Genomic DNA, 288,358 nt, shown 5'->3' on the forward strand with positions numbered 1-288,358 from the left:
GCTATGTAAGCATAAATTATGAAGGAAGCAAAGTCTGCACAATAAATAATAAAGGTTCTGATGTCTGAACAAATCGGGTTAGAAATTGCACAGCAGAAAATGAAGGATTGCGAAGGGTTGCATTACTAGACAGAGGAGACCCCTGTATCTCACAGCATGGTCAAGATTAAATAATCCTTAGGTCAAATTGGCATTTCAGAGCCAAACAATCATGCAGACCTGCTTAATTTAAAATAATATATTATTATCTTCATGTTTTCATTATTATTTTTTAATTTTTAATCTAAACTGAAGCCTAAATTCTTCATGGATCCAGTATTTGCTACTATCAGACATGTCAGCTCAGGGTCACGCCTAAATATTCAGGATCTAGAGTCGCTGCATTATTATTTTCAACCACTAGGTGGCATTAGATCCTTAACTAAGGAAACATCAGAGCAGTTTAAAGCCAAGTGCAAGGCTTCATTTACAACATTTAAACAGGAGAAATGTCCTAAGATAAGACAGAACTGCAAGCATGTTAAGAGAGCAAGTTGGTTTATCAGTGCAGCACTAATCTTAAAGCTGCTGCTGTCTATGTTGAATTACCTAAACATTAAAAGGACATAGTCAATGAACCAGATATCTGAAGTCATTTATTAATCAAAATAATGTCCTTAATGAATTTAAAATGAGTTTTGGTTATGCTTGAATGACACTTGCATAGTTTTCAGATATGGTCAGTAGGAAAATTTGATTTCAAGAGCAGTGAGAGTATTGTTGTAGCCTAAATGTGAGAAATAGTTTAATTAAAATTCATGGGTATGCATTAACTAAAATAGAACTGAGCCAAACTGGGGGTCTGTTATGTTTCCAGCATGGCAATGGTCAAGAATGCACTGTGCTCAGTGAAAGAGGTGACAGCTCTGCATAAATAAATTCCACACAAATCTCTTTTTAAACCAGTTACCTTCAGGACATTTTCACACTATAATGCACATGACAGTGCTTTATTATTATTATTCAGCTTAAGCAGTAAGAACAGCTAAATTACTTAATTTGCATCTACAACCCGAATTCCGGAAATGGTGGGATGTTTTTTTACATTTGAAAAAAATGAAAACTAAAAGACTTTCAAATCACATGAGCCAATATTTTATTCACAATAGAACATAGATAACAAAAATGTTTAAAGGGAGACATTTTACACTTTTATCCACTAAATGAGGTAATTTCAAATTTGATGCCTGCTACAGGTCTCAAAAAAGTTGGCACGGGGGCAACAAATGGCTAAAAAAAGCAAGAAATTTTGAAAAGATTCAGCTGGGAGAACATCTAGCAACTAATTAAGTTAATTGATATCAGGTCTGTAACTGTTACGGTGCTGGTGCGGTAGAGATGAGGCATACACGGAAATCCACAAAACTAGGTATTTAATAACACGAAGGAGCGATACACACACAATACTAACAATAGGACAGACAAGGAGTGACAAGGAGTGAAGGGAGTGAGTCCATTATAGTGAGTCCATTATATAGGTAGTGCAGATGATCAGGAACAGGTGCAGGTAATCCTTGATGATGGGGAGACGACGAGGAAGTGAGTGCAGGTGTGGAGACAGGAGGATCTTGGGAAATGGAGTCCGGGAGACAAGGGAACTGTGACAGTACCTCTCCCTCCCGGTTGTTCCATCTACGGCGCCGTGGAAGGCCATGTCGGGTCTGGAGCCGTGGACGGCCATGGCGACGTCAAAACCCCGCCCAGGAGTTTCCCACCCACAGGTACATGCACCCCGGCTGGAGCGGGCTCGGAGAGGGCTGGAGCTGGCAGATGACGAGTGCAGGGGTGGAGACAGGAGGATCTTGGGAAATTGAGTCTGGGAGAAAAGGGAAATGTAACAGTAACATGATTAGCTATAAAAGGGATGTCTTAGAGAGGCAGAGTCTCTGAAAGAGTGTGTAAAAAAAAAAGAGAAATCTCTGTACATAAGGGACATGGTGGCCGAAGACCTTTATTTGATGCCCGTCTTCGGGCCCTCAGACAACACTGCATCACTCATTTGCATGATTGTGTCAATGACATTACTAAATGGGCCCAGAAAAACATAATCCACCGTGCCATCTGCAGATGCCAACTAAAGCTCTATCATGCAAAAAGGAAGCCATATGTGAACATGGTCCAGAAGCGCCGTTGTGTCCTGTGGGCCAAGGCTCATTTAAAATGGACTGTTTCAAAGTGGAAAAGTGTTCTATGGTCAGATGCGTCCAGATGTGACATTCTTGTTGGAAATCACAGATGCCGAGGGAGACCTTCCAGCATGTTATCAGCGTTCAGTTCAAAAGCCAGCATCTCTGATGGTATGGGGGTGCATAAGTGCATACGGTATGGGCAGCTTGCATGTTTTGGAAGGCACTATGAATGCTGAAAGGTATGTAAACGTTTTAGAGCAAAATATGCTCCCATCCAGACGCACGTCTATTTCAGGGAAGGCCTTGTGCATTTCAGCAGGACAATGCAAAACCACATACTGCAGTTAATACAACAGCATGACTTCGTCATAGAAGAGTCCGGGTGCTGAATTGGCCTGCCTACAGTGCAGATCTTTTACCTGTAGAGATACGTCAAAGACGACCACAAACTCTTCAGCAACTGGAAACCTACATTAGGCAAGAATGTGACCAAATTTCAACACCAAAACTCCAGAAACTCATAACCTCAATGCCAAGACGTCTTCACACTGTTTTGAAAAAAAGAGGAGATGCTACACCATGGTAAACATGCCCCCATCCCAACTTTTTTGAGACATGTAGCAGGCATCAAATTTGAAATGAGCTCATTTTGTGCTTAAAATTGTAAAATTTCTCATTTTAAACATTTGTGTTATCTATGTTCTATTGTGAATAAAAAATTGGCTCATGTGATTGGAAAGTCTTTTAGTTTTCATTTTATTAAAAAAAAAAAAAAAAAAAAAAAAACGTCTCAACATTTCCAGAATTCAGGTTGTATCAAACTTTTTCAAGAGATTATGCTGTGAGACTTTAATACTTACTCAAATAACGCACCTGAAAATAATAACCTTTACTTCCTCTAACACAAACACTCCAGTCATATAGCAGTCAACAGTGCTGGCCTCCTGGAGCTGAAGGTGAAGGAGGAGAAGGAGGATGGCCTAATGTTTCAGTGAGTTTAAAGCTGTAGTATTAGGCTACTGGCACTGCTGGATAATATCATGAGTCTCGAGTCTCCTCCTCCTCTCTCACAGCTCCACATCCGCTCAGACATTCATCCACGCACATGGTTCACGCTTTCTTCACAGAGAACAGGTGAGGTCTGATGAGTAAATCAATTAAACTTGATATTTAACACTTCAACTCCATCCGCATCAGTTGCTAGTAGTGTTAGCAGTGTGAGTGCTGTAGTAGAGCCGTGTGTCTGTGTGAAACAGCTAATACTACACTAGCTAACAGATGTGGATGGGAGTCAGAGATGTCGTCTTTATCGTTTATCCTACGGGGGAAAACGTATTCTTAGCTCAGAGGTTAAGTAACATTTAAATTGTAAAGTTAGACGGGAAATTGTGAGATTGGTATTCAGAAAATTTTAAGACTAAACCTGAACAACGTGTTGTTAACTTCCTTTAACGTGTCGCTCATGTGGGAAAAAAACGGATTGATAGAGACGTATTTTACTGACCATATATAGAGATGAAGCACTTATAAAACGATAGCAATTTTTTTTTTATCATTGTGTAATGTAATTTTTTATGCTGTTATAAAGTGAAGGAAGCAGTTTTGAGTTGGCGCGAAGCGAACATTTAAACCCGGGTACGTAAGTCTTTGCCAGAATGTTGGAGCGCGTGGATTCTACGGAAGCTTTAAATATAAACGCACTAGTGACCCATAAATGAGGAAATGGTTTTATATTTTTACTACCAACACGATATTAGTAGATCTTCCGGGTGTATTTAAGCGCCGGTAGCCTTTGTATGATCATGTTCACATCACTTTATTGTTCTTTATCACTTTCAGATTAAGTTTCATAATCCGTATTCTGAAAAGGAGGTGTACATGCTTCACAGCTGTTTTAATACTCCTGTATACTTTCAGAACAGCTTTGACGTGCACATTTTGTTCCTGTCATTCTCACTGGAGATGCAGTATAATAAATCAAGTGACATCCAGCTCCACCTCTGTGGATCTAATGGGTGGAGGGATAGAGTTCTGAGTAGGTTCCATCTCCAACCATTACGCCCAAATTACATCCAGAGAGGGGGAGCAGGACTTCACGCTTCACCCATGGCTCTGCATTAAGAAGCCTCTAAACAATTGTCATTTATGTTCTTAACAATGGCATACATGAGTGCAACAAATTGTACAATACAAGACACAAGATGTTTGTAAAAAAAAAAAAAAAAAATTCTAATGTTATATAACCCAATTGTTTATGTGCAGATACATATAAATTAAAGGGTTAGTTCACCCAAAAATTAAAATAATCTAATTTATTACTCACCCTCATGCCGTTCCATGACCTTCAATAATCTTCAGAACGTAAATTAAGCTATTTTTGTTGAAATCCAATGGCTCAGTGAGGCCTGCATTCAAAGAAATGACATTTCCTCTCTCAAGATCCATATATGTACTAAAAACATATTTAAATCCGTTCATGTGAGTACAGAGGTTCCAATATTAATATTATAAAGTGACGAGAATATTTTTTGTGCACCAGAAAAACAACAAAACGACATATAGTGATGGCTGATTTCAAAACACTGCTTCAGGAAGCTTCGGAGCCTAATGAATCAGCGTGTCGAATCATGATTCGGATCACGTGTCAAACCGCTAAACTGCTGAAATCACGTGACTTTGTTTTTAGTACATTAATGGATCTTGAGAGAGGAAGTGTCATTGCTGGCTATGCAGGCCTCGCTGAGCCATCGGATTTCAACAAAAATATCTTAATTTGTGTTCCGAAGATTAACGAAGGTCTTACAGGTGTGGAATGGCATGAGGTCGAGTAATAAATGACATTTTAAAAAGTTCTAAAGGTCTAAAAAGTTGAATTTTTTATGTAATGTTTTAATGCACAACAGTCAAACTCGTCCATCCAGCGCAAGTATACATAGAAAAAACACTGGAAAGCAGCACATTGCAATGCTAAAACACATTCTGAGTGAGCTGTCCCTTATGCCTTTAAACTCAGTCGATGAAACAATTGAGGTTTGATTTATTAAACATTGGCGTTCATTTTCAGTTGTCAAAGTGGCTGTAACATTTGAATTTGCAGAATTGGCCTTTTGTCAAAGTTAAATCTTTTAAAGGGATAATTCACCCAAAAATGAAAATGATAACCGAATGTACTCACCCTCATGTTGTTCCAAACCCATAAGAGGATTAACCAGTTTAATTTATGGGTTTGGAAATGACATGAGGCTGAGTAATTGATAACTAAATTTCAATTGTCCCTTTGAGTCAACATTCAGAACATGCTGTTCAATGGCCTCAAAAGGATTTTAAGTGCTTAAGCCATACTTAAAAATATATGACTTTTACAAATTGAATACTTTTATATTTGTTGCATATCTTTCAAATGAGCTTGCTCACATGTTTTAGTGTCAAATGAAAGACATTATCTCTAGTAGATTTATCTCTTAAAAACAGTTGCACGTTGTTATCGATGACCGCACCCACCGAAGCGTTGCCTGGTTCTCTCTTCTCACTTGTCTTTTCTTTCTCACTTTTCTCTCTGGTTCCCTACTGATGCCACTGCAGTCGCTTTATGACACCCTGGGCAGCAGGTGTGGGTGAAATGATTGAGGCTCAATTAAAAAACTGGTTCTCCAAGAGGGCGTGTTAAAAGGAGTAAATAATGTTTTGTGTTGTCAACAATGTACCGCAGTAGTTGTATTTAGCTGTTAACTGAATTTTATCTCATTTATCACCTTCTAGATTTGATGCAGAAAGAAAAATGCAATAATGCGGAAACTCCAGGCTTGAGGTGAACGGATCCTTGTGTGCTTGATGGTCCAACATTCCTTATTCCTGATTTTTGTAGTACCCTTGCCTCTTGAGTTCAGTCTTCCCAGTTCATCATGGGGGACGCTGACTCCACCAGTTCCATGCGTCTGAAGCAAGAGATCTCGTTACTGCATGGCGTTTGCCTCATCGTGGGGAACATGATTGGCTCGGGCATCTTCGTTTCCCCCGTTGGTGTTCTTGAGAATACAGGATCTTACGGTCTGTCACTGGTGGTTTGGGTTATCGGAGGAATCTTCTCTGTTTTTGGTGCCCTGTGCTACGCCGAGCTAGGCACCACCATTCGTAAATCGGGAGCCAGTTATGCCTACATCCTGGAGACCTTTGGGGGCTTCCTGGCCTTTATCCGTCTGTGGACCTCACTGATGATCGTGGAGCCGGCCTGCCAGGCGGTCATTGCTCTTACTTTTGCTAATTACCTAGTGAAACCATTCTTCCCCAGCTGCCCGGCACCATATGATGCAGTACGGCTTATTGCAGCTCTCATTATAGGTAAGTGCATGTATGCATGGAGAGATTGCTTTGATAAACACAAATGTAACAGCACTTACACAGTGTACATAGTGGCACAATAAAGGCCAGCTTTCCCAGAGATTCACTGCTGTTTACAGTACGCACAGTGCAGTGTGTGTGAGATTACTGTGAATAGAGCGTCAACATGTTAAAAATAAACTATACCAATTTATGCCGCTACCTGGGGGTTGTAGCAGAGCATAGTACGGATCTGCATGCTTTTATTTAGATAATTCTTTTAGTTTGTATGGTTGCTTGCCTTACAGTCCCTTTATTTATTTACATGCAAAATATAAATACATATATTGGAATATACTGACTTCATAAGATGCACAACATCTCTGAATCAGTGTTGTTATTCTTAAAGGGTTAGTTCACCCAAAAATGAAAATTCTGTCATTAATTACTCACCCTCATGTTGGTCCAAATCCATAAGACCTTCGTTAATCTTCAGAACGCAAATTAATGTCACAAATTATCTTCAGAACACATTGCCAGCAAGATATTTAACACTTTCAGATGCCCAGAAAGCTACTAAAGACATATTCAAAACAGTTCATGTGACTACAGTGGTTCAACCTTAATGTTATGAAGTGACAAAAATACTTTTTGTACGCAAAGCTTTACAAATCGTTTGTTTTGAATCTCTGATTCGGAGCATGTATCCAACTGCCAAAGTCACGTGATTTCAGTAAACGAGGCTTTGTTACGCCATAAGTGTTTCGAAATTTCAGTGGTTTGCCACTGGGGGTGTGACTTTGGCAGTTTGATACATGCTCCGAACCACTGATTCGAAACAAAAGAATAGTAAAGCTTCGAAGCTTCATGAAGCAGTGTTTTTTTTTTTTTTTTTTTTGGCGCACAAAAAGTATTCTCGTCTTGTAACATTAAGGTTTTACAGCACTAAAACCTAAAAAAATGACAAAAGCACATAACAAAGTTACTAAAAATTTAACTAAAATTAAAAGGAAAAATATAAAAATAAAAGCAAGCTCAAGATATTAATAAATAATAAAGTAATATGGAGAGTTTTTGTTCTTTAAACCCCTTTTAATATCGGCAGTAATTTTTTTTTTTTTGGCTTTAATTTTCTTCATACATTTCTTCAAAATCTGAATTAATAAAGAAATTGCAACACACACACACATAAATGTGTCTGTCACTTCCAGTAAGTTAAAGGTGCCATAGAATTAAATATTGAATTTATATTTTGCATAGTTGAATAACAAGAGTTCAGTACATGGAAAAGACATACACTGAGTTTCATACTCGATTGTTTCCTCCTCCTTATATAAATCTCATTTGTTTAAAAGACCTCCGACGAACAGGCGAATCTCAACATAACACCGACTGTTACGTAACAGTCGAGATCATTAATATGTACGCCCCCAATATTTGCATATGCCAGCCCATGTTCAAGGCATTAGACAAGGGCAGAACGTCTGGATGTGCACAGCTGAATCATCAGACTAGGTAAGCAAGCAAGAACAATAGCGAAAAATGGCAGATGGAGCAATAATAACTGACATGATCCATGATATCATGATATTTTTTGTGATATTTGTGAATTGTCTTTCTAAATGTTTCGTTAGCATGTTGCTAATGTACTGTTAAATGTGGTTAAAGTTACCATCGTTTATTACTGTATTCACGGAGACGAGAGCCGTTGCTATTTTCATTTTTAAACACTTGCAGTCTGTATAATTCATAAACACAACTTCATTCTTTATAAATGTCTCCAACAGTGTGTAATGTTAGCTTTAGCCACGCAGCATAGCCTCAAACTCATTCAGAATCAAATGTAATACATCCAAATAAATACTAGCATGATCCGATGTATGCAAGCAGCATGCATGACGAACATCTTGTAAAGATCCATTTTGAGGGTTACATTAGCTGTGTAAACTGTGTTTATGCTGTTCAAGGCAAGCGCGAGCTCCTGGGGCGTAGAGCACGAGAATTAAAGGGGCCGCAACCTATATATCGGTGCATAGTTAATGATGCCCCAAAATAGGCAGTTAAAACAATTAATTAAAAAAAATCTATTGGGTATTTTGAGCTGAAACTTCACAGACACATTCAGGGGACACCTTAGACTTATATTACATCTTTTAAAAAGAAATTCTAGGGCACCTTTAAATCCAGGATCCTGTTTTTTCCTTTATCGGAAAGTGTGAATTTGCTTAGAATTTTTCTCTTTTGTGTGAACTTCCTTTGTGGACTGTTGAATTGTGTAATTTCAGTATTAACAAGTTAAAATTACACAATCCAACAGGTGAGTCTCCACTGCGTCAACATGAGGGTGAATAAATTGTCAGCATTTTCATTTGGCTAAAGTACATGCTCATACATTTTTGCATAAATGTGCTTTGTTTATTTAGTCTAAATGGAGTGAGTAATGTCTCTGCAAATCTTGAAGCATGTTTCTGTTAGTTCAGCTGTTAATTCCACTGCGGCTGCCAGGCTGCTCTCTCCATTCATGTCAGTGTTGGTTGGCATTTTATTTATACCAAACAAATACTTTAACACTGCCAAGACTACCATGGAACCTTTAAGAATTCATTGGTGATTGTTGCCACAGACCATGTGCAGTTTGTTTGAGTTCAAAGGAATTCTTGGCTATTTGTCACCCTGTGGCATGTTTTGCTACTTACTGTGGTAAAGTCCACTTACTGAAGTATTTGACAAACAGTCGGCCTAAATCACAAAGCTACAGGCTTATGTAACAGTGTAATTCTATTCTTTTTGTGACAAATAGCACTTTATTTGGGCTTGATCTGTACAATTTCATCAGAACGAGGTGCCATTTGGGCTGGGATTAAATCAGATACACAAGTACCTCAATTCATCTCCTGAGTATCACAGCGGCAGGATGTCCAGTCGTGACAACATCTGCAGTTATGTAGCAATGACATTTCAGAGCCAGAGATTGTTGTCAATGAGTGAATAGCTTTGTTGGTGAAATTGGATGCCATGAACGGAGGAACTTGTATTACCAGTCAGTAAAATTACAGAAGCAGGAGCTGAGGGTTTACTCTGTTCTGACAAAACACACACAGCCTAATTTTATAGCCCTAGAACCAGTGAACCAAAATACTTGGTTGACACAATGGAAATTTGACATTCATCTTGATTAACAAGGAAATCTAGTAATTGCTAAACATTAACTGTAACCCAAATGATCAAACGTGACACTGAGAAATACCAGCAGTTTTAATCCAGCAATTTTAAACCAGCAATTTTGCTGTATATATTGTTAGGCATTTATATGGACATGCCTATTTCTCTTTCCTCTGCAGGTCTTCTGACCTTTGTGAACTGCATGAAGGTGAAGTGGGGGGCCATTCTTCAGGTCATCTCTACTGTGGCTAAAGTTCTGGCTCTCATTGTCATTATCATCGCTGGAATGATTGTGCTGGCCCAAGGTGTGAACATACTGACACCCATAATACACTACTGTTCAGAAGTACTACTGTTTTTGAAAGAAATGGATACTTTTATTCAGCAAGGACACATTAAATTGATCAAATTTGAGAGTAAATACATTTATAATTTTACAAAAGAATTCTATTTTGCTGTACTTTTTAGTTTTCTATTAATCAAAGAATCGTGAAAAAAAAAAAAAAAAAAAAATTAACGCGTTTCCACAAAAATATTAAGCAGCTCAACTGTTTTCTACATTGATAACTAAAAGAAATGTTTATTGAGAACCAAATATTAGAATGATTTCTGAAGGATCTTATGGCACTGAAGTAATGGCTTCTGAAAATTCCCCTTTGCCATCACAGGAATAAACTACATTAAAATATGAACAATTATATACTATTTCACAATTATACTGTTTATAATCTATTTTTGATCAACTAAATGCAGCCTTGCCGAGCATGAGACCACACATGTATATTTTTGTGAGTCATTACTGTTTATTTCTAAAGTTTGACTGCATTTGCTTTGCTGTGCCACAGGAAAAACAAACAACTTTAAAGATTCATTTGAGAATTCTAAGCTGGATCCAGGAAACATGGCTCTGGCTCTGTACGCCGCTTTGTACTCTTACTCAGGCTGGGACACCCTCAACTTCATCACAGAGGAGATTAAAAACCCAGAGAGGTATGAATATTCATGACATTTCACTTAAAATAAAGATGATCTCCTACAATTATACTCATTGCGAGTTAGTAAGTATCAATTATAATTTCTCATATACTGGCTGACACAGAACAATTGGCTCAACCAATGCCATAAGGCAGGTTTGAGGCAGGACTATTTTACTGACCAGTGACAGATAGATTTAGTGTATCTGGAAAACCTGTTTATTTTTGTAATCCCCTATGGCACCGAAATGACACATTTCAGCTTGAATTAATGTCCAGCAGTTTTGTTGCAAGCCAAATCTCTTTTCCTCCGCTACAGAAACCTGCCATTGTCAATAGCGATCTCCATGCCCATTGTCACAGTAATCTACATCCTGACCAATATCGCCTACTATGCAGTGCTGGACATGGAAACATTGCTATCGAGTGAAGCCGTGGCTGTGGTGAGTAAAACTACCTTGGAGCCAAAATATGATAAAAAGAATCTACTTTTGTGTTTTATCATCACATCTGAATAGCTAAAGCTACTATAGCGAAACTAATTTTTAACCCACATGATCCTAGATGTCACATGCAAGTTAATTGACAGCATCTGTTTAGTTTATTTGCTCCAGATTTGATCATGTTTTCATCTCCTGTTACACTGATCTAGTTAAGGAGAGCAGCTTGAGGCAGAGTCCTCTCTCTGGAGATTCTCGATGACATTAGTCCACAGCCACAGACGCTCTGCTGCTTATAATTATGCTAGTATGCTGCTCTGTGGAAAGTTTTTATATCCATCATTTCTGCCCCACAAACTGTTTTATTGTGTCTGATATACTGTTTTGTTTCTGCTGTCCTGTCCAATTTTAATACGCAGAGATTAGCAACAAGTTGTGAAAAACATGTTCTCTGTTTGTTTCCAATCAGCAGAAGTTGTCCGCAGACCGAAAAAAGTATTCAGACCAAAAAAGGTTTTATCAAAAATATATCTTTAATTTTTACTTTTGCATGTGAAAAGTGCAAAGTGTTTTAAATCAGACCAGAGAGCAGACCATTTAAAGCCCATAGCTTTCTTCAGTGCTCCACGCACAACATTAGATCAACCTTTGGTCAACATATCAGTTATCGATAATAAAGATTTTTTTTTTAATGTATCAGTTGAAATTGTATATTTACACTGTGTTCCAAATTATTATACAAGTGACTTATCAGTGGGATTTCAGTACAATAAACGTTCAGATTTTAGTTAGTTTAGAAAGTGTTTGTTTTATTTCTCATATCTTTTTTAAATAACTGGTATCAATCTCAGACAGGTTTATTAAGTAGTTTGCCAGTTTTTTCGAAAAACTGCTTAAAGAGTTTTTTCCACATTTAAGCAAGTCACAGTTCTCATGCAGTATTGGGAGGAAGAAAGATCTTTCTGAAGATTAAAAGCATAAAAATGGTCCACTGTCTTTCAAAAGGCATGAAAACAACTAATATTGTGTGAAAACTGAATGGAGATTATCGAACTATCATAAGATTTTTGAGAAATTTAGAACTATAAAAAGGACAGCTATATAGTTATCTAAAAAATATGGAGAAATAAAACAAACACTTTCTTTGAAAAACTAAAATCTGAATGTTTATTGTACTGAAATCCCACTGATATGTAACTTGCATAATAATTTGGAGCACAGTGTAATTGTTCATTGCTCATTGCTTCATGCTCATTTCTTCTATTTTTATATTTAGATTACCTTTGCCATCATCTAACGCTCGGTTCTTTAAAAACACTAATAATTTAATAACACTGTTCAATGTAATCTTTAGCAAATCTCAAAATTAATATCCATTTTCATACTGTACATTATAATGTTGTGATGCCTAAATTCACTAGCATTTACATCTGCTGATTTTAGTGTTTTATTTATAGTGTTATTTATTTAGACAAACTAGTACACAATGTCAGCCATTTATAACTAATTAACCCTTTTGCTTTTGTATCTAATCCAGACGTTTGCTGACTATGTGCTGGGATATGCTAGCTGGCTCATCCCTATATCTGTGGCCATCTCCTGTTATGGAGGCTTAAACTCCTCTATCATTGCTGCCTCCAGGTAAAAGTTTTGTTCTAATAGTCTTGTCATTTGAGTCGATGTCTAGTGACAGGAATGCACTTTCTTAGCCAAATTTTTTTTCCTCTAGGTTATTCTTTGTGGGCTCACGTGAGGGTCATTTACCCAATGTCCTCTGCATGATTCATGTCAAGCGCTACACACCAATTCCAGCCCTGCTGTTTAATGTGAGCTGTCAGGCTCAGACATGCCTGTACTATGTATACAATCCAGAATATCTGCATTCTAAAAAAAGAGGATGCTTATCAGTATAACCTGCTTTTCTTCCTCCCCCTACAGGGTGGCATGTCACTCATATTCCTCTGTGTGAAAGATGTGTTCCAGCTAATTAATTACTTCAGTTTTAATTACTGGCTGTTCATAGGCCTTTCCATAGGCAGTCAAATCTACCTGCGTATTAAAGCACCTGACCTGCCCCGTCCTGTTAAGGTAAGTCAACAGCTGTGATCCAAAACCTAGTGATCTACCTAGCTACCGTCTACTTATGTAGTCCTAATCAATCCTAACCATTATAAGTGACAGCTTCTGAACTGTCTTCATCTGCAGTAACTCCCATGTACACAAGTAGTGCTCCTCATGTGAGGGAGAGCCTTAAAGGTTTAGTTCACCCAAAAATGAAAATTGTGTCATTAATTACTCACCCTCATGTCATTCCACACCCGACTTTCATTTATCTTCGGAACACAAATTAAGATATTTTTATGAAATCCGAGAGCTGTCTGACTCCTCGGTAGACAGCAATTTAATTACCACTGTCAAGGTCCAGAAAGGTACTAAAGACATCATTAAAATAGTCAACGTGACTACAGTGTTGCAAAGTTAATTTTATGTAGTGACGAGAATACCTTTTGTGCCCAAAAACAAAACAAAAATAATGACTTTATTCAACAGTCTCTTCACTTCCCTGTCATCCTCCTTACGCAGTTTTTGCAGTAAAGCACAGTGTTGAATAAAGTTGTTATTTTTGTTGTTTTTGCGCACAAAAAGTATTCTTGTCACTTCATAAAAATTAAGGTTGAAGTCTAAACCAAAAATTGATGCACCTCTTAATGGAAATAAATGTTGTTAAGTTATTTCCATCAAGAGGTGCATCAATTTTTGGTCAAGATCTTGTTTTGACAATGCAAGAGGTGAGCACTCTGTAAAGTCTCCTCCAGCACATCCCAAAGACTTTCAATGAATTTAAGGTCAGCCAATTCATGCATGAAAATTATTCTTTATGCTCCCTCCCAACCATTTTTTCACAATTTGAGCCTGATGAATCTTGACATTGTCATCCTACATGGTTGTTTAAGAGATGAAAAGCTACACACTCCATCTTTAAGGGTTAAAAGAACTGTTCCCAAACATGGAACATGCTAGAAACATAATAATCAAATCAATAATTATACAGTCACAGACTCTTCAGTATTTGTCTATTTAAATCCAAACAGTGACAGATTTAGACTTTTGCCTTTGTGAAAGTGTTTCCAGTTTTTTGTGTCATATACCCATATACATCAGATGGCTACATCATTCAGGAGTGTGGGCAGTTTGTGTATCAGGAGCACATTTATGATGCCTTAAATTACTTAGATAATAGTTATATTTCATGCTTGCAAAACAGTTGACATTTTTATTTCTTTATTGCCCTGGTTTATGAAGTGCTTAATTGACTCTGTGTGTTTTTGTTTCCATGTAGCTGAGTCTGTTCTTCCCTATAGTGTACTGTATGTGCAGCGTGTTTCTGGTGATTGTACCGCTCTACAGTGACACCATAAACTCTCTGGTGGGAATCATTGTTGCGCTCTCTGGGGCTCCTGTGTATTACATATGTGTGCACCTCCCGCCCAGCTCCAGACCCGCCTTTCTGGGACACATGCTCGGTGAGTGAGCACACAAACATGCAAGAAACTCTCGTTTCTCTTGTCTCATCTTTATTAGTTCAGCTGGGCACCTGCACATCTCTGATTTCTGCCGCAAGCAGTACGAAGTGTTTATATTTTTTAACCTACATACATGTTACAACCAGGTTCAGTTTGCCTTCTAGGAGTTTCTGTTGCATAAATACATAAATGTGGTGTTGTATAATGAATTTGAACCCAAGATGAATGCACTGTTTTGAAACAGGAGTGTTTTGACTATATAATAATCTGTATGTACTGCAAATCGTTTTACTATGAACAATGACTGTACTGTTTTCATCTGTCTGAGACTGCTGTTCTGTGTTACAACATTCATGACGCAGTTGTATAGAATAATATACTTATTAGACTTATTAGAATGTCCGAGAGATTTGGGTGTGGGTCTTTGGCTTGAGCCCATAAACCACAATCTAATAACAACTCAGAACACCTTGGCAACCATAAGGTGTAACTATGCTTGGCAACTACTTACAACACCCTACTCTTAAAATTTCCATGGGCAAGCATTGCTCACATTTCCTTCAGACAATATAGTTAATATTTTAATTATTAAGGCTGTTAATAAGTTAAACCTTTTTTAAGGAGATCATGACATGGATATTTCTTTATGAGTGAACCTCAAGGAATATTCACAAAATTCACAAATACCACTACCAACACAATCCGTAATCCGTAATACAGCAAGGGTACAGAAATACAACGTTGGTACAGTGAAATGGGTCCCCCAAAGAAGCAAAAAAAAAAAAAAGCTTATAAGTGGGGGTCCATTGTTTATGAAAAAAAAAGAAAAGAAAAGAAAAGAAAAAGAAAGAAGAATTTTTTTTTTAAGTATAAGTGGAACACACAAGATGCAGTTTCCACCTATAACCAAGACGATGGTAAATGAACTAAAAAAAACACACAAGAGCACACTAATACTGACATAAAAATACATACACATACAATCATACACATACATCCCAGTAGACCATGAGAAAACAGTTTATATTAAATATAGGTTAATAGATAATATTTTTTTAGTTGTCTTTTAAAGTTGGAGATAGAGGGCAACACCTTGAGGCCATCATCAATCCCGTTCCAAATCTGCGGCCCCCTACAGACAACGCTCATACTGGTGCGAACATGTCGATGATATTTTCCAGATATAAGTGATTTGGTTCTCGTTTGGTATGTGTGCTGGGGCCTCGAGATAGGAAGAATGCTACTCGATCTAGAGTTCAGATTATTTACTATTTGAAACATAAAGCAGGCATTATGAACTTCAAAAAGTTCATAAAGAGATCATATTAATACATTATTGTTTTAATATATTAATAATGTTTTTTGCACAAAAAAACCCAAAACAAATATATATGTGGGAAAATGATTATTTTCAACCCTCATTCTGACCCTCTGTCTCAAATGATCTGTTTTTAAGGTGCACCTTCTTTAAAGGGTTAGTTACCCCAAAATGAAAATTCCTTCATTAATTACTCACCCTCATTTCATTCCAAACCCGCAAGACTTTCGTTCATCTTAGGAACACAAATTAAGATCTTTTAATTAATGACAGAATTTTAATTTTGGGGTAAACTAACCCTTTAAGGCTTGTCATTAAATGGGCATTGTTATGATTGGCTAATCTCATTGCATAGAAAACGGTATCAACGCCCACTCGCTATTGTGTGTGAGTAAGTGTTTTGAAAATGCTATCCATATAAAACCGTAATACATTTTTTTTACTTACGGTTTGTGATGCAGCTGCTGTCAGATCCATTACAGTTCTGGCTGCTTCATCTATCATAAGTTTCTTAAAATAAAAATAAAATACTCCGAACAAACACAAAATCCTCTGACACGATTCGGGACACCATTAATATAAACCATTCACTTGTTTCCAACACTGGGATCAGCTGTTCAAACTGGATGCGTCAAAGCAAACGTTCTTTCACTCTTCCATCTGTCCTGTTGTTGACAGACTCAAGTGTGTGGAGAATGTTGAACACGCATCTGTATACTGTATCCAGTGTAGACAGCGTCACTGATTATAATGGGTTTATTTGTTTTGACGCGACATGACGCTCACATCCAGTGTACGCAAATGTCAGCCATTAAGCGATTGAGCGGCATTGGCTGGGGCCTTGGCCTTTGGTGTGATGTAGTTACTATTTGTTGAAAGTCTTGCTCTGGAGGTAGTCATATGCAAATGTGTTTGCCCATGTGATGTCACAGATCCTGCAAAAGAGCCTTTTTGGAGTTTGATTAAAGGGTTAGTTCACCCAAAAAGGAAAATTCTGTCATTAATTACTCACCCTCATGCTGTTTCAAACCTGTAAGACTTTCGTTCATCTTCGAAACACAAATGAAGATCGTTTTGATGAAATCTGAGAGCTACGCAACTGAAACTTTGACACTTCAAAAAGTTCATAAAGATATCATAAAACTAATCCATATGAATTGAAGTTTAGTCCAAATTTTCTGAACAGACTCGATCGCTTTATAAGCTGAACAGAATGAATTTAGGCTTTTACTCACATAAAAACATTGATCAGTGAACAAACAAGTTTAACCAAACCTACTTGATGTGTGAGAACAAGCCTCTTGCGGAAGCTCAAATGTGCTGTGTAACAAATGAGAATGAACCTCATTGGTTCTCGCACGTCAAACGTTTGAGCTTCCGTTTGGTTTACCACAACTGATGTGTGAGTTGAACAATGTTTATATGTGAATAAAAGCCTAAATAAAATCTGTATCTCATTATATAAAGCGATTTGTCTCTTTAGAAAATTTGGACTAAACCTCTTCAATCATATGGATTTGTTTTACGATCTCTTTATGAACTTTTTGAAGCATCAAAGTTTCAATTGCATTGCTGTCTATGGAGGGACAGAAAGCTTTCAGATTTCATCAAAAAGATCTTCATTTGTGTTCTGAAGATGAACGAAAGTCTTACGGGTTTGAAATGACATGAGATGAGTAATTAATGACAGAATTTTAATTTTTGGGTGAACTAACCCTTTAAATGCTTTGTTTATAATGAGTATGATTTTTAGAGCAGGCAAATTAATATATACCATTTTGATCTTAGACATACAGACTAGTTAAGAGGTTTTTAAGGCTTATCTGACTCTTTTGCACACCATTAGTCTTGTATGCAGGTTTATTTTGGATGATTTTCACATACTGATCATTGATCTTTCTTTTTTCAGATACACTTTCATTGCAAACACAGAAAATGTGTTATTGTTGTGTGGCAGAACCTGGTTTGGACCTAGACAATCTGCCTGAGGATCACAAAAAAGAATAAACACCAGCTCTAAAGGAAGCTAAACCAATAAACCTGGATTACCCAGACTTCTTTGAGAATAAGCCAAAATTCCAGCCAAAACTGCATGTCTGCATCTTCCAGTCTGAGCGTGCACGGAATGGACCAATGGAGATTAGGATTGAAATATTTTTCTGAGTAAACACCTGAACACACACGCACACACAAGCACACCCTGTGCCTCTGATCCCTCAGACCTCTGACTGTGTTTTAAACACTAAGTTCAGTCCAGTGGACACAATGCAGTTAAAGACTTGTCAATGTGACCGTAATATGGTGTTTTCTTGAAATCAGATTCACCGCCTTTAAGAATAAAAACTTTTAGATTGTTTCTCCTTTTGTGAGCTTCACATCAGTTTTACATATATGAGGCTCCACTTTTGTTAGGCCAGTTAATTGAAATCGGTACAGACATTCATGTTGCATTTGCTAGATAATGAATTTTGTTTACTGAGATGAAGGATTGTTTTATTGGTACTCCAGACTTCAAAGCCATATTCTTTTTATTCTTGTAGCTCTGGTTGGGAAAATGACTATTAAAGATGTTACTAAAGTTTAATTAATTTTGGGCCTACTTTATATAAAGATTTCTTTCTCATATCAAGTGTGACCTTTTAGTCTAATACACAGAAAGTGTCATTTAGTCCAGACTAGATAAATGTAGACTTTTTGGTTTTAAAATTTGCTTCTTTTTTAGTGACTGCCGTTTGAATAATGTCTTTCCGTTTTGTCTGTCATTTACATGCTGTTTTATGCTGGATTATTTTCTTTGTCCCCAAAAAGTAATGTGAAGGTACAGTCTGTATTTGCATTTATGTTGTGGAAAGCACTGTTTTACAGGAGCACTGTCATTGTGTGCAGATACTACAGCGGAAATGTGTTAGGTTTACCGTACACACTCATATAAAGCAGCAGCATTTGAGTTTACGAGAGGGGAGACGGTGTCCTAACATGTTCGCCAGTTTTGGTCAATCTCAGATTCAGATGCTTCTAAATGGTTTTATTTTGTATGTTTGTTGACACGCACATTTAACACTTTAATAACTGCCAGCCAGAGGTGACATTTTCTAGGATTTCCTCATCAGTTCCTCATCAGATGGACTTTTTTAGGATAATAAACCAAAGAAATGGTTATAGGAATACCAGCAATTATGAAGCCTTATGATGGATGCTCTTTGTAGTAGAGCTTTGTGTCTTAAAGCTGTTATATAACAGTACATCTTGCCATTGCTCTTTTATATTGTAACTGTTCATCCTTCTGTCTGATACAGTGACCAAAGTCATATTTTAATCCATCCAGAATATGTCCTGCCTGATGTTGTTCATTACATATAATTTTGACCCATAAACTCATTGTTTTGCAAAGGGTTGTTTGCTGGTCACCAAAATAAACTGTTTAAATGTTGACTGTCTTAAGTACTGTATGGTTATTAGATGTGCCTTAAGCAGTTGTGGTTTATATGGCCAGATGATCAATATTTTGTGAAGAGCATTCAAATATTCTACTTGGGGTCTTTTGGGTGTCGATGTTATAAACCTATGCTCTTCTAAATGTTCTTTCATTACATTCCATTATGTTTTTATGTTCATGTGAGACTGTGTGGTCCTGTTCATTGGTTTCCTTTATTTATTCCACACATGCAGAATTGTACACATTAAATGACAATAAACATAAGACAGAAAGAAACCTTTGGTCGTTTTCCTTCTTATTTTTTTATTAAAAGGCAAGTAACACTCTTACTTTTGCTCGTACTTGGTTACAGATTTTTGGCATTTAACTTCTCCATTAAATTTGGGCTGACACCTCAAATCATGTGACTTGTTCAGTAGAAGTGCACAGTACTCCTTATATGAGATTAGACTTATTTACATTGTAAAAAAAAAAAAAAAACTATAATGGGACCAGAATATCATAAAATCAACCGCCTAAAAAAAAAAAAAAACCTTAGCAACTGCATAGAAATTGACACACTTAAAGGGTTAGTTCGCCCAAAAATGAAAATAATGTCATTTATTACTCACCCTAATGTCGTTCCACACCCGTAAGACCTTTATTCATCTTCGGAACACAAATTAAGGTATTTTGATTAAATCCGATGGCTCAGTGAGGCCGGCATAGACAGCAATGCCAATGTAATTCTCAACATCCATAAAGGTACTAAAAAGATATTTAAAACATTCATTTGAGTTCAGTGGTTCTACCTTAATGTTATTAACGAGAATACTTTTTGTGCGCCAAAAAAACAAAATAACTTTTCAACAATAGTGATGGGCCGAATTCAAAACACTGCTTCGGAGCTTTGCGAATCGAATCAGTGATTCGGAGCACCAAAGTCACTTGATTTCAGCAGTTTAGCCGTTTGATAGGAGATCCGAATTACTGATTCGATTCGTAAAACTCTGAAGCAGTGTTTTGAATTCGGCCCATCACTATTGTTGAAAAGTCGTTATTTTGTTTTGTTTTTTGGCGCACAAAAAGTATTCTCGTCGCTTTATAATATTAAGGTAGAACCACTGAACTAACTGTTTTAAATATCTTTTTAGTACTTTTATGGATGGCATTGAGGCCAATCAAAATATTTTAATTTGTATTCCGAAGTGGAACGAAGGTCTTACGGCTGTAGAACGACATGAGGGTGAGTAATAAATGACATTATTTTCATTTTTGGGTGAACTAACCCTTTATAAACCTCCAGAACGCCTTACAGCACCAGTTGGTGAAGTTTGAACAGGCAAAGTGATGGATTGGAGAAAACCACCAGAGGGCGTTATAGGAATGCAACTACTTTATTCCTTCAGTATCATGTTATGATCAGAAGAAATCAATGAATGATTTTGTTTGAATTGAATTAGACTGGATTTAGATTAATGTGTTTACATGAAAGCCTATCATGTTTCTGTTTACCATGTTTCACTTACTGCATTCATTGATTTATAGTTATTTAAAAATGGAGTGGCTTTAATTAGTGTTTGAAGCGAACTGATCTCCTGTCTTACTGAAATATGATCTCAGGCTCGTTGTCTTCTAACATTGGCCCGGTTTCACAGACAGGGCTTAGCCTAAACCGGGATTAGACCTTAGTTCAATTAAGATATTTATAAGTTTCTTTTATAAATGTACACTAAAAAAATATCATAACTGCTGTGCATCTTCAGACAAAACAATGGCAGTGACATATTTGTACATACATGTCAGTACAAGGTACTTTCAGTTAAAACAGCTCAATCATGCATTTTAGTCTAGGACTAGTTTAAGCCTTGTCTGAGAGAAGTGATATTTCACCATATACTACTATATAATTTATTATTTTGATTTTGCTTTTATTTTAAATTATATTTTCAGTTTTCATTTTTATTTGATTTTAAGTTTTTTATATTTGTATATAATTTAATTAATTTTTTACTTTTGTTTAATAATTTTAGAACTTATTTATTTCAGTTATTTGTCCAGGCAATATTTATATTTTCCACTTCTTTTTTTCTCTCTTGAGTTTTTCATCTAATATTTATATTTTATTTTATTTCTACTTTATTTAAATAATTTTCAGTTTATAAATAGTTTTAGATTTTAGTTAACAGTTACAACACTGGTTGAGAGTGAGCGAAGACTCATATAGGGGATACTCATAAGATCACACAGACACTAATGAAATACATTAGTGAAATACACCTTTCAGTCAAAGATATAGTGCATGTTCACTGTCTGGTATCCAATCCCTTCTTTTGTCCAGGAGACGACTAGAGTCATGTTTCAGTTCTGTGTGTGTATGTGTGCCCAGATGTCAGCCATGGATTGGTGGTGCTCCCTGGATGAAGAAGCTGAGTGGCGTCTGTGTGTCAGAGCAGCAGAGGGAGTTGGGTTCCCCTGACTCATGCATAAAACATAGATCTCAGGCAACGCAAACATACTTGTTGAGGCGACAGGTACACAGCCAGAGAGAGAGGAAACACAAAGTCTACTTTGAGAACTGGACGAAGACCCTCAAAGGGTCCAATGTTTGCTTTGGATATAAGCTCATGGTTGGGGGACAAAAGGAGAAGTTTGGGCTGACGCCGATCAATGACGTCCTGTGGGCACAGTCTGGCGCACAGCCATGGAACTGTCGCGAAAGCTGCACTGGATTCGCAACCGGCCCTGGAGGGCCCGGGCCCGTCACAGGAAGTTCAACAGTGAGTGTGATATGTGCATGTGTGTGTGAAAGAACATGCTGGAAGGGTTGATGAATACATTTTATCTCAGTGTAAACGTTCTATACACTCTTAAAAATAAAGGTTCTTTATTGGCACTGATGGTTCCATGAAGAACCTTTAACATTCAAGGAATCTTTCCATTGGACTTTATAGTGGAAATAAGTTCTTTAGATTATTAAAATGTTCTTCACACAAAGAATGGTTCTTTTAAGAACTGTTCACTGAAAGGTTTGCCAAAAATGGTTCTCCTATGGCATCACTGCGAAAACCCCCTTTTGGAACCTTTATTTTTGAAAGTGTAAATGACTGCTGAAAACGAATTGTTCTATTATACGATGTACTGATGGTATCCATATCATACTGTGACTGATAACACATTCAAATGTGTCTGAAATTTCCTCCTACATTGGCGTTTTGTATGGGTCTGTCTGTGTTTACTTTTGTGTGTGAAGAAATGGAGGGAGAGCATGAAATGAGTGTGAAGGTGAAGTGTCCACAATGGCTCCTCTTCTACTCCCTTTCTGCTTGAAGATAAACACCATGGGTGTCCTGGATCGAGTGTTGGTCACGCTCTGACTCATGCTGGGCTCTGATTGGCTGAAGGCCAGCACTGCTGATTGGTGATGTGTTCTTCAGATTAATGGCTGACCTGTTCAGCCAGCGGTTCACTCAGATGTGAAATAACAAGGAGTTTAACGTGCCTTAGTTTTAGTTCTAATCCATAGTGTTGAGTTACAAATCTAGCAAATGGCCACCCAATTAAAAGCTTACAGATCGTTGCCTGCAAGGGGATAAAGGCTTGGCAAAAATTATATTTTGAGAGCTGTTAAAAATTGAACTTAAAAATGGATATATTATATTATATTATATTATATTATATTATATTATATTATATTATATTATATTATATTATATATGAGCAATATCACACTGATAGCCATCAGATATGGCTATATGTCAGCACGGCTGTGATTCGGCTGTAGGCACGAGGACGCAGGTAATCATTTACAGAGTGCTGATATACAGCCATATCGCACGGCTACGAGTGTGATATTGCGTTTATACAACAGTTCAATGGCATGTGTGTAAATAAACAAGAAATAACAATGGAGTGTCTTTAAAACCCTCTTTTGTGCAGAACTACTTCCTTCCGCCATGGATTCAAATCTCAAGTTGACAGTTTTACCAAGCATCTGTTACTAAGTTTAAAACGTCACTAGTAACAATTAGAACTAGTAACGAAGGAATGTTGAATGTTGAGTCCCTCCATTGAAACTCATTGTATTTTGGACAGTATTATTGAGAGAGGGAGAGAAGCCTGTGTCTGATATAGAACATTCGATGTCAATAATATCCATAATATTATATTCATTATAAAAGTACATTTTAATGTTTGCTGAGGAAGGCGATCTTTGTTAGACAGTTAAGGGAATTTTCCATAAAGTCCTTTGTTTACATAATTCCCTTTCAATTTAAAAGTGTCTTGCGACTCTGACTCATTCACTTGTAAAGTTTGCCTCAATCTAATGGCGTTAATGTAACTTTCACTCAATCCATATTACGCACTAATGGACCCTTTCCCAATACCAAATACAACATATTATTTATATAAAATAATATTTATTTAAAAACATTTAAATGAACAACAATAGCCATTATAAATGGCAATAGGAAATAAACATAATTGTACAATTCAGTCAAATATACAAAAGCAGGATGTAAGTTAAATATAGTCTTAAATTATTACATTTAACATATCCCAATTCGATTTGCTCAGGAACAAGTAATAGATTAATAAGACCAAATATTGGCTGTTTTATGTACCCAAAATGAATCATATCTCATGTTTAACCGCTATAAGAGTCGGCGGCAAATCCCTGAAGCACTGGCCGAGATGAAGCTGTTATCGGCGGGTACACGAGCACTGAACGGCCGCTGACGGCATGAAGCTCGCATCTCCGAAAACGTCTAAACGAACTGTAAAATAAATGCTATGATTAAATGAGTCTCAGGTCTAAACAACTACATTTTCACCTAAAAAAAACTCGTGGTACAACAAGTGTAGTATTTGTAAAAAAAATAAATAAAAAAAAAACAAAACAAAAAAAAAAAAAACGATGGATTTGCTCGGCCGCCATGACAGTCGCTTCAAACTGAGTGATACAAACGGTGAAAAGGTAGGAGTGCTGTTATCACTAGAATATCGCACGGCTCTCAGCCAATCAGATTCGAGAACCAGAAAGAACTGTCTATAGAATAATTTGTAATAAAGTCTTAAAGGGACTTTGATAAAATATAATATAGTAAATTAACTAACTACAATTATTTTAGTGATTCATTAAAACTGTAATTTAACACCTTATTTTATGTTAGGTTAAGTTATTTTAATATATCTATAATTTAAATAATTTTAGGTCATCTTGCAGACTGCTTAGATGTTTACTGAAGGTGGCAATATCATTATGTTTTAATTTCTAAATTGATGTATCTGTAAATATCTAAAAAAGAAGAAGAAGAATCAAATCTTTATTTACCAAGCTGCATTTATCCTTTGGAGTTCGGAAGATTTCAATGCCTCAGGGATATTTTGTATTACATATTATATTTTTTTGGTTGCAAGCATAGATGAGTTTAAATTTAGTCTGAGGTTCACTGTTTTCTATAGCCCCAGTTAATTGAGAGTTATTTGGTGTCTGTGTGTTGTGCTCCTCAGTAGTCTTGTCCGTGCCTGAGAGAGAGCCGGAGACATGTGATAGCTAAAGATAGCCGAGCACTAGGCAGCACATGTGTGCATTATGTGGAGTGGACTACAGAGGATTTGAAAAGAGCAGAAAACTGATGCGGTTTACTTTTCCCTAAGTCACTGTGAAAGTGCTTATATACACAGCCAAGTACATAATATGCAAATATGGCCAGTTTATTTTGTTTTATAGTGACATTTAAGCTTAAGGATGATAATTATAGCATAATTGTGTGTCCTGAGCTGTGTTACTCTGATTTAACTGCAGGGGATGCTCTCCTCTTCTCTTCTGGTTTGCAGATACTGAACCAAATCTTGAACCAAAGCATAATCCTGTAAAATTAATCAGATGTTTATTAAATAGGACATGATGCTGATTCTACTTTTGTCTGGATCTCACCACCCCCATGTCAAAATGAGTACAGCGCTAACTAATGTTTGCATCACAGCCAAGGAAAGGAGAGAGAGGGAGACACAGAGAGAAATCCTGTTTCACGTGTGACAGAAAAGATTTAGTTCAGGCTCATCAGCCGAATACCCTGTGACAACAGAGAGAACCCGTGGCCTCAGAATCCCTTTGCATAGCTAATTAACAACAGCCATGTTTTAGCATTGCAGCTAATGTGCAAATCATTCCTCTACAAACCTAAACATAATGGCTACAGCTGCTGCTGCTGCTGCTGCTCTGAGAATGTTGACCATGTGCCATGAATTCTGCCTCAGTCACTCCCAGATTGGTATTAATTTCCACCTGTTTCTCATTTGGGGAGAGTCTGATCTGTGAAATGCTATTTATCTCAGTCATGCTATAAGAGTTGGCCACCTATTTCACAGATGTTGTCTCAAAAAATGGGAGTTATAGCGTGCATTCATGGCTCAGAGTGTTTGAATGTTTGAGTTCTGAAGTTATTTAGGCCCTAAACATTCTACACAGTACTCAAATAGCATATGTGAACGCAGATGCTATTAGCTTCGCTAGCTCATTTTCATGTTTTATGTCAGTATGCATTGCTGTATAGCTAAAATACCCATTTTCTTTTACAGACAATTTTCTCATAAAGGTTTTTTTTCTTTTTTTTTAAATCAACTTTTATTCAGTTTAAAGGGTTAGTTCACCCAAAAATGAAAATTCTGTCATTTATTACTCACCCTCATGTCGTTCCACACCTGTAAGAACTTCGTTCATCTTCGGAACACAAATTAAGATATTTTGATGAAATCCGAGAGGTATATGACTCCTCAACAGACAGCAATATGCTGTCAAGGTCCAGAAAGGTACTAAAGACATCATTAAATTAGTCGACATGACTGCAGTGGTTCAATACGGAAGAGGATTAGGGCCAAGCAATAATAAAAAAATAAAACCATCTCGAGATTAAAGTTGTTAAATTTCGAGAAAAAAGTTGAGATAAAATGTTGAGAATAAACTCATTAAATTATGAGAAAAGAAGTCGTTAAATTACGAGAACAAATTCGTTAAATTACGAATTTGTTCTCATAATTTAACAACTTTTTTCTCGTAATTTAATGACTTTATTCTCATAATTTAATGAGTTTATTCTCAACATTTTATCTCGCCTTTTTTCTCTAAATTTAACAAAATTTTTCTCATAATTTAACGAATTTGTTCTCGTAATTTAACGACTTTTTTCTCGTAATTGAATGACTTTATTCTCAACATTTTATCTCAACTTTTTTCTCGAAATTTAACGAATTTATTCTCAACATTTTATCTAGACTTTTTTCTTGAAATTTAACTACTTTAATCTTGAGATGGTTTTATTTTTTTATTATTGCTTGGCCCTAATTCTCTTCCATAGTTCAACCTTAATTTTATGAAGCAACAAGAATAATTTTTGTGCGCAAAAACAAAACAAAAATAATGATTTTATTAAACAATATCTTCTCTTCTGTCATTCTCATACATTGTTTACATCCAGCGCCTCCAGGTTCTGCGTCAGAATGCCGACTCATTATTGGCCGGCTCCTGTGTCAGCATATCACGCATGTGTCGTGCTGCTCACATGTGCAGCTTTGGCCAATACTGAACTGGCATTTGGACGTAAACACGGAAGCCTTCACTGTGCTTACTGCCGCAACTATAGCGATAATGATGGGGAGCAAAAGAGATTGATGAATAAAGTTGTTATTTTTGTTTTGTTTTTGCACACAAAAGGTTTTCTCGTTGCTTCATAAAATTAAGGTTGAATCACTGTAGTCACATTGACTGTTTTAAAGATGTCTTTAGTACTTTTCTGGACCTTGAAAGTGGTGATTAAATTGCTCATATACCTCTCGGATTTCAGCATTTCAAGCTAACTTTGTCACTCCCTTGAGTACAAAGACATTTTTATTGGTCATAATTTTGAAAGAAATTGCGCAGACACTGGACAAGAATGAAACTTCCTAGTGCGCATGTGTCAGGCAGGTTTCTGATTGGCTAGTTTACTATTTAGTTCAGTTGCAAATGTAACTTGCATGCAAAATTGGAATATTGCATAAAACATTTGCGAAAAAAACATTTCCATCCCAGAACAAAAATCTGGGAATTCAATTTGGGATTCCACTGTGGCTCTTTTTTTGTGCATCATAAATTACTTGAGCAGACAAAATGCAATCTTAATAGCATATGTTTTTAATGAACATTTTTAGAATTTATGCTCCTCTTGATGTTTCTATCCATGCAAAATCCCAAATTTTAATAAAATTAGGTGGATGGAAACATAGACAATGACACATAAAACCGAGTTTGTGTAGCATGTGCTTTCACATACTTCAGTAGAATGATATGGGCCTAAAAGTTTTGGTGATATTGAAGTGCTTGTCCAAAACTGATGGATGGAAGCTCTACAACAAGTCTTAAAATAATTGGCGATTCCACTGTGCCGCTGCAGTGCGTCTGTATTCCCTTTGTGTCTGAGAAGAAGCTGAAGGCCCGCCATGGACTGTAGATAAAAAGATAATCTGTGTGAATTGAACCCCACTCCACCCGTATTAAAACTAATTGTTAGGAACGCCCCACCGTTTTTTGTGAAGGAAGAAACACACAAACGCAGAGCTTTCGGGGGCTTATTTCATTTCAAAGACTCCTTTCATCTCTGTGAAGAGTGGATCTGGGTAGTCTGGACCATTATTTCTAGACTCACATATAGACATGTTGTAGAGGTGTTTGTACCAGCGAGACAAAAGGGAGCACGGCGTGGGGAGTGAGGACTCGATCCTCTCCACATGAGGGGTTTGAAGGTGTCTGAGGGTTGGTGAAGGACCCCAGAGCTCTAGGCTGTATCACAGCCTGTGGTGTCTCTGGGACAAGAGCTGTCTGGTGTCTGACTTTACCTGCAGAGACGGTCTTTGAAGAGAACAAAAAATATGGTGGAGAAGGATAATGGATGAAACACCTGCAGAGCATCTGACTATATGGGGTCTATTGTTGGTAGAGTTAAAATGAGGGTTGGTTCCCTTGAATTTCCTCCAAGGCTCTTGCTGAAGATTTGGATAAAGGTGGAGTATTGATCCATGCTTGAGGGAAAGACAGGCCTTTGTGAGGTGTAAAGCCATCTGACAAGACACCCCATGCACATCCTCAAAGAGATGCCTGATTATGGTGATTTTTCGGATCTGCTCAACATTGATTTTCAGCCTGGTTGACCCCTGAGACTTTTTAAGGTCTTGATCAGTCTTTAAGATAAGTAAGATAGACATGCTTGGTGATGACTTCCTCTAGTGTCAATATGTTAGTCTAGTAGAGGCAGTTATAAGCTAATGGACAATAAATTGAAGGGAAAAAAGCTCTATTAACGGCATCTGTGGCATTATGAAGTTTACCATGGAAAATAATTTTGGCTTGTCCTTCATTTTGTCAAAAACAAAGGAACAAGACCCTTTGAAATCTGCAATATTTGCTCGGCCCATAGAGTTTTTTTTTTTTTTTTTATCAATTTAAATAATTTGGCTGTTTTCTATTTTAATATACTTTATTTTAAAATGTAATTTATTCCTGTTATGGCTAAGATAAATTTTAAGCATCATTACTCCCATCTTCAGTGTCACATGATCCTTCAGAAATCATTCTAATATGCTGATTTGCTGCTCAAAAAAAGCATTTTTTATTATTATCAATGTTGAAAAATGTTGCTTAATATCCTGCTTAATATTCTGTGGAAACCAGAAAAATTTCAAAAGAACAGCATTTATTTGAAAAAGAAATCTTTTGTTACATAATAAAAGTTTTTACTGTCACTTTTGATAAATTTAATGCATCCATGCTGAATTAAAGTATTACATTATATATATATATATATATATATATATATATATATATATATATATATATATACAGTCAAACCAAAATTTATTCACACCTTGAACATTTCATTCATTAATACAGTTTATTCATTATAGTTTAAAAACAAAATAGTAATAAAATATGACAATATCTTAAGCAAAAATGGTCAGGTCAAAGTGTGTGAATAATTTTTGGTTCCAAATTTTGTATCAATTTTACTAGTAGTCCACTGTATGAAGAATTTTTGGGTATACAATGTCACAGTTTACTTTATTTTGCTATCCTCACTTACATAAATGAACTATAGTGTCCTGCACCTACTAGTAGAATATATAAAAAATGTCTGAATAATTTTTGGTTTGACTGTATACTAAGGGACAACTCAGAATTATTTTCTGTGGTCAACATTATTTAACCCTGAAAAATTCACAGTGACAAACTGTGCTTCTTTATAATCTTCATCCCTTCACAATGAACTCATTGCTCTGAATCTTTCAGCAGTGACATCTGTTTCATCAGAGGGGCTGTGACAAATCACTGAAGAAAGTTAGATGCCAAAAATACTCCTCTTTCTCCTTCGATAACCCGGTTCCCTTCTGAAGAGTCTGCAACAGAGAGTGTTATTCTTAGAGTCCCATTTGACACTGTCTGCAATCTGAAAGATTAGCACTCTGATCAGTGCCTGAACAGCATTTCCACCCACAGAAACCCTCCAGTGACTGCAGTGTGTCCACCCACTGGAGCTCTTGCCATGGTTGCATGATAGTGGACAATAGATTATTCTTGTAGTAAATCCCTATCTGTTTGTGACCAGATGCAAGATTCATAGTGTCTGATGGTAATTTAAAATTGTCCTTAGGAGACACAACCAATCCCCTTTTGAAAACACACACACACACACACACACACACACACACACACACACACACACACACACACACACACACACACACACACACACACACACACACACACACACACACAACCGTACTTCCTATCCCCCTACCCTACCCCTATCCCTAAACCTAACCATCACAGGAAACATTCTGCATTTTTACATTTTCAAAAAAACATCTTTTAGTATGTTTATTAATCCATTTCCCTCGTGGGGACCGCTGGCTGGACCCCACAATGTAGGTGATCTCAGGTTTTTATTGCATTGTGGGGCCATTGTGGTCCCCACGATGTAATATAAACAAGAACACACACACACACAATACACCTATTTCAGAAAGGTCTATTCAAGCACCTAGCGTACTGCCACACGGCAGCCGACTATTTAACACTAACCTGCCAACAATGACTGTTACTTAATATTGTCATCTGAGAGCCCTGACAATGAGACATAAGAACCCCCCAGAGGGAGGGCGGTGAACATTAAACATGCTGAAAAGGAGTCTGTGTTGTTGCTAAGTGTCATTGTTGTCATACCAATATTCAAAGTGTCAGGTTTGAATATAACATGCGGTCTCCACACTGTCAGAACCCCCAGCTAACAAAAATATAAGAACGTTTTGCTAACGTTGCCATTCAATTATGACAACGTTACTTCTGAATGTTCTCTGGTAACAATCCTAAAATGATTTCTTGGATATGTGAATGTTGAAGGAACATTCCATTTTGCACACAATGTTACTTTTGAATGTTCTCTGAACATTCTGAAACAAGGCCAATTCATACTAAACGTTAGCTAAACTTCTGAGAACGTTCCCTGTTACGTGGGACTGCACTTATGATAGATTAAAGCCTGTCACTTTTAGAGAAAACATCATTTTGCAATGCGAAGATTGCACATGTTGCCCTTCAAAATCTTAGTGTTCACTGAGGAAGTGAAGAAACTTTCCTTTTTCCTTTTACTGTAAAGAGAAAATTTTTTGGTATAAGCAATTTTGAGTGCAACGGAAATGGAAGCACTAAATAGTATTATACAACAGTTAGTTACGGTCCTCAAATTTGATTGGCAGAGCAACGTTCCAAGAGTGATGATATACATTGCTGCACCATTACAACCTTTCACTGTTCACTGTTTCATTCTACAGATTGGTGGGGATTTTTAGTGACTCTTTCTGCAGTTTACATTGTTTTGCTTATTCCAGTGAACCAGTGAAATATTTCCTTAACATTTTAAAAACTGGACATTTTAAACATCCAGAGAACATTCAGAAATAACATTTTCATAACTTAAGGGGAACGTTCTTAGAACATATTTTTGTTAGCTGTAATGTTGTAAGTTTGTCTCATCAGCCAATCAAAAGTTCCACACATGTGTTCTAAACGTTTAGAGCATGTTGTGGGTCTGAGAGGGACTGTTTTAAAATGGTTTTCTTCTTATTTGAAGGGACGATCCTTTTCAGTGAGGGTTGGGGAATTTTCCTCTTCTTCAGTTCCTATTGACTGTGGAGTACCTCAGGGCTCCATTTTGGGCCCTATTCTGTTTTCATTATTTTTGTTGCCTTTAGGCCTTATTTTCAAAAAACACAGAATGTCTTATCATCTTTATGCTGATGATATTCAGATTTACCTACCTATTAGATCTGGAGTATCAACTTCTCAGTCTTCTTTGCTACCATGTCTTGAGGAGGTGAAGAGCTGGCTAGAGCAAAACTGCCTACAGCTTAATGAGAATAAATCTGAAGTAATCATTTTTGGGTCAAATAAGTTTGACTGTGACATAAATGATGTGTTAGGTTCATGGACAACAAATGTGCAGCCCCACATAAGAAATTTGGGTGTAATTTTTGACTCTGCTTTAACGTTTGATCGTCAAATTAAAAGTGTGGTGAAAAGTTGCTTCTTTCAGTTGAGGACTATTGCAAAAATGAAATCCTTTCTGTCTGCTGCTGACCTTGAGATAGTGATACATGCATTTATCTCCTCCCGTTTGGATTACTGTAATGCACTTTATTTGGGTGTAAGTCAAACTCTTATTTCAAAATTGCAATTGGTCCAGAATGCAGCTGCGAGACTCCTTACTAATACAAAGAAAAGGGAGCATATTACTCCAGTTTTGGAAAAGCTGCATTGGCTTCCAGTTAAATATCGGATTCAGTACAAGATGTTACTGTACGTTTTTAAAGCTGTCCATGAGTTGGCCCCAGAATATATTTCGGACCTGATTCATATGAACTCTGGTAGATCTCAAAGATCATTTAATTGCTTACTGCTCTCAGTCCCGAAAACACGTCTGAAAACCAAAGGGGATCGTGCATTTTCGGTTGCCGGCCCAAGACTCTGGAATACCCTTCCACCTGACATCAGATCTGCACCCTCAGTTGATGTTTTTAAATCTCGCGTGAAAACGTACCTGTTTTCTATGGCTTTTAACTGCTGACTTTTGGATGATGTATATTGTTTTTTTTTTTTTTTTTTTTTTTTTTTTTTTTTGTTGCTGTACAGTCCTTTGGTCTACTTTGTAGTGAAAAGGGCTCTATAAATAAAGTAGACTTGAGACTTGAGACTTCTTTGTGCCCACTTGGGCTAAATACCGGGAAATCCGTCATGCAAGTACATAAGTGCTCAAGTGCAAAGACCACAAGCCCAAAGATATGGCAGAAATAGTAGTTTGCTATTTCAAATACAAATGTTTTTCAGGTGAGATATAATCATTCACTCAAATGATTCGTTCAAAATCACTACTGTGTGTCGCTTGGAGACTGGAACGATTCTTCTGTGGCTTTGTAACCATTAAGTATTTTGCCGGCAGAGCAAATAATTAACAATTTTAACTGGCAATATTGTATCAAAAATTAACTGGCAATATTGTATCAAAAATGTTCAAGTTGTTCAATATTAACCTCTTTGTTGAACTGTTGTATAAAATTAATATCACAGTTGCGCCATGCTGTTGGCCTGAATATCAGCAATGATGTGGTTACCTTTGTCTATGGTAATTGGTTCTTGCAGTATTGAGCTTACATGGGTTGGACAAAGAATCTGAAACACCTGGTTTTAGACCACAATAATTTATTAGTATGGTGTAGCGCTCCTTTTGCAGCAAAACAGCATTAATTTGTCTTGGAAGTGGCAGATTCAAGTCCTTCAGAGTGGCCATTTTGAGGGATTTTAAGCCATTCCTCTTCCAGAACAGTGGCCAGGTCACTCTGTGATGCTGGTGGATGAAAACATTTTCTGATTTGCACCTCCAAAATACCCCAAAGTGGCTCTGGAGACTGTGCAGGCCATGGGAGATGTTCAACTTCACTTTAATTTTCATCAACCATTCTGTCACAAGTCTTGTTGTGTGTATTGGTGCATTATCATGCTGATACATGGCATCCCCTTCAGGGTACAGTGTTTGAACCATTAGGTGCACATGGTCCTCCAGAATAGTTTGGTAGTCCTTGGCAATGATGCACCTATTAAGCACAGTAAAAAATGCCGTGATATTGCAGCCCAAACCATCACTGATCCACCATGTGCTTCACTCTGGGCAGCAACAGTCCTGGCGTTAAGCCTCTTTGGGGCTTCTCCACACCGTAACTCCCACGTATGTGGGAAAGACAATGAAGGTGGACTCATCAAAGAACAATACATGTTTTACATTGTCCAGAGCCCAAGATTTGCACTGTTGGCACCAATGAAACCGGCATTTGGCATTGGCACGAGTGACCAAAGGTTTGGCTATAGCAGTCCGACCTTGAATACTGACTCTGTGGAGCTCCCAATGAAATGTTTTGGTTGAAACAGGAGAGTCGATGTGCTTGTTTAATTCTGCATTGAGTTGGATAGCTGTGGATTTATGTTTTTTGGATACAATCCGGTTCATTACCTGGACATTCCTTTCAGGCAGCTTCCTCTAGCGTCGTCAGTTACTCTTGTTGGTAACATTGTGGTTCGTCCAACATGGAGGTATGCTGACATTACCCTGGAAACCATAGCTCTCAATACACCACAAAGACTTGGTGTCCAGTCACAGATGAGCCAGCAAGAAACGCACCAGCAGTTTGTCCTCTTTTGAACTTTGAAATGTCTCTCATTATGTTGTGTGGATTACAATATTTTATGTACAGCTGTGCTACTGCTCTGCTAATTCAACCTTCACATTCTGCTCTTGCTGATGAATGTAAAATCAGTGAAGACTGGCCACCAGACCACGCAAATATAGGAATGAAACCTTTAACACTACATTTGCCAGTTTTTCAGTTTCATTGTCCAACCCTTGTATAACTTAAAGGGTTATAAAAGTACTAAGACTTGTACTGCCAATACATTCACAAACATTGCTGAGCATGTAAGACATGCTGCTGCTGCTGTACATGTAACATACATGAATTAACCCTGTTGCAGATCTATATGGGTGGAGCTGGGGAAGGTGGAGTGTTTCTGAACTGGTAACACTACCAGTATTTGTTTGAATGTTGAGCCGCAGCTCAAAGGCCGCTGATGCAACAGCAACCAATCAGCTGTGCTATGTAGATATTGTTGGGATTGTTTACCAAATGAGTTAAAGACCTATCAGACCAACGTGATCTCATGAGAATACGTGTGTATTTTTACGTTAAGTGTGGTTCTACCACACGTACATTTATTTACGTTTTCATACACACAAAAACGTACCACATTGATGTATTTATAGCACTAAAACGTACAAATACTTACATATTAACAGCAACAAAAACGTAAATCATCTAACGTAAAGTGTGCATGTATATGAATTCCCATGCAAACTCGTTTCGGGGATTACATAATGTTAAACGAGACTACACTTTGAAACCTTAAAATGAATAAAATTTCTGTAATTGTTTAACCATTTTGTAATATTTAGTTTATTTGCTGTGCGATTTTCTATAATTATGCATTGACTGACAATACAACCATAGGATACACCAAAGCACAAAATAAATTCACAAATCACATCCATTTTATTTGTTTTCTGTACTCCATATCTTTAGAATCCAAATGTTTGCAAGGAACAGATCCAAATTCAGCCCTTTATCCATCGATCTTCATCTTCATTCTCAGCAACAGCGACCGTCACAGTCAAAGCCGCAATCGTTATGATTCAAATTTGAAAGTAGCGCCAGTGCGCCTGCGCCACCCTCGAGAAGTGTTACGACATGGTTTACGGCACTAATATCAAACGCTCATTGGTTCTCACCTGCTTCGTCACAGATTGCGACATGCCGTGTTTCAGTGGATTGACATTTGAAATGAGTGCGCTCCTTCACGGAGAGAAGACAGATTCATAATTTCACAGATTAATAAATTAAATTTTGCTCTCATAAAACTATTACAGCCAGAGAGGACTGCGACTGGAACATTTGAACTTATTTTGATACCACTTTTGACATTTTCTCAAAAAATAAATGATTGTGATTAACGTTACGCTTGTTTGTCTGTTATTCATTTATTTATTAACACGTTATGTAGTTTTAAGAAATTGTTATGGGTAGATTTAGGGGTAGGTGTAGGATTAGTGGCTCAAAATATCGTTTTAATGTTATATTTTTACTAAAATTGTCATTTTCCTACGCATTTCTGTCCATTATGTTTTATTCTTTTAACATTTTGTATAAAATGGGTAGGTTTAGGTTTGGGGTGGGGTTTAGGGATCTTACATTTATCTAAAAAATGATAAAAAGGGAAAATATAATTTTTTTTTATGACATGAAAGATTTGTAAATATTTTACGTTTTATTCGCTGTAAAAACGTAAGTATTTTTACGTTTTGGTGCCATAATTACATCAGTATTGTACGTTTTAGCACCTTTTAAAACTTACAAAAATGTATGCTTTTAAAGTTACGTATTAATACCAACGTATTAACAATGAGACCAGGCTGATCAGACTGTGCCATCTAGAGATTCATGCCAGAACTAAGTAATTATGAAAATACAGTTTTCATTAAGTTGAAGATGATGCTTTATCTTGAGGACTCACTTCTGAGGGTAGTATCATTAAACAAACGAAGTCTCATTTTGTTTTGAGTATTTGACCTTTGTGTTTGGTTTTGTTTTATTTTCTGCTTTTGGCTTCCATTCTTTTTCAACATTGATTGTTTTACTATGTGCTTTGGAAGCACAACAGCATCCTCCCACTCCATGGCAACACGCCTCTCTGGAGCTAATACAGGATCCTTAATATGGAGGTTAAGCACCTCAGAGAGGTTTAGGTTACAGAGATATGATTCATACACACTCCTCTTGCTGTTTCATTTCCCTCTCTTCATTTGAACCATCTTCCACCCTCTTGCTGTTTGGCTCTAATTTGGTTCTTCTCAAATAACATGGATTATTTAGACATCCACAGTAATGTAACTGATAGTTACAGAAAACCATGATGACAACATGGCCATGATATTATAAAACAATAGGGGCTATTCAAGCATGCTGATGCAGGTAAGAACGCTCAAACACGGTCACAGCAAGTACCATCAACCATAGCGGCCCTGTCAGGATTCAACAAACTCACAGTCTTTGATCACAATGTAAGTAATCCTGAATGGCCCCTGCTGGAAAGGAATTTATGTGCTTGCTTACAGCATGAGTGAACTAGGTTCAACAACATTTAAGAAACACGGCAGGATAAAAAAATGGGTCCTTTACCTGCTAGCTCACTCATTTTTGTTAGAGTGTCCCTTGTGTATGATGAAATATTCTAGTTTCAATCAATACATGAACATCTTTAGAATGATTCAGGGTTTTTAAATTGTTTTCCCCAGTGTGTTGTTAGATGCTAAGTCACAAGAATCAGTGGAAATGAAACAGCAGATATGCTGCAGAGTTCTTGTAAACAGGATGAATAAACACTAAAAAATGCTGGGTTGTTTCAACCCAAATTTGGGTCAAATATGGACAAACCCAACCGTTGGGTTAAAAAATGCATTTAAAAATTTAACCCAATGGTTGGGTTTGTCCATTTTTGACCCACACTTGGGTTGAAACAACCCAGCATTTTTTAGAGTGTAGGGAGTCGGTTGAGTAAGACTGTTAATTAATGGTGCATGCTTGGGGTTAATGATTCAAACAAACTCTAAAGTATTAAACTTTGACATGTAACTCACTTTGTGTAACTTAATGTCCTTAATATCATTTATGTGGCTTGTTGATGAAAGATGTGCTCTTACTTTTTCATGAGAATGGATTTAGGTTACAATAATAAAAAATTAATTTAAAAGCAAGTTATTTTAATATTATTATATAATGTATTTATTAATATCTTTAATTAGCTTGTATTTTATATTATTTTATTTTTAATTTAATTGTATTAAATTTTTATTTAAGTTTTAGTATTTATGTTTTTGTCATTTTTATTAGATTATTTGTTATATTTCTATTTAGTTGTCATTTATATATTTAAGTTTTTAGTAAATATTTAGTAATTTTAGTACTTAAACTTATTTCACAGTTTTTTTTATATTTTGTTTTTTAAATTATATTTTAATCTAATATTTTTATTTTATTAATGAATCAATTTAATAGTTATAACAGTAACAACACTGATGTAGCAACACACTGGCAAACCCATTACAATTTAATTAATTATTATTTTTTTAAATGTAACATTTTGTTTTTCAATTCTGATGAATATTTACCATTGGTAACATTATTAGCCAGACAACAGATGGCAGAATGCTGTCTTTACCAGTTTCATCTTGTCTCCAAAAAGCAGACAGTCACAAATGAGTCATTCTAATAAACCCAATCCTAAAGAAACCAGCAGCCCACGGGAATTATTACAAAACAACTCTGACACATCTGAAGCCCATAAATCATGCACCAATAGGGTGACAATGCCTCATTTAACATTATGTTGTATTGCAAAATTAGCTTCCCGACAGGTACACATAACAGGAACAGAAGGGACAACAACATTGTGCAATCCTAAATAAGGGGTCCCATGGGTTTTCAAGAGCTCTCTAGTCTGTGAGGCCTGGGGGTTTTGGGGGCATGCGATTCCTGTTGATGGATTCTGGGATGTTACCATGGCTCATCGTTGTTTTAAAAGCCGGATGTGGGCCCACAGAGGAATGCCAAGATCCCTGGGTTGGCTAGGCTGAATGAGCAGAGGGTGACAGCCTCGCCAGGCATGCTGGGAAAGAACATTCTCATGCAGATAAACTGGAAAAAAGCTCCTTGTCTGGAGTTCTGGAACTCCATATGGGAATCTCACACTCAACAGGATGGAAAACTAAAAAGCACCAGCAGTTCTCAGCATGTTCAGGGGTAAATAGCATATCATTTTTCAAATTAAATTAATTATTTTTTATATATATAGGACATAAATACTTTTATTTAGTATGTCAAAATCACTAGCATCTAAATTAATAATTATTTCACCTACTAAAGAGACTATCACTATATATACTTGCATATACATAGTTAATAGTTGAAATTTTGCAGCCCATCCTCAACCTAACAGCAGGTCTTCACCACAGTGATAACCCTACAAAACTTCAACATAACAGAAACCCCTGTAAACCCCAGCAAAACTGAACAATAAACAAACACATCTCTAACGGATCATGTGTCCATTTGAGATCTTATTGGTTTGACCATCATTGCTTCAGTTTTGCGGTAATTCTACTACGTGTACCATTTCACTTTTTTAGGGCTGTCCTTGTATTGCTTGTTTGCAGGAAGTGGTAAACATGTGATGTGGCACAACTGAGGCATGACCAATATTGCTCTCAACTAACAACATGCTTTGAGTTATGTGGGAGGTGTGGCTCTTTTCCTTCCCTTTTTTCTCTCTCTCTCTACCCCCTGTTGCAAATGCATCCCTTCTCTCTGGTCACCTGTTTGTGTGGGAACGGATGTGATGCAAACCACAGAAGCTTCTCCACCCATAGCCTTTCCTGCTCATAAAGATAATGTTATATTTTTGTTGAAATGTTCCTTTAATTATTCTCTTACCATAATATTTAGCAGTAATTAATTAAAGTGCTACAAATTGCTGATTTCCTCACCACAAAGTGCTTTAAATAACAAGATGGTATAAATTGCATCTTGAGTGAATACCAAATTGTGTACTTGAATACCAAATTAAGTACTTGACAACCAAAACAACAATGGCAGACTATAGGACTGTGTTTTTGCTGCTCAAGATATCGAGTTTATTAATGCTTCTCCAGCAAAGTGTTTAATTCTGCACCACTACTATGACCAAAATAGACGCATTATTTACAAATGCCAAATTCAACCTGATCTCACGGCAATTCGTATGTATTTTACGAGGTGGCTGATTCATACGAATTCGTATGACCTAAGTTTTTTGCTAAATCGTACGTATTTTATGAGTTGCCAAATTCGTACGAATGACCTACCCCTAACCCCGCCCCTAAACCTACCTGTCACTGGGGTTTAGACAAATTTTACAAAGTGGCTAATTCATACGACCTCACTTGCCACCTTGTAAAATACATACGAATTGTTCGTGAGATAGCGTTGGCCAAATTCTAACATTGCCAACTCTAATTCTGATCTCGCCAGGTACTGGCCTGGCAGCATAATACAGCGTTTTTAGTCGTTTTCGCGGATCCGTGAGAATGGGGATCGTTTTGACAGCATTGTCCCCTATACGTTTTCCTTTTTTTAATTACATTGTTGTCGTGTAAAGTACCCTTATGTTAACAAAAAGTGCTGGTATTAACATTTTTTTGTACATGTACTATGGTAATCATTAGTGTTGGGGAAAGTTACTTTTAAAAGTAATGAGTTACAATATTGTGTTACTCCTTTAAAAAGTAACTAATTACATTACTTAGTTACTTTTTATGGAAAATAATGTATTGCATTACTTTTGTTTTCTTTAAAGCAGTAATACTTTCAACAGCATAGCCTATACAACATATACCTTCATTTTCTTTTAAACACATATTATTATATTCTGAGCACTTAGAATAGTTCCTGACACGTACTCTCTTAACATTACATGTTATATACCTACTGTACAACTCTTTTTATTGAAAGCTGAATGTTTTGTTACTTTTGTACTCTGTTCCTGCACACAAATGAGTGCGCATGTCTAAGTGACTGCGTTATGGAGAAGAGAGAGTAGTTAATTCAGTAGTTAACAAAAACAAATTAATTCAAATGTGCATTACTTAAAAAAAAAAAAAAAAAAGGCAACTCAAATATTGATGTGTAAATGTATAAAGTAATGCATTATTTTACTCGTTACATCAAAAAAGTAATCTGATTACATAATGCATGTTACTTGTAATGCATTAACCCCAACACTGGTAATCATTCAGCACCATAGCATATAGCAACATGCATTAACATTTACCATCACTTTCATGATACTTCAAAGAAAACACTACATCATTACAAGTAACTTTCAAAAATGAAAAAAAAAAAAAGTATTTTTTGACTCACACTCTTTGCATTCACAATTTAAAAGCCTTTGGGGATATGAAAAATATTTTAGTGGTAAAAACAGAAGTTATACTGGAACTGGCATAGGGTGTGGTTCAGTAAAACTGTTTGTCACATTGGTTGTGCCCTCTTTCATGCCTTCAGCATGGGAAAAGCAAAATGTTTTTGGGTCACTGAAAGTTTAAAATCAGAAATAAAACAACACTCCTCCCTTTATGGTTGCATTGGTGACACTAGCCTGGTATACAGTCTTGAAGCTTTTAAGAAAGAAAAAAATATTTGTTATCTACTGTTATTTTAGACTAGATGTTCTTGATCATGGGAGTGCTCAATATTGACTCATTTATCATTTACATTCACTGAGCTTCCTCCAACATCCATTCAAGATAAATCTGCTAACAGACTCATCAAGCATCAAAGACAGGCCGGCCATGATCTTAAACCTTGAATCAGCATTAGTGAGAGACTCAACCTGCATTGTAAAATGTTTATGTTTATGTCATCTTTTGTTGCAGTATGTTTCTTAATGTCTCTCTGGCAAAGCAGCAGTTCTTAGCAGATGCTTATATTATGATATATGTTGGCATTATTGGAGAAAAGAAATTGGCACAATATGAGAATTTCCTCAGCTTACTTCAACATCCTTCTTTGTTATACCATCTCTTTAAGTCTTAACACAACCTGTGCTATCTAAAAGAGGTTATGCATTCTTAGTAAAGCACATTTTTAAGCTTTGATTGGCGTGAATTAAGATTATTCATATCAGCCCTTATGCAGTACTTTGAACTAACAGAACAAGGCCCAGGATCCTTTTATCTGACTCACTTAAGGGACATATGGATGACCTCTTAAGAAGAAACATTGTTTAAAAGATTTGTGCTATGAAAGTTAAAGGTGCTGTGAGTACTTTAATTTAAAGTAATTCAATGCGAACAACCTAATGGCAATACAGGCACTAAGATTTTCCCATAAAATAAACACGGAGACTCAGTGGATTTCAGCTAGCTGTTTAACAAACTATCAGTATTTGTGCAGATTAGTGTCCCAAATTCCCAAATGCTTTTCTTTGATATTTTTCATACAGTGTGTTTCTTGTTTTTACCTAGGGCAGCCTGTGGTGCGTGGGATGTGCTGATAACAGCAGGTGTGTGTGTGTGTGTGTGTGTGTGTGTGTGTGTTGGTATGATAGCTGCTCATTTTCAGTAACATGACTAACATCTAACATAATTACAGGACAGACTGTTGACGAGCCTGTACTGCCGTAAAATATATTTTTTTTATCTATAACACAGACAAACAAATCAAATACAAGGCCATAACTGTTTTATTGTGAAATGTATATTATGTACAGTTGCTGAGATATGCTTCAAAGGTTTAAAAGAGCACCAGTAATCACTGCTCAGCTGATTTAAAACATGTTTGTTCTTATAACAAAAGACTTGTTTTATGTTACCACTATCCAGTACTTGTATTCCAATGCTAAACGACCTAAGAAGGAATTTTTCATAGAGATTTTGATTTAGCTTTAAGGTTCACACTGACGTTATAGCCAGGTTTATATTGTGGATGGTCTCCATTCTAGAGAACGGTTCCTCCAGGCGACCTCAGGGGTCTTATTACTCTCCTGCCCTTCATTATTCATGCGTACAGACCTGAAATGCACCACCAGGAGACTGTAGGCCAGGGGTGAGTCAATCCATCTCAAACCAAACACAATACTCACATTTTGTTCATTTTGCCTGCGTAGCTGTAGAATCAGAGAGACTTGTGGGATTATCAGATGCTAGTGTTCAACTAGCCCCAGGTTTTAACCTGTTTACAAGAACACACAATATGAAGAAAACTAGAACTGACCCATCTTATTAAGAATCATTATTATAAGAACCTTATGTTTTACAACCATATAGTGCTTTCTTTGAAGCGTTTTACTGAACAATAGGTCTCATTCACTAATCTATGGAAGGTTGTTTCCGCCACGAAAAAAAAAAAAAAAAGGGTAAAATTTTGCGGATTTTTATCTCACAATTGTGATTTAAATTTCAGAAAGGCTAGTTATATAATCGGAACCACAAGAATTAAAGTAAGAATGCAAGATATCGACACGCAATTGTGAGGAAAAAAGTCAAATTGTAAGATAAAAAGCTGCAATTACCTTTTTTATTCCGTGGTGGAGCTTCCATACAAATCACGTATTTTGTGCGAAAAATTAGGAATCGCGATGAAAGTGCATGATGAGAGCGCTAAATAGCAGGAGAATGAGAAAAGACTTATAATTCGGATTCATCAACATTACAACAAAGATAAGAACAAATTTACAGTTTGTACTGCGTACTCCCACTGATTTTTATTATTATATATATATATATATATATATTATTATATATTATATATTTATTTTTATTAGGCTATAGATCAGTGGCGTAGGCCTGCATACCTGCGGATAATCAGACGGCTGCGTATTTTTCACGCATGTAAATAATGCGCAAATTGTACAAAGTTATTAATAAATAATGCTACCTTCATGTGCTATCGGAAATTTGATAATTCCCAATTCTGAAGTTGTGATTACGAACTTATCGCAGTTTCGAAATGTGAGGGCATTCATGTGCAATTTTTACCAAGGAAACTCGTATTTACGATAATTCTGAGAGCATGTGAAGCCAGCATGTACCTAAAAGCGTGTACCAAAACATTCCATTTTATAATTTTGCAAACATCATGGAAATGTTACTTTTGAATGTTTTGTGAATCTTCTGAAACAAGTAGTGACATTTAAAAAAGTCCAAGGGTCTAACTAAAACGTTTCAGAAATAAAATGCTCCGTGATTGTGAACATTTTTGTGCTAATGTTTTGAGAACATTATTAAAGACCAGATAACTCTGAAAGAACGTTCTTTTATAATTATTGGATGAACTCAAGTTCATAACTTTGAGAGAACCTAGTTCTGAGAAAGTTCCATCATAAGTCTGGTTGTTTGGAAAAGCATCATTTAAGGAAACCCTTATGTCCATTGCACAAACTGTTCTGGGTGAGTTACATGTCGCAGTTTAACACTGTTTAAATCCCACACTCTACATTTAAGCAATAATTTAGTGATTCTTGCTTAAGCAAACACCACTTAATGTTAAAGGATGACGCAATCACATCAAAATGTTTCCTGGAAACGTGACGAGTGTGGGTGGATCTATTTTGGTCCCCCTATATAGGACATGTTTTTGAAAGAATCCAGAAGTGAATAATTGCTGTTATAAGACTGTGAGTGTGTGAGCTGACCCCTCCGTTAATGAGATTGTCATTAGGTCTATTCCACAGAGCTTTCATAGGAGGCATGCAGAAAGACTTCAATTCACTGCAGCCTAGTTACTATTTCAGAAAGACTTTAGATGTGAAAAACATGATATTAACTTTCAAACACACACCAAATTGTGTAGTTAAAAGTCTTTATGTGTTACTAAATAAGGTGATTCAGGAGTTTTATCATGTTTGATACACCAATTTCTAAGAACTTTAACTGATTAACATTATCAAAACGTTGCTGAAAAACGTGTTGTACACAATCTACAGTCATCTGATTGAAAGTTAATACTTTTCTAGCAATTAAAATACCTTTTAGAATGGCCCGCCTTCAGATTCGTGTCTTTTACTATACCATAAATGGCTGATGTGATATGATACTCTACAAAAAACACATATGCACACTCTAAAGGGTTCAATAAAATGTTCCATTTAAAAAAAGGTCAACTTTTTCTTGACCTTTAATGGCTGTATGTTGAGGCAGAACCTGTGAACACAACCCCAATTTTATCTCCTAAATCGCTAAGGTTTGGGTCTCAAGATGCTTCAGCCTGACCGCCACTCGAAACAATATTTACCACACACATTATCTCGCTCATTCTGACACTCACACAGGAGATTATGAAATCATCCTGTTGATGAAACTTGGCCTGGATGGTGTGGGCTCCCACACACACTCACACTCAACTTGGTGCAGTGAGTAGAAGCTCAGAGCGGTCCACTGCCTCTCGCCTCTCTGCTCAGGCTCAAGCTGACAGTGGGCTTTACGTTCGCCTGGGGGGGGAAGACAGTCCGAACGTTGATTTAATTTTACAGTATAGTTACTGCTCAGACGCTTAAGCGAAAGAGAAAAGCAAGAGAGGATAAGACGGAATGGCCTTTCCTGACATCACGGAGAATGACATAAAAGAAGTGATGCGTGAGGAGGCAGAGGACGTCTTTGATGATGACGGTAGGGTCATGCTGGGACGGGGTGGGAAGTTTAGGCCATGGCTGTGAGTGAATCTTGTGGAGATGTAGTTTTTATGTGTCATATCTCAACATAATACAAAATTTGTTGAGTGGGCGTTCTTGTGTAACTCCTGGTTGTGTTGAAGTACATCAGTAGATCTGTTTGATAACTCGGATATATTATGATTTGAGCATGTCGCTGTACAGCTGTGCCTGTAAAACTGAAACATTGCAGCCTTTTGGCATTTTAGAAGGTAGTGCATGATCAAACATGTTCATGTGAGTGATATCTGCTGTTTGAGCGGAGGAACAGGATGCTGGTCGACGTTCTGGAAGGCATACATTTCCCCTGTTTGTGAAATTTGCATAAATGAACATACTGTAAGAACTTTAAAAATATTCTGAAGAGAATTTACTGCATAGTTACTCCTAGATGACTCTTTGGAGCAGCACAAACAAAATAATGATTTGAGAATGTAATGTGAATTTCTCTTCTAGTGCTCGAGCATTAGAAATGTTGCTAGAAAGGAGTAGAACTGCTATGATTTGTGTTCAAGCAAGAAAAATCTGCATGTTGCACATACACAAATGTTTGGAGTTGGTAAGAATTTAATGTTTTTGAGAGAAGTCTCTTTGCTCACCAGGGCTGCATTTATTTGATCAAAAATACAGTAAAATACAACAATTTTAAAACTTTTTTTCTATTTAAATATATTTTGAAATGCAATTTTATCATGCGATGACAAAGCTGAATTTTCAGCATCATTATTCCAGTTGTCAGTGTCACATGATCCTTCAGAATCATTCTAATATGCTGATTTGCAGTTCAAGAAACATTTCTGATTAATATCTATGCTGAAAACTGTTGTGCTGCTTAATAATTTTGTGGAAATGTGATAAAAAAAAAATTCAGGATTCTCGTTTATCTGATTGGTTAATCAGATAAACGATCCGGATGATGTACTTTGCAGAGCGACGCGAAAACTCCAGACAGGTTTAGTTTGTATTGGTTTGTAGCATTGATCAGCAGTTTGCAGAAGCAGCAATGGCATCGAGCGATTTTTGCAGGTTGTGCAAAAAAAAAAAACATGAAAGTGAGTGGTATTTACACCCACTTGAGCGATTTGTTTGCTAAACTAAAGAAGTCATTCAGCATCGTCGAGAGGTTAAAAGGAATTGGATTGACGGTCGTACTTGCCGTCGCTTCTCTATCGTCATCGTGTTATACCCGCCAATAACGAGCAAGGTGGATAAGCCAGTCTGTGATTGGTTCCCGCAAAAGTGTTACAGAAGCAGTAGAAATTAATGTACGGGTTTCCAGACTGAGTTGCCGGGCGAAATCAAATCGCCGGCAGATCAGGCTGGGTTTACCCAGTCTAAGTGAGTGCAGCATTTTACCCAAAGTTGAACATTCTTCAACTCGAGGCGACCGGTAAAAAACGCAGAGTGCTCAGCACTTGAGTGTGAAAAAGACGCTCAGCACCTCATTACGCTCCTGGCGTTTAAAAAACAAAAACAATTGAAAAAGTACGCTAGCCACTGGAAAAAAACACTTTGGTGGACACATGGTCTTATTGTCAATTTTAATCAGTTTAATGCATCCTTTTTTACTTAATCTTACTGATCCCAAACTTTTGAAGGGTATTGTGTAGTGGGAGAACTTAAATAATTTGGGTTTTGGGACACCGTTAGTGGACTGAATGATTCACTCTCCAGATGTATTTTTCAAAAGTTCATTATGGTCACTCAAGTCACTTTTGGAGGAATAAACATAATACATAATTCCCATTCCCAAGATCATTCCCATTTTGTTGCTTATTCTGTGTATGAAGGGTTTACATTGGCATCAGTGGGTGTGAAAAACCTAACTCGTCACCTCACTGAACATCCTATATAAACATCACTTCACTGGTAAAGTTGTCCTTTTAAAGCCTGTTTCTAGCAGATGTCAAGTGATTTGTCTGTGATATGCTGTCTTAGACATGTTATCTCCATCTAAGTTCTGAAGAACTGAATGATCTGATTTAACTGCTGTTTCTGTAGAAACCCTGCTGCCTCAGTATGAGAAAGAGCAGGAACGTCTGTGCGTGAGAATAGAGAGAGAAAGAATATAGCATGAAAGTGATTTATTTCACTCAATCCCTGACTGTAAGTTATGATTAGGTCTTTGTCTTTTCCCTGAAGGGTTTGAACTGTAGAAACAGCATGGCTGAGTTTGGATTGGGTGGAAATGTTGCTATGTAGCTATTTATAGACTGTGATTATGTGAATGTGTTGGACATTACCTATCTCTTTCACATACTACATAGAGATTAGTGTTTATCAAATGCAGAAGCATGTGATAGATAATAGGAATAAGAAATAAGGAATATACAGTATAGATAATATACAGTACATAGATATATGCTATTATGGTATCACCATTGTGCATTATTGTGTTGCAGCAAGTAATATCAGAAGACATACATTATTGATATTTGAGAAGTTACACATGAATTGAACCAAAAAGATTTGTAGTCAAATCTGGGCGTCATGCACTTTTTTTTATGGGACATTCCTGACTTGGTGTCTTATATGCCAGATAAAACATGACTAAAAAATGTATTTTATTTTATTATTATTTTATTTTTATTTAACTTTGTGTAGCATGCAAGGGGACCTAAATTCAAATTTCTAATTCATTTTTAATAAACCAGCTAAATTGAAATAATAATAAACAATAGTCAAAATGAAAGGCAGAGTTGTACATTTCCTACCGTAAATACATCAAAAATTTATTTTTGTTTATTTTTTTTGGATATGCATTGCTAAGGACTTAATTTGAACTTTATAGACGATTTTCTCAATATTTTGATTTTTTTGCACTCTCAGATTCCAGATTTTCAAATAGTTGTATCTCGGCCAAATATCCTAATAAACTATACATCAGTGAAAAACGCTTATTTATTCAGCTTTCAGGTGATATATAAATCTCAATTTAAAAAATTGACCCTTACCTGGACCTTTTGTGGTCCAGGGTCACATATCTCCTTTTGTATGATAATGACGGCATTATGGAAAAGCTGTGACTTGATCGTTTTTTTCAATAATCATGCAACCTCTGTATTGTTTCTTTTTTTCTTTTGGAAGTTCAAAATCCAAGGCTCAAAATTATGAGGGAGCACATTATTCTTCCAATATTTAATTTCCATCCAATAAAACCAGCTCACGAGAGTCACTCATATCTTTTCCAGTACACTGCACTAAGGCCATCTAGCTTGCAACCTGGTTTAAACTTTTCCTGAAAACTTTATTTTTTTTCTTTAACCTAATTCAATCAAAAAAAGTGTTTGAGTAAGGGCAACTTTATGGAAACAAAACGCATACTTGTGTTTTTTGCATGTGCTTCATGAGTTATTCAAAAAGGGTTTTCATGTGGCCGCCTGCAGCTCCTTGGGTAGAGAGTGAAGCCTGTTCTCTGGCCCTGAAGCAATGAAGTATGAGCACTGCTGAGAAGACCTGGGTCATGGTGACTATTAGAGTCTTGGTCAATAAAATTAATTTATGTTAGTCCCCAGTATATACCATGTCAGCCATAATGACTAATCAAAATGAGTGCTACTTAAACAAGCAGTTACAGTACAACTACTGGACACATACTTATTAAAGTCACCATGATATCAAAAATGTCAATTTCTATTTTATTAAGAACTATTTATCCCTGCAAATCATTATTTATTTATTTATGTTCATGTGGCCTCATAGTCTTTAATCAAAATTATTTCCCCTCCCTCTTGTAGCGAAATCTCTTCTCTTCTTTGATGATGCATTTACTGGCGAGAGGGCGGGGCAACCTGTCACTCACGTGAGATCACAGCAATAAAGTGACATCAGAACCAGGAAGACTAATTCGCCTCTGGTTACTTTGAGATTTTCCTTGGGGGGGTTTTCGAATTATGTGTAAAATAAAGCCTGTGGTAAACATAACTTGACTATACTTTGACGTTTTGTTCTACAACGTAAATTACACATAGCGAAAATGCGAATTTTAAAGCAGTTATGTTCATTTTTGAAAATGTACATTTTTAATATGCAACTAGATAAGACAGCTTGGGGTGTGAATGTGTGCAGTATAGAACAAAACATCAAAGTATCATCAGAGTTATGTTTACCGTAGGCTTTATTTTACTCATAAATGGAAAAACTCCATTATAAACCCCATAGGAAAATTTTTAAGGAACCAGACTTCTGCACCACTCCAGAGCAAACCATCCAATAGATCCAATCATCCAATCAATTCCCACTGGACAAAATCAAGTCCCGTCTTACATTTTTTTTCTTGTTTGAGAAGAAAAGGGAAGAAAAGACATTTCATGGCGACTTTAATATGACCTAATTAATATTCATGCGCCAGGCTGTTTTATAATATTTCATCCTTGTTTTCATCAATATATACAATTAGAATTGATATTACAACTATTGATTTTGCAGTATTAAATTTAATTTTCTCCTGAATTGTATGCAAAGCATAAAATTAATTAGTTGAGACTTTGTGACATGTTTATGTATTTTAATTTAAAGGTCTTTGCAACTTTTGATTGGGTGAGTCCTCATGTGATATTGAGTCTGCGAGGTGGCAAAAAGCTGCTGTATTATTAAGAACAGCATTTAATCTGGATTTAATGATGTTTTCTGTCAATCAAATCAAGTGCCCATGCAAAAATCAGTGTCGGATTTCAAGCCATTTGTACACCCCCTGATCTATCGCACTCAGGCCAGGGAAACTGTATCCCCTCAGGGGCTTCAGCAAAGCTTACTGTGGTGGCATTAGATTTCAATGCTGAGCTGCTCCATGTATTGATTCCTGCAGGATGGTGGTGCTGCTAGGAGAGATTTACGGGTGTAGTTTGGCTTTAACTGAGATGTTATCTGTAGGCCTGTGGATCAGAACTTGCTTTATACAATGTGCTCACTCATCATCACTCATGCAACACATGTCTAAGGCTGCCAATGAATGATGTCAGTGTCTATGTCAGCAAAGCAGGACAATTGTATTGTAGCTCTAAATGGCCGTATGACGTGCACCCATCAACCTATGGCTCATTGTTATCAGAAGCAGATTTAGTGTAGGAGTCAGAAAGTGATGTAGCACTGATCATTTCACACAGCTGTTTGATTCACCACAACAAACACTTTTTAAGGTAACAAGATCAAAGTATACTTTTTTTTAACTATAGTTACCACAGATTACACTGATTATAAGACTGAAATCTGACTGGATGAGCCTTGTTCAAAGTTGTATTGAGTTCCATTTAAATGTGCCACTTCTGTATAGCTACAAATCACCTACAGTTTATATTATAATATATTAAAATTTTCATTTTATAAAATCAATAAACCACTTTAAAGTGTTAGTTCACCCAAAAATTAAAATTATGTCATTAATTACTCATGCTCATGTTGTTCCACACCCGTAAGACCTTCGTTCATCTTCAGAACACAAGATATTTTTGATAAAATCCGATGGCTCAGTGAGGCCCCCATTGACAGCAAGATAATTAACACTTTCAGATGCCCAGAAAGCTACTAAAGACATTTTTAAAACAGTTCACGTGACTAAAGTGGTTCAACCTTAATGTTACGAAGTGATGAGAATATTTTTTGTGCGCCAAAAAACAAAATAACGACTTTATTCAACCATATCTAGTGATGGGCGATTTCAAAACACTGCTTTAGGAAGTTTCGAAGCTTTACGAATTTTTTTTTTTCTGAGTCAGTGGTTCGGTTTCAAACTGCCAAAGTCACGTGATTTCAGTAAACAAGGCTTCAAATTTCAATGGTTCACATGACTTTGGCAGTTTGATACACATTTATCTGCTTTTGTTAGATTGTGCCTCAAAAATGATGAGAAAAATAACAATTTGAGATGATTAATATCTTATTTTTTTTAAGGATGTATTGAATTATAAGACTATAAGAAAATATTTTTTTGCAGTGTATCTTTTCTTTTTAATTTTATTTTTGGGCGTTTTGCATCTTTTAGTGGTCGAAATAGAAGAGAAGTAACTTGAAATTATTGGAGAGTGAAAGCGGGAGTGGGATGTAGGGCATTGCGTGAACACACTGACACCGTGCACTCGCCGCTAGACTGGATCCCCAAAAAACATTTTTTTCTCAGATATACAGGCATATTTTCATAAGTATGTCATCTTTTGCTTGTTGGTAGGTTCAGGCTTATGCCGACTGGAGGCTTTAGTCCCTCTCACTGCAGCTTGCGTGCATGAGGTTTATCCATCCATAGTAGCGTGTGATGCTCTGGGCAAGTGTGTCAGAGGAAAGCAGCCATGACCTGGTCATAGCGACTCAGGACACATGCCCTTGAGCACACAGAACAAACTGTGCATCTTCATTGTGAGAGGAAAAGAACATGGAATTACTGTTCTTTCTTTGAGCAGCCAGAGTGGTGTTTTTTAAAAGACAAGTGTTTCAGGTGTCACGTGCACAATGATTGTTGTACATTACGATGTTGTTTTTCCTCACCACACATTACGAAGGCCTCCACTGACCTACTTTAGACCAAACAAGCAGAGCTTACACAAACACGAGACTACTATTACTGTATTCTTGTGTGTACCGTGGGTGAAAACGCACAATGTGGAGAAGTGAAACACTGATGAGGCCATTGACAGATGAGCAAAGACACTTCCCAGTTTGCGCTGATCCACCATTCTGTTAGAAAACGTGATCCACTGATCTGGAGCCAGCATTCCCCAGCTGATTCTTTAGCTTTATGTCATTTACAATGTCATAACTGATCTCAATCTTACCATAAACCTATTATACTGATATTGTACTGAACACCTGGAGGCCGGCTGTCCACAGACAGCTGTGTGGGTTGGCACCGTGGGCTGCTACCTGCTCAGAGCCTGTCATTAGGACCAAAGGCAGGAGATCAGCCACAGGGCATGGCAGCCTATAATCTAAAGTCAGGCTTACTGACTGCTTTCAAACACCATGAAATATACACAGTTTTGCGGTGCTGCAGTTTCAAAGGGTTCAAGGGAAAATTTATGGCCACCTGACAATTTACTTAGAGCTAGATTTATACATTTTACAAGGAAATGTGAGTGGTTCCTACTCCATGCAAAACTCACAATAGTGTGCTTTCTGCTAAACCAGTGCACAGTTCACAACCTTTGTGACTCCAACAATATTCAAAGGCCCGACATTCCTAGTTTCTGTAAATTCAGTTTCAGGATTTCAGAACTCACATTCTTTTTAACCAATACATGACTTTTCAAGTTGGTTGTGATTTACTGGATAAAGATTTTAAAAATATATATTTTTTTAACTCACAATTTCTTTCTCATAAAATGCTTAGAGTTTGGCATGACTAGAAAAATGTATATTCGTTATAAGGAGTTTTGAGATTGTATTCATTTACATGACATTTCCAGGTCTAGAAATCAGATTTTTAAAATTAGGCTACCTCCTTTTTCCAGGATTTTCTTTTTTAAGAAAAAGTGTGAGGGATACTTAAATTAAGAAAAATCTTGATTTTTAAAGTGGTGGCTGATTATGATTTCACTTTTTTAACTTTAGTTCGTGTGTAATGTTGCATAAACAACAACTGAAAAGTTACGACACTACGATATTTTCTTTTAAAGAACTCACTGTTTAAGGACTACAACATTCAGCTGGTAGGAACAAGCTTCTTCCCTGTCTTTAGTGACAACAATAACACTAAAATTTACATAAACCCTGGGTGAGGCGATGTTGTGCTGGTTTAGAGAAGGGGAAGAGTTGTTGTAGTAGAGTGTTGTTGGCATGCCGTCATTTTACGCTGGACTGCTTCACAAACGAGGGTCAATTCAATGCTGGATTTGCACAAAAGAATAACATGACGGCACATGCTAGTCGAGGAGTTGAATCAACTCCACAGCAACTACATAAATTTATCCACTACCCATTCAGAAACGTCATGTTGCATTCTAAAAGTTGTAACTTCTTTCCGAGTCTCTCATCAGTGTCCGACTCTGGTTTTAACAATGTAAGGCTGAACACCCTTACTGACAACCGTCATTTTGGCTGTGTGAGATTCTCCGGCTTTGTTGGAAGTTTGCCGAGGCCCCTATATTGAGCTCCAGTCCATTGGTTGAGAACCACTATGCTAAATGAATAATTATACAGATAAATAAACGTAATAAGTAAACTGCATACAATTACTAGAATTAACCTCTTCTACGTTTTTAAATAGTGTTTTATATCATTTTGATATTTTTGGGGGCATAAAGTTAAACATGAGTGCGATACAAATGATATCATTACAGGGATAGTTCACCCAAAAATGAAAATTCTGTCATGAATTTCTCACCCTCGTGTCGTTCCACACCCGTAAGACCTTCATTCATTTTCAGAACACAAATTAAGATCTTTTATGTTTTTATATAGAGTTTTATTTGAATTACAAATCATTTTGATATTTTTGGGGGCATAAAGTTAAACATGAGTGTGATACAAATAGTATTAGTTCTACCAATAATTAAATTTTTAGTCATTAGTTACTCACCCTCATGTCGTTCCACATCCGTAAGACCTTTGTTCATCTTCGGAACACAAATTAAGAAACTTTTGAAGAATTCCAATGGGTCAGTGAGGCCTCCATTGCCAACAAGATAATTAACACTTTCAGATGCCTAGAAAGCTACTAAAGACATATTTAAAACAGTTCATGTGACTACAGTGATTCAACCTTAATGTTATGAAGTGACGAGAATACTTTTTGTGTGCCAAAAAACAAAAATAGCGGCTTTATTCGACAATATCTAGTGATGGGCGATTTCAAAACACTGCTTCATGAAGCTTTACAAATCTTTTGTTTCGAATCAGTGGTTTGGAGCTCGTATCAAACTGCCAAAGTCACGGCCCCCACTGGTGAACCATTGAAATTTCGAAACACTTAAGATGTAACAAAGCCAAAGTTTACTGAAATCATTTTGTTTTTTTTGGCACAAAAAGTAACATTAAGGTTGAATCACTGTAGTCACATGAACTATTTTAAATGCATCTTTACATCTGGGCATCTTTAGCTTTCTGGCCATCTGAAAGTGTTAATTGTCTTGCTAGCAATGAAGGCCTCACTTAGCCTTCAGATTTTATCAAAAATATCTTAATTTATGTTCTGAAGATGAACGAAGGAATGACATGAGGGTGAGTAATTAATGATAAAATTTTCATTTTTGGGTGAACTAACCCTTTAATAATAATAAAAAAAACTTCTTGAAAAAAACTTCCAATCTAACAAAACCTTGTTTGTTAGATTGACATAATATTTCATTTTTATTTCTTAGAAAAAAAGGCATTTTGTTAAAATATCATAAATATTATTAAGATTAATATTTTAATCAAATCAAGTCATGTTGTGACCAACATGGAGAAATGTAAAAAAATAAAATAAATGATATCATGATAAGGACCCCCTCAGACAATTTTTAGTACTGGTTGCTATAATCTTGGCAAAGGTTGCAATTTTTTCTGCATAAATTCTCATTTACAGAGGTACTAATAGAATATTTTCATCTTGTTAAAGTGATCATTCTGTCGACAGCTTCGCACATACTGATCTTCAGCTGCGCTCATCTGGCTGCTTTTTGTAACCTCTTGACCTCAGTGGCATGCCGTAACCTATTTCTGTTTGTCTCTCTGAATGGTAGTGTTCGCAAATTCTTGAGACATATTTGTTAAACAGAATTGTACAAACGTGTGTGGATGATTCCTGCTCAGTTAATGCATGGGAAGACAGCAGCATAAGATACTAAGACAGATTGATTGGACATGATCAGTGTTTTTTTATTTTAACTTGTATAAGTGCATGTCCAGCCTCTATAAATGCCAGTGATGATACAAATAAGATGTCTTTGTATGTGAGTGTTGTCACATTCCTTCATTGCTTATTGACTGAACTCATAGAACCTGCTGTTTGCATTTGCATTTCACCGGCTAACCTGTTTAAGGTCAGTTGCAAGTGAATGGAGAGAGCTTTTGCTTTTGTATCAGGCTCCTTTAAGCCTGAGAACTGTTTGTACAGGGCTCCAGTAAATATAGCTTCTCATCGGGGGCTGCTGATGACAGCCATAATTACAGGATGAGGCGAGCAGCAGCTGAGAGAGAGAGGATGCATGTGGAGGTGTCTGTGCCACAGTGTCCAAGCCTGTCTGGATACACTCAGTCTCTCCGACTATTATACAATACATTGCAAGGAACAGGAGTGATGAACCACCAAGGTCAGGTTTAACCACAATGAGCTCAGCAGGAAGACTGGGGCATAAAGAGTGAGACGTGATGTAAGGTAGCTTTCACAGTAACTGTACCTAAATCAGGTGCTCAAAATTGAATGTGGTCAGGCTGATTCTGCTATAAAGTGCAGTGCCTGGAAGGTACATTTCCTCCACCTACAGCAAAGACTTCAGCATGATGGATAAATATGTGAGTTTTGCGGATGAAAAGAGAGAGATATTTCATGCATAATTAATCCTTCTAATTGATCTCTTATCTGCCCACATTGTCTAAAAAAAATAACAGTGACACTCAGTATAGTCCCATTTGTATTGCTTCCATTCAACTTGCAGAAATGTTTTGTTTGTTTTTTGTCTCTTAACTGTTGTTTTTTTGGGGTATTTTCCTTGTAACTGTGCTTGAAATTGTGGTAAGATATGTTGCTTATTTAAAAAAATGGTAGTAGTACATATAGGCCTATCATAATTATCACTAACATTAAAACAGAAAGAAAAATTGGATATGGCACATCATTAACATAATCATTCATAATAATAGTCACTGTCCATTTAATGAACCCAATGTTCAGCGATGCTCAGCTTAAAGGGTTAGTTCAACCAAAAATTAAATTTCTGTCCTTAATTACTCACCCTCATGTCGTTCTAAAACTGTAAGACATTTGTTCATCTTCGGAAAACAAATTAAGATATCTTTTATGAAATTCGAGAGTTTTTTTTTTTTTTTTGTCAAAAACAACGAAATTACCACATTCAAGGTTCAGAAAAGTAGTAAAGACATCGTTAAAATAGTCGACGTGACTACAGTGGTTCAACCTAAATGTTATGAAGCAACGAGAATACTTTTTGTGCGCCAAAACAAAATAAAAATAACATCTGGAAGCTCAGGAATGTGTGTTAAAGGGTTAGTTCAACCAAAAATGAAAATTCTGTCATTAATTACTCACTCTTATGCCGTTCCACACCCGTAAGACCTTCGTTAATCTTCAGAACACAAATTGAGATATTTTACTTGAAATCCGGTGGCTCCATGAGACCTCCATAGGGAGCAATAACATTTCCTCTCAAGATCCATAAAGGTACTAAAAACATATTTAAATCAGTTCATGTGAGTACAGTGGCTCAATATTAAAGGGATAGTTCACCCAAAAATGAAAATTTGATGTTTATCTGCTTACCCCCAGGGCATCCAAGATGTAGATGACTTTTTTTCTTCAGTCGAACGCAAATTATGATTTTTAACTGCAACCGCTGCCGTCTGTCAGTCAAATAATAGCAGTGATTGGGAACTTGAACAATAAGAGTCGAAAAAACTTCCATAGACAAATCCAAATTAAACCCTGCGGCTCGTGACGGCACATTGATGTCCTAAGACACGAAACGATCGGTTTGTGCGAGAAACCGAACAGTATTTATATAATTTTTTACCTCTAATACACCACTATGTCCAACTTCGTTCAGCTTCCGGCTAGTGAGGTCTGATCGCGCTCTGACAACGGAAGTGATGTCTCGCGCTCATTGAAGTATATGGGCGAGACATCACTTCCGTCACTAGAACACGTTTTTTGACCTCACTAACAGGAAGCTGAACGAAGTTGGACATAGTGGTGTATTAGAGGTAAAAATTATATGAATAATGTTCGGTTTCTCGCACAAACCGATCGTTTCGTGTCTTAGGACATTAATGTGTCGTCACGAGCCGCAGGTTTTAATTTTGATTTGTCTAAGCAAGTTTCATTTACTGTTATAGTTGAAGTTCCCATCTACTGCTATTATTTGAATGACAGACGGCAGCGGTTGCAGTTAAAAATCATAATTTGCGTTCGACTGAAGAAAAAAAGTCACCTACATCTTGGATGCACTGGGGGTAAGCAGATAAACATCAAATTTTCATTTTTGGGTGAACTATCCCTTTAATATTATGAAGTGACAAGAATATTTTTGGTGCACCAAAAAAAACAAAATAACGACTCATACAGTGATGGCCGATTTCAAAACAATGCTTCAGGAAGCTTCGGAGCACAATGAATCAGCATGTCGAATCAGCTGTTCGGAGCGCCAAAGTCACGTGATTTCAGCAATTTGGCTGTTTGACACGCGAACCGAATCATGATTCGATACGCTGATTCTTTGTGCTCCGAAGCTTCCTGAAGCAGTGTTTTGAAATCGGCCATCACTAAATAAGTCGTTATTTTGTTTTTTTTTTGAGAGAGGAATTGTCATTGCTGGCTATGCAGGCCTCACTGAGCCATCGGATTTCATCCAAAATATCTTAATTTGTGTTCTTGAAGATGAACGAAGATCTTTCAGGTTTGGAACAACATGAGGGTGAGTAATTAATGACAGAAATTTAATTTTTGGTGAACTATCCCTTTAACAAAGATATCCAGTCCAGACTTTAACATTGGTATTCCAGCATATACACAGGTCAGTAGTCTGCAGCTTGTACTATTTTCTATAGTTTGCAGGTTTCATGTAGCTTACAGGGACACTGATCTATTTTAAATATGTAAAACACCTACAGACACATAGTTTAAGCAGCCTAAAATTCACCCTGACAGCTGAGCACATACACTATTAATGCCAGCCCCTGTACACTACAATGTGTTTTTAGACAAGCCTGAAGCCTCGAGTCAGTCAAGGGTGGTGAATATGTACTGTAGTGACAAAACGAGAAGACCCCGCCCACTTCCACAGCGCTGCTTGCTGATTGGTCCATGGCGGCTGTGAGGGAGCGCTACAAATCTGCACGAGTGTACTACATATGATTTTTGATCCGTTGCTGTCGTTCCGGATGGTTTCGCTCAGCAAAGTCTGCACGTTTTGCTGTAACGTTACTAGTTTTATTTAGCACACATCAGCACACGAGCCGCAGAAAGGAGAAGTGATATTTTACTTTCATGGATGGAAGTGCCCAACTCGAGTAAATAACATTCACTGGGAATAAGTTTTCTCTCTCGTGCGGTGAGTACGGGCTGTATACTTGACACTACAACGCATTTTAATCTTTATATTTTTGCTCACTGTAGCGACATGTGAATTTTGCAGCGTGGGTTTGCTAGAGTTTATTCTCAAATGACAATATTAAGGAATAATTGTTGTTTACCATCAGTTGCCTTTTGTTTTGATGCATTGTGCATGTGATGAACTAACGTTACCGTTTTTAACTCAGCATCCGAGTCAAAGATTTATATCCTCCTTTGATATTCAGTTTAGATAAATCCATTATATAAACAGACTGAAGTTTTGTTCATTTGTAGTACTACGCGAGAAGCACGTAATTGACATTTGCAGACGCTGGCCAGTATTTTAAAAAACTATTTTTTTTTTTCTGTTTCATTTAATAAACTCAATGTAATATATCCCCCGCTTTTAACTGAATGGACTTCAGTTCGCTTCTCGAACGAATCGTTCTTTTGAGTCGGATCTTTTTTTAAGGAATTGGGTGAACCGGTTCACAAAACAGTTTCGTTCAGTTGTCAGGCTTCAAGAAGCTGCAGTTCTAGAAGTTGAAGTTGGTTTATGCGGGTGTGATTTAAATGGTTTTGTGATGAGATAATGCAAACTGCCAACAGGACACCTGATTATATCTGTTTGAACCTGCTGTAGTTGTAGTATACTTTGGCAGCTGTCAGTTCAGTATTTCATGAGCTCATATGCATGACACAGTGGCATGTTTACTTCCAGAAAGTGAAATACTTCTCTTGGAGGTTAGGCTACTTTCAATATAAAAGCGAATATAACATGATTTAAAATATTGGTTTATATCTCAATATTTTGCGATAAACCAAAAATATATTGATTACATAAAATGCTTTCATGCTTTTCATGTATCTTGTATCTTTTTTTTTTTTTAATTTTCATATATTTTTTTGTTGTTATTGTTGTTGGTATGTTGTAATTTATCTCGCCGCTGGCTGTTATTGATATTCCTCCAGAGAAAATGAATGAGAAAAATACTGTGGGTGGTCACTGTTACGCTCTATTGGAGGGGGCTTCTAGAGTCGAGAGCTGCCAAAACGATGACAAATGAGTATTTCTCAGAACTTCATATCTGAAGATCTTTCTCTGATTAAAACCCACCTTTCCCTTCCTTCTAACTCAAGCTCCCTCCCATTCCCCTTTTATACTCTTATCTCTTTAATCTCAGCCTCTCAAAAATGTAATGTATTGCATTTTTAGATCACATTCTGCTCTCTGTTTTCTGTTTGACATGTCAAAGCAAAGATTCAGTGGTTAATCAGTTCTATCTTGATCTGCTGAGGCAATTATTTGAACATTGTTTGTTTGAATTCAATACATTATGGCTTATTATTTGACACAATGGGCCATTATGGCAATCCAGACAGTCCTTGAGGTCTGTTTAAAATCTCAACAGTGAGAATAATGAGTGTTGATGTTATTTACATTAATTCATTATCTATTTTCTATAGCAAAGAAAGGGGATGTTTGGATTTTGAGTGTACTTCAGGGCAAATTGTATATCTTCAGCAGTGCATGTTATTTCTTATTCGTGAATTTCGCTGGATAAGGAAAAACTCAGTGAAACTTGGCAGGCGTTCAGTAAGATGAAGCCGCTTTACTGCAGGCTCTTCAAAAACATTCGATCCTGGTTCTCTGGAAAGGCGATTGAGCACATCAGCTTTGTGAGTTGATGTTAAGCTGTTTACAGTAATGTTTACCCCTACTGTTTTTCCTTAGGCTTTAGTGGTTTGAATTTTCACAGCTGATAACCATTGAATGCTCCTCTCTTGGTGGTCATCAGTGTATAATCCTACTCAGAATGCCTGTCGTCTCAGGAGCCAACTTGATTTTTGTAATAGATGTCTACTGGCTTTGCTGAAATCTGTGTTATATCTCTTATATATATATATATATATATATATATATATACAGCAAAATCTCCAGAGTTAAATCAACTCTGCTCAGAGTTGAGATAATTGAGATAATTAAGCAATTAATTAAGTGATGATTGTGCATTAGTGATGAACACCTGCTGTTAACAAGCAGACTCACTTAAGAAAAGAGAAACACAAGAACTACAACTGACTTCAGTCACAGTCTTATTAATTGCTTAATTATCTCATTAACTTTAACTCTGCTTCAGTGTTTAACACTATTTAGAGAGGGACCATATGTACTCTGAGCAGAGTTGATTTAACTCTGGGGATTTTACTGTGTATATTTCATTCGACTTCATGGAGATGTATCTTTTAGCATATTGAGATGATGCATCATTGAGGTATCTCCTGACAGAGATATGATCAAGCTTATGAGTTTTATGTGTGTTGGAAAGGCGCTCTCTTTTTCTAGTGATCATGTACAGAAAAATCCCCATCATATAGTCTGACCCCTAGGGTCTGTGGAGGGGTATTTTAAGAAATAGAGGAGGTAGAAAAGAAGTCGTTGATGAAAGAGAGACGGATATATCCTATCTTAGAATCTTTTTAGTTAGTGGAGAAAGCAGGATGAAAGCAGTCTGGGTTTTATCTGCTGTCACTCTGTTCTTATGACAAGGAGCAGTGAGAGGTTTTGGCTTACGTCACGGCCGTAAAAAGAGCTAAATCAAATCAGTGCGGTCAGCAAAAGGCCGCCAGAGTGTCAGTGTTACTATAGAATGAGATATGCTCTCTGTTGTCAGCTAACTCCATCCAACAACAGTACTCTCAATGAATATACTGAATGCTTCTTCTGACGTTAACAAGTACATGTGGCCATGAGAAGTGAATCAAGGGGAAAGTTGGTTTGTGTTGCTGATACTGCATTTGAATTTACCTGAGGTTGATAATCAGGTTTATACAATATCTTTACTTTTAATATGTTTTTTTTTATTATTTATTGATTTGTGTTTTGGATGTTCTGAGTGGGTACATTTACATTTATGCAGACATGTTTATGCAAAGCGACTTACAAGAGAGGACTAAAAGCAATTTGTCAAGAAGCCAACAATATTCCTAATATGCAATGGCAGGTTTATTTGACAACTAGGTTAGGAAGCAAGCAAGCAAGCTAGAGAAGAGGAGAAATGCAGAGAAGAAAATGTTTTTTTGTGTAAGTGCATTGTTTTATGGGCGTGGAGTGCTTGCAGAAGAGCTGTTTCTTGAAAGATGTGATGGTCTCAGCAGTTTGGGTGGAGGTTGGCAGCTCATTCCACTAGAGAGGAACAGAAATGAAAGTAAAAAGTTTTGGAGAGTGACTTTTTGCCTCGTTGTGAAGAAACAACGGGGCATCACTAATTCAGTGAGCTTAGCTGGCAGGACGAGCGTACACTTATAGGAGTGAATTGAGGTAGGGAGTGTACTGCTCCAGTGGCAGTCCTGAAAGCCAGCATCAAAACCTTAAAGGGTTAGTTCAGCCAAAAATTCTCTCATAAATTACTCACCCTCATTTAGTTCCAAACCCGTAAGACTTTCGTTCATCTTCGGAACACAAATTATGATCTTTTTGATGAAATCGGAGAGTTTTCTGTCGCTCCATAGACAACTACACAACTACAATTTTGATGCTTCAAAAAGTTCATAAAGAGATCGTAATACAAATCCATATGCATTGAGTTGTTTAGCAAATCTTATGAATGGACATGATCGCTTTTTATGATTAATAGATTTAATTTAGGCTTTCATACACATATAAACATTGATCAGGGATCATAAACAGAAGCTCAACGGACCTGCTTGACGCGTGAGAACAAACTTCTTGCTGAAGCTCAAACATGCTGCATAACACACAAGAATGAACATCGTGTGTTCTCGCACGTCAAGCGAACATGCTTGAGCTTCCGTTTACCGCAACTGATATGTGAGTTGATGAATGTTTATATGTGAATAAAGGCATAAATTAAATCTGTTCAATGTTCATCATATAAAGGGATCGAGTCTTTTAAAAAATTTTTGACTAAACCGTTCAATTCATATAGATTCGTATTACGATCTCTTTTGAACTTTTTTAACCATCAAAGTGGTAGTTGCGTAGCTGTCAATGGATGGATGAAAAGCTCTCGGATTTCATCAAAAAGATCTTAATTTGTAGTTAAAGGTGCCCTAGAATTAAAAATAGCCTTGGCATAGTTGAATAACAAGAGTTCAGTACATGGAAATGACATACAGTGAGTCTCAAACTCCATTGTTTCCTCCTTCTTGTGTAAATCTCATTTGTTTAAAAGACCTCCAAAGAACAGGCGAATCTCAACATAACACAGACTGTTACGTAACAGTTAGGATCATTAATATGCACGCCCCCAACATTTGCATATGCCAGCTCATGTTCAAGGCATTAGACCAGGGGAGCCAGTATTAACGTCTGGAGCTGCACAGCTGAATCATCAGACTAGGTAAGCAAGCAAGAACAATAGCGAAAAATGGCAGATGGAGCAATAATAACTGACATGATCCATGATATTTTTAGTGATATTTGTAAATTGTCTTTCTAAATGTTTCGTTAGCATGTTGCTAATGTACTGTTAAATGTGGTTAAAGTTACCATCGTTTCTTACTGTATTCACGGAGACAAGACTGTCGTTATTTTCATGTTTTAAACACTTGCAGTCTGTATAATGCATAAACACAACTTCATTCTTTATAAATCTCTCCAAAAGTGTGTAATGTTAGCTTTAGCCATGGAGCGCTATCAAACTCATTCAGAATCAAATGTAAACATCCAAATAAATACCATACTTATGCGATTAAACATGCTGCATGACGAACACTTGTAAAGATCCATTTTGAGGGTTATATTAGCTGTGTGAACTTTGTTTATGTTGTTTAAGGCAGTCGAGAGCTTGGGGGCGTGGAGCACGAGATTTAAAGGGGCCGTGCAGCCTGAATCGGCGCATATTTACTGATGCCCCAAAATAGGCAGTTAAAAAATTAATAAAAAAAAATCTATGGGGTATTTTTGAGCTGAAACTTCACAGACACATTCAGGGGACACCTTAGACTTATATCACATCTTTTGAAAACACATTCTACAGCACCTTTAAGTGTAATAAGTTTGGACAAGAAGTTGCATTGCTCTGACAGGAAGGGCCTGATTTTCCTGATGATGTAAGGCGTGATCCTGCACAACTGTAGTTCATCTGTTCCAAATTCTAGTGAACTGTCTTGCTGTATATCGCCTACATAGGCACCTGTCTTCTAAGCTGACTTATTTGGAATGTTCAGGTAGCAATACTATGCAAATAGCGCTCCTGGTGTGCATCACACTGTAGACCTTGTTCACAATTGATTCAACAATTGTTGATTTAACATGTTTTTTTGATGTTCGCATGTTGATAAGGCTAAGCTAATGATATAATAAGCATAAAATATGCAGCAAGACTGCACAATATTGAAGAAAAAAGCAATATGCGATAACATGCTACATGTGATATGATAATGTTTTTTAAATCAATTTTTAAATCAATTATTCAAAATGCAAGCTGTTTCGATACGTGTATCGCAATTTGCGATATTGTGAGAAATTTGATCAATCATGGAGCCTTAATTTGCAGCGCAAACAAAATTGAGGAAAGCAGTGTTTTTTAATGAGAACTGTTTGGTAGGCCTACTGATTGAATTTTATGTTGTAATCAGTATTTCTCTTGATTCGACCTCCATCTTGGATGCCATGCATTCTGGATTGTTCACAAATTATACATGCAATGCTACCTTCACATTTGTCCAAAATTAGATATTTTAAAGGCAGTGTAGTTTTGCAGCTTACCTTTTTCATAAGGGGTTTTTCTTTGCTGCTTTAAAAATGCTGTCTAGGTAGGCAGCTGACTATGTATTGGAATGGAGCTTGCGTTTTGTTAATTTTCTGGCAAGCTGAAGGGAATGACTTGGCATCTTGTGTAGGGAATCTTTCTCTTGTTCACTCTCTCTCTTCCTGAACAGATGACATGTGCTTTTAGCTCTCATCAGTGGGGGTGCTATCCCATAATCCCTCTGATTAACAGTCTATTTGAAATCAACTGCACTGACAGCCCTCATACATCCGTTTTGCGGGTCAGTCATTGCATAGCAACAAAATCACAATGTCTCAGCCCTGTGATTAGTATTATGGTGGCTTATCCTTCAAACATAAGCTGATGAACTGAATGTTTTTGTTTTTCCTTGTCTGTTTGCATAGCAGTTAGAAGGTGTGTGGAATATGATTGGTTGTGGTGGATTCTGTCTGAAATGTCATTGGCTGATTAAATTGAGGTCCTTGTCATGTTATGTATGTCATATTCTCCCTCAGATGATGGTTGTTTTTTACATTTTGTCAGCTCTGACATGTAATCTGCTTTGAAAAGCCAAATCCTTATGCCTTTTAAAGGGTGCTGTCCTCCTCGGGGTCTGTCCTGACATACAGCTGTGCTTTAGCAGAAGATGAAGTCAACTCCCTCTTGTCAAACCCAGAAGCAATGCACATAACAGGAAAGCACCCTCATAAACTACCACTGTTTTCAAAAGCCACCTATATATATTTTTTTTTTACATTTTATAATTGAAAATGCCTCTGAAACCTTCCGCCACAATCCTAGTGTTCTGGGTGGCTGCCATGGTGTTGCTATGCTGTTGCCAAGGTGTTATGTGTGTTTATTAGCATGTTGCTATGCAGTTACTAGGTGAATGTTTACTGGTCCAAGTCAAAAGAGCCTACCTACAAGTTTCTCTGATGTTCAGGGCTGTGTTTCCCAAAACCATTGTGAGCTAAGTTGATCGTAGAGACCATTGGTGGCAATGGTTCTACGATCTTGTGATGCTTTTGGGAAATGCCGCCTTGGTCTCTAGTATCCTTCAATCTAGTATCCAAAATCATAAATCTGATGTCAGAAAAATATTCTTCAACAAGCTGCACAATTTAAGGTATAATTTATGTCCATAGCACAAACGAATGAGTTTGTTGAATAATTTGCTTAAGTTTAGGCTAATAGTTTTGATTCTTCATGCTAAGTATGTATATGTGTCATACTTGGCTTGGTGAGCTCCACTAATTTGGGATTTGGCCTATTGCCTGACCTAAATTCACCACATCAAACCTCTTTTTGTCATATTTTTTCATCGTGTTATTTTTATTTTTTATTTTTTTGTATTTTTAGAACACCGTTTCAACTCCAGTCTTTAAGGGTTGTGCATCAAGAGTGTGTACTTTCTTTCTTAGATGCTTTGAAGCTGAAAGTGACAAGTTATCTTTAATTTAAAATGTCTTTTCAGTCTTCAAAACAACAACAACAAAAACCAACAACAATAAAAACCTGTTTTAATGTTTAATCTCCGTATGCCTGCCTAACAGAAGTCATCTTTTTTTTTGGCATCTCTTTTCTCTTTTTTTTTTTTTTTTTTTAGAAGTGTTCTAGTCAAGTTGGCAGAGTTCAGGAGAGACAGAAATGAAGAGGCAACTGTCTGTCTCTGTTCTTGTCCATCTCATGCATCTTGCATAGACACGCACAAACACATTCACAATGGTCTGTGGCAGAAATGCTGAATCATTCTAGGGATTCACCTGCAAGTGTCTGCATCCCGTGACGTGCTAGCATGTGTCGTTGCTGGCATAATTAATTCAGTTTAGTTCCCATTCTCCAAAGCTAAAAGCATTGCTTTCAGCTTGAGCTATGGCCATGTCTTATTTGCGTGACACTGTTCAGCACTGTCTGAATAAAGAGACACCAAATCAAGTGGAACTTAGTTCAGTGGCTTAACAAATGTATAGAACTGGCATAGCCCCTCAGTGACAATCCACATTTAGTGGTGAAGTTAGAAATATGCACATGATTTTAGGACAGCTGTTCCTTGGAGGACATTTGCTTAAAGGGATAGTTCACCTAAAAATGAAAAATCTGTCATTTACTCACACTCGAGCCATTCCAAAACCATTTTATTTTGTTTCCTTCTTAAAATACTAAAATAAGATATTTTGTAGAATGTCTAAGCTGCTCATTTACATACAGTGATATTTTTATTTTATAAAAATATTTTTCTGTTATATTCCAAGTATTCTGAGGCTATCTGATGGGGGGGAAAATGTGTATATATATATATATATATCCCTTAAATGCATGACTGTTTCACCAATCATTCTTACATATTCGGGTCTTTATCGACCTGGATCAATATCTAACATGGAAGGATCTCTACCTGTCATGATAATATAAAACTCCTCTGATATTAGAGTAACAATTACAGAAGAATTAAATAAATCATATTTTGTTACCTTTTGGAGCTTGAAAGTGCTCGGTTTGAGCAGATATTTTATGCCATCATCACTGTCCTTGTCAGAGCTCATTTCCCAGTAAATTCAGCAAATAATAGGCTATTTTTATCTTTGAGGTCATGAATATGAGCCCATTCGCGATCTCAAACGTATTCTCAAAACTATATAATTTTCAACATCTTCAAAATCAATATTTCGATCGCTAACAGCTTCACCAGATCCATCCAGTGACAGTTACAGTCATATTTGATTGGTTCAGTACTTGCAGTAAATCGCTGAGCCATTTCATGTATTTCTTATTATTTCATTTTCTGTCTGAATGAGTCGTCACTTCAGCATTGTGTATCAGACATTGCCACCTTGTGGAATAAAGGTGAATTGGACTAAAATTCAATTATTGTTGAGCAGGAAAAAAAAAAGTACACTCATACACACCTCGGGTCGTTAGCGACCCCTATACAATTTTTACAAAAAATGAATACAAAAACAGGCATTGTTTTATAATTTTATGATTTTTTTCTTGTTATATTCTTTATAATAAATTGATTGAGGAATATCAAGAAGGTTGATGTCTAACTTTAAAAAATGAATGAGGAGGAGGGTAGTGAATGACGTCCCGGGTCACTTAAGACCCGAGGTATGCATTTAAGGGATATATATATATATGTATGTATGTGAAGACTTCAGATGCAAAAGGCTCTAAGTGCCATCTGAAATTTTTTAATAAAATTAGCATTTTTATCAAGCTTGTTTATGTTCAGTTATTTCACTTTAATGGCAAATGAAAAGGACCTATTAATTGCCATTAAAGTGAAATTACTGAACCAAAACATGCGAGCTTGATAAAAATGCTCATTTTAGAAGAAAATATCAGATGGCACTTGCAGGCTTTTGCATCTGAAGTCTGCATATATATGCATATATATATATATATATATATATATATATATATATATATATATATATATATATATATATATATATATATATATATATATATATATATATATATATATATATATATATATATGCATATATATATATATATGCATATATATATATATATGCATATATATATATATATGCATATATATATATATATATGCATATATATATATATATATATATATGCATATATATATATATATATATATATATATATATATATATATGCATATATGCATATATATATATATATATATGCATATATGCATATATATATATATATATGCATATATATATATATATATGCATATATGTATATATATATGCATATATGTATATATATATATATATATATATATATATATATATATATATATATATATATATATATATATATATATATATATATATAGGGCTACTTTTTTGAGTCTTTCGAGAATTGGTGACAAATTCATGCTAATTCATACTAGGGCTGTGCGATTATTCAAAATTATATTAAAATTGCAATGTGAAAAAAATCGTTAAGGCATTTACAAACTGCACAACATACAAAACGAGTTCAAAAAGGCATACAGAAATAACCGATGCCGTCACGTATAATTTCTGCAAAGATATGGTGCCTGCAAATATCGACTAATTTTTTTGTCTCATTATACTCAGTTTTTTGGAAGCCAGCTTTATTGAATATCGCACAGCCCTTACTCTTGCAATCTCATTCGTACATTTTTGCACACTCTGCTTTTACCTCACTGCTAAGGGTAGACCTTTATGATTAGTTTTTACCTAAAAATTGTAAGCACTGTACAAATTCATATGCCATATAAATTGGAATTGTCAATGCCCATGACTATAAAATAGTTAAATTTCCAATACATTTTCCAAAATGACATTTTTTTGACTTCCACTGAAGAAACAACATGATGTTAAGTATTGTCTTCTTTAGAAGTATGACAACAAAATATTACACAATGCCCCTCCCTTAACAAGTTTCCTGCATTTGAAAGCCACTAAGTAAATGTGTCCTCGTTTCCATTAACAGGAACTGAAAGGTACTGCATTTTTAAGCTGATCTGGCAAAGGGAAGAGGAAGAGATTTTATTTATTTATTTCTTTGCTTCACATCATATCACATTTGACATTTGTTTGAGTTGGTTTTTAGCCAGCTGTGCTCTGTTATCCCCAGATACGCTCACACAGGTTTTTTCCCAAGCTTCTGTCTCCACATAAGGATGTTCTTCGTTCTGTCTCTGTTTTTGTCTCTGTCCTCTCTTTGCTCTGTGTTCTATAAATATGGCTGTGTCTAGTGCAAAACATCCACATATCACTCAGAATTGTCCCTCTAGTCTAGCCCATTTCTAAACTTGTTTCTTTCTCAAATTTTCTTATGTGCATTTTCCTTGTAGCTGTCTTTAAGCTGGATTAAACCAGTCTCTGCTCTGATGTGAACTGAGTTTACATGCACATGTAAAATTCGATTAATATCACAATTATGAAAGTGTCATGTAAATGTGTTAACCCAATTAAACTAATATAAATAATAAATAATAAAGCCTGATTGTCATGTGTCATTGCATAACGCTGTGCATGTAAAGCTTCTCTATTTTAGCTTTCTTCACTGTTGTGAAAGTGCTAGAGTGAGAGTTGTCTTAAAGAACAGTTATTATCATTTTTATTTAATAGCAGTTCAGTAATGAACAGACATTTCACACAATGACATTTCCAGCATGCTGGGTATGAGTTTGAGATTACAAATCCCTCATGTGCCGTTAAGAGGTTATCAGTGGTCAAGTGTAATTCAGACCTCCTGTTTCTCTCTGTCTTCAGTCACAATAAAGATGAAAATAGCTTGACATTTTAGTATTTTCTGTTAGATAACATTCAAGTACCCACATTCTGAAGTCTATGGATTAAATATAAAATAAATCATCCATTAATGCCAAAGTTAAACCAAATGAACCCTGCTGAACACAGATTATTGTTCAAATATTGGCCCTTTTAGTAATATATTAACTGAAATGTTTCTAATCATTTGAGATTCATGTCCATGACTTAAATATAAACATTTGTCTTTGACCATCAGAAGGATCAAAATGATTTAAGATGCATATGTCACTGTTTCTGTTCTACCACAGCTCTACATATTTGTTTTAAGGGATATTGAATTCATAGCACCTCTACTGGATGTGTTAAAGTGTCACCTTCATCTATCACCATCTTTTGAAACCTCCACCCTTTACATTTGACAAACTACATAGGCTTTTGACCTTTAAGAAGAAAGAAAGGAAGGAAATCTGAGGCATAACATTCAAAAACAAGTATATATATTTATATAAGTTCAGCTAAAATCTTTTTAAATTGTGGCAAACATTCTGACCGATTCACTTTTTTCCAAGACTTCAGCAATTAATTGTTCAAAGGCTTCTTTAATTGGTGTGTATGCACAAAATGTGAACTTGGATCCCTTTTTTATCCACTTCACTTTGGGTCTGTGTTTACTTTTCGTTCATTATACTATTATTTTTTTTAGGTTGACTAAAGATACCATCAAATAATATCTACAATTTTTAGAACAATCGACAGTTGCAAAGTTAGAAGTGATGTTCTTCTAAGTTGGACGTTTCTGACAAAACATTACTGACCCAAGTGAGAGTGAGTTTTTATATTTCCTTTATATCAATGTCTTCTGGGCCATATCTGTGTCACATTTGATTATGAAGTCACACAGAAGGTGCTGTACTTGTATGTTCTTGCTCTTGTCAAAAAATGTTTATCCTCTATTTGCATTTCGGAGATATAATCAACAGATGAGATTACAGCTAACCCTTATTTTGATATTTTTGTACAGGCTGCTGAAGCCCACATCAAATTATTAATGCTTCGATACATTTAAAAAAAAAAACTTTATTTTTTTTATGCTTGCATCCCTTTATTTCAATATAATACCTACTGTTAAGTCACCCAAATGGATGTTCTTCCATTGATAGACTTAAAATACCTCCTAGTGTCAAGAAAAACTGCTAAATTTTTTTTGGACCTTGATAAACAATAGCAGCCACTGTCATGAACACATGATCTTTCGGTCACAACACAAGAGCATCCATTCAGTCTTGATATGCCTGCTTTAGAATCATGTTTCACTGTGTTTATAATCTTTGTGCTCATGATAAAGAGTGCTTTCCTGTGCAGGGATGCAAGTCAGGTCTCTTAAAGAGGACCTATTATGCGCTTTTACAAAGTCTTGATTTTGTTTTTGTGTCTACTAGAATAGGTTTTCATGCTTGAATGTTCAAAAAACAGTTGCAGCACCTCTCTTCCCAGTCTCTCAGTAACGCTCTGTTTAGTTCCTGTCTCTATGAAGCTCTTCCTTCTGAAAAGCACAATGTTCTCTGATTGGTCAGCTGAACTAGTGTGTTGTGATTGGTCGAACTCTTTGAGTGTTTTTCGGAAATGTCACGGCACGTTAAACACTATTAACGCAACCAGTCATTGCTCCTTTTTTGCAAATGCCTTGGGCAGGAATTATTTAAATGAGGGGTACTCTTTCCCAGAAAGAAACTCAAGATTGCAATCAAAGCGTTTCAGTTCAGAAACGGCGCTTACTGATATAGATAATAACTCCCTTTGGTGTGGATTTTGTGCTTTGTAACATTTTTCTTGCTCAAACAGCAACATTACACACTAAAGAAAGTTGAAAATGTAAAAAAAAAAGCATAATAGGTCCTCTTTAAGACATACAGGATTTGGTCATTCAGACAATGCACCGACTAGTTAATTGTGAGTGTATGTGGTTTTGCACATCCTCACATCCACTGTCTCTATTCTCCTGGCCCATCTGGAAACACTGCCAAAAAGCACACATTACTACTAGAGCATGGGTAGAACAGGGTCAGTCGGTCACTGCCACATGGCTGACATTAGTTTTCTGACCTGGCATGGATGTTTGAAGTGAGGTCATTGCTATTCCAAGGCAGAGTGTCAGTGTGGAACAAGACCAGCAGAGCATCACAGCTGCTGGGATTGAAACTGGGCGGGATGAACTCCTACCTTAGAGCAAAAAACCACACAGAGGAAGACAACGGATCCTCAGAGCAGAAGGACAGGAGGAGGCCTGCTGCGGGGGATCCATGATTGCATTGTTCTTTTGCTGGACACATTGTGTATTGTCTGCTGTTACTATAGAAACTATAATTTATACAGGCGTTAGGAATCATGCTGCTGTTAAGTTGCAGTGTGGGTTGAGTTTGATAATATTCATCTGTGTAGCTAGTGTCCGCTTGTGCGTGTGTATGTATGTGGCTGTGCACATGTGCTTTCATGGAAAATTAAATGACTTTTCTAGGGACTGAAGTGCAGAAAAACTGGATTCTACAAAATCCTGATGTCATTTGTTTGACATTATCACGTCCATTTTCTTGTTTTTCAGTAAAAATACCTTATTCTGTATGTGATACCCTTGAAACTAGTGACGTATCTGCCGATAATTATTGTCATGTTATGGTAATAACCAAATAAATTGGTGATTTATCTAAATAAATTAGGTAAATTGCAAAATAAATAAATAAAATCAGTCTTTTTAAATGATACAAGTGAATTTAGCCGTCATAAAATTATAATGTACAGTATGAAAAATGTATTTTGAGATTTGCTAAAGAATACATTTAAAAGTTTAATTTTTAAGTGTTTGTAAAGATGACGGCAAACAAAGGTAATCTAAATATAAAAAACTGGGGAAATTAATAATTAAATATCCAATATCTACCCATACCGTTAACCCAGCAGATGGTACTAATATATTATGCATCCTTATTAAAAACAAGATTTTTATTGCGTGTAAGATCACTACTTGTTCTCAGAGAATATAGCTTGACTTGTTTATTTTTCTTAACCCACTGGCAATTTTTACTTGTTCAGATTTATGCTTAAAACAACAACAACAACAACAAAAAACTAGTTAGAATTTATAATGTGGGCTTTTGGGAGAAAACGAGGGACCTCCTCCGCCTCACACACACACGCACACACTTCTCATTCAGTACTTCTCCTGCCCAGCATCAAGACCCCCTCACACTCTCAACGGGCCAGATAAACATGGTCCCTGCTGGAGGTGACAAATTAATGAAGCCCCCCTCCTTGTTTCTTTTGTCCTCGTCATCCGTCTCTCACAGTGAAGAGTTCAGAATTGGGTGCCAGGCAGCTGTACTCAGAATACTTATGAGCAGTCGTGCCCGGAGGGACGGGGATGACGTAGCCCACATCAACAGCACTTCACAAGTGCCTGTGAACCGAGACGGCTAGGCCTGAATAGAATGAGTGGAACAATCCCAGCATGCACTGGGTGGCACAGTGTCGCTTTGTGTTTGTTAAAACTGAAGTGGAACCTTTGTTTGTTGAAATAAGCTATTGGTTGTATAGGTTGTGTTTGTTTTGCATTTTGTTAGATTTCAACATGAACTCCTTCATGCATGAATTATTAAGTTAATATAAAATATGTGACATGCCAAAAATGGAGCAGGGTCAACTTTTGCTCAAGTTGTGTTACACAATGAATATTATCAATTTAAAATAATTTAGTAAATTAATAACATAGCATAAATAATAAAAAAAGTAAATAATTTAAATAAAATTATGTATTTTAAAATTTTATATTTTATATTAAAAATATATTATGTTATTTTAGGCTCCAAGAATATGCTACTGTGTGTTCTTTCATTATATCTGCCTTTTATCTGAATTATGTGCTTGGCATATGATCAAAATACACAGTACATAAGTTCATGTTCTACAGTGCCTATAAATAGCCTGGCACACGTTATACAAGGCTATTTTGTTTTTCCTGTGCAAAACATCTATCCCAGAGCCGTATTGCTTTTGTGTAGCTCCGTCTAAGCAATGCTGTATCTATTGCACTGGGCATAAACCCACAGGTGTATAATTAACTCCAACACATTGCTCCTGGACATAATATGTAACCTCAACTATGGGGAGAATCTCAGCTGCAAAAACCAGATTTTTCCCTGTTTTTTGGTGTAGATGTCAGTGCCTGGCAGGGTTATGAGGGCTATGTGCTAATTTGGGGTCATTTTAGGTCAGTAATGAGTTCTCTGTCATCGATAATCACAGAGCTCATAGCCTCATTACCCTCAAATCGGGAGTTTGCCGCTGCTGTCATCATCTGATGAAATATGGGAGGTTGGAGATGAGGTATAAGGAGATCAGAGATGATCTTAAAGGCTTTTTTGTAGGCGGGAGATTTCTACACCCTCCCTGGATCATTGCATTTGATAGAAATGAGTGATGACGTTGGTCTTTCAAGGCTCCATTAAACCACCTCCTGTTTCGAAGTGCCTTTTCTGCGTCTTCATCTGCGGTGGGCTCAGGTGGCTTCGAGCGGTTTATAAAAACCTCTGAATATGCACCGTATGGGGTCTTCTCACCCTGCAGTGCTATTTTCGGTAACCATATACACAGGAGATTAAATGACTCATTGCTTGCTTTTCTGTGTGATTTTCAGCTGGCTTTATGTATTTTCATTCAAAGTCAAGGATATCTTTTCATTAGAGGTCCAGAAAGCCAGCAAGTTAAAACTTAGTTGTGACTTAAAGGGGCTCTGCTCTCACACTACTAAATATTTTTGCATTGCACCATTAAACTTACTTGAAACGTAACTTTGTACATATAAACTAGATATTTATGGAAGCCTTCGACCAGGAGTAGTGGTTGGAGTAAAAAGGCAAATTTCATTTATTTATTTTTTTTGTAGTAGGCCTATTTATTTATTGCTATTAATTTCAAATACAGTTTCTGAATGTTATTTATATAAAATACTTATTTCATGATTAAGTATCGTATTTCAGCAAATTCTGCTCAAAAATTTAAAGGCTGCTATTGAATTATTGATATGCGACTACACATTACTTTACAGAGAGCTTACGACTGATCATAAAAAATGGGACTAGCATTTAAAAATCCATTTGTGCAGCCATCATTTTCTAGCTAGAGCAGGGAAAATAATCAACCAATGCAAGCATAGACAGAGATTTTTCCACTGAATAAATCAAAAGTCATTAAATACAGCTATACCAGCCAGGACTTCATATAGACACATACTATTTTAGTATAAAATGTGATTTTTATCTTCTAGTCTGGTACTCAGTTCATTATATTTAGCAGACTTAAGAAGTAAATTACATTATATCACTTGAACCTGGGAAAATTGAGTCCCAGTCAGTCACAGAGTTGGTCACAATTAACAAAGCTTAATGGCGATTTAAAACATGTTATCATCCAACGTATTGGCAAATAGGCTTTCCAACTCATGTAAATCAATATTTATTAATTTGTCTCACACATGCAACAGAGCAATAACCAGTTCATCACCTTTCTTATGTACTTGCCTATGTTCTGCTTCAAATTCTACTACCAAATTATGTTAGTTAGTTACTAATCTTCAAGTGTGGATTTTACATTCCAGTTTAAGTAAAAATTAGTTAAAATTGACCATCCAAAATATATCTACAGTTCAAATAATACACATACATATAATACAAATGTCATGTTGTTTTTAAAAAAGGACTAACTGTACATTTCTGCAGTTTAACCCTAAATGCATGATCTTGTTTACTTCTGTAGTATGTGCATTAGTGTAACCACTATTTATTTATTTGAAATTATTTCCTTTGTCTTTAAATTGACTACTGGTTTAAAATTTGCATTTGGTTGTTTCTGACACCATCATCCTACACACGCAACTCTTCCCCCATCTGTACCACTGACTTCTCTCTTACCCAGAATCCTCTCTGCCCCCTTACAGGAGTGTCCTCACGCTTCCCAGACATCATGGCTGCTGGCACTCACTCTCCTGGAGGGCCCAACGGCATCATCAGGAGCCAATCGTTCGCCGGCTTCAGTACCCTACAGGAGAGACGCTCACGGTGAGGTCATGTGCCCTGTCTACTTGATTCACTGGATGTATACAAAACCTCAGTTTTGCCACTGCAGAAGAAACGATTGTATTTTTTAACACTTTATATAAGACTGTTAAACATTTTTTTAAAGCATTTGCAGGCAGATATTTTAAAATTGTGTGTATATATATATATATATATATACTGACGTAGAGGTAGACAAAGTATAGCAAGAGCTTTTGACAAATTGTTGGAAAAAATATCATGTAATAATGTTTAATTCTTGCCATGTGCCATTTCTGGATGTTTACTCAGAATTTGCACCTGCCAACTGTAGTGACAAGTGGGCATTGGGCAAAACTTCTTATTATCTCACATCTTATTATCCCTCACATAGGTTTTTAAGGGAGTTTCTATAAAGAGCAAAAGTGCATGACCAAAAGTATGTTGACACTCCAACACCACACTAATACTTGCAAAATCAGGAATTCCATCAATTTCTGCAATAACAGTTTCCACTTTTCAGGGAAGACTTTCCACTAAAAAAACAAAAATGGCAAAAGAACTGCAAATTCTATTTTTCTGAAACAATTGACGCAGTAACCACATTAAAGAGTGTGTTTTTACTGTGCATGCTGCCTTATCTTAGTATGACGGAGTGAATCGTGAGTGGATGACCCCTTAGGCAACAGCATGTGCTCATTCTACACAATGGCCTAGATTTACTGTAGCACTATTTCTAGTGCTTTTTTTGACTGTGTGCATGTGACATGTTCAGACATGTCAAACAACCAACTGCCATTGTGTTATTATGAAACATGAATATTATTAGATGTGGGGGACTGTGACATCAGAAGTAGGCTAATAAGCAGCACCCTGCCTTTTGACGGAAGCCTTAAATGTCAGGAAGCATTGAGGAAGAGTGGCATTATCCTCGTGACTTTTTGGGGTTGACTGACGTTATGACTTGAATCCTTGAAAACTCTAAAAAGAGAAGAGGGTGGTTATTTGCAAGGATATTGCACAGATGAGTGTGAAGTATGCTAAAATGCCAACACTAGACTACAGACTCCAAGTCTGCACTAAACTTACTGGTGTTTACATTAGGGAGCTGCAGGAGAAAAAGATTCTTAGATATTCCATGGATGTAGGATTCTCTTTTAAAGTGAAGAAATTACATGGGTGAATATTTCCAGATCATGTTACACCTCAAAGAATAAAGAATAAGAATTTATTTATTTTAATTATGCCTGCCTGTGGATGGTCCTCGGGTATTTTCACCACCTATGTGCAGTGGGTGCTCGTGAATTGTGGATCTTCATTCACTGTCTGTGCTGTAGATGAAGACGTCACCAGTCCCACTCTAGATCCAGAGCCCAGTTAGCAACCAACCAAGCTCCCCAAGGATAAGATGCCTGAGCCCACTGCGATGCCAGCGTCAGAGCTGACGCCTGAGCACAACATTGCCCTGGACCCTGCGCCCAATGAAGAGTCTGACCAAGTGCGTGAGCTGGCAACACCGTCCGTCTCACATGCACATGCTCGTGAAGTTCAAGGGCATGTGGCCTTTGGGAAATATAAGGATTTGGATGGAGTCTCCTGTCTCCGCTGGTCCAGCCTATCTCCAAGTCTCCTGCGTTTCTGATGATCCACCCAGCCTCCTTATCCCACCTCCGCTACTAAACCGAGCCAGTCCTCTGGCCCTGCCTCTGCTGGTTCCCTTCAGTCCCTTGGCTTCTCCTCATTTGGCTCCAACCAGCAACTCTGATCTGCCTCAGGTCTTCCTGTCTCCAGCTCCACCTTGGCAAAAGCATTCCCTGTCTGTGGCTTGTGCCGCTGACCCTGTCACTCCACGTCAACCAGTCGGCTCCACCTTGGCTCCTCCCTCCCTCCCTCATAATCATCCTTATGGCTCCACCAGACTTTCTTGTCCCTCCGGCTCTGCCTTGGTCAGTCATCACTCTGCCTGCAGCACAGACCTTTGAGCCTTTAGCTGCACTTTGTCCCTCCAACCCTTTGGCTACGCCTTCCCTCCGACTCTGCCTTGGTCCTCAGTCCCACCGGCTGTGCCTCAGTCCTCTGGGACCCTTTGGGAGTAAGCAGATTGTTGCTGCCATGCTGGGAAGAGAGGTGCTGCAACAAAGTGAAATGCTTTTTGAACATTACAAGAATAGGTTTTCATTGTTGAGACCCCAAAAACAAAATCAAGGGCACAGTAGGTCCCCTTTAAAACTCCTCTACGGTACAGCGCCAAGTCATTAGTATGACTTTCTATAAAGCTGATTTGAAATGATGCGCTATACAAATAAATATGAGATAAGAGATTTGGCAGCCTAGAGAAATTTTACTTGATTGTATTTTCGTTAACTTTAAGAAAAATATAATATCTTATTTCTTTCTTTTGATTTTGTGGTGAAAATGACCACCACATGTTCTTGACAGGTTTCTTGAGATTTCATCCACATCTGTTTGTGTGTTTTTCAGGTGTAACTCTTTCATGGGGAACTCAGCAGTGCAGAAGAAGCCCATCTCAAAGCCCAGGAAGCCCCATCTGTCCGGGCACAAGTCCAGCAGCAGCAGCAGCTCACGAGAGCCGCAGCCCAAAAGAGTGGAAGAAGTTTACAGAGCCCTAAAACAAGGCCTGGAGTGAGTGCTGCTCAGATGTCTCCTCTGACTCACATATGTCCTGTCACATACTGTAGATCTTCTCTCTCAGCTCTCTACAGTCATACTGTATGCACATTGACTGCATGAATCACTTCTGCTCAGAATGTCTGTGATGAAATATTTGTACAGTGTACAGTCATTGTTCATGCAGTTCTGCAGAGTACTGAAGCCTTTTTCATTTTCTCTTTCTGTCAGTGAATATCTAGAGGTGCACCAAACAGAGCTTGATAAACTCACTTCCCTCATGAAAGACATGAAGAGGAACTCCAGACTGGTGAGACAGGATATGACATCATCAAGGTTACACACTATTCGGTTGTTAAGTCTGAAGTCACGCGGCAGTGCTTCCGGGTCCTAACGCTCTATCTCATACCACAAGAAAACAACAAATGGTGCTAATATACATACACGATGTGGTGTAATACTACAAAAAATATATAATTATAACCTTTATCTCCATACCAAAATTCCAGATGGCCAGGCAATGATTCATCTTTTATAAATCGTTAAAATATTAATATCTGTGACGCTGTAAGCACGGAGACTGTTGTGTAGACTGTAAGTATTTAAAAAGTTTAACTTTTTAAAATGATTGATGTTTAAAATGAATAAATACCGCTCATAAACGGCCGTCGATGGCATTCTCAAGTGAAACGAGTCGAGGTTTGGACCCGGAAATGGCGTTCCTTACGTCATGACTTAACAAGTGGATAGTTTATGCTGAATCAGAATGCTGCTAATCTATTGATTTCAATAGGCAACTATCCTAAAATTGTATATTTATGGATCATGGTTTCCTCAAAAATATTAATTATGAGAGACTTCTTTCAAAAACATATCTATTATAATAAAATAATGCATGAAAATATGTGATCCTGGACCATAAAACCAGTCATAAGTCGCATGGGTATATTTGTAGCAATAGCCAACAGTACATTGTATGGGTCAAAATGATCAATTTTTCTTTTATGCCAAAAATCATTAAGATATTAAGTAAAGATAATGTTCCATGAAGATATTTTGTAAATTTCCTGCTGTAAATATATAAAAAAATTATTTTTGTGAGTGGATATTATGCATAGCTAAGGACTTCATTTGGATTTGATTTTTTTTTTTCTTTTCTTTTTGCACCCTCAGATTCCAGATATTTGAATAGTTGTATCTTGACCACATATTGCTCTATCCTAACAATAGGTTTGGTTAGGAACAATTGCCCCATTTCCACACATCAATGGAAAGCTTATTTATTCAGCTTTCAGATGGTGTACAGAACCTTATGACTGGTTTTGTGGTCCAGGGTCACATAAATAGAAAAAGAAACATTTACTTGAGAATCAACACTGCACAAGATGTTAAGACTTGTTTTTAAAGAATGTATTTTTAATATGAGATATTTTGGCTTACTTTTTTTTTTTTCTTTTTAGTATAAACAAATGAAAAACAAGTGAAAATGTACAAAAAATAAATTAAAAACTCATTAAGAAGTCATTAATTGCAGTGCAACATATGTTTTAGTTGGATGCTGGTGTAGTGGTGTTAGACGACTTTTCTAGCAAAACCAGCAAGAAAACCCTGGTCACCGTCACCAGTTATATTTTGCTACCTAACAGCATGGTTATACTGATCCACCAGCTTGACCAGCATTAAACAGCATAAACCAGCCTAGACCATCATGAATTTCATGCTGGTCTAATATGGTCTTTTCTGATGGTTATTGTCCAAATATTGTTGTTTTTCATAGTTACAATATGTTGATTTTTCCATTATTTCCACTGATACATATCTTTTTTTCTTCCTCAGGGTGTGCTCTATGATCTGGATAAGGTAGGGTCCCTAAACACACTAATGCTTCTTAAACTCTCTAAGTTGACCCGTGTTAACCTTTTTAAGAAGTTAGAAACATGCAGCAGGAAAATTAAGCCGCTTTGCATAAATGATGTGCTGCATTCCTGCAGCAGTGATTCGTTATTGCGACACTCTAATCGCCTAAGGTGGCAGTTGTGTTTAAAATTAGGGACTTTGAAAAAAAATCTTTCGCATTTTCTTTTTCATTGAGTAACTTTTATTTTATTGCTTCACAGCAAATCAAGACCATAGAGCGATACATGCGACGACTGGAGTTCCACATGAGTAAGGTAAAGTTTACTTTATATAATATATATATATGTGTATATGTGTGTGCTTTCGTTGGCTGTTTTATAGAATAGAAAAGGTGAAGTCAGTACAACAAGTGAAAATAGTTTTTTCTTGGAGTGCTTTTGTGTTTCCAATAAATGTCCTGACTCATTTTGAGTCCCCTGGTTTGGCATTCTCTAGTGTCAGGAGTCCTGCTGTGTCCCCTTCCTCTTGCAGTGTGTTTTAGTGACATTACAGGTGGGTGTCTGCAGCAAACTACAGTGCTGATTGGCAACTCAGCAGCACGTCTAGTCCAAAAGTAGCCATGGCAACATGACGATGGGTGCTTTGAGGCTGTTGAAGAGCAATTCATATCTCAAATTAGCCCTACACACTTGAAATTAGCCTCGCATTCAGCTTGCCCACAGGAACATTCTGAACCGTCTGATAGTATACAGATCTCAAAGAAACAATTCAATCATTATTTTTATGTTTTTGGACCTATAAAGAGAAAATTTTGTTTGTTAATTTGCAGAAGTGTTTTGTTTTCCCCTGTGTTTTTATGCTGTTCATGGTTGGAACTGGATCTAGGTCAAAGCAATTCCCTTGAGTGAGGAACAAACCTCTGATGGCTCAATCCAGGGTGTTAATGAGTGTGTGCAAGTCTAAATAGTGGGAGAAGCCTTTTTTTATGATTTCAAGTTTATGTTAAAATCCGATTGGATCTGTGCTGCCCTATTTATATCACTTGGATCAGCAGTCTTGACACCCCATAGGAAAGAAGATCTCTATGTAATCTCAAATGTGTGTTCTCTGAATTTTCAGAAGAGATATCAACAACGTCTTTGTTCTCAGATTTGCCAAGGTACTAGAGATGTCCGGCTCATGAACGAATCATTCTTTTAAACAAATCTTTCTTTTTAGTGAACTGGTTTATTTTATTTTATTTTATTTTATTTTATTTTATTTTATTTTATTTTATTTTATTTTATTTTATTTTATTTTATTTTATTTTATTTTATTTTATTTTCACTCTAATTGCCTAAGGTGTCAGTTGTGTTTAAAATTAGGGAACGAATCTTTCTTTTTAGTGAACTAGTTACATTTTATTTCATTTCATTTTATTTTATTTTATTTTATTTTATTTTATTTTATTTTATTTTATTTTATTTTATTTTATTTTATTTTATTTTATTTTATTTTATTTTATTTTATTTTATTTTATTTTATTTTATTTTATTTTCACTCTAATCGCCTAAGGTGTCAGTTGTGTTTAAAATTAGGGAACGAATCTTTCTTTTTAGTGAACTAGTTACATTTTATTTTATTTTATTTTCACTGTAATCGCCTAAGGTGTCAGTTGTTTAAAATTTTTTATTTTATTTTATTTTATTTTATTTTATTTTATTTTATTTTATTTTATTTTATTTTATTTTATTTTATTTTATTTTATTTTATTTTTACAGAATCCCATCACTACAAGATACATGCAATCAGAATTAAGATTTCAATATGAATTTTCAATTTATCAATGAAAAATTTTCATCAAATTGTTCTGAGACCAAATTATCTGGGCCATGTTTCTATCCACATTAATTTAAGGTCTGGCAGTAATAGTCTTGTTATTTGTTGTTTGAAGGAGGAGGATTTGTAACAGACAGGGCTTTGATGCATGTAGAGGCGGCGCATTAAGGGGGATGAATTCAGATGCCCAGCTTCTCAGAAAGGGTTTAAATATGCTGACAGTCAACAATTACTTTTAGTCTCTTAGCATGCTGGAGCACAGAAACCATTTCTAAGAAGTCAAATTCTAATGCTTTTATTCCTTTCCCTTTAAAGCAGCTAATGGCTGTGACTCCCTAATACTGTTGTTTAAGTTCCATAGCCTCTGTTGAAAAACATCAGCAGAATCATATCCAGCACAATGATCCGTGTGTGCCAAAAAGAGTAAAAAGGCCAGTGATGTCTATAGGAAAACCAATGTCTATAATTATATTTTTTTACCAATAGACACTAGATCACTGGATGTGTCATTTACAGAAAGGACATTGATAACTCAATGGTTTGTGCTTTTAAAAATCATCCCATTTGCCCATAGGAAGTTAAGCAACATCAACAGGAAGTTTCAAAAGGCCTCAGCTTGCAGTCAGATATCAGAGCTGGAGGTGCTTTATGATCTGGCTTTGAACCCCAAAGATGTTTGATGTGGGTGAATTTATTGTAGGTTTAATCTCTGTTTAATCAGGCCGGCATCCCCCCAGAGTAGACAGTCTAAATCCTCTGATCACAGCCGATAGATGCTTGTAACTTAAGAGGATTTTTCTACTTCCTCCATTTCCTCATTGTACAGTAATGCATATTAATATGCCTTGTAAGTGTGCACTCTTGGTCTTGTTCCTTCTATTGTTTTTGTGGTGTGTGGACCAGCTGTGTACTCTTGGCTTGTTATTTGACTCAGTAGGCCTAATCCGAAACCCCACACTTGCGATGGACAGAGGACTGACAAACAGCTGCTCACAAGCACGCATGGCTGGGTTGAGTCGCGCCTTGGACCTCTGCCTTTCAACCAATAAGTAGTCGTGCCCAAGTAGATCAAAAGCGCTCCCAGTGGGAACGACTGTTTGCAGAAATGCATATCTGGGTGTGTCACTCAGTTTGCCCTAGATGCATCATCTTCCACACACCAAAACACTCCTATACACCACATAACTAATACAGTGTCACATTATATTATATTATATTATATTATATTATATTATATTATATTATATTATATTATATTATATTATATTATATTATATTATATTATATTATATTATATTATATTATATAAGAAGCTACGGTGGCTGTCTGGCCGACATGTCGTCGTCTGAGAGAGCAGAGAGTAGCTTGTGTGAATCAATGAGGTTTCTTCTGACTTTTAACAAAGAACGGTCTCTGCTTCTAATAAACCAGATGATTACTACTACTTTGTGCTTATTAAACGTAGTGACAATGCAAGCTGTCTCTAAAAACACCAACGATTTAAAAGAAGAACAACATAGTGGCGAAGCGCGCTTTGTAGAGTGTTTGTCCATTTAGGGCTGCTGTAGAAACATGTCGGCGCATAATGGCGACTTGACATGGAGGGGGGACCCGTGGTGTATGAGCTAGAAATGACTCATTCTAAGGTAATAAAAACATAACGGTTCATTATGTAAGGTCTTTATGTACCACTGAAAATCATAGTTATGTTTATTATAATGCATTTCTGTCAGTAGATCCTCCCAAATTTTACACGTTGCACCTTTAAAAGAATATACTTGTGTGCGAACTCAGTGTAAGGTTTTAAGACAATTGCATGTTAATTGGAATTAAATTAATATGTATTCTAGTTTAAATTGATATTAAATTCACTTTGTTGACCTTGAGAGTGCTTTTGACTTTGAGAATGACTTAAGTAAATATTTCTACATATCACAATCACTTCTATTGTCTTTGAAATATGGTTATGGTTAAGTGTGCTGCCAAATGTAATACGCATTTATGGTAAACTAAAAGTAAGCTTTAATATGTTAGTTAAAGACCCCCTGTGGTGAAATCATGTTTTTAATGTTTTTTACATGTCTATGTGGTGTTAATATGCTTTAAGACAAACCTTGTGCAAATTCATCAGTCAGCACCATTACTAAATTATTATTTTTTTCTTAAAACTGCAGTGAACCAAAGACAAAAACGCAGTTTAAAATCACCCTTGTTCTCTACGTCACAAATAAGTTGTAACCAATCCCGTCAACGACCACTTCTTCTAAATCAGTTTCTAGTTCAAACATCTATGGCTGAATTAAACCAGTATTTCCACCTTGCCATTGTGAAGCATTTACTACAGTAAAGTTGACCAAATGGATCAGGTATTCTGAGCTCGTGCGAGTGAGTGGAGGCGGGGCTAATTTCCATATTCATGGTTCCATGTAAACTAAATGAAGCAAGGGTGTAAAGTTACATTCAAACTATTTTAAGGCATGAATTTTTGTTTTTTCACAGGAAAAAAAAACATTTAAACATGTCGAGTTTAAGGGATAAAATAATTGACTACAGTCTTTCATGAAATAAATGTACTTTAAAGCATGACAAAAGATTATTAAAACACTTAAAGATTATTAAAACACACAAAGTAATTTGAATTTGGGCTTTTAATTTGACATTAATTAAATGTTGGCACACGTTTTAAACTAGATTTTTAAAAGATTCCTTTTCTTTACTTAACTTTTACACCTTTTTTTGTCAATGACCTATCTATATCATGAAATTCATACATTTTTAAGTGTGTCCAAATACTTTTTGAGGCCACTGTATCTTGGGCAATGTTCAGACATGTGCACAGGCGCATACTGCATACAGAGCTGTCTGTTTGTGTCGCTACAGGCGCTGCCTGTGAGAACAAATGCTGTGGGCACAGCAAATGAGATAGAAAGCGGTCATTGAGTGGACATGAATATTTAACTGAGACAATATCAATCTGGCAGAGTATCAGCCAATTGCAATGGCTCAGTGCTTCTTTTCTGCTGTGTCAGTATCAAACAAACACAAAGCTCTGAGCACCAACAGCTAACCTGAGCAGCACACCGTCCTGTTAATCACGAGTCACTCTTGTTTAGACCCATTCCACAGATGCCTTTGGTAAATTTGGTAAGCAGTTTAGGATTCGTTGGATGACATTGTTGTGTGTGTCCTGTGGATCACATAGCACATGAGCTCTCAAATCTCATTTGCGTTCGCATATTCACAAGGTGTCTTCAAATATGCACTCATTATGACAATAATGGGATTGGTTCGTCTTGCTTGTATGTTGTCACATGAGCATTTGTGTTGTGACATGATTGAATATGTTGAAGTGAAAATGAGACTTAATAAGGAGAGAAATGTTTTTAGTAAAAAAAAAAAAGGTAGGTTCACCCAAAAACATAAATTCTGTGATCAATAACTCACACTCATGTCGCTCCAAACCTTCGTTCATCTCTGGAACACAAATTAAGATTCTAAATGTAATCTAAGAGATTTCTGTCTGTATATTGTAAGTCCATTCCACCAAAACTTTCACGCTTCAAAAAGTTGCTTGATTTAAATGGATTACCTTTAAGATATCTTTATAAACTTTTTGATGCATGAAAGTTTTGGTGGAATGGACTTTCAGTGGAGGGACAAAGATCTCAGGCTTCATAAAAAATATCTTCATTTGTGTTTCGAAGATGAACAGAAGTTTTATGGTTTTGAAATTACATGAGGGTGAGAAAATTATGACAGTCTTCATTTTTGGGTGAGCTTTGCCTTTAAATTTTGGGTTTCTCAGAGAAAGATTTCATATGGCTTCAGAAACCCTTGAATCTAGTTCACCATCAGGGCACTAAAAATGCTAAGATTGGGGTTTTGATCCTGCCACAATGTATAAAATGAGTTGTATGGACTATTTTAGGGTACTTTTATAGTGCTTTGTTTTTGATGGAGCTTCAGAGTCCCTGTTTTCATTGTATGGAAATTTTCTTCAAATTAGACAATGGGCTGATAGCTAGAGTTAAGGAACACTGTTTTTCCAAAGCCTTGTTTATTGTCAAAATGCAGCTCATAAAAATTCACCCATCAGACCCCACCCGTTGGACAGAACCGACCGGGCTGGGGGCGGTTATGGTGATTCATTTCCCATGCTGCTTAGCTGCTATGGCAGATGAGAGGAGTCAGACAAGGGTATTTTATGGAGCCAAATAAACAGGCAGCTGTGTGCCACAGCAGGGCTGTGATTGGCTACGGTGCACGCATGTATGTGTGTGGTACAGGGGGATTATAATACGTGGTGCATTTCTCCAGACTTGGGTGGGGTCTTTCATCCCACTGTAATTAAACCCACAGGACCACCGTCCAGACACTCTATCCCCACTTGCACACAGCTAACTGTTTTTCTAACATATGCCGTTTATCATGAACAACCCCCACACATCATAGCACACACATGCACATCCATCATACACAGATAATGTACCCCATCCACACACACAGATTGGGTTAGATTGTCTCGTTTCTCACCCTCTCCCCCTAATGAGAGACATCAAAAAGCCCTTCACTGCATGTGTTTGAATATTTCTTTTTGATTTAGGGTCTTGTTTTGTTTTCTGTACGGTATGGAGGAAATCTTCATACAGATTTCCTCGCAGAGCGGAGCTCAGTAGGGCACATCCGTGGCATCACAGCAGGGTTTCCTACAAGATTTTGTTTTTCCAGTGGGGGGCATCCACCCTCAAACCCAAAACCGGTCCCAACATCTTTAACAATTCTATTTTTTTCCAACATATAATGTTTTTGATTAAAATACCATTATAACAAAACTCTGAAACCCCATTCTGCTACATTGTTAACTTTACTTATTATAAACTAATTTAAGTTTCGCTAATCTTACAACGTACATATTTGGAACATTGCTCTTTGTAACACAGTAACTGCTTGTGCTGAGTCAATAATAATGTGTCTTTTAGTGAGCGAGCGAGTCATCAGAGCCGATTCAGTAAGATGTCAGTTTGATTCAGTCCGTGATTCAGACCAATGACTCCTCTGATTGAATCTGATTCACCAGACGAGCAATTTGTTAGTGAATTGGATAGCACATTGCATTGTTTTTTTTTGTTTTTTTTGTACTCCAGTTCCAGGTCAGTGACAAATGCAGCAACACAGTAACAGATATTGTGTGTATGTGTATACATACATAGTGTGTGTGTGTGTGCTCTCTGAACCATTCTTTCACAATTTTAACCCTGGTGAATCTTGACATTGTCATTCTGGAATTTGGCCATGATATGTCTTCCTACATGGTTGTTTAACAAATGAAAAGTTATACACTCCATCTTTAAGGGTTAAAAGAACCGTTGCCAAAAATATAACATGCTAGGAACATAATCACTGTAATAATGATCCATTCATAGATTCTTAAGTATTTGCCTATTTAAATCCAAACAGCGATTTTTTTTTTTTTTTTTTTTATTTTATTTTTTTTTTTTTGGCCGGACTCTGTGTGTGTGTGTGTGTGTGTGTGTGTGTATATATGTTTATATATAACATACATACATATATATTAAATTAATACTTATATTCCACAAGGATGTATTAAATTAATCAAAAGTGACAGTAAACCTTCTATAATGTTACTGTCAGATTTCTATTTAAAATAAATGCTGTTCTTTTGAAGTTTCTATTCATCGCAGAATCCTGAAAAATGTATCACAACAATATTAAGCTGCAAAACACTGATAAGAAATGTTTCTTGAGCAGCAAATCAGCATATTAGAATGATTGCTGAAGGATCATGTGACTAAAGACTGGAGTAATGATGCTGAAAATTCAGCTTTGCCATCACAGGAATAAATTATATTTTAAAATGCGTTAAAATAGAAAACAATCCTTTTTAAATTTTGTTCATAAATAAATTAACATTAATTTACCCACAAACAGGCAGTACACCATGGACAATCAGTTCCATTCAGCTTTAACAGCATAAAGAAAACATTTAATGAACTACATGCATAAACAACCCTGACATATGTGTAATTTTGCCAAGGCACTGCAGATTCAACAGCAGCGGATCAACGCTCCTGAACAGCAGTGCAGGAAACACTGCATCACTGGAAGTCACTGCTGGATCTCTGCAGTGTCCATCCCTTTTCCTGCCTACTCTAGTTTCTTTCTCGCATCATTCTCTGTTCCTGCTGCCCCTTTTCGGCTCACTTGTTTCTGTCACTCGCGGTCCATCTCTCTCATTCGCCCCTCTTGCTCTCTCTCCATCCCCCAAAATCACTCTATCTTCAGCATTGGTAGGATTAACATAGCTAATTTGAGCCGGCCAGTGTTCACTGAGTTGTGAATGTGTTAAATGTGCATTTCCATGATAAAGGTTGTGGCTCCGAGCTGCTCGTCTGTCACAGAAGTATGGCATTACTGTTGTCCCAAGGGCTGTTGAGCCGCATCATTTTGTGTTTGCTTTTGAAGTGTTCAAATTCATTTTTCGCCACTCGGTACAGTACGCTGCTCCATTGTGCAAACAGAACGTTACAGTAGATTGAAAAAGCCACGTTTCTATGCTGAATGGGGACCCCCAGGGCTCTGTAATGATGCGTGCTAGCAATTTTGACATCAAAGCTTGTGTTTATGCAATCTTTAGTGAGGGTTGCCATGTGCGAGCGTGTGCAGTGCTGCTTTTGTGTAATATAATTCTGTGCACCAATGCTGTGTGTGTGTTTTTACAGGTCGATGAGCTGTATGAGGGCTTTTGTATTCAGAGAAGGTTGCGTGATGGCGCCAGTAAGATGAAACAGGCCTTCACTGCTTCACCCTCCACTAAAGGCACACGTGAGAGCCTGGCAGAGGTCAACCGCAGATACAAAGAATATACAGAGGTACATTATAAATGTTTGCTTGTTTCTCTGACCATTTGACTCGCTATGTTCACACAGCATCTTTTTTTTTTTTTTTAAATCGACTAGTCTGTGGGTTTTCTGAATAACTAATCGACTAATTGGTCCGTATAATTAGGCTGGTTTTGGGTTCACCTGATCCCAATCAGATGTGTCTCTGAGAGGACATTTTCATAAGACCTTCCTTTCAGAGAGATTTTCAGAAAAAAATAGATTTAATAGAGACATTTGTTAGTAGCAGTATTGTTATCTATGATACTGGCCTTCATTCATAGTACTTAGTAAAAAGATGCTGTTAAACAAATATTTAAAATAAATTGTTTTTATGATTCTACATTAATTTGGAGATTCAGTGTGAAATTATGTATTACAATATAAAAATATATTACAAATTTTAATGTTAGGCGCGTTTTATCGTGAATGTTACTTTTTTTAATTGATTGACAGCACTGAGTTATAAATAAGATAATTATATAAACATTTTAATTTATTTAATAACAATAATGCAGATTACTTTTTAGTAAGAATAGTTCAAGTAAGAAATATCTATGGCCAATAAAATTTCTCAGACCACCTGCAGTTCGTATTATCATGTGTTCCCTTCTTTTCAGAATATGTGCACCTTTGAGGGCGAGCTGGAGAACCTGTTGGGGGAGTTTCATATAAAAATGAAAGGTATAGGACTTTTGCACAAAAAAATGGAATTACCTATAATATTTTTGTTGGATTTCAATAACAAACTTTTCAACTCCTTTGCCTCCTGTCTCAGGATTGGCCGGTTTTGCCAGGCTTTGTCCGGGCGATCAGTATGAGGTGGGTAGCTTGGAAAATCGAATACTGAATACTGAGTTTCATGCCGTTTGTTTTGTAATAAAGCCAGATGCATCTGTCTTCTATCAAATTACTAAACGCTTGTAGTAATTGCCTGCTGTTCTGCCAAGTACATCCAGTTCATTTTTAATCACGGCTCTCCTAGCAACATTTTCTCTTCTGATCCACAAGTACACCCACTAAACCCAATTAGTTTTTTTTAAGGCTGTATAAAACTAAATACTGAAAACTCCCTTTGCTTTATTGCTCTATTAACTAACAAGTGAACGTGTGTTGGTAGCTTTTTTTCCTACTTCTGCCATTTTTCATTTCTTTTTGCCTCTCTCTTTCTCTTCCTGTCAGATTTTCATGAGATACGGCCGACAGAGGTGGAAACTGAAGGGGAAGATCGAAGCAAACTCCAAGCAGAGTTGGGATGGAGAGGAGATAATCTTCATGCCCCTCATTACAGACCTCATCAACATCAAGGTGGGCTGCAGTCCATATGGTCTTCCATGAAAGAGTCCCAATGTGACTCATTTAGACAATCACCTCTTTCACACAGTAATCCCAGTAATTTACCGTAAAATTACCAGAATTACTTTACCGGTAAATACACAAATATGCCGTTCACATAAGCAACTGATATAACAGAATATGCCGTTCACATTCTGTTATATCAGTCACTGGAAATTATCTTTAAATGCTGCTCTGTTGTCTTCATTCACACTGTAGTTTCACTATCTGTTCAATTTGACATTTTTTTAACTTCTGTGTGACATGTATAAGGGGAGGATCACACAGGACGCGTTTTTGCTCTTGAAAACACAAGACGCACAAAATAGTATCCAACTGCATGAATGGAAAAGGCGGCAGGGTCTCGAGCGCGACAGGCTGAAAATCTATGAGATGTGGTGCAACGGTCAAATATGTCCATCTAGCACATATTTGCATAAAAATACTATTAAAAAGCAGCAGAGTAATCACGTCATGTGCATACAAACTTAAAGGGTTAGTTCACCCAAAAATGAAAATTCTGTCATTTATTACTCACCCTCATGTCGACCTTCGTTAATCTTCAGAACACAAATTAAGATATTTTAGTTGAAATCCGATGGCTCTGTGAGGCCTCCATAGGGAGCAATGGACACTTCCTTTCTCAAGATCCATAAAGGTACTAAAAACATATTTAAATCAGTTCATGTGAGTACAGTGGGTCAATATTAATATTATAAAGCGACGAGAATATTTTTGGAGCGCCAAAAAAACAAAATAACGACTTATTTAGTGATGGCCTATTTCAAAACACTGCTTCAGGAAGATTCGGAGCATAATGAATCAGTGTGTCGAATCATGATTCAGATCGCGTCAATCTGCCAACGGCTGAAATCACGTGACTTTGGTGCTCCGAACAGCAGATTCGACACACTGATTCATTTATGCTCCGATGCTTCCTGAAACATTGTTTTGAAATCGGCCATCACTAAATAAGTCGTTATTTTGTTTTTTTTTGGCGCTCCAAAAATATTCTTGTATCTTTATAATATTAATATTGAACCACTGTACTCACATGAACCGATTTAAATATGTTTTTAGTACCTTTATGGATCTTGAGAGAGGAAGTGTCCATTACTCCCTATGGAGGCCTCACGGGTGTGAATAGGCATGAGGGTAAGTAATAAATGACAGAATTTTCATTTTTGGGTGAACTAACCCTTTAATGATTGTCCCAAAGAAGATTACTTACGTCAGCACGTTCAGACCTCATACATGCTCATGGCGGTAATCTTCATTCTTTTTTCACACACAGCATCATACCAGTAATTTACTGGTAATGTTATATCTTCTCATACCGATTTACTGGTATTTTTGAAAAGGTCCTGTTCACAAGTGATCTCTTGATGGTAATTGACTGGTAATTGACCAGTAAGGACTGTATGTATGAAAGAGGCTATTGACAAACTGGGCTGTAACCACCATTGACATTCAAGAGAACATATAAGTCTTGAATATTTGGTTACATCCTTGATTGCAACAAAATGTATTCCTATGAAGAAAGCTGTGAGTTTTTCTAGAATTAAACATTGCTGACATTTCTCAATGCATAACCTTTTTTCTACTAGGTGACAGAGTTAAAGGGCTTGGCCACTCACATCTTAGTGGGTAGCGTGATCTGTGAAACCAAGGACCTGTTCACGGCTATGCCTCAGGTGGTAGCTGTAGATGTCAACGACCTGGGAACCATTAAACTTAACCTGGAGGTTGCCTGGTTGTAAGTGACGTTATCTAATAAAACAAGATAAGAAGTGTGGTGTTTCAGTCCATTTAGCTGCAGTAGATGAAAGTGTTGATGCACACTGCCTTCTTCAGGACAATCATGGAAGTGCCACTGAATTAATTCTGTCTAACCATTAATGGGACTTATATATGCTTCTGTCATTTTGGTGTTTCCTTTTTGTGTGATATTGGATTGTTGTACATGAACATACATCTGCCTTGTTTTCACAGTCCGTTTGATGTAGAGGATCTGACCCTGTCCTCAGGAAATGTGAGTAAAACCACCGCCCTTCAGAGACGAGTTTCAGTGTACAGCCAAGGCACACCCGAGACGCCCACTTTCCAGGACACGTCTTTCTTTGTGAGTGCAGTTGTGAAACTCTTCTCGGTTCTTTTTAGAGTCTGCTTCTATCACCATGAAAAATAAGTCCACTTAAGCATACCTTTAAAAAGAAATGGTGTACTTTAAAAGAATATACTTAGGTGTGAAATTAATGTTATGTTTTTGGATATTTAATTGCATGTTATTTACAATTAAATAAAAATGTATTATATTATTAAATGTATTAAATTGTTAAATTTAGCTGACCTTAAGACCCAATTAAGTAGGATTTAAGTACATCTTTATATGTAATTTCAACATTACTTCTATTGTCTTTGAAATATGGTTAAAATGTACTGTAAAACGTACTGACAAGCATTTATGGTAAACTAAAATATACATTAATGTCATTTCTATTGAAACTTTTATGTCATGTATTTAAATATATTTGTAATGATGAAGTTGCAAATTTAGTACATTTAAAATATACAAACTTTAAATGTAATATCAAATAACACACTAAAGTTTATGTGTGCTTTAGTATGTTAGTCAACACTTCAATATAAGTGTACATTAAAGCATGACAAAAGACAATTTTTTATTTATTTTAAGAAACAGTCATGAAAGTGCACTCACTTTAGACTTAAGTGGCCTTTTATTTTATTGATGTTATATTATTTGCAAGTACAGTTTTAAAAATACTTTTTGAGATTTGAAGTAAACTACTACTGCACATTCAATACAATTAAGTGCACTTCTTTTTCACAAGGGTGCACATTTCATACAGGATATTGAGGTTTTGAAATCAGGTGTTAGATCACACTGTCAGCTTTCTCACCTTAACACCCCAGTACTAACCTAAATATTAACGCTACTGAGTCCAGTCTAGCTGTTCTGGGTTCAGTTTTTATTATTTTGTGTGTACATTATTAAATATGACAGCACTTGCAGCTTGTATGTGAATGTTCTTCTTGTGTAGTCTGCGATGTTGTGTTTAATGAATTGTATCTACCCTGTGGCACCGTGTGCATCGCTGTTTTGTCTGTACTTGTATGTCGATGGCAAAGAAGTGGCAGCCCCGGCGGTGGGAGGGTCAGCGTCTTTCGTTCTTGCACACGCTCAGAGAGACGCTCTTAGAGAAACTCAGACGCAGTCGCTCTTTTGGCGATCTGACCGCACTGAGACCTCGTTCAAGGTCCAGTCTGGAAGTCTACGTGAGTCAGGTCACTGTGTGCCCTGCTGTTCTGAGTGAACTTCTGCGTGTGTCTCTTTTCTTTGCTTGCATTTTCTGCTTTAACTTCACATTTCTCTCATACACGCGTTTCTTCACACTCACATTCACATATACACTTTTCTAAACTATAACATTACTGTTCAAAGACCCCAAGAAAACAAAATTGTGGCTTTTAGTTCATGTCTGTTAGCTTTGAGGCCTATTGTATGCACATTTCACAAAACAAACATTTAGCAGATGCATTAATATTTTAAATCTCTAACTTCCAGGAAGATGGACCTGTCAAATCTTATCCACAGGGTCATACAGAACTTTTGTTCAATTAAATTACAATCTGACCATGAATCACCCACAAAACACCCTGTTTCCATCAAAATTACCTGGAACAATTTCTCCCAGGAACCCCCCCCCCCTGTTGCTGTCTATGTTTCCATCGCAGTCTAAAGTACCGTGAAGATTAGTCCGGTGACGTAGACCAGCTTGCGACTTTCCAGTTCCTGCTGGATTTCGTCCTCCGCATATAAGCTTAATAAAGCCTGAATCTCATCGTCAGTCCATCGGTTGTAACTCCATTGTTGATTTGAATAGCAAAAAACACTCTCTGCACACACCGCAACAGACATTTAAAAATGGTGGTTGAAATAAAATGCTGCGTGGAGTCAACCAATCAGCATGTTCAGCACTGAATTCCCACCCCCTGAAAGTTCCTGAACTTTGACAAAGTACTACCTCGTGAGCAGGTACTTTCTGAGGGGGAAGTTTTTACCCAGAACTTCATTTAGACCCTGGTTCCTGCCGTCGAAACACACCGAGTACCACCCCAAAGTCCCTAGTTCCTGCGGTGGAAACGCATCTACAGTTAAAGGGTTAGTTCACCCAAAAATGAAAAATCTGTAATTTATCACTTACCCTCATGCCATTCCACACCCGTAAGACCTTAGTTAATCTTCGGAACACAAATTAAGATATTTTAGTTGAAATCTGATGGCTCCGTGAGGCCTCCATAGGGAGCAATGACACTTCCTCTCTCAAGATCCATAAAGGTACTAAAAACATATTTAAAGCGGTTCATGTGAGTACAGTGGCTCAATATTAATATTATAAAGCAACGAGAATGTTTTTGGTGCGCCAAAAAACAAAACAAAATAACGACTTATATAGTGATGGCCAATTTCAAATCACTGCTTCAGGAAGATTCGGAGCATAATGAATCAGTGTGTCGAATCAGGATTGGCATGTGAATTTATATGTTTAAGCCACTCAAACATGTAAATTTTGACAAATCACAAGTACACAAAATATCAAATTAGTACATTTGAAACATAGGTAATTGCAGTATTCACAGTTGCATTCCAGTTTTGTGCGAAGTATGTACCAGATAGTCAACAAACAAACTGGGTGCGGTCTTCAGGCTGTTTGACACTAGCCTCTGGCTAGCAATAGCAACTGGCTAATCATGGTTTGGTTGGCTATTTAATTTAGATTGTCCCACCCAACTTCTTGTTTCTGTAGGATTAGTGTTAAAACAGCAAAGACTTATTTGCTTTCGCCAAACCTACAAAAACATTTGGTAATTCCTGTGTTAAAACATTTCATAAGGGTCTTTAATTCTTCTACTGCTCTTTAGTGTGTTGGAACTTATAGACCAGAATTATTGTTCGCATCTTTAGATCACTAAAACTACATAGATAGTACTAAAAAGACTAAATGGCATAAGCAAGCCATATTTACCATATTTTCTTTCTCTTTCCATCACGCAGTCCACTTTACCAGATGACGTCTTTGAGAATGGAGGTTGTGGTGTGGCCGAATGCAAGCGTCTGTCCTTCAACTTTTCTGACGTGTCAACCTCAAGCTCTGCCCCCATCCAGTCAAACCCTGAGATCACCGTCACACCCCCAGAGACGGACCCTCCCTCTGAACCAGCTCCCGTCCCTGAGGAGGACAGGCCAGTTGAGGAGGAGTGCGTTGAGGAAGACTGCGGCAGTGTCAGCGCCAGCGATCCAGACCTGGAGTGGGACCAGGTTGAGAACCAGGGGCCCGGCACAGGCTCCGCTGCCCTCTCGCTGTGCTCTGAGAGTCAGCTGTCTGCAGTGGGACCAGAGGATGTGGTGTTCCTGGAGTCCAACATACCTGATGAAGCCCTGGAGCTGAAGCCAGTGGAGCTGGATGGGGAGGAAGGCAGTTTGACCAGGCAGCTGGTGAGGAGGCTCACCTCCTCTGACATGCTGCCAGAGGCCGGCTCTCTGAGCTGGTCTGGAGAGGGCAGCAGGACTTTCCTGGAGAGCAGCCTGGAGGACGCCATTCAGTCTCTGCTCCTGCGGCTGGAGAGCTTAGGCCAGCGCTGCGGGGAGCTGCAGGACTTGGAGCAGGAGGTCATGAGACTTGAAGACCTGCTCAAGGTGAATGAGTTCTCCGTTTTTGGTCTTCGAAACCCACTTTAGATGTTTTGTTGCAGACTCAAGTTTGATTGATCATGAAGTTTGATACATTTTATTAGCAAGAAAGCCATCTTCTGAACTCAGGAACCACAGTCTGTTTGAAACAGGGTCAGAAATTAACAAAGGCTTGGAGCAAGAGTGCCACCAAAATTCAAGATAAGGGGGCAAAAGATGCCCTTTTACAACTGAACTAAATTCATTTTGACTGTCACAATTAAAGTGAGATGAGAAAATGAATGAAAAGTACAGATTTCGGAATTATTTGGATCTGCTCGTGTTGCATCAAGGATTTCTTTTCACTCATTAGAGCCATTTAGATTTGTAACCAGTGATAAAGAAATCCGCTTAAGTTTTGTTCAGTGTGCACTCTCACTGACTAAATCTCGCAAATTCTCTCTTTGTAAATGACAAAGTGCAGAGACAATGTAAACTAGATTTATTATGCAGTGTAGACAGCTTCAGCGATTATAACAGGAGTTTTTGCAAGAGTGCAGAACTCATCTATTAATTTGAAGTCATGAACTGCTTCAGTGATGGGAAATGTTTTTTGATAGCTTTCTGAATGTAATTCAATCCCAATTTGAATAACCGTTTTGTTTTTAATGCTAAAATAAGCAATGTGAAGCCTTGATTTTCTAATGTGTAAAAAGCAATAAACTTATTCATAAGTAGTTTCTGTTCCACCTCTTGATGTTGACAAAATTTTATTGTCAAGAGTCTAGTATTATTGATTGAATGAATTGTTTCTAATATAAGTGTTTGTTGTCATGAAAGAAAACACGGCTACATTTAATAAGGTCATTATAAAAAGTGCCCCTGGAAATCAATTCTGACCCTGGTTTAAAAAGGATGTTCAGATTGTCATTGAATTGTTGGATTGTATAGATGGTTCATGGTTCATCTTGAAGTAAAGTGTTGTAGATGACAAAAAACAAAACTGATTTGTAAGTCTACATCTAAAGAATAATGATTGAATGGATATAATTTGCTTAATAAAAAGCTGCAGTTGCATAATTTGATGTATTCAGTGTTTATATGAAATAAAAATGGTAGTTAAGCTATTATTAGGGATCCACCTATAATAAAAATCTGGCTGATATTGAAAAGTCACTATTTATTATGCTATGGCTGATAATGTAATTCGATTTTGTCTAAATATAAAAAAACACTAAAAACTAAATGTAGAAAAAGTGATAATTATAGTGTGTAGTATGAAAATTAATATACAGTTTTGCTAAAGATTACATTTAACAGTGTTATTCAATTATTTGTTTTTAAATATTAACTTTGAGTGTTTGATAGATAATCTAAATGTAAAAATAGAGGAAATAAGCATGAACAATTAGATATACAATATTGGTATGACTAACAGATATATATATTGTGTATCCTTTAACATTACAATGTCTTTAGTGTATCTTTTGATCAATATAACCTTGGTAAAACAAACAAACAAAGGGAAGCTTACTATTAAATGCAAGGTCTGAATGTACAGTCTGTGAAGGTCGTTGTCTCTCCTCAGTGCCGGGTACCTGCCCATAGGAGCCGCTCATCAAGCCTCAGTTTGACTGTGGAGAGCGCTCTGGAAAGCTTCGACTTCCTCAACACCTCTGACTTCGATGACGATGACACAGGAGATGATGCGGGCACCCTCTCACGCTCTGTCTTCATTGACATGGAGTCAGAGAGAATCGGGTGAGTTGGACATCACACCCTTTGGTGACCTGGTTTCTCTCAGTAACTTGACTACATGGCCTCAGTAGTTGTGATTATGCAGCGCCTTCTTGTGGTGACAGTATGTCTTACACGTCCAACAGGTCAAGCCAACATCCAGAAGCAAGAGGACACCTGAGTGAAGCCCTCACAGAGGACACTGGTGTAGGGAACAGTGTGGCCGGCAGCCCGTTGCCTCTCACCACAGGAAATGAGAACCTAGACGTGGCCATCGTTATTCATCTACAATACTGCAATCATCTCATTCAGGTGATTCTGTGTTTCCAACTTTCTTTCCTCCTTCTCAGACTCAATACAATAGTGTGATTTTCTTTGACTGTTATACCGAACATAGTCACGCAACAGCACCCCAACAGAACAGATTAAAGCAAATGTAGGTGTTTTGTTGTTCTAAAATGCTGTTTCTCTATGTATGGGATGTAGTTATTGACCTCGGGAGGAAGCCATTCGCAGCACAAAACATACCTGCACAAACTAGCAACTCAAACTCTCCTGTTGGAAGAGCTCAGTGAGAAAAACTTTGACAGGCCGGGCAGCTGCACTTCAGTGTCGGATGGTGAATATATCTTAAATGTTTTTTTATGTAAAGTGTTCGTTTCTTGTGGAAAAAATTTTGTTTTATCTTTCAGCAGCATTGTCCATTTTGACTTCTCATACACTCTTAAAAATAAAGGTACTTTAAAAAGTTAGTTCACCCAAAAATGAAATCTCTGTCATTAATTATTCACCTTCATGTCGTTCCAAACCCGTAAGACGTTCGTTCATCTTCGGAACACAAAGACATTTTTGATGAAATCCAAGAGCTTTCCCAGAGAGGGGCATCGAAAGCCCATCTGATCCCCCATAGAAAGCAACACAATTACCACTTTCAAGGCCCAGAAAAGTAGTAAAGACGTTAAAATAGTCCATATGAATACTTAATTTTATGAAGCGACGAGAATACTTTTTTTAAGCAAAAAAAAAAAAAAAAAAAACTTTATTCAATAATTTCTTCTCTTCTGTGTCAGTCTCTGATGCTTTTCACGTTGTAAACACAGTGCAGCGCTTCCAGGTTCTACGTCAGAACGTTGGCTAAGTCGCATGTGTCAGCATCAGAGGCTGACACGGAAGAGAAGAAATTGTTGAATAAAATCATTATTTTGGGGGGGTTTTTGTACATAAAAAGTATTCTCATCGCTTCCTAAAATTAAGGTTGAACCACTGTATTCACATGGATTATTTTAACAAGGTCTTTACTACCTTTCTGGGCCTTAAAGGTGCCCTAGAATTAAAAATTGAATTTATCTTGGCATAGTTAAATTCAGTACATGGAAATGACATACAGTGAGTCTCAAACACTGTTGTTCCCTCCTTCTTATATAAATCTCATGTTTAAAAGACCTCCGAAGAACAGGTGAATCTCAACATAACACCGACTGTTACGTAACAGTCGGGGTGTACGCCCCAAAATTTGCATATGCCAGCTCATGTTCAAGCATTACATAAGGGCAGCCAGTAACGTTTGGATGTGCACAGCTGAATCATCAGACTAGGTAAGCAAGCAAGAACAATAGCGAAAAATGGCAGATGGAGCAATAATAACTGACATGATCCCTGATTATATGATATTTTTAGTGATGTTTGTAAATTGTCTTTCTAAATGTTTCGTTAGCATGTTGCTAATGTACTGTTAAATGTGGTTAAAGTTACCATCATTTCTTACTGTATTCACGGAGACAAGAGCCGTCGCTATTTTCATTATTAAACACTTGCAGTCTGTATAATTCATAAACACAACTTCATTCTTTATAAATCTCTCCAACAGTGTGTAATGTTAGCTTTAGCCACGCAGCACTATCAAACTCATTCAGAAACAAATGTAAACATCCAAATAAATACCATACGTATGCGATGGACATGCTGCATGAAAAACACTTTGTAAAGATCCATTTGAGGGTTATATTAGCTGTGTGAACTTTGTTTATGCAGTGATAGAGTCGAGAGCTCGGGAGGGGGCGGAGAGCGCGCGATTTAAAGGGGCCGCAACATGAATCGGCGGATTTCTAATTATGCCTCAAAATAGTCAGTTAAAAAAATTAATTTAAAAAATCTATGGGGTATTTTGAGCTGCAACTTCACAGACACATTCAGGGGACACCTTAGACTTTACATCTTGTAAAAAAAAACAACAACATTTGATGGCACCTTTAAAGTGGTAATTGTGTTGCTGTCTATGGGGGATCAGAGAGCTCTTGGATTTCATCAAAAATATCGTAATTTGTGTTCCAAAGATGAACGAAGGTCTTACAGGTTTGGAACAAAATGAGGGTAAGTAATTAATGACAGAAATTTCATTTTTGGGTATACTAACTCTTTAAGGAATGGTTGTTACTGTATATGGCATCACTGCAACCACCCCCATTTTTGTTTTTTAATGAATTAAATAAAAATAAAAAGTCTGTGTGTATGTATATAATAAAAATAATTCAGAATGTCATGGCACCTAAGAAATAGTTATGTTTTTTTTTTTTCAATTCAACCATCATTGGCAGGTGTGGCGAAAAGCTGAGTTTGAACCTTGTTGTTAACTCACTCACCTCTCTTTGTTTCCTAAACAGTGCTGCCTGGGCTGGTGGAGCGGCCGACACTGATGTCTCTGTGGTCCGAATGCAGTGGTGGTCTGTTCCATACTACACTGGACCGAGTGTTAAAGCACATGCATCTCAGCTTTGCCTTGCCACTGCAACAGATTCTACCTCACTCTCCTGACTCAGGTAGAGACAGTAACGGCACAATAATAATCTGCAGAGGGAGACATCAGCTGAATTATTATGAATGTAACATCAGCGTTCATCTGCCTGTGTTCCAGTGATCAGGATGGTGGTGAATGAAATGGTGGACAGGAACGAGCTGGCCTCTTCTTCATGTCCGTCACCGTCCTCTCTGGCACAGGATGTCCTCACCGTGTTTCAGTTCCACCACTACTCTGTTGAACACAATGTCACGGACATGGAGCGACACCTGCTGGATTTAGCCAAAGAGGGTAAGAATAATACTTTTTTGAATAGCTTTAATAGATTATTAGCACAATTTTAGCATAGTGTAATCTTTCTCTTTTGTGTCCTAACCAGTCATGCTTGAAGAAGCCCTGAGCTGTGAGGACACAGAACGTTCTATGAAGGAACTACAGGAAGTGTCTGTCATGTGTCTTCAGCCGCGCCCTCAAACCCTGTGGGCCGTGGCAAGGCTGCTGGCCTCTGATGACCCTGATGTGATGAAGGCCGCAACAGCCTTCCTCTCCTCTGCTGCCTCACACAAGCCCTTCAGGTCAAAGGTCAGTCGTTTACCTTGTTTGGCTATTGATGTAGTTGTTTAAAGGATTAGTTAACTTTCAAATAAAATTTTCCTGATAATTTACTCACCCCCATGTCATCCAAGATGTTCATGTCTTTCTTTCTTCAGTTGAAAAGAAATTAAGGTTTTTGATGAAAACATTCCAGGATTATTCTCCTTATAGTGGACTTCAATGGCCTCCAGACGGTTGAAGGTCAAAATTATAGTTTCATAGCAGCTTCTTATGGAACAAAGGCAGCGGCAGTTCCATTTTTTTCCATAAGTAGAATAGGGAAGGCGTAGGACATACAGCGTAAGCTTTTTGAAGAATACGAAAGTGCTGTTTTGGAAGGCGCTCATTTGTTTATATAAAGCTTATACATTTACATTTTTTTCCAAAATGACCGATCGTTTCGCTAGATAAGACCCTTATTCCTCGTCTGGTGTCATTTAAAGCTCTTTGAAGCTGCACTGAAACTGTAATTTTGACCTTCAACTGTTTGGGCCAACTGAAGTCCACTATAAGGAGAATAATCCTGAAATGTGTTCATCAAAAACCTTAGCAGCAGGCAGCACAAAATGAATATACAGCTGTTTGAAGACATCAGGAATTGATTGAGTAGTTCATCTTGTCTGTGTGTGTTTGTCTTCAACAGGCGGTTGATTGTTACACACAAGCCTTATCAGAAGTAGGATTACACACACCAAGAGCTGCATGTGCCGCTCTGAGCTGTCTGCAGGTCAGTTTGAGTGTTTGATTAAATCGCAAATCATGTCTGGTTGGTTACAAGACTGACTTAAAGCCTCTCTGTCTGTCTCGGGTTATTTTCAGGCTGTGGAGAGCATTGACGCCGTGGTGTTACTGTGTGACTCAGCGGACGAAGATCTCCGCCAGATTGCCATAGAAACCCTCCTCACTTTTGGTAAAACATCCAGTCATACAAATGACACACCGGCTGCACAATTAGTCAATTCAATGATACTTCTTGTTTTTGCTATTTCTGCAAATGAGTGTATATCTGACTGACTAACCCATTCTAGACACCATTTTATTAGACAAAAATATTGTGTATTTTTGGTCTGTTTCCCCATAAAAGAAATACTGTGCGATCAAATTCTGGGAATATGCTAGCGCCAGATTCCCTGTGGATCCTTAAACGTCAAAATAAAATGATTTAATTTAATAAATATGTGCACTGCACGTTCAAATCAAAATTTAGTGCTGTTCTACAGACTTGTAGGGCCCTATAGACCAATTTGGTGTTTGCAAACAGAGATGACGTTTTTTTATGGGCGGAGCCTACCTGGTTGCAGAAAATGACAGTTGAGCAGTAGCAGTCTATGGAAGCCACGAAATAAAAGAATAAAAAAAAGTTAATTTCGAGTTTCTATCTCACAATTCTGACTTTTATTTCTCGCAAACCTGAGTTTATATCTCACATTTCTTACAAAGAAAAACAGAATTGTGAGATATAGCCTAAGTTACTCGTCTTTTCTGAATTATTGCAGATAATAATTATATCCATATTTATCCCGCAATTCTGACTTTTTTCCCCTCAGAATTGTGAAATAAACTCACAATTGCGAGTTATAATGGCCGAACTGGGAGTCATAAACACGCAAATGCAAGAAAAAAAGTCAGTCTATAAAATTTTTATTTCACAATTCTATGTTTAAAAGTTATCTATGTAAAATGTTATAGGTTTAAATATTATTTCATGCTGTAACTGCTATGTATGTATGTCCTCTGAACTGCATGTGAATATTATGTAGACTTACTGTTTACATCAAATTCCTGCTTTAATAGTAGACTAATCCTTGCAAGTGTCATCAGTCCAATCTGTGAAACGTCTTCGTTTAGCTTCAAAGGACGTTTTCAACGATGGTTTTCTTTAAAAATGAAGACTCCGATTCCGATTCCAACATCAAGAGGCACAACAAAACGTTTTTCTCTTATTCTGTGGATTTTGCACATTTTTCTGCAACCACTATGCGCGCGCAGCTGTAAATGACGTAATTGTGACGTCTGCTCCAAAGAGGTCTAGTAATGAAAACGGAATTTACTATATAACGCGGAATGTCACGGAATTTGTCACATTTTTGATGAATGAATTAAAAGCAGGTCAGTACACGTAAATTAAATCGCGATATAGACTAGTGACTGAATATTAAACCGCAAAACATGAACGTTAAACGTCATTAAACATGAATCCTGCATGCCTTTGTGAATCAAATGAATGATGCGGAAGCGCAGTTTCATTTACCTCAATCGCGCGGGCGCACGCACGCTGAAGCACGTGCGACGCTCGCAGTGTTTTTGTCCTCTGTCGCCTCACGAATTCATCTCCAGAGCTGCTCTGAAAGTCACTTCATCAGCATTTAACCGCTTCATTTGACAAAACTACCGTCATAAACACAGAGAAACTCAAAGCTCTTGGCAAACCGTCAAAATAAAAGTCCGATTTAACTTGACAGAAACATATTACTGTTGTACAGTAGAATTTAGATAAATTAATTTAACAATAAATTATTAAAATATATTTTAAACAATAATTTCAGTGTTTCTTCCATGTTTTAATTTTAAAAGTAAAGTTCTGTTGTGCAGCACATTGTTTGACAAGAGTTTAATTTCATGATTAATAGATAAATTAAATGGTATGCGTTCATTTGATTCCCAGAAACTTCTGAAGAAAAAAAAAAATCATAAAAATATATTTTTTAATTAATATTGTTGTTTTTAAGAATTCAATTAATTAGACATGCTTTTTGATTATTACAATGGAATTAAACCATTAAAATAGAATCCACAAAACAGAATTTAGTTAAAAAAAAAAATTGAGGGGAAAAAATAAAACGTAGGGCCCTAAAAAAAAAAATATATATATATATATATATATATATATATATATATATATATATATATATATATATATATATATATATATATATATATTTTTTTTTTTTTTTTTAAACCTTTATTAAATTGTTGGTAAATTGGACAAGATTCATTATTTCAATAAATTAGACATGTTTTTTGATTACTAAAATTTAACCATTAAATTGGAGTCAGAAAATAAATAAAACAGAAAAAACGGAATTTGGGAAAAAATAAAACGGAATTTGGGAAAAAAATAAAACGGATTTCATAGGGCCCTAGGCTTGCCGTTTGAGAGCAGTTCGCAATCAGTTAATTTAGCATATTTATGTCAAACGATTGCTCATGATCTACGTTGATGAATTATGACAATGTTTACTTTGTGGTGTTTAAATTGTAATATGTTGTAGATGTTTGTACAAGTGCATAATTTATCTCCCTTAAAGGGATACTCGGTCATTTACTGACCCTGAAGTTTTTCAAAACCTGTATGAATTTCTTTCTTCTGCTGAATATGAAAGAAGATATTTGGAAGAATGTCAGTAACCAAACAGATCTCTATGGTAGTCAATGGGGGGCGAGATCTTTTTGGTTACTGACATTCTTCCAAATATCTTCTTTCGTGTTCAGCAGAAGAAAGAAATTCTTACAGGTTTGGAACTACTTGAGGGTGAGATGATAGAATTTTCATTTTTGGGTGAACTATCTCTTCTTTAAAAGTCATTGCAGATACTCTGTAGCACATACATGGTCTCAATGCTTATAAACAACAACTCCAGCCGTCTTGTATCTTACAGAGCTTGTTTGTGTGCGTTTCTGTTCTCAGGTGAAGATGGGCGTCTGGCATACGAGCAGTTGGACACAGTGCCGAGGGAGATTGTGCGGCTGGGGACTCGCCGTGGTAATGCCGTTACCACTTCATTTTAGAAAAATCATCTTGTTATCATCCTCGTGACCCTGCACACGCCTGACGGGAAATACTCACTACCTGCTTACCAGTAGAACAGCGAGGCTTCCCCTTCGATTCAGGCCCATATTTTGAGATCTTCATCACGAGGTCTCCTTTCCTACAGGATGTTTTCATTCATACTACTCGTGTCGCAGTGGTCATGAGTCATTGTTGCTGATTGAACGATAAGAGTATTTATTATTGGCAGTTAGTTATTTGCACTGTCAGAGGCGTGTAAATAGCACAGCGAATCTTATTTTAATTTTGCCCTGGGAATTTTTTTATCTCTGTACGTGCCGTTCCGTTTCAGGGATTACAAGGGACTTTATATGCTCAAGTTTGAGTTTCTTTTTTTTTTTTTGACCTGGATAAAGTGAAATTTCTATAACCAGCCGGGCATACGGACTACTAAAAAAACAGGCGTGGACGATGGCCTGCTGATTTACAGATCGCTCGCTTGCCTTCACTGGTCAGGAGTAAATATTTCTTTGGACGGAGCCTGTAGTGAACAATTGCATTAACATGGTACTAATGTCTGGGCACATAGGATCTTGCAACAAGGGCTGTTTGGAGCCCATCGGAGTATCTGAAAATGCACTTTTATTCAGTCAGAGAAACGTGATGCATTACTGTGAATTTTGGTTTATGCATAAATGAAAACTGGAAGTTTATTTGCTCTGTGATCCAAACTTGCTTCTGTGCCTATTGTTACTGTACTACTGAGTCATGTGACTGTAATATCATTGTATTTATTTTTTAATTTCTCTTCACTATAAATGGTACGATTTTACCCTCTTTAAAAAAATAAATAAAAATACTGAGAACAGATTGTATTAACATTGTACTAAACATCTGTTCACAAAATGATTAGGTACAGTCAGGATTTGGTATTATTGAGGGGCTATACACTATGAATAAATTTTTTTTATATATATATATATATAGTTGGCATTTTACATATAGAAAGATGTTTTATTGATCAGCACCATCTTTTAACAGTTTATTCACTGAGTTATATACAGTATTTGTGCTCAAGGAAACATTTCCTGAACGTCTTTTCAGTATGCTTATTATGCACATGACCTGAAAAAACGCTCTTCGCTAACCGAACGCTTGCCTCGCTTTGTGACGTTATCACACCCAGCGTTGGTCTCTTAAATGTGAATTTACGCTTATGGCAATTAAAACACCGTTTTGTAGATCATCCTACTTATTTTTACACATTTTTCTATGACATTGAGAATTGTATGAAAGTAGGGGCTTAATTAAATCCATCAAAAGAGCACATTTCGAGGAATGTACTAAGTATGGAAAGGTTACTGTAAGTTATGCCTCAAAAGCACAACTGAAATGTTTCGGTAAGATTTTTCTTAACATGTTATTTGGCATCTACTGCACAATCTCCTAAAGCCATAATGATACAGTAGTCAATATATTTAAGGCCGTTTTGTGGTTTCTATTTATCGGAATTATCTATAACAGATATTAAAAAAATTATACTTTTGTTTTTCCTGTTTTCTGTATTCACAGAAATGAATGGCTGTTTTCCTCTAGCTTTGCGAGTAATGGCCACCATTACAGTATTTGACCCTGGGCATTGGTGATCACTCAAGAGATTTCAAGTGAAAAGGTTGAATTAACTTTTATTGCCTTGTATTCATCTCAGACAGAAGCTCAGTGAACTGCATTTTATTGTTCAAACCTCATTAAATTAGTGTCCTTATCGATAGGAAAGCTGTTGTCATGGTTTAGTGAGCTTTTAGTGTGACTACGTGTCGAGGGCTTGAGCGCACAGCTTGCCGTTGCAATAGCTTTAGCTACTACTGTTTGAATGAAAGCAGAGTTCACTTGATGTCACAATGCTAATGTTCCCTCATTGTTTCATTGTTTTTTGAGTTTACTGTATTTCCTCTGCTGAAAGTGGCAATAAAATTTATTTTTGCATAATTATCAGATATGACTTTTTTTTAATCATATACTACCATTTTGAATAATTCAGTGAGGGATACATTAATCAGAAAATGAAAATACTTTGTTACATAAATGTCTATTTCAAATCAATTCTGTTCATTTGAACGTTCCATTCATCAAAGAACCTTTTAAAAAAAATCAATTAAGCAGCACAATTGTTTTTAACATTGATAAATGTTTCATGAGCTGCAAATCAGCAGAAAATGATTTCTGAAGGATCATGTGACACTGACGACTGGCATAGTGATGCTTAAAGCAGAACTAAGTAACTTTTTTTACCTTCATAAATAGTTTTCTAAGTGCTTACGATGGTTAATTGACTAGAGGTGTGTTTGAGGCGAGCATTAACCCCCTCTGGCACGTCTAGGCCAGAAAAAAGCACTTACAAGTTGAGCTGCACCGACCCGAAACAATCTCGCCTCATGTTCACGTTCACGCGAGAGTAACAAAATGCTTTACGGTAATTCAAAAACCATGTATATATTATGACTTTATAAGACCATTTCAAAAATTACCCAACTCCGTCGAGTGTACTGTATTTGCAAAACTACTGCGCTGGTGAGCGTTGTAGTCGTAGTCCAGAGCTGCGCCTGGAGTATTTACGACAGTGTGATTCACTGAAGGAAACTGTAGGGGGAGCTTCGCAAATCTGAGTTCCGCTTTAAAATTACTTTTAAAAAGTTGCTAAAATATATAAAACGGTTATTTTAAATTGTAATATTTTACATTATTGCCGTTTACTGTATTTTAGTTTAAATTTTTAATGCCTTTCAACAAAAAAGGGAAAATATGAAATCATACTTTTGATATTAACACAGATTAAGAAATGATCAGACAAAAGTATTTATTACTCCGAATTAGAAAATGCAGCACGCTTACACCAAGATTAACAAAAATATACATATGGTGAATTCCGTGTGATGACTTGGAAAAAGTATCCCAATCAACCTGAATTCACCAAATACAGGTTGCTTATAACAATCACACTTAAACATTTTAGATGATCCGATCCCATGTAAAGCATGCTGGGAATTAGAATTTCTGTCCAGTTATTTAAGTTAGTAACAATTATGTAATGACAATGTTCAGGAAGTGTGTTTTATGCCATGTAACTTTTTGTATGAAATTAAAGATCTAGTATGATTAATTTTCCAAACCATGTTTGGTACACCTAAAATAAGCATTTTTCACACTAGGCCTGGCAGGATGACAACCACTGCAGAGCATCCGACTACAATGTTCAAGACACACCCAGTGTTGTTTATGAACTGCTAGTGCACAAAAAGTTACGTGTAACTTTGACCAAGCAGTTAAAAAAAAAAAAATTAAAAAAGGACAAGTGTGTCTGAAGCAAATGAACATCAGCATTGTGTAGATTAGTCTTCATACATGCTTAGAAGTAGGAAAGTCTGTAGGAAAGCCTTCTGCTTTACTTTTGAAAAGGCATTAAATAGAGGTCAAGAATTTGGACTCTACAACAACCTACCAAGGACCATTTCTCCAGCCAGCAAACTCTACTACAGCACTGGAGCTGTGCTGTCATCTACTCAACATCCCAATCATCCTCCAAGACACTGCAGTCCAGTCTGGAAAAACTGACAAACTACCCCAAAAGAGCTCAAGGTTATAGGAGTCCAACAGGGCTTGAAGAACAATGCTCTGCTCAAGGAAGATGAGCTGTTCATGAATTTGTCACTTTCTGGTGTAAGTGCAACCATACAAAGCATGTGTACAAAATATGAGTTTATTTCCATCGTATGCATTCAAGTTTACATATGTACACTGGCAGTGAACATGCACATTAACTACAGCTACTGAAAATAAAGGCTCATTTACAGCAAAGATAAAAGTATTAAAACAAAAAAGGTGCACATGTGTTCTGAAAGGCAAAAAGAAACATTCACTTAAGACCAAACAACTGATCCACAGTTCTTTTTAGTTACATTCTCTCATGAGCATGACTTCAGCATTCTTCTGTTGTGGAATCATCCTTATGTGGCACATCACGGTCATGTGACTGTTCTGTGTCTGGATCAACACTGTTCTGGCTTTCAAAGTCACTCTCGTCTTCATGTTCTTGATCCTCATCGTATTCCTTCTCGTCATCATCTTCAGCATCAAAGGCTATCTCACGTAGCTCCTCTAGATTGTCTGGACTTTTGCCGGTTAATCTCTGAAAAAGTTAAAGCAAAAATTTTATTCTTTGGTCCCACCATAATGGTGACCAAGTCCTTGGTTCTTGACAGACACCACTATCAAACACCATACAAAACGGAGCACTCACTTCTATCATGTCAGCCATGTGTTGTACATGCTGTGCCAGTTCCTGTAACTCCTCGTTCTCACTCTTCAGTTGGGCAATCTGTTCATCTTTGGCTTCAATGTCTTTATGCAACTAGTTTTCAAACAAAATTAAAGGAACAAAATGAACGCAGGCATAACATTTCTATCAAACAATTAATAAAACTACAACCTTCCAGGGAGGCTTAAGTCAAGAGACTTTCTACAGGTAATGTACTAATTACAGCTACCTATGGTCACTCTAAACAAGTGTCATGAATAACGGATTCAGCAGCCCTATAAAGAGAAATGGAGCAATGTGGCCAAACATTAGCAAAATCACCTTTCAACAATTAACTCACCTTTTCATTTTCTTGGAGAACACTGAATAGGGCTTTCCGCCTCTCTTCTGCCACCTCCTTCCAGTAGGAAGATCCAGGGGTTTCTAGAAAGACAAACACAAATACCATGGCTGCATCCGAAAAAAAAAAAAAAAAAAAAAACCCCACTTCCCTACTATACAGTTGGCGAAAAACAGTAGGTGATAAGTACTGTTAATTCCAACATGGTATTAAGAGAAGGCAAAAATAGTACCTAGATAACCTACTACTTCTGAAGGGTGCATACAATGTACACATCCCATGAGGCCACAGGAGAGGATTTGTGAATGGCAGTGAAGCAAAACAACTGACACTGGTGAAGCCGGATTTATACTTGACGCATTCGCTTGGGTGCACGCGTGTACTTGGCGGAAGTACACGTCGAGTGAATGCAAACCCATTTCGCTTTGGTGTACATGGCAAATTTTGTAACTTTCCGTGCGGCTCTGCGGCCAAAGATGCATGAATGGGAGGCAAATCTGGCCGAGTACGTACGCCTCACCACACCAGCACCCAGTTTGGAGAATTAATGCTACACTGCAAGCAGTCAGTCAAGTTAACATTTAGTAAATGGACTCCCACTCGTCAAACTAAACATTATAAAAATGTAACAATTAAAAAAAAAAAAAAAAAAAAGTTTTAGCAACCTGTGACATTAGGTTGGCTTGGTTTGATTAACGAAGACTATGGTTTCGGTTGTGCTCTTTCGGCTTGATGCTGTAATCGTTGCTAGTAATAGACTCATACCGGTCACCAAATAGTTGACCAGGAGCAACGCAATAGTGGCCTTCATTTTGTCTTCTGATGCCCTGTGGCTTTCTAGTTAACTTTCACCATCTGTCCTTCACGGTTTTTAAACCGTCCCTCTAACATTGTATCCGTTTGACTCAGGCAAGACAAACCCAGTGAGGTCACAGGTTGTAGTACTGCAAGATGGCATCCTTACAAAATGTTTAAATGTATGCATTTATCAAGTTTGTTATAATTAGATTAGAGTGGAAATCCATTTACTTGTTGACTGACAGCTTCATTTCCACTTTAAAAGCAGTCAATGAACAACCTGGGTTAAGGGATTGCATTAACAAATCTTACATAGTTCACCTTTAAGCAACTCATCTCTGCATGGCATCATTAACAGCTTGGGCAAGAATGTAAATAATCCAATCAGCATCTCTGAACCATCCATGTGATAACTTACCTTTGATCATGAGCTCATAGGCCTCTTGCGTGACTCCCTCAGGCTGGTTCTCACTTTCTGGACTTGTGGATTTTACAGCCACCTCTGCTTTCACCCTCTTTGAGCCTTTCACCTGCTCCGCGCTCCACATCTTCCTTTTAGGAACCGATTTGCCATTCTAAACAGGATGGGACTGGCTTTAACATGGACAGTTTTGCTCCAACTAAAGGAGTTAAAAACTCTATAAAGTCCAAAATGGCACATACCTCAATTATACGACCAAGGTTCTTATTTACAGCAGATGGCTGAAGGACCTGGAGCATCCTCCTTCCTGATCCTGATGTTGGTGCTACAAGGAATTTCTGAGAAAATAAAAAAAAGATTTAATCTCAGGGTCCTCAGGTGTCATCAGTAATAAAAGAATCTGAGAATAAAAGCTCATTTTGGTGAGAAGGAAAACGAAGCAACTCTATCCATGCACACAGTAACAGGCTCCATTCACCTGCCTCAACAGTCATGCTTCTCCTCTTACACTTGTTGCCATCTTGCACTGACAGCTTAACAAGCAAGGTATCGGAGCAACAGCACATATCGGCCGGTCTAACAAGCGTGGGAAAGGGGCAGGCCACACATCAGCTGCATGCCGTAGACACCTCCAATTCCCACGGGCAGCTATTGGACTGCTGCATTATTATCTTACTGCAACATTCTTTAACCTGTAATTACCGTGGGAACTCGCCACAGAAGTCTCCTTATGATCAACTGCAAGTTTGGAGTTGGTTAATGTTTTCACTTTAACAATACAGTGGAGTTGGTTAATGTTTTCACTTTAACAATACAGTGGCAGATGGATGCACAGTTACTTGATCTCAACACATTGACAATTATTAATTTAGAGACAGAGCAAGGTCTCAGTTCAGTTTGTCCTAACTTGAGCAAGTTGGAGTTGACATTCTTTCCCCTTTACAAAACTGAGCTGACCTTTAGTAAAACAGATGAATTAGGAGGTCACCATTACATGGCCACAATAATCCCCATCCAAAATGACCATGAAGTCAAGGAATATTAAGAAATTGCAGTATTAAAATATGCATGGATGAACCAATTATAAGATTCATATGCCCTTGAAATTTAATCAAAATAACATTTCCTCTTGCAGTGGCATCTTTTCTGAGGACACATTTACTGAGGGCAGGACAACATGTCACAGCAACAACAAAACAACAAATCTAATCAATTCTCAAAAGGCAAAGTCAAGTCCCACCCTACATTTTCTTGCTTGAGAAGCAGTTTCAATTGAACATCACAATAGGGTAGAAAATACCACCACTTCCATTTCATGCCAACTTAAGGGGACATTAACTTGCAAGATTCTTTAAAACATCAACTAGGCTAATTAAATCACTTAACAGAACAGTGGATCAGTCATCAGGCACTTATCTTATAGTAAATGAATTAAATTCATGTCTACTGAGCTCAAGTGAGAGGTTCACAAATACCTTGATGTTTTCAGAGGGATTCTCAGCATGTTTGGGTCTTCTGATGGAGCTCATGTTTTCACCTAGAACACAGTTCAGGAATCCCATGACAAATTCATCAGTTTAAAACAAGACAAAACATGGTGATATGTAGCGGACATACCCATAATTAAAAAGTAGAAGTGAACAAAATGAAAAACATACAAATTAAGTGAAATGTAGATTGATAAAGCGTACATTTTATTTAGTAACACATTAAAATGACCACTTTAGATTACCAGGACATTTGAGATGAATTCCACATGACTTCTCGCAGAATAGCTGAAACTTCAAATAGTTGTTCATATAAAACTTCATACAGGCCTAATAGTCGACTAACGTTACTAGTGAAACAGCTAGCGTGATAAGAGTTAATGACCACGTATTTTAGTTAACTGAAACCCTAATTATGGATTAACAAATCTGGCATTGTCTTTCAAGGTTACACAGATAACGAAAAAAAAAAAATTGTCTAAAAACCACAAGCCTATATAAAAACATGAGCAGGCTTCGGTCTGTGCCCAAACACGGTGAATGAAACAGAGCCACACTCGTACAGATGTTTCACTTAAACACACACCGACACTTCTTAAAATCGATTTAAAACCTTAAACAACTTAACTGATCAAAAGCCAACATAAATAACTCAAACTAAAGCAGAATACTCACAGAAATTGCACAAAAACCACGTACAGCTACCAAAAGTACACGCCTTCAAAACAGCTTGTGTGTGAAGAGCGCGCCACTGGCTTAAGTACTGCCTTTGTACCGTCACGTGACTACAAGATTTCGCGCGGATAGAGAGACGTAAACAGATTCAAGGGATATTTACGTTATTTACGTTCAATAACACAATGTTATAATTACTAACCATTTCTCAAAATTGAAATTAGTATTATTCACAATTGTATATATAGTAACTCTTTATTACAATATGGATTTACGATTTTATGATTTTACGAAATTATGATTTATTGAATTCATTACTATGTCCATATCTACATTCAACTAACTTATCTATCCTCCACGTTTTTACACTTTAAGCAATTTACCTACTGTTTTCACTCAAGTACTTTGTTGTAACAGCATATTTTCAGTATTAATGGTAAGTTATAATTGTAAGAGACAAATAATGGAGTATTATATAGAAGTTTGAAACATATTACGCAAAAAACAAACAAAAAAAAAAACGAACAAAAAACCCCCAAACAAACTGAAATACACTGTCGTCTACATAAATCCAGCTGACAGGAGCGCGCTCCTCCTCTGTCACATGTGCACAGCTGCGTGACGCGCATCGGCCATTTTGAGTTGTTTGTTCAGCGAGGATCGCTTGTTATTTTCCAGACAAACGCAGATCAAAGGGCCGAAACAGTCGAAAGAATCGCTCGAAAGACATTTCACCCTTTCCTTCCATCATTATGGGTCCACCGCGATGCAGATCTCGCCGTCTGTTACCTGAGAGAACGGAGGATTTCGGTCGGTTTGTCAGTTTATCTTGACATGGCATATACGGGTGTGTGACGACTGTGGAAAAGCTCGAAAACAAACGGAGACCATCAAGCTAAACCTCCGCCGAGGATCGATCCATCCGGGGCGGGCTTTTGTACTGAGATCGGTGTATTAAGACGTGTTAGGATTTTTTGCAGTACTTGCTCGAATCAAAACGGGCTTGAAAGACAACTCGAGAAAAAAAAATGACGAGAAACAATAGTTAGCCAGTTAGCCAGCCACGCATCGAAGGCAGTCTCTGCTAGCATCGCGATAACAAAAAAAAAACAGGCAAACACAAAATGTAACAGTCGATTTATTGATGATTACTAGCTTTGAATGCTGTCGTAGATCTCATACTGATTATAAAAGAGATGTAGCTCCCTTAAACCAGGTTATCAGTCGGTGGCGTGTGTGTATTCAGCTTAGCTAGCATTAGTTTGCTAGCCAGCCACAAAATAAAAGCCTCACAATGAAACTCAACCGTGGCAGGAGAGCTCGTGGGCCCATTTTATGCCCTTAAACCCCAAGATGTCTAGCAAACTCTGTGTTCTTACTCAGTGCCAAGATCTCATGGCATCTGCATTTCTCTGCCATGGTTGTCTTTCTCACCTGTCATTCAAGTGTGCTTTTATGAGACCGTTTATACAAAGAAATGGATACAAGCAAGAGTCAATCCAGGAAGAGACTTTCCAAAGTCAAATCTCTTGGTCAGCTTTTTAGATAACTTTAAGCAAGGTTTATATATCTAAAGCCAGGGATCTGTCCCCTCACACACGGACACACACAAAACTGTCGGTATGGGTTTTCAGTGTAGCAGACATTTGTGTTTTCTGTCCTTTATTCAGTAATACAACACAGTTTCTCAAAAAAAACAAACAAATTTAATTGATCAGGTCGTATTATATGAGTGGTTTCTTTTAGTTTACACTTAGCCTTGGCTTGATTGTTTGTTTTAAAAATGGTGTAACTCATCAAAACTTAGACAAGTGTAAACTTACTTGGCCCAAGTGCACTACCCATATTGATTAAAAATGACTTGATTTGATTTCACTAACTTTATTTAATTCAAATGAGTATGTACTGCAGGTAGTGCTTGGTTAAAGCTTCTTTAGTTTTTAAAAGGGTTTAAAAAAACCATATAGGCTACGGTCAAGAATATAAAAGCAAAAAAGTCTGCGTTAGGAAAATCGTGCTGCCCGTAACAATGGGAGACCCAAATTCTCGCCGGAATCAAACTAGAAACCGACTCCGTGCCCAGCTACGGAAGAAACGAGAATCTCTGGCCGATCAGTTCGACTTCAAGATCTACATTGCCTTTGTATTTAAGGAAAAGGTAAGTTGACTGATTCTCTATGAAATTGAGAAATGGTTTGGGAATGGACTGCGATTGTTCTGACTTGTCCTCATACCACTTTTACAGAAAAAGAAGTCCGCACTCTTCGAAGTAGCTGAGGTGGTTCCTGTGATGACCAACAACTATGAGGAAAATATCCTTAAAGGCGTGAAGGATTCGAGTTACTCCTTAGAGAGTTCTTTAGAACTTCTCCAGAAAGATGTGGTGCAGTTACACGCGCCTCGCTACCAGTCGATGCGTAGAGTAAGTATTGACACGCAACGTGGTGCTTTTTCAACAGTGACAGTTGAAGACTCTGTTGCTGTCAGCTGCATTGCGATCGTAATGGTTTGTCTCGTCTAAAAAGCCTTGTCATGTTGTTCGAGGTCACTTTATTTTGCTACTCACTGACGTTTCTAAATCTGTACAGGATGTGATAGGTTGTACCCAGGAGATGGACTTTATCCTTTGGCCCCGCAATGATATTGAGAAGATTGTCTGTCTCCTGTTCTCCAGATGGAAAGGGGCTGAACATGAACCATTCAGGCCTGTTCAGGTATAACTTTCTTTCCTGGAGCTTGCTTATTATTGCTTGTACTTGGAGGTTAGATGCTTGATCAAACCCTTGACATCAAGTATCAAGTATGGTACATAAAACCTTGAGTCTTGTTGGGGAAATGTGTAAAATCCATTTATAAATTTTGTAGTTATACTCTTTGTAGTTATACTTACATTTGATCGTTCACAGGCCAAGTTCGAGTTTCATCATGGAGACTATGAAAAGCAGTTTTTGCATGCTGTTGGTCGGAAGGACAAGGCTGGGATGGTTATGAACAACCCCAATCAGTCTGTCTTTCTCTTCATGGACAGACAGCACTTACAGGTTGGTTCAGTAAAACATTTAGTATAAAGGTCCATGGATAATGATTGAGAACATTGGTAGCAAAACCAGCTGTTATTAGTGTGTTTAAGATTAACTTTAGTAACACTCTTAAATGTAATCTTTAGCAAATCTCAATATGAAGATGCATTTTCATACCATTTCAAAATATTGTGATACCTAAATTTGTTTGCAGCATTTAAAGGATTAGTTCACTTGAAAATGAAAATTACTCCAAGATTTACTCACCCTCACACCATCCTAGGTCTATATAACTTTCTTCTTTCTGATTAACACAATCAGAGATACACAATATCCTGATGCATTCAAGCTTTATAATGGCAGTGAACAGGACCAATGAGTATGAAGCTCAAGAAAGTGCATCCATCCATTATAAACATACTCCACACGACTCCGGGGGGTTAATAAAGGCCTTCTGAAGCAAAGTGATGCGTTTCAGAAAAATATCCATATTTAACAAGTTATAAAGTAAAATATCTAGCTTCCAAAGGACCGTCTTCCATATACAACTTAAGAAGAAATTGTAATGCCTCTCACAGTTCAAAATATTTACGCTACATTGTATGCCTTCTGTTTTCAAATTACGAAAAAAAAGCGCAACTGACGTGATGGCAGTTATTGGCGGAAGCTAGATATTTTACTCTAACTTGTTAAATATGGATATTTTTCTTATGTTTAGTATGTTTATAATGAATAGATGTACTTTCTTCAGCTTCATACTCGTTGGTCACGTTCACTGCCATTATAAAGCTTGGATGCATCAGTTATATTATTAATATAACTCAGATTGTGTTCATCAGAAAGAAGAAAGTCATATACCCCTAGGATGGCTTGAGGGTGAGTAAAGCTTGGGGAAATTTTCTTTTTTTCTTTTTTTTTTTTTGATAGACAATATAATAAGTCATTTACACACTATGCTGGATAGGACACTCAAGAATAAAAATTTTTTATTATTACGAGAAAATTCACCATAGTGTTTATCTTTTCAGAATCCACTGTTCTTTAAACATATTTTGCTGGACTGTAATACTACTTTTTCTGTTGATACTTTTAAAAAGGTGTTTAACCAATTAAATCCAAATGTAGTCTTAAGGTTTTTAGAATAAGGATTCATTTTATGTCTTTTTTTTTTTTTTTTTGAATAACTAAACCTTGCTCTTGCCATGAATATAGCCATAGAAGCATTAAAGGAAAGAAAAAAAAGATAAAATATTATATAATTTTAACATCGGCCATTTGATTGGTTATTGACAACATATAAACAAATGATTGGTTGTTGCTGTTGACCAGAATTTTAATTTCAGTGAATCCCTAATTATACATTTTGTAATAACCTAATATTTACAGTATAATATAATATTTATTTTAGACAAAAATTAAGGGATAATGTACATCCAGCCGGTTGTTATCTCTGGTTATAAACCCCGACAGGGTGATCAGGACCCCTGATTACACAGCTACTTGCCACATAAGTAAATAATTAGACATGAAATATTGATCTGAGTCCGCTTCCGCGGAGAGAGCAGTTGCTAACGCGGTTCAAACTAAACAGAAACACATTTAAGAGATACGGTATAGTCCTACAGCATATTACACTGCATTTTGCCACATAAATAATTATGGGGATAAGATATTGATCTAAGATTAAACTGATTTGAAATTGTACCTGTTTGTTATCTAAATCCATTACAGTGAACAAAACAATAGTCGCAAAATGGCAGCAGCTGCGTTTGTATGAAACGAGAGAGAGAGTCCGTGATACTGGATGACATAATTAAATAACTACACAAAATTTGACTGCTTTTTAATATTTTATTAGCTCACCAAAGGCAAAACTTCCATGAGGAAAAACCGGTCCTAGCAAGCATATAGCGCTGGAGACTTCAGTAACACAGATGTGCCTATGGTAACTGTTTTCAATAGTTGTTATACCGCTGGATTGCGCCATTGACCAATCAGAATTAAGTAATCCACAGAGTCGTGTGATAATATAAAGGAATTTCTTGTTCATAAATAATGGTCAGTTTTAATATCAGTGAATCCCTAATAATTTCATACCGTATATTAGACTAATATTTACTGTATAATTGATATCCTACTTTTTATAATTTTAAAATCAGTTCTTTATTGATTATTGGCAATAACAAAATAATACATTGAATTGTCAGTATTGGCCAGAATTTTAGTGTAAGTTAATCCTTAATTATATACCTTATAACAACCTAATATTTACTGTATAATACATTTAAAAGTGTAATTTATTGGTTTATCAGTATTGACCTGAATAATATAGTATTTATTAATAACCTATTTTTTTTCCTGTTCTTTCCTTCAGACTCCAAAAGCCAAGCTCACAGTTTTCAAGTTGTGCAGCCTCTGTCTCTACCTGCCACAGGATCAGCTTACCTGTTGGGGGGTTGGAGACATCGAGGACCACCTCCGTCCATACATGCCTGACTAGGAGAAAAGCACGGAAGACGCCCATCAAGGCCTCGAAGCAAGTTGTCCTTATCTACACATCCCTCAGTTGAATAGAATTGAACTTGTGCTTGGAACTCTCCTTTTTGTTAACCACTCATTTTCATCTTGAGATTAATTTAGCTCCTTTTTTTTGTTTAATCCCTCCCTCGACCAATCTTGGTTTGGTTCATCCCATCTCCCCTCTCTGTGATCAGTTTTTATTTGAACCTGCATGAACATTGATTTTGAGTGGTTGTTCTCTTGGAGCTGCACCGTCAACAATACCAGTCACCGAAGGAACTCTTTACGTTAAGGCAACAAAACAAAAACCAAAAAAATGAGAGAGAGAAAAAAAAAAAGGAAACCAATGACAGAGGTCTCTCACATGTGATCTTCTAGTGTTGGACTGGCTGTAACATCAGTTGTCATGAGGGATAGTTAACATGTCTGTTATATTGAGTAGGGATTTCATGAGTAACGACAATCAGTGACCGAGGACAAAAGAGCCTGGGTAGTCTTCCTCAAAAGGCTTCTATTACAAGGTGAACAATACTTAACTCATTTGGTGTAGGGATTGCTTCTCATTCAGTTACTGCCTTAGTTTTTGCTGGACATTTTCATTTGAGTGTCATTCCTTGCCTATACTATGACAAACCTTGTTTGTTTTTATCATTTCTGGAGGAGTGGTGCCTGATGGGGACGGAGGTGCGGTGTGTAATGTATATCCAAGATGGTTGACAAACTGTCTGTTGGAAGAATTCTGATTCTGTTTTTTTTCTTGGGATGGTAATTGTCACCAATCAAGCAATTCCTGCACTATATACATACAAGCTACTGATACCAGATGTAATCATTGGTGGTGGGAATGTGATGGGAGACCGATGTTCAAGCTTATGTACCTAATGAGAAATTTCATGGAGTAGCTTGAAATTGATCATTATGGATTTGTTTTTCTTTCATAGACCACCCTGTTCTTAGAGTACTAAATATTACAGTGCTTGGGACTTGGTATCTGTAAGCCATCTTTGTCAGTTCATATGGCATAAATTACTTTTTCCCCCTTTTGAAATTAAGTTCACAACGTTTAAGGGGAAGTTGGGTCTTTGTCTTTATTTTGATGTACCCATTGTTTGAATAATTCTGTTGAAATAAACACTGTTGAACATATCTTAACACAGTGCAAAATATTTTTATGCTGACCTTTTATTATATATCATAAAGAACGACATAATTCACAGAGCGTGTACATAATTAGCTACCAAGGTGTTTAGTGTGTCTTCCTTGAGCAATGAGTTTTCCGTTCGCCTTGTTGGTGAGATCCACTGTTGCAAATGCCAAAGTCCGTCCTTGTTTTAAAACCTGCGCAGTGATCAGGATGTCTTCTCCAATTTTAGCTGCGTTCATGTATCTGTTCATTAGAAAGCAAACAAATGTGTTAAGAGTATGTCCTAGATGATGAATGGAAGTTTAGATTTTAATGGACACTGGGGCTACTTGTCACACTTTTTATCTAATTTTTCTATTATTTCACTTTTACTCCTAAGGGTTAGTTCACCCAAAAATTGTCACTAATTACTCACCCTCATGTTGTTCCAAACCCATAGTTCTTTTTCAGAACACAAAATAAGACATTATTGATGAAGTCCGAGAGGTATATGACTCATCTATAGACAGCAATTTAACCACCGCTTTTAAGGTCCAGAAAGGTACTAAAGACGTCGTTAAATAGTCCATGTGACTGCAGTGGTTCAATCTTACTTTTAGGAAGCGATGAGAATACTAACAGTGTAAGAGAATGACACACAAGAGGATATTGTTGAATAAAGTAGTTTTTTTTTTTTTTGCACACAAAACATATTCTCGTCACTTCATAAAATTAAGGTTGAACCACTGCAGTCACATGGACTATTTTAATGATGTCTTTAGTACCTGAGTGGACCTTTGAAAGTGGTGGTTATATTGCTGTCTATGGACGAGTCATACAGTCGGTACGGAAAGTATTCAGACCCCCTTAAATTTTTAACTCTTTGTTATATTGCAGCCATTTGCTAAAATCATTTCATTTTTTTCCTCAATGTACACACAGCACCCCATATTGTCAAAAAACCCACAGAATTGTTGATTTTGCAGATTTAATAAAAAAGAAAAACTGAAAAATCACATGGTCCTAAGTATTCAGACCCTTTGCTGTGACACTCATATTTAACTCAGGTGCTGTCCATTTCTTCTGACCATCCTTGAGATCTAAACCTTCATTTGAGTTCAGCTGTGTTTGATTATACTGATTGGACTTGATTAGGAAAGCCACACACCTGTCTATACAAGACCTTACAGCTCATAGTGCATGTCAGATCAAATGAGAATCATGAGGTCAAAGGAACTGCCTGAAGAGCTCGGAGACAGAATTGTGGCAAGGCACAGATCTGGCCAAGGTTACAAAAAAATTTCTGCTGCACTTAAGGTTCCTAAGAGCACAGTGGCCTCCATAATCCTTAAATGGAAGATGTTTGGGACAACCAGAACCCTTCCTAGAGATGGCTGTCCGGCCAAACTGAGCTATCGGGAGAAGAGCCTTGGTAAGAGAGGTAAAGAAGAACCCAAAGATCACTGTGGCTGAGCTCCAGAGATGCAGTCGGGAGATGGGAGAAAGTTGTAGAAAGTCAACTATCACTGCAGCTCTCCACCAGTGGGGGCTTTATGGCAGAGTGGCCTGACCGAAGCATCTCCTCAGTGCAAGACACATGAAAGCCCGCATGGAGTTTGCCAAGATGGTGAGAAATAAGATTCTCTGGTCTGATGAGACCAAGATAGAACTTTTTGGCCTTAATTCTAAGCGGTATGTGTGGAGAAAACCAGGCACTGCTCATCACCTGTCCAATACAGTCCCAACAGTGAAGCATGGTGGTGGCAGCATCATGCTGTGGGGGTGTTTTTCAGCTTCAGGGACAGGACGACTGGTTGCAATTGAGGGAAAGATGAATGCGGCCAAGTACAGGGATATCCTGGATGAAAACCTTCTCCAGAGTGCTCAGGACCTCAGACTGGGCCGAAGGTTTACCTTCCAACAAGACACTGACCCTAAGCACACAGCTAAAATAAGGAAGGAGTGGCTTCACAACAACTATGTGACTGTTCTTGAATGGCCCAGTCAGAGCCCTGACTTAAACCCAATTGAGCATCTCTGGAGAGACCTAAAAATGGCTGTCCACCAACGTTTACCATCCAACCTGACAGAAATGGAGAGGATCTGCAAGGAGGAATGGCAGACGATCCCCAAATCCAGGTGTGAAAAACTTGTTGCATCTTTCCCAAAAAGACTCATGGCTGTATTAGATCAAAAGGGTGTTTTTACTAAATATTGAGCAAAGGGTCTGAATACTTAGGACCATGTGATATTTCAGTTTTTCTTTTTTAATAAATCTGCAAAAATGTCAACAATTCTGTGTTTTTCTGTCAATATGGGGTGCTGTGTGTACATTAATGAGGGAAAAAATGAACTTAAATGATTTTAACAAATGGCTGCAATATAACAAAGAGTGAGAAATTTAAGGGGGTCTGAATACTTTCCATACCCACTGTACCTCTCTGATTTCATCAGAAATATCTTAATTTGTGTTCCGAAGACGAACAAAGGTCTTACAGGTTTGGAACGACATGAGGGTGAGTATTTAATGACACTTATTAGCAAGGGAATAAAATACATGTTGACCTTTTGTGACAACAAGCCCCTATAAATGTCAAAGTGGGAACCTGCCATTTAACAGCCTAATATAAGAATTTTCAGATAAATTTGAAAAATTCATCAAATCACTTTGGCCAATAAATGTTATAAATGAATTGTAGAAATTTATAACCAGACATTTTTGAAAAATACCCATGTCCAGAGCAAATAAAAACAAACGTTTTAGCTAAAATGTACATTTGCATTACATAGCATGCCATTGTGGTTTTATTGTGTTCACTTGTTTATCCTACAGTTGTTACAAAATGATGATATTGAAATTATAGTTTGGCAAACAGAATTTTAAAAAATAATATTTAAAGATGGTTTTGAGCTAAGTATCTGAACCCAACATTCAAACCACTGCATTTACGTGACTATAATACACTGTTATATTTATTCATATTTAAAAATCTTTTTATATTTCCATTTTTCAAAATTTTAGTTTGTTTTAGTAAATTGATGTGCTTTTGTCATTTTTATTGTTGTTTTATATTTAAGTATAACTTTATTTTTATTTCAGATTTAGTAATGTTAGTTCTTAAACTTATCTTTTACATTACTTTTAAAAAAATCACATGCTATTAGGGCCCTGTACAGTGACAAACATACACCTAGGAGCTCACGTTATGTTCATGTCCACGCTGACCCCAGGAGCTCCTCTCTCACTGTACATGATGGCAGTAGTGGAGATCATGTCCACCAGCGTGGCTGTCAGTCCTCCGTGAAGATTGCCTACTCTGTTAGTGTGCTCCTCCTCTACCTTCATCTCGCACACCACTCTCCCAGGGGATGCAGACAGTATTTCAACCTGATCACAATATGAACGGCTCGTTATGTTTACTTCAGTGTAAACTGGTCTGGTTTGTCAAAAAAAATATGTGTGGTTCGTCAATTAGAAACGCTGAATTTAACAGACACCTACCTTACTTAAAACCCGATCAAATCCAGGACTATCCACTATCGCTTTCATGATCTGTTTTAGTGAATTGAGCGACAACGAAACCATTGCTGCTATTGCAAATACCAAAACACAGTAAAGGATAAGTTCACTCTTGAAGAGTCTTTGAAAGGTTGCCTGTAAATGTTATACAAAATAAGAGTATTATTATTTTAATAAGTAAATACATTTTTGGAGTCCTTCGTCTAAAAATGCCTCTCGCTACTGGCGAGAATAACTGTAGATAACTGATAAAAATGCGCACTACATTTTTCTAAATATGTAAACAAAACGTAACTATTTAATCAATGAATACTTTTAGAAGTTAAGACGACCATTCGGCTGTGAGGACTTTTATCATGAAATAACGGATCGAGTCTTTTCAATGAATCTGCTGAAACTGTTTACAAAACATTCTGAACGATTCGTTCAACTTTTCAGGCAACATAATTAATTTTAGTATTGTTTAATATCAGTGCTAATTACACTTGGGTTCTATACTTGCATACACGTTCCTACATATTTGGTCAATAATATACATTATTCCTGCATGGAAGGTTAACAGAATTCCTGAATCGTTTTTGAAACAAAACACTGTTCGAAAGAACCGATTCTTTCAGTACTACCCTTAAATTCTTCCGGAAACCCTCCTATTTAAACACTACAAATTCTTCAGTTAAACAGGTGCAACGTTTACTGTGGAATTTAAGTTTATAATACTTTGAGGTCGTGATTTATAGTATAGAGTTTATGAAGTAGGTTCAGCAACCAGAATCATATTTTAATATTGTTATTTTCTCTGTGTTTTCGCGGGTTCCACCCGGAATGTTTTTGTACTTGTACACATTCATGTCCCGCCGTTATATTCAACTGCGAACATGTCCAGCACTGTTATGTCAGGGAACCACGAGGATCAACAAATGTCTGCTTTAGAGGAAACGAGGACGAGTCTTTGCGACGAGTTTGCCTCTATCTCTGGATCGGACAGTGCCGTGGCCCAGTATTATTTAGCAGAAAATGAATGGGACATGGAGGTATGTCACTATTACTGCACTGTATGGGTAAAGTTTCGATCGAATCCCTTTTATTGAGAGATGTTTATTTTCCATTATTTAAAATTATTGCCGTCCTTGTAAAAAGCTGCTTTTATTTATTATTTATTTGTTCCTGTCAGAGAGCATTGAACTCTTTCTTTGAAGCTCATATGGATTCAGTCTTTGATGTTGAAGACGCAGAGGAAACTAAAGATGTGTCTGGGAATAAGAGAAAGGGGATGAACTCTTCTGACGCTGCTGATACTTCAGGAACAAAGAAGAAATTTAAGACGGACAAGGTGGATTGGTAATGTTCTCTCCTCTATACTATTTATTAAAAACTGAAAACTTAATTTACTCTAAACCTTTAATTAACAATATTCCAAACAAAGTCACCATGACATCAAAATTGACCATTTTTTTCTTGTCTTTTTATGGAATATTGCAGTAATTATTATAAATTATTTATATGTGTACATTTTTTTTTATCATGTGCCTTCATAATTTTTAATTAAAATAACTTCCCCTCCCTCTTGCAATGACATCTCTTCCCTTCTCTGATGACGTGTTTATGGGCGCGAAGGCAGGGATCAACCTGTCACTCACATGACATCACAGCAATAGCAAACTACAATGATCCAATGAATTCCAGATGGCCTGCACTATGTTTTTTCTTGTTGTAGAAGTCATTTCACTTGGTTATACGTCACAATGGGGAAGAAAATACTATCGCAACTTCCGTTTCATGCTGACTTTGTCTTTTTTTTCCTCTCAATTTTGTATTTTTTTTTTGTGCAGCATTGACTTGACAGCAGAGGAACCCACTTGCTCCAGCAGTGTGACTGTGAATGTGAAGAACAGTCAGGCTGAAAGTGCCGTAACCGAATCTGATGCCGAGGACGGCAAGTTCTCAATCATCAGCTGGAATGTGGATGGTTTGGACACATTAAGTATTGCAGAGCGTGCCAGGGGCTTGTGCTCATATCTAGTTCTGTGAGTTGTTTAGAGACTCCTGATATCCTTGATTTCATGTATTATGTGATTATAAGGGAGTTTTTGTTTTACTCTTAGTTTCCTTTTATCTGTTGTAGATATACACCAGATGTGGTTTTTCTTCAAGAACTCATTCCATCTTATATTCAGTATCTTAAGAAACGTGCTGTCAGCTACCTGTTTGTTGAAGGTAAGAGAGTGATCTCAGTTAAGTTATTTAAGGTTTATTTGCTGATTCATGAAGTTCTCCTGTCTTTAAAGGGAACGATGATGGTTACTTCACTGCAATAATGTTGAAGAAATCAAGAGTAAAACTTTTGGAAAGTGAGATCATCTGTTATCCTACGACACAAATGTTGAGAAATCTGTTAGTTGCTCAGGTGAGTTTGTGGTTTATAATGATTGTTTTTTGAGGGGTATAATTAATGGCACAGGTATATTTCTGAATGGAATCAGAGATACTCTCCCATTAAAAAAAAAAAAGGGGGTTGTTGAGATTTTATGTTTTTGAAAAAAGTCGCTTGTGCTCACCAAGGCTGCGTTAATTTGATCAAAAATATTGACTGTAGTATTGTGAAATGGTATTACAATTACTGTACCAAATAATTACAATTATTAAAGTCCCTTTTGATTGATTTAAATAAAAAAATTTGAACAGTAGTGAATGTATACTTTAAAGGGTTAGTTCACCCAAAAATGAAAATTCTGTCATTTATTACTCACCCTCATGCTGTTCCACACCCGTAAGACCTTCATTAATCTTCAGAACACAAATTGAGATATTTTAGTTCAAAACCGATGGCTCCGTGAGGCCTCCATAGGGAGTAATGTCACTTCCTCTGTCAAGATCCATAAAGGTACTAAAACACATCTAAATCAGTTCATGGTCAATGGTTTAATATCAATATTATAAAGCGATGAGAATATTTTTGGTGCGCCAAAAACAAAATAACGACTTATTTAGTGATGGCCGATTTCAAAACACTGCTTCAGGAAGCATCGGAGCATTATGAATCAGTGTATCGAATCTGCATTTCGGAGCGCCAAAGTCACGTGATTTCAGCCATTTGGCGGGTTTGAACCGCGATCCGATTCATGATTCGATACACTGATTCATAATGCTCCGATGCTTCCTGAAGCAGTGTTTTGAAATCGGTCATCACTAAATAAGTCGTTAATTTGTGTTTTTTTTTGCCGCACCAAAAAATATTCGCGTCGGTTTATAATATTAATATTGAACCACTGTACTCACATGAACTGATTTAGATGTGTTTTAGTACCTTTATGGATCTTGACAGAGGAAGTGACATTACTCCCTATGGAGGCCTCATGGAGCCATCGGATTTGAACTAAAATATCTTAATTTGTGTTCTGAAGATTAATGAAGGTCTTACAGGTGTGGAACGACATGAGGGTGAGTAATAAAATTACAGAATTTTCATTTTTGGGTGAACTAACCCTTTAATGTATAAAGTTGTTGTGTCTTTCATAATTAATTTGGTTCTCATCATTTATACACATTTATTTCTTTTTTTTGACTTTTATGTTTCTTATTAAGGTGACTTTCTCAGGTCAAAAGCTATACTTGATGACATCACATTTAGAGAGCTGTAAGAACCAATCAGAGGAGAGAATGAAACAACTGCGGGTCATACTTCAAAAGATGAAGGAAGCACCAGAAGATGCCACTGTCATTTTTGCCGGAGACACCAATCTCAGAGACACCGAGGTAAATGAATGTCTTTAAAATTCACCACATGGACTAGATCAGTGATTCCCAACCAGTGGTACACAGAGTTTGTTTAACATAAACATAAATTTAACTGTTAATTTATTATGATTTAACTTTGGTGATTTTGCTTGGTTAAACCTATAAAAACCTGTACATTTAAATATGAGGGCAGTTAATAAATTAAAGCTGCAGTTCGTAACTTTTTTTGGTTAAAAATGATCCAAAATCAGTTTTTTGGGCAAGTTCACAACCAGCCAGTGTTCAAAACTATCTCCTTATCTTAGCCCAATTCACAACGGTAAGCTTGTAATAATGTTTAATAATAAGAGCGACCTGGTGGATTTCCGCGGGAAATTCGAGCGTGCAGCAGTTTGTCTTTTCGTCATTACATCACGTCCGTAAACAGAAAGAAAGAGTCCAGGCAAGTCGGTTTTATCACGAGAGGATGCTGCTTGTAGCGGATCATTTATAGTCTGTTCTCACAGCAGCTGTAATAATTAAACATCATTCTGACACTGACAATCATCAGTGACAACTGGAGATTCACCCATAGTCAAAAAACAAAAGACTTTGGACTGTGGAGTGGCTACAGGAATTGAAATCCACAGGTAACACTAATACACACTAAATACACATAGCGTGCATCTCAATCAGCTCCCTAGTTCAGTAGTCAGGGCACTGATCAGGGAATCGGCCACATTCATTTACATGATACACTGATTCACGACCTAGGGAGCTGATTGAGGCGCAGAGATAGTCACGCAATGCTGATGTTGTTAACATTAACAAGTTGAGAACAAAGTATAACGGTAATAATAATTTGCACGGTTTGGCATGATCCGAGCTAAGCGATCGTTAGATTTAATCATCATTGGCAGCACGATTTATTGTAGGCCTAATGCTTTTTTCCTCAGTTGGTCAGAACAAAAGTGGCAGAAATGTTACTTACTTGTTCAGCTGATATTTTCCAGTGAAAATTCTTCTGGTCATACTTTCAAGACATAGAATCTGTGATTCTGAAGTACAGCATCCACACTGGTGTAGTGATTGACAGCAAACATTAGATTCATCCGCGCTGAGCCGTGCCGATGCACAACACACGTGATGATAACTATTCCGCATATGACTGCCATCGCATGTTTCAAACAGAGAACCGGAGGAAAAATGGCAGACTGCAGCTTTAAAATAAACAGTTTTTTTTTAATTTTTTTTATTGAAATTATGTATTGTATTAAAGTGTTAGTTCACACTAAAATGAAAATTACCTCATGATTTTCTCACCCTCAAGCCATCCTAGGTGTATATGACTTTCTTCTTTCAGATGAACATAATCAGACAAATAGGCTATTTAAAAATGTCCTGGCTCTTAAAAGCTTTATAATGGTATAATGGTACCAATTAATGGGGGGTGAGAATTTGAAGCCCAAAAAATCCATCCATCCATCCATCCAAAAAATAATCCATATGGCTCCAGGTTAAAGGTGCAATATGTAAGATTTTTGCAGTAAAATATCCAATAACCACTAGGCCCGTGTTATATATTTTGTTCACTTGAGTACTTACAATATCCCAAATTTTAACCAAGGCTCCGGGACGTGTGAGGAGTCGCCTGTCAATTGTCCCACCCGTGTTACCCTCCGTTTTTGGTTTTATTTTGTAGAAAACCCCAAAGACACTTTAATATTTACATGTTTTAATAGACAGAAAACTAATTGTTGTTATATATAGCTCAACGCGTTTAGTCTTGTTTAAATCTAATTTTCTTTTTTTTTTTTTTGCGAGTACCATGCTTTACCATGCCTCAGAGAAAAACACTGTTTTGTCAAGTAGCTAGCATAGCATAATCAGATGCAGCTTTATTTTTAGTAACAGTAATACAGAATTTTCTCCATCACACAATATGTTTTAAAATTAATTGCATGCCATTTATCAACAAGGCATCCAGCATTTACTATATTCTAAAATCGATGATCGCACAGTAACGTTATAACATTTTCAACACACTCAAATGTATCTAATATGAGGTAACGCAGCTCTGTTTATCATACTCATGACCGGAAAAGCGGTGTTGGCGAGTGGTGACTGTGGCATAATAAAAGTTCGGCTGCTCGCAGTGTGCGTTGCGCAATCGCTCCAGCGGCCTTGTTCAGCTCCTACAACACTTGGTCCTGCTCTGCTTCATATTACAGTAATTCTAATAATCGCATCGATGAACAGGATTTCTTCCTGAGTCCTATCTCAATTCTTTTCCACCGGCCGCTGAGGTGAAGACCACATGTCCCAAGATTTCGCGCTCAAACTTGCCATCATCAAGCTACGTCTTTCTTTTGAATAGGCCTCTAGCGGACAGAAAATATGACATATTGCACCTTTAATAAAGGCCTTCTGAAGCGAAGCATGGGGTTTTGCTAGAAAATTATTTAATCATTTTGAGTTATTAAATAATTAAATATTTAAAACTTTATAAACTAAAATAACTAGCTTCCGCATACTGCGCAAGTCGACTCGCGTCATAAGAGTAATCCTTGACGCGATGTATGATGTTTAAAATCTCACCCCATTAAAAAGCTTGCCAGGATATTTTTAAATATATCTCCGATTGTGTTCGTCTGAAAGAAGATGGTCATATACACCTACGACGGATTGAGGGTGAGGAAATCATGGAATAAATTTTAATTTTTGGGTGAACTATCCCTATAATAAATCAAGTCAAAATGAACTCATTGTTTTGCTTTGGTGTTGATGAAAGTCATGCAGCATCTGAAGAATGTTTCTGTCCGTGTAGGTGGTACAGGTTGGAGGTTTGCCTCCAGGTGTGTGCGACGTGTGGGAACAGCTGGGCAAACAGGACCACTGCCGATACACTTGGGACACCAAAGCAAACAGCAATAAGACCGTGCCTTACATCAGCAGATGTCGCTTCGACCGCATCTTCCTTAGGTCTGCTAAAACTGGCCCAGGAGTCACTCCTGACCACATGGTCTTGGTTGGAATGGAGAAACTTGACTGTGGCCGTTATACCAGTGATCACTGGGGAATTTACTGCACTTTCAACACATGATCTTTAAATGCCAAAAAGACCAGATGTCTTCCATATAGAAGATGTGTTGTTTTAAAGAGTGTTTGTACTAAAACTAAAGAATGTTTTGAAGAGTGTCTACAAATTTAGATTGAAGATAACTGTGAAAAAATATTTAAATAAATAAGACCTTGATTTATTTTGGTAATTGTGGTACATGTTGTGCATCCTATATTTTACCACAAGTGGTCAGTATTTGCCAAACATTATGGCCCTTTGCATAAATAAGCTTTTGAAAGTCATTAGAACAGGGGCACTGTGTACTATTACTTATGAGTAGTACTTATTACTTATGAAACTAGTGTGTGTGTGTGTGTGTGTGTGTGTGTGTGTGTGTGTGTGTGTGTGTGTGTGTGTGTATTATATATTTATATATTCATTTATTAAATTATTTTTTTTTTTTACTTTTTATTCATCAATGAATCCTGAACAAAAATGTTTCCAAAAAAAAGTTCTGTAAAAAAAAGGAAAAAAAAAAAAAAAGTTTCCAACATTGATAATATACGGAAGAGGATTAGGGCCAAGCAATGATTAAAAAAAAAATAAAACCATCGAGATTAAATTTGAGAAAAAAGTCGAGATAAAATGTTGAATAAACTCATTAAATTACAAGAAAAAAGTTGTTAAATTATGAGAACAAATTTGAATTTGTTCTCATAATTTAATGACTTTTCTCATAATTCAATTTGTTTATTCTCAACATTTTATCTCAACTTTTTTCTTGAAATTTAATGTTTTTTCTCAAAACTTTAATCTCGATATGTTGTTTTTTATTATTGCTTGGCCCTAATAATCTTCTGTAATAACTATCAAATCAGCATATTAAAATGGTTTCTGAAGGATCATGTGACATTACAGAAATAAACTATATTTTAAAATATATTCAAATAGAAAATATTTAAATTATAAAATATTTCACAATATTACAGGTTTGTTTTCTGTTTTTTGATGAAATAAATGCAGGCTTGTTAAAAATATGTATATATGTGTGTATATATATTTTATATATATATATAGAGAGAGAGAGAGAGAGAGAGGTAAATATCACTTGCAAACAATATTGTTATTGAGCATTATTACCAATCAAACTATATCTGTGCAAAAAGTGTGAAAATACTATTATGTATTTTGAATACAGAAAATTGGCAAGCAAGACAAAGGAGTCTGCCATTTTGTTCCAAAAATGTAATTTCTGACATTCCCATCACAGAATGCCATTAAACAAATACATGTTTTGATGCTTAAACTGTCAGGGTCTGGATAAATGCCTCTGGGAGAAAAAAAAAAAAAAGGTTTAGATAAATGCCTTTTATTCCTGTTGCAGTTTGAGAAAAAAAAAGGTGTGAGGTCTCTTCATTACTGTCCTGAATTAGCGAACGCTAAAGCAAGTGTCAAGGCAGCAGCTGTCTCAAGCAAGGTGGACACGTGACTCCAGACAACCTTGAAAGACACCCCACTGCCAAGGCTAATAGACCTTTTGCTTGGTTAGATGAGTAAATATTAAATCTAAAACAGGTCAGACTGCCACGGATCTGCCCTCAGGGTCTGTATGACTGGCTTACAGAAGTTTGCTTGGAGCGCAAACACACTCTCCTTGGCCTTCTCCCCGGGATAACATCCAGTGCCACTTAAAGGGCCAGTCCTGTAACTGGTTTTGTTTGAACACTCTGCTGAGCTTATGCTTATAACTGACAAAAGAACAGGAGGAGATAGTTTTAGTGATCGCTCTGTCCTCCTAATCTCCTCCAGTGAGACATATTAGTGAATCTCAATGCTATTCCCCTCAATAGGCATCACTGTAGCACATTGAATTGTTTTGACACATGGCCAGGAGCACATGCTATTTCAGGGAGGGGGGAATAGTGGGACCTTCATCAGTCCTACTCCAACCGTTAAAGACAGAAATGTCAGTATATCACACCACATGCAATCAATGATAACGGGGAGAACACAATGTGTTTGTTTGGTCAGCATGTTTCCTGGAGGGGTTTCCCTTATCAAGGACACAGTGAAGGTTACAGTCATGGAGCAACTCCAGCAGTGATCTTCCCATACCATTTAGAGGCAATTCAGGACTATTTTACATTTTGGCGAATTGATGGTGAATTTCCATGAATTCTCATTGATATGTTTTCATTTTACCTGCTTATGCCCCATTGATGGCTATGTTTAGAGACGGATAAATGATCAGTGTGTGTGTGTATATATATTATACACATACATAATGTATGAACTGTATTTCTCACAAGTCATTTTACATTTTTCATTTTCAGATTCAAATGCCTTAACAGCGTTATTAACTTTTTAAAGTAGGCCTAATACATTATTGATACCCTAATAAAATTTAATTGTCACTGAATTATTAGTATATTATTGCTGATTTTATGGAATTATTGTAAAAAAAAACAAAAAAAACAGGGTGCTTAACAAGGTGGACAAGTGGTATAAACGATGGATGGATGATTTACTATCTCTCACATACAGCCAGTTACAATATTACTTTTGTTTGAACTGGATTTTGATAGGAAACGATATGTAAAACATTACCAAAGAACTTTAAATACTTCAACTTTAAACATAAATTACTTTCACAATCACTATGTCCGCTCTCAGAGTCCACTGTTAGGTCTTCTGATTTTGACATTTTGACCCAAAATCAGCCATGCATTACTGAGCAAAAACAAACTATCAAATAAAGAATTGTATGTTTTTTAAAATTGTAATTTTAAAATATGATTTTTCTACTAACTTTTTTTCATGTCCATCAACAGAGTGAGATGACCACATCAAATTCGATAAAAGAAGACTACTACAATAGTGAATCTCACTCACTTTCCCTAGTTTTTTTCCCTCCAGGGAAAGGAGGGATGACTGCTTTATAATATGATGTAATTTAATATTTCCAACTTTCATTAGAAGGGAACGCAGCCAAAAATAGAGTGGAAAATAAATTGAGGGAAAAGCCAAAAACTTTTATTCATTCCCATGAATCCCCACCTATAAACGTTGCAGTTACGTTGCCAAAGTCATGAAATTAAATAAATATTAGGAATATATTATGTAAAAGGAACGTTATTGGTTATCTTGTTATAACCTTATGATATCTGACGTTGTGATGGTAATGAAATTACGGGCATGCAACATCGTTGTTACGTTGTCAATTAGAGTCATGAAATCACCAAAAAGTGCCAATAAATTACATAACGGTAGCCTACGTTGTGTGCAGTGTTGGGTTACTTCAAAAAAAGTATTTAATTACTAATTACATCAATGTTGAATTTAAAATACTTTTCTAATTACTCTGTCTGAAAAGCAATTTAATTACTCAATAAGTAACTTATTACTTCTTAAAATCCCAATAAACCAATAGAACAATAGACAATAGAAAGGAAACTCTTAATAATTTAAAGGTGCCCTAGAATTAAAAATTGAATTTATCTTAGCATAGTGAAATAACAAGAGTTCATTACATGGAAATGACATGGAAATGATACAGTGAGTCTCAAACTCCATGGTTTCCTCCTTCTTGTATAAATCTCATTTGTTTAAAAGACCTCCAAAGAACAGGCGAATCTCAACATAATACTGACTGTTACGTAACAGTTGGGGTGTACGCCCCCAATATTTGCATATGCCAGCCCATGATTGAGGCATTAGACAAGGGCAAACAGTATTAACGTCTGGATCTGTGCACAGCTGAATCAACAGACTAGGTAAGCAAGCAAGGACAATAGCGAAAAATGGCAGATGGAGCAATAATAACTGACATGATTCATGATATCATGATATTTTTAGTGATATTTGTAAATTGCCATTATAAATGTTTCATTAGCATGTTGCTAATGTACTGTTAAATGTGGTTTCTTACTGTATTCACAGAGACAAGAGCCGTCGTTATTTTCATTTTTAAACACTTGCAGTCTGTATAATTCATAAACAACTTCATTCTTTATAAATCTCTCCAACAGTGTGTAATGTTAGCTTTAGCCACGGAGCACTATCAAACTCATTCAGAATCAAATGTAAACATCCAAATAAATACCATATTTACATGATTAGACATGCTGCATGACGAACACTTTGTAAAGATCCATTTTGAGGGTTATATTAGCTGTGTGAACTTTGTTTATGTTGTTTAAGGCAAGCGTGAGCTCTGGGGGCGGGGAGCACTAGGATTTAAAGGGGCCGCAGCCTGAATCGGCGCATATTTAATGATGCCCCAAAATATATAGATCAAAAAAAAAAATTTAAATCTATGGGGTATTTTGAGCTGAAACTTCACAGACACATTCAGGGGACACCTTAGACTTATATTACATCTTTTGAAAAGATGTTCTACGGCACCTTTAAATATGAGTCAAATATGGAATAGTTTAGCCTTTTATAGCTTTTTAAAACATTTTAACTTTATTAAAACATACTATAATACTTTTGCTTACTTTATAATACTTATTTTTTAATAACAAATAGGGATGTCACTATGCCCAAAAAAAAAAAAAAAAATCAGCGGTAGTCGGTACTGATACCACCAAAAGTGCACAATAAAAATACAAATAAAACAAGGTAGGTCTAATAGAAGTAAAAATACCACAGAAGTTGAATAATCAAATATAAAATAACTCTGCATAGTCATAACTGTATAAATTAAATATAGATTAATCCTTAAAGCTTTTCTTTTGTTGTTTGATTATCATTTATAATACAGACAGCCAATAGTAGACAATAGCATGTTTTAAAGGCTGCTGTCACTAAGACTTAACGGACGGAGACAATATGCTGTTACACATGCTGTTCACATTCACATAACCAAAGCGAATATAGGCCAAGACTGGCATTGAGAGTGGGTTTGTTTAGAGGTCAACCTTCATGCTTATTTTTTTTTTTCTAAAAATCACAATTGTTTGTACGATTCACATTACAATTTCATCCGAAATCACCAACTCATAAAACAGTTAAGATTTTCGGTGAGATTGGCTTGCTTAAGTTTAAGGTTTATGGTTACTACTTCACTAAAAATCTTAGCCGATGCTTTAGGTTAGATAATGGTGTAGTTTGTACCATGTCACTGCAACTCAAAGATAACAGATAATGAAAGAGGAGGGAACCATGTGAGGGACAAAATCTTACGTAATCATAAAATACAGCACTGTAAATGTGTAACTAAATTGAATTATCAGCAAACAAACGGTCTTCTGTTAGGAATCCATTCCAAGACGTATCTCCTACACTGATACACTGAATTAAATGAAGAAACTATAGGGTACTGATGCAGACTGCACAACAGGCACGCTTGTGTGATTTTTTCAAGTTTTATTTCATAAATAACACTGAACAAGCATGGTACAGCGATAAATATCCATTTACATTGCAAAGTTCTCTGTATTACAAAATACAGTGTATGTAAAATGCACTTGTCAAAGGGGTCAAGAGGTTTCAATATAGTACCTGATGTGCCCTAATCTGAAATTACATTTGTACCTTTAAAAAAAAAAATAAAATAAAAAAAAATAAAAAAAAATGTGCTGTAATCTCAGATTAAAGTTTGCCAAGAACCACACAAGACCCCTTCACTATTATACGCAATGTTGCATATCCCATATGTCATTTAAACTGGAAAAAATAAGACAAAGCTCTGATACGGATCCTCAAATTGTCATTTATTTGTGTTTGTTGGATTTTAAATTCTTTACATTTTTGCATTTGACATCCCAAGGGTCTTCAGTTTTTGAGTTATCGCAATCCCATGCCTGCACGAATTAGAGTCTGAAAACACTGCAGGCAAGTGTCCTGTTTCAATGTCTTAGGCAGCAAGAGGTACAAGGCAGGTTGACATCGTAACACAAGACCAGGATTGTTGGATCTCTACAATGTAACTCAGATGGTGAGTCAGCATGTTCAGTTTTTATTTATTGCTAATTCCAGAAACAGAGGGGCTATTCAGTTTCCTCAAAACATAAAAAAACCCATCCAACCCATTTTTAAGTTAAGGAATGTGTCCATTTGTGCATCATTATACCTGCACTTTTCAAAATAAATGTAACAACTTCTTAGAAAATCTATTCATTTGCACACTCTCTATGTAAGAAAAAACCAAGATGTTGTTGATCACATTGTAATAAAATTGCGATATTAATTCGAGCCCTTGTCAGCATTTCACTCAGACCCTACAGTCCAAGTAGCAGCAAAACTATGACTGGAGACATAAATACAGAGTAACAAGATGAGATCAGCCTTCAGAACGAGCGGCACGCCAGTGTTCCACTGATTGTCAGATTATGGTGACGCTCTAGTGTTGATGCTGTAAACCAAACGGTGAGTCTCAAATGACACTGAGAATGAAGTCACTACCAACTGAGTGTAAATTTCAGTTACTAAGAAATCCATCATTGAGAGCATGCTTCCTTCAACACAAATAAAAGCTCAAAATGACAAAATCAGGCAGTCTTTTCCATTTCTATACTGGTTTACAGCATGAATGACTGTATTTACAGTATAATTTCATTTTACACAGCATTGCAGACCATTGAGTATGGGCGAATGTAGTAGTGAGACGACAAACAAACTAAGCACCAGGATTCCGCGAAATTCCCTGCATTGAGGGATTTCATGTTCCCGGTGTGGAGTTCACTGAGCTCGTTAACAGAAGCCTGTGCTAAATTATATAGCCGGGACCCAAATACGTCAGTCAATGCTCAGGAGGCTTTTGTTTCTAATTAGGTGAACCTCTAAGGAGCGAATGACAGACATTACCATGACCAGAGTCACGTAATAACATTTTGGTTGTAGTCTGCAACTTTTGTCAGTTATATTTGTAGCCGTTTACCTTGCACTCACAATGAGTAACTGTGCCACAGAGGGTTTGAGCTGAATTTTCACTGGTGTGCGTTTTTGTGAAACAAGAAAAACGGCGAAAACATGCATTGTAGGCAACTGTGAGCCATTTTAGCACAGTGCCAAAAACCCATTAGAGCAATTTGACCCATGTTGAACTACAGCATTCATTACACAAGAATAATAATAATAATAATAATAATAATGCACTAACATATGAAAATGCATCCCTTTATATATATCATCTATATCCTAATTTGGGGAAATAATTATATAAATATATAAAAACATTTATATAATTAAACAAATACATATATATTCAATATATAGAATATATATACGCTTTTCAGCATTTCGTCTTTATCTTACATATTCATTCCCATATGTGCAAACGTTCGGAATTGTATGATTCTAACATTGAATAAATTAACAAAAGTGATGTCATAAAATGCCAACAGCCCTATAATAAAGCATTTGGTTAAATCATACAAGAAAGAAGGCAAAGAATTCCAGTCCTCTCAATATGAGAATGAGAAATCGAACACATACTGCTGAGCTAATCATGCTGTACTAAAGGTTCTTGGCAGGACAGCCTTAAATATCCAGCTAAGAAAATTTCCTTCCCTTCCATCTGTTCCTTACAAAACTGCCGAGTAGCAAAAGTGTTCCCAGTTTGGCAAAAGCCACAATTTTACCCAGGTGGTACTAACAGACTATTTTTTTTTAATTACTCTAGACATAACATGAAAAGAAACAATCCATTAAGCAATACCTTTAGATGAATTCAGAAAAGTATATAAAACAATTCTTAATTTTTACCAAATAACAGTATATATTTATATAACAAAAAAGCAAACATCTGAAGCATATTAACCTGATATATTAGTTGGGCCCTCTGTAATATCTAACTACAATTCTATTACATTCTCTTGAATTAAATTTACCCAATTCATGCTTTAGACCTCTTATAAAGTTATAATTTATATTAGCGTCATAAAAAAAGAACTTTAAAAAGAAAAAAACGTACCTCAAAAACATATCTCAAGTCAATCTCATAATACTGGCCCAGGGTCCCAATCTTTGGGCAACATTTCCATCAAGTCTGATGGGCGGCTCTTCAGCTTTGATAGTCCAGTGCCGCTCCACAGTCAGACCTCCATCATAACTAGAACAGCTGGCTGGGACTGTAGCAGCTCCCAAGACTCCCTGGCGCAGCCAAGGCATTCCCCTCTGACAGATCTCCTCCCGTCCAGTCAGGACAGTGCAACTGGATGGAGGGTTGAAATATGTTCATCATCAAGAAAAAAAGTTTATCAGACCACATTTATCCCCCCTCCCGCCACAGCCCGTTTGCTGCAGTAGGTCGAGCCGCTGTGGTTGGCCGCTCCACCATTCATGTACGACGTCTTCAGCTCCATCTGGCAGGCGGCAATGGCAGCGTTCAGTTCCACTTGTGCTCGATGTACAACGTAAAACATCAGGCCTATGCTGATGAAGATCTGATGAGAGGAACAGAGAGAGCGAGTCACCGGGTGGATCTGCTGACTGAGCTGGACGATGGTTGATACAAAGGTCCAGAGGATGTGACTTATTCAATGCGGTTGTAAATTTAAGCAAAATGTCCTTGGCTGATATATCGGAACAACCGGTTTTAGTCAAGAATCCATTACTGGCATCTAACTTTACTACACACAAGAGCAAATGCAAAAAAAGTGAACATTTTTGGCTAAAGCTCTGCCAACGACCAACTATAATTATGGTTTACTACAGGATCCACAAGAATGATCCCTACAATCTAGACTAGACATAAATATTTCACTTGCTTATAAGTTTACATATCCATTGCAGAATCTGCAAAACGTTAACATTTAAAAAAAATGTTTAGAAATGTATTAAAATGGTAAAAAGTTATATTTTTAGTTTAGGAGAAGACAACAAGTATGTTCTACAACACAAAATATCTGATATGATACAAATGATCTGGTTTAAAAGTATGTGCACACCCTTGAATCCTATTGTTGAGTCACAATCTCAAGCATCAATGACTGATTGTGGTCTTTTGTAATAGTTGCCAATAGGTTGTTTGCAATCACGTGGTTCTGGTGACGTGCGAAATACCGGTGGAGGGCAAGCAGTGAAAATTAGAATGGAAGAGATTGAGAAAAGTCCTTTCTGTGCTGATTTAGAAAGCTATAAACAGAAAATCACAACATATGTTGGACGTGATTTTTATGTTATGAAGATGAGCAACTTTTCCACTGAATTGAAAGACTTTCCTACTATCGAGGAGGTAGATATAGAGAATGTGAAGCTGCCGTCACGTCCGCGTTCAGGTCTAGTCTGGGTTTGTTTATATCGCGCTGTCTTTCTACTAGTGAAGTTAGGGCAGTATTTTTGATTGTGAAAAATGTCGCCATTGTAGGTCATTTATGCTGAATCGAGAATTGCAACAGGAGCTCACGTCATCGTTCACAGAAAAAACTGTTTTTACACGTATAAGGCAACAATTGTATTATACTGTCCAAACTAATAAGGGAAGCAGGTTGAGGAGGTGACGGGAAGACGCCGCATATCAAATCTAATAATGTCACTGATTTAACCCACTCCCTATCACTGAATAAAATATTTACATAGCTGAGTGTTTTTGAAAGTGTTGTCTTTGTTGTTGAATCGACTTCTGTCAGCAGCGCGTGACACTGTTCTCATGGTAACCAGATCAGCATTGTGAACGGAATACTACAAAACTTAAGTGAAAACAACAAATTATCATTCAATGAGATAAAATAGCTTCTCTTCCCTGCAAACGATACCATGAAGAATGTGGATATTTAACGAAGTCAAAAAGGTAAGCAGGTATCAATATTCATTTCAGTATCAGCAGACGCAAAACACTATTAAAAGGCGACAACTTTTAAAGTTAAAAAAACGATATAAGATATAAAAAACAGTATAAGTTATGTAAACGATATAAACCTTCTGGGTTCTCGATTTTATCGATTTGAGCAACCATAAAAGACCCAAAACATACAGATTTTGAGTTTTTGATAGGATTCATATATAGAAAAATCACTCCCTGCCCTCCAGACTCATTTGCGGCGCTGCTGTGACGTCATGTGCAAACAACCAATTAGTCCCTCAACTGATGGAAAATCTGAAGCTAAACCTGACTGATCATTCCAAGGAATTCTGAGATTTACAATATGCAAAGCATGATGGTAAACTAAAGAACTTTACAAAACATGGGCCGCGTCGAGGAGGCAACATATATTGCTGAGTACTACGGATGTTGTTGACTCTTTTACAGTAATAAACAGGAAGAATGTCAGTGTAACAATCTGTATTGTAAGTGCTATATAAATAAATGTTACTTAAAAAAAAATAAACGTGACTGACAAATAGCTTGTGATGCTTCATTTGCAAGCTGATTTGGATAAAAGTGCCTGCTAAAATAAATAAATGTAAATAAGAATCTGCATCCAGCGTGAATCACTGATAATAATGGATTCTATTATCGTTTGCAGTGTCGCACCAGTGTAGACAGTGTAAGGCTATGTACTCTTTTGAAATGGATAAAAATAGTTGGTTTCCCCCCCCCCCCCCCATGTCATCCAAGATGTTTATGTCTGCCTTTCTTCAGTCAAAAATAAATTATGGTTGAGGAAAACATTCCAGAATTTTTCTCCATATAGTGGACTTCAACGGCTACCAAAGGTTTGAAGGTTTAAATGCAGCTTCAAAGGGTTCTACATGATCCCAGCCGAGGAATAAGGGTCTTATCTAACGAAAGGATCAGTCTTTTTCTAAAAAAAATAAAAATTACATCACACCTTACCTTTCAAATGTCATTACGTAATGTGAGGCACACCACAGAGCTAGTGCAAGACAAGCATTTGTGGTTAAAATGCATGTATTTTTTAATTATAGGGCGTAGGGCGAAAAATCTCATTTTCTCCTCCAACTTGACATTGTTGTTTTACCTTTTTTTTGTAAAGGGCGTTTGACGTAGTCTTTGCATGTTTGCTTTGTAAACACTTGCTCTGTACTTCCACCTACGCCACGCATGACCTTTCCAACATGATTGCGTAATGCGTGGCGCATCGCAGAACAATGCAAAATCTTTTTTTTTTTTTTAGAAAATGACAGATTGTTTCTCTAGATAAGACGCTTATTCCTCTGCTGGGATCGTGTAGAGCACTTTGAAGCTGCATTGAAACTGAAATTTGGACCTTCAACCAATTGTTAGCTGTTGCAGTCCACTATATGGAGAAAAATCCTGGAATGTTTTCCTCAAAAACCTTAATTTCTTTTCGACTAAAGAAAGACAAACATCTTGGAAGACATGGGGGTCATGACATTCAGAACCAATCCTTTAATAAAAATAATTTGGTTATTGTTTTGTCATGCGGAACAAACTGGGGCAGTATAAAAAAAAAAAAAAAAGTGACTTCTTTTAATAAATATAACCTTTAATAATATTCTGCAAGTAGCATGTAAACTTATGAGGCCAACTGTATATACAGGGCTCTTGCGGATTTCATTACAAACTGTTGTTTTTGTAGGCTTACCTGTAGGCTGAACACAAAGTATCCACTGACGCTCTGTTCTGCGATCACATCCTCCATTGTGCGCAGGGTGGTGCCCAGATAGGAGTTAAGGAGTTGTGTTGGGAGAAGTCCCACTGAGGAAGCCACTAAATAATTTGGCAAGGACACATCTGTGATCTGTCAAAAAGAGCGACAACTATATTTGGTCATAGTGTTGGTCAAGATTAATCACAGAGTGTTTTTATCGCCTGCAAGAATGTGTCATCAGCCTCATTTAGCCCCATCACTGTCCTTCACATGTTAACTGGACTTTTTCAGCAATATCTAATGCAATAAAATCAAAAATGTTTTTCTGCTCTTTAGATCACTTTTTAAAAATAAAAATATTGTTTTCTATATAATCATATGTTGATGTGCTAGCAATTATTCATTCAATTTTAAATGCTTTAAACACTTAATTTATTCGACATCCCTTTTAAACTCAATTTCTTCTGTGTAAACAATGGAATGCAAAGATTTCCACAGCAACACCAGAAGGATGTTTTACTAGTTGTACTACATTGCTCTAAAGCTTTATCACTTCTGTCCAGTTCCAAGTCTGATAGTCTCCATGTAAACACATTGTACATAAACAAAATAAAGGTTTGTGTAATCACCTTCGTGTGCGAGTTCTAATATAAGGCATGGACTAAAAGTGCTGAACTATAAAACATGATGTCAAACCCATCCGTTTTTGTTCATTAACAGACTGCAGATGATATAAGCATTGTTGGATTTGGGTTGCGTCAACCTATAAATATTTATGAATGAGGTAAAATGATGCATTCTTGTTCTTAGAAGTGACTTCATTATAAATGGCCGTGAAGCAATATTTTAAGTATCCACTATGCAGACGCATGCATTGTGTTGGGTTACCTACATAACACATCACATTCTGCTTCAGCAAAAAACACAGGGCACACTGAAATACAGCCCCTTCTATAGGACGTGCTTACCGAGGGTTTGCGAAACATAATTCCAGTGTGACCCGTTTAGTGCCGACATGCATCTTACCCGGTGATCCCTCGGTTAAGTAACAAAGAAAGGCGAAATAAAACCAATTAGCCTAACACAATTAGAGTCACTGGCACTTATAGAGAGCCTGATGTTCACTCACTTTCAAAACTGTAAAAGACTGGTGCAAACTAAATATTATCTGACTATGGAGCATAAGTACTGAATCAATGGTATCAGGTTCAATTCCAGGTAAAAGCAAACCCAGAACTGAACAGCTATTGAGATACCCTAGTGCTTGATCACCACAGCGTCCTTCAAAAAGAACACAGACTTATGTTTGCTTCAAGAGCAATGACACTGTACTAGTATAAGGTTACTTTAGACTCAAACGTAATGTCTAAATAGGGCTGCACGATGACATCTTTTTTTTTTCCTTTTTCATTTTATGCATGGCAACTTCATGTTATATTCTCTATGTATGCTTGTAAAACAATGCCATTTTAGTATCACTGAAATACTTTAATTAATATTTTGAATTAATTCCCCCCCTAATAATTTCCCCCTCATTTAAAAACAACTAGCTGGAAAAAAAAAAAAAAAAAAAAGTTTAATTTTAATTAATCGTACATCAAATTTGGCTGAGAAAGTCATTATTGTGTAAAGCATCAAATATACATTACAAAAAGTAGATTCAGAAAGAAATTTTATTTGATTTGACAATTTATTACACAAACTTTTGGACCACAAGGTTAAGTAAATGACTGAATTTTAATTTTTAGGTGAACTATATCCTTAATTTTTTTTTTTAAATCAATATGGAAACATGAAATTGAAAGTAAACATATGGTCAACTGATGCTTAATGAATAATTTTTTTAATTTACTGAAGGCTACCAAGAAACCTAGGTAACAAAGTTTATTAAAATTAATTCACGATATGTGCACATTTATTATTAATGTGGGGGCTGATGCGTCACGCAGGCACAATAGTGCTGTATGACAATGTATCAGTTTTATTTATTTTTTCCTTTTTTTATTCAAAATATTCAAACTTATCACTCTCCTTTCATTTTAACTAATAAAAAAAAAAAATTACTGCAGCTTCCAGACTTTATTTTTATAGTTCACCTGAGGCAGTTACTATGGCATTTTTTTAATGACGCATGTCGAGTGCGCATCAATGTAATACTTTAAAATCGACCGCCTTTCGTCTTTCATATCTTGAATTTTATGGACATACTAACATGTTGGACATACAGGACATGCATCCTATTCATCATCAGTCAACTGTATGAAATGTCATGTGACCCATGCAGGTCTGGGGGTGGGGCAAGTGCACCAATAATGCGGTAAAATGTAATGCGTTACTTTTTCCAGTAATCAATCCAATTAACACATTAAATTAAAGTTAACACTTATTTTATTTCAAGTAATGAAACGGTTTTATGTTTTAGTTAAAAATAATGACCTTGTTCCTGATCTAAAACCATCTGAGAAGTGTGTTTATGAATTTATTATGGTTTTATTTATCTGTAAATCAAGTCTCTACATAAATTACTTGTTCTCTTACACTCTTAAAAATAACAGTTCTTTATTGGCATTGATGGTTGAAGAACCTTAAACATCCATGGAATATTTAAGGTTCCTTATAGTAGAAAAAGATTATTAAAATGTTCTTCACACTAAGAAAAAACGGTTCTTTTAAGAACTGATTACTGAAATGCTCTTTGGGGAACCAATAATAGCTCTTCTATAACCCCCTTTTGGAACCATTATTTTTATAGGCCAATTCACACCGTGCCGACAGACGGCAACAAACACTTCATCGGGTTTTGTTGGATCAGTGTGTTACCAGTGTCTGAGTCTGTTGGTGTCAACTGGAGCTTGTTTTTCGCCGATTGAACATACTGAATAGGAGTTAAAATGTCTGAGAGGTTATGTGCTGTAATCTGTGATTTTCACCGTTCATTTAAATATACACAGTAAGGAAATAACAATGCTAGTGCACTCCCATCTTTTCCAGGCGGTGTTTTCAAATTTTTACAAGTTGTCTTTATTAATAGGTCTAATATAAAAAATGTTAAAACACTAATTTGTTGCTGCATTCATGCACAAAATGTTATAATGTTCAACGGCAGCTGCTGCTGCTGCAAAAAGAGCAGACATAAATTGAATATTGTAACAGACAATATTTAAATTTAATCACAGCAGCTGTAAATGTATGCGATTTTGATTTTCAATTAATTGTGCAGCCCTACTTGTAAACGAAAAAAAAGAAAAAAAAAAGTGCTCTGCTTAACATTAAAGCTGCTTGTTATCCCAGTAAATGACGCAAACTCAAACTGTAAGCAAGTGTTATGTTCATTTCCAGTGCTCCAGAAACCCACATATAATCAGTCAATCACTGTCAGCCAAACTAACACTCTTTCAAGTGGAAGTGGTGCAAATCAAACTTGTATAAAGACATCTGCTCATAATCATGAAAAAGCCTTCAAAAGGACCAATACATTAACCTATGAATCATTCAGTGAATAAATTATGCAAATAGTACAAATTTGTTCCACAATGGCAGCAGGCTACAGGTCCACGTTCATGTCACAAACCAAACCAGCCTTAACGCCGGAGAAAGACTACGTACATCTCAAATCTAATTTAATATGAGCAAATGTAATCTTTGTTTGTTTGAAATGAAACTTCTGGACACAGAATAAGATACATCTCTTTGAAAAGTCCAACAAGCATGAGCATATTTTAATGCAACTACACTAAATATGATTTCAATACATTAAATAAAACACAATTGTCATTAAAATCACATTTAGGAGCCAGTGTAATTTTATTTTTTGTAAATTATTTATTTAAATGCTGATTCATGCGAGTATATTTTTGTGTCATCATGCATTTATCAAAAAAAAAAAAAGTTAAAGAAACTGGGTTAGTAATAATTCAAATCTGAGTAAGGCTTAAAAATTATGCTAGACACTGCAGAAGTTATACATCACTGTTTTTTACTGTCCTCAGTCATTGTTAAAGGTTGAAGTTTCTTTCTCCTCATGTAAGATAATTAAAATGTATTATATTGGTAGTGCAGAGCATCTAAAGGTAGGCCAATATATTTCAACTTACACAGAGACCTGTTTTAACTCTTGATCCTGTGTGAAGATAAGTTATGTTTAATTTAATCTGGCTCTGAGCAGGAGATCTTAATTGTTTCATTCCAGCAAAGCTGGATAAAGCCACCTGGATGTCCCTTAAAGATTAACAGCCACCTCAATGCAATTAATCAGAGACCTCTATGTGCTATAACTTATTTTACAAATAAAAACCTCATCATAACACAATAAAAATGATAAGTACTAAAACAAATGTATACAACAGTTCTTTCCTTAATACTGATTGACCATTCAGAGAATGATATGAATATAATTTCACTCTTTGTATCTTTTGTCTTGTCTGTGCTCACGGCATACAGATTTTGTGTGCACTGCTGTTGAGAAAGTGGTGTTTTGCTCCAGTGAAAAGTGGTTTTGTGAAGGCCTGAAAGTCTGTGTTCTCAGCTTTATTGCTTCATGTTCGCTCAAAGCAGGGTTTCTCTCACCAGTGAAGAAATGCAAAACCGGGAATGGATTTGAAGCTGAATGATTATGGAATACTTTGAGTGGAGAGGGGAAATCTGTCACACTCCAGCATATATGCTGATACAGACCAGCTTTTTAATGAAAAGCAAATTTTTTTTATATATCAGAATTTTCTCTCTCTTTTTTTTTTTGATAAAGCAAGACCATTTTGCATGGATTGGAGCCATTATTATTGGCGGAGAATAAATATATGAAGTAATTGCCGATTTATTTTGTCTGAAACCCAAATTACTCAATATTAATTATCTGTTTATTGAACTGTATAAAAGCAATATCACACTTGCAATTTAGCAGGACTGTAATTACCTGCATCCTTGTGCACTCATGCAATACAGGGTTTTAATCATAACTAAAACTAGGGATGTGCAACGATTAATCACAATTAATCGTTTACAAAATAAAAGTCTGTGTTTACGTAATATGTGTGTGTTCTGTGTATAGTAATTATGTATATGCAGACACATACACATACATGTATATATTTAAGAAAAATGTTAGATTTATATATAAAATATTTATATGTAATATAAAATATATATAAATATATTTATTTAAACATGCATATATTTATTAAATTTATACATGTATGTGTGTGTATTTATATATACATAATTATTATACACAGAACACACACGCACGCACACACACATTACGTAAACAACTTTTATTTTGCAAACGATTAATCGCGATTAATCATTGTACATCCCTAACTGAAACCATATTTTTTTTACTTGAAACAATATAAACATTAACTGAAATAAAATATGAAAACTTAAAGGGTTAGTTCACCCAAAAAATGAAAACTCATTAATTACTCACCCTCATTCCAACATGACGAGAATACTTTTTGTGCGCAAAACAAAACATAAATAGCAACTTTTATTCAACAATCTCTTCTCTTCCCTTTAATTCTCCTTATGCAGTTAGCACAGCAAAGTCTTCCGTGTTCTACCTCAGAACGCCGTCTCCTGCGTCAGTGTCACACGCATGCGTCGTGCTGATCATGTATGCAGCTTTGGCCAATACTGAGCCGCCGTAAACACGGAATCCTGCACTGTGCTAACTGAGTAAGGAGAAATTAGGTCAAGGACATTTCATTTAAGATATTTCATAAATTTTACACTGCTAAACATTTTCTATCCAAGTTTAACAAAGACATAGATGTAAATTGTTCATTTTGTTTAATGCTGCCAGAAACTGTACCTCATATTTTTTGGCATTGCCAATACAAAGAGGTTATGGTGGGAAGTTTCTAAATTTATTAATGACAAATTGATATGCAATTTTCATTTATTATATGAACATGTTTCAATTATGAAAAGAGGATGGAAAATTAGGCATATAATTAATAATTTGGTGATATATTTATATATATATATATATAGATATATAGATAGATAGATAGATAGATAGATAGATAGATAGATAGATAATAAATAGATTGTTAAATTTCATATTCAGTGTAAATTTAGTAATCAGAAAACTCTTTTCTGTGGTACTGAAATAACTAGAAGACAGTACAAACATAAATGATGTTAAAACCGTTAATTTATTTAATACAATTAAGATTGTGTGAAATAAAGACTTTTTTAACTTTCTCATTTGATTGATATTGTTTTTTTATATTCTTTTATCTTTAACCCTGGCATTTTTTCTGTTTTGTTATTGTTCACTAATTAAAAAAAAAAAAAGAAAGAAAAAACTGAGTAAAAAGAATGACAGAAGAGATTGTTGAATAAAGGCTGGGCGATATATCGCATGAGACTGTCACGCGCATTTCGTCAGTAAAGCCGGTTCCCTGATTACCGCTAAAATCACCATCACCTGCTTTCAAATGGAGCGGCATTTAATAGACAGAGCCATAGTTCACTGACAAGCTACGCAATATCGCGTTCATTATCGCAGATGAATCGCCTTCGATAATGAACGCGATATTGCGTAGCTTGTCAGTTTTGTTTTTGCGCACAAAAAGTATTCTCGTCACTACATAAAATTTTTGCACTTTCTAGACCTTGACAGTGTTATTAAATTGCTGTGGCTCGAATTTTATCAAAAATATTTTTGTGTTCCAACGATGAACAAAGGTCTTACAGGTGTGGAACCACATGAGGGTGAGTGATTAATGACAGAATTTTCATTTTTGGGTGAACTAACCCTTTAAACTTATTTTATTCCAGCTAGTTACCAAGGCAACATCTCATTTTCATTTAGTTTAACTTGTACTAAAATAACCAACGTTACAACTAAAAAAAAAAAAAAAAAAAAAAAAACTATACAGACATAATAAAACCAATAAAAATGACAAACACCCAACAAAATTACTAAAACTTTAAAATTACTCTAATAGAATACCACTGATACTAAAACAAACAACACAGGTGAGATATTGCTCAAATGAAAACATTGTTAAAAAATTAGCATAAAAACATTATTAGCATGAATGGCAAAAGCAGACTTACCGAGAAGACCGCGTTCTGGAGACCGAACGGAATCGGAGTGAGTCTCGCTAAGGCCACAACTTTGAGTCCACTTCCTCCCTCCACCACCCGAATAACAGCACTCAGCTGTTCACTGCTCCCGATCTTACCCAGAACCCAGTTCGTCAGTAACCGCTTGCACACCACATGAGCTATGAAAGTCCCAATCAAAACCCCAACCATCACTAGTCCCATGCCCAACACAAACCCATATAAATACCCCGCGGCCACGTTCAGCACGATATAGCCCCAGCCGCAGGGGAAAGACACCGTGATCAAGCCGACTATAAAAAGCAAGGCTCCCACAAAACTGTCCAAACTTTCCACCCACAGCAAGACATCCTTCAGGTACTGGCGCACGAGAGCCACCGATGAGAAGCACACGGCTGTCAGGATGCACGCCAACAGGGCACTTTTAAAGCAACAGGTTGTAATGCAACACGGATGCCTGAATTCGGGGGTGAAGGACGCGCCGGTCTCGGTGAGACCCGCGGGCTCTGTCTCCGATTTGCCGCCGTTGGCTCTCTCGTCAAAGACGTTACAGATCAAGATGTCGATCTTGTCGCAGTCCAGTGAGTCAGGGGTCCGTGTCAGCCAGCGGCTGAGCTGCATGTGTCCTTTACCCGCAGCGTGCTTCAGGGCTTTCAGCACACCCTGCACCGACCCTGAGCTCCACATATTCATCCCTTCTTCATATGACTTCACTAGATTGACTGATTGGACGTCCAGTCCAAAAACGTTGACCCTTGAATTTACACGTTGCCAAACCTTTGACAAAAGCGACCAGCAACCAATTCCCTGGAAAGTGAGGAATTGTCCCGAACAGTCCAGTAACGTATAATATCTAGTAATTTATCTCGGAAAAACGGATGTGGAGTCGTACCACTTCAAGGACTCGAGATGCAACCGTGTCAGCTGTCGTTCACTTATGAAAGCCATACTCTCCTTCCCTCCAGGCGTGTTCATATCGCTGCTGTCATTGCGTCTGACGGATAAATCACACACACACGCTCAACTTTCCCGACTCCAGGCACAGCTCACTGCAGCACTCCCGTCCAGGCTCCGGTCCAAAGTCCCGTCGCTCACCCAACTCAACATGTCACATCTCTTGGCCCAAATAACACCGATTATGAAAGTCGCGGATGGACGGTCGTTGCGTTTGCTGGACGAGTTGTTCACTTGTGCTCCGCGAGCTCTTGCCCACCTCAGCAAGGGATGTTTACGCCGAGCGTTATTCATACCACTGTTTGTTTCCCAGTATTCCGTGCGAGGTCATCACGTGATCTCATCTGGCCGTCACTGTGAGTATCGCGAGAACACACAACAGATCTCCGATTGCATTGAAAATCAGTGTACTTTTACTAATGGCAATACAGAGGTAAGATAATAGTTATATCCAGTGTACATAAATATAAATGTACTTGTAAAAGCACTGCTTTTGGGGGTTGATGAGTAAAAACACACATTGGACAGTTTCTGTCCTGTTCTGTTGTCTTTGTTTTTCTTCTGGTTTAATAACTATTCTGCTGTATATTATTGTTCTCAGAGCCCCGGGCAAATGTTTGTTTTATGGGTTGGTCCAACCTTCCCCTTCCCCCTCCCACCTGTGTGGAATCCCATTTCTGCCACATAAGAAATGGTAAATCATAAATATGAGATAAAAAGTCATAATTGTTAAATAAAATTCTAAATTATGACAAAATGTAAAAATATGACATACTGTGATATCTCATTTTAACTTATCATCATTTATACTTTTTATCTCTAAATGAGTGTTATAATTTTGACTTTTCATTTCAAAGTACAACTTTGTATGTCATGATTATGATTTATGATTTCCATATGAGATATGATTCTCGTGCTGTCTTTATATATATATATATACACTACCAGTCAAAAGTTTGGAAACATAATAAATACAGAAAAAATAATAATATTGTGAAATATTATTACAATTTAAAATTATGGTTTTCTATTTTAATATACTTTAGAATATAATTTATTTCTGTGATGCAAAGCTGAATGTCACATGATCCTTCAGAAATCATTCTAATACATTCTAAAACAGTTGTGCTGCTTCATATTATTTTATAACCTTTGATACTTTTTCAGGATTCTTTGATGAATAAAAAGTAAAAAAAAATATATCAGCATTTATTTTAAATAGAAATCTAACAATATACACTACCGTTTAAAAGTTTGGGGTCAGCAATTTCTTTCTTTTTTTTTAAAGAAATTATTACTTTTATTCAGCACAGATGTGTTAAATGGATAAAAAGTGATTAAGATTTATATTGTTAGAAAAGATTTATATTTTCAATAAATGCTGCTCTTTTTTAACCTTTTATTCATCAGTGAATCCTGAAAAAAAGTATCACATGTTCCAAAAAAAATATTAAGCAACACAACTGTTTACAATATTGATAATAACTGAGTATCAAATCAGCATATTAGAATGATTTCTGAAGGATCATGTGACACTGAAGACTTGAGTAATGATGCTGAAAATTCAGCTTTGCATCACAGAAATAAATTATATTTTAAACTATATTTAAATAGAAAATCATAATTTTATATTGTAATAATATTTCACAATATTATTGTTTTTTCTGTATTTATTATGAAATAAATGCATCCTTAATGAGCATAAGAGACTTCGTTCAAAAACATTCAAAATAGTAATGTTTCCACATTTTTGACTGGTAGTGTATATACTTTAAGAAAGTACATTTACTAACGGGAATATTTCACTGATCATTTTTAAGAAGTTGGAAAATATACTATTTTATTTAATTGATTCATTTGATCATATCATAGTTAAAATACAGGTTCAGTCCAATTAATTCGATCTAAACCGGCTTAAGACTCAAACTGCAGATAATGTCAGCATTTGTTTTGGTATGTTGGCATAATTAATTTCTAGGTTTTATAAGAAATTGAAGATTAAAATTTGAGAATCTTCTGTTGACTTACACTGATGGAATATTCAGCCTTCAAAAAGCCACAATACTCTCATGCACAACAATTCTCATGACAACAGCAAAGCTGCTCTGATAAAGAATTTCATCTGCATAGAATCAAAGTCAGGGGTTACTTTAAAGTTCAATGCTGCCTAGCAATCACTACTTTTCCTTTAGCAAATACAAATCTAGTTTGCTTTGTAAATCTATGAAGCACACTGATAGGTTGACAAATCCCAATTCTTCCATTGTTTTGAGTGTGTGTGTGTGTGTGTGTGTGTGTGTGTGTGTGTGTGTGTGTGTGTGTGTGTGTGTGTGTGTTTAAAGTCCTCTCATTGTGTTTCAAATAGGGATTCATGCAAATGCACTCAGTTCAAATAGTAAGAAAATAAAACTGCTTTAACAAAAACTGGGGTTTTATTTAAAAGATAACAGTAAAAAGTAATAATTGCCCCTATAATGGCTAGTCAAAAGCCTCCAGTCTTAGCATTGCTGATCATTTTGATATTTGACACCCTTCACCTTTAAAACAGATCCTCTTCTTCTCAGAATTCTGTCACACAAGCCCTTAACTGTATAGTACTTTGTATATTTCACAATTGCTGATGACGATAAGCATCTGGTTGTTTGCCAGATGAAGGTGGTGTCTATTTTGTACTCTGCATACCAGAATGGACCATCATAGTTCAAAGACTAATAGATTTTGTGTGTGGAAGGTTATGGAGGCATTGGACTTTACACTGGTTTTCATGAAATCACTTTTTGAACTATTTTATCAGTATTTATGAGAATATTATCAGAGTACCGGCTTTGCATCATAGCCATTCATTTAGATAATACCACATTGAGCAATCATCAGACCTGTCGATCATGTCATTATGGATCATCTTTGATTTTAGACATTGAGGGCTGAAGGCAATAAATGGCTTTGTCCATAAGTAAACAGATAAATGTTGTAAAACTGACTTATCCAACCACACTACATTCATGCGCTCTGTTCAAGGGTAATGTATTTGTTCTCTTTACAAAAGATCATTGGTGCATTGACCTTTGTCAAAGGATTTTTGAATGGCAGCTTAGTCATAAACCACATAGTATTTTAATGTGGCTGCATGGGTCACAGAGTTGCTTATTTAATTCTGTGTTATTTTTTGTGGGATTTAGCAGCTGTCCCATTAGTTAGCTTCAACTAGTAATTGCTAAAATGTAACTTAACATTTAGGCCTATAATTTATGCCTACTGTATTTTTTAAAACACCTTTAAAGCTGCATTTCGTAAGTTTTGCCTCTTTGTCGCCATCTCTGTTTGAAACCTGCAATTGCAGTTATTTGTGGAATTATCATCTTTACGTGGATTGTGCGTTGGCATGGCTTCTCAGCGCGGATGAATCGGCGTGGATGCTGTACTTCGGAATAACAGATTCTTTTGCTTTTGACCATGGCTGAATATCCAGTTGTCACTGATGATTGTCATTTGGACCTTTCTGGTTTACAATTTTCCATCAAAATGATAATTATTCCAGCTGCTGTGAATAAAGGCTATAAATGATCCGCTACCAGCAGCGTCCTCACATGCCATATAGCCTAGCTGGGACTCCTTCTTCCACGCCCGGATTGGCTAATCGGGAGCACCGGGAGAATTCCCGGTGGGCTGTTGTTGTCATGGCACTGGGTTGAAATATGGATGCTCTAGAAACTGTGGACGCGGCCAAATGTACTAAGCTGAGTAGCCTAACTTTTTCCTAAAAAAGGAAGAAGGGATGAGGTGACGTCTTTAGGGACAGCGGGACAAGTTCTAAATCAATGCTAAATTAAGGTAAGGCAAATAGTCTAAGCCACCGGAGGCCGATTTAAGTAACGTAAATAAATAAGAAGGAAGAGGGGAAAGCATGTATGCAGCTTACTCATATCGTAATAATAGTAGGCAAATAATAAAATATGGCCTATCACTTATGTTATGTTGCTTGCTATGCTATTACACATTGGACAACAATATTCATTTTTCTGTCCAACAAGCTTAACCAGACAGTAAAATGTGATTTTGTAACATTAACTTTTTTTTTTTTAAACAAATGTAATGACCTACTTTAATATTTTACTGTAAAGTTGTTCAATTTTGTAGGATTTATGGTATTTTGTTATTTATTTGCCTCAATTTGTAATAATTTAAGTATATACATTTATATAAAATAGCAACATTTTATGTTCAATCCACTTTAATAAAGATCTACATTTTTAAATTTCATTCATAGTGATAGACATGAAAAATGTGCCTGGGTTTAGGAGATTACTGCCATCTACTGGAAAGCAAACAATTAAATTAAAATTAAAATAACATGAATTTTTAACTACAGCCACATGGCTAGAGAATTAATCAATGGTTCACATTATAAAATCATTATTATAACTATAAAAATAACTCTATATCAAATTGTAGCGTTTTTTGTACTATCATTTGTACTATCATGGGTATTTGAAGATATTTTTTGAAAAATACAGTTATTTACAAGGTTGTAGAGAACAGTGCACTATTGCAGACTTATATACTGAAACCCACCAGTACTGATTTTTTTTTAGAAAACATTATTACAAGCTTACCGTTGTGAATCAGGCTAAGGTAAGGTGATAGTTTTGAACACTGGCTGGTTATGTACTTGGTTAAAGGTTCTTTATTTAATATCCATGGAATTCTTTAAATAGAATTGTACTTTATAGTGGAAAAAAATCTTTAGATTTTTAAAATGTTCTTTACACTAAGAAAAAATGGTTCTTCTATAGCAAAGCTATGAAAAACCTAGTATTGGGACTTTTTATTTTAAAGAGCGTAATCAGTGATCATCTCTGATTCATTTGAACATTGAAAAAAAAAAAAAAAAAAAATCTCTGGCTGAAGCATGCGACAGGTTTTGACCAATGTCTCAAGAATCGGTTTATTTTTCTTTAATAAACTTCTAACATGATGTTTCTGATGTTGGCATGTTTTACCACAAGATGTCGCTGCTGATTCACCTTCAATGTACTAAAAGATATTTGTGCTTCATGGCAAGGAATTGCCATCTGTCATCTAAGCTAAAAGTGATTTTTACAGTTACTTGATCTCACAGAAATCGTTTTTACGTGATTAAAAGTAAATAACGTGTGTGTGTGTGTGTGTGTGTGTGTGTGTGTGTGTGTGTGTGTGTGTGTGTGTGTGTGTGTGTGTGTGTGTGTGTGTGTGTGTGTGTGTGTGTGTGCGTGCGTGCATGATCATTATTATATAATTATGTACTCCTCATGTTGTTCCAAACAATTGAGAAATAAAGTTTCTTACTTTTATTACATTTTTGTGCACTATTCAATTTCTTTCCATGGAAAAGAACATCTAGGGCATTCCATTTGCATTCCAGAGGAAAGAAAGTTGAAACATGAGGGTGATAAATTATGACATTTTCATTGTTGGTGTAGACCATATATGGCGTATATAGTTTTCCATTATTCTGTCATTTGTAACACAACAAACATTAAGAAACGCATTGTAAAAACTATCTTCATGGTGAGAGAGTAAGAAAATTGTTTATCCCCGCTGAGACAGGTAGGAAGTAATAACTAGCGTGATTGCACACCGCAAAGCGAATGTCATTGGTGCGCTGCGCAGCATCAGGAGACCTGTGGCTCATCACTGGAGTACAGCGGGAGATTCCTTTCACGCGCATTACAGCTACACACTGCAGAACGCGCACTCGTTCTCTCTGCACGCGCATTTGTGTGGACGAATTAAGCGTTATTATAGCTGAAAGAAAAGTTAGATATTTATTTATCACGAGGAATCACTATGGATTGCTCTGAAGAGGTGCATTCACTTTCAGATGAAGCCAGCACTCCCATCGAGTTAAAGAAAGGAATGTCAATATTTTTGGATGTGAGTATTTTAAAAAAAAATCTTAATCTGATTGTAATACTGAATTAATGTGCTGAACGATAAAGGGAAAGTGGAAATGTAAAAGAACCTGTTGATGGATCCACAGTGCTGTATAAGGGTTTGTATTGAGTCCACTCGCAGATTGATTGACCTTTCATTTGAGTAAATTAAATTTACTTCAAGGCTCCCCAAGTTTTATTAATCTGCTTAATTGCCTAGTTATTAACATTTAACGAATTTATTGTTTATTTTTCGAGTTACATGGATGCAGTTAAATTTTCTTCAGTGCCTAAATTTTTCCGTTTTGTCTATATCTAATCAGCCAATCACATTGCAGCCACTCGATGCATGCTGACTTCACGTGCTCTCGGAATTATCTTAAATATGAGTTATCTACTTAAAAATTGCACATGAACGCCCTCAAATTTCGAATTATCAAGTTTCCGGTGGCACACGAAGGCAGCATTAGAAAAGACGATCTGCTGAAGTTCAAACTGAGCATAGAAATGGGGAAGAAAGGTGATTTAAATGACTTTGAACGTGGCATGGTTGTTGGTGCCAGACGGGCTGGTATTTCAGAAACTGCTGATACAGGGATTTTCATGCACAACCACAGGGTTTACAGAAAATGGTCCAAAAAAGAGAAAATATCCAGTGAGCGGCAGTTCTATGGGCGAAAATGCCTTGTTGATGTCAGAGGTCAGGAGAGAATGGCCAGACTGAGGTATGCAGAAGAGCATCTCTGAATGCACAACACATTGAACCTTGAAGCAGATGGGCTACAGCACTCCTATTATCTAAGGAAACTGAGGCTACAATTCACACGGGCTCACCAAAATTGAATAACAGAAGATTGGAAAAATGTTGCCTGGTATGCTGAGTCTTGATTTCTGCTGCAGCAATCAGATGGTAGGGTCAGAATTTGGTGTAAACAACATGAAAGCATGGATCCATCCTTCATTGTATCAATGGTTCAGGCTGGTGGTGGTGGTGTAATGGTGTGGGGGATATTTTCTTGGCACCCTTTGGGCACCTTAGTACCAACTGAGTATTCTTTAAACGCCACAGCCTAAGTATTGTTGCTGACCATGTCCATCCCTTTATGACCACTGTGTACCCGTCTTCTGATAGCTACTTCCAGCTGGATAACACACCATGTCACAAAGCTCAAATCATCTAAAATTGGATTCTTGAACATAACAATAAGTTCACTATACTCAAATGGCCTTCACCATCACCAGATCTCAATCCAATAGAGCACCTTTGGGATGTCAGCAGCATTTGGTTATTATACTGATCTCAGGTCTTGATCTTGAAGTGTTCAGGTCATGTGAGACTGGCATCCTTCATTGATATTCATAGGCTTATGTAATACATTGTGCTCAGAGCACTCATTATTACTCATTGCATTTTTATGTTTGCAGTTATTATGCGTATTGTTAATTAGCATATTGTTAATTAGTTTATTCACATGAACATTTAGTTATTAAATAGTCTCTTTTCTGCTCTATAATATATGCAGATCTTCTTTAACCGCAAAGACATGCAGTGCAGTTTGAATTGCTAATTAAATTGTAGTATGCCGTCTAAAGAGCTTCCCCCGGGACGTGAGGTGTGTATTGTTAATTATGATACTGGAATAAGGAAGCACCGGGCCCTGACAGATTGGTGGCATAGTTTTTCACTCCTCTAAGGAGGAAGCTAAATTCAGCATAGTCTTGGCATGCCTATAGCAGAGGACCATATTTAGAGTGTGAACATTCTTGCTGTGAATTGGGACTTTATTTAACAGACTGCTACAGTGCGCCTGGGTGTTCAAAGTCAACATAGCCATCATCACTTTTTCTTTCATCACTGCTCTTTTTAGGACTCGACCTAAATAATTTACAGTGCTAGAGTCCCTTTACATGATCAACGTAGCATGAATTCTCCTGGCTATGAACTGATGTTGTCCTGTTTGCTTTCAGATACTGAGAAGAGCTGACAAAAATGGTAAGGCATTGCCTTTCTGTCTTTTAAAGTGCACTTGTTGTTCACCTGCATAATAAACTGTTTGTTATAGACTAGTGCTCATTACTTGACGCCTCCATATGTTTGAATGGTTGTCCATTCCCAGTCTACGCTGTTGCTCTGTTGTCATGGAAACACTAGACTGTCCATACGTTTCCTAATGGTAGTCAATATTTTAGTAGAGTGATAACAAACAAATGTCACTGTGTTCCTCCCCAACACTCCCTCTTATAGTTCAGAATTTAAAAAAATTCCATTGATTTAGAAGTTGAGTTTAGGCATCGGAATTCAAACTCAGTTACTTTGCTTTAGCATACACTGTAAAAATTATTTGCTGGTTTAACTTAAGTAACCTGGTTGACATTTAACATTTTCAGTTCATTGAAACACAAAGATAGACACTTTGGTGATCCAACTAATATTATGTTCATTCATTTACAGATAATTGCATACGATTAAAATTATGTTAAAGAAAACATTATTGTAAGTTTATGTATCTGAAGGTGAGAATTGTAAGTTATGTCTGAGAAATCTTGTGTATTGAAACAAAATTTAAATTATAAAATTATTATTATATACAGTATGTAAATTTTGAAGAATGTATAATAAGTTCTGGCTCTAACAACACAATTGGATTCTATCATGTCAGTCAATGCAATATTAATGCGCAATATAGACTTTTATAATCAGTCACAAGGATATTTGTAGATCTCTTTCCCTCTTCCTCATATTGTGTTCATTTTAAGGTTCCTTTACTGCATTTTATTTCATATTGTATATAGGTGTACAGCACTCTGCATGTGCAGCAGTACATCTATTCTATTTTGAGTATAGCTCGGCGTGAGTCACCTGTCACTGTTTGTTTAAAAACCTCTGTGTGTCTGCAGCAACTAACACAAGCCCTCAGCTCTGTCGCAAACATTATCTTGTGGTGTCTGTGTGCATGTTTTTCCCAAACACCTGAGATCTGATGATCTGATGTGAATGAGCTGAATTGTCATAGTCTGAAGGATAATGAACTTTAATTTCTTTCTCATTTATAGATTCAACACTGTCTTTATTAAAGTTGAAATACTTTTATGAGTTCAGTTTTGTTTTTCAAGGCAAATTTTTAACCACATTTTCCTCCCAAAAGATGATGGGAAGCTGTCCTTTGATGAGTTCAAGGCTTATTTCTCAGATGGTGTTCTGTCAGGAGATGAATTAAAGGAGCTTTTCCATACAATTGACACTCATAACACAGAGTAAGTATTGCTGTTTATCTTTCACATACACATACTACTGACAAGAAATCAAATTGCTGGAACCATTGTGAGGGTACTGCCACATGTGTCAGACACAATCATATAGCAGGAATCTAATTGTTTTGATGAAAATACATGTGCGCTAGGACCGGTGATGTAGTCGAGACCAGCTCATCGTTGGCAAAGTTGTAAGGCTGGTTTACCAAGTTAAAAGTTATGCACTACTAAATGTTTGCATTGCGCCATTAAACTTAGTTGAAATGTAACTCTATGTGTAAACTAAATGTTTAAAGATGCTTCTGACCAGGAATTTGAAATAAAACAGTAGATTGAGTGAATTGCATCAATAAGCTCTTGTTTTACAAACGTCAATTCTTTAGACATGTGATGATGTTGATATTTAGTCCCAAATCGCACCACTGGTTTAGCCCAGTCCCAAGTTGCCTTCGTCTCTGCTGGTTCAGCCCAGTCCCAAATCGCTCTACTGGTTTAACCCAGTCCCAAATTGCCTTCGTCTCCGCTAGTTCAGCCCAGTCCCAAGTCGCCTTTGTCTCCTCTGGTTCAGCCCAGTCCCAGGTTGCCTTCGTCTCTGTTGGTTCAGCCCAGTCCCAAGTCACATTTGTCTCCTCTGGCTCAGCCCAGTCCCAAGTTGCCTTCGTCTCTCCTGATTCAGCCCAGTCCCAAGTTGCCTTTGTCTCCTCTGGCTCAGCCCAGTCCCAAGTTGCCTTCATCTCTGCAGGTTCAGCCCACTCCCAAATCGCTCCACTGGTTTAGCCTAGTCCCAAGTTGCCTTCATATCTGCTAGTTCAGCCCACTCCCAAATCGCTCCACCCAAGTTGCCTTCGTCTCTGCTAGTTCAGCCCAGTCCCGAGTCGCCTTTGTCTCCTCTGACTCAGCCCAGTCCCAAGTTGCCTTCATCTCTGCTGGTTCAGCCCACTCCCAAATCGCTCCACTGGTTTAGCCTAGTCCCAAGTTGCATTCGTATCTGCTAGTTCAGTCCACCTCCAAATCGCTCCACCCAAGTTGCCTTCGTCTCTGCTAGTTCAGCCCAGTCCCAAGTTGCCTTCATCTCTGCTGGTTCAGCCCAGTCCCAAGTTGCCTTCGTCTCCAGTAGTTCAGCCCACTCCCAATCGCTCCACTGATTTAGCCCAGTCTCAAGTCACCTTCATCTCCATTGGTTCAGCTCAGTCCCAAGTCACCTTCGTCTTTGCTGGCTTAGCCCAGTCCCAAGTCGTCCTCATCTACGCCAGTCCCCTTTCAGGTCTCCTTGTCTCCGCTGGTTCCCTCCAGCTTCTTGGCTACCCCTCCTCTGCTGGTCATGCCCAGCAATATGGCTCTGCCTGGGACTTCCCAGCCCCAGCTCCGTCTTGTGCCTCTAAGTCCATTACACCACCTTGGCCCGTCGACATATCGGCTCCACCTTGGCTCATCACTCCCTCGGCCTTTGTCAGTCATCGCTCTGCCTCCTGACTTCTCATCCCTCAGGTCGGGCTTCTCCTGCCCTCTGGCTCCTCCTCAGTTCTCCAGCATCCTGGTTCCACCTTGGCCACTCACTCCTCCGTGGCCTCCTTGTCCTCTGGTGTTGCCTGGTCTCTCCATCCCTTGGACTTCACCTGGGTCTCCACCACTTTTGTCAGGTGGACTCCAGGCATTGCCCTGGCTTCTCTCTCCATTGGTTCCGCCATGGGTCATCCTCCTCCTGGCTCCTATGTGGGTTGCTCTAGGGACTCTTACTGTCATGTTTTTGTTTGTTGTCATAGTTACTCATTGTTTGTAGCACCTGCTCCTTGTGTAGATTATCAGTTTTGCTGTATATATTGCCCTCAGTTTGTTCTGTTCTTTTTTCACTGTTGCTTGTGATGAACGCACACTGTTTTTCATATTCAATGGATTATCAACTTGTTGTAATTGTGCTTTGATTTATTCATTAAAGTAAAAGGCTGCATATAGATCCACTTTGCCTCACCTCATCTTCTTGCCTGTTCGGATGTTACAAATTCATGCTCTTTCTACATATCTTCTGCTCATGATTTTGAAGGCTGCTATTGGATTATTGAAGGTAAATGTCATATTATGCAACTACTAGATACACTATGCCTTACGAACTAATGGTGCAACCAAGCCAGCTGTAGTTAGTTAGTAGATTCTTAGCCTCTAGTGTGGACTTAACATTCCAATTTACGTAAGAACTTATGAATGTCTGTTGAAACACTACCTTGAAGAGGAACGAGCGAGTCTGAGCCGAAATCGAGTGCATGACAAGCCCAAGACCACAAAAATATAGTCTTAGACTAAGGCCCCGTCCACACGGAGACGCGTTTCTGTGAAACCGCACAATTTTTTTATTGGATAGGCATTTCGTCCACACGGATCCGGTGTTTTCGAATGGTGAAACCGCTATTTTTTGAAACTGGGTCCCAGAGTGGATAAATTTGAAAATGCCGTCTTTGCACTATCGTGTGGACGGGGCAATCCGTATATTTTCTGAAACAATGATGTCATCACCCCACGTTTTGACCCAAGTCAGACGCACTAACACCACAAAACAGCACCAACAACAGCAATAGCAGACTCTACATGCTTGTGTTCGTGCTGCAGAAACTACTGAGCCAAAATAAAGCGTTATTTCATTTTAGAAGCGAGGAAAAAAAAAAAGATCGGATTGGGGCAAGCTCCGGCTTCGTGTGTACGGGGCCTTAGACTCAACAGTACTACAACACTAGGTAGAACCACGCTTTTACATCTGAACAGAGTTGTTACATATGAATAGGGGTGGTCTCTTGATTCCTAGTTTTCAGAATCAATTTCAATACTTGATTCCGGACTAATTTTCTTGATTGGTAAGAAAAAATAATGTGTTCAAATAAATGAATGATTCAAAGACTCACCCATTTCAAAGAAGTTAACTGATTGTTAACTGAGCAGAATTGTAAAATTTGACTCACTGGGCTGAATCAGAATTCTCAGTACTTGCTGTTATGGCTCATCAGTTATTTTATAATCAGAATAATAGACACAGTCAGGTCAATTTACCTGAAAGAAACTGATTCAAAGCATAAGAGTCCACTTGATGCCCCTGAGTCAAAGAATTGATTCTTTTTGGAATCAACTCCCAGCTATACGTATAAAAAAACGCAAATACTATAGAGATTAGAGCTTCATTTTAGAGTTTCATTTTTACAGTGTTCTTGCCATTTTTCTTGCTGTATGATTTTGTCACAAAAAAAGGCGTGACTATACATTAGCAACCATACAAGAGCCATAGACCAACAACCATAGTCCTGATGATGTCATTACAGCATCTGCCGCTAGTAACATTCACTGAGGGCGAGGGTGCGCTGTCTCTCAAACACGACAGACTCTTGTCAAACTGATGCGTATCATGCTTCTGGCTTGCTAGACACAGCCATGTCAATGGTTCATGGTAATGTGTGTGTTTGTGTGAGAGAGATAAAGCAGTTTGGTTTCCTCTTGGATGAATACTTGAATATTTTCTTGGATGAAAAATGAAAGGGTTTTAAATTGTGCATTTATAATGCTTGACATTTCAAAGGAAAAAATTCAAGTATTTTTTTTTTTTTTTGAAATAACAAATCTACATTAAAAGGATTAGTTCACCCTAAAAATAAAAACTGTGTATTTAGCCCATTATTTACAGTTATGTCTATGTAGTGATTAACATAGCTTGTCTGTGTAGCATATGTTATAAGGAGTAGATTTTTAACATGCTTTCACCTCCCCACAAATTATTCCATGTCACTTAAAGTCATCTTGGTTTCCATAGCAGCAGCTCTCCTGGCTGGTACATGCTCCCTTTGTAGTAGGTGTTTGATGAGAATGTGCTTCTGATTTTATTTTCCATTCATTGTGTGGCCAGGGCAGATTTGGTTTGATGTAGTATTTCAAAGGAAAAATCACTTTCCTGTGCCAACATAATTGTTGGCTCTTCCCCTTAGCACAATTGTTTTGCGGTCAAGCATCAATTAAACATTATAGATAGTGATAAATATATAGTATAAACCTGATTCTTTTTTTTTTTTTTCAGGAAAGTGACACGCAATCTTGTAAGATTAAGGGTCCTGCATTTACACTCTCATGGATATGGATTATCGCAATTCATTGGTCATAGTCAGAGAAACCTGGAAGGAGAATACCTTGAAAACATTTTCTCAGCAGAATTAATTATTATTCAGTATTGAATATGAGAAGAGCTCAGGGTTTTTATGTCTACACTAAAGATTTCAACCCCACTAAAATTAATGAGAGTGATTTTATTCCATTTTAATGACAATTTCAATGCATGTAGCCCAAAATGCTTTGTACTGTCTCTCTTGTTATGGTATAATGTCTCAGGGAGAGAGTAGATATGAGATGAGATATGAAAATTGTTGACAGTGTACAGCTGGTGGTACTTAAGGCCTTATTGATGTGTTGTCTCTGTATGTTTATCGAAGGCTTTACCTCCTGCTACGAGGTCTAGCTCAGTCAGTTAACAGTTCAGCTGTGATGCCAATCCCTCTGTATTTTATCCAGCAAGTCTAGCAATAGTTATTTTTTGCATCCTCTAGAACAGTTTTAAGAATTTTGATTGTTAAAATAGAGGTCTCCAGGAAAAAAAGGGTCAGAGAACCACTGCTCTAGACTGTAGAAACCCAAAGAATCCAGTCATTGCTTCTACAACTGCCAAATGCTGAAAATCTTCCACCCTCTGTGCTGGAAAAAGGATTAAAAACTCTAATCACTGTCTCTCTGTGAAGCTAATGGAAATTGCTGTTTGTTGTTTAGTGCCAAAGTAAAATAAAACCAGAATTTTACCTTTCAGCCAATTTGAACGGTTCCATTCATTACTTCATTTTGGCTATCTATATTTTAGATTCTTAAAAAACATAGTGATTTTTTTCTTTTTACAAAAATAAAAATATTGATTTAAAAATATTATCTAAAAATGTTATTTTTAGATACATGCACTGTTTAGTGTAAGTGACCATTACTGGCTTCAAAGACTGAAAAATCACTCTAGGAAAGTTCATTCTATGGACACATTAATTCTGAAGTTTTATATTCTCATCCGTAAGATGATGACTTTACCTTACGGCATTGAGCCTCTAATCAGAGCAGGGTTGAGACATGGAGTTGTCAGGGGTCTCATTGTTTGCCTGGTGGGTGTTATGCAGGGTTAGAGTCTAGTTGTCTAAAGATGACCCGCTCTCATTAGGCAAACATCGCACTCCCAAAGGACCTGCCTTTGAGAAAGATGCTGTCTGCATAGCTTGAAATCAGCACAGGATATTAGATCACATTTAGACACAACTCACATGTATTTTTAACAGGAAATGCAATTAACATGTCTGTTTATGGTCTGCTTACAGGAATGTGGAGACAGATGAGCTGTGTGGTAAGAGTTAACAGTTTTTATTAACAATATTACTGGGAGGTTTTATGCTCACTGTAAAGAAAAGGCACCATTTTGTCAACAGTTTTTCTTTTTTTTTTTCCAGTAACCCTGATATAAAGGAAATGGTTTTGAGGCACTCACAAATACTGAAGATAACAATAGGATATTTGAGGCACATTTATAGACTGCCTATCCATAGAGTTGTGCCTCGGGTATCTTTTCATATTTTATAAATAAATCTAATGTAATTTGTATATATTAATTTATATATATATATATATATATATATATATATATATATATATATATATATATATATATATATATAAAAGTTTGGGGTCAGTAAGATTTTTTTAAATAAAAAAATAGTACTTTTATTCTGCAAGGCATTACATTGATCAAAAATAACAATTATGACATTCTTAATCTTACAAAAGATTTAAATTTCAAGTGAATACTGTTCTTTTAACAATTCTATTCATCAAAGAATCCTGAAAAAATGTATCATGGTAGCCACAAAAATATGAACCAGCACAATTGTTTTTAACATTGATAATTCTAAGAGATATTTCTTGAGACTAATGTGTAACTAATCAAAAAACAAGGAAACTGAGAAGAAACATGGACACACATAAAGACAATAAAAATAACTGACATTTAGACTTCTTTCAAAAACATTTTACCCCAATGGTAAACAGGCATCGCAAGTTCACGTTTTACAGCAGAAGCCGACAAGCGCCCTTGTTGTTTGTGTACAGAAACTATGGCTGCGTCCGAAAACCTAGGTTGCTGTCTTGCTGCCTCGCTTCTGAGGCAGTGTAACAGTTTAATGATGTACAGGAATATAGCGCGAGCTTTGGTGAGAACTAAACAAATATTTAATTACTACAGTAGTAATTTCTCGATAGAAATTATATCAAAATTGAAATATGTTGATCAAAATCGTACATTTGTACAAAAACTGAGCAGCAAACACAACTTTCGGACGCCATCTTTATTTTTCTAGCTCAACTGTCACAGAATGGAAAGCACAGGATTGTGGGATATCAAAGGCAGCTAAGGATACATCTATGCTTCCTTCAAAAACCGATCAGATGAAGGTATCTCATGAGAAAGGAAGTGAAGCTAACATTGGATTCGGACGTGCCTTGATGCCTTACTACCTTGAAATATGCCCTCAGAAGGCAGCATTTTCCAGTTTTCGGACGCAGCCTATGACAGAAACCGATAAGTCCGTTTTAGCGAATCAGCGCGCAGTATTCAGGTCAGGTGACAAGGCTTCTAGTCACTTCAAAAAGACGCGCTAGCTGAGGGAAGTTATGTCAAAGCTGACTAAAAGTGATTGAACATTTATAATTTCGACTACTGTAAGTCCTTGTACACCATTAACGACTTACATGCTTAAACCTTGGTTGTTCTTTTGCGTGTGTGTGTGCGCGAACACGTGCGTGGATGTGTGTATGTGTGTGTGTGTGTGTGTGTGTGTGCGTGAGAGAGAGAGAGAGAGAGAGAGAGAGAGAGAGAGAGAGAGAGAGAGAGAGAGAGAGAGAGAGAGAGAGAGAGAGAGAGAGAGAGAGAGGTGTCGATCTGTGTGCCGATTAACTCTGAAACATGAAATGTGGAGTTATCTGCTTTTGCCAAAAAACGACTGTTGGATTTATCTGCTTTTGCTAAAAAACAAACTTTTAATATATATAACGTTATATATATATATATATATATATATATATATATATATATATATATATATATATATATATATATATATATATAAAACATACTTTCAATGAAATTAAATTTTTTAATTTACCTGTATTTTTTATCTGAGTTATTATTACTTAATCAAAACAACCCAACTGCAGTTTGATTGTTATTACTTGGAATGCACAATAAAAAAACATGATTTGTGAGAATAAATAAAAATGGAGTTAACTGTTTTTGCAAATGAACTCTGCAGATGCTTTTATGAAACCTTTGTCATATGTATTTTAATATTTGAAATGGTTTACTTATCTCTTAGAATACTTCTCTCAGCATCTTGGGGAATATGAAAATGTCCTTGCTGCCTTGGAAGACCTGAACGTATCCATACTGAAAGCCATGGACAAAACCAAGAAGGTTGGTAGCCTTCTTACCTCCTTGGCTTTGCATATATTCAACAAATGGACATTATCTCAGTTACATAGTTGATGGATACTACCTCTATGAGAAAAGGAAAATTGTTTTCTTGTCTAATGTATGTCTCACCTTCCTCTGATTGAAAATGGTTTTAGTTAAAGGTACAATTTGTGATATTTTTTTCCGCTAGAGGTCGCTAGAAGCCTATTCAAAACAAAGGCGCAGTTTGATGACGCCAAGTTTTAGAGCGGAAACTTGGTCTCCATCTCAACGGACGGTGCAAAAGAATAGGGATTGGAATCTGGAAGAACTCATGTTTGTGGATGCGATTATTAACGTTACTGTAGTATGAAGCAGAGCAGGACCGAGTGTTGTGGAGCTGAACGAGGAACTGGAGCGATTGATCAACACACGCCTCACGAGCAGCGGGACTTTTATTATGACACAGTCGCCGGCGCTGGCGCCTGCCTGACACAGTCGCTAAGGAACTGCTTGAAGCAAGCTATACGCTAGACACTACTTCCGCATTTGTCCACGGCACTGTTGTCATGTGGTTTCTACGTCAGTAAAGGCGGTAACAAAGGGGAACTGACGTCATTGACAGGCGACTGCACTGCCCCGTGTCACTGTTTAGAATGGGAATTTTCTCATGATTTACAAGTAGTTGAAAACATTAGAGATATTGTTTGTAATCAGCTGGACAAAATATATAACAATAGCCTAGTGGTTTTTGGACATTTTACTGCAAAAATTTTACATATTGTACCTTTAAGTGTACTTGAACATAGCCTTTGTGTATTTTTTTTTATGGGCTTTTTGTGCCTTTATTTGGAGAGGACAATAGAGAGCAGACAGGAAAGCATTGGGCAGAGCAAGGGGAGCAGGATCGGCAAAGGACCTCAAGACGGGAGTCAAACTCGGGTCACCGTGAACGCATTTGCGCCATATGTCGGCGCACTGACCACTAGGCTATCGACGCCAACAGCTTTTGTGTATTTACGTGGGTGCTGTCACTTGATTTATCTCTCAGTGTAGAGTAGTGCAGCAGATAGACGTGATACCTGTAAGCACTAAAATTAGTATTCAGAATCCTGGAGGCTTTCAGTGTCTTATCTTAATCACTCACAGCATGTTACCTGGCCCCTAATGCTGCCATTAGATGTGTAATTTTCTCTGAGTCGTAATAAAGCTCTGGGAACTCTTAGAGTGGATGAAGATGGATCTGCACTAGCACAGACTCACATCTGTCTGACACTGAAATACATTCTGCTCCACATGATGCAGGAGAGATGGTGTTTAATCTCAATCAGATAAAGTGCTTTATTAATTTTTAGTTTTTAATTTCCGGTTTTAAATACAAGCGATGTACCAACTAAATTGAGTCTTATGTCAAGATAATATTTAATAAATCTAACCAAAAATCTGACTAAAATCTCAAAATCAAACAATTATGTGTCTGTTCTTTGAGGAACTTATAAAATAGTACCCTTGGTGAAGATCTTTGTACAAAGAAGTTTGAATTAGCTGAGCAACGGTATGCTGTTTGCAAACATTTGAACATCTTTACATTTATTTGGAACAAAAACAACAAAGATTTTAATTTGGATTATTGTAACTAAAACTAAAGTAATAAAAAACAGCCAAAAATTACAATAATCATTAACAGCTATTAACTATTTATGAAAAAATAATGTTATGCTGCTTGATGTTGCAAACTGTTATTTGTTATCATATTTTAATTTATTATTATTATCATAAACACACTGGTTTGTAGCGTACGGAAGAGGATTAGGGCCAAGCAATAATAAAAAAATAAAACCATCTCGAGATTAAAGTTTGTTAAATTTTTAAATAAAACTCGTTAAATTTCGAGAAAAAAAATCGAAATCAAATTTTGAGAATAAACTCGTTAAATTACGAGAAAAAACTCGTTAAATTTCGAGAAAAAAGTCGATAAAATGTTGAGAATAAAGTAATTAAATCACGAGAAAAAAGTTGTTAAATTATGAGAATAAACATGTTAAATTACGAGAAAAAACTCATTAAATTTCGAGAAAAAAGTCGATAAAACGTTGAGAATAAAGTAATTAAATCACGAGAAAAAAGTCGCTAAATTACGAGAACAAATTCATTAAATTATGAGAAAAATGACGTTAAATTTCGAGAAAAAAGTTGAGATAAAATGTTGAGAATAAAGTCATTAAATTATGAGAAAAAAGTTGTTAAATTATGAGAATAAACATGTTAATTTATGAGAAAAAACTCATTAAATTTCAAGAAAAAAGTCGATAAAATGTTGAGAATAAAGTCATTAAATCACGAGAAAAAAGTCGCTAAATTACGAGAACAAATTCATTAAATTATGAGAAAAATGACGTTAAATTTCGAGAAAAAAGTTGAGATAAAATGTTGAGAATAAAGTCATTAAATTATGAGAAAAAGTCGTTAAATTACAAGAAACGAATTTGTTATAATAATTTAATGACTTTTTTCTCATAATGTAATGACTTTATTCTCATAATTTAATGACTTTATTCTCAACATTTTATCTCGACTTTTTTCTCGAAATGTAACAACTTTAATCTCAAGATGGTTTTATTTTTTTATTATTGCTTGGCCCTAATCCTCTTCCGTAGTAGTGCAATAGTTTACTGCACTTAATTATTCTTCTAATTATTTACCCATAGCGGCTACTGAATCGGAAGTCTTGTCCATTCATAGGCAATAGCTTGCTTCCACATCTAAAACTACAGTGGATACAAAGTGAAAAACATTTTTTTCACATTACATTGCTGTAGTGTACTGAAATACTGAAAAATGTAGTAAGGTTATTAATGTCGATAGTTGATATGAGCTTTCCAACACTGGCTTCAATTTCCATCAAATGTTCACAAACAAAGATTTAATGAAGTTCTTGTATATTTAAGCTATGATTTATGGACAATAATTACTTAATACTTGATTGTCACAGTAATTAACCTCAATAAATTACTATAATGAGTAGGGCTGGGACAGTACATTGATTCTCGATTCACGATACAAAGAATCTGGAGCGATTCTGATATTTTTCAATGTATCGTGATTCTCTCTCGAATCGATTCTGAGCTTAGTTTTTAACAGCAGATGGCACTACGTGCTTTTGAAACACCTGTATTCTGCTTGCTTGCTTCCAGTTCCTTTACACACACCACTTAAACCTAAAATAATCATTCATAAAGTTCGAAAAGGTTGAAGCGAATTACAAGGGTGTTCGCAGTGGGCTGTTTACATTTATCTTGCATCATAAAAGCATTCTGAGCTGTGTATTTAACCACCTACATGACTGAACACACGATCACTGTCCAGCACTCTTCTTCATGAGCTTTAGAGTGTGCAGTTAAAAACTAGCATAGAGTGCCATCTGCTGTTAAAACTAAGCTCAGAAATGTTTCGAAGGAGAAAATATCAGAATTATCATTGTATCGCAAATCGAGAATCAATGTATTGTCCCAGCCCTAATAATGAGCTTGGTTATTGCACCACAGTAATTATTACATTCAAAACAATTTGTACATTAGACCTAGCTGAACTCCATATTTTAAAATACTGCATGTGACATGCATGATGGTCCGCTCACAGATGATTTGATTGAGTTATTGGCTGCTGTCTTGCTCATGTGGTTATCAGCACAGACATTCTGGTCTGGTTCGCAGTGTTTATGTTCCTTAGCGTCTGATGTCAGTAATCAGCACAGTCCACACTGACCGTTAGAGGAATGCGCAGGTATGAGCTTTGTGCTTCAGTTGCCGCTGAGCCATTTAACGGAGACTGTCTGCTGCCTCGGCTTGTACAGATAATGAATTAGCCAAGCACTGACTCCAGGCCCAGCAGACATGCAACTTAATGCATGTGAGCGTCTCAGAGATTGAGTCGTCGGCATGAAGGGCAGTGCTGTGTCATTTCATCATGCCCCCTTGATTAGTGAGGCAGACAGAGGAAGTGAAGCACGATTAATGAGTTCAATAGGACTTTTTTTGTGAAAGACTACTGGCATTTGCTTCCATGTTGTACATCTTTAAACCATCATTTGTCTGAGCAAAACAGCAGTAAAACAAATTCTCACAATGAGAAGTGGCCATCTGCTGAAGATGATCAGAGAGAGGTGCAAATTGAGACTGATTGTTTTTCACTGCATGCTTTAAAGGTTTTAGGCACGATGACAGGTGCTGCATTGTGCAGCCAGAATTTCATTTCGATTTGATGATTGATGTTTTACAATGTTCAAAAAGCATTAGAAATAACACACTTATGATTTAGAGGCAAAAGCCAAATTCGCAGTATTAAACCTCAGAGAAACAAATTGTGAGATAAGATCATTTGAATGTCTCCGCTTGCTGTGCTTAAAAAATGTAAACAGTTGTGTACTTGAACGAAAATGCACTTCTGTGCATTAAAATACAAAATAAATGTAAAAGGAAAAATGTATCTAATGGAAAAACACAATTAAGGAAAACAGTGAAAATGAATGATGTCATGTTAACATTAAATTAATAACATTATATAATGTTAACATTATAACAATAAAAACACTTGAAGATCCTGTCAAAAGTTTGTGTGTAATAGCTTTGAAGCTAAGATATTTTTTTAAAGAAGTATCTTATGTGCTGCATTTATTTTTATCATAAATACAAAGTTCTGGCATGAAACTCTAGATGGCACAGGCTAATAGGTCCTTTAAAGGTGCCATAGAATGTTTTTTCACAAGATGTAATATAAGTCTAAGGTGTCCACTGAATTTGTCTGTGAAGTTTCAGCTCAAAATACCCCATAGATTTTTTAAATAAATTTTTGTAACTGCCTATTTTGGGGCATCATTAAATATGCGCCGATTCAGGCTGCTTCCCCTTTAAATCCTTGCGCTCCCTGCCCCTGAGCTCGCTACTCTAATACATTGCATAAACAAAGTTCACACAGCTAATATAACCCTCAAAATTGATCTTCACAAAATGTTCATCATGTAGCCTCAGATCATGTAAGTATGGTATTTATTTGGATGTTTACATTTGATTCTGAATGAGTTTGATAGTCCTCCGTGGCTAACGGCTAATGCTACACTGTTGGAGAGATTTATAAAGAATGAGGTTGTGTTTATAAATTATACAGACTGCAAGTGTTTAATAATGAAAATAACAACGGCTCTTGTCTCCGTGAATACAGTAAGAAACGATGGTAACTTTAACCACATTTAACAGTACATTAGCAACATGCTAACGAAACATTTAGAAAGACAATTTACAAATATCACTAAAAATATCATGTTATCATGGATCATGTCAGTTATTATTGCTCCATCTGCCATTTTTCACTGTTGTTCTTGCTTGCTTACCTAGTCTGATGATTCAGCTGTGCACATCCAGACGTTAATACTGGCTGCCCTTGTGTAATGCCTTGAACATGAGCTGGCATATGCAAATACTGGGGGCGTACATATTAATCATCCCGACTGTTACGTAACAGTTGTGCTGCGTCCCAATTCGCATACTATGCGTCCTAAATAGTATTCGAAAAAAGAATTAGTATGTCCCAAATCGTAGTATGTTGAAATGAGTATTCCAAAGATACCCGGATGGGGTACTTTTTCCGGTTAGAATTCGAAGTGCAGATCCGTGCACACTTCTAACGGCTAATATTGCCCATAACACATTGCGCTGTGGACGAGGATTCGATTAGAACTACAAATACGAATAAAAAGTGTTTAAAAACTACAAACATGACGGACATGCGAGGTACGACGGTTAAGATAAAGGGGCTTGAATGATTAATAAGTAGTGTCTAACCTGACAAAAAGATATTTATTAAATGTTATCCACATTATATTTCATCTGCAACAGCATTGTGAACTTTTATAACGATGTGTTTGGTCATTAACTTTTAAATGCATCATTATGCAAAGATGAGGAGAGTTCTCTGCATGAAAGACCCATGACTGGCAGATCAACGTGCGACTACATTTCTCTCCGAAACGGTAGGAAAATAAATTTAATTCAATGTGGAGGATTTTAACTATGACCAAGATGATTGACAGGGTAGTTTAAACAGTTACAGTTTGAGTAACTAAGCAACAGAACGTCCGTTAAAGACGCAGTTATGACGAGGTAGTATGTCCCAAAACTTGCATACTCTTCTACTACACACTCAAAAGTATGTACTTTTTCTTTACAAAAACAGTACATACTTTTAGGACGTAGTATAAGTAGGCGAATTGGGACGCAGCACTGGTGTTCTGTTGAGATTCGCCTGTTCTTTGGAGGTATTTTAAACAAATGAGATTTATATAAGAAGGAGGAAACAATGGTGTTTGAGACTCACTGTATGTCATTTCCATGTACTGAACTCTTGTTATTCAACTTTGCCAAAGTAAACACCTTTAACTCAACTTGCTCGTAATCACATTGTTATCTATAGGGCACAGCTGATTGGTTCCTGTAGCCAATGAGCCAATGAGCTTGCATGCTCAACGTTCAAAATTCTTGGGTAATTTTTTATCTTAGCAGTGCAGCACGCTTTCAGAAACCCTCCAACTTCCCAAGCTCCACCTGTATAGATCTGCTATGGGTAATTCATGTACGCTATATTGTACAGCAGCAGCATATCTTACTTGCTCACAGCGGTGTGTCGTGTATGTATTGGCAGTAGCAAGTCTTGTACTTGCTCTGCAGCAGCAGCAATAACCTACAGCAGAAGCAGCAATATAAGATATATCAAAATTGTCATACCCGTAACCATGCCAAACTCTCCAAGAAGTGTCATGACAGAAATACAGTAATTAAAAGTTTCTTTAAAAAAAATCTTACATAACCCCAAGTTAAAAACTAAAGCAATGTTCTTCTCAAGATCAAAGAAGCAAGTGGCAAATCAACCATCTCTTAAAACCCTACAGGGCGCTATAATAGAGGTAGTGACAGAATATAAGTCTCGGTTTTATGCTGGATGACTCCTTATTTTTTAAATCTTATATTTATCAGTTAAGGACTAAATTAAAAATAAAACTGGGGTTTTATTTTAGAAACAAATCCTGCTTCTCTTTTAAAGCAAAAAGAAGATTAGTTTCCGCCACTTTTTGCCTGTCCTTGATTACGGAGATATTTTGTATAAATCAGCAACTTCCAAACTTTTAAATTCTTTGGATATTTTATATCATGGTGCCCTTAAGTTTGTATTAAATTGTGTCTATAGCACTCACCATTGTGAGCTGTATAATAGAGTTGGTTGGTCATCATTTTCAACACGCAGACGTAAGCTCTGGTACCTTTTTATTTATAAATCTATCTTGGGCCAGTTGCCTCCATATCTTTGCTCCCTTACCCAACAGAAATATTTTGGCGCTTATTCTTTGCATTCACAAGATTTGTGCATCCTTTCAGTTCCATCTATACAAACTAATTTGGAAAACAAGCCTTTCGGTACACGGCACCCAATGATTGGAACTTCTTACAAAATGACTTGAAATTACAGACCCTGGTGTCGATGAACACTTTTAATTCTTTTATTAGCGAGCTGTTAAAGGAAAAGAATGATAAGTAAATGTTTTTGATGTGTACTGATGATGTGTCTTTAACATTTTTAAAGAATGCTGTGCTGCTCATCTTGGCCAGGTCACTTCTGTAAAAGAGATTTTTAATCTCAAAAAATCTGGTTAAATAAAGGAAATATTATTTTGGTCCATTTTCTCCTTAGGGAAAATGGACCAAAATAATATATATATGGCCTATATATATATATATATATATATATATATATATATATATATATATATATATATATATATATATATATATATATATATATATATAATATATATATATATATATATATAAAATAAAATAATATATAATACAGTTATATATCTTCATATATATCTCAGAGCAACAAATAGTTAGGGCTGATAACATTTTAAATGGCCAAATCATGCTAATCTACAGTAACTTGTTATAGTGAAAAAAACAAGGCATTAACAAAGGACTGAGCAAAATTATGTAAAAAGAAACTATAAGGAGCCACATTTCTTTGATCTTTCTCTTCAGACCACTTGATAATATGTACGTCGCTATTGCATGAGCTCCATTAGTCACATCCAACAACAGATAGTTATGTTGTATATGGCAATGGATAGCGTTGTGTTTATTACATAGGGCCATGTGAGTGGGTGCGCAAACCAGCTGCTGTGATGCGTGTTGTCTCTGCCCTCAGGCCGCCTCTATAAACAGCAACTTCACTTCTGAATGTCATACTGGTGCTCGTTCTCCTGCCTCCAGTTTTCAGGTAGAGTTATGACAGATTAATAGCTCAAATATAAAATTATATTGTTTTTATACTTATGATTTTATTACCAGATGACGTTTTCATCTTTTTTAACATGGTTTGCTTACCTTAATTATTGGACTAAGGCTGAAAATGTCGGCCACTGGCACTGGAAGGAAAAGATTTATTATGCGCTGGTTGTTAAACATCTACAGGTTATAGAGGTCTTAGTTTCTGTGACTCAAGCTGAGGGTTATTGTGGAGGTCTGTCCATTTAACCAGCTTTGTAAATACATGTGCGTTGGTGGTGGATGTGTTGGATTTCCCCATGAATGTCAACATCTTCATGTTCATATTAGACGTGCAGCACCTGTTTCATTACTGGAAGCTCAGAAAAATTATGCGTCCTGTTAGCTGAGGGATGTTCTCAGCTTTAATAATGGCTTTTCTTTTCGTGACAGAACACGGTTGCTTTGGCGTGCAACATAATTATACAGGCGGCTGTTGATTCCTAACTTTGAATAACTGATGTACCACCCGCAAATAACATACCCATGCAGCACTGCCTTTGAGACACAAAATGACATCCAAAAAGATGAAGAGGCTTTCTGGAACTTTGGTTTGAGGTATAGTTATATTTTTTAAAGGTACACTATGTAACTTTTGACCCTCCAGAGGTTAAAAAGCAAAACTTCTGTACATGCATTTTGCGGAAAAACATTGTTTGGTTGTGCTTTGGCTCTGAGTGATTGTGCAGATGAATATGAACCTTCGCAATAGATAATGCTTTATATAATAAGAAACGCATGGGCTAGTGACGTATATATGCAATTCCCCGTTAAAACCATCCCGACAGATCTAAAATATAAACACTTACAATATATTGATGATGTATTGACCCATTTAAATTAGTTAATTTTGAACAAAAAAGTTACATAGTGTACCTTTTGAAAAGATGATGCATGTTTCATTCATGTACCTGATTGCAAGTATCTGCAAAGAACTTAACATAGCGTGAAATGTTCTGGTTTAGATAGTTGTATCAGCTTGGCTCATATGAATTCATTCATGCAAAAACCTATACACTGAGCTTTTTGTTTTTATCCTTTTTAATTTCTTTGGGACTGCCACTCTATAAATAAATGTGATAAGATTTATATGAATAATGCATTATGTCCATTCAAAGATACTTTTAGTCAGCATGGATGCATTAAATTGATCAAAAGTGACAGTAAAGATATTTATAATGTTACAAAAATAAATGCTGTTTCATTGTGACATTCATTTCATTCATTTGCTGTTTACATAGCCATGGTTTCCACAAAAATATTAAGCAGCACAACTGTTTTCAGCATTGATAATAATAAGAAAAGTTTCTTGAGCAGCACATCAGCATATTAGAATGATTTCTGAAGGATCATGTGACACTGAAGACTGGAGTAAACATGCTGAGAATTTAGCTTTGCCATCACAGGAATAAATTACATTTTAAAATATATTAAAATAGAATTTGAAATTGTAATAATATTTCAGAATATCACTGTTTTGTATTTTTATAAATAAATGCAGGTGAACATAAGTGACTTTTTGAATGGTACTAATTATCTATTATTACTTTATGTTATTATTATAATTAATATATGATATTTTTTATAAATATTTATAAATATAATATATAATATAAAATGAACATTCAGGCTAAAAGGCCAGTGTATCTCCAAAGCCCATTCTGCAGCAGCAGTGACAATGGAAACTCTGTTTTTAATCTGCAGGACTACCAGGAAGCCACGCATCTGGAGCAGTTTGTGACACGTTTCCTGTTGAAGGAGACCACCAGTCAGCTGCAGTCTCTCCAGAGCTCTCTGGAGTGTGCCATGGAGACCACAGCTGAGCAGACCCGGCAGGAGAGGCAAGTGACCCAGATCACACTTTTACATTTTGTTAAACACAATATCTACCAAACTTGTGGAGTGAGAAGGAGTTGAGTGGATATTTTCAATCATTCTTTAGAAGCTGAACATCATGCTTGCAGAGAGAATTGTCTGTGACAGCAGAGTGGAACAAGCACTGAGAAATGTTCAAATTTATGCAAATCACATATAACAGTATTTTATTCAGATTTTAAATGTAATATGAGTGCTCTTTTGTGGCTAAACTGTGACAGGATTAATGAAAGTACACATATGACTTTATTGACCATACTGAAAGCAATCACACACTCCCAAATCATCAGACCCTAGTATTTTTTGTGGTATTGAGTGGATTTCTTCTGCACCACTGGACATGCAGAGTCCCCTCAGATCTAAACACCCTTTCACTTTTCATCAGGCATGTAGACAGCCCTTGTGCACTGACTCAAGCAAAAATGATTCTGTCTATAGCCATTCTTGGTACTGAATATTTATATAGTGCATCAGTGGCATTAATTGTTAATAGACCAGGTGAGCAGCAGACCGATGACCCAGGCCTTTGTTGTTGTGGAGAAAGGGGAGGAATGCCAGTTTAAACCATCACTGAATCAACAGAACCTGTATGTGTGTGTGCGTGTTGCGGTTGATTAGCAGCTCATTTTAAGCTTACAGCGTCTCTGACTCACTGCAGAGGAGGGTCTGCTGTATGGCCCACCGTAGGGGTCAGCTCCTTATAGACTGCAGAATTTAGAATGCAAAATGAGCTGTTTTGTTCCAGCACCTGGATGATTGCATGCTACAGAGAGCTGCGTGCCTGAGACTGTGTGTGTGTGTCACAACGTGCCCACTATCTCTCCTCCCTCTCAGTGTGCAGCAGCTGTGTTGTTCCACTCACCTTACGATCTCAAGAAAATTAGCTGGAGCAGCTGGCATAAAGAAATGATGAATCCTGAGGTTGGCTTTTAAAAGGAAGTGCTTCCTTTTCTTTTTCTGTCTGTTCTTAAAAACACTCTGGGTCTGATATAGCCAGTTGCATCCTAAGTAATTGGTAAATTTAAATTACCTCATTATCGCCTCTGCAGGCGATACAGTGTGTCTAACTTAATAACTATGCGCCACTGAAATAAACAGATTTTATTGCAGTTATTAGTAAAACAATTATAGACCTTGTTTAGGGGTTGCTTCAACCCCTCTTGTGTTTAATTTTAGCTTCTACACAAATTTTATTTATAAATCTTATTTATTTATTTTAGTTTTAATTGTTCATCATGGTTACTGAACACAGTGGGTTTTTAGGGTAAACCTATATCCTATTTTTTTATAATAAAAGTTATAAAAGTTGTGATGGACTGGCCATATGTCCAGGGTGTTTCCCCCACCTGTGGTCAGAGATGCTGGGATACTCTCTCCAGCCCTGTCACAACCCTAAGAGGATAAGCGGTTTGGAGAATGGATGGATGGATGGATTTACGAACCTTTATGTTATGTTATGTATTATTTTCCTCCTTTTCAGTGGCGGACTGTGTAATGGTTTACTTATTTATTTATTTAACTGCAAAGTTAACATGAAATATGGGTAACGCTTTACAACAAGGCCTCATTTGTTAGGATTAGTTAACTATATTGGTTAATCTAACTAGTAAATAACAATACTTCTATAGCATTTATTAATCTTATTTAATGTTATTTTTAAAATCCAAAGTTCTATCTGTGAAATTAAGTTCTCTTTGTATGCATTAATATTATTGTAAATTATTGTAAATTGTTACCAAAATATGTTTAATTTCATTTACCATGGACATTCATTTACCAAATTGTATATAATTGTTTAACTTTAAATCATCATATTAATTGTTTAATCAGACAATTATATAATTACTCATGATTTTAACAGCCATAAATTTTAACAGTAAGTAAAAAAGATAACAAAAAGCCTTTGTGTATAATGCATTATAAAGGTATTCACAATGTATGTTATAAAACTTATAATGCATTATGTCTTTGCATAAATAATTATAACCAAAGTTAAAGGGGACCTATAATGCCCCTTTTACAAGATGTAATAAGTCTCTGGTGTTCCCAGAACGTGTCTGTGAAGTTTCAGCTCAAAAAACACCACAGATCATTTATTATAGCTTGACAAATTTGGGTGTGAGTAAAAACACACAGTTTTTGTGTGTGTCCCTTTAAATGCAAATGAGCTGCTGCTCCCGGCCAGCTTTTTAAAAGTAGGTGGAGCTTTAACAGCTCGCACTTCGACTGCTCAGTAATAAAGCTGGAGAATCTCACCCAGCCAAAATGACGATTGTCAATAATGGTGTTCAGCCTTACATTGTTCAAACCGGAGTTGAAGAGAGTTGATGGTGCAGCCTGGTCTCATTGTTAATATTAATCCGTAACTTTAAAAGACACTAAACGTACATTTTTGTAAGTTTTAAAAGGTGCTAAAATGTACAATACTGACGTAATTATGGCACCAAAACGTAAAAATACTTACGTTTTTACAGCAAATAAAACGTAAAATATTTACGAATCTTTCATGTCATAAAAATATATGTATATTTTCCCTTTTTATCATTTTTTAGATAAATGTAAGATCCCTAAACCCCACCCCAAACCTAAATGAAACATAATGGACAGAAATGTGTAGGAAAATGACAATTTTCATAAAAATATAACATTAAAACGATATTTTGAGCCACTAATCCTACACCTACCCATAACCATTTCTTAAAACTACATAACGTGTTAATAAATAAATGAATAACAGACAAACAAGCGTAACGTTAATCACAATCATTTATTTTTTGAGAAAATGTCAAAAGTGGTACCAAAATAAGTTCAAATGTTCCAGTCGCAGTCCTCTCTGGCGGTAATAGTTTTTATGAGAGCAGAATTTAATTTATTAATCTGTGAAATTATGAATCTGTCTTCTCTCCGTGAAGGAGCGCACTCATTTCAAATGTCAATCCACTGAAACACGGCATGTTGCAATCTGTGACGAAGCAGGTGAGAACCAATGAGCGTTTGATATTAGTGCCGTAAACCATGTCGTAACACTTCTCGAGGGTAGCGCACTGGCGCTCTTTCAAATTTGAATCATAACGATTGCGGCTTTGACTGTGACGGTCGCTATTGCTGAGAATGAAGATGAAGATCGATGGATAAAGGGCTGAATTTGGATCTGTTCCTTGCAAACATATGGATTCTAAAGATATGGAGTACAGAAAACAAATAAAATGGATGTGATTTGTGAATTTATTTTGTGCTTTGGTGTATCTTATGGTTGTATTGTCAGTCACTGCATAGGAGAAAATCGCACAGCAAACAAACTAAATATTACAAAATGGTTAAACAATTACAGAAATTTTATTCATTTTAAGGTTTCAAAGTGTAGTCTCGTTTAACATTACGTAATCCCCGAAACAAGTTTCCCGCACGATTTTAATATTAATACATGGGAATTCATATACATGCACACTTTACGTTAGATGATTTACATTTTTGTTGCTGTTAATACGTAAGTATTTGTATGTTTTAGTGCTATAAATACGTCAATGTTGTACGTTTTTGTGTGTATGAAAACGTAAATAAATGTACGTGTGGTAGAATCACACTTAATGTAAAAATACACACGTATTCTCATGAGATCATGTTGGATGGAGAGACTCAGGAAGAAGTTACAACTTTTAGAATGCAACTTGACGTTTCTGAATGGTTAGTGGATAAATTTGTGTAGCTGCTGTCGAGTTAATTCAACTCATCGATTAGCATGTGCCGTCATGTTATGTTGTGCAAATCCAGCAATTGATCCTCATTTGTGAAACAGTCTGGCATGGCAACAGCACTCTACTACAGCAACTCTTCCTCTTCTCAAAAGCAGCCCAACATGGCCTAGTCGTCTTTGTTGTGTGTTCCCGGGGGCAGGGTTTATGTACATTTTAGAGTTAGTGCTGTCACTAACCCGGGAAGAAGCTTGTTGTAGTCCCTACCAGATTATGTCTTTTTTATTGTTGCATAATAAAAAAAATAATAATAAAAAAGTCCCTACCAGCCGTTTGTTGTAGTCCTTAATCAGCAAATTCTTTAAAAGTAAATATCTCTTTGCATTGAACTTTGAACATTGTAACTTTGCAGATGTTGTTTATGCTCTAACAGCAAAATTACACACTAACTAAAGTTGAAAAAGTGAAATCATAATCAACCACCCCTATGAAATACATTGTAATATTCACAGATTCATTGAAACTGGTTGTTTGTCATGTTTTAATGCATTATACTTTATAAAGGTGTGTTCAATGAATAGATAAGTATTATTATAACTGTGGTTACAGTTATTCATGATGCCATACAATGCATTATAGGAGCATTACAAGACATAATTAAATGCAATAAATACTCTAGGCTTTAAAGTGTTACCAAAGTTATTTCTAAATGTTTATCAATTTGTGACATACATTTACTCTACTTTGGCTTTAGTACAATGACAACTTAAAGGTCAATTATTTCATTTTGGAAACACTGTCTTTGTAAAATCACATTGACATTGGCAATGCCAATCTCTGAGCTAAAGAACAACTCACTTTGGCTGGATCTCTCCATCTCTCAGTCCTCACAAGTCATTTTCAGTCATTTTTACAGATCTTGACGATGCTACTACAGCTGTACAAAGTCTAGAGCTTCACTCACAATCCCATGGGCAAACTCAAAATATCTCCGCTCCAGTGCCATGCCAAGTCCCCTCTGAACTTTCTTTTGGCTGGATGATTTTTGACAGAGCCCATATTTAGGCATTTAAAGGGATAGTTCACCCAAAATGAAAACTGTTATCATTTACTCACTCTCATGTCATCAACACAAATAATTTTTATCTTTCTTCCTTAGAACAAAAAAGGAGATGTTAGGCAGAATGTGATTAGGTTAAAATTTGGTAGATTTGGATAAGGGGACAAACCATGGGGAAATTTGAGCTGTGGTGCATGGTTAAGGTATCTCTGGATTACAGTCAGGAGACTTTCCAGAGGGGAAATTTGAACTGTGTTGCATAGATAAGATATCTCCGGAAGGGGGATTAGGGCTGTGTGACGCAGTTTAAGGTGTCTTGGCAAAAGGTTAGATTGAAACTTTGTTTACCAGTTTGAAGGGCCTTAACAGGATGCTAGACAGCGGCCATGTCGTGTGAGGATTAGATCCACTCTGACGGACAACAAACAACAAAAGCAACAAAAAAACTCCCTAAGACTTCCTTGCTTATTTCTATTCCTTATGTTTTATTTTTATTCTTCTTCTTTATGTAAAGCACTTTGAATGACCACTGTGTATGAAATGTGCTATACAAATAATATTGCCTTGCCTTGCCAGAATGTTCACACTGCTCTTTCCTTACAATGAAAGTGACTAGGCAAGATCCAAAAAGACACCATAAACCTTGTGCAAAAGAAGTACACTTTAACATACTTTTAAAAAGAGACCTTATTACAGAAATACAGGCTGATTTTTTTTTTTTTTTTTGAACCACTTAAGCTATTTCATAATTACCTCTATTGTCTTTGAAATATGGTTGTACTGCCGAACGTACTGACATGCATTTATGGTAAACTTAAACACTTTACCAATGTCATTTTTATTGAAACTTACATGTGCTTTAGTATGTTAATAAACACATCAAAATGAGTGTTTTTCTTTAAATCATGTTAAAAGATTAAAACATAATGATTTAAAATGTACTTTAAAGTCCCCCTGTCCCTCTTTAATTACACTTAAGTGGTGTTTTATTTCATTATTGGTATATGCCATGCAAGTACATTTTTTTTTATATACATATACATTTATGGCTCTTTTTAATACTTTTAAGTTAAGCACTCTCCTTTTTCATAAGGAAGTAGCAAGCAGTCTATGGTCATTTAATTTCATTATATGGAAAAGAGAAGCGTCGGGATTCTCCTTTTAAATTCCATGGACGAAAGAAAGTTATACAGGTTGGGAATGATATGAGGGTGAATAAATGTTGACGGAATTTCAATTTTTGAGTGAACTATCCCTTTAAGGGGCTTCTTAATCATTTTTACAAGGACAGAGCAAACCTGTGCATGTCATCACATGGCTACACACGTGTAACCTCTTATGTCACCATGCTTTTGTGTCACAGATGACAGTGTTACGTTTCATAACATTAGTGTTTTTTAAGAAGTGTATAGACATTTTGAGCCTGAAGGCCTTCTAGTGTTACACGACCAGCTCATTGTGTGCTGGTCAGGGGGGATTGATTCCCACTGTGTTAGATGTGCTCAAAGTGGCTGGTGGCCACAACAAATTGAAATAGCGTGGTCCATTCTCTATTCTGTCTGAAGCGTCGAGTCAGAGCGTACTCGTCTCTGAGGAGCAGCACCGCATACAGGGATGAAACGAGGGAGATGAGCTCAAATATGAACCTCACAGGAGAGCTCACCGCATTCACAGCAATGGGTTTCATCTTTGTGCAAAGAAGACCATTATCAGCTATTAGGAAGCAGCACTACTGCTGATATAGCTTCATTTTTGTTTTTCACAGGGCATCATTTCATTTTACGCTTAAAAAATAAATAAATATATATATATATATATATATTCAGAAATCAAGAAATCAATGTTAAGTGGTCTCTTATTTTTTTTCCAGAGCTGTATATATATATATATATATGGTTCCCCAGAGCATTTTAGTGAACAGTTCTGCAAAGAACATTTTAATAATCTGAAGGACCATTTTCCATTATGCAGTGGAAAGGTTCCATGGATGTTAAAGGTTCTGAACTTTTATTTTTTAGGATTGTATGCATATATGCATGAGTGTATAAGAGTTGACTGATCTCTAGAGAACGATTCCATGTATTTTTCAGTTGGTTCATGCAGGTCTGTGGATGTGACTCCAGCTGAGTTTAATCACCTGTGTGGCTCTGATTCATTTGCTGCTGATTTTGGTGTGCTGATGCAGTTATGAGCCATTTTTAACCACGGAGAGTAAGCGCCCCTCAGGATGTGCGTTGTGCAACAGTGTCTTTAGGGATAATGAGCAACCAACCGAGCCTTAATTTTGACACCTGCCTACCTCTGTTTATTTCATTGTCTCAGAGTAAAAATAGGCACAGCATTCCTTTGCTGCTCAAGAACAGCTGAACAATGGATATAATTAGATTTTGTATTATAATTTTTCACTCTCACAACTACGTAGTAAAATGGCATTGTTTCAAAACATGTCGTCTTTTTGAGCGGTTGATGGCACATGATTACTTTACAACCAGTTGGTCGTCATTGCATAAAAAACCTTAACCAGATTGTGAGGGTCAAGTCTTGTATCAGCCAAAAGGGTTTATTTTGACTACTCATTCCACCATACTTACTGGATGGATGGATGTTGTTTTTTCTATGTACTAGTTAGCTAAAATATTTATCAAATTGTTTAAGTGTAATTTTTAGTGTCTCTTACGGATCCCTGTTTTTCAGAGCAACATTTTCTTGCTTTTAAGGCAGGAAAACACCAAGGTGACAGTCAGCCGTCGGGCAGTTTTTGTTCGTCGGCCGACTACATTCCGGGATTATTCTCCTTATAGTGGACTTCAATGGCCTCCAAATGCTTGAAGGTCAAAATGACAGTTTCAGTGCAGCTTCAAAGGGCTTGAAACGATACCAGACAAGGAAAAAGGGTCTTATCTAGCAAAACGATCAGTCATTTTCGAAAAAAATACAACTGTATATGCTTTATAAACACAAAATATTGCCTTGAACGTACTTCCGCTTTCCACATTCTTCAAAACGCTTATGCTGTATGTCCTACGCCTTTCCTATTTTACTTACGGAACGAACGCGGCGCCAGTTTAATTTTTCCAAAAGTAGAATAGGGAAGGCATAGGACATTCAGAGTAAGCGTTTTGAAGAATGCGTTCAAGGCAATCATTTGTGTTTTTAAAGCATATACAGTTGTATTTTTTTCAAAAATGACCAATCGTTTCGGTAGATAAAACCCTTATTCCTCGTCTGGTATCGATTAAAGCCCTTTGAAGCTGCACTGAAACTGTAATTTTGACCTTCAACCGTTTGGAAGCAATTGAAGTCCACTATAAGGAGAATAATCCTGGAATGTTTTCATCAAAAACCTTAATTTCTTTTTTTGACTGAAGAAGACATGAACATCTTGGATGACATGGGGGTGAGTAAATTGTCAGGAAAAGTTTATTTAAAAGTGGACTAATCCTTTTAAGTTGGTCCTCGTTGGCTTTTTTTCCGGCCGGTTCGATGTGTTGAATCCACGTCGGAGCTCGTCGGTCCGTCGAGCCATCTGATCATTCTGATTTGCCGTTCAGCTACTGCCACCTGCTTGTACGGAAAGGCATTGCATCTTATGCAGGCGCAGAACTGACATGCTACTTGGCCGTTGGCTGTCGAGCGTCAGTTTGGTATGTCAGAGCAACTTTGGACTCAGACGCTGTCTACTTTCATCGCCACTAGTTCGTCGGCATCAGTTTGGTGTGTTCTAGCCATCTTACAAAAGGTTTATGGTCACCATAAAATTAGTAATGAAGTCTATTTATGCTTGCAAGAAGTCACAAAATGCTGCAATTAAGGTGCTTAGGGCTTAACTTACGTTGAGGTGGATACGAAAGATGTGAAGGTAGCATTAGACAAGCTGCCATGGATAGACGTCAAGTGTATACTTTATTGTTCATTATACAAACACCTCATAAATCAATTAGTGCGGAGACCTTTGTAATACAGAAAAACATTTAACCACCATTTCTGAAAAGAAATTAAATACTGAAAATACTACTAGCATAAACCATCTACAAAGCAACCCTTTCCTGAAGCAAGCATGGAAGAATCCCACTGATTTATTTTGCACATTTTTATTGGTAGCATGAGAAGCAGAGCAGAAAGGTCTTGTGCAATCAAAGAGGCATCAGTGTAGTCGTAATGTTTAAGAACTGCATTTTGATGATGGATGAAAATGTTGAAGCATCATTTGCATGTGAATACACTGTGTTTCTGCTATTGCAATTCAATTAGATGCAATGTATGAATGATATTAGCATAGGCATTTAGCTTTTACTGCACTGAAAAGCCCTAGATAATGTAGAATTATTACACAATTTTTAAAGGCAAGAAACACTATTATTATTGCTGACTGGTTAGGGATTTCAAGGAACTCATAAAGTATATTACATTTAGGCATGTAACTTATCCCACACTATTTATACTATGGACATGAATGATACCTCAAATCATGCAGCTTGCTGGAGGGAGGTGTGCTATTATGGGCAATAAAACAAGTGAAATAAACCCATAGGCTTACTATAAAGGAGGGATGCAAACCTTCTTTGGGCTTAAATTATTAAGCATACACTCAGAAAACCATTTCAACCATTTCCATTTCAGCATTTTTTTTATGGGATCTGTTTCTGTTTAGATTTTCCCTTCCGCCCTCGAAATTCACTCCTTAGACTCAGTCCTGCTGCATGTTGAAAATGACTGTTTCTGAGGGGTGTTAAAATCCCAAAAGATATTTATCAGTCGGCCCAAATCAATATCATGGCAATTCGTAACCATTTTGGTGAATTGGTGGCTAATTAGTATGAATGTGTGTTCCTTTATAATCTGACATATGCCCCAGAGACGGGTATGTTTGGGGTGGGGTTAGGGGTGGCATTATGCTTTTGCTTTTTTTTTCAATTCACATCATACAAATTCAAACGCAATGGCCACCTCGTAAAACAGTTACGTTTTCTCGTGAAATTGTATTGGTTGAACTTGACCATATGTGATATTGATGTTAGTTATTTTTGAACTCCCATGTCATGCTAGGAATAATCAGAAGCTAATAATGAGCAAGTGAGAAAAAAAAAAAGTTACACAAATTCATTGTGTGTTTGTGTGTGCTGTCTCAATCACAGACAGGGTCCTGTGAAGCCAGAGGTTCTGCCCATTCACTGGTCAGGAAGGAGATCTAATCGAAGACTTCAAAGGAATAACAGCTTGTCTCCAAATAACCCACTTCTGAACCTTGTCAATTCAGGTGATTATTCTCAGCCTCAGTGCTCTGGAGGAAGAAAAGGGCACATACGCACACCCAGCAGGCATACAGCTGAGAGCTGATCTGGAAGGAAGTTTAGGTAGGAGGGAGTGTGAGGAAAGACTATCCGTGAAACCAAAGAGAAAGAATACATGTTGGGAGTTGGGAGACGGTCTAGAACCTTTTATTGGAAAGCAAATTATTATATTTTTTTTAGTAATATGGATATTTTATGGATTCCCCCCTCCCCATTTATTTGTTAGGTCTTATGTCTAGTTTTAATTTTGACAAATACACAACTCAGAAGATTATATAGATAGAAATTTTTAATAAGGAGATATTTGATTCCAATTCAGTTACATTCAGTCAGAGCAAATGCCTCCTAGAGACATACGGCAGTAAAAAAGCAAAAGCAAGAGAGAGAGCTGCTGTATTTGTGTGCTGAAATGTGTGTTTCTGCAGGTCTGTATGAAGAGGACAATCAGTGGATGACTCAGATCAATAGACTGCAAAAACTGATCGACCGTCTTGAGAAAAAGGCAACAGACTACACACATGATCTCTCATTATAATGCTGTCTGTTATCACTCTTTCTTCCAACATCAAATCTCACAAAACCTGTCAAGAACATGTCTCATATTTCACCCAAAATTCAAGAGATAGAATTGCTATAAGGACTATAATATAGGGTGACCATATTTTGATTACCAAAAACCAGGACACTCGCCCGGCAATGAGATACTTAAATGACGCTTGAAGTTTACTCAAAGATGCCTTATAATTTCAATACATTTAAAGTATGCCTCTGTATGTATAGGAAATTGTTATATTACAAAATACTATCTATAACCAAAGACACAAATTCAGATTACCTAACATGTTTTATTATGACAAGTTTCAAAAATAATGAATTAAATAATGATAGAAATAATGTCTCTTCTGTAAAGATATAGATATTTTTTGTTCGTTTTTGTAAGTTTGTGAGAGCTATTTTTGTTAAATTTGGATTGCTAATATAGCAGAGGTATTTTATTAGTTATTTATTTTTCTAATAATATATTTCTTTTCTTCTTCATCCTCGTTTTCCTCTTCATCCTGTTTTTCTTCCTCATCCTCCTAGTGTTCCCATTTATATTTTGCTGTAGAGCTGATCTTTCCCAGCAGTTTTTTGTTGCTTAACAAATGAGCATGAAAGTTATAAAGAAATATATATAGGCCTATCAGCTGTTACATCGCAAGGTACAAAAGGAAGAGCACAACGAGCTGAACTCATTGTAGATGATAACTGAAGGTTGCTCTGCTGTTACACGAAGTATCTGTTATTCAGTTACAGAGGACTGCACAAATTGTGCATATTAATGAAAACATTATAAACTGTTACCTAGAAGTAAACAACTGTAGTTTAGCCATAATTCAGCCATGACGCTGAGAATAGTTACCTTTATGGAATAATCCACTAATGTCTTGAGATACAATCTGAACTAATATTCTCATTTGGACATGCAATCGCGCATGTCTGTGAAACTCACTTATATTATGCTCTGCCTTCGGACACCGAAAATCTCAGAAACAGAAAATCTCAATCTCAATTTAATGACCCAATGAAAACCAGGAAATTTACTTCACTTTATAAAAAACAACCAGGACAGCCAGGACAGGACATGAAAACAGGACATTTAGTCACCCTAATCTCTCTCTCTCTCTCTATATATATATATATAGACTATAATACATCTTGGTAATATTTTGGTAATAATATCTTGGTAATATTTACTTTCTATAATTTATGCTGATTTAAATATAACAAAAAGTACTGCATTACAATAATGAAAATCTAACAATTGAAAATAATGGGAATTGCAAAAATAAAAATACCAATGTATTATGGTAATGAATATGAGAATTGGAATTGAAAACAGCTTTTTTTTGTATTACACACTTTTGTATCACACTTCTTTGCATTACAATAACAAGAATTTTGGGGGGAAAATGTCCTTAAAGGTATAGTTCACCCAAAAATGAAAATTTGATGTTTATCTGCTTACCCCCAGTGCATCCAAGATGTAGGTGACTTTTTTCTTCAGTCGAACGCAAATTATGATTTTTAACTGCAACCGCTGCCGTCTGTCAGTCAAATAATAGCAGTAGATGGGAACTTCAACTATAACAGTAAATGAAACTTGCTTAGACAAATCAAAATTAAAACCTGCGGCTCGTGACGACACATTGATGTCCTAAGACACGAAACGATCGGTTTGTGCGAGAAACCGAACAGTATTTATATCATTTTTACCTCTAATACACCACTATGTCCAACTTCGTTCAGCTTCCTGTTAGTGAGGTCAAAAAACGCGTTGTGATGACGGAAGTGATGTCTCGCCCATATACTTCAATGAGCGCGAGACATCACTTCAGTTGTCAGAGCGCGATCAGACCTCACTAGCCGGAAGCTGAACGGAGTTGGACATAGTGGTGTATTAGAGGTAAAAAATGATATAAATACTGTTCGGTTTCTCGCACAAACCGATTGTTTCGTGTCTTAGGACATCAATGTGCCGTCACGAGCTGCAAGGTTTAATTTGGACTTGTCTATGGAAGTTTTTTCGACTCTTATTTTTCAAGTTCCCAATCACTGCTATTATTTGACTGACAGACGGCAGCGGTTGCAGTTAAAAATCATAATTTGCGTTCGACTGAAGAAAAAAAGTCATCTACATCTTGGATGCCCTGGGGGTAAGCAGATAAACATCAAATTTTCATTTTTGGGTGAACTATCCCTTTAATTGTCATGCATAAAAATATATATTTTTTCTTTTTTTTATGCAAAATATAATTTCTTTTGACTTAGGTTTGAAATGTCATCTTAACATGTTGTCATGAGATTCAAAGTGAGATGTGAAAAACTAGCTTGTGTTTCTTTCACAGGAACTGCGCTTGGAGCCTGTGGAAGAGGAGGTGTTGGAAAGCACCACCAAATCAGTAAGTAATTTACGGTCACCCTATCTATCACTGTATTTCCCCCGAAAATCATTCACACAGTGACCGACCACCTGTCGTCTAGGAAACAGTGGGGATCTGAAAACTAGTTCCAAGTTACTCCTTTTTTATTTCCTTTTTTTCCCCCGTCTATCACTCTTCCTCTCACATTTGGCTCTGCCATCTTTTTGCACAGTACTTTCAGAGAGCTTTTCTCTCAGGCTTACAAGATGTTGTTGACATTAAAATAGGTGGGTTGTGTGTCTGTGATTCTGTGCTTGTGAAAAGAGTGGCACCCGGACCCCTGTGGAGACTGGCTGTAAACACAGTAATGCGTGACTGCCGATAGAGGCACAATACAACATTATATTGGACATGCTGAAGCATAAAATTACACACAAATGAGTAGTTCCTTTTGCAAATAACACTCCCATCCTATTTCACATGTCTTTCAAGAGCAACTCGCAGACATCCTTCGAACAAGCAAATGGGTGATCTTTCTGGGATTGAAAGCAGTCGTTTTATAATAAGCGATATTTCAAGTCTGATTCATTGCATCTGTATGTATGCCCGTTCTCACGCATCCAAATGAGAAATAATTTATCTCTCTATGGTCTATGAAACTCTATTTCATGGTTGAAGTTAAATAGTCTCTCATCAATTTGTCATTTGTCAGTCATCTAAACAGACTGTGACATTCACTAGCACAAACCGTATGCATGGAATAACAATTTCAGCATTGCTAATGCATCTGTATCATTTCATCGCTTCATCGCTTCATGTTCATTTAGCATTCAAGTCTTACTTTTTTGTGTTCATGTGACTGATTATGTTCAAAGATCTCCTTGATTTGAGGATACGTATAAAGGTCACTCTTTGTACTTGACATTACATTCATTTGTAGCAGATAAATATGGGAATAGTTTGGGACACATTGCACGAAACAAAATGCAATTTCCCCTATTTGTGTGTATTTGTAGATAAAGATAGTTTATAAAAGATTGGAAATGGCAATAGCACAGAGCATGTGAAGAGGTCACCATTTGCCGCAGGGTGTGAACTCTCACTTACTGTTCCCTTCAGCCACCTGTCAACAACCTATTTTATAAAAACTAGCTATTATGATGCATGACTTCATGGCTTTACCTGATGCTCAAGACCTGAGGGGTCTCTCTTCAAGTCAAGTCAACTTTATTTATATAGCACTTTATACAATATAGATTGTTTTACAGTGAAAACAGGAAAATTTCCCCAAGAAAATTTCGGGTGTTGTTCAGCTAAAGTCAGTTCAGTGTTGATTGAGTTCCGCTGTTAAAGGATTAGTTCACTTTTAAACAAAATTTTCCTGATAATTTAATCACTCCCATGTCATCCAAGATGTCCATGTCCTTCTTTCTTCAGTCGAAAAGAAATGAAGGTTTTTGATGAAAACATACCAGGATTTTTCTCCATTTATTGGACTTCAATGGACACCAACCAGTTGAAGGTTAAAGGAACACTCCACTTTTTTTGAAAATAGGCTAATTTTCCAACTCCCCTAGAGTTAAACAGTTGAGTTTTACCATTTTCGAATCCATTCAGCCAATCTCTGGTTCTGGCGGTACCACTTTTAGCATAGCTTAGCATAGTTCATTGAATCTGATTAGACCGTTAGCATCGCGCTTAAAAATGACCAAAGAGTTTTGATATTTTTCCTACTTTTTATTTTCCGTCGGTCTTAGTACACGATTTAACTACAGAAGAGTCAAGTTGTAAATAGGAAAAATATCAAAACTCTTTGGTCATTTTTAAGCACGATGCTAACGGTCTAATCAGATTCAGTGAACTATGCTAAGCTATGCTAAAAGTGGTACCGCCAGAACCGGAGATCGGCTGAATGGATTTAAAAACGGTAAAACTCAACTGTTTAACTCTAGGGGAGTTGGAAAATGAGCCTATTTTCAAAAAAAGTGGAGTGTTCCTTTAAAATTACAGTTTCATTGCAGATTCAAAGCATTCTACACGATCCCAGATGAAAAATAAGGGTCTTATCTAGAGAAACCATCACTCATTTTCTGAATTTTTTTTAAAATTATATACGTTTTAACCATAAATGCTCATCTTGAACTAGCTCTCTTCTTCTTCTTCTCTATTTGAATTCCAGCAGTGTAGACACTGCTAAGCGTATTACTGCCCTCCACAGGTCAAAGTTTGAACTAAATTGTTATATACTATTAGACTAGCATATTGTATATGACAATTTAGTTCAAACTTTGACCTGTGGAGGGCAGTAATACACTTAGCAGCGTCTACATTGCTGGAATTCAAATAGAGAAGAAGAAGAGAGCTAGCATCTATGGTTAATATGTATAAAATTGTATTTTTTTTTTAGAAAATAAGTGATGGTTTCTCTAGATAAGACCATTATTTATAATGTCTGGGATCGTGTAGAACAATTTGAAGCTGCAATGAAACTAATTTTGACCTTCAACTGTTTGGTGCCCATTGAAGTCCACTATATTGGAAAAAAATCCTGGAATGTTTTCATCAAAAACCTTAATTTCTTTTCGACTGAAAAAAAGAAAGACATTTATTTAAAAGTGGACTAATCCTTTAAGATCATCAATTATTAAATTAGTTCACTTCATCTATTAAGCAGTTATGCAAAAAAAAAAAAAAAAAATGTCATCGTTCAGCTTAGTTTAGTTCTCATTCATAGTTCTCAAATTGTTGAATATTAAATGTCCCAAACATTATTGAATATTAAGTGTCCCCAACTAAGCAAGCCAGAGGTGACAGTTGCAAGGAACCACAAACTCCATCTGGTGTCAGAATGGAGAAAAAACCTTAGGAGAAAGCAGGCTCTGTCAGGGGGTCCAGTTCTCCTCTGGCCAGCAAATGAACACTGGTCTGAATCACAGCACAATATGGTAATTTTAAGTTTTAGTTTGGCCAGATCAACCTAACTTCTTCCCCCTTGTTTGATCTTCCTGGATTCAGTTTTTGGACCCCCTTAATTCTGAAATATAAGCCGCGTTTCCACTGCAGGAACTTTCCCCAGGAACTAGGAACTTTGGAGTGGTACTCGGTGTGTTTCGACCACAGAAACCAGGGTCTAAATGAGGTTCCGGGTAAAAATTTAAATAAAAGTCAATTGCGGTGCAGGCAGAAAGAGTTGTTTGCTATTTAAATCAACAATGGAGTTTAAAAAAATTGATGGACCGACGATGAGGTGCTTTATTAAACTTATATGTGGAGTACAAAATCCAGCAGGAACTGGAAAAGTTGCACACAGTCCTACGCCACCAGACATAATGTTCACTGTATTTTAAACTGCAATGAAAGTGCATGCTACATCTTATTTCGGAGGTCGCATCCTCCGGAGGTCGTACTTGAAGGCTGCATAAGTCATCAAGGATAAGAAATGTAACCGTTATAAAATTGACTGTTATTCCTTGTGAGGTGTAAAATACTAGAATTTATTTCTTATTTTGCAATCTAACGGTTACTTTTCGTATACAGCCTTTAAATGCAACCTCCGGAGGACGCAGCCTTCAAAATGAGACGCAGCTGCAGACAGCACAAGGTTTGGGGGGAAAAAGTTCCTGGAACAGATTGTTCCAGGTAATTTCGGTGGTAAAAAGTGGCTATTGTTGATCTGGGACTCAAAAAGCTATGTATATCACGATTTCCACAAAACAACAACAACAAAAAAACAACTGTTTTCAACATTAATAATAATAAATGTTTGAAAAACATGCGAAATAAATGTGAAAACATTATTTTAAACTGTAATAATATTTCATAATATTACTGTTTTTATTGCTTTTAATCAAGTAAATGCAGCTGAGCGTAAAAGACTTCTTTCAAAAACAATAAAAATCTCACCAACTAATAATTTATTTTTCTTCCAGTGCTTCTCAGCCCTCTTACCTTGTCTTTTTGGACTCATATATTATCTATACTGTATCTTTAAAAGGGAATATGTCATAAATAATAAGACATAATGTCAGAATAACTTCTTAAATCAGGTCTTCATGTACTGCAAGAGAAAACTGATCCAGGAACAGTTTTGCACTCTTTTATAAATAACCCATGGTCTGAATCTTATATGAGGCATCTTTTCTGACTGCTGTTCTCTGATGGGTTGCTCTCTTCTGTGACCTCCCTCCCAGCACATCCTGATCGTGCAGAGACAGCTGTCCGTGCTGGAGGAGGAAGTGGAGGAGTTTCGTCTGGCTCTCAGGCAGTACATTGACTGTGCCAGCACCCAGACTGGCTGCCTCCAGTGAGTTCACACTGCCACTGCATCTGGGTTAATGTCTGTTGCATATATACAGCTTTATTTGTGAGTCAGTCTAGGCTAGCTCTCCACATAAGCCAAATAAAACAATAAGTATTTATATCCATATGTTTAAAGTCGATGAATCAGATGTTTCAGTCTTTTCAGAGTTTTGGAGAACTGTGGACATTTTATTGATAATAATGGAATGTACATAGGCTTTGTTTTGGTGGACTAGATCTTCTACGCTGCTGCTGGCATGAGTGCACATAAATACAGGGAATAGGATACAAGCTACTGCAAGGACAGTAGGTAGAACCCCCAAGCAGATCTAGGCAGGTGGTGCTGGGGAAGGAGGAGGGCTAGGAAAATTCCTATGGTGCTCTGCACCTAGTTGAGCCAATTCTTGACATTATGTATACTGAACAAAAAGATCGGCTGGCCATGCAACCAGTCTACTGCTCGGAAAAGTTTCATGACTGAACTATTTATTTCCATTAAAATTTAATTAAACCTTGAAATATTTAAGCTACAACATCCAGTTGCTCAGATGGCATAGCCCGTGTTAACATCAGCGAGCTTACAGTCCGTGAATAAATTTCAGCATGCTGTGATCATGTGGCCGTGTGTTTATAAGCCCTCAGTCCAGGTTTGACTTTTAACTGAGACATAACAAAAATGTCAGTGATCACGTCAGGTAGCAGTAGATTTCTCTGGAACATTGTCCAATAAAGGTGAACCCCTTGTCTGGTTTAATCATGAGCTTTTTACTAATTGGCTAATTAACAGTGGGAATGGCTTAGATGAAGAGTTCTACTTTAGCTTATTAGATAATTGACTTGAGTTCAAATGACTCACTGACAACCTTTCACGCCAAGAACATTGAATGAAGGATTTGATGAGTTTCCAATATTCTCATTATTTTTAATGAAGGGAATGGTTCATCCAAAAATGATAATTCTGTCATGATAATAATTTTGTTCCAAACCTGTATGACCTTTTTCCTTTTGTGGAACACAAAATGAGTTGTTTTGTAGAATGTTCAAGCTGTTTTTTTTTTCTTTCTATTCAGTGAAAGTAAATGTGGGCTAGGGTTTTTAAAGTGTTAGTTCACCCCAAAATGAAAATTCTGTCATGACTCACCCTCATGTCGTTCCACACCCATAAGACCTTCGTTCATCTTCAGAACACAAATTAAGATATTTTTGATGAAATCCGAGAGGTATCTGACTCAATTTAATCACCACTTTCAAGGTCCAGAAAGGTACTAAAGACATCGTTAAATAAGTCCAAGTGACTACAGTGGTTCAACCTTAATTTTATGAAGCGACAGGAATACTTGTTGTTCGCTTCGCTTCAGAAGGCCTTTATTAACCCCCTGGAGCTTTGTGGATATCTTTTATGATGGATGGTTGCATTTTTTCGAGCTTCAAAATCTCATCCTCTATTCACTACCATTATAATACAGGAGAGAATTAGGGCCAAGCAATATAAAAAAAATAAAACCATCTTGAGATTTAAGTTGTTAAATTTCGAGAAAAAAATAGTTAAATTATGAGAAAAAACTCATTACATTTCGAGAAAAAAGTCAAAATAAACTGTTGAGAATAAAGTCAAGATAAAATGTTGAGAATAAAGTCATTACATTACAAGAAAAAAAGTTGTTAAATTATGAGAACAAATTCGACTTTTTTCTCATAATTTAACGGGTTTATTCTTTCGCGTAATTTAATGAGTTCTATTCTCGACATTTTATCTTGACCTTTCTCTCGAAATTTAACAAGTTTTTTTCTCATAATTTAACGAGTTTATAGTCAACATTTTATTTAGACTTTTTTCTCGAAGTTTTGTTTTTTCTCATAATTTAACGAGTTTATTCTCAACATTTTATTTCGACTTTTTTCTCGAAATTGAACGAGTTTTTTCTCATAATTTAACGAGTTTATTCTCAACATTTTATTTCGACTTTTTTCTCGAAATTTAACAACTTTAATCTCGAAATGGTTTTATTTTTTTATTATTGCTTGGCCCTAATCCTCTTCTGTATTATAAAGCTTGAAAGAGCCAGGACATTATTTAATATAACTCCAATTGTTTTCGTTTGAAAGAAGAAAGTCATATACAGGATGGCTTGAGGGTGAGTAAATCATGGGGTAATTTTCATTTTTGGTGAACTATCCCTTTTAGTGGGTCAAAAAAAAAAAAAAAACCCTCCAAAACTAATAAATTTTTCATTTAATCATTATGTGCTGCAAATCCTCTGAGCTTTCAAATCTCATACATACATTCAAGTATCCATTTCCACAAAAACAAAGAAAGTCATATAGAACATTTTAATTTTTAGGTAAACCATTCCTTCAATTTTTGAAACCCTTTAAACATTACACAGAATTAGAGCTTCATCCACATGTAAATGCTCACATAAGAGCCATTTCAAATTCAAAAGAACCAGTTTAATCGTAATCCTGCACTGGCTCTGCTCTCTCGGCAGCATTGCAGTTCAACGGCTTGCCAATGAATCCCGCTTCATACTGTACGAGTTCTGGGAGCAAAGCAACGTGTGGAAGAAGTAAGTCACTCCCTCATTTTCATTGATTCAAACCACTTCTTATTGCAATCAATAGTAAAAAAAAATATTCAAATTGTAATATAACTGCCTGAAAAGTGTGTTTGTTTTCTATTTATAGTCATCTGCAAACCAATTACAGCAAAACCTTCCAGAGAGGTAATGTGGATTTCTTAGAGACACCAGAGATTATGACGACTATGCTGGTTCCAGGTGAATTACATATAAATTATCTCTCATAAATTCTAATATAATTAATATAATATAACATAATATAATGTGTTTTTTCTACAGCATCATGGTGGGTCCTCAACAACAACTAAGATTTGTCGACTCCCATTAGGTGACACCAGACATAATGAGGACCTCACAAGCCACAAAGACTGACATCTGGATCCCTGTCATCAGGAAGTGAGCACCTGAGTTCATATTTGCTGTATAGTCATAGTGACTAGCACTTGTTTTCCATGTCGTTACATTATTAGCTCTATATGAGTAGTGTACTGTAAACTGTAGACAATATCAAATAAAGCAATGAGATCTTTGTACTGATGATAGCACTCCAATCCCATCAGAGTTGCATAAGCTATGTGTCCATCTGCGACGTGACAGTACAGGGACGTGTGCTGTCAGTCTGTCTCTTCACGTAGCAGTTCTTGTGATGTCATTGTTCCCGAACACATCAGAGTCCCTGACACGACCGTTCCTTATGTAGTTTGTCAGCTCTGAATAAAAATATGAAATCAATGTGACCAACCACAATTTTCGTCTTAAATTTTGCCAAGTGAAGGTAGTTTTAAGTGGTTAATAAAGTTTCTAAGCTGATGTACTGGCTTGTATTTTATTTAATCTTTATTGGCATTTTTCTACATGTAATCATATGGAGTTTCGAGATGGCGACAGCATATTAAAGCTCTTTTTGGTCCACTGAGAGAGAGCACTGATTGTGCTTGACTATTTCCCAGAGCCAGATGCAGATGACTCACTGAGTCCTTTTATGACTCATTACATCCACCTCTCAAAAATCAACACTGCCATCCAGTGGATGGAAAGGGTCAGGATTTTGTTCAAAGGAGTTCACATGGTCAAATTTGCTTATTTTAGTTGTGTAGAAATTGTGAATTCCTAAATTTTACATTTGACTGTTGTTATTGTTATTTTCAAAATTGTCAAACTTTATTATCTAGTTTAAATTTTATTTTGCATACCATACTAAAATTCATTTTCACACCATACTAAAATACTAAAATAACCATTAACTAAAATACTTGTACTTTTACTTATATATGACATATATATGACATTTTATTGACAAGAACTTATTACTTGCCAAGTATGTAACTTATCATTTTTGTTGAAGTTAGTTAAGTTAATATTAGTTTGTTGAAGTACTAAAATAACTAAAACTAAATAAACTAAAAGCTAAAACTTAATAAAAAATATATAGACATAAAAAAACAATAAAAATGACAAAAACAGTTACTAAAATTTTGACTAAAATTTAAACGAAAAAATTAAATCTAATACAATATATTAATAAAAACGATAACAGCATATTATAATAAAATAACACTGCCCTAAACCTAAAAGAAAAATAATAAATATTATAATTTAACTATTTAAGTATGTTCAGGTCCATTTAGGTCCATTAATATTAATTGCATTGACATTATTTGCATGCCAATTCTTATAATTGTAGTGTAGAAAAAAAAGGCTATTTAAACTAAGTATTCATATATTGTAAAAATATTTAATGTTCTGAATTAAATTTATTGTAATAAAACATTTAATTACTGTTTTACAGTAATAAAAATGAGTTGATTTTTGCATTACATTAATGAGAATATGGAAGGAATTGAGTTTAGTTGTCCTGAAAATAATGACACAATGCCAAAATCATCTTGAAACAAGCTCATTGTTCTTGTAAATGTCTTATTTTGGGGTGAAATGTGATTCACCAGAAGGGAGAGTCCAATCAGTGCATGTTTGGATAACAAGACGACCTGCGGCTGCTATAGGAGACAATGTTCACTCTAATGACAGCCTGACCTTTGAGAGACAGTGTGCTGTTGGGTTCTTACTGAATTATGTCATGTGCCTGTGTTATACAGACACACAGTACACACCCGGATCTTTAATTAACAAGCCTGTGTGACAGTGGAGACAAGAATTCTCTTATCAAAAATATTAATGATGCCAATTAGTACAAAGCAAAGAGTGCCTTATTTGTCCAAATGACATGTTGTGCTGAATGAAAGGAAATCTAAGGAAGGTCATTACTGCCACATAAGAAAAAAATTATGCTTTTGTAAATCATAATCATGACATAAAAAGTTGAAATGATGGCATAAGAGTTGAAATTTTAATATATTAAGTCATAATTATGAGATGAAGGCCTGGTTTCACAGACAGGGCTTAGATTAAGCCAGGATTAGGTCTTAGTTCAATTAGGACATTTAAGTAGCTTTTATAAATGTGCCTTAGAAAAAAACATTACATGTGTGCATCTTAAGACAAAACAATGGCACTGACATATTTTAAGATATTACTTTCAGTTACTTTAAGTTTTAAGAAGTTACTTTCAGTTAAAACGCCTCATGCCTCATGCAACATGCATTTTAGTCTGGGACTAGCTTAAAGGTTTAAAGATTCGGAGCATAAATGAATCAGTGTATCGAATCATGATTCAGATCGCGTTTCAAACTGCCAACGGCTGAAATCATGTGACTTTGGCGCTCCGACCAGCAGATTCGACACACTGATTCACTATGCTCTGATGCTTCCTGAAGCATTGTTTTGAAATCGGCCATCACTAAATAACTCGTTATTTTGTTATTTTTGGCGCTCCAAAAAATATTCTCGTCGCTTTATAATATTAATATTGAACCACTGTACTAATATGAACTGATTTAAATATGTTTTTAGTACCTTTATGGATCTTGAGAGAGAAAGTGACATTGCTCCCTATGGAGGCCTCACGGAGCCATCGGATTTTAAGTAAAATATATTAATTTGTGATCCGAAGATGAACGAAGGTCTTAAGGGTGTGAAATGGCATGAGGGTAAGTAATAAATTACAGAATTTTCATTTTTGGGTGAACTAACTTTAACCCTTTAAGCTGTGTCTGTGAAACTGGGGGTAAGTCACAATTATTACAAAGTGTCATAATTATGAGAAAGTCATAATTTTGGCATAAAAAGTAAAAATTTGGACACTTAAGTCAAAATTATATCATACTAAATTAAAGTTATGACATAGTCATAATTATGACTTAATCATTATGATTTATTATGTCAATTTTATTTCATAATGACTTGGTATGTCATAATTTTGACTTTTTGTCTCATAATTATGGCTTAGAATGTCATATTTTTAACTTTTTATAATTTTTTTTAACTAATTATGAGAAAGTCGTAACATAAAAAGTCAAATTTCTGATACCTTAAGTCGAAATGATCACATGCCAAGTCAAAATTATTACATAAAAATCATGATTTAGTATTTCAGTTTCAACTTTTTATCTCATAATAACTTGGTATGTCATAATTTTTACATTTTGTGTCATAATTATGGCTTAGAATGTCCTTTTTAACTTATCTCATAATTATGACTTAGTCTCATTATGAAACTTTTTTTTTATCTAATAATGACTTTGTATATCATAATTTTAAATTTTTATATCTCATGATTATGACTTAGTATGTCATAATTTTGCATTTTTATCTCATAATTATGGTTTAGTATGTCATAATTTAAATTTTTATCTACTAATTAGCTTAGAATGTCATAATTGTAACTTTTTATCTCATAATTATGACTTCATATATCAATTTCAGCTTTTTTAAATCTTATGACGTGTCATAAATTAATCATAATTATGATTTACCAAAGAATTATTTTTTTTCTTGTGGCTTCCATAGAAATCAGAAGACTATTGTGATATGAAAAAATATCATATTTGAGATTATACACCAAAAATAAAATTACACTTTAAATCAAGCTGGTACAAAGCATCACACTGGAATATTTTTCTGTTTTATTGAGAAATTATTGTTTTAAAAAGACCCAAGCAATATTCCAACTTGATCTACAGACTTTATGTGCTCAGTTTCCTATGTACAAGGACTTCACTGGCTTGTCACATTCAGAACAAGTTTAGATAGTATAGTTATCTCCATTTGTCTTGACAAAATACAGAACTACTGTAAATGTAAGCTACAGCAATACTAGCAAGGATGTAGTGAGTTGTGGAATTAGGCGGGTAGCAGTGGGGCGTTTACATTCTACACACAGGAAAGAGCACTAGACACATGGTGTAACACTTCCACTGTGCCCGTCAGTAACAGACTAATAAAACACTGCTTCCGAGTACAAAAGAATCATTAAATCATGCACGTCATTTCCCATTCACCAAGTGTCATTATTACCGATCAATGAGTGAAATTAAAGGAACATTTTGGGTTCAATACAAGTTAAGGTCATTCCACAGCATTTGTGGCGTAATGTTGATTACCACAAAAATATAGATTTTTGACTCTTCCCTCGTTTTCTTAAAAAGAAAAACGGCAAAAATCAAGGTTATAGTGAGGCACTTATAATGGAAGTGAATGGGACCAGTTAATTCATTAATTCTAAAAATTGTGTATTATTTGAGCTTTTAAAGCATTTTTAAAGCATTTTAAAGAGTTTTAGGTGTTACATTGTCATGGCAATGAAGTTGTAAAATTGAACACAGAAAGAATAGTACAGTACCGTTCAAAAGTTTGGGGTCATTTAGATTTTTTAAATATTGTTATTTGGCAAGGATGTATTAAATTGACCAATAGTGATAGTAAAGTCTTTTACATTATTACAAAAAAAAACAACAACAACAAAAAACTTTTAAATAAATGCTATTCTTTTCAACTAGAAAGTTATAATTGTGGCATAAAAAGTAAAATTATGATATACCCAAGTGAAATGATCACATACCAAGCCAAAATTATGACATAAAAAGTATGTCAATTTAAACTTTTTATCTTATAATGACAGTCATAATTTTGACAATTTGTTTCATAATTATGGCTTAGAATGTCATTTTTAACTTATCGCATAATTATTACTTAGTATGTCAATTTTGACTTTTTTTTTTATCTCAATGACTGGGTATATCATAATTTTGACTTTTGATCTCATAATTATGACTTAGTATGTACATTTTTACTTTTTATCTCAATGACTGGGTATATCATAATTTTGACTTTTGATCTCATAATTATGGCTTAGTATGTCATAATTTTACCTTTATATCTCATGATTATGACTTGGTATGTCAGTTAATTTTTTTTATCTCATAATGACTTGGTATGTCATAATTTTGACTTTTGACCTCATAATTATGGCTTAGTAACATAAGTAACGCGAGTTACGTAATCAGATTACTTTTTTCAAGTAACTAATAAAGTAACACATTACTCTTAAATTTACAACAAAATATCTGAGTTACTTTTTCAAATAAAAAACGCAAATTCCTTTGTTCTCCTATTTATTGACTGACAGCTCTCCTGTCCACATGTTGAGAACAAACAAACAAACAAACAGCTCAGCCCAGATGAGAAAAAGTAATGGGAAAGTAATGCAACACATTACTTTCCATAAAAAGCAATTAACACAATTAGTTACTTTTTTAGGGAGTAACGCAATATTGTAACGCATTACTTTTAAAATAAACTTTCCTCAATCCTGCTAATCAATCAATTAATCTTATGCCACAAGTGTTGCTGAATAAGCTTAACTTGTATCGAACCCGGAATATTCGTTTTAGAGGTCCAGTAACTGTGTACATGCTGTATTTCTTTTAAAGCCACAAAAAATGAATGACTATTGCTCACAGTGAGTTTGAGCGGCCAAAATTGATTTGGAAATACTGCAAAATTTCATCAGAGGGAGATCCCCTAACAGATACTAAACAACAAAAAATGTTGGCACAGGATTTTAAGAACAGTTAAATATATCTGAACATTTAAAATAACGGATAGTGCCACCGTGGGTGCCGGCAGGCTTTCTAAACATAACATCTCTCAGCTCACAACAGGTGTGGTAACTAGCAGCAACACAACAGAAGAATTGCATAAAATTGTAGTGCAATGGGCAAATTGTTCATAAAAGATCATCTCTTTTGGTCAAGTTGGTAACAAAATGCAGTACGTAAAATATGTTCGATATCCACTCACCATGACAAATCCAAGAGGCGTACCACAAATGGATTATTCATATTATTTTTCTAGTTTTAGAATCACTGATTTCACTTTAATTCCTCAAGTAATCATATTGCGGGTTCAAATCAGTAAGAGAAATATAAGAGCTAATCAATAACTCAATCTGAAAACATTTGAAGGTACCTAAATCCCCTGGATTCTTAAACTCTTGTAACAGGACAAAGCATCCAACGGTTAACCTGTTCAGATCAAGAGAAAAACAAACACTAAAGGACTTGAAGGATGGACGCTTTGTCTTGTCTATGCAAAGGTGTTCTCTGGATAGCTGACTTTAATCACTCCCCAATAGCAGGCTCGTACCAGACAGATGAGACCCAGGAGATATGCGAAGGCCCAGGACACGTAAGTAGCGTGGTAACGCCTGGCGAAGTCCTGAGTGCCCACCTGAGAGGAAAAACACCAGGAATTTGTGATGAGCAAACAAACATAGTTTAATGGTTCATATCCAGAGCCCAAAATGAACACTTGCCAAGTGCTAATTCGAGTGGCTGGTAACTTCTTTTTGGAACTGCAATATAATATGTGGTTTAAATCAAACTCTGAGAATGATCATCTGACCATGATGTCATTTACAAGTGTGATTTAAATAACACTGTTACTAAAGAAAACGTACGGGGAAAATGGACCGAGTGGAAGTAAGTGTATCCAGGAAGGTTTTATTATATTTATTATTTGCATTTATTATTATACTGTCATGTGATGAAACTACAGTGGAGAACTCCTCACATTAAACCACCAAAACACATTTTTTGGGAACAAAATCACATGACAGGTGCAGTTTATTATTATGCAGTGTGCTAATATGAATAAAATATTTATATTCTTTGACTTTATAAAACAAATATATTGCATATTTTTGCATCAAAATGTGTTTTATTATGTTTTCATTTGTTGTTTCTTCATAAGAGCTAAGTTGAAATGAAAAAGATAGAAAAAGATCAATCTATCTATGATTTTTTATTGTTTTTGAAAGAAGCTGCATTTATTTTAATAAAAGTACAGTAAAAACAGTAATATTGTGAAACATTATTAAAATTTAAAATAACTGTTTTCTATTTTATTATATTTTACAATGACATTTGTTCCTGTTATCAATGCTGAAAACATTTGCTTAATATTTTTGTGGACACTATGATACAATTTTTCAGGATCCTTTAATGAACAGCATTTGTTCGAAATAGAAATATTTTGTTACATAAAAATCTTTACTGTCACTTTTGATCAATTTAATGCATCCTTGCTGAATAAAGATATACATTTCTTTTACTGACCCCAAACCTTTGAACGGTAGAGAATGCATTAGAAATTAAAGCAACAAAAACAATACTCACCGTTAAACCGATACCAATGAAAATGCAGATCATTCCTACTGTAATGTAGGCACAGCAGCGCCTTCTGGGTAGAGCACTGCCTACAGAAGATCTAAAGACAAAGATAGCACAAATGCTTAGTACCAGTGCTGCTTTAAACAGACCACAAACCTAAAGCGGCTGTTTTATTGGACTGTATCAGGCTCCGTACACAGGAATTATGAAATGCCTGTGACCCTGCATAGGAAAAGCAGTTTGGAAAACAGACGCATGGAAAGAGGTATTCAATGGCTACTACACAGGAAAGCCAACATCCAAACTAGTCTGAAAATTACACTGAAAAAGTGAAACCATTTATTTGAAGTCTATGACACATCTTCGGAACACAAATTAAGATATTTTTGATGAAATCCGAGAGCTGTCTGACTCCATTGAAAGCAATTTAGCCACCACTTTCAAGGCCCAGAAAGGTACTAAAGACATCGTTAAAATAGTCCACGTGATTAATTTGTGTTCAGAAGAAGATCGAAGGTCTTACGTGTTTGGTTGCCAGGTTTTCACAACAAAACCCACCCAATTGCTACTCAAAACTAACCCAATCACATTTCGTACCACTTTTGAAGAAATTGGGTTCCGCAGGGTAAAAATACGCATTTTTGGCGGGGTTCCCCTGGTAAAATTCACATTTCAGTGGCTAAATATCATGTTATTTGGGGTCGCTTCAACCCACGGCAACAGTGTAAAAGTAGAACAATTCCGTGGGAAAACGGCAGACTTGGCAACACTTATGAGGGTGAGTACTTAAGGGTTAGTTCACCCAAAAATGAAAATTATGTCATTAATGACTCACCCTCATGTCGTTCCAAACCCATAAGACCTCCGTTCATCTTCGGAACACAGTTTAAGATATTTTAGATTTAGTCCGAGAGCTTTCTGTCTCTCCATTGAAAATGTGTGTACGGTATACTGTCCATGTCCAGAAAGGTAATAAAAACATCATCAAAGTAGTCCATGTGAAATCAGTGGGTTAGTTAGAAGTTTTTGAAGCATCGAAAATACATTTTGGTCCAAAAATAACAAAGACTATGACTTTATTCAGCATTGTATTCTCTTCTGGGTCTGTTGTCAATCCGGGTTCACGACTCTGCAGTGACGCAGTGAAGCTTCGTTTACAGTCTGAGGGAGACGCACGCTGTATTCAAGCTATTCTACATTGTTTGTATTTTGGTATTGCAATTTTTTTAAAAAGTGTGCATGTCGTGGATGTCCTAATCTCCAAAAACAACCAAGTAAAAGTGCATTACCAACGCCGACAGATGAAATGATTCATTAGAATGGATTCCGGAAGGGAATACAATGCTGAATAAAGTCATAGTTTTTGTTATTTTTGGACCAAAATGTATTTTTGATGCTTCAAAAACTTCTAAATAACCCTCTGATGTCACATGGACTACTTTGATGATGTTTTTATTATCTTTCTGGACATGGACAGTATACCGTACATAAATTTTCAATGGAGGGACAGAAAGCTCCCGAACTAAATCTAAAATATCTTAAACTGTGTTCCAAAGATGAACGGAGGTCTTACGGGTTTGGAGGGTGAGTCATTAATGACATCATTTTCATTTTTGGGTGAACTAACTCTTTAAGGTTAAGTTGTCTTTATTTATAGAAAGCAAACTAAATTAAACACAGAATAACAAAATGCTTTAGTTTTATCTTAAGTGAAATTTCTACTTTCATATTATAGCTAATTTAGTTTTTGCGATATTAAGGTGCAATTCTGACTATTAACTATTAACTACGACTTTTGCCTCAAACTCCTAATTACTGCTTATTAATAGTTAGTAAGGTAGTTGGGGAAGGATTAAGGAATTTAGAATATGGTCATGCAGAACACAGCCAATATCCTAGTAATATGCATGCTAATAAGCAACTAGTTAAAGGGTTAGTTCACCCAAAAATGAAAATTCTGTCATTAATTACTCACCCTCATATCGTTCCACAACTGTAAGACCTTCGTTAATCTTCAGAACACAAATTAAGATATTTTTGTTGAAATCCAATGGCTCAGTGAGGCCTCCATAGGGAGCAATGGACACTTCCTCTCTCAAAATCCATAAAGGTACGAAAAACATATTTAAATCGGTTCATGTGAGTACAGTTGTTCAATATTAATATTATAAAGTGATGAGGATATTTTTTGGAGCGCCAAAAATAACAAAATAACGACTTATTTAGTGATGGCCGATTTCAAAACACTGCTTCAGGAAGCATCGGAACATAAACGAATCAGTGTGTTGAATTTGCTGTTCGGAGCGCCAAAGTCACATTATTTCAGCCGTTGGCAGTTTGACACGCGATCTGAATCATGATTCGACACACTGATTCATTTATGCTCCGAATCTTCCTGAAGCAGTGTTTTGAAATCGGTCATCACTAAATAAGTCGTTATTTTGTTTTTTTGGCACTCCAAAAATATTCTCGTTGCTTTATAATATTAATATTGAACCACTGTACTCACATGAACCGATTTAAATATGTTTTTAGTACCTTTATGGATCTTGAGAGAGGAAGTGTCCATTGCTCCCTATGGAGGCCTCACTGAGCCATTGGATTTCAACTAAAATATCTTAATTTGTGTTCTGAATATTAACAAAGGTCTTATGGGTGTGGAATGGCATGAGGGTAAGTAATAAATGACAGAATTTTCATTTTTGGGTGAACTAACCCTTTAATAGTGAGAATTGGAACTAAGCTAAAGTGTCACCAAAAAATTATATACTGACCTACATTGAGTAACATTTTGGCTTATATCTAAAGAAAGAATATGTAAATATGATATGGTCTTATTATATAATAAATAATCTTCTTACTTTGTATAAATAATTTGTCTTTGGGAAAATAAATATTTTAATGAATAATAAATTGAGGGTTGAACCAAACCATAAATATAATTTGAGAAAAACTGATAAATTAGGCTATAACAAATTAATTGGTCTTCAGCGTGCACGGCCTTTTAGATGTAAGATCTCACTTGGTTAAGCAGCCCAACAAACGCCTGTAGTCCAAAAAGAACTGCGTCACTGAGTCACATGGTCTGCTCTTTTTCCTGTTTGACTCCCATTAAGTCTTACCATGACCCTTCACATGCCTCTCATGTGATGGGATTTTCAAACATTCTTCTGGAATCACAACGAACCAGATAGCTTAAGGTACTTAATTTCTCTCCTTCTGCTGCTTGTATCTCCTTCTCTGGCTCTTCAAATGCTCTGCATTCGAGTGGAAATCTATGATTTGCTTTGGGAGACTGTGGACACGGCTCCATTCACGTGTGCCGCAACATCTGTTGTCATAACTCTCCCTTGCAGCGTCACTAGCGTGCAGGGCTCATGTTTCAGTAAGTCAGCATGATGCGTTTGCTCTCTCAAGTGACTGGCAGACTGGCATCACATTGCCTCCCTCTCTAACTGGAACTCACCAGGGTTTATTTACTTTCAGTTTCTACAAACTGCCCAGTACAAACTCAATCCTGACCTCCGGCTAGTAACACACATGGCATATTGAGATTTATGACATTTCTCCTGAGAACGGCACATCATCGGTGGAGTTTTGCCACAGACATTGCATTTTTGACGTACAAATAATATGACAAATGATGGCAACTCACATTTTTTTGCAATGTGGGCACTTGGCCAGTGTATTGAATCGGAGCTCCATCCACTGCAAAAACGAGAAGATAAGAAGAAAGTTATTTCTGGAGTAAGCAAACACAGCATGGCAAAGCAGCACAAATCAATTCATTTTATAATCTACACCAAACTTGATTCAAGGGGTCAGTGCATGATATTCAAATATTAGTTCAAATGGCTATTGATAAATAATTCAAATTACTAGAAAATATTTTAGATATGATTTCAATTAATAAATTTACATGTATACTGGAATTAATTAGGATAATTAGTGGATTTAACCCTGTACAAAGGCAAAACGCAGTTGAATCCTGAAAAGAGCAAGAATTCTTTAAGATTATAACAGTTCCTGCATCTTGCCTCTATAGGCCAAAAGGAGTTATGTTCACAAAGCTCCAGACAAAAAATTAATAAAATGAAACATTTAGCACCCAATGACATTTTTTTAGTTGACAAATTACAGAATTTAATTTAATCAGAAGTTAAGAAGTTAAGTACATAGATTCTTACTTTAGTTTTTAACAGTCAGTGTATGAAAGGAAGATTCAGTATAGACTATGACTATTTAAAGGATTAGTTCACTTTCAAATGAAAATTAGCCCAAGCTTTTCTCACCCTCAAGCCATCCTAGGTGTATATGACTTTCTCCTTTCTGATGAACATAATCGGAGAGATATTAATAAATATCCTGATGCACTAGAGCTTTATAATGGCAGTGAACAGGATCAATGAGTATGAGCTGAAGAAAGTGCATCCATCCATCATCCATCCATCATAAACATGTACTCCACATGGCTCTGGAGGGTTAATAAAGGCCTTCTGAAGCTATGGATTTGTGTAAAAACAATATCCATATTTAACGAGTTATGAAGTAAAATATCTAGCCAGACCACCTTCCGTATTCAAGTTATGAAGAAAGTGAAAACTGGCGTTGAGTCAGTTACACCTTTTCCGTAAGTTGAATAGGGAAGGCGTAAGCTTTGTGAACTGCAATAGTTTTACACTTTCTTCGTACATTGAATATGTTGAGGAGAAAGTCATATAAACCTAGGATGGCTTGAGGGTGAGTAAAGCTTGGGCTAATTTTCATTTGAAAGTGAACTAATCCTTTAACGTTATAGTTCACCCAAAAAATGAAAATTCTGTCATCATTTACTCACCCTCAAGTTGTTCCAGACCTGTATGAATTTCTGTCTACTGCTGAACACAGAATAATATATTTTGAAGTATATGGGTAACCAAACAGTTCATGGGCACCATTGACCTCCATAGTATGGAAAAAAAAATACTATGGAAGTTAATGGGGCCCATCAAATGTTTGGTTACCGACATTCTTCAAAATATATTATTTCGTGTGAAAAGAAAGAAATTTAAACAGGTTTGGAACAACTTGAGGGTGAGTAAATGATGACAGAATTTTCATTTTTGGGTGAACTATCCCTTTGAGTTAGATAAATGAGGTGTTGTATTTAGTATAATATATTCCAATCTGATACGATTGTGAATTAGTTTAAAGGTGCCCTAGAACGTTTTTTCACAAGATGTAATATAAGTCTAAGGTGTCCCCTGAATGTGTCTGTGAAGTTTCAGCTCAAAATACCCCATAGATTTTTTTTTTATAAATTTTTTTAATGGCCTATTTTGGGGCATAATTATAAATGGGCCGATTCAGGCTGCAGCCCCTTTAATTCCTCGCGCTCCCTGCTCCCCGAGCTCGCGACTGGCTTAAACAGCATAAACAAAGTTCACACAGCTAATATAACCCTCAAACAGATCTGTTAGTGCTCCATGGCTAACGGCTAATGCTACACTGTTGGAGATATTTATAAAGAATGAAGATGTGTTTATGAATGATACAGACTGCAAGTGTTTAAAAATGATAGCGACGGCTCTTGTCTCTGCGAATACAGTAATAAACGATGGTAACTTTAACCACATTTAACAGTACGTTAGCAACATGCTAATGAAACATTTAGAAAGACAATTTACAAATAGCATTAAAAGTATCATGTAATTATGGATCATGTCAGTTATTATTGCTCCATCTGCCATTTTTCGCTATTGTTCTTGCTTGCTTACCTAGTCTGATGATTCAGCTGTGCACAGATCCAGACGTTAATACTGGCTGCCCTTGTCTAATGCCTTGAACATGAGCTGGCATATGCAAATATTGGAGGCGTACATATTAATGATCCCGACTGTTACGTAACAGTCGGTGTTATGTTGATATTCGCCTGTTCTTCGGAGGTCTTTTAAACAAATGAGATTTATATAAGAAGGAGGAAACAATGGTGTTTTAGACTCACTGTATGTCATTTCCATGTACTGAACTCTTGTTATTCAGCTATGCCAAGGTAAATTCAATTTTCCATTCTATGGCACCTTTAAATAGCAAAGGTCATATGAATGATTCATTTGTAAATAAACATCATGTCTTGCGCTGTGCTTTTTGCGATAATAGCTGACAAAACTGCATAAGGATGAAGTTTTCCTATTTTTTTATTTATTGTTGCATAAAATTTTTTTTATAAATTACAGTTCAATTTTTTGTCACATTTGCAAACATTTTAATCTTAGTCTGGAGCCCTGGAACCATGTGAATTTTATTATTATTATTATTTCTAATTAGTTTGTCATTTTGTCGGTTCCACCGACTAAAAAGGTGGCAGTGTATTAGGACCTTGAAAAGATCAGAGGGGCCGCGAATAGCCAGGCCTGAGGCAGACTGGGACCACTCATCATCGCTGCCCTATACAGCAGGGGCATCACAGGACACTAAGAACATGTGCACTAAAAAAACTCTACATATACACTACCATTCAAACGTTTGGGGGTCAGTACGATTTTTTTTGGAAGAAATTAATACTTGTATTCAGCAAGGATGCAATAAATTGAAAATGACATTAAAAAACCTTTTTATTCATCAAAGAATCCTAAAAAAAATGTATCACGGTTTCCACAAAAATATTAAGCAAAATATATTAAGCAAATCAGCATATTAGAATGATTTCTGAAGGATCATGTGACACTGAATACTAGAGCAATGATGCTGAAAAGCTTTGCCATCACAGGCATAAAATGCATTTTACATTTACAATGTTTTATCATGGATTTTGAACTGTGTAAATGCAGTGTTGGTGAACATAAGACTCTTCTTTCAAAAACATAAAAAGTCTTACTGACCCCAAACTTTTGAATGGTAGAATAAATGCATTAACAGATCTCTGCTTTCAAAAACATTATTGTAGGTCAGAAATGAAATATTAACATAAAGATGTGAGACCGTACAAGGAATGTGTTGCCGCAGTGGCCGCAGACCACACGCATGCCCTCAGGCTGGACTGGTAGAGCTGGCTGGGCGGGCTGCTCCTCTGGGATCACCATCACAGGGCTCAGGTTGATGATCCGTCTGCTGGGGGCCCACAGAGACAATGTCAGTTTTTCACTTTCTACATATTTGTAACAAAGTGTTTGTTAATATTACCCAATAAAGCCTACTGTATCATATATGATATGCACATTTTAAGGCTTCCAAACGATCAACATGATCAAACCTGAAAAACCTGAAACATGCTTTCTATTGTCTGATCGATAATTTATACTTTTTTAGCAAGTAAAAAGCTTTTTAGTAGAGGTGAAATATATTCGTACACGTATTCGTCCCGAACCATCACGATATGATCGTTACGGTTCGGTGCACGCAGATAGACGACAAATATAGACGGTCACAGGCGATCCACACTCTAATCCCAAACGGGAGTGCGCGGTAATGCAATGCTGTTTGCTAACCGCCATAACAGGAAAAAGAGCAGAAGAAGACGATCTATGGATAGATATAATTAGAAACCAGTGTTCCAAACGCGGAAAGACATGAATAAAACAGCTTGAGAATAATATCACAAATAGCATTACATTTACCTCAGGCAAGTCATTTAGTGTCCACAGCATGTTAATTCACTAGAGAAAAAAAACTCTAGAAAAATTGTGCTTCACTACAATAATTCTACAAATGTTCAGACTGATTTTCAAAAGCATGAGAAATGTTTTGACATTACCAAGTAAAATCCCCTAGCCATTCAAACTCAAAACAAGCACTGCTTGTTTGAGCGTTTATGGTAATACATGTCTGCGGTAATATACTGTTGCAGATCCCATAACACATACCTACTAAACAACCCTCTGAAGTGTGTCTTTAGCACTTACCAGTTTGGACGAGGGCATCCTATCCTCCTAGACGTGTCTTTACAGATTAGCAGGCAGTTGCAAGGACATCTAACATACTTCTTTCCTGTTGGTGGATTTTTTATAGGCTGTTAAAAAATAGATACATCATGTTTCAAAAGGGATCACGCGATATGCAAGATAACAATCAAATGTAATATAATTCTAATATAATGCTTTACTATAATAAATCTTAGCCTTGCTAAAACCTGTATTTTACCTTGCATACCCTCTTGTTTAAGCATGTTTTGCAAGAAACCAACAAGTCTTTATACATTGAATAATTCTATTATTATAGGGACTAGCCAAAGGATGCCCTAATGAATCTAGACAGAGCAACCTTTTACTGATACCTCTTATTAAGGTCAGGTTTGCATAGGAATTTATGAAAGATTTGATTCTGAACCAAACAAGCTAAAGGTTTAACGTAATGCAACATGTATAATTAGGTCCACATTTTCAAGTGACAGTTATATAATGAATATGGGCATAGCCTCCAAGATAACAAAACCACCCCTTAAAGTGGCAGATGACACTTTAAGAACAGGCCTTAAAACATGTTAATCACGTGACTCTGCAGTTTAGATTAAGAATCCACGGCAAAGTGTTTCTCATGCAGACAATTCAATTACACTGCAACTCAGCCCTCTTCAGCACACAACACTTATGGCTATGAACGTGGATCTTTCATCCAAATACAATTACCTTAAGCTCTGTTAGTGAGGACTATATTTGTATCTGATACTGACTTCGGTTGGATGAGCAATCAAAAGGATAGTGCACTGTAAAAAAAATCCTGTTGTTTCTACGGAAAAATACCGGCAGCTGTGGTTACCAGAACAATACTGTAAAAATGACATCAAACCGTAAACATACTTACGGAGTTACATGTGAATTTTACATTTTAAATATGTATATTTAACATTGGATTTCAGTACACTGTAAAAAAAATCCCAGTAAAATTTACGGTAAAATAACATCAATTCATTAAATGATATAATGTTAATTTACCAACCTAGTGAAGTACTAATATCTGTTTTGTATCTTTATAATACACTGACAGTCACCAAACACAGTGGTGATAAGAGTCACATGATGAATCAAAGTTCATCACAAGCAGCTTTTCCACAAGCTGAGGAGGACAACACTAACATATAGAAGGTGCACACACTGTCATTCACACACACACTAAACACCATCATGGTAACATGCATGAAATTTAAAAAATGCAATAAACATTAATTTAACAACATTAGATGTAACATAAAATCCTAATGTACACAACTGATTAGAAAAAAATGAGAAAAACTAAGAAGAAACAGTGTTATTTCAACAAAAATATATCAAATGTGAAGTGTCACGCAGGGAATTGTAGGAATGTAAATTTACGGTTTTACACTGTAAATTTTACAATGAATTGTTATTTTTCACTTTCAAAAACTGTGAATTTAACGGTATTTTACCGTAAAGTGACATTAAATGCACCGTTAAATCTATTACAGTTATAAACTGTATATAGTACGGAAACTTTCTGTAAACCAATTAACAGTTTTTCACCGTTTTTTACAGTCTTTTACTGTTAAAATCACGGTAATTTTTTTACAGTTTGATAACTACTTTGCGTAAGGAACATGCTGAAATGAAATCATTATTCACTGATAAACTTCACTTATGTTTCTAGTCTGGATTCATGCCCAGACTCAAAACTTATTTTATCAACACAAACAGTGGAAAAAATACTGCCAAAACTGTAACTTTTTAATGTGGATATGAAAGCAGCCCAGAAATAAGGTCTGTCTGAAAGACATGTCAAAAACAAGTCAAGATGAGAAAGAACTTATTATGGTTGACAGGTATAACAGGAAGCAGAGTTTAGTTTGTGTCTGTCGAATTGTGCCATAATTAACTGATGTGTGGTCACATATGTGCATAAATCAGTTATTTACAGCCATGAATGTGGCTCGTGCTAAGACAATCCATTTTATAATGTCTGTTTCGAGTCTTTTGTTTTTAAATTAGGTGTATTATAATGTGATATTAACATTCATTTTTCATTTTACATCTATCAATACACTACCATTCAAAAGTTTGGAGTCTGTAAAATTTATTCTTTTGATCACCAAAAAAATACAGTAAAACAGTAATATTGTTACAATTCAAAATAACTGTTCTCTATTTTAATATATTTTAAAGTGTAATTTATTCCTATGATGGCACAGCTGAATTTTCAGCATCTTAACTTTAGTCTTCAGTGTCACATGATCCTTCAGAAATCATTCTAATATGCTGATTTGCTGCTCAAAAATCATTTATTATTATCAATGCTGCTTAATATTTTGTCGTGATTTTATTTTTTATATATTTGACAGAAATTGTGCATTCTTGAAAAATAAAAGTATTAATTTCTTTGAAAAAAACGTACTAACCCCAAACCTTTGAAAAGCAGTATACATTGTAATGTGTATATACACACACAAATCAAAGATGCTATTTATTAAACAAAGAGAATATGCTAGGAGAAAGATACAGCAAATATACATTAACATACACAAGACTGAACAAAGAACGGAGGAAACTAAGGGCTTAAATACTAGGGAAAGCTAATTAACTAAAACAGAAACAGGTGCTGGATTAATTAGAAACTATGGAAACTAATGAGCAGGAACCAAATGAAACCAAAACACACTAAGGGTGCATTCACACTTGTAGTTCGGTTCGTTTGGTCCGGACCAAAGAAGAAAAAAAAAACATTTAGTCCTGGTCCAGTTAGCGTTCACATTGGCAATTTTATCACCGAACCAAAAGATACCGAACCTTAAGGCATAGGGATACATTCACAACGTGATTGGTCGGATTTTATGACGTATTGAGACGGAACTTACCGATCATCCAAAACAATGCATTGTGCTGAGGTAAATGCGCTCGTTGTGTGTGCGTAGCAGTGCGTAGCCTGCATGTGATGGTATTTTGGCCAGCTGGGAACTCGTGAAGAGCTTATAACATGTGTAAAGTAGTCAAAACACTGGCGGGAATCCATCCGTAACACACACAAATGAACTGCTGGATACGCGCGTCTGATACCTATGATGGGCAAACTCGCGACTATGACAAGAAAAACCGACATGCGTGAGGATTCTGTCGTTTTTAGGGTCTCGTCTTCCTGTTTTTGGTTCGGTTACATTTCTTTGGTCCGTGTTGCGTTCATATATCATTCGAACCGCACCAGAGTTTGTTTGGAAGCCCATCTTTTCAGCAGTCTCGGTCCGCTTTTTTAGTGCGCACCAGGGTTCGGATGGCGGCGTTCACATAGGCTATGTTGAAATGAACCCTAGGGTGCGTTCACACTTGTCATGTTTGGTTCGATTAAAACGAACCCTGGTGCGGTTGCTCGGTTAGTGCGGTTCATTTGAACATATGTGAACGCTGCCATCCGAACCCTGGTCCACTTCCAAATGAACTCTGGTGCGGTTCGAATGATATATGAACACAACACGGACCAAAGACATGTAACCGAACCAAAAACAGGAAGACGAGACCCTAAAAAGGACAGAATCCTCACGCATGTTGGTTTTTCTTTTCATAGTCGCGAGTTTGCCCATCACAGGCATCAGACGCGCGTCTCCATGCAGCAGTTCATTTGTGTGTGTTACGGATGGATTCCCGCCAGTGTTTTGACTACTTTACACATTTTATAAGCTCTTCACGAGTTCCCAGCTGGCCAAAATACCATCACATGCAGGCTACGCACTGCTACGCACACACAACGAGCGCATTTACCTCAGCAAACAGCACTGTTTTTGTTTTGGTAAATTCCGTCTCAAAATAGGCAATACGTCATAAGATAAAATTGCCAATGTGAACGCTAACCAGACCAGGACTAAATGTTTTTTTTTCTTCTTTGGTCCGGACCAAATGAGACAAAAGAACCGAACTACAAGTGTGAACGCACCCTAAAACTAAACAAAACCAAAGCAGAACCCTTACATACATTCCATTAGTAAAATATTTAATTTACTGGATTATTCAGAAATAGGCACTACCACCTGGTTCTTTAATATACACTGCATTTTTAAGTATATACTATAATACCATAAAATCTTACCATAAAAGTACTCATTAACTTGAGATACAGGCTTTTAATCACACTTCTCACCTCTAGTACATCTAAAAAAAAGTATAAAGGACTAAAGCTGTGCATGACTAAGCTCAAGCTGCATTTGGCGTTCTCTTACCGTAGCTTCATTGCAGACGGTGCACTTCACCACATGCTGATGGAGTTTGCCATCCAGAGTGATAAGAGACTGGCACACTCGACAATTAATGACAGGCACTCCCCCTGCATCTGGACTGGCAATGGCTGTGTAGGGTGGAGGTAATTCAGCTGCAGAGGAAGAGAAACCAGCATGCAGTCTTTAAAACTAGTCGCTCAGTGTTGCATGAATACTATGTTGATGGTACTGTATGTTAAATCTGTTGGTTCACTTAGTCACTTCATATTAGTTAGTCTGCATAACTGACCCTACCAACTTGTGACAGTTTTTAACTTGAGTAGTGCAAGATACTGCAAAGACTAAATGCTGTATTATTGGTTTGGTAATGTAGCCAGTCATTATTGCAAAATAGACCCAGGCAGGGTGATCAGGTTTTGCATCACCCTTAAGAGGTTTATTTATTTTGCCATAATGACCTCAGATCCATTATTCCATGTATTATTCCTCATTATTATTTGGCTATTTACCAAATGTGTAAATAAATGGGCATGAAATTACATTATACAACATTTGACTGTGAAATGCCATGACTGACCAATCAGAATCAAGTATTCCAGTGTAATAAGCAGTGATAATTATTTTGCTGAGTAACAGAACCGTAAAAATGAATCAATGGAAAGGCATTCTTGTCTTTCTGGTTGGCGCTGAGATATAATCTGTAAAATTTCTGTTATAAATGTGCCTCATTTGAAATCCCATCTAAAGGACACAGAAATGCAGATTCATTGTGTTCAGCAGTAAGTGCATCCTACTCACACTTTCAATTACTCTCTCACATCCACTGTAAAATATCTGGGCGATCAGCCAAACCCTGCACTCAGTCTACCCTTGTATTTAGTATTACCGAAATCCAGGGCTCAGCCATGACATTCCCGGCTGCTTATTCTGGGTGAAATTAAGACATGTTCCTCCTGCTGTCTGTAACTTGTCATTCTGAGATCACTCCGGCAATAACACAGTCATACTGCAGCCATATTGAACATGTGACACCACAGCAAAAACAACTGACAGCAGCTCTGGCCCATTGACCTCATTCAGCTGTCGGGGATCATCAATCTCTTTACGTGCTGCCACAGGATACCAAAAACACATAGTGTGTCCAAGAAGTGTGATCTTATCATATGTAAAAAGTTAAAATGTTGTCCTAATCAGTTCAGGTTGTATTATTATTACTATATGATATTATTCCAAATATCATTAATTGAGTAGAAAAATCAAAAAGTTATTTATTCTGTTTTAAATTGCAATTTTGTAAATTGTTGCTAAGATTTAAATTGAATGTTTTTGGAAAAAGGCGAATTTTTTTTGATCAAAAATACACTAAAAACTGTAATATTATTACTGAAGGTCACTGCACACTGAGTCCGAAATTCGCACGTTAAAAAATAAATTCGACCTCATGTTATGTCAATCGCGTTTGCACACTGCCTCTGAACCTTTCGTCCATCAAAAAAATATTCGGATCAGGTTCGATTTTCTGCGTTTTTCGCAACCGTGGCACGCATTTTGAGAGCCATTTTGACAATTCAGAGCCACCGTACGTGAACGCAAAAATCCAGAATGCCATCTGACAAGTTGAGCCACGTCTTCTACAGCACAAAACAGCAGCACTGAATGACAAACAACGTGAGGAATACAAAGAGACCGAATATCAAGACATATTGTGCCAGTAGAAAAGCATCAAACTGAGGCACTGACATCCTGAAGTAATCTTTGAAACGCTCGGATAATCACGCAGCTCCTTGATCAGGTGAATTCACCTTTTTCTCTATGAATGGACCCAATATTTCCTTGTTCTTTTTCTCTTTTTAGAAGAGGGGAGACAACTAATAATCGTGCTCACTGCTTGAAGACTTCATTTTGTATTGTTTTGCGATTATTTTCGCAACGCATTCATTAATACGCATCGGACTCAGTGTGCAAGGTCTCTGTGCGTAATGAATTTTTAGGATTGTGAATACGAAAAAACGCATGCGAAAATTTCGGACTCAGTGTGCAAAGGCCTTAAGTTTGCATTTTTAGGCCCGCCAAAACTTTCATGACCTCACTTGTACGAATTTGTACGTTAAATCGTACAATGCTAAATCGTACGCATTTTAGGAGTTGCCAAATTTGTATGAATTCGTACGAATGACCTACCCCTAACAACGCCCCTAAACCTACCCGTCACTGGGGTTTAGACAAATCGTATGAGTTTGTACCAGTGAGTTCGTACGAATTAGCCACCTCGTAAAATACGCACTAACTGGTCGTGAGATAGCGATGGAACCTCTGCTTTTAAATAATAATAATAAAAAAAATCTAGCTTCATTCATTCTTATTTTATATACACTTGAATGCAATTTCATCAAAAAAACTATTTGAACAAAAAGTATACCTCTTCATGGGTTCATAACATTGGGTTCTCTGTAATAATAGTAAGTTCTCAGTAATGTTAGGCAGTTTTGATTTATATGCTGTTGAATGTTTGGTGATCAAATTAGCTTACTTATGCATAAACAACTTCTATCCACTCCTTGTGGTTTACACAAATCTTCTTCTTCGCTTGTTTTTAGATCCGAATGCTGTACTATTTCAAAATATTTGTAACAGCGAAAACACAAATTGCCAGAAAAACTCATCAATGGCAGGGAAAGAGTTAAAGTTTATGAGGATAAATCACTTATAATAAATACTGCAATATTTCATTTCATTTTTTTGTGTTAAAAATTTACAAAAATTATATAATGAAAATATACAACATGAATCCATTTTCCAAACCATGTTTTTGTCTTATCCTGAATCATTATGGTACACTTATAATAAGTGTTTATATTCGGACTATTCAGACTGGACTGGTAGGACCTGCCGCAGAGTATCACAGTAACTGCGTGACTCGCCATAGACATACACAGAGAAAAGTAGCTTCGGCTAGAATGTTCCACCGCAAGACGCGTGCAGTTCTGTTTATTAACCGCTAGAGGGCCAAAAATCGTGGACAGCAGCTTTAAAAATAAGAATTGTCAATTTTAATTTCCTGGTGACTTTTAGCACATATCCTTTAGCACATATCCTCACACTAATATAGCATATACCATCTCTCCAGGGGCAAGCAGAAGCACAGGTCTCATTTCTCTGACACCAGCCTGTACTGTTTGTAAACTGAGAGGCCTTTTCCCAACCCTGGAGCCTGCGGCCAGCTGTTGTTGCAGCTCCCTCTCTGTCTGTCTTCCTATCATGTTAAAAAATCAGAGAGACGTTGAGCGTCCCATGTGCAGGGGAGATTAGCATGCATTGACAATAGTGAATATGTTAACTGAAAGAGAAAATACATAAGCAAGTATACTTGTTCTAGTTTTTACTCTAATCATCTAAACATGTGGCTGTATTAATAATGTGCAAAACGACATTATTTTAGGGATGCACTGATATTATTACAATTCTGCCCAATACTGATAAATAGCCGATATTCTGTATGGTACTATTGTTTGATTAAATTAAAAATAAAACACTAAAAACTACAACCAATAATTTTAAATGTGAATTTAGTCATCAAAACATTACAATGTACAGTTATGGAAAATGGATATTTATTTGGGAATTTGCTAAAGATTACATTTAACAGTGTTATAAAATTATTAGTGGTTTTAAAAAAAAAACTTTGTGTATGTTATATAATGGTAAATTCTAAAAACAAAATATAAAAACAGAAGAAAAATAAACATGAACAATTAAATATCCAATAAAGATTGATACATTGAAAAATCTCAAATATCACACTCTAAAAAATGCTGGGTTAAAAACAACCCAAGTTGGGTTGTAAATGGACAAACCCAGCGATTGGGTTGTTTTAACCCACCTGTTGGGTTAAATGTTTGCCCAACCTGCTGGTAGTTTTATTTAACCCAACTATTGTTTGAAAATGACTATATGGCTGACTTAAAATGAATCTAAAATGAAATTAAAATCTTCATTTATTAAACATATTAATAAATGTTAATTTTCAAGATATTTTGGGTTCATTTTAAGTAAACAATACTGTAATTTTTAAACAATAGTTGAGTTAAGTAAAACTACCCAGCAGGTTGGGCAAACATTTAACCCAACTGCTGGGTTAAAACAACCCAATTGCTGGGTTTGTCCATTTTAAACCCAACTTGGGTTGTTTTTAACCTAGTATTTTTTAGAGTGCAGTAAAACATTTAGTATGCTTCAAGTCAGCATGAAAAGGAACTTAAGTTTAGTCTTTTCTTCTATATTGTGCTGTATATCCAAGTGAAACGGCTTCTCAAAAAAGAATAAATGCAGGGCGGGGCTTGATTTTGTCCATCAGGAATCGATTGGATCGTTGTGGTTTGCTATTGCTGTGATGTCATGTGAGTGACAGGTTGTCCCGCCCTCACGCCAGTTAACACATCATCAGAGAAGAGATGTCGCTGCAAGAGGGAGTGGGAAGGGGAAGTTATTTTGATTAAAGATTACGAGGGCGTATTTAAATATATATATATAATGATGTGCACAGATAAATCATTTATATTAAATACTGCAATATTCTATTAAAAAAACAATAATGGTCCATTTTGATTTCATTGTGACTTTAAGAACAGTACACTCCAATTCTGTCCACAGAGCTGCATCGAGCATTGCTCGATTATGGCAAAAAATTGTAATCATGATTATTTTGGTCAATATTAAGATCACAAATTTGTTTTGTTTTTTTCCCCCCACCTTTTTTATTGCTATTTTAACAATTTCTACAGCAATTAAAATTGTGGCTGGCATTGTACATACCATAGATAAAATTTAAAAAAGAATTAAAAATTAAATACAAATACAAATGTGCAATATGGTCATTATAACACTATCATACATACATATATATATATATATATATATATATATATATATATATATATACTAACTAATACATATATTCAAATAAAAAGGGGTGTGTGATTTTATTTTCCAGTCGTCAACATTAATGGTACTAGCTGAGATCTTCACAAATCCCAAGAGAACTCAAAGTTTCTTTACACATGTTATTAAATAGCTTGAGTTAGAGATTGAATCAAATTTTTACTAAAGATATAAGTTTGTAATTTAATCATAATGGTCTTCCTTGCCAACGTTAGCAACGGACAGAGAATGTATTTGCAGATCACAGTTGTTTAACATGACTGGCTCTGGAAACATTATGCACATTTGTTGAACTTGGCAGGGCAGGGAGTAAGCTTGTGCTTTTAGGGAGGAACAAGAACACTGTTGTAAAGGAAAGGGGTGCACTGGATTTATAACAAAATAAGAGCATCATTGTGAAAAGGAATGTGGAATTATTTTATCCTGATAAATGTTGAAAGCCAAAATGATAACTGACAATAAAATCTGATCAATCACCCACTTACAAAGGCACACGATCTGATTGACAGGTAACCAAACAGAGAAAGAATCTGACGTTTAGAGGCAGATCCATCTCAAATTAGACTCAGAAAACTCTCCTCCTGCCCATCCCTAGACCTTAAAGAGTTTCAATTAGCTAATTTTTGCTTATCTTGTGAGGTCCTAGCAGAAATGACGTGACATCACTACTAGAGCAGATAGCAATAATTGGTCTGGTTTTCGCCTCAGAGGACTGATCACATATCACTAAAACAAAACTCATTCAGTGAAAGTCATTCAGACAAGGTCAGCGCTCTTTCTTATCCTTTGGTCTACCCTTTCTCAGATGTCTAAGAACATAGATCATTATTAAAGGGTTATTTCACCCAAAAATGAAAATTCTGTCATTAATTACTCAACCTCATATCGTTCCACATTGGTAAGACCTTCGTTCATCTTCAGAAGACAAATTAAGACATTTTTGATAAAATCCGGTGGCTCAGTGAGGCCTGCATTGCCAGCAAGACAATTATCACTTTCAATGTCCAGAAAGCTACTAAAGATGTATTTAAAACAGTTCATGTGACTACAGTGGTTCAAACTTATTGTTATGAAGTGGCAAGAATACTTTTTTGTGTGCCAAAAACACAAAATAGCAACTTTATCCAACAATATCTAGTGATGGGCGATTTCAAAACACTGCTTCATGAAGTTTCGAAGCTTTATGAATCTTTTGTTTCGAATCAGTGGTTCGGAGCATGTATCGAACTGCCAAAGTCACACCCCCCAGTGGTGAACCATTTCGAAACACTTATGACATGACGAAGCCTCGTTTACTGAAATCACATGACTTTGGCAGTTTGATTGTTGAACCACTATAGTCACATGAACTGTTTTAAATACATCTTTAGTAGCTTTCTGGGCATGTAAAAGTGTTAATTGTCTTGCTAGAAATACAGGCCTCACTGAGCCATCGGATTTTATCAAAAATATCTTAATTTGCCTTCTGAAGATGAACAAAGGTCTTACGGGTGAGTAATTAATGGCAGAATTTTCATTTTTGCGTGAACTAACCCTTTAGAACTTGCAGACTTTAACTAACACAGTTCTATACTTATAGGGTTTGATGCACACAGGTGTTTGTTTCCAATAAATGTATCTTTGGCTTGGCTTCCGAATGCAACTGCAGTATAAACAACAATCTCAGCACACTAAGCAATGTTGTGCACAGACTCAGCAATCCCTCCCTCAACAGGCCAAGTTAATCCCTCTCATAGACTCCGTGAGTGAATGCTGTGGTCAAAAGCAGTGAAAGAAACTGTAATCCAGGGGTCTGAAATACTAGGGCAGATAATAATGCTAGAGTACATTAGCACACATAGTTTATGCCCTCCACATCACCTGATCATGGTACGGTAATAAAGGCATTATGAATAATGAGACGAAGTGTAAGAGGATCATTACAGTAAAAATGTAAATCTTTTTCCGCTAATCAGGAAGTGCAATATGGGTAGATTTACAAAAGATCAAGGTTGACAGATTTGACTGTTTAGTAATGAGGCGTTTGTTCATTTTGAGATCATGATTAATGGGCCAATAACCATGCTTATAACACATAGACTAGGCCTATATGTCAGCATTATATCAGCTAGTTTTGTTAGTTGTTAGTATATTCAAGTTATCGGTCAATGAAAAATCATAATCATGTAAAATCCTTTTTAAGGGGTCCATTTGGAAATATGACACCCATATTTCCTCATGAATGTGTCTTTGGGGTCTTATTTATCAGTTGTTTAGAAACCGGAGAGAACTTCTGTTCACATTTTTTCAGCCCACCACACAAAACTTGTTTTACTATTAAATATTTAAATGTTTATAGTATGTAAAATATACCATCACATGTGCTTGGCTTCCTAAAATATTATTCAGACTTGCAAAAGGTGGACATGTCTGTTTAACTTTGATTTGATTTCTCATTACAGCCTCACAATCATCTACACAAACAATTATTCATCATTAGAGGAAGCAAAGGTAAAAGTCTATAGGAATATCAATTATTGGAAACCCCACACTTGGGCAGACATGCCTGCATGTCTATACAACAAAGCATTATGGTTACATTTTTTAAGGTGGCTTTGTTACAGTGTAATTACACAAGTAAGTACTGACTGATATTAATTAACACTTACTATACACTCTTCTATGTTTCCATGAAGAACATCCATTTCAATCTTTCCATTTCACAAAAGGTTCTTTATAGTGGGAAAAAAAAATCTTTAGATTATATTCTTCACACTAAGAAAAAGTGGTTCTTTTAACATAATATTCTTTGGGGAACCAAACTGGTTCTTCAATGTCATCATTGCAAAAACTTCCTTTAGGAACCTTTATTTTTTAAGGTGTATGTTTAGGGTTAGGTTTAGGATTGCCTGCAATTATGTATAATTTACTGTTATTTTCATAGTAAGTACATGTAACATGTGTAACAAGGACATTGTACAATAAAGTGTTACCAGCATGTAGGCTGTATAAAAATATCAGTTCAAAAACAGCACTCTTTACAGTCTATCTGCAAAACAAATCGTGAAATGACATCTTTCCTCGTCCATTTTTTGTTTACTTTTAGCATTGCGTCTTATAGATAGAGAGTAAATAAGTATTTTGATCACTTATAATGTTTAATATGCTTATCGACCACATATAATTTGGTCTGGGCCTATAAGACAATGAGAAATGGTACTGATAGAGGTCTATGAATGAAGCAAAACATCTCTTGCAAGCTAAATGTCAATTGCCTCATCTTAAATGCAGCGACCTCGAAATATCCATACAAATGTGCAGCCGGCTGAACCGGTATCAGTCGACCGACAAATGTGTATAGATTAATGACCTATAAAGCAGTTTGTTTACTAACTAGCTTTAAATTCGACAAAATGTGCCCTTTTCCAGGAATACAACATTATGTACCCATCACATGAGGCTGCGATGGCAATATCTGGAAGATTGAGGCCCGTTCCTCTGAGCTGTTATTCCTTGTCGTCTACTGACAATGTATCACATTAAATAGGCTGCAGTCTGCTACATATCAGTGCTCACTACTATCCGCCCTAAATGATTCAGCACTCCTACGTAAATCAGAACCCACATTTACCTCTCGGGTTCGAGTCCTGCAGGTACGGGGGTGCGGTGGGCGTGACATTCCCCGAGTTCGGTGCTGACAACAATGGGGATCGTTCATCCATACCATCGGAAGCCATTATATCAGTAGATCAGCACAGGAAAACAACAGCAGCAGCAGCAGCAGCGACGAATGGTGGTGGGCTCCGTCCGCTGCTCTGGAGAGGGGTTGTGAGACTGAGCGCGAGGCAGGGACAGTGGAGAGGCGGAGTCAAAGCACGTAAGCGGGGAGGATGAGAAATCACTGCTGGACGGACGGCTGTTCTCCCCTCCTCCTGTATACACTGTCAATATTGCGCGATAGTCTATTCATTTGACCTTGCAAGATGTATTTGCTCATCCTCAAGAGGAAATATTTGTTTTCTGTCCTAAAACACACTCCTTTATACTGGACAGAAGCCAGCAAAGGAGGGAAAGTAGTATTGTCCGGCATCCAGGGAGTGTTTATGTTCAGTAATTCCAGAGCTAGTTCTAGTTCACATCACTTAAAGGGATAGTTCACCCAAAAATGAAAATTATCCCATGATTTACTCAGCCACCCTAGGTGTATATAACTATCTTCCTTTAGACGAACACAATCGGAGACATATTTAAAAATATACATTGCCCTCCAAAAGTTTGGAAACACCCCTGGCAAAAGACATGCCCCTTTGCCAGCTGTGATGCCTGGTTACTGGTTTAAACTTGGCCCAGGTTTGTAAAAGATTTTTGGGTCAGCACACCTTAATAGCTTCAACAATTGATTGCCAATTAAGTTTAGAATACAATGAAACAATTAGAACCCAGTTTAGGTCCGATAGCTGCTAATGGTGGATATTTTGATGAATCGAAAAAGTAAGTTTTTTTTTCTATATATATAAACTGTTTATATAATAAAATATGCTTTTGTAGTTTGTGTTGTCCCTTATCAGTGCAAAATTATCACAAATTAAAAAGGATTCATGCCAATATTGTCCAAAACCCACTTTTCTAGGGCGTTTCCAAACTTTTGGAGGGCAGTGTACTTAGGTTTATAAAGGTTGTGAATGGGGGCCGTGTTTTGACGTCAAAAATAATGCATCCATCCATAAAAAAAGTAATCCATACGACTCAAGTGGGTTAATAAAGGCCGTCTGAAGCGAAGTGATGCATTTATGTAAGAAAAATATCCATATGTAAAACTTTATAAATTCAAATAACTTGCTTCCGACTTGCGCCAAATGAGTAATCCTCTGACACAGGATTTAGGAGTATTGTAAGCTTAGATGCCTCTCGCGGTTCAAACAAATAGGGCTGGACACAAATTTAAGCTTCTCTTCTCTTATATCAAAATCCTACAAAATTTCTTTTAAAAAATGATCATTTTAGACTTATAATCTGTGACCGGTGATTTGTTTTGCTCTCTGCACCTCAGCATTCGTCATTACATTTTGCGTCAGGTCAAAGGATACTCTTCCCCCACAAATCGACTTACACATTCTGTGTATGGTTTTCCGCCGGAAGCTATATTTGAATTTATAAAGTTTGTTCATACAAAAATGCATCGATTTGCTCTAGAAAGCCTTTATTAACCCACTGGAGCCTTATGCATTATTTTTTACTTCAAAATGTGGCCCCTCATTCACAACCATTATAAACCTTGGAGAACTAAGGATATTTTTAAATATATCTCTGACTGTGTTCGTCTGAATGAAGAAAGTCATATACTCCTAGGATGACTTGAGGGTGAGTAAATCATGGATAATTTTCATTTTTGTGTGAACTATGCCTTTAGAACTAATCTGAACAGCTTCAGCCAGGTCACTAGGTGTCTGGCACTAGTGTGAATAGTACAAAACCAATAACTAGGACCAGAACATAATGCAATAAAATCTAATTTGATCAATCTTTCCTTAAACAAATAGATAAATAAATATATAATGCAATTAATCACAGCTCACTTTTAACTTTATCATTTTCGATTTTCAGTACGATGCCATTTTTTAAAGGATGTCTGTTTCTCATGAGGGGTCTTCAAAGTTATTCAGGCCAAGGATCCTGTGGTGGAGAGATATGGATTATTGTTACATATATATATATATATATATATATATATATATATATATATATATATATATATATATATATATATATATATAAAATGAGGACTGCATTTAAGCCTGTCCTATAAGCCTGTCCTATGTTTATATCATATCAATGTATTGGTAAGACTTTACAATAAGGTTCATTAGTTAACTACATTAGTTAACATTAACTAATAATGAATTGCATTCTATGGCATTTATTAATCTTTTTTAATGTTAATTCCAACATTTACTAATACAGATTATTAAAATCTAACATGAACAAACAATGAACAACTGTATTTTCATTAACTAACATTAACAAAGATTAGTAACAGTAACAAATGTATTGCTCATGGTTAGTTCATGTTAGCTGATACACTAACTAATGTTTAACTAATAAACCTTATTGTAAAGTGTTACCAATGTATTTTACATAGGCTATGTTGTTGTGGGTTTGTTAGTTTGCAAAGCCATTAGTTTTAAACTAACATTAATTTTTTTTATTTTTTTTTTATTTCAAGCATCATCGATCAATCATATACGTTTTGTGCATTAGCTTACATGTTAATTTTACTTAATTTCACAGAACTTGTATTGGCTTCTATACACTTTGGCCAAGGTGAAGGATTTGCTCATTAATATTAATTACGTTACTCGACCTCCCCAATAGTATCGCCGTCCTTCAGTCCGATGAGCTGATGACGAATAAATGTATTGCGTGATTGGATGCTCCATGAAGGTTAATTAATATTAATGAGCTGAAGTATTTTTGCCTATTCTGAGAAACGACGCACTGCGCATGTCAGTACAAAAGATAAACGACAACTGCATGTCTACTGAAGCGCTCACCTAAACAGATTAATTTTGGTAAGAACAACATCTTTTACATAAATATTCAAATTTGAAATGAGACAAGTCTATTTTAAACTTAAGCGCTGCATTTATCAACTGGTTCAAAGCAAGATATACCGCTACGTTTTTAACTTAGCGTTGTTTTTAGCCAACCAGTTAGTAGCGATGCTCATGTACGAGCCGATGTGTCAAGGCCCATGGCCTTGTTTCATTTTTTTTTCTTAAACATAAACACGACGCATGACTTTCATCAGCTGTCCTCAATCTCTAATCGGTTGTTGTTTCGGCGAATAAAATGCTGGATATGGATGTTTTCTCAGGGACTTGGCATCGTATACTCTTTCTTGTCGGCATGACTATCTCAGTCAGTGTTATATAAGATACAGTAATCCGTAGTCCGGTATGAAATATTGCTACTAGGGTTCATATCTGATTTTATCTCTCCGTCTTCGATTTTATCTTGTTCGTTATTCTATCCAATTCTACGTTTAAAGGGTTTGTTTGGTGTAATAGTTAAGGTTCTGTCTTATTTGATTCTCTATATTTTGATCTGTTCTGTTCTCACTTAAAGATTCTGTTCGATTGACTTTTTTATTAAAGCTTATGTTCTAATTCTCTATTTAATGTGTTATTCTGTTAGATTACTTGTTGAAGGTTTTTATTGATTCTCCGTTAAAAGTTCTGTTCTATTTTATTCTCAAAGCGATTCTGTTCTCTTTTTGTATTCAAGATTCTATTGTATTTGATTCACTATTATATATTTTATTTTCTTCGGTTCTCAATTAAATATTATATTCTATTTATGTGATTGTTAAAGATTCTATTCTGATTCTTTAAGATTTTTTTTTTTAATTTTGTTTTTTTATTCTGTTCAGTTCTGCGTTAAAAGTTCTTTTGTATTTGAATCTCCAATAAAGATTCTCTTACATTCGTTTATCTATTAGATATTTAATTCTGATTTTCTATTCAAGATATTTGATTTATATTTGATTGTCTACTAAAGATTCTATTCTATTCGATTCTCTATTAAAGATTCTGTTCAATTTATTTATATTCTGTTCAGTTCTCTCAAAGTTTATATGTATTTGATTCTCAAAGAGATTCTGTTCTATTCAATCCTTTATTAAAGATTCTATTAGTAAAGATTCTCTAGTCATAATTCTGTTATGTTACAGTCTCAGTTAAAAGTTTATATTCTTTTTGATTGTCCATAAATATTCTGTTCTAAATGGTTTTGGTGGTCTTTGATATGCAATTCTTATCTAGACATGCTAGTGATGTTCAGTTTTGTTTTTAACCTTAGTTTTATAGTATAATTTGTGTTTTTTCACCCATATTAACCCTTAAAGACCTAGAATATTTTTTGGGGCACCTGAGTTGCTTGTACTTTTCTTCATTTTTCTAACCCATTCTAGAGGTCAGTATCAAGTGCCATATCATTTTATACAGGAGAACTTTAAGTTTCAATCTAGCTCATTTAAATTCCCAATTTCACATTTTTGTCTGAGACTGAGGGTAGATGAATTTTCCAGAATTTAGAAAAACGGCAGCAAAATGTTGTTTTTTAACTGTGAACTCAGACAGAACCTCTTAAAGTTTAGATTTTTTCCTTTAGAAAGTTACACTTGGATGTTTTAGACTTCCAGATTTTGTCTACATGTAACAATCCCTAAGCAAGTTATAGCCATTTATTACAACGTTATTATAGGCACTGTTCCGTGAAAACTGGTGTTTTTTAATTGACTGACAATGTAGATGTGTCCAAAAAAGTTCAGGAATTAAAATAAATAGAAACATTGGCATATAATAACAGAACACTGAAGCAAAAGTGAAATCTTTGCTTTTATCACAGGTGTACAAAATGGGGAAGGCTCTTTCCCACCTGCCTAAGCATACCTGTCATGATGACTGTCAGGACAGCCTAACCACGTCCCCCGGGTACAGTGCCATGCAGACGGAGGACAGTAAGAGCGGGGGAGACGTATCTCAGTTCCCTTACGTGGAGTTCACTGGCCGAGATAGCGTCACCTGCCCCACATGCCAAGGCACTGGAAGGATCCCGCGAGGTAAACTCACTTTAGAACACTTAATCTAGAAAGTTCATGTTGATTGAAATGTTTTTAAAGGAACCCTATCTGAAATGCCATCTCTCACAAAAAATGTACATCATGTGACACACTGTGACATGTTTATGTAGGCCAAGAAAATCAGCTGGTGGCCCTGATCCCATACAGTGACCAGAGGCTGAGACCAAGGAGAACGTAAGAGATTTTTAGAAATCAGGGTGTCTGCGGATCCCTAAAATGTCTTCATGTAAATATAGGGCTTAATTAACAATAAAAATGTCTTAAAAATACAACCAAACTGACAGAGCAGTAAAGATTTAGATTTAATTTTGCTTTTTGAAATCATAAAATCGGTCTAACACATAAAAGTGAATTAAAATAGAAATATATTCCTCTTGTTTTATTACTGTTTGTATCCCTAAATAAAACTGTATAAGTATTATTATACATGTTCAGTCCAGTATTAATATAAGAATATACTGTAGATTTTTTATATTTTGTTCTTTAAAAACTTTTGATTATGTTGTGTTTATGAAGATATTTATGTTGTGTTTGTTTTACTGATTTAGCTCTAAATCTGTTGTGTGTCTTTCAGCAAGCTGTATGTGACTGCTTCAGTCACTGTGTGCCTGCTGCTCTCCAGCCTGGCTGTTTTCTTCCTTTTCCCACGTTCCATTGATGTGAACTATGTGGGAGTGAAGTCTGTCTACGTGTCCTATGACCAGAGCAAACGCATTGTCTATCTCAATGTCACTGTAAGTTCCTCCAGAACAGGTATCACTCTACACAAGTGAATTTAAAAGTGTTCAATGGTGTATCTGCTTCAGGAATACATTTAAAGGATTAGTTCTCCTTAAAATGAAAACCCCCCAAGCCATCCTAGGTGTATATGACTTCTTTCTGATGAACACAATCGGAGTTATATTAAAGGTGCCCTAGAATTAAAAATTGAATTTATCTTGGCATAGTTAAATAACAAGAGTTCAGTACATGGAAATGACATACAGTGAGTCTCAAACGCCATTGTTTCCTCCTTCTTATTTAAATCTCAATTGTTTAAAAGACCTCTGAACAACGAATTTCAACATAACACCGACTGTTACGTAACAGTCGGGCTCATTAATATGTACGCCCCCAATATTTACATATGCCAGCTCATGTTCAAGGCATTACACAAGGGCAGCCAGTATTAACGTCTGGATGTGCACAGCTGAATCATCAGACTAGGTAAGCAAGCAAGAACAACCGTGAAAAATGGCAGATGGAGCAATAATAACTTTCATGATCCATGATATCATGATATTTTTAGTGATATTTGTAAATTGTCTTTCTAAATGTTTCGTTAGCATGTTGCTAATGTACTCTTAAATGTGGTTAAAGTTACCATCGTTTCTTACTGTATTCATGGAGATAAGACTGTCGTTATTTTCATTTTTTAAACACTTGCAGACTGTATAATTCATAAACACAACTTCATTCTTTATAAATCTCTCCAACAGTGTGTATTGTTAGCTTTAGCCACGGAGCACAGCCTCACTCATTCAGAATCAAATGTAAACATCCAAATAAATACCATACTTACGCGATTAGACATGTTGCATGAAAAACACTTTGTAAAGATTCATTTTGAGTGTTATATTAGCTGTGTGAACTTTGTTTAGGCTGTTAAAGGCAAGCGCGAGCTCCGTGGGCGTGGAGCGTGAGCATTTAAAGGGGCCGCAGCCTAAATTGGCTCATATTTAATGATGCCCCAAAAAATTAATAAAAAACAATCTATGGGGTATTTTGAGCTGAAACTTCAGGGGACACCTTATACTTATATTACATCTTTTAAAAAGACGTTCTACGGCACCTTTTAATAAATATCCTGATGCATTTAAGCTTTATAATTGCAGTGAATGGGGGCAACAAGTATAAAGCTCAAGAAAGTCCTTCTGAAACGAAGCGTTTGTGTAAGAAAAATATCCATATATAACAAGTTATAAAGTAAAATATCTAGCTTCCATCAGACCGTCTTCCGTATTCAGCTTAGGAAGAAAGAGTAATGCCTCTCGCAGTTCAAAATGCTTACGCTACATCCTACGCCTTCCGTATTCAACTCACGAAAACCTTACTTTTTTTGTAAGTTGAATGGCGGAAAATGTGTTAAATATGGATATTTTTCTTACACAAATTCATTGCTTCACTTCAGAAGTCCTTTATTAATTCCCCGGAGCTGTGGGGAGTACTTTTATGATGGATGAATGCACTTTCTTCAGCTTCATACTCATTGGTCCTGTTCACTGCCATTATAAAGCTGGGACGCGTCAGGATATTTATTAATATAACTCAGATTGTGTTCATCAGAAAGAAAAAAGTCATATACACCTAGGATGACTTGAGGGTGAGTAAAGCTTGGGGTAATTTTCATTTTAAAGTGAACTAATCCTTTATATAAATATGGGATCAATCCAATCAATCCCAATATGCTTCAATCCAAACCTGTATCATTTTTTTTCAACAGACAGATGCTTAGCAGGTTCATGCAGGTTTGAAAACAGATTTTTTTTAGATGCCTGTTTATCACATTTAATTGTCTTTATTTCCATTTAAAGAACTCATTGAATATTACTAACAACAACTATTACTCGGTGGACGTGGCCAACATCACAGCCCAGGTGCAGTTTTCCAAGACTGTGATTGGAAAGACTCGCGTTAGCAACATAACCACTATTGGCCCCCTGGATATGAAGCAGGTAGAGCTTTAGTTTAAATAGCTGTTAAAGTAGGTGTGCTTCAGCATATATAAACTTTGATCATATTTTTATACTTTTTTTTTCTTGTCAGATTGACTACATGGTGCCCACCACCATAGCAGATGAAATGAGCTATATGTAGTAAGTATACACACTTTTCATACATAAAAACTTAACACATAGTAAATGTATATACTCTTACTTTCAAGCAAAAAAGACTTTTTTGCTGAGTTTATATTTTTCCTAACAGACCTTTTCCATCTGTTTTACAGTGACTACTGCACTCTGCAGAGCATCAAGGTGCACAACATTGTGGTTATGATGCAGTAAGTATTGTGCAAAACACATACATTGTTTTGATAGATTTTTAATGATAATTTATAAACTTTTAAAGACCTACTGCGAGTTTGACGGTACATGGTTTAGTTGATGCCACCAATCTGCATTATTTCTGCAACTTATTTTTTAAATAATAAAATTTAACAGCAGAATTCCTGATGAAAACTACATTACATACAGTACATAGACTGTATGTAGACCTTTTTCTTTTTGTTTGATTTATAAATATGTTTTTGATTCAAATCAAAGTTTGTAATGTTGTGATTCACATCGTAGCAGGTTGGTTTGCTTCAAAGCTTATAACTCTTTAATGAAAACATTTTAAAAATGCCTGTGGGAAAAATTAATTGGAAAAAATACTTCCAGATCCAAGCATGCAGCAAAATTGAGCATTTTTTCGAAATATTTTTTCATTAAAATTTTATTTGACATTAGCAGTACAGACAAATGAGAAATTAAAGGTCCCGTTCTTCGTGATCCCATGTTTAGTGTGTAATGTTGTTGTTAGAGTATAAATAAAATCTGTAAAATTTTAAAGCTCAAAGTTCAATGCCAAGCGAGATATTTTATTTAACAGAAGTCGCCTACATCGAACAGCCAGTTTGGACTACATCCCTCTACTTCCTTCTTTAATGACGTCACTAAAACGTTTTTTTTTGACTAACCTCCCCCCACAGGAATACACAAAAAAGGGGGCGTGGTCTTGTTGCGCTCCCACGGAGAAGAGAAAGAGTTGCGTTTGTAGAGTGTGTTTGTCGCCATGTCGTCGAAACGGTTATATTCTTTCCGCAGTCCAATCACCTTTGTTTGACCTTCCCAGGGACGCTGTACTTAGAGATCAATGGTTACAATTTATGTTTAACTCGGTTCCCGAAAATTATAATTGTGGTATCCTTACTGCAATAGTTAATGTTGGAATGCAGTGCACATAATGGCCACAAGAGGGGACTATGTTTATGTATATGGCTGGTTTCCGTATGAGGTACTCTTCTGAGTGAGTGCTAACGTTGTACATTTTCTGTCGCTGCTTGTGGAGATTAAAGAGTTCAGTCTCTCGGGAATTATTGTCTTTTGTGTTCATTCGGCACAACACAATAATCCACATGTAAAACTATGTGCAGCACACGTTATGGTAAGAGGCGTGACCTTTCCGGGCAAGGAGCGCTAAGCTGCTGTCGAATCACAACACAGGAACCGCTGGCACAATCAGAACTCGTTACGTATTTCTGAAGGAGGGACTTCATAGAACAAGGAAGTCATCAGCCCATTTTTATGACTGTGGAAACAGTGGTATACAGATAAGTAAAGTATGTGAAAAATACTATGTTTTTTACACGCGAAACATGAACACATGTTATATTGCACACTATAAACACAATCAAAGCTTCAAAAAACCACGAAAAACAGGACCTTTAAGATTAAGATACATAGCAGCATGTATCTCTTGTTTATAAGTTTAAATAAGCAAACTCCACACAGAAAGCCACCGTGTCGCAGTTAGTAAATTAGTACAGTATACAGCATGTCAAACACTTATTTTAAATAAAAAACAAATTAAAAAAACTTTGGAGCCGTGGTGCAGCACTTAGAACACATTGTTACATGTTCAGCAGCCACACAGGTAAAGCAGGTCTGAGGTAATTGTAGTGCCGTCAGGTAAATTTGCTTGCTTTATTTGTTATTAACTTTGCATGTTGCTTTGCAGGATAACCGTCACTACAGTGTATTTTGGCCATGCTGAGCAGGTGTCTCAGGAGATGTACCAGTATGTGGATTGCGGAGGAAACACTACGGCTCTGCATGAATATAGTCTGAATACTCCTTGGGCAGGCTAGAGCTGATCCTGATAGTCTAATACATCACCCTGTCCCTCACCTCTCCATTCCATTCCATGTGTCATTGTTTTGGCAAATCTGGTCGAGGGATTACTGCACTTCTGCCAGTTAACCACCAGATGTCAGGGTGTTTGCAATTCACGAAAAATGCACTTTATTTTTCATTTTATCCAAGCAATATGAACATTGAGAAGTCTGCGTAGTTCTCATTCCGGTTCACTTTGCCAAACACAATAGTTCATTAGTGTGGAGGTACAAGTTACCTTTTGACAAAGTTCTCTTGTTTTCAAGCACTACCTATTTAAAAGCCCTCTAAAGTGACTTGATGTATTTGATGGTGTTTTGGGTTATTATGTTTATCGCTTTGAACCTGATATTTATTACAGTTCCAATGACGAGATCAATCTTAACCCAAACACACTTGTTCCAGTTCCACAGAGTTGGTTCATGCTCACAGATGGCATTACATGATGCTGTCTTCTGAGGGGGAGTGGGGGTGCATATTTCAGATAGCTTTCAGCTACTGTATTTCATGCAAAAGGATCATGTGACCACTGAGGGAATGTTATTGTAGATAGCACAAAAGTTGGTGAAAGTAAAATGCTTCAATCTATTTATTTGGTTTGCTCTTTGATAGCAAAGTTTCTCATTGTCAGAGTTTATAAGCTGTCAATCTCTGTGAGAAATTGCCTCCAAATGCAAGCTGGTAAAGCACTAATTACGTAGAACAACAATCACTGGGACCTGAGAGCATCTGGCTGCTTACATAATGGAGGATATCAGGAGATGATCATTCCCTCACATTTCTTATTGTTCAGTATTTAAAGGCATTTCATATAGAAGTGTAGAATTTTGCTCATTAAAACTAGATATTACGTTTAGGTTGAGAGAAGTTTGATAACATTTTTAACAAAATGGACTATATAGAAATTTACATTTGTAAACATTTTAATTATGTTTGTAAAAAAAAAAGCTTAAAAGATGATATGCTTAAAGATGATCTTTTGCCTCTGTAATAGAAGTGGCTGCTAACATGATTTGGCATTTGTGCATTTCATAACAACTGACTGCTTGATGTACATGTTTGTATGTAGCACTTGTCATTTTTGAAAAATGTGGTTTGGACTGCTTAAGAGATACACTGAAATAACATGACCCCTACTAGTTTCCATGAAATAAACATGTTTTGAGTCGCTTGTCCTTTGTTTCTATTAATTTATGTGAGAAAAAGAATATGTTTATTATGTTTGAGGGTGTGTAAATGCATTTTCTTTATTTTAATATTACTGTAATAAAGTTATTTTATGTTTCAGGTACATTAATTCTATATTAAAGCACTCAGTACTTAGTTTATGTGCACAGGATTGAGTTCCTTTGTGGTTATCTGTTTCATGAATAAATGTGCCAACACATTTAACATCATCTTTTTACTGGACCTGTACTTTAATAGTAATAATGTCTTATTTATAAAGCTCCTTTCCAAAACTCTGGGTTGCTGTTCAGGGAGATAATGAAGCATGCATACAATATTTACATACATATACACACAAAAACGAAACAATAAAGGGAGGTAAAGTATTTTGAAAAAAGATTTCGGTGCTATATCACTGAATGATCTACCACCCATTGATGAGAGATGAAAGCATGATACAGTAAGCATATTTAAGTCAGATGTCAAAAAAGAGGGTTCAGGCAGATAATGGAAAACAAGATCATGAAGGCATTTTAACAGGAGAATTTTATACTGAATGCAAACAGGAAACCACTTGAGATTATAGATCAAAAGGGCTAATGTGCTCAGACTTGATTACAGTGCTGCTCTTCTTCATTCGCAGATTAAGCCATCAGCGCATACGGTCTATGGCTCCGCACCCCATCAGACAATCATGGAAATCTCATGTTCACAACAGCTACCCACAACCTAAGTATAAGCTTCATTCTTCACCTCAATGGTAACTACAGCAACTTGATGAATTTAAGTTCATACAACAAGAATACAATAAATCAGTCCAAACTAATTATTTTTTGTTGGAAAAAATATATATCAACTACAGTGGTTCAACCTTAATGTTAGGAAGCGACGAATATACTTTTTGTGCCAACAAAACTCCCCCAAAAAACGACTTTATTCAACAATATCTAGTGATTTCAACACACTGCTTCGTGAAGTTTCGAAGTTTTACGAATCTATTGTTTCGAATCAGTGGATTGGAGCGTGTATCAAACGCCCCCCAGTAATTAGAGAGAACAGCAGAAGGACAAGAAAAGACAAAGTAGACAGAGAAGATGCATTAATGAAGTTTGAGAAACAGAAAGCATCAACAGTTTTAACAATTCGATAATTAAGAGTAGACAGCAGGTTCCGGAAAAGCAAAATCAAATCTAAATGTTATCAGTTTGTTTATGATCAGATATATCAGTTTGTGAGCCAGAGCCAGAGACATTAGAGAAAGAGAGTGGTATAAGAAAGCACTTTGAAAGCAAAAGATTTCACATTATGAAATTCAGTCATGACAACTTTTACACCATTCTGACAAGGCCACCACCTCTCAGGGACGTGCACAGACATTTTGGGGGGCAGGGGCTCAAGTGGAAAAAGGGCACATCTCATTATTATTTATTTAAAAAATAATGAACCCTTAAATATATTAAGACAACTTTGACTTCACTTACACTCACGCAATTGTTTTATACTCCACAGATTTCTACAAAATAATCAGTTCACACAGAGACCATGGTCTTCTTTAGTATTCACTAGGTTTATCACAAGAGAAGTCAACAACAACTATTTTCAAGTAGCTATATATTTAGAATAAATGACTGCACCAAGGAGAGGGACATAGTTTCACTAATAATTTGTTTATTTTGCACAAATCAATAAATCGTTTTAACTTTTTGGTTTTACTGGAATACTTCTTTCATGAAGTGAACAATTTTAAGATTTTACAATTTTAAGGTCCATTTTTTCTGCCATGTCTTTTACTCTAATGGAAAGAAAACTTAACCCTAACCCTACACACGAGTTTGTTTTAAGCCTACTACCCTCCGTCTGTTTGCATCTGTAGATTTCTTCTAAATTAACCAAAATAAGCTAATCTGCAAATTTAAACACGAATTTTCATCAAGAATTTTTTTTTTCCCTGAACTGTTAATACATTATATATTATAACAAATGCCTGCAGAGGGCGCCAAAAGCCTGCTGATTTTTATTGTTAGACAGCATAGCACGATCAAATCCACATCAAAGCCAACCATGATTAAAAAAATATATTATTAGTTAAATAATAATATTCGCCCACTTCTTTGTGATAGAAATGCTACGGCCACGGTAATTTCTTCAACAAGAATATGTGGACATCAAACATGCAAAGACAGAGAGAGGGTTTAAACTTTTATTGATGTATTATCCTGTGTAAGCATAGATTTAAGAATAGCATTATGTAGCTGATGCTGTATTATTTTTAAATAGTTTTAATAAACCATGCATCCTTAGAAAACTGTCTAATAATGTGGTTCATGGATGTGCGTCCATGGAATGCTTCTCTTCTTGTATTGACAGCCCAACCTATCGGTCAAGTGTTTACCATGTTTCAAAACACAATGCAGAGCACAATACAATAATTTAAATTATAATATGACATATATTTCATTAGTATCAAATCAGACAGATGTGTTGATTGTGGACAAACTATTAATGCAGCATTAAATGTATAAATAACCCTTAAATAGACAAAACTTTCAGGTTTGTGAACATAAGCTAGATTACCTGAAAGAAATGCACGGTATGCATCCATCTAGGGCCTTTTTTCTTTTTCGCTTCTTATCGCTAGACAGCCGTTGCATTTTCGCGGGAATAGTTGTCACAAGTTTTCAGCCAGCAGCAAACTCGAGGTGAGGTGGGGCGGGGCGCGCGAGCGTGCGTGCGGGCATGAATGGCGTGTCGCGGAGTGAGGGCATCTGAACTCGACAAAGCCGACCAGATATAGTAGGCTATTTTTAATTTTTTTTTATATATAAAGTAAATATATTTGTTTGACAGGGAAGCTGTGCGCAAACAGTAATGTATATTCATTTATTAAAAATAAAAAAAGCACCCCAGAAAAAAGGGCACTTTCTCTCCAGGAAGAAAAAGGGCAGGGGCTCAAGCCCCTTTTTTTGTCTATGTGTGCACGTGCCTGCCACCTCTACCACAGAGACGTGGCTTAGACATACAGTACAGTCCAAAAGTTTGGAACCACTAAGATTTTTAATGTTTTTAAAAGAAGTTTCGTCTGCTCACCAAGGCTACATTTATTTAATTAAAAATACAGTAAAAACAGTAATACTGTGAAATATTATTACAATTTAAAATAACTGTTTTCTATTTGAATATATTTGACAAAGTAATTTATTCCTGTGATGCAAAGCTGAATTTTCAGCATTATTACTCCAGTCTTCAGTGTCACATGATCCTTCAGAAATCATTCTAATATGCTGATCTGCTGCTCAATAAACATTTAATGTGTACAATTGTAGAAAATATTTGTGTACAATATTTTTTTTTCAGGATTATTTGATTTATTTGAATAGAAAGTTCAAAAGAACAGTGTTTATCTGAAATCTAATCTTTTGTAACGTTATAAATGTCTTTACTGCCACTTTTGATTGATTTAATGCATCCTTGCTGAATAAAAGTATTCATTTCTTTAATTTCTTTTCAAAAGAATAAAAATAAAAATTCTTACTGACCCCAAACTTTTGAACGGTAGTGTATAATGCTACAGAAGCTTTGTATTTCAGATAAATGCTGTTCTTTTGAACTTTCTATTCATCAAGGAATCCTGAAAAGAAAAGTACACAACTGTTTTCAACATTGAAAATAATCATAAATGTTTATTGAGCAGCAAATCAGCATATTAGAATGATTTCTGAAGGATCATGTGACACTGAAGACTGGAGTAACAATGCTCAAAATTCAGCTTTGCATCACAGAAATAAATTACTTTGTCAAATATATTTAAATAGTACACTGTTATTTTAAATTGTAATAATATTTCACAATATTACTGTTTTTACTGTATTTTTAATTGTGTAAATGTAGCCTTGGTGAGCAGACGAAACGTTTTTTAAAAACATAAAAAATCTTAGTGGTTCCAAACTTTTGGACTGTACTGTATATTTATATCCAGAGGGAGTAAGAAGGTTTAGATGAAGGTAGTCATTTGGTAACTGCCAGGTTTCCGTGGGGAGCAACATATCCAAATGTTCAGTAATAACTTATTGGACAAGTTTAATTATTTTTAACAAGATTTTGTCAAAGTAAACAAACAGAGGAAACTTCAACTGAAAAACTTTAGGAAATGCAATAAAAGGGTTGCAACATCATGTGTGATACTGCATTTTACTGCAGTAACCACTGAAGCTCTGCAACAAAAATAGCGTAGCAGTATGACAGAGGACAAACGAATTTGATGAATAAAGTCGTTATTAGGGCCCAAGCACCGATGGTGTGAGGACCCTAATTGCTTGCTCAATTCTTCTTCTCCGAAATAAATCACATTTTTGCGGGCCTAAACATGCTCAAAACAGGCATCAGAAGTGGTGATAATTTACGTCTTATATGGGTTTCAGAATTAGGTGTGGCAAAATGGCTCGATAGCACCACCTATAAAATTTCAATTATGTTTCATGTACAGGTATGAAATTCGGTAGACACGGTTATTAACAGCATACCCGACCTGATATCCGTCAGAAACACCTATTTTAGCCTGCACCCGACCCGACCCGACCCGACCCGTTTGAAAATAAAAACCACGACCCGACCGGCACCTGGATGTGTAACAGCCCAATACCTACAAAAAAGTCCCTGGGTGCAAAATCTGAAAACCCAACAGGAAGTGAGGTATTTTGAATTTTGCCATTTCTGGACATTGTACTTTAAAGAACTACACCTAGAGATTTAATCAGATCAACATCATATTTGGTCAGTCTAATCTAAAGGCCTTTGCAACGTTAAATTGCGAAGATCTTGAGTTTTCACTGAAGGGCGTGTCCGTGGCGGCCTGACAAATTTTGATGTTTCGCCATGAAAAAAGGAGTTGTTGTAACCCGGGCATACAATGTCCGATCTGCCCCAAACATCACATGTTTCATAAGAGTCCTTGCCTGAAGACATCTACTTGCCAATATTCAGTTAGTCATAGCCCCACCTGCTGGCAACAGGAACGTGCACACTTTACACTGTAATTCACTCCCAGAAACACATTTCAATATGCCATGAAGTACCAAACATGTTAAAAAACACGTCAAATCATGCAACACTTGGCTAAGTGCTAATGTATGTTATTAACGCCACAAAATGGCACTTTGAAATGACTTTGCCATATTTCTCCTGTATTTACTTGCTTATATGCATGTCGCCCACTGTTCCTAAGGCCAACGGGTGGTGGTGAGCCTGGGTGCGAGGGCCCTTTCATCGCTGCTTGCAGCTTTAATTTAAGGTTTGTTTTTGGTTAGCCCGGAAAGTACCCCAAATACTCAGAGGAAGTGGAAGCAGTGACTGGGGCATCATAAAAGTTCCACTGCTCTTGAGTCATATGTCGCACTCATCTCTCATTAATCACTCCAGTGGCCTCATTCCACTCCAACGGCTTTCAGCCACACCCTGCTTCATACTACAGTAACGTTAATAATCTCATCCATGATTTCTGCCCGAATCCCATCCTGATTCTTTTCCCGGCTGTAGACGTCATCAAGCTACACCTTTGTTTTGAATAAGCGACCTCTAGTGGCAAAAATGTACATATTGTGGCTTTAACAGATCAAATATTCACATATCCCTGTGATCGCCCAGATGAAGGTTAGTTTTAAAGTAACCAACAGTTTAATGTTTAACAGTTTGCAAATTACACATAATTGTATCCTAATTTAGTTACTTGGTATTTGATAATGAAGGGCCTACTTTGCATCAGCAGCACTGACTCTAGTTAACTTCCGGTTCATGTCAACTTTAAAGTAATTGATTGAAAGACTTGAAGGTGAACGACTGGGGTTGCTCATTAAAAACTGCATCTTCTCAGCAATTAATGTTAACACGTCATATTGAAGTGCGCAAATAACTCATTAAAGCATCATACTGAAGTGTGCAATTAGGAGATTTTCATTTCCATGCTTCTCCAGAACAACAAAGCAATCATGTACAATTGGGTATTGTAACAGTCTAATGAATGTTATTTCATAACCCCAACACTTACCGCAAACCTTATTTAGATCTTACACAATGGCGATTCAAACAGGGAGCATTTTATTAGCTGGCAACAATGTATCCAGGGCATAGACAAATTACACAACAGTTGTCAAGGAGAAAGTACTGCCAATAAGAGGCGTAATTTCTATTCAGTTACTCACTATAATTATGTTGCAATCACTTGTCTTTTTAAATAAAGGTTTTTCAAAACTGCAGAATTGTTTATAGGCACTGGTAAAGCTTTACAGGGATTACAGTGTCTATACATTTGCAAAATGCAAATGATATATGTGAAGACTGAAGAACAGGACTTCATATTCATATTCGTTCTCCATGGCCTGATCCCTGCATTTAATCAGTTTGTCGGTTTTGTCACAAGAGAGCTACAATACCATGCCAGGTTCCTTGAGTGAAGTTTTTTCATTATTCATGGATTTGCATAATGCACTGCTGAGTTCATAAGAGACAATCAAATTTTCAGCTGATGAACGAAGACTTTCTTTATCATTCACAGATCCACAGAGACCAAGATCACAGATCCCTCAAATGGTGGTTGTCATGGAGACAGAACAGCAAGTGAGACAATTAAAGTCTATGGTTCAAGTGTGCCACACCAGAGTACTGTACACATATAATTATCATACGGTTTTGAAAAAAGTATAGCCATAACTATGTGTTTTATGAGCTACAGTTGCATGAAAAAGTATGGGAGCCACTTGCAGAATGTGTGAAAATGTGAATCATTTTAACAAAATAAGAGAGATCATAGAAAATTCATGTTATTAGGGGCCAAGCACTGAAGGTGCGTAGGCACCTATTGTATCTGTTGGCGTTCCGTACTTTTATTATTCTTCTTCTTCTTCCGCTCTTGAAGTCTATGGCAGCCCATAGAACCGCTTGCGGAAAAGTTGTGAAATTTGGCACACAGTTAGAGGACCATCTGACCTTTGTCCATAGCAAATTTGGAGTCTCTAACTCAATCCCTCTAGCGCCACCAGCTGTCCAAAGTTGCAAGTTTTGAACTGTAAGGGCTAGAAACAAAATTTTTCCCTCTGATTCCTTGAGTCAAGACGAATCGAATGCGCCCTATGACATCATTTTCCGTCATGAAAATTTTTCCGCCATTTTGAATTTTCTGAAAAACATACTTTTTCGAACTCCTCCTAGGCCGTTACTCCGATTTTCACGAAAATTGAACCAGATCATCTTCAGACCATGCCGACTAAAAGTTATGAAATTCAAGTTGATTCCTCAAACCATTTTCATAAAACACGTGAACGAAAAGTACATAGTGCTTGCAAAAATAGACATGAGGCTGTATCTCCACAACGCTTTATCGTATTCAGACCAAACTTCGTACATGTCATCACAAGCATAACCTGAGGCATCATGCAGAGTTTCGGTGCAGCGCCACCTACTGGTCTGGAAATATGAAAAATCGCTCTTTTTGCTTATAACTTCTGTTGGGTTTGTCCAAATCATAATCATAAATTTGGTCTCGTTGGATTCGGGGCATCATGCCGAGTCGAATGATATCCAATTTTTCCATATCTGACATTTTGACTGTCGGCCATTTTGAATTTTGTGCTAAAATGTTGTATTTTACAAACGCATTAACGTATCGTTACGAAACTCTGTATTGGTTATCAGGACAATGCCCTGAAGGAGCCTGAGAAGTTTCGGACTAGCACCACCTTGTGGTCAAATTTTATAACAACATTTACAAAAATGTTACAGTTTTTCTCAAATGCTAAAACACATTTCACAAACGTTTCCTCCATGTTCCCCAATGTCTAAACACAACACCCTTTTCTAAAGCTACATAAACACAACCACACCTTCTCATTTCAAAACTCAAACTTTCACACCAAAAGAGCAGCTCGAAGCTTTCAAAAATGTAAACACTATACACATCATTACACACTACAGCAAAACAATTGAAAACACAATGCTCAATTTGTGAGAAGGTTCTTTGTTTCATAACTGCCAATGCATATTTTTAGAAACTTTACAGTAATGGATGTTCTTAGATCTCTGCAGAGGATTAGGCATTTAGATTTGTGAGTTTCATATGAAGTTTCATATAAATCTATAGTAAATTCTGCATGTACACTACTGTAACACAACTCAATGCAAAAACAGAATCTATTGCACACAACAGTACTCTTGAAAACATGATCAGGGTGTGAAGTTTTTTTTTTTTTATTTACTTTATTCACACCGCACACCTCACACACACCACAATCACTGTGCGGCATCATGTCGCTGAGCTGCATCGGACCACATCACCTCATCCACGTCGCAGGCTATATTGTCTCTTGCCAGGCACCGTGGGAAAAACTCCCTGGAATGGCGAATCCATCCTTGGAAGGCCTCCACTGGGATGTCAACACAGGCCAGCTCCATTGCCCTTAGGAGGTTCTCTCTAGTGTATGGTTGTCTGTCATAAACCTTCCATCTCCACGATGAGAAGAACTCCTCTATAGGGTTCAGGAAAGGGGAGTAGGGTGGCAGACAGACGTTTAAAAAGTGGTTACTGTTGGTGGTGAACCACTCTCTGATTTGGTTTGTTTTGTGGAAGCGTACATTGTCCCAAATTATCACATAAATGTGATGTGCGGGCCCAGGATGGTGTTGTTGGCGGTCCAGGAGGATGTCTTTTAGCTCCTCTAGGAAGGTGAGGAGACGTTGGGTGTTGTAAGACCCAAGGACAGCATGCCGGTGGACAAGCCCCTCCAAACCCATGGCCGCACAAAGAGTAATATTACCCCCCCGTTGGCCAGGAACCTCAGTGATGGCTCTTTGGCCAATGATGTTACGGCCTCTTTGCCTTCGTTTCTGCAGGTTGAAGCCAGCCTCATCCAGGAAGAGGTACTCATGAGGTCTGGCCATCGCATCCAACTGTAATATCCTCTGTGAAAATGTGAAAGTGCACAGGTGTTCAGAACAACAGTCAATCAGGTAGCACAGTATTGTCCAGAAGTAATGTAGGCCACTGAGCAACACAGTATGTCCACTAACTGTACTGTGAACATGGATGTATACTTACTTGCACATACTCGTGACGTAGGTCTTTGTGTCACGCAGAGTTGCGCTCAAAGGAAACCCTATAGACCTGTTTCATCCGCATCTTTTGGCGCCGGAGAACTCGGTCTATTGTGGCCAAGCTGACATCATCAATGCTCTCAAAGTTGACATTATCGGCAATGACTTTGTCTCTGATCTCCCGGAGTCTGATGAGGTTGTTCTCACGAACCATATCCACAATGAGGGTTTCTTGTGCCGCTGTAAATATGGCAACCCTCCCACCTCTATGTGGCATTCTTTCAACTCTAAAGAAAGAAACGTGTTGTCAATTGACGTTTTACAATACAGTAACAACTGATTTGAACTAATTTGTATTGTGACAAAGAAAGCAATAGAGTACAATACCTGTTGTGTTGTCTGAATGCCCTGATAATGGTGGCCACGGTGAACCTACTCAGGTTTGGACGGACTCGTAGTCCTGCTTCAGCCATTGTCATGCCATGGACAATGACATGGTCAATGACTGTTGCTCGCATCTCGTCTGTAATGAGGGTACGAGGTTGTCTTGCTCTCCCTCCTGGACCTTCTCCTCTCCCTTGTTGGCCTGCTCCTCTTCCTCCTCTGATTTGAACTCCTCTTCCTCGTTGGCCTGCTCCTCTTCTTCCATGGCCAGCTCTTCTCCCTCCTCTGACTCGAATTCCTCTTCCCCTGACTCTGCCTTCATCCATTGTGTTTGTTTGGAATCTTCAGCAAACTGTGCACTCTGAACTTGCTTTTATACATGTGGTCACAGCATTAGCAACAAGTGTCTTCAATTTTGAGTCGTTGTGTGTAATAAATGACGCCAGATATGTTCATTGTGTTCAAATATTGCTGACTGTGGCAAGCATTTTGCATCACATGAGCTTTCATTTGAGAATATGAGCAGAGTTCTTTTGCAACTTGTGTTTTAGCAAAGAAAAATGTGTTAAGATTTATGAGAATGGATGGATTGTGTTTTGTGAATTGTGTCTTCATGTGAAATGTGTTTATGATATTGGAAAATGATGGCTAGATTTAGTAAATGTGTTTAGACAACTGGTCATTTGGTTTAGAGGACTGGCTTTTGTGTTTTAGCATTTGAGAAAAACTGTAATAACGTTTGACTATATTAACTGATTGTAATGAAACTCATCTCAGTAGATTCCTTGGGTCATGCTGAGAACACATATCAAATTTGCCATAGTCGGCTGAACTTCCTGTCCGCCATATTGTTTTTCTTTGAAAACTTACTTTTCCGAACTCCTCCTAGACTGTTGCTCAACAATTTGGACACAGTGCCACCTATTGGTCGAAAGTGATGAACCAGTAAATCCTCATTATTTATCATTTTTTAGCTCTTTTGCCTAAAATGATCTTCATAGGTCATTAATTGGTCACAGTTGCAATTGGTCTGATGCTCACAGCCATGTTGGCTGGCTTCTTGTGCCGTTTTTGTGCTTGGCCCCGTAATTGCTGCTTGCAGCTATATTTTTTTATTTAGTACTTTCCTGAGTAAGATATATTACTTAAAATATGTTTACATAGTCCACAAGACAAAAAACATCTGAATTTATTAAAATAACCCCATTCAAAATTTGTGAACCCTTGGTTCTTAATACTGTGTGTGGTTACCTGGATGATCTACGACTGTTTTTATGTTTTGTGATGGTTGTTCATGAGTCTTTTGTTTGTCCTGAGCAGTTAAACTGAGCTCTGTTCTTCAGAAAAATCCTCCAGGTCCTGCAGATTCTTCAGCTTTCAAGAATTTTTGGCATATTTGAACCCTTTCCAGCAGTGACTGTATGATTTTGAGATCCATATTTTCACACTGAGGACAATTGAGGGACTCAAACACAACTATTAAAAAGGTTCAAACACTCACTGATGCTCTAGAAGGAAACACGATGCATTTAAAACTTTTGAACAGGATGAAGATGTCCAAATTTTTCTCATTTTGTTGAAATATCTTTTTTTTTCTTCGGAAGCAACAGAAGATGCTTGCATGTTTCCCGGAAGACAAAGTAAGAACAATTTACCTTGATCTTCAAATTCAAAATGTTTTCACCCCCTGGGTCTTAATGCGTTGTGTTTCTTTCTGGAGCATCAGTGAATGTTTGAACCTTTTTTAATAGTTGAGTTTGAGTCCCTCAGTTGTCCTCCGTGTGAATCATACAGTCACTGCTGGAAAGGGTTCAAATATGCAAAAAATCCTTGAAAGCTAAAGAATCTGCAGGACCTGGAGGATTTTTCTGAAGAACAGAGCTCAGTTTAACTGCTCAGAACAAACAAGAGACTCATGAACAACCATCACAAAACAAAAAAACACATCATCCAGGTAACCACACACAGTATTGAGAACCAATTCACAGACTGTTGAATGGGGTTATTTTAATAAATACCGCTATTTTTTTTTTCCTTGTGGACTATATGTAAACATCTTTTATGCAAAATATCTCACTCAGGACAGTACTAAATAAAAAATAACATGCATTTTGTATGATCTCTCTTATTTTGTTAAAATTATTCACATTTTCACAGATTCTGCAAGTGGTTCCCAAACTTTTTCATGCAACTGTATACAGTTTTAGATTTTGTGCGATCACTCACTAGCCTTGTCTAAGCAATGCTATATTTAAAACTTATACTCATGATCATGTCAACCTATTAACATTTGCATAATACTTATGCAAGGATACCAGGAAGGTAAAATAATTATACATAAAAGCATTACTTGGAATGAACTTCACCCACAGGAATTATCTTGGAAATGCACAAACAACTGTTTTTCTGTACTCGTGCCACTCATTCCACAAATACTACTGGTTGAACTTAAGGTTCAGTTAAGTAATTAGGTGTTATGGAAAATTCCTTTGAACACAGAGCTAGTTTCACATTCAGTTATAATGACACATGATCCTCAGTGACAACTGATTCTATTGTTCCTGTTATTTTGACTTTTAACATTTTTAAATTATAGTAACTTCATTAAAATGTAATATGTCAAATATTACACAAATGGAAGTATGGTGGGAATTATCTAGTGACCAAAAAAAAAATAAAAAAATAAAAAAATTAACAACTGAATATTTGAGCTTCTTCAAATTCTTAACTCTTTGTCTGGATCCAAACTCTGTATGCACACTCTCATGATGGACAACCTCTACCAATATATATTTATATATATATATATATATATATATATATATATATATATATATATATATATATATATATATATATATATATATATATATATGTGTGTGTGTGTGTGTGTGTGTGTGTGTTTATTTATCAAAGAAATTCATACATAAGAGGCAATTATATTTTTAAAAAAATGCATGAATCATAAGTCAGATCACAAATAATTGTCATTTGAAACATTTTATGATACCACTTTATTTCGATTGTCCACTTTAGACATTCTACTAACTTTAAGTAACTTTACTAACTTTACAACTACATGTCAACTAACTCTCATTAGAGTATTAGTAGACTGTCTGCTTAACATATGTTAAAGGGCCTGTTCACACTAAGAACGATAACTATAAAGATAACGATAAAGATATAGTCCTAAAAATCATTTTAAATGTAAAATAACTGCACTGTCCACACCACAGCTATAACGATATAGAGAAATAATATCATTGGGATCACAATTCCATTCTAATTTAACGGAGAAGTTAATCGTCGAGGTGCAGAAAAAGCTACCACTGTTTAACAAGTCAAACCAACTTTTCAAGGATACTTTTAAGAAAATGGATATATGGAAAGCAACCGGTCATATAATCGGAGTAAATGGCGAGACGTATTAACGAGCTAGGCAGGCATACAAACATTGTAAAATAAACATACCTCAGCTAGCTTCAACAACATTGTCTTGCTGCCTTTGAAGCTGAAGTAAAAAAGACTAGGTGTTTTTTTAATCCACTATATTGACTTTGTCAGCTAAATTTACTGTTAGATTACATTGATTATGTGCTAGCTATTCACTCGCAACATAGCATACTGAGGACATTTGCTGGTTAAAGCTGTGTAAATACAACAAAAACAGCAAAAACATATTGTACACACTTTGAAATCGCAGCGCATGAGCTTAGAATAAACAGACCGGTATCGTTCGTTGGTGTGGACACAAATATAGTTATCGTTATAGTTATATTTATAGTGTGAACGGGCCTTAACACTTTATTTTGATAAACTCAAATTGACGTCAAAAACTTGACATCCATTTGACGTCCACACACTGATGTCCAATCGATGTTGAAAAAAAGGCAAACTGACATAAAATTTTTTACATCCATTTGACATACACACACTGATGTCCAATTGATGTTGAAAAAAAAATTAATTGATGTCAAAAAACAGGTCAAAAATGCAAATCAAACTGATGTCAAAAATTTGATGTCCAGTTGACATCCACACACTGATATTCTTTTGACCACCAAAGCAATGCAATGAAAGAAAAATGCAAATTTCTCTCATGAAACTCTAAATGCACAGGCTAATAGGTCCTTAACTCAGCTGCTCGTAATCACATCATTATCTATAGGACACAGATGATTGGTTCCTGCTGTATTAGTAGCCAATGAGCTTGCATGCTCAGTCTTCAAATACATGAGTAGCATTTGCCTTAGCAGTGCAGCACGCTTTCAGAAACCCTCCACCTTCCCCAGCTCCACCTGTATAGATCTGCTACGTGTAATTCATGTATGTATATTGTACAGCAGCAGCATGTCTTACTTGCTCACAGCAGTGTGTGGTGTATGTATTGGCAGTAGCAAATCCCGTACTTGCTCTGCAGCAGCAGCAGCAATAATCAACAGCAGCAGCAGCAATAAAACCAGCAGCAGTGTAGCAGATGTATTCCGCCAAGGCCAAACATATCAACATTGTCATACTCATTACCATGCCAAACACTATGTATATATAAATATACATACATACATGTATATATTTAAGAAAAATATATTATATTTCTATACAAATATTTACATTTATATATAATTTAAATTTATAAAATATAAATATATTTATATATTTATACATACATGCTTATATTTCTTAAATATATTCATGTATGTGTGTGTATTTATATATACACATTATAATTATACACAAAACAAACACACATATATTACGTAAACACAGACTCTTATTTTGTACACGATAACCACGGTGATCGTTGAACAGCCCTAATGTAAATAAAAACAAAAATGCACCTATTCTGATTGAGAACAAAGACCATGGCTGTCTGGCCCTTCTGGCTTCCCATACCCCCATATCTGTCGGGCTGATCGGAGATAGTTCTTTATATATTTGATGATGTCAGCCTCAGACGATTCTGGATTTGACTGCTGTACAGCACCTATATGAAGATGGAACAACTTGTATCACTCATTTTAAGACATTATACACTATAGCATTAATTACAAGATTTTCAGCCACCATCACTCATACTAACATACTGTAGCAATCCACAAAATAATTAAAGCTCTCTAAAAAAGCATGGATAACCACCTAGATCAGTAATCCTCACTATTTCTTCCAAGTAAGCCACACCAGCAGGACAAAGTCAACAAGCAAGTCGCCACAATAAAAAACACGCATGGAAATACACATCTGCCTAGTACAATATCCAATGCATTTAGCCACTGCCATTCTTATAATACAAAACTGTTAAGGTGTATGAGTTGCTTTAAAGGTGGGGTAAGTAGATTTTCAAAAACGCTGTTGGACATTGCTGATATCCATTCACTGATGTTCAATTGCCGTTGAAAAAAAAAACATCAAATTGATGTCAATTTGATGTCCACACACTGATGTCCAGTTGATGTCAAAAAAAATCTATCAAATTGATGTCAATTTTTTGACATCACTTTGACGTCCACACACTGATGTCCGATTGACATTGAAAAAAAAATGTCAAATTGATGTCAAAACTTGACATCAATTTGACATCCACACACTGATGTCCAATTGATGTTGAAAAAAACCCCCATCAAATTGACGTAAATTTGACGTCCACACACTGATGTCCAACTGATGTTGAAAAAAACCATCAAATTGACGTCAATTTTTTGATATCAATTTGACGTCCACACACTGATGTCCAATTGATGTCGAAAAAACCCCCCATCAAATTGATGTACATTTTTTGACATCACTTTGACGTCCACACACTGATGTCCAATTGATGTTGACAAAAAACATGAAATTGACATAAATTTGAAGTTCACACACTGATATCCAATTGATGTTGAAAAAAACCACATCAAATTGACGTCAATTTGATGTCCACACACTGATGTCCAACTGATGTTGAAAAAAAAACCCCATCAAACTGACGTCAATTTTTTGATGTCAATTTGACGTCCACACACTGATGTCCAATTGATGTCGAAAAAACCCCTCATCAAATTGACATCAAAAAATTGACATCCATTTGACGTTTGAGTAACTTTGAAACTACATGTCAACTTTTTCTACTTGACTTGAACCCTAACCCTAAACCTAACTAAACAGTCTACTAATTCTCTAATAAGAGATACTTGACATGTAGTCGCAAAGTTACTTAGTAGAATGTCTAAAGTGGCCTATCGAAATAAAGTGTAACCCATTTTTTAAATAATATTTTGCACTTGTTTGGATTAATCATCAAGCATGACTGTTTTGAACCCTGGTTTGAAGGGTAGAGGCACATGCATCTCTGATTTACTGCAATGTGAGATACACATAGAGCTGAATACATGCTCTGGAGGAAATATAACATCACTGTGACACTGCATTCAGCATTCAGTTTTTTTTAACTTCACTGTGTGCAACGCTGCAAGAGAGTAAAGAAGATTCTGTCATGTGTGAAGAAGCAAAAGCTGATTACATTTAGTTTTTTTGCTATAAGTGTGAATGCAACTGTCACTGTGAAAGGTGAGAAATGTGGTTCTTAAAGACACAAGAACCACGATACTCTCAGAAATCTTTGGCACATGACAATGGAATATATAATGCATATGAATCCTATTTCTGTGAGAAAAATGTTTTTATGGGTAATGCACTGACATTGTGGCCATGTGACATTTTTGTATATAAGCAATAAGGTACGAGAAGCTGCAACCCCTTCAGCTATGACTTATTCATGATACAGCACTAGCCTCGAGTACCTTATTGCTTTTATGAAACGATTACCACACAATACAAATATTAAAGCCAAAAATATGTAACAATGCAACTTTCATAAAGTAAACTTTCACCCTATGCCTTACTTCCGCCAGAAAAATAGTCCTTGACCGCGAACAGCAACAGAAGTTACATTATTACGTCATTAGATGGCGGCAAAGACTGTCTTTATGAGTGTGTCAGTCAGTAACAAAGACTTTTAAAAAAAGAATAAATTGTTGCGAACACTGAACAAGATGCAACTGACAAATGCTTTGACTAGTGCTGTCAGTCATGGGAAAACCCTTTAACTGTTAAAAGGACAAGATAATACATCGGACATTTAAACTGATTTTTTATTATGTACATAGGACTGACCTGAAGGAAAATGCTAAATCTGAATGCGGGTAATAAATTCGCTCACTCTATCTCTTTCTCACAATACTTTTCTACATAATACAGTAAGCTTCAATGAACAATATCAATTGAAAACATACAGTTTACGTTGCTAAGAGTGGTTGCTAAGGGTGTTGTGTAGTGATACACAGAATCGTAGTTGTGTTTTATCGTGAATAACACACAGCTATCGACCAATCAGAATCAAGGACCGGAACTAACCATTTTATAAAAGCTGATATACAGAAAACAACACACTTTTTGTTATTATTTATTTATTACTTTTAAATTGAATTACTTTTTATTTTACTTTTAGTGAATTTATTTTATTTTATCTATTACTAAAATAAAAAAAATATGGTTTCCCCTTTTAAAGTAATTAAATTCCATACATTTGTATAGTAAATATTAAATATCAAAAAAGTATATTTAGTCTTTTTTCATTCTATAAATGTATTTTTTTTTTAAATAAATGTATTATTATAAATGCTTTAAGCTGTGCACTTGGGTTGAGTGATAACTTTGTTACCATCATGTTTTCCCCTTTTAAGTAATAAACTATTCCATAAATGTAAAAAAAATAAAAAACGGTCAATCCCTTTGCCATTAATTTGCATAGCAAACATGATCACTGAAAAGGGGATGTTTGTAAAAAATGTCAACATTATCCTGTTCCTCCGAATTATTAGTTCAACAAGCAAACTTCTGAAGGTTTGCTCTGATAGGTTTGGTCTACAAAGGGTTTCTTCTTTTTACATCTCATATTCACTTCTCTGTGCATAATGTAGGTTGACATGACAAGTCAAGTCTGTTTACTCTGAATTTAAATACTATAGATAGTTGTGGTTGCTTTGTTGGCATAAGTTTAAGCAATTACTTGCCAAGGACTAGAAGGTAACTCATTGGAAATTAAAGGTTAATTTCTCAGGATCCTCTTTGAAGTTAGCGACTGTATATGACAGCTACACCCTTGACTTCCTGAAAGATGTTGAACTACCAAATAAATTAGTTTCTTTTTTAGTCACATGGTGTAAAAATGTAAATTAAGTAACTGTTTTTTTTTTCTTATTTAGAGTGAAATCTTTCATATCAGATTGCCATCCTTTTTTTTTTCAGTGGTTTTTATACATTTTCTACCTAACCTAATTAAACCTCAACCTCATCCATCCTGTTGAACTACATCTTTCAGCTGCAGCTTTTGCAGATTTTCCACCTAATTTATGATAAATCTCCAATATTGATGCAAAATAAGTTGACATTGTGACTCATAGTAATAATTTTGTAGAAATGTACATATGTGCACAGCATTAGTCATGAGACTAATTGTGGTTGGCAGAAATTCGATTAAAATGTGCATGCATATAAAAAAAAGTCTCCCAATGCATCTCTTGATCAGACACTAAACAGGCTCTTTATATCAAACCTTTGGAGGGTGTCCAATGTCTTGGAAGTCCTTTGCAATATTTACTATTCCAAATGGTAGACACTTAAGTGAGAAATGTAGAAATAAATGTGCTGTGAATGTAAATAAATAAATGTCATTTCAACTATATTTTGCCTCCTCTTATGGCAACAATCAGTGTCTTTTAACATCAATTTTAGATAGCACTTTTCATTTAAAGTTGACTGATGTGGCTTTATAACGTGAGCAAAAGAAGAAAAAACATTATTTGATTTCTCTTTTTTACACAGCACTTCTCTCTCTGCATGTTTAACTACTTCATGTTTCTGAACACGCCCACTTAAATGTATCAGTAAAGACATCTGCACACTGCTGTTATTGATTCAGTGCAGTCAGGCCACAGAAGTACACTGTCTGCCTCTCAGCTCATTTGCGCACACCTCTCTCAGACATGGGGCTTCACCACAAAGAGTTCGAGCGTGCTGGCAAAAATGCCGGTCTTCAGATATGGAGAATTGAAAAGATGGAACTGGCCCCTGTGCCTGACAACTTACATGGGAACTTCTACATTGGTGATGCATACCTGGTGCTCCACACTGTCAAACAGAGGGACTCGTGTTTCTATGATCTGCATTACTGGCTGGGTAAGCAGCAGTTGTTCTGTACTTTAGAGAAGTGCTTAAATGTATTGAATCAACTATATTATATTATATTATATTATATTATATTATGTTATGTTATGTTATGTTATGTTATGTTATGTTATGTTATGTTATATTATATATTCTTTACTCAAAAGTGCATGTGACTGCAATTAAATAGTACAATGACTAATCTCTGCACCTTAACTACCTCAGTACCTTGACTAATCTAGTACCTTAAACATTCAAGAGGGTATCAGGTCAAAGTTATATTCACAAACTTTTGTCCAGATCTGTATAAATGATGATTATTTGAGAAAAAAGAAACTGCAAAATCTCAGTTACTACATAAAAGGTTGAGGAAAGATGACAGAAAATGAGCTGAAATGATACACAAATGAGCATATTGTAAATACACCAAATGATAGCCTGAGCAAAGTATATGGCCCCTATAAAACTAAGCTTTCGTAATATAAAGGTTGTAAAGTTCATTCTCAGAAGCGGGCACTGGGTCTCCTGGTTTTTATACTGGACTTTCATCAATGCACCTACTCTATGAAGAGCATGTTTTTAATTTATGTATTAAAATTCAATTTGATATTTTGAGGTCAAAAGTGTCAGGGTCATACAACAGAAAGAAGCCTCATTCACAGAATTTTTAAGTAGTTTGGCATTATCTTTAAATATACATTTTTACGATTTATTGATTTATTTACTGCTTGTTAAAATCATGTGGTCAAGGCAACATGCAGAAACATGCAGGGGAAAAAATGATGTCATAAAGAGGACCCCTGCAGTCCCTTATGTCAAGGTGTCATGGGTGAAGGTGAATAAATCTCTAAATATGTTTTATAATTTTACCTTTTATGACAAGATTAAAATGTCATGTGATGCAACTTCCTGGAAATGATTGATATTTAATTCATGATATGTGTTGTGGTGAAGCCTCAGGCATAGATATGCACGCCCCGGTTGCTTCAAAAAGCTGTGTCACTGTTATTTCAAAAAACAAACTTCTGTGTTCAAGTTGCAAAAGAGTAGAAAACACAGGAAGAACATGTAGAAAATGAAATAATGAGTATAGTTTATGTATTTTACTCTGACAGAGTCTACAAGAGAAATATAATGTTAAAGTTCTGTTAAAGGGTTAGTTGACCAAAAAATGAATGTTTAATGTCACCAGTTTTCTCACAGAAGATTACAGAAATTTAGAAGCCATTTAGTTGCCAGAAACCATGTTCACTTGATACAGCTTCCTTTCTTTGCTAAGTGAAAGCACTTTCTTTACTCCATTAGATGTTTCAGAGATGTCAATATCACTGTGATGTTTTGGCCTTGAGTGACTGTAACCACACACACACACACACACACACACACACACACACACACACACACACACACACACACACACACACACACACACACACACACAAAACAGCCTCCATTATGAGTCATTAACCACTTCCAATGTAAATGGATTCCTTAATGATGTTTCTGCCTATCATGTCTTTGTTGCCAAGTCATTTACCCTAAAAGAGCTTGCCGCAAATGGGCAGCATCGCATAGAAAGACACAACACATCTGTGGTCACAAGCAACAGCTACTACAGTAGGCTTTAAGGTGTAAAAATTGAATAAACACTTTGGGTATCAGTTGTCGTCAAGTGTGAAAACAAAAACAAACAGCTCTTTCTAGTTTAGCACTGCAATGCTCATGCCTCTGAGGAGCAGAAAGTGTAAAAGAATAAAAGAAAAACTATCACTTAAATATTAACCTGAATAAAAATAATAGTCCACAGAAGTAGGTGTGGATGAAGTCCCTCTATACTTTCTCTCTCTCTCTCTAGGTAAAGACTGCACACAAGATGAAAGTGCAGCAGCGGCCATCTTTACCATTCAGATGGATGACTACCTGGGAGGCAAACCAGTCCAGTACCGTGAACTCCAGGGTTTTGAGTCCAACCACTTTACCAGCTATTTTAAAGGCGGGATCACGTATAAGGTTTGAGACAGTTTATGTCCCTTCTGTTCCTGCTCTCACAACACTTTTATTTTAGTTTTAGTGACTCCCAACAGTGTACTGTTCTTCATTTTACTTCAAGTCTGCCTTATGTTAAACACAAAGCTGCTGTTTAAACTGATGGAAAGGCTGACAATTGCTGCAGTATTTATTTGCAAATTGAGAAAATGTTTCCTAGACTTCACAGTGCAAATCTAGGATTAGTTGTTTTGTTTACAATTTGGGTGAGGTAAAATCTACTACTCAAATACCTTCCTACTTAGGACCTTCTGTTTTTCAAAAGCCCAAACTTCCATGATGGTCTGAGGGGGTGTTGTGTTATAGCATGTGTTTGGGGACATTCAACCCCTCAGTGTTGCATTTGGCCTCAGACTGAAAATAATTCATGGGTTTAAAAACGGAAAGTGTTTAAAAATGGAAAAACAAGAAGAAGGAGCTGAGGAAAAATGAGAAAAAATATTTTCTTACCTCCTCAGACCGGAGGTGTGGCATCAGGATTTCATCACGTGGTCACCAATGATCTTACTGCCCGTCGACTCTTCCACATCAAGGGCAGACGCACAGTCCGGGCCACAGAAGTGCCTCTCGACTGGGCCAGCTTCAACAATGGCGACTGCTTCATAGCTGATCTGGGAGCGGTAAGACCTGTTGCATCAATAAATGGCTGCATTAGATAATTTTTTTTTTTTTTAATTAAGAAAAAAAAGTGACGTGTAGCCAAGTATGGGTAATGAGAGTGGAAGAGATTGATGTTCATTCACTCATTTCCTGCCAGTAAAGAGATTCAAACCCACGACCTTTGGCTTACAAGTCCAACTCTCTAGTCCGACTCTCTATTTCATTGAAACATCCATGGAATTATTTAGCAAAAATGTCCACACTGTGATTTCGATAAACAGCAAAAGAACTGCTGCTTATCCTGAGTTAGGATAACCCGAATAGAATACCTACAGAAATGGCATGTATTACACTTTCTTTTTTCATAGACAATAACTGGCTGGTTCACTTGTGCAGTGTGTATTTAATATCCTCTCTGTATGCACTTTGGGTGGGTTATATAATTGGACTGCTGTCAAATTACTTTGACTGTCAACATACTGTGTAGAACAAATGTTATTAAAGCACAAGGGATTGAACCATGCCTCACTCCAAACAACAGATGCATCCATTAAGCATCTAACAGGCCCTTGCTGACCATGCATTGCATGTAATAGTTTACAGGAAGATTAAATGTGATAATACCATTTGACTAAATGATCGGACAGCACACTTAGTGTTCCACTCTCTCAAATCTCTAATAATGGAAATTAAAGACCAGTCACAAACAAACAGCACAGACACATCCTGACTGATGCCATTCCACAATGACTATATGGTGGTATTTTCCAGTGGTGTAAAAGTATAGATATCTTGCCAGAAAATGACTTTGGTAGAAGTTAAAGTTGCTGTTTAGAATGTTACTTGAGTAAAAGTTTTAAAGTATGTGATATTTTTTGTACTTAAGTATTGAAAGTAAAAGTACAAGTAAATGTAAAATACAAAAGGAGCAAAAAAATGTTAAAAATTGTTCTATACACAGTTTGAGCAGCAAGATTGTGTTCAGTTTTAACTCTCTTACATTTTGTTTCTTTAAATTGGCTAAAGGTTTATTGTAATTTTTATACATAAAAAATACTAATATATTAATTATACATTGATGATTCGTTCATGTTAATTTATAGTGCATTATAACTAATGCAAGAGACAACTTTAAAATGTTAAAATGTAAATAATGAAATTAAAAATGAACAATACTTTTATTAACCTTATTTAATGTTACAAATGTACTGTTATTGTAAAATGTTACTATTTCATATAAATCCAAACAGTCATGCTTAAAAATTACCATCTTTACACACAAAGGCATAGCATGGGTCTATTATATATATATACTTTCACGCATTATTTGGCTCTATTTTAGAAAAATTTATGATTATCTAATCAAAATATGTGTTACAGTGCCGATAAAAACTGAAATTGAATAGGCTACATTTCTGATTTGTTAAGATCGCTGTATGAGAATACAGTTTAAATATGCAACTTCGCCGGATAATGAATGCATAACAGCGAACAAATAGTTATAAACTAATGCAAATGAATGGTAACAATCATGGCATACAGTTGTTTTTTTTGTTTTTTTTGTCACATTGTTTTAACCGCTTGAGGTTACTACTAATGCCTCGACGACAAACATACTGTTCTCCACTAATGCAGCATCTAGTCAACAAAGTAATTACTTTATAGTGATATGAAAACACGTACTGTAGTGTACATTGTATACCATACCGTTTTGTTGTCCGACGTTTTAAATCGTTTTGAAGTGACCCGCTCTGTGCAGCGCGCAGCCTCACATCACGTGTCAAAAGAAACCATACGAGGCATCAGTGATAGTTTTTATTTCGCCTCTAGAGGCCGCTCACGTAATGTCTCAATCTATGCTCGTAATGACAGCGCACTCTTCTCAGCCGCTCCAGCAATGGACGCAACCCGGAAAATTAAATCAACCGCGGTTGTGCGAGCACTTGTTTGCACATGCTTGCTTGCAGTCTGTGTTCTTCCGACTTTATTTTGTAGTAAGTAACGAAAATGCTTTGGGAAAATGTATCGGAGTAAAAGTATATAATTTATTTAGGAAATGTAGTGGAGTAAAAGTAAAAGTTGACAGAAATATAAAAACTCAAGTAAAGTACAGATTCTCCCAAAAAATACTTAAGTACTGTAACGAAGTATTATTACTTCGTTACATTACACCACTGGTATTTTCAAAGGTATAGAGGCAACTCGGAAATATTATTTCCTAAGAAAGCTCATGTGTCACTGACAAAATTACCAAGAAAGAAATAGATTTTTGAGATTGATGCCCTCCTAGGAAGTCTGCTAGTGATTTGTCTTTACGTGTAACAAGATCTCCAAAAATTGATCAGATTTCTGAAACTAGGTAATCTACCAATGGTGTGGGTCTAAGTGCAACAAGTTTGAGCGCCTCAAAGCTGCACAGGTGGCTACTGGCATCCGGGACAATGAAAGGAATGGAAGGGCCAAGCTGGTGGTAGTAGAGGAAGGACATGAGCCTGCAGAAATGATAAAGGTATCAAATAAAATTGTCAAATCAAACATCTTAAGTTTATCTGATTTTGCATGCAACAGATTCTTAAGCATCTGGTAGAACTTGCTTTTTTTTTTTTTTTTTTTTTTAACAGTTAAACTGATGTTTGCAATAGGCAGAATGATATCTGGTTTTGCTGGAAAGTTTGACATTTTATAACTTGGTTTTGCACATCAAAGGTTCTTGGTATGAAGCCTGAAATTCCTGAAGGTGATGATAATGAGGATGCAGTTGCTGACATGTCTAACAGGAAAATTGCCAAACTTTACATGGTAAACAAGTCAATAAGTTCATTTCATCTATATGCAAATTCAATAGACGGGAACGCCAACAGGTTATTACTTAAATACCATTGTGCTTTACAGGTATCAGATGCAACAGGAAAAATGCAAGTGACACTTGTGTCAGAAGAGAATCCGTTTAACCAAAGTGACCTGTTGTCTGAGGAATGCTTCATTCTGGACCATGGAAAAAGCAAAATGATCTTTGTGTGGAAAGGTATCTGTAAACTGAAGTCATTAAACAAAGGAGTTGTGTGACATTCACTACTTAAAATGGTGCCTTATTTTTGATGATCTAGGCCGCAACGCAAATCCAAGTGAGAGAAAGGAAGCCATGAAAACAGCTGAGGGTTTCATTAAGCAGATGGGATATCCCGAAAACACCCAGGTTTAGAAACATTAAATATGTGTTTATGTTTTGCTGCATTATCATTTATTAACTTGAATGAGTGAATCACTCATGGATGTAGCAACATTGTCAGAAAAAAATATGCAAAAATTTTACTTTTACTAAGGGTTCAACAGTTTCTCACTGGGGCAGTGCCCTCAAAGGGACATCTTTGTACTTTTTTTACTGATATTAACTGTTTAGGGGTTTATAATGTACAGAGTTGCCCATTTAAGGGTACTGCCACAGTAACAAACTGTGCAAGCCTATCAGTAAAATTTTTGCGCATTTTGTTTTCTTCAGACAGGGAACAAGTAAATTAATCTTTGAGTCATCCAGGTCTTTTCTTCCTTGAACACAGATCCAGGTCCTTCCAGAGGGTGGAGAGACACCCATCTTTAAGCAGTTCTTCAAAATCTGGAAAGATAAGGACCAGGCTGAGGGTCTAGGCAGAGTCTTTGTCACTGAGCGGATTGCCAAGATTCAACAATCCAAGTTTGATGCTTCAAAGCTGCACGAGTCTCATCAAATGGCTGCTCAGTACAACATGGTTGATGACGGCACTGGAAAAACCCAGGTCACTATTTGCATACAAGAGATCAGAGATTGTATACATGAAATTGTGCTTGTGTTGCTTGCAGATAAGCACATTACTGTCAAAATGACACTCAAAATGAAATTTGAAGCTAAAATTATGATATGGTGCTGAACAACTTTTGCATTCAAAAGGTGCAGTTACACTTATTGCTTTTCAGCGAATTTTCACAGACGAGATGTTGATAGGAATCCATGCGATCTGGAATTTTGCATGAGAGCAAAAGATTTCCCCACACAAATTTTGTAACGGGTTCATGCAGATTTGTTGTGTTGACCAGCAGAAAGTTGCTTGGTTTGAAAGTGTGTGAGCTGTGCTTCATATATTGCTACACTACTGACAATAGACCTTTGCACAACAATCACAGATTGTTCTCTATTATCAAAGAAAATAATCTGATCAAATCCAGCCCCTCTAAAATATGAATATGGATATTCTTAATCTTGTGTTGTTTCACAGATTTGGAGAGTGGAGTGTGGTAAAAGCGCAAGCGACACCAAGGTTCCTGTAGACCCAGAGACATATGGCCAGTTCTATGGAGGGGACTGCTATATCATTTTATATACTTACACCAAGGGAGAAATCATTTACACTTGGTAAGCCCCGTAGAAGTGGATAGTTTCCGGAGGGGGAGTCAAATCATGCACAAAAAGAATCAGATAGGCTTATCGCTCTATGCTTTCACCCTCAGGCAAGGTTCCAGCAGCACAATAGATGAACTGACAGCTTCAGCCTTTCTCACAGTTGAACTGGACCGTTCGCTGGGAGGACATGCCGTTCAGGTGAGGGGAATTTGAATTTTATCTACTCATTTATTGACTGTAATTAGGGCTGAATTATGGACTTGATGACTGGGGCCCTAATGATTTACATCCATGACTAAACATGACTAGCCCAATGTTGTTATCTTATAATGGTTCGATTCCATGTTCATCCAGGTGCGAGTGACTCAAGGAAAGGAACCACCTCATTTGCTGAGTCTCTTCAAAGATAAGCCTCTGATCGTGTATAAGAATGGGACTTCTAGAAAGGGAGGACAGGCACCCGCACCTCCAACCCGCCTCTTTCAAGTGCGCAAGAACCTGGGCACCATTACACGAATTTGTGAGGTGAGTCCTGGTCTCTGGTGAAGCCAGAAACATGGGTTTGGTCACATGAAAGATCCAGCTAAATCAAGTTTCTTGTGCATGGTTTCCATGTCTAACCTGATCATTTATAGTCAGTAGATGGTCCAAGTTGGTTTAGGTGGTTGATTTAGTAGACCACCATGTGGTGGAGCTGAAATTGACATTCTAGACTATATAGGTCACTCTGGTTAGCACTGGCAGATCTTCTAGGCCAAGATGGTGGAGATCTGCTTGATTTATCACAACAGTTTTGACTATCTTTGGTTAGAATGACCTATTTTTAATTTAGATAAGAACTTTGAGTTTGCTGGTTTGTGGTCTAAACAGGTAGATGCTAAAGCATCAAGTTTGAACACCAATGATGCCTACCTGCTGAAGTTACCTCAGGGGGATGGATACATATGGAAGGGGAAGGGGGCCACCGAGGAAGAGGAACGAGGGGCAAAGTATATGAGTGAGAATCTGAAGTGCAAAACCATAGCAGTTACTGAAGGAAACGAGCCTGGTACGGCCTATATATAACAGATTCAAATCAAACTCTTCATATTCTTTACTCAAACATTGAGTGGAATTAAGTTCTACATTTATTTTTATACTTATTGCTCATTTTCCATTTAAAGAGGACTTCTGGAAGGCTCTAGGTGGAAAGACAGAGTATCAGAAATCTGAGATGTTGGAAAGTAAAACTATAACACATCCTCCCAGACTGTTCGCCTGCTCCAACAAAAGCGGAAGGTTCATCGTGAGTATCCTAAACCTGATAAGAGAGAACCAAAGTCCAATTCAGTTTCACTTTAGACTATTGCTTTAAGTAGTAATTTTGCATGGAAGACATTGCAGAAAATAAAACGTTGACTTTTTGTGCTAACCTCTCAGATACCACTACATACAGGCAAAATATTGTTTGGCAACTAACTATTCATTTTTTTAACAACAGATTGAAGAAGTACCTGGTGAGTTTAACCAAGATGACCTGGCAGAGGATGATGTCATGTTACTGGATGTCTGGGATCAGGTTAGAGAGTTTTCTCTCTTTATGACGTTCTTCAAGATTATCTCTTAGATTCAAAGCAGTTGTTTCTGACAATCTTTAATATTCAAAGATATCTTCTGACGTTCATGGGTTAGCCTGTACATGTCTCTGACCCCTGATTTCATCTCTCAGGTGTTTGTGTGGATTGGAAAGGATGCCAATGAGGTGGAGAAAACTGAGTCTGTCAAATCTGGTGAGATCCGAAGGCACACCTTCCTAACACATTTTTCTAAATAATTTAAATATAAAACTGAAACCCCTTCAGGGCTTCAACAAGTTTAACTGCATACTTACCTGAACAGATGACATGATTCACACGATACAGCTTAAACATAAAATATTAAATCCAAAAATCATGTAAAATCAATATTTTGATTACGTCCTGTCTTTGTAAACTAATAAATATGGTAATTCAGCATTTTGAATGAGTATTTTGTACCTTTGCAGCAAAGACTTACATTGAGACAGACCCATCGGGACGGGACAAGGAGACATCTGTGGTGGTGGTAAAGCAGGGGCACGAGCCGCCCACCTTCACCGGCTGGTTCCTGGGGTGGGACGCCTCGCGATGGGAGAGTGACCTCATGGCAAGAGCAGTGAAATCACTGCAGGTTAACTGAGGACTGCAGTTCATTCCAGTCCTGAACTCAACAGAAAGATAAAACAGATTGTTTACTGAGGGAATTATTTTGGACTGTTCCTTTAATATCCTACTAAAAATATGCCACATGTCCAAGATATTAAGTTACCCAATACTCTTCAGAACATAAAGTGTATTTCTCTTAGAATTGTTTGCACAGATTTATATTTCTGCTCTGGACTTCTGTAAGCATGATTTGCAACTGTACAATTAAAGAATCAATACATTTATGAAAAATGCCTTTTCTTAGTCAATGCAGCTCACAAGAGCCCCCTAAAGACAAAAGACCACCAATGCACACAAAAATACAGTGGAAGTACTATGGTCAAGTGATGGTATAAGAAAATAATAACATGGTATAATAAAAATAAAAACACTTAAAAGCACCACAATACTAAAATTCATGTACCAAATGAATTTCCATGCATCAGCATCGTCATGGTACTACTATGATACATGTAGGCTACATATAAACACACTGATTTAAGAAATACATATAAAAGTAAGGGATAAAGTTCATCACTCCCAATGGATCTTTACTGTAAATAATATTTACTTTATTTGGTAGTATTTGATCTTAGTAGGATGCAAAGCTGTAAAATTATTTTTTAAACCAGTCTGGGCAGGCTGACAGGAATCTTTAACCCATATGTGCCCAAATTAGTCTGAATGGTGTCATGCATATAGTCGTGTTAATAGTGTCCTATGTGAACATGTTCTGCATTTATTTTCCCCAGGGTTTTTTTTCTTTTTTCTTTAAAAATCGTATTTGAATGTGTGGCAACTATAGTTGCTGGTGGGCAAATATGTTGTATTCACCCCTTCAAAGTAAAATTTGAATAGGAGGAGAACATTTGGCAAAATAACTGCTTTCAACAGATCAATCGTTATTCATAAATTTATTATGTATAAAAGTCGAAGAATATTCGATGTGAACCCAAAAAAGCTGCATCATGCTTATAATGTCTTGAATATGAAAACACAACAAACAACAAATCCATTTGTCTTAAAGTGGTGGAACATAGTGCAGAACAAAGTGCAGCCATTGAGTTGCCCCAACAGGGCTTTGTGAATCAAAAAGTTAAATGAAAATAAATAAATAAAAATAAATAGAATGAAGAAAATATTACATCTACATGTGACCCTGGACCACAAAACCAGTCATAAGTCACACAGGTGTATTTGTAGCCAACAATACATTGTATGGGTCAAAATTATCATAAAGATCATGTTCCATGAAGATATTTTGTAAATTTCCTACCATAAATATATAAAGCAATTATTTTTGTGAGTGGATATGCATTGTTAAAGACTTAATTTGGACAACTTTAAAGGTGATTTTCACAATATTTAGATGTTTTTTGCACCCTCAGATTTTCAAATAGTTGGCCAAATGTCCTATCCTAACAAACTATACATCAATGGAAAGATTATTTATTCAGCTTTCAGATGATGTATAAATCTCAGTTTCAAAAAATTTACCCTTATGACTGGTTTTGTGGTCCAGGGTCACATATAGCAAAAAAAAAAAAAAAACAAATAACAAAAATAACAATGCATACAGACAATTTCTTTCAAAAGGACATTCGGAATAGGAAGTTTGTGTCATACGTATCCTCCACGCTCCCCTTTTCTATCTCTCTTCTCTCTCCTGGGTAGAGTTTTAGTGGTTTGCATGAAATTTCTTGAAGCACTCAATATGCAAGGCAACACCGCATTTCTCACATGCAAAGGAAGTGCATCCATCACTATCAAATTAAGGTCTAATGTACAGTAGAGATGTCAGTTAAAGGGTTAAGTTATGTCTTAGGTGGGACATTATGAAAGCAAAAAGCACTAAACAAGACCAATCACCTTGATTTATTAACACAGTATAGCCCATTTATATATATATATATATATATATATATATATATATATATATATATATATATATATATATATATATATATATATATACAGTACACTAAGATTTTTAATGTTTTTAAAAGAAGTTTCGTCTGCTCACCAAGGCTACATTTATTTAATTAAAAATACAGTAAAAACAGTAATATTTTGAAATATTATTACAATTTAAAATAACAGTGTACTATTTAAATATATTTGACAAAGTAATTTATTCCTGTGATGCAAAGCTGAATTTTCAGCATCATTACTCCAGTCTTCAGTGTCACATGATCCTTCAGAAATCATTCTAATATGCTGATTTGCTGCTCAATAAACATTTATGATTATTTTCAATATTGAAAACAGTTGTGTACTTTTTTTTCAGGATTCCTTGATGAATAGAAAGTTCAAAAGAACAGCATTTATCTGAAATACAACGCTTCTGTAGCATTATACACTACCGTTCAAAAGTTTGGGGTCAGTAAGGATTTTTATTTTTATTTTTTTGAAAAGAAATTAAAGAAATGAATACTTAATTAAATTAAATCAATCAAAAGTGGCAGTAAAGACATTTATAATGTTACAAAAGATTAGATTTCAGATAAACACTGTTCTTTTGAACTTTCTATTCATCAAATAATCCTGAAAAAAAATATTGTACACAAATATTTTGTACAGTTGTACACATTAAATGTTTATTGAGCAGCAGATCAGCATATTAGAATGATTTCTGAAGGATCATGTGACACTGAAGACTGGAGTAATGATGCTGAAAATTCAGCTTTGCATCACAGGAATAAATTACTTTGTCAAATATATTCAAATAGAAAACAGTTATTTTAAATTGTAATAATATTTCACAATATTACTGTTTTTACTGTATTTGTAATTAAATAAATGTAGCCTTGGTGAGCAGACGAAACTTCTTTTAAAAACATTAAAAATCTTAGTGGTTCCAAACTTTTGGACTGTACTGTATATATATTTATTTATTTATATACACACACATGAAAATTACTGTTCTTTGGTAGGGTTTACCTTCGTCATGCTAGGGGTAGGAAGTTGACAGCCTCATGTGAGAGGAAGGAAGTGAATACCTTTTTTTTTGTTCTTGAAATCCTTTGGTTGTTTGCTTGCATGTCATTGAGGCATAAAACTTGGATAACATCTAGAAAAATACTTACAAAAGGAAAATGACAACTATACACTGCAGCAACTACAGTTGCCGGTGGCCTTAAATGGGTTTTAATATTACTTCCTATATAAATATTTGTAAAATGGTGAAATGAGTGTAGTGCTTGTAGTGATGATGCATTGTGCATGGACAGCAAAATGGTTTGGTCAAATATATGATACATTCGTGATTAAAAAAAGTTGGAATAATATTGTTTCACTTTATGTTAGTGAGAACATCCCATAGACTTAAACTGTTTTTATTATATCAGTATAATTATACTTTCTCCCCTGATTTCACAGACAAGGTTTAAACCTAGTCCCATGTTTGAGCTGTTTTAACTAAATGCAACTTGCACTTAAAATATGTAAAATGTCACTGCCATTGTTTTGTCTCAAGATGCACACCAGTAATGTTTTTTTTCCCCCTAAGGCATGTTTATAAAATGTACATAAATATCCTAATTGAACTAAAGCCCTGGCTTAATCTAAGCCCTGTTTGTGAAACCAAGCCTCTATGTCCTAATCCAACCCCTATCCCTAAAACTAACACTCACCTGTGCACGGATTTAAAGACTAACATCTTCTGGAACATTCATGAGCATTTTTAACCAACGAGGTCTGGCTAGTTGTGTTTTTCACTATATAACATTTTGAAAAGTGTGAATAATTTGGATCGCACACATTCAGTCATGTGAAAAAGTTAGGACACCCTATTGAATTCCATGGTTTTCCATATCAGGACATTTTAAAAAAAATCATCTGGTCCTTGGCAGGTCTTAAAATTTGAAAAATAAAACTTCAGATGAACAACAACACATGACATATCACACCGCGTCATTATGTATTTAACAAAAACTAGGCCAAAATGGAAAAGCCATATGTGACAAACTAAGGACACCCTATGATTCAATTGCTTATAGATCTACTTTTAGCATCAATAACTCAATAACGTAATCATTTTCTGTGTGACTTTATCAGTCTCACATCATTCTGAAGAAATTTTAGCCAAATCCTCTTTATAACGTTTCTAGAGTTTTGTAGGCATTTGTCTCTGCACAGCTCTCGCCCCAGCTTTTCAGTCGGGATGAGGTCTGGACTTGACTGGGGCATTGCAACACTTTGATTGTTTTCTTTTTCAGTCATTCTTCTGTAGATTTGCTGCTGATCTTTAGATTATTGTCCAGTTGCATGACCCAGTTTTGGCCAAGCTTTAGCTGTCGGACAGATGGCTTCACATTCGACTCTAGAATACTTTGGTATAGGGAGGAGTTCATGGTCGACTCAATGACTGTGAGGTTCTCAGGTCCTGCATGTGGCTGCAAAACAAGCCCAAAATCATCAGCCCTCCACCAGCATGCTTGACTTTTGGTGTGAGGTGTTTGTGCTGATGTGCTCTTTTGGTTTTCACCAAACTTGGTGCTGTGAATTATGGCCAAACATCTCCACTTTGGCCTCGTCTGTCCAAAGGACTTTGTTCCAGAAGTCTTGTGGTTTGTTCAGAAGCAACTTTGCAAACCTAAGCTGTGCTGCCATGTCCTATTAGAGAGAAGAGGCTTTCTCCTAGAAACCCTTCCAAACATGCCATACTTTACCTGTCTTTTAACTGTCATGAACTTTATCATTTAACATGTTGACTGAGGCCTGTAGAGTCTGAGGTGTAGTTCTTGGCTTGTCTGCAATTTCTCTGAGCTTTACACGGTCTGATCTTGGGGTGAATTTGCCACTCCTGGGATGATTGTGTCTGTTTTGAATGTTTTCCACTTCCTCACTGTAGAAGGAAGGACTTCAAATTGTTTGAAAAAAGGCCTTATAACCCTTCTAAGATTAATGGCACCAAAAATTGCTTCTCTAAGATCATTGCTGATGTCTTTCCTCCTTGGCATTGTGTTAACACACATTTGAAGGCTGAAGACACTCAAATTGCCAAAACTTCTGCTTTTGCTGATGATCAATTAATCAAAGGTATTTGATTAGCAGCGTCTGATTGTTACTTACCCTCTTAATTCCTATGTTAACAGTAAGGGTGTCCTTAGTTTGTCACACATGGCTTTTCCATTTTGCCCTAGTTTTTGTTAAATAAATAATGACACAGTGTATTATATCATGTGTTGTTGTTCATCTGAGGTTTTATCTTCCAAATTTTAAGACCTGCCAAAGAACAGATGATTTTTTATTATGTCCTGTACGGAAAACCATGGAATTCAATAACTTTTTTACATGACTGAAAAACTTGCTGTAAACATGCCAGTGGCCCCATTTGTGACTGGTGGGTTTTTAGTAAGTAAATGTTTAATGCACATCTTAAAAATGTAAAAGTATTGTTACATTTACACAAACAAAGAAACCAAGTAAAAAAAGAAAAAAGAAAGAAAGAACGAAGTACTTGGTTTATCATCCCACTTTGCCCACAATTGCTAAAAAAATATTAAATTATGTTACTTTGAGCTATTTTTTACTAGTTTCCTGCTGTTTCCGTTGTGAAAAGGAATAAAGTGTAACTGTAAAACATAAAAAAACAAACAAAAACTGTATGGAGTTTGTTTCATGGGATATCCAACAAATAGAATAAATGTGCTCACTTATCCCATTATTTGGGAGTAAACGTGTTAAGCAATTGAAAGTATGAAGGGTGAACAATAACAGCCCATGTGGTATTTCCTTCCAAGACCACAAGATGGCGCACAAGTAAAACAAAAATTTCACGGACAAAATGCATCATTAGGAATAACATAACACTTCATCCAGTGCTGCATTGGGTGCTGCTAATATATATATGTGTACATTTGCTGAACTTTATTGAATATGCCTATTTCGCTAGACATGCGAATGTGGTTATAAAGTCAAGTCGTCTTAAGTGACAGACTAACTAACCAGTACTGAATTAACTAGTTTATTAAGAAGCTCAGACGAACGATTGTTTGAGAACGAGCAATCAAGCCAGTCTAGGGTATTCAGTAGTTAGATCTCCGGTGTATGAATAGATGTGTGGTGTACGTGACAGCACGTCCATCACGGGCTAATTGTCTATTGAAAGCACTGCTAATTGTTCTGACACTTTGATACGCCTCCTTTCTTTGACAGGACTGGCTCACTTATGTTTATTCCGTTTTGCTTTCCACTACATAGTAATTTCATTACTTGTCATAGGCCTACATGTTGTTCACCTGCATTCACTTCTTTTAAGTTTAAAGTTCAGGGGCAAGACTCTTACTGGGACACAATTTTTCGCAAATAAGTTATGTTAAGTTACGTTAACATACACAAACCACCTTATTTTTGTTTAATAATATGTTAGAATCGAACTTAATGGAGTCGGTTCTTTCGAATCAATTGCTCAAAGAGTCTAAAAGAATCGGACAGCTCATTCCCACACTCTTTTGAGCGGTGTCTCACTCAATAAAACATAGGCCTACGCACATACAGTAGCTACAGTCCAAAAGTTTGGAACCACTAGATTTTTAATGTTTTTAAAAGAAGTTTCGTCTGCTCACCAAGGCTACATTTATTTAATTACAAATACAGTAAAAACAGTAATATTGTGAAATATTATTACAATTTAAAATATTTTCTATTTGAATATATTTGACAAAGTAATTTATTCCTGTGATGCAAAGCTGAATTTTCAGCATCATTACTCCAGTCTTCAGTGTCACATGATCCTTCAGAAATCATTCTAATATGCTGATCTGCTGCTTAATAAACATTTAATGTGTACAACTGTACAAAATATTTGTGTACAATATTTTTTTTCAGGATTATTTGATGAATAGAAAGTTCAAAAGAACAGTGTTTATCTGAAATCTAATCTTTTGTAACATTATAAATGTCTTTACTGCCACTTTTGATTGATTTAATGCATCCTTGCTGAATAAAAGTATTCATTTCTTTAATTTCTTTAAAAAAAAAAAAAAATTCTTACTGACCCCAAACTTTTGAACAGTAGTGTATAATGCTACAGAAGCTTTGTATTTCAGATAAATGCTGTTCTTTTGAACTTTCTATTCATCCTGAAATCCTGAATCCTGAAAAAAAAGTACACAACTGTTTTCAACATTGAAAATAATCATAAATGTTTATTGAGCAGCAAATCAGCATATTAGAATGATTTCTGAAGGATCATGTGACACTGAAGTAATGATGTTGAAAATTCAGCTTTGCATCACAGGAATAAATTACTTTGTGAAATATATTCAAATAGAAAACAGTTATTTTAAATTGTAATAATATTTCACAATATTACTGTTTTTACTGTATTTTTAATTAAATAAATGTAGCCATGGTGAGCAGACGAAACTTATTTTAAAAACATTAAAAATCTTAGTGGTTCCAAACTTTTGGACTGTACAGTATAACGAGATATATTAGAACACAAGGGACACGACGCTGGATGAAGTGGATATTATCAATAATACTGTACTTTTAAACACAAAAGCACACTCAAACTTTTGTTTTCCAGCTAAAGCTTTATAACGCTCACCTGTAAACGCGTCTCTCAAACTTTAAACGCCTTGAGCGACGTTAACAGGTGGTGAGGAGGTGTGTGCAAAAAGACGACAGGCTTGACTTTTCACCAATCAAACTCCAAAGAAAATAACACGCGCTCATTGAATTGAACCAATCAGCGCGTCGTTCTACACAGTGGGCGGAGCCAACCCTGCTAGAATGAAGTGGAATGCTTCTCGCTGTAGAGTCAGTGAAACAGGCGCTGTTACAGGGAGTGGATACACTTGTCGGCTCAGCTGATCTGAATGGCAGCAATATTTTGGAAATAGTCGCAAACATTTTCATCTACTGAGCTAACGTGTAATGCAAGGATCGCACTAAATAAGGTGGGTGCCGCACGAGATTTTATTTCCTTATAGGGATAAATAACAGCCTATGCAATAATATGATTTAGAGTAACTTATTATATTGGTAACGAAGCTCTAGCCTTCTGGGCTCGTAAAACAGTTTTAGCGCACAAAATAATAATGCTTCTCATTTTGAATCACTTGTTGGGAGAAAATAATGAAGAAAATCATGCCTTTATGTATGGAGATGTGCCCCTCCTAAAGCTCTTCTACAGATGGTCATAGAGATCTGCGACAGACTCGTGTTTTCCACGTTTACATAGGCCAACCGGTGCTTTTTCCCCTCTATTTGCAACTGACAACTACTGTTGAACAATAAAATGGCATGAATAGATGAACAGGAGCCTTTGCGCTCTAGGATTTTTACCGATGCGTAATTCTGGTGCCCCTGTGGCGCTACATGTGCAAATGGGCTTCCTGCTGTTTCATCCCTCATTCAACTGGCACTGAATGACATCCAGCTAGGTTGAATCTGTGTGGCTTTCAGAATGACAATGCTTACTTAAAATGAACAGCCAAGTAAAGGAGAGCTGCAAAACTGTGTGTGTCATGGTGCTCCACTGCTGGCCTCATTGCATCATCTCCTTTTTCATTTGGTTTCAGGTTATAGCAGCAGCTTCTCAAGGGAACGAGAGAAGCCTTGTGAATATTTGGTGAAGCGGTAGCAGCAGCGACACCTGGTCTCCCGAGTCTCCGCGTTCACTTTCATCCTCATCAGAGTGGCAGAACAAGATGGGGAATGGATTATCAGAGCCCCATGCCATCTTTCCCTGCCTCCCGTCCTTTCAGGCCCTGCACATTGTTATTCTCGGCTTGGACTGTGCCGGTAAGACCACGGTGTTGTACCGGCTACGCTTCAATGAGTTTGTGAACACCGTTCCCACCAAGGGCTTCAACACGGAGAAGATCAAGGTGACTCTCGGTGGGAAAGGCCGGACTGCGACCTTTCATTTCTGGGATGTAGGAGGTCAGGAAAAGCTCCGGCCGCTTTGGCGCTCGTATACGCGGTGTGCCGACGGCCTGGTGTTCGTAGTGGACTCGGTAGATGCCGAACGCATGGAGGAGGCCAAAACGGAGCTGCATAAGATCACGCGGCTACAGGAGAACCAGGGGGTGCCCGTGTTGGTGGTGGCTAACAAGCAGGACCTGCGCAGCGCTTTGCCCCTATGTGAGGTCGAGCAGATGTTGGCGCTGAACGAGCTCGGCTCTCACACACCCTGGCACCTCCAACCGGCCTGTGCCATCATCGGAGAAGGTCTACAAGAAGGCCTGGAACGTCTCCACTCCATGATCATCAAGCGGAGAAAGATGATGAGGCAGCAGAAGAGGAAAAGATGACTGTTTGGTGATGGGAATGTGAGCTGGATGTGGTGGTAGGCCTCTGTGATGGCTCCGCTGGTGACGTGCCGTGGGCCTTTGTGGCCCCGCGCTCCTGGAATTGTTGTTTCGGCGGGCTGAGTTTTATCAGTCAGGTGGTTCTGGATAAATACAGTTCAGAGACGCAAGAGGACAATATTGATTTACCACTTTGGTTGTTGGATTGTAGCAGCCGTGGGACGATCACATGGAACTTTTACATCAACACAGTGTTACGCAACGTCATGGGTCTGTGGTACATCGAGTTCTCATGAAGGACAACACTGGACATTAACTTGTAAATGACAAAGACTGATCGCAGAAGAGTTGGTCTTTGTCTTTGCGTCTGAAGTGTTACACGTATCCTAGCATTCATGTATTGTCTCGAAATGGAAGGATTGATTACCAAAGCTGCCATGGACATAATGAAAAATCCAATGTATACATTCAGGTGATGTTTCCCCCATTGGTTTTTATCCAGAATGGCCACTCGTCATTTTCTCTGAGTGTTTGCTGTCTTGGTGGTCGGGGAACCAGAATAAGCTTTATGGATCACTTGTTTGGGAATGCACAAATGTTTAAATCAGATCGGAATCACAGAGAAGGGCATTTCGTCAACCGCTAAAGTAGTTCAACAGGCGAATGTGGTAGTTGTCAAGATTTGTTAAAGGTGTACTGTCCTTCTTAAGTAGTTCTGTTGAGCTTCACTCAAGCTTGAGGACTACTTGTGTCATTTCTAGCTGTACCCACATTGTGCGATTCCCTAAATGACAAGAGATGTTTAAATGCACTTTAGAAATTCCCTTTTCTAATCTATGAACTTGCAGCATCTGATTTTTTTTGTAAAGAGTTTATCATGTTACAGAAAAAAGAAGTAATGTATTGCTTCGAATGAAGCGTTTTTTTTGTTGTTGTTTTTTTTAACTATCCACTGTTCCACGTTCAAAGTGTAAGTTTGTCACTCAGTGCTCGTGTGTTGGGGGATGTTCATATTTATGTGTCAGAATTTGTACACTTTGAATAAATCCACAACTACACTAAACTTTATCATGTTTTGAGTCCTCATTATTACCTGTTGCATGATGAACTCATGCTAATTATCAAAGTTTATTACCTGATTGCATTTTTTTAGTCTGATAATCGTTTGACGCACTTTACATATGAGTCACTGAAGGTTGTACCTTTTTATAGAGTCATTGGGACATGCAAAAGTGGTGACATGAACTGTATGTGTCCCGTTCTAGGCATGTGACCGGACAGGATGTACTTTGTACTCAGTCTGTTGTCAAACAGCTATATAAATGTTTTAAATTATTTAATTTTAATATACATTTTGGTTTCTTTATGTTGCATTTGATGATGTATTATGTATTTCAGAGTCATTCATGTTTTAGGGTAAATGATGCCATGCTTTTTTCTTTCTATTTTAAATTTTACAGTTTAAAATTGTATTTCATACAATTAATTTAATTTCTGAATTATTTTTGTCAGGATGACACAACTGTTCTGATATCAGTGAAGAAGAAAACAATTAAAAGAATGACATTCAACAACAAAAATGTTTTACTTTTTTATTAACTTTTTTGTTGGGGAAAAAAAAAAAGAAATCAAGGTTTAAGTAAAGGCATTTTTACTTGATGTGTATACCACATAACATTTTAGACTAGTTAATAAAAAAATCACGAAACCAACAAAGAATACATTTTAAGAACTTTTTAAACTAGATTTTGGGATATATTATTCTTTATTGTGAAATGGTTCTTGTATAACAAGCCAAACCAACTGAGAGTTCACGCTTAATTAAGCATTAATCAAATAAGACTTCACAAGAATTTGTTCTTTTACAAACTGCGATATGTAACCGCTCAGAGATTTTCAGCATGTCAGTTGGTTTTCCCGGAGCCCCACAGAGTCGCATGTTGTGTTTGGAGAGGATCTGGCACAGCCGGTTCTAGCACAAGAACACTTTCCCTGGGAACAATGAGGCTTTAAGGCAGGGAGAGGGGCCTGTACACCAGCTGACCAGTTCAAACAGGAATCCATTGCTGGATGTTAGTCTGTTCAGCATTCTGGAGGCAGCTGGATGACAGACGCAGATCATGTGATACTGGCTTCAGAGATAATAGAGGTGGAATTGGCTTCTAATTGGGTCTCAAATCATAAAAAATGCAAACGTGTATCCTCCACAGAAGCCCAGCATCTTGCTCAGTGGAAAAACTTCTGTTTTGGTGCTCGTATAAGGAGACTATAAAAAGAGAATTCACAATTTAGCATTTCAAAATATAATTGCATGTTTTTATATATTACACTGTCCTGCATCATATTGCGGAATACTTACTAATTTTAGGGTGCTTATTCCAAAAATAGTGCCTGTTTTGCTCTTATACTTCACATTTTGATGTATATTTCATAGCCTTCACCATCCCTTAATCACCAACTGCCACAAAGACACGATTCCTATCTTCCTCTGAGATTAGAACTATTTGTTCAATTTGTTCAATCTGATTTTCACATGAAAATTGAAATTATTTTATGCCTAGTCCTGATTTCAAGGTTAGAATTATGGCCGTTGGTAGAAGAAAATGCAAACATGACCCAGAATCCTTTCTGATACATCTCACTGTAGAAAAAAATAAAAAAAATCAACTTAAAAAGTATTCGTGCTGCCTTAAATTTTTAAGTTTAGTTGTCACTTAGTTCAACTTCACATTTCAAGTTGACAAAACATAAAATTTTAGGGCAGCATGAACACTTACTTTTTAAGTTGAAATATATATATATATATATATATATATATATATATATATATATATATATATATACACACTTTTTTATTATTTATTTATATATTTTTTACAGTGATTGGTGTTTTACTACATTCAAACAGCAACAGAAAATTACAAATTTTGAAAAAAGCTTACTTTTTTAAAAATGTTTATTTAACATTCTTTTACATTAAATTGAGTATTTGAACATTTTGAACTCCAAGCTTGTTTCCGCCACTGAATAAAAGGTAATTGCGACATTTTATCTCACAACTCTGACTTTTTTCTCAGAATTCCATGATATAAACTCACAATTGCGAGTTATAAAGTCAGAATTGCGAGTTTAGATCTTGCAATTCTGACTATATTACATGCAATTGTGAGTTATAAAGTCAGAATTGTGTGATATAAACTTGCAATTGCGAGTTATATTCCATGCAATTGCGAGTTATAAATCAGATTTTTGAGTTATATAGTCAGAATTGTGAGATATAATGCAATTCTGAGAAAAAGTAAGTCTTTTTCTCCTCAGAACTGAACTTTAGAACTCACAATTGCAGGTTTTTATCTCACAATTGTGAGAAAAGAAGTCAGAATTGCGAGACGTTTATATCCTGCATTTGTGAGTTTATATCTCACAATTTGACTTTATAACTCGTAATATATAAATAATTTGAAAAATCTTTTTTTTAAACTATGTGACGGAAAGTTTTTATTAATATTCTTGAACTTAGCATCATCAAATTATTTTTGAAAATCAGCATTTTTTGGCATCACTTTATTTTACAGTGTCTTTGTTACATATGTAGTAATAACTATAAATTACGCATAATTACATGCAACTAAACCAAACCAAACCCTAATCCTAACCCTAAGTACATGTAGTTACTTAATATTACTCAGTACTTAAATGTATAATTACAGTGTAACAAAGATACCTTAAAATAAAGCGTAACCCTTTTTTTTCCCCCAAGATGCAGGTTTGTGTTGTATTTTGGAGGGTAACAACATCAACACAGCCTGGTTGGTCACGAGGCTTTGGAGAAAGGTGTGATCTGGCTGTCTGACTGTCTGCTTTGATTTGTATGAGAACAGCACTTGAGAATTATACCTGACAACCTCTGCTTCACAAGTCATGCAGATGAGCTGAGGAATTTTAATGAACCGGTGTGTCGTGTCTTTTGTCTTTGCATGAAAATACAGCTCACTTGTATTACTACTGCTGGTTCTGTGAGGGGGGTTGGCATTATGCCCAGTTCCCCATGGTCTGTTCCACTAAAACATCATTTAAGTGGAGCAGAGGTTAAGCTTGTGTGCCGTTCTCATGACTGTTCTCCCGGTCTTCTCCCGGTTTATCAGAATGAAACTGAGGTTAGCAGTTCCCATCCTTTCCTATCGCTCCTGACCCTTCCTGTACGCTGCTGTGACCCAGTTCAGGCCCCTTTCCTTCTCCTGTGATGTAAGTGACGTGGGATTGAAGGGCCAGTGTTGGTAAAAGAGATCAGAAATCAGAGCAGGCTTCCTGTTTGCTCCACCCCAGAACACGCTGACTAAGGACATGGCATCGTACACTCCCTACACTGAACGTCCTGCACTGCTGCTTGTCATAAAAGAGCCACTTATACACTTGTAAAACTGTTGCTCATGGTGATAAAAGGTACTCATTAAGGCCTTTTGGGAATGTAAAATCAATCTGGAACACTAACTCTTTTATGTACAGCAGATGTTTACTGTAATAATTTGGTGTTTGCAGTGGAGCTAACAATTTCCCATTTTGGGACTATATACACACTGTTCAGTCATTTGGGGTCAGTAATATACATATTTTTTGTACTTTTATTCAGCATTTAAGGATGCATTCAGTTGATCAAAAGTGACAGTAAAGACATAATGTTAAAATATATTTCTATTTCAAACAAATGCTGTTCTTTTGAACTTTCAAAGAATCCTGAAAAAAACATTAAGCAGCACAACTGTTTTCAACATTGATAATAAACAGTAAAGTTCCAAATCAACGTGATTTCTAAAGGATCATGTGACACTGAAGATTAGAGTAGCCTAATGGCTGCTGAAAATACAGCTTTGTCATCTCAGGAATAAACCACATTTTAAAATATACCGAAATAGAATTTTTTTTTATTATTATTATAATGATATTTCACAATATTACTGCTGTATTTTTGATTAAATAAATGCAGGTGCATTTGGTGAGTAAAAGAGACTTCTTACAAAATTTTCAATTATCTTTCCAACCTCAAACTTTTGAACAACAGTTTATATAACTTACTTGATCAGTGTGTCACGACATATATATCACGCTAAAATTGAACTGAAATATTGACGTAAATGTAAATAAATAGATCTAACTAGATCTCAAAGATATGATGTCTTGTGCATGTATAATGCTTTTTTTATTGCAATGGATGATAGACAGGTAAGTAGTAGTCCTAGAGATTAGCATTTACAAATGTAATGTACACATGGGTTTTCTACTGCCTCCTAATGTGTGTTGAGTAATTAGATCACAAAATGTCTTGGGCATCAACTGAAATGGATGGTAATACCAGAATCAAAGGGGTGCTTCAAACAACACTACAATCAACACTTTCATTTGTGATCCTGTTTTTAGATGGCAGAGATACCTGGCAGAGTTAATGTTTAGGTCTTTTAATGGCTTGCCATGTCTCATTCTCAGTGCTTAAATTCTGATTAACATATGTTTGAAGTCAGTCCATTTATCAGTGATGTCTACTTGCAGGGGCGAGGTGTGAATGTCTAAACTCAGGGGTGAGTGTGGTGTGAACGGGCGGGTGGAGGATGATAGGCCTGGGTGAGAGGGGAAAGCAGAGCGAGATAAGTGCTCCACCACTCCCTGCCTTTCCTGAGAAGCACAGCGGCTCCCGCCCTCCTTTCAACGTAAATGCCAAGCTATGACGACAGAGTTTGACTGAATTTATTCATTCTCCAGTTAACTTGTTACTCTGCTGTAAAAAAGAACTGTTGGTTTAACATAAAAAAAGTAAGTTACTTACTGGTCGCTTTAAAATTTTGAGTTCATTGAAATAAACAATTTGAGTTAATACAATGAAGGCGATTGATTTAATCAACAGAAACTCAAAATTTGATGTTATCAAAAGAAAAAAATGTGACAATAATTTTTACAGTGTGGATAATTTACCTTTATTGATGTCCAGAATTAATTATTCCATGAGTTTAATTGTAATCAATATGGGAAAATATAATGCTGGTGCTTTCACAAACTTCAAAATTAGACAAGAAATGACAAATAAATGAGTGTTTTAGTATCAAAACCATTAGAAACTATCATACACTTTTAGTGAGAACACCTCTCTTTATATTCTGTGTTTTAGGGAGGATTGCATATAAAAAAAATGGCTTGAATGACGCTCAATTTGGCTTATGTAATTGCGGGACAATTTCATGGCCTATAGTGATCATGGGAGCAGCTTCCGGTGAGGGTGTTTAAAGGATGTTTTCACGATAAGGCTATTTCATAAGACTTTGTTTATGATTTAAACACTTTGAACCAAGATTTGACCGCATCAAACAACTGTTTATACTTGTGCTGATTTAACTGATTCTTATAGGCCAAGAGTTGCATCATATTTCTTACTCCCTTCATTTTGCCCCAACCCCTCCTCTTCAGATTCAAGAAAATTTGGCAAAAAAGTGCTTAACATTGCAGAAGAATTTGTAACATTATATACTTTAAAGTAAAATTATGAAAATGTTAAATTAAATTGAATAAAAACCATACTAGGGAGGCAATAACAGCATGATTTAAAATTCAGCATACATATCTGTGAGCACACAAGAGGAGGCGAGGGAGAGACACAGAGAGAGAAAGAACAGAGAAGAAGAGAAATGAAGAATACGTGTATAAGCGAGTATCCCTCAGTATGTCTGACAGTTCAAAGCCAGGCTGCACTTAAAACAAAACCTCAGTAGAATTGTGTAAGTATTCAGTTTGAAGGTGTTCTTTTACTGTCCTTCAGATGAGCTCTCTTGAACTGTGATTCTCGACAAATGTCATCATTCATTTATCCAGAGACTGGTAATGATTGGCCTGACCTGATCTATAAAGTGTGTTTTAGTAAAGTGCAGTTATCTGAACCACATAATGCAAAAAGAAAACTACAGTCACATTAAACAACTTGCTTTGAAGTGGAAAAACCCCTATTGTGGTGCAATTCATTGGCGTAATCTTTTACAGACTGTCCTTTTTGTTTGCATGTGTTTACTTCTGTGACTGATACAAAATGAAACAGAAGCAGTGAAATAATATCCAAATATATCCAAGTAAAACAAACTATAAATACAAAAATTAGAACAATACTGTTCAATATTTTCATATTGTTTATCATTATTTGTTTATCACACTGTATAAAATATGGAAGTAAAGTTATAAAGTTAGATATGGTGTGGCTCCAGGCAGAAGGATCTAGTGTAAAACATGAATGTAAATAGTATATAAAGTGTGGTGTTTGTATAAAGTATAATTCTTGTCTTTGGATGGGGTCCCTCTGGCTGGAGGCACTGTTCAGGAGGGTGGGAGAGGATGACAGGGCAGTCGCAGTGGACACAGGAACTAAATTGTTGTGTTTTGTCTAGAGAGCCTTTGTTAACACAGAGGGTGTGGATGTCCAGGGCTTCCTGTCATGGTCTTGAGAGGGCTGTACAGGAGCAGTTCAGATAAGACTTTAAGTCAAACAGAAAGGTGAAGAAAATGGGTGGAAGAATTTAGTGTACAGTAGTTCATCAATCAGACCTTTGCAAATGCAATTTGGCTGCAAAAACAGTTTGTATTTGAATTCAGCTGTAACAATGTTGGATTTCAAATAAAAGTTCCCATTATTATATATTTGATTATACAAATAACAATAAAAGACCAAGAGAACAAACGTATAGCTCAATATTTTATTTTATTTTATTTTATTTTATTTTATTTTATTTTATTTTATTTTATTTTATTTTATTTTATTTTATTTTATTTTATTTATTTTTAAGTTTCAGAGTAAACTGCAACAACGATATTCTATTTAGCACAAAAAATACATATAAAATACTAACCTGATATCACAGCAATTCGTACGAATTTTATGAGGTGGCTATTTCAAACAAATTCGTACAACGTTACTTGTACGAATTCATATGATTTGTCTAAACCCCAGTGACAGGTAGGTTTAGGGGCGGGGTTAGGGGTAGGTCATTCGTACGAATTCATATGAATTTGGCAACTCATAAAATATGTGTGATTTAGCAAAAAACAATTAATCACGATTAATGGCATACAAAATAAAAGTTTGAGTTTGCATAATATATGTGTGAATACTTTGTGTAATTAATATGTATATATAAAAACACACAAGAGAAATATGTTATTTATGTACAAAATATTTTATTTATATATAATATAAATTCTATAAAAATGTAGATAAATACATATACTTGTAAATATTTCTCAAATATATACTTGAATGTGTTTGTATTTATATATACATAATAATTACACACAGTACATCCACATATATTAGGGAAACTCACGATTAGTCGTTTGACAGCCCTACAAAAAACATAAAAATCCGTACGAGTGAGGTCATATGAATTTGTACAAATTAGCCATCTCGTAAAATACGTACAAATTAGCCGTGAGATAGCGTTGAAAATACATATATAATATTAATGAATATAAGAAGTAGTGACAATGTAGTATGCCCACAATCTCATGGCAATTCTTAACTTTTATGAAAAATTTTACATTTTAGCAAATTGGTGGCTAATTCATATGAATTTGTATGATTGATTGTATGTTTTCGCACAATCTGCTTACAGCAGTATGAGTGTATGAGTGTACGTATAGTGGCTGTTAAGTTTGGGTTTCAGATTAAGGGGGTACCTACATGCTTACTTTTTTTCTTTTTGTTTTTTTAAACATAGTTATCATACAATAACATTGTACAAATTCATTCAGAATCGCCATCTTGTAAAATAGTTACATTTTCCTGTGAGATCAAGCTGAGTCCTGACATGGTATCCCTTTAAACCTGCCTATATCTGAACTAGTCTTTCCTGGAAATGTACCTCTCGTGCCTTTTAAAACTTACATAACCCCTTTTACACCCTTCCATCTTTCCCTGTACAGCGAGCTTCTGCCATATGCCCAGTCATCCTCTATATTAAACATTCAGACATTTAAATAAACACCTCAGCACCTCCAACGTGAAGCCACTCTGCCTAAGAGCCTTTTAATGTCGGTTCATCCATCCCTTTTGCGTGCCAAACCTTTTCCAAAACACCTCAATCCCTCTGATCTGCCTAACAACAATCACGTCTGGAAATTATTTAACGTTTCAGTGCCAGTGCACATGAGTTATGCTCATACAGCCAGTGGAAACACAGGCCTTACTACTGCATTTGCGCAGAAAATGCCTTTGGGTTATGCAACTGTTGGCACAGCTCTTCAGCAGACCTCTGTGAAAACACACAGTGTGGAGATAATGCTGGAACCTGTGAGAGTCAGGCAGCTGTAGAGCCACTGTAAACAACTCTCTGAAAGCCATCAGCTCAGCTCCGCTTCCCACTGTGATCTGAGGTAGAAAGAGCGCTGAGTGAATGACAGCTGTCAGGAATAGAGACGTGAGAAGAGGTGTGTCTGAGTGGGACAGCGGCGTACGGCAGATGTTTATTTGAAGGAACCAACAAGATTATCCTCTCAGCAGGTGAAAGTCTCTGAGCGCCGGCTCATTATCGTCACTGATGACACAAGGAAACGAGACATTGTGAGACTGCAGAGCCTCTTTACACAGTAAAATACTCTTGGACTCCATTTAAGCCTGTTCTGGGTGATCCAGTTTCAGCATTAAATACAGGTGTAAATGGGGTCCAAAATGTTTTATGATCAAATGACTCAAACCACAGTACCCTGACAGTAACAAAGTGTTGGCCCAGATCTGATCCACATGTTATCCACATGTAGCAAATGTGGGCCGGATCTGGGCCACACTATGTTGCTGTCTGGATTGAATGAAATCAAAATAGCATGTGACAACATCACAATTGTAGTGTAAACAGTAGCAGAGTCCAATTAAGGCAAGTCATGTGACTCTGTGGCCATTAACCAGGCAGTTATTTGTAGTGATGCAACACCTACTTGAATGGGAGAAGACCAAAAATTTTGTAACAATTTGTCAAAATTACATTTCATAACATATTTCAAATCAGAAAATGAGGAATCAATAAATAATTCCTGATTTGTTAATTTAAATAAATAAATTGTTTTTCAAAGAAGCCTCTTTTGCTCACCAAAGCTGCAATCATTTGATTAAAAAAATTCAGTCTGATTAAAAAAAGTAAAAATAGTACTCTAGACTTGACTGTCAAATGATCCTTCAGATATCGTTCGGTTATAATATGCTAAATTGGTGCTCAATAACCATTTCTTATTATTTTTCAGGATTCAGGAAGCTTAAAATAATACAATTTATTTGAAATAGTTTTTTTGTAACATTATAGATTTCTTTACAGTCAATTTAATGCACTTTATTTACTTCAATTTAAAACTTTTTCAATGTATATGAAAATATATAATAATATAAAATACCCAATATTAACAAAAAAACAAAAAAACAAAACAGATATCAACATACAGCTACACAGATCATGTGCAACACACAATTAATACAGGACAAAACAGTGCACATATTATTAACACTATTTTCAAATGCATACCTCGGGTCTTTAGTGACCCGGGACATCATTCACTATCCTCCTCCTTTTTCATTTTTTAAAGTTAGACATCAACCTTCTTGGTATTCCTCAATCAATTCATTATAAAGAATATAACAAGAAAAAAAAAATCAAAAAATTATAAAAGAATGCCTATTTTTGTATTCAGTTTTTGTAAAAATTGTATAGGGTCGCAAACGACCCGAGGTGTGTATGAGTGTACGAATATTTTTTCTGCACATCAATAATTGAATCTTAGATGACGGAATAAGTGCAGTTCACCTTTATTCCACAAGGTGGCAATGTCTGATACACAATGCTGAAGTGACGACTCATTTAAACAGAAAACGAAATAATAAAACAAACATGAAATGGCTCAGCGATTTACTGCAGAGCAAGTACTGAACGCAATCAAATATGACTGTAACTGTCACTGGATGGATCTGGTGAAGCTGTTAGCGATCAAAATATTGATTTTGAAGATGTTGAAAATTATATAGTTTTGAGAATACGTTTGAGATCGCGAATAGGCTCATATTCATGACCAGAAACATAAAACTAGCCCATTATTTGCTGAATTTACTGGGAAATGAGCTCTGACGAGGACAGTGATGATGGCATAAAATATCTGCTCAAACGGAGCCCTTTCAAGCTCCAAAAGGTAACAAAATACAATTTATTTAATTCTTCTGTAATTGTTACTCTAATATCAGAGGAGTTTTATATTATCGCGACAGGTAGAGATCCTTCCGTGTTAGATATAGATCCGGGTCGATAAAGACCCGAATATGTAAGAATGATTGGCGAAACAGTCATGCATTTAAGGGTTAATTCCTTTTTTGGACTTTTTGCACTTAATCAGCATGCAGTAACACACTAATAGTAACTGATATACACTCCTGAACAAAATCTTAAGACCGGGGGAAACATTTCAAGTATTCGCATTTTGCACTATTGGATCATAACCAGGTTGTAAGTACTGCTTTAAAATGCTAAAAGAAGAAACAGGAACAAGAGACAAAAAATAGAGAGCATGCAATTTATTGAAAACTGCATTTAAACTCAAACAGGCTGTTCAGCAGCTGATCAAAACTTTAAGACCATAGCCTTAAAAAGTAAAAATCTGCACAAAAATAGGGCTTTTATGTCATTCTCCTTCAGACTTCACACTGTCTTGATCTCCTGATGGCAAAGGCAAAAAGGTCTTCTGTCTTTGAACGTGGCAGGATTGTTGAGCTGCACAAGCAAGGGCTCTTGCAATGCGCCATCACTGCTGAGGTTGGACACAGTAAGACGGTAATTTTACATTTCTTATAAGATCCTGAGAGTTACGGGACAAAAAAGTAAAGTGGCAGACCCTAAAAGATTTTACCTGCACTGAGTTGGAGGATCCAACGGGCTGTCCGTGAAGACACAGGCCAATCCTCGCCCCAAATTAAGGCCCTTACTGATGCTGACTGCAGCCCAATAACCATAAGACAGCTTCTGCGAGAGAAGGGCTTAAAGAACAAAAAATGTCTTCAAAGGCCATGTCTCCTCTCATGCCACAAACTTGCCTGTTTGGAATTTGCAAGGGAGCACCAAACATGGGACATTGAAAGGTGGAAGAAAGTTTTGTTCTGACAAGAAAAAAAAATAGCCTGGATGGTCCTGGTGGCTTCCAACACTACCGGCATGACAAGGAGTTCCCACTGGAGGTGTTTTCTATGCGGCACAGTGGAGGAGGCTCCATCGTGATCTGGGGTGCTTTTTCCTTCAATGGAAAAATGGAGCTTCAGGTTGCGCGGGGCATCAAACGGTGGCTGGTTATGTGGACATGTTGCAGCGGGCATCCTTCTTGACTGATGGCCCTCGTCTGTGTGGTAATGACTGGGTCTTTCAACAGGACAACGCTGCCGTTCACAATGCCTGCCTGACGAAAGACTCCTCTTAGAGCTCTTTTGGACCATCCTGTGTGTTCCCCTGATCTAAATCCCATTGAGAATGTTTGGGGATGGATGGCAAGGGAAGTTTACAAAATGAACCTCAGTTCCAGACCATGGATGCCCTTCGTGAAGCCATCTTCCCCACATGGAGCAACGTTCCCACCAGCTTCCTGGAAACAGTCACATCAAGCATGCCCAAACAAATGTTTGAAGTGATCAACAAGAACAGTGGGGATACTCAATACTGAGTCCTTTTTTGACACTTTTAGTTCTGTTGTGGGGTTTTTTTGGGCTAAGGTCTTAAACTTTTGATCAGCTGATGAACAGCCTTTTGAGTTTAAATGCAGTTTTCAATAAATTGCCTACTCTCTATTTTTTGTCTCTTGTTCCTGTTTCTTCTTTTGGCATTTTAAAGCAGTACTTACAACCTGTTTATGATCCAAAAGCGCAAATTGCGAATACTTGTAATGTTTCCCCTGGTCTTAAGATTTTGTTCAGGAGTGTATGTAACCCCTCCTGTTTGAACTACCCGTTCTAAGTGGGACTTGAACCCGGGTCTGCCACATGGGAGTCAGGCGCTCTAACAAGGAGACTGCAGTCTCTAGCGTCAGTCACTAGAGCACCTCTTGAGGTCAGGCGAGTGAGGTTTACACGCACAGCTCTTACCGGCTTATATCGGTTACACTCAACCCCCTAAATCTCACTCCCATCCAGGTCACGGCACCAGTGTAACCCCTCCTGTTCAAACCACCCATTCTAAGCGGGACTCAAACCAGGGTCCGCCGGCATGGGAGTCGGGCGCTCTAACAAGAAGGCATCAGTCGCTAGAGCGCCTCTTGAGATGAGGGGAGTGAGGTTTACACACAAAGCTCTTACCGACCTACGTCCATTACATATATATAGTCAGGAAATTATACATAAGGAGATTTTGGAGACATTTCAGATGCATGCTAATACCAAGCGCAAACAAAGTTTCAGACTAAACAAAGTTATTCAACTGCAGATTGCGTATTTTGAAGGTGTATCAACAACTTTTTAAATGAGTCCCAACAGCTGTTCTGGAAAACTCCCACCTTCTGGAAGAGCTCCTCTGACTTTGCCAGAAACAATAACACAATCAAGGCCGGCCACATTTAAGCGTCAATTCCTCACAGGTTACGTAAAGCTTCTATTGTCCTCTGTGTGGCCACAGTACTGTGCTCCTTATGAAAGCTTGATTTTGCTCCAGCTATGTCCACCTGTTCTGTTATATGGCACAAAGATCATTTTATTCCTGTTCAGTTGGAACAGATACACCAGTAATGCATTTAAGCCCCGAGGACAGTCATCGCCCACATTAATGTTTGGGATGAAGCTGGCTGGCACAGAATTGGGCACAATGACAAGTCTGTGGTTAACATTACATACAGTACATCATAAACCCAATTACAAAAACCATGTACCCTCTGGGAAGGTTGATAAAACATTGATGAAGCTACACAGAGAAATTCAGAGGCTGTTTTTAGTACTTAGGCTATTTATTAATGAATTTCTGCTTTTCATGCAATCACACATAATATATGAGGGGTATCTTTTCTCTTTCCCTGATCCGATGTGTTAATATATTCACAGAGCGTTTGAAATCTAAAAATAGCATGCATGCAACCACGAGTTGAATGGCTAACAGCTTATGCAAAGTGTGTCAGACTTTGGCACTCTGTTTGAATACGCTAACAAAGCCAGCTCACAACTGAGCTATTTTGAGATGTGTAAGTTTGACTTCTGCGTCACGTTGCCATATGGGAAAAGACCGGAGTAAATTTTCCCTGATTTTAATGTCATTGCACCTATTAGCCTTTGGCTGTTCATCCCATCATCCTTTGCTCTTTTTCCTGTGTGTTAAATGTTATCTCTCCAGCTTGCTCATATTCCATCCTTGTGCCTTTTCCTCTGGCGTCATCCATCTCTTTATTAATTTCCAGTGCTTTTCCATGCTTCCTTAGACCTTGTTTACAGCTAATATTAAAATCTGATCAACTGATTGTGTCACAGAACAAATTACAACATTCACTACTATTCAAAAGTTTGAGGTTGATGCAATTTTTAATGTTTTTGAAAGGAGTCTCTTATGATTATCAAGGCTGCAGTTTTTATATCAAAAACACACTAAAACATGAGCTAATATTGCAATATATTTTAAAATGTAATTTATTCCTGTGATAGCAAAGCTGTATTTTCAGCATCATTACTCCATTCTTCAGTGTCACATGATCCTTCAGAAATCATTCTAATATGCTGATTTGGTGCTCAAGGAACATTGCTGAAAACAGTTGTGCTGCTTAATATTTTTGTGGAAATAGTTATAATTTTTTTTCAGGATTCTTTGATGAATAGAAAGTTCAAAAGAACAACATTTATTTGAAATAGAAATCTTTTGTAACATTATAAATGTCTTTACTCTCACCTTTGATAAATTTAATGCATCAATTTCTTTTAAAAAAGAACATTTGAATGGTAGTGTACATGTTTGTAAAATTACATGAGGGTGAGTAAATGACAATTTTCATTTTAAAGCTGCAGTCTGTAGGTTTTGCCTCTTTGTCGCCATCTCTGTTTGAAACCTGCAATTGCAATTATTTGGGGAATTATCATTTTTATGTAAGTTGTGCATCGGCACATCGGCTCCTCAGCACGGATAAATTTAATGTTTGCTGTCAGTCACATTGGTGTGGATACTGTACTTTGGAATCGCAGATTCTACGACTTGGAAGCTTGACCAAAATAAGAATTTTCACTGGAAAATGTCATCTGAACAAGTAAGTAACAAACTTTTGTTCTGAACAACTGAGAAAAAAAGCATAACAATATACTAAAATTATTATTTGTTCTCAAACTGTTAATGTTAACAACATCTGCGTTGCTTGACTATGTGTATTTAGTGTGTATTAGTGTTACCAATAGATTTCAATTTCTAAAGCCACTCCGCAGTCCAAAGTCTTTTGCTTTTGACATGGGTTAATCTTCAGTTGTCACTGATGATTGTCATTTGGACCTTTCTGGATTACAATCTGCCATCAAAATGATAAGTTTAATTATTTCCACTGCTGAGAGAAAAAGCTATAAATGATCCTCTACCAGCAGCATCCTCACATGCCATAAAGCCTACTAGCTAGTACTCCTTTCTGTGAGGTTTACACGTTCAAACGTGACGCAATGATGGATGGACGAACGGCTGCATGTTTGAATTTCCCGTAGAAACCCACCAGTACAGATTTTATTATAAAACATTATTACAAGCTTATTGTTGTGAATCAGGCTAAGGTAAAGAGATAGTTTTGAATACTAGCTGGTTATGTAGTTGCTCAAAAATAGATTTTGGATCATTTTTAACAAAAAAAGTTACGGACTGCAGCTTTAATTAGACAAGCCATTTAAAACTAGGTCTGACGGTTTTCTTAAACACTTTTCTAACATCCCTTCCTTTGCACACCTCTTTCTCAATTAATTTTTTACATCCTCTAAAGTCTTGTTGATATGAAGTTAATTAGCCTAAGGGAGGGGGAACAATAGCAGGACAGAGGTTTGCTTCCCCTCGTTCAAAGCACACCGCAGGGGGAGGATGTTGCCACGGGGGCTTTGTGTGGTGCCAAAGCCGACGGTCAATAGTTTAATTTGTGACGGATGACCAGCAGAGTGGCTGCTCAGTGTGAGCCTGTTGCTCTTGCATTAGCAAAGAGGCTAGGAACCTTTTCAAATAGTGATTTTACTGTTATAGGGCAGAGCAAAGCACAATAAAAGACAACAGAGAGAAGAAAAGGAGAACATGACCAATCAGATGAGCTTCTTTGAAACAGGCATACAAAAAATCTGTTTAGCATTAACCATAACTTCTGAAAGACTGAGCTCTGCTCCCTGTCTTACTGATCTTCTCCTCCTGGCTGTGATAAGTGCACTATTGAACTTCTACACTCTCTTTTGCTGAGATGACCACAGACACTTGTGGTTGTGTAATCAAACATCTGCTCCAGTAAAAGCATAAAAGATAGTGAAAAAATGGATGGAGGGAGGGAGCTTCAGATCTGTCAGTTATTTTCACCTTTT

General features: G+C 36.4%; 12 protein-coding genes across 19 annotated transcripts; 8 read left to right on the top strand and 4 right to left on the bottom strand.

Annotated features, from left to right (window-relative positions):
• Nucleotides 1–3,171: 3,171 nt before the first annotated feature.
• On the top strand, nt 3,172–19,606 carry si:dkeyp-120h9.1 (Y+L amino acid transporter 2-like). 3 transcript variants are annotated; one of them, XM_067411403.1, is made up of 10 exons: nt 3,172–3,302; nt 5,928–6,506; nt 9,827–9,952; nt 10,493–10,637; nt 10,941–11,064; nt 12,599–12,702; nt 12,791–12,887; nt 13,000–13,149; nt 14,402–14,585; nt 17,813–19,606. In XM_067411403.1, exons 2-10 carry the CDS (start codon nt 6,071–6,073, stop codon nt 17,908–17,910), a joined length of 1,464 nt encoding a protein of 487 aa, XP_067267504.1. In that variant the 5' UTR covers nt 3,172–3,302; nt 5,928–6,070; the 3' UTR covers nt 17,911–19,606. The 3 variants fall into 3 exon arrangements, with proteins under 3 accessions (XP_067267504.1, XP_067267505.1, XP_067267506.1); XM_067411404.1 differs by having other exon boundaries at nt 3,236–3,307; XM_067411405.1 differs by lacking the exon at nt 3,172–3,302 and adding an exon at nt 5,742–5,840.
• A 24,839-nt stretch (nt 19,607–44,445) lies between these two features.
• Nucleotides 44,446–106,115, top strand: ripor2 (RHO family interacting cell polarization regulator 2). 3 transcript variants are annotated; one of them, XM_067410918.1, is made up of 23 exons: nt 44,446–44,709; nt 74,910–75,030; nt 77,488–77,649; nt 77,866–77,944; nt 79,471–79,494; nt 79,752–79,805; nt 88,050–88,199; nt 88,829–88,892; nt 88,987–89,030; nt 89,391–89,516; nt 91,151–91,299; nt 91,536–91,665; nt 92,694–92,840; nt 94,621–95,262; nt 96,824–96,996; nt 97,119–97,284; nt 97,459–97,591; nt 99,633–99,788; nt 99,884–100,057; nt 100,146–100,348; nt 101,004–101,087; nt 101,180–101,270; nt 104,049–106,115. In XM_067410918.1, exons 1-23 carry the CDS (start codon nt 44,631–44,633, stop codon nt 104,147–104,149), a joined length of 3,252 nt encoding a protein of 1,083 aa, XP_067267019.1. In that variant the 5' UTR covers nt 44,446–44,630; the 3' UTR covers nt 104,150–106,115. The 3 variants fall into 3 exon arrangements, with proteins under 3 accessions (XP_067267019.1, XP_067267021.1, XP_067267020.1); XM_067410919.1 differs by lacking the exon at nt 44,446–44,709 and adding an exon at nt 57,733–57,943; XM_067410920.1 differs by lacking the exon at nt 92,694–92,840 and having other exon boundaries at nt 104,049–106,114.
• A 1,779-nt stretch (nt 106,116–107,894) lies between these two features.
• Nucleotides 107,895–112,640, bottom strand: gmnn (geminin DNA replication inhibitor). Of its 2 annotated transcripts, none has more exons than XM_067411044.1 (7): nt 112,166–112,640; nt 111,479–111,540; nt 110,246–110,341; nt 110,001–110,157; nt 108,785–108,867; nt 108,427–108,537; nt 107,895–108,315 (listed from the first exon to the last, which is right to left on the bottom strand). In XM_067411044.1, the coding sequence occupies exons 2-7, from the start codon at nt 111,530–111,532 to the stop codon at nt 108,106–108,108; spliced, it is 711 nt and encodes a 236-aa protein (XP_067267145.1). In that variant the 5' UTR covers nt 111,533–111,540; nt 112,166–112,640; the 3' UTR covers nt 107,895–108,105. The 2 variants fall into 2 exon arrangements, with proteins under 2 accessions (XP_067267145.1, XP_067267144.1); XM_067411043.1 differs by lacking the exon at nt 112,166–112,640 and adding an exon at nt 111,736–112,159.
• Nucleotides 112,641–112,822: 182 nt separating this feature from the next.
• c15h6orf62 (chromosome 15 C6orf62 homolog) lies at nt 112,823–118,793 on the top strand. Its single transcript, XM_067411045.1, has 5 exons — nt 112,823–114,323; nt 114,411–114,587; nt 114,754–114,879; nt 115,072–115,206; nt 117,560–118,793. The coding sequence occupies exons 1-5, from the start codon at nt 114,195–114,197 to the stop codon at nt 117,683–117,685; spliced, it is 693 nt and encodes a 230-aa protein (XP_067267146.1). The 5' UTR covers nt 112,823–114,194; the 3' UTR covers nt 117,686–118,793.
• Nucleotides 118,794–118,932: 139 nt separating this feature from the next.
• Nucleotides 118,933–122,510, bottom strand: acot13 (acyl-CoA thioesterase 13). The gene is made up of 3 exons (XM_067411046.1): nt 122,331–122,510; nt 122,032–122,216; nt 118,933–119,092 (listed from the first exon to the last, which is right to left on the bottom strand). The coding sequence occupies exons 1-3, from the start codon at nt 122,412–122,414 to the stop codon at nt 118,936–118,938; spliced, it is 426 nt and encodes a 141-aa protein (XP_067267147.1). The 5' UTR covers nt 122,415–122,510; the 3' UTR covers nt 118,933–118,935.
• Nucleotides 122,511–122,637: 127 nt separating this feature from the next.
• On the top strand, nt 122,638–129,693 carry tdp2b (tyrosyl-DNA phosphodiesterase 2b). Its single transcript, XM_067411042.1, has 7 exons — nt 122,638–123,379; nt 123,520–123,686; nt 124,178–124,372; nt 124,471–124,562; nt 124,634–124,752; nt 125,931–126,101; nt 128,890–129,693. Exons 1-7 carry the CDS (start codon nt 123,224–123,226, stop codon nt 129,163–129,165), a joined length of 1,176 nt encoding a protein of 391 aa, XP_067267143.1. The 5' UTR covers nt 122,638–123,223; the 3' UTR covers nt 129,166–129,693.
• A 4,337-nt stretch (nt 129,694–134,030) lies between these two features.
• tmem64 (transmembrane protein 64) lies at nt 134,031–148,589 on the bottom strand. 2 transcript variants are annotated; one of them, XM_067411583.1, is made up of 3 exons: nt 147,651–148,589; nt 140,580–140,735; nt 134,031–137,513 (listed from the first exon to the last, which is right to left on the bottom strand). In XM_067411583.1, exons 1-3 carry the CDS (start codon nt 148,350–148,352, stop codon nt 137,328–137,330), a joined length of 1,044 nt encoding a protein of 347 aa, XP_067267684.1. In that variant the 5' UTR covers nt 148,353–148,589; the 3' UTR covers nt 134,031–137,327. The 2 variants fall into 2 exon arrangements, with proteins under 2 accessions (XP_067267684.1, XP_067267685.1); XM_067411584.1 differs by having other exon boundaries at nt 134,032–137,281.
• A 1-nt stretch (nt 148,590) lies between these two features.
• necab1 (N-terminal EF-hand calcium binding protein 1) lies at nt 148,591–195,704 on the top strand. Its single transcript, XM_067411582.1, has 12 exons — nt 148,591–148,969; nt 157,672–157,780; nt 163,150–163,175; nt 165,196–165,293; nt 175,346–175,486; nt 185,408–185,525; nt 185,985–186,061; nt 188,448–188,501; nt 192,653–192,765; nt 195,251–195,328; nt 195,447–195,538; nt 195,620–195,704. The coding sequence occupies exons 1-12, from the start codon at nt 148,597–148,599 to the stop codon at nt 195,646–195,648; spliced, it is 1,308 nt and encodes a 435-aa protein (XP_067267683.1). The 5' UTR covers nt 148,591–148,596; the 3' UTR covers nt 195,649–195,704.
• Nucleotides 195,705–199,374: 3,670 nt separating this feature from the next.
• On the bottom strand, nt 199,375–223,879 carry pip4p2 (phosphatidylinositol-4,5-bisphosphate 4-phosphatase 2). Of its 2 annotated transcripts, XM_067411858.1 has the most exons (8): nt 223,584–223,879; nt 215,039–215,187; nt 210,789–210,895; nt 209,874–209,997; nt 209,266–209,334; nt 206,564–206,616; nt 202,915–203,005; nt 199,375–201,967 (listed from the first exon to the last, which is right to left on the bottom strand). In XM_067411858.1, exons 1-8 carry the CDS (start codon nt 223,687–223,689, stop codon nt 201,824–201,826), a joined length of 843 nt encoding a protein of 280 aa, XP_067267959.1. In that variant the 5' UTR covers nt 223,690–223,879; the 3' UTR covers nt 199,375–201,823. The 2 variants fall into 2 exon arrangements, with proteins under 2 accessions (XP_067267959.1, XP_067267960.1); XM_067411859.1 differs by lacking the exon at nt 209,266–209,334.
• A 2,561-nt stretch (nt 223,880–226,440) lies between these two features.
• tmem106bb (transmembrane protein 106Bb) lies at nt 226,441–234,828 on the top strand. The gene is made up of 8 exons (XM_067411199.1): nt 226,441–226,521; nt 228,359–228,572; nt 228,704–228,767; nt 229,168–229,327; nt 231,167–231,307; nt 231,399–231,448; nt 231,580–231,633; nt 233,352–234,828. The coding sequence occupies exons 2-8, from the start codon at nt 228,368–228,370 to the stop codon at nt 233,479–233,481; spliced, it is 804 nt and encodes a 267-aa protein (XP_067267300.1). The 5' UTR covers nt 226,441–226,521; nt 228,359–228,367; the 3' UTR covers nt 233,482–234,828.
• Nucleotides 234,829–253,101: 18,273 nt separating this feature from the next.
• Nucleotides 253,102–262,783, top strand: scin (scinderin). The gene is made up of 16 exons (XM_067410947.1): nt 253,102–253,348; nt 255,192–255,346; nt 255,841–256,002; nt 258,342–258,491; nt 258,689–258,781; nt 258,875–259,007; nt 259,090–259,178; nt 259,540–259,755; nt 260,233–260,369; nt 260,465–260,555; nt 260,712–260,882; nt 261,228–261,405; nt 261,521–261,642; nt 261,838–261,915; nt 262,066–262,126; nt 262,381–262,783. Exons 1-16 carry the CDS (start codon nt 253,156–253,158, stop codon nt 262,551–262,553), a joined length of 2,202 nt encoding a protein of 733 aa, XP_067267048.1. The 5' UTR covers nt 253,102–253,155; the 3' UTR covers nt 262,554–262,783.
• Nucleotides 262,784–270,318: 7,535 nt separating this feature from the next.
• On the top strand, nt 270,319–273,411 carry arl4ab (ADP-ribosylation factor-like 4ab). The gene is made up of 2 exons (XM_067410948.1): nt 270,319–270,465; nt 271,090–273,411. The coding sequence occupies exon 2, from the start codon at nt 271,219–271,221 to the stop codon at nt 271,822–271,824; it is 606 nt and encodes a 201-aa protein (XP_067267049.1). The 5' UTR covers nt 270,319–270,465; nt 271,090–271,218; the 3' UTR covers nt 271,825–273,411.
• The last annotated feature ends 14,947 nt before the right edge of the window (nt 273,412–288,358 follow it).

The sequence above is a fragment of the Chanodichthys erythropterus genome, chromosome 15, assembly GCF_024489055.1.
Source record: "Chanodichthys erythropterus isolate Z2021 chromosome 15, ASM2448905v1, whole genome shotgun sequence".
NCBI classification, from domain to species: domain Eukaryota; kingdom Metazoa; phylum Chordata; class Actinopteri; order Cypriniformes; family Xenocyprididae; genus Chanodichthys; species Chanodichthys erythropterus.

Bases quoted from the DNA above. Each gene is read 5' to 3' on its own strand.
- pip4p2 (XM_067411858.1), bottom strand. From the start codon at position 223,689: ATGGCTTCCGATGGTATGGATGAACGATCCCCATTGTTGTCAGCACCG. The intron at 215,188-223,583 runs GTAAATGTGGGT...CTTCCTCTGCAG, and splicing joins GCAGGACTCGAACCCGAGAG to CTGAATTACCTCCACCCTAC. The intron at 201,968-202,914 runs GTGAGTATTGTT...TTTTCCTCTCAG, and splicing joins TCATTGGTATCGGTTTAACG to GTGGGCACTCAGGACTTCGC.
- tdp2b (XM_067411042.1), top strand. From the start codon at position 123,224: ATGTCCAGCACTGTTATGTCAGGGAACCACGAGGATCAACAAATGTCT. The intron at 123,687-124,177 runs GTAATGTTCTCT...TTTTTTGTGCAG, and splicing joins AAGACGGACAAGGTGGATTG to CATTGACTTGACAGCAGAGG. The intron at 124,753-125,930 runs GTGAGTTTGTGG...TTTCTTATTAAG, and splicing joins GAAATCTGTTAGTTGCTCAG to GTGACTTTCTCAGGTCAAAA.
- tmem106bb (XM_067411199.1), top strand. From the start codon at position 228,368: ATGGGGAAGGCTCTTTCCCACCTGCCTAAGCATACCTGTCATGATGAC. The intron at 228,573-228,703 runs GTAAACTCACTT...ATGTTTATGTAG, and splicing joins CACTGGAAGGATCCCGCGAG to GCCAAGAAAATCAGCTGGTG. The intron at 231,634-233,351 runs GTAAGTATTGTG...GTTGCTTTGCAG, and splicing joins AACATTGTGGTTATGATGCA to GATAACCGTCACTACAGTGT.
- necab1 (XM_067411582.1), top strand. From the start codon at position 148,597: ATGAAAGCCATACTCTCCTTCCCTCCAGGCGTGTTCATATCGCTGCTG. The intron at 148,970-157,671 runs GTGAGTATCGCG...TCCTCCCAAAAG, and splicing joins GATCTCATCTGGCCGTCACT to ATGATGGGAAGCTGTCCTTT. The intron at 188,502-192,652 runs GTAAGTAATTTA...CCTCCCTCCCAG, and splicing joins TGGAAAGCACCACCAAATCA to CACATCCTGATCGTGCAGAG.
- c15h6orf62 (XM_067411045.1), top strand. From the start codon at position 114,195: ATGGGAGACCCAAATTCTCGCCGGAATCAAACTAGAAACCGACTCCGT. The intron at 114,324-114,410 runs GTAAGTTGACTG...CCACTTTTACAG, and splicing joins CCTTTGTATTTAAGGAAAAG to AAAAAGAAGTCCGCACTCTT. The intron at 115,207-117,559 runs GTTGGTTCAGTA...TCTTTCCTTCAG, and splicing joins TGGACAGACAGCACTTACAG to ACTCCAAAAGCCAAGCTCAC.
- gmnn (XM_067411043.1), bottom strand. From the start codon at position 111,814: ATGAAGTTTTATATGAACAACTATTTGAAGTTTCAGCTATTCTGCGAG. The intron at 110,342-111,478 runs GTATTTGTGAAC...TTATTTTCTCAG, and splicing joins ATCCCTCTGAAAACATCAAG to AAATTCCTTGTAGCACCAAC. The intron at 108,316-108,426 runs GTGAGTGCTCCG...TAACTTTTTCAG, and splicing joins ACATGGCTGACATGATAGAA to AGATTAACCGGCAAAAGTCC.
- arl4ab (XM_067410948.1), top strand. From the start codon at position 271,219: ATGGGGAATGGATTATCAGAGCCCCATGCCATCTTTCCCTGCCTCCCG.
- tmem64 (XM_067411583.1), bottom strand. From the start codon at position 148,352: ATGAATATGTGGAGCTCAGGGTCGGTGCAGGGTGTGCTGAAAGCCCTG. The intron at 140,736-147,650 runs GTAAGTCTGCTT...TCTTTTTGACAG, and splicing joins TCCAGAACGCGGTCTTCTCG to ATCACAGATGTGTCCTTGCC. The intron at 137,514-140,579 runs GTAAGCCTACAA...TCCTCTCATCAG, and splicing joins ACTTTGTGTTCAGCCTACAG to ATCTTCATCAGCATAGGCCT.
- si:dkeyp-120h9.1 (XM_067411403.1), top strand. From the start codon at position 6,071: ATGGGGGACGCTGACTCCACCAGTTCCATGCGTCTGAAGCAAGAGATC. The intron at 12,703-12,790 runs GTAAAAGTTTTG...TTTTTCCTCTAG, and splicing joins TCTATCATTGCTGCCTCCAG to GTTATTCTTTGTGGGCTCAC. The intron at 14,586-17,812 runs GTGAGTGAGCAC...TTCTTTTTTCAG, and splicing joins CTTTCTGGGACACATGCTCG to ATACACTTTCATTGCAAACA.
- scin (XM_067410947.1), top strand. From the start codon at position 253,156: ATGGGGCTTCACCACAAAGAGTTCGAGCGTGCTGGCAAAAATGCCGGT. The intron at 253,349-255,191 runs GTAAGCAGCAGT...CTCTCTCTCTAG, and splicing joins TGATCTGCATTACTGGCTGG to GTAAAGACTGCACACAAGAT. The intron at 259,756-260,232 runs GTCACTATTTGC...GTTGTTTCACAG, and splicing joins ACGGCACTGGAAAAACCCAG to ATTTGGAGAGTGGAGTGTGG.
- ripor2 (XM_067410918.1), top strand. From the start codon at position 44,631: ATGGCCTTTCCTGACATCACGGAGAATGACATAAAAGAAGTGATGCGT. The intron at 79,495-79,751 runs GTAGGGTCCCTA...ATTGCTTCACAG, and splicing joins TGCTCTATGATCTGGATAAG to CAAATCAAGACCATAGAGCG. The intron at 100,349-101,003 runs GTCAGTCGTTTA...TGTCTTCAACAG, and splicing joins ACAAGCCCTTCAGGTCAAAG to GCGGTTGATTGTTACACACA.
- acot13 (XM_067411046.1), bottom strand. From the start codon at position 122,414: ATGGTTTCGTTGTCGCTCAATTCACTAAAACAGATCATGAAAGCGATA. The intron at 122,217-122,330 runs GTAGGTGTCTGT...TATTGTGATCAG, and splicing joins TTGATCGGGTTTTAAGTAAG to GTTGAAATACTGTCTGCATC. The intron at 119,093-122,031 runs GTGAGCTCCTAG...TCTAATGAACAG, and splicing joins AGCGTGGACATGAACATAAC to ATACATGAACGCAGCTAAAA.